The sequence below is a fragment of the Dendrobates tinctorius genome, unplaced genomic scaffold (assembly GCF_039654945.1).
Source record: "Dendrobates tinctorius isolate UK_male_01 unplaced genomic scaffold, ASM3965494v1 ptg000034l, whole genome shotgun sequence".
Taxonomy (NCBI): domain Eukaryota; kingdom Metazoa; phylum Chordata; class Amphibia; order Anura; family Dendrobatidae; genus Dendrobates; species Dendrobates tinctorius.
The window spans coordinates 9,818,237-10,072,094 of record NW_027361702.1 but is presented as its reverse complement, the minus strand read 5'-3'; the positions used below and the strand labels follow the sequence as shown (position 1 = coordinate 10,072,094).

At 45.8% G+C, this 253,858-nt stretch overlaps 1 protein-coding gene across 2 annotated transcripts; it reads left to right on the top strand.

The window, feature by feature from the left end:
- The first annotated feature begins 85,820 nt into the window (after nt 1-85,820).
- On the top strand, nt 85,821-252,465 carry CENPI (centromere protein I). Of its 2 annotated transcripts, XM_073573088.1 has the most exons (22): nt 85,822-85,976; nt 126,885-126,968; nt 141,278-141,393; nt 141,480-141,617; nt 141,709-141,827; nt 142,770-142,877; nt 145,773-145,821; nt 146,389-146,435; nt 147,655-147,744; nt 147,882-148,019; nt 150,067-150,213; nt 193,983-194,103; nt 196,166-196,254; nt 201,604-201,718; nt 203,305-203,369; nt 214,308-214,393; nt 227,496-227,634; nt 243,099-243,223; nt 248,738-248,777; nt 248,889-249,122; nt 250,846-250,887; nt 251,775-252,465. In XM_073573088.1, exons 3-22 carry the CDS (start codon nt 141,315-141,317, stop codon nt 251,901-251,903), a joined length of 2,100 nt encoding a protein of 699 aa, XP_073429189.1. In that variant the 5' UTR covers nt 85,822-85,976; nt 126,885-126,968; nt 141,278-141,314; the 3' UTR covers nt 251,904-252,465. The 2 variants fall into 2 exon arrangements, with proteins under 2 accessions (XP_073429190.1, XP_073429189.1); XM_073573089.1 differs by lacking the exons at nt 250,846-250,887; nt 251,775-252,465 and having other exon boundaries at nt 85,821-85,976; nt 248,738-248,798; nt 248,889-249,025.
- The last annotated feature ends 1,393 nt before the right edge of the window (nt 252,466-253,858 follow it).

Genomic DNA, 253,858 nt, shown 5'->3' with positions numbered 1-253,858 from the left:
ACCACCTTGTGTCTTGTTGCTGTGCTCAGTCTTCCCATGGTGTATGACCTGTGACCTGAAACTGTCTTCCACAACCTCACCTTTGAAGCAGAGTTTGGCTGTCCTCTCCCAGTTTTAAGCCTCATATGTTTGTTAATGACTGAGTATCAACATCTGAAAATAGTGTTCATGATCACCCATGTGGTATAGTCAGTTACTCATACACCCAACCATAATCTCTGACTTTGTGCAAGTGTATCTCAAAGAATTGATGCTGTTTTGAAGGCAAAAGGCGGTCGCACCAATTGGAGAGTCTCACCCATCAGAGGAAAATGGGGATGAGAAGGATGCAATCTGCTGATCATCATTTCAGCCACAGCCTTTTTGAAGCCAAAAGTTGGAGAAAATTTATCTTGAAAATGTCACTTATGGGCCGACCATCTCCTTGTCTGTAACATTTTGAAAGCTGACGTAATATGAAATATAGTTGAAACCAGAAGTTTCCATCCACTATATAAAAAGACACATCTGCATGTTTTTCTCAATATATGACATGAAATCAGAATAAACCTTTCCAGTTTTAGGTCAATTAGGATTACCATAATCATTAATATTTGCTAAATGCCAGAATAATAAGAGAGAGAATGGTTTAAGGCATTTTTATTACTTACTACAAAGTCAAAAGTTTACATACACTAAGATTAATATGCTTTTAAACAATTCTGGACTACCCATATGATGATGTCATGTGTTAGGAAGCTTCTGGGTTTTTTTTTTTTTTGCAACATCTGAGTTAATTTGAGACACACCTGTGGATGTATTTTAATGCACACCTGAAACACACTGTTTCTTTGTGTACCATCATGGCAAAGTCTAAAGAAATCAGCCAAGATATCAGGAAGAGATGTCATGATTCGGTCGTCGGGTGACCCTGGAACAGGGGCTTCTTTCCTGTCCCTAGTGCTAGGGGGCGCCCTAACTCGCCCTATTCCCCGGGATACTTCTGAAGGTGAAGATGCTGGGGCCACGTACCTTGCCTTATCTCCTGTATCCGCCCTCTGTACCCTTCCCCCACCCAGGGAAGAGGGGAGTAACAGTGCATCGCAGTACATCACCCAGACGAACAAAGCAACATGAATAAATGAGTATTTGTAAGACCTTCCTGACATGTACCTGAGGTGACTCAAGGTAAGATGAATAAATTAATGTCATTAAGATAGATTACCACAAATTACCTACCAGATGACTAAAGATGTCATTTACAAACTGCTGAAAGACGGCGGGCGCGTTCGTCTAGCCAAACGGCATCACCAGGTTCTCATAGTGTCCCTTGGGCGTATTGAAAGATGTTTTCCACTCATTACCCTTTAATACAAATGAGATGTTCTTCCCCCCTAGATGCAGTTTTGAAAATCATTTTGCTCCTACAATCTGATTAAAGAGATTTAGGATGAGAGAGCGGATATGGATCCCAGATCGTGATTAGGTAGAGTTCATGGAAATCTAGGCATAACTCCCCATCTTTCTTCTTTACAAAGAAAAACCCCGCAGCAATGGGGGATGTGGATGGTCTGGTATGACCCTTTGCCAAACTTTCCACGATATAGTCCTTCATGGTCTGCCTCTCTGGATCAGAGATATTATACAGTTTGAACGTAGGCATCTTGGCCCCATGGGCAAGATTTATTTATTTTACTCATTTATATAGCGCCATTAATTCCACAGCGCTTTACACACGTTATTGGCACTGTCCCCGATGTGGCTCACAACCTAAATTCCCTATTAGTATGTCTTTGGGAACCGGAGTACCCGGAGGAAACCCATGCAAACACGAGGAGAACATACAAACTCCTTGCAGATGTTGACCTTGGTGGGATTTGAACCCAGGACCCCAATGCTGCAAGGCTGCAGTGCTAATCACTGAGCCACCGTGCCACCCTAAGATTACCGGCGCAGTCATAAGGATGATGGGGAGGGAGTTCTTGGAACCCCTGCTCCGAGAACACATCCCCAAAATCAGACATGTATTTAGGCACAGACTGGATATCCACCCTTGCAAGCCGGATACCCAAGCAGCGTCCTTGACAACACTCACTCCAATTTACCACTTCCTGAGTCTGCCAATCTACTACAGAATTGAACAAAGTGAGCCAAGGAAGTCCCAGTACCACAGGCGAGGGTAGACCCTCTAGCACATAACAGTCAAACACCTCAGTGTGCTTGGCCCCCACCTGAAGCTGTAAGTCTCGGATGATTTGACTAAAATGCCCCTGTCTCGAGGCAGAGGTGATGACGATTAAGGGTATGGATCTGGACAGAGTATGTGGATTGAGGCCCTGGACCTGGATGAACCTAGCATTGATTAAATTAAACCCCGCCCCACTGTCCAAAAATGCAGACATGTCCACCTTAATTTCACCCTGATGAATCTCAGCTAGCAGAAAAAATTGTGTTCTACCCATGGAGGTGATAAGTACACCTTGGTTGCTAACTTCCCCGCAACCCGGGCATCTTTGTTTTCCGGTGGTTGTTTTATTGTGAGGTCAAAAAGGGCACGTGCCCATGTAGGGTTGGTGGGCCGGACTGGGGGGTGGTCCCTCTTTTACTGTGCAGAGACGTAACAGAGACAATTTGGAGGCAGGTTTCGGGTGCAACAGGTCCAAGTTTTATTCTCTCGCCGTCCACCTGACGGCCTCTCAGCACACCGCAATTCTCTTCAAGGCCCTCCGGTTACAATACACATTACACACCGTACTCTTCACCAGGGACGTATATGTACGTACCGTCCCTTTTCGCTTATTGGCGCTCCTGACAGGTCCGTCACTGTGGCCGCCTTAGGCCCGTAAACCAATAGTAATTTTACTGGTCAGATGTCTTCCTCAATGCGGTATGCTTTACCTCTGTGCCTCGTCTATATTGCGGTCTTCGTGTCAGGACCACCCCCCTGACTTTTTCTCTCCTCAGTCCCCCTGATTAGGTTTTCCTTACAGTGCCACAATTGTCACAGTGTCCTCGTCACTTGAGCTCCCCCTGGGGACTGGAACTTTCTGGAACCCTCCTGGCAAATTTATATCTTTCCCGGTTCCCTCTAACTCCGCCCCCCATGACCAACGGTTTCTTAAGCCCTAAGCTGATGTCAAGTCCTGTGCTCACTCTCCTCCCTGCCCTCTAATGGTCAACCAAAGGTACTGCACGTCCACTACACTTTCCTAGCTGTTTCCCCACTGTAATAACTGACACCTGTCTAAACTGTGCAAACCTTCCTTTCTCTATTCTGACAAGTCCGTCCGTCCGTCAGGTCACTTTCCCTACACCCACTAAATGGCCCTTTCTACTGCTGTAACAACACATTCCCCCTTTGCACCAAACAACAGACTGTTCTCTAGGAAGAAATGCCACACCCACCTACATGAGATCCTCAGATGACTCAGGCCCGATCTCCCTTGGCCCTGGTCCTTCCGCACATTGGGATGTCTCCCTATGTCTCTGGCGAAGACAGCAATCAACCCGGATAGCCAGAGACATGACCGCCTCAAGGGAGACTGGAGTTTCATACAGGGCTAAGGCATCTTTCACCCTTACAGATACAGCCCCTCACAGAATAGGCTACAGAGTGCGAGGTCATTCCACTTAGAGTCTGTGAACCACCTCCGAAACTCAGTAATACTCCTCCGGCGACGATCTCCTTGCTGATGTTGGCGCAGTGTTGAGACGTGGTCGGGGTTGTCGTAGATAAGGCCCAGCGCCAGAAAAAATTCCTCCACCATCTGAAGCGACTGGGAGTCAGACCGGAGAGAGAATGCCCATGATTGGGGGTCCCCCTGAAGGAGCGAGATACAAATATTCACTCACATATAATAGAGGAATACATAGGGGAGTGCAGGACGGGGAAAAGCCAAAGTAAGAGAAGAAAAGGGAATTATCACTTTTACAAACCCAAGCAACAGTCACTGATAAACCCACCATATGTCATCTCATAACCACTAACTCCTATCCTCCCAAACATGCAGCATAAGCTATATTTGACGATGAGTGGCAGGATCATGTTGTGGGGTTGTTTTGCTGCAGGAGGGAGTGGTGCACGTCACAAAATAGATGGCATTATGAGAAAAGAAGTTTATGTGGCAATACTGAAGCAACATCTCAAAGACATCAGCCAGGAAGTTAAAGTTTTGGTGAAAATGTGTCTTCCAAATGGACAATGACCTGAAGTATACTGCCAAAATGTTCAGGATAACAATGTCAGTGTTTTGGAGTGGTCATCACAAAGCCCTGATGTCAATCCTATTGAAAATTTTATGGGCAAAGCTGAAAAGGCTGGTGCGAGCAAGGTGACCTACAAACCTGGATCAGTTACACCAGTTTTGTCAATAGGAACACGCCCATTATTTGTCCGGACTTTCTTAATCCCACAAATCCCTGATATCACAGGCCGGGAAAGTCATGAGTACCACCCGCTGTGATCTTTGGAGCGAACAGCTTTTTGCTGCCCCCTATCGTTGCGGCAATTACACGATTGTCCGACCAACCACAAGAGAAGGCCGCAGCCTGTTCGCACCACTAGACCGGCTATCAGAAAATTAGCGCTGAGCATACGGCATATACACCTCCAGATTCCAACACATGGAATACATGTTCACCCCCCGGTACAGTCAGAGCCAACTCTCAGATAACCACAAACTATTCGCCCCCACCACAAGTCTGTTTCGGTCGATTAGACACTGTTAAAACGGTAGCTAATGGCTTCGGGGCGTAGTTTACAGAACAGAAGGAACAGAACTATTAAATTTTATATTAAATCCAAAGGGAAACAGTGTTTATGAAAAATATACAAACGATTTTACAAAGGGGACAAATCAATACAGCAAACAGTTACATAGAATAAAAGAGATTAACAGAGGAACTTACTATACCGATCACAGAGACGATTCAAGTTTAACTGAAGGAGAGTGCTTCGATTGGTCTGTTGATAAACAGGGTCCCAACATACATGAAAATGTAACTCTTCTTGTACGAACACTGATCATAACTGGGATCGATCTTTTTTCAGACCCTGAGTCCCACACATCCCTCTACTATGACCTCACAAGGTCCCAGTTGTGGGCTGGACTCAGCCCTCCATAGTTTTAGGAAATCCCAATTTGTGTAATAACTCCTCATAAGATGACCGCAGAAGTCTGTGACCGATGTCATCTTTTCTATCATGATTTTAGCTACGCTTAGAGGCCAAACATGGCCTAGCTACTGGTGGTTATATGGCCCCTATGGATTTGGGGCCTTTTGGTGGGGGGTTATGATTATGAGAAAATATGTGTATGATAGCTTAGTTATCCCGGTGCCGACAATACATCGTGTGCAGAATTATTAGGCAAGTTGTATTTGAGAGGATTCTTTTTATTATTGAATAACAACTATGTTCTCAATCAACCCAAAAGACTCATAGATATCAAAGCTTAACATTTTTGGAAGTTGGAGTGGGTTTTTTTTAGATTTGGCTATCTTAGGAGGATATCTGTTTGTGCAGGTAACTATTTCAGTGCAAAATTATTAGCAGGGGTATATACCAAAGATAGGATGTATATTTTATAGCAGATTGGTACGGACCAGTTTTAAATAAAACTTAACTTTTAATATACCTTTAAAAACATATAACAACAAAAAGTGCCATACAAAGTGCTCGTGCTGAAGTGATTATAAAATGATTCAATGCCGCCTGAAATCACCCATATGGAACAATGGGGCACTCATTATATCATTTTATGTTATGAAGAATGGTCTATGGCCCCACAATATAAATTGTCCTTATATGGTTAATACTATTCTCTAGGCTCTATAACAGTCCGTATAGGACATAAATATAAACAGAAAAGTGAGCCACTGTACATACATCAGACACCCTCAGAGAGGAAATGTATAGAGTCTCCTTTAGATTACTGACCACAAATCACCTCTCCAGAGTGTGAATAGATCATAATGTACTTATCTCAGATAACGTTGTTCTCCATGACGGTACCCAAATACTGCTCACAGCTAGGGGGCTCCACATGTCAGCGCATCGCTGGGAAGCTCGATTCCCTCTATATGTCTCCCAACGCGTTTCATCTACCACAAATTCATCAGGGGAGTAGTGGCATATAGTCCAGTGGCATTGCGCGCCATATCGCGCTCTCGTTATCTTTTAAATACTTTCAGAAGTCCCGCGGTCTATCCCCACTTCCGGACGCCGGGGTTGGCACTTCCGGTTTCCATCTTGTTCAGGCCCCTAGACTCCTCTCCTGCCCCACTTCCTGGGCATGTCTAAGGGACGAAACGTCACATCCGGTGACGCATATTGACCAGATCATATGCCCCACTTCCTGGGTTCGTCTGGACGTCAATAGCGTCACATCCGGTAAAAACGGCGATGTAAACACATCGCGTTCAAGTGACTCGCCCGTGCCCATAGCAACCAGCCGCTATTGTACATGTCTATCTAGCGTTAGGCATCTCCTTCTAGGGAGTAGGGCTCGGGCTAAAAAAGAAAATTATACAACTATTCCCATTTAGATAACACTAGTATCAATGCATTGGAGACGTGTATAATAACAAGAGATCAGCAAAAACCATTTTTTATTTTTTGCTGATAACCCAAACAAGGGACATTTTCAGTGCATTCCTAAGTCCAAAACACAATTTTTGCACCATATTCAGGATAAAAAACGTATGATTAAACTTTACAGAAAAAATAGTCAATTGATCAATAAATGTTGCATGGTAAATACTGGACACCACGGAACTTTTTAGGGAAGGATAGAGAAGGGTGCTCACTAGAACTTACCCTATTATACCCTCTCTATATGTCACCTACCTAGCGCGGAGGTTGGCACCCTAATTCCTGCGCAAATGGCGCCCCCACTCGACGGCGGCTCTCCCTATACTTTGATGGCCCTATTAAAGTACTCCCTACAAGAAGGAAGAATAGGTGAGGAGTTCATTAAGTCCCTTGGGATGTACTGTTCGTAGTGAGAAAATCCAGAAGGTTTCTCTCTGGAGGATTCGCTTATCCCAATCACCTCCTCTTTGATTTTTTGGGACTTTTTCAATGCCTATGAAACTGACAGCCTTAACATCCCCATTGTGGGCCTGGTTGATGTGATTCGCCACTGGTGTATCTCGTTTGTTTATGATATCCCTATGATGCTCTCCCACTCTCACTCTAAACTCTCTCTTGGTTTTGCCAACGTATTCTAAACTACATCTACAGGTAATCTTGTACACAACTCCAACCGATCTACAATTAATAAATTGGTGTATGGGAAAAGTTCTTCTTGTGACACTACTGCGAAAATTAGTGTCCTGTGTGATTGATGCGCAATATTTGCAGTTGCCACACTTAAAACACCCTTTGGGTTGGGTACCCAGCCAAGTGGATCTATTGTTAGTGTTTAAGGAAAAATGGCTACGGACTAGTCTATCCTTGATAGAACGACCTTTTCTGAACGTAATTTGTGGGGTACCAGGTAAAATTCCTAGAAGGTCTTGATCCATGAGGAGAATTGGCCAATGCCGTTTCATAATTTCCCTCAAGTCATTGGATCCATTAGAATATTTTGTTATAAATCTGATCGTTCCTTCATCTGTGTTTTTCTGTTTTGGAATTAATAGCTCTTTTCTATCTTTGACTACAGTAGTCTTGAATGCATTCAAGGATAGAATAGTCCGTAGCCATTTTTCCTTAAACACTAACAATAGATCCACTTGGCTGGGTACCCAACCCAAAGGGTGTTTTAAGTGTGGCAACTGCAAATATTGCGCATCAATCACACAGGACACTAATTTTCGCAGTAGTGTCACAAGAAGAACTTTTCCCATACACCAATTTATTAATTGTAGATCGGTTGGAGTTGTGTACAAGATTACCTGTAGATGTAGTTTAGAATACGTTGGCAAAACCAAGAGAGAGTTTAGAGTGAGAGTGGGAGAGCATCATAGGGATATCATAAACAAACGAGATACACCAGTGGCGAATCACATCAACCAGGCCCACAATGGGGATGTTAAGGCTGTCAGTTTCATAGGCATTGAAAAAGTCCCAAAAAATCAAAGAGGAGGTGATTGGGATAAGCGAATCCTCCAGAGAGAAACCTTCTGGATTTTCTCACTACGAACAGTACATCCCAAGGGACTTAATGAACTCCTCACCTATTCTTCCTTCTTGTAGGGAGTACTTTAATAGGGCCATCAAAGCATAGGGAGAGCCGCCGTCGAGTGGGGGCGCCATTTGCGCAGGAATTAGGGTGCCAACCTCCGCGCTAGGTAGGTGACATATAGAGAGGGTATAATAGGGTAAGTTCTAGTGAGCACCCTTCTCTATCCTTCCCTAAAAAGTTCCGTGGTGTCCAGTATTTACCATGCAACATTTATTGATCAATTGACTATTTTTTCTGTAAAGTTTAATCATACGTTTTTTATCCTGAATATGGTGCAAAAATTGTTTTTTGGACTTAGGAATGCACTGAAAATGTCCCTTGTTTGGGTTATCAGCAAAAAATAAAAAATGGTTTTTGCTGATCTCTTGTTATTATACACGTCTCCAATGCATTGATACTAGTGTTATCTAAATGGGAATAGTTGTATAATTTTCTTTTTTAGCCCGAGCCCTACTCCCTAGAAGGAGATGCCTAACGCTAGATAGACATGTACAATAGCGGCTGGTTGCTATGGGCACGGGCGAGTCACTTGAACGCGATGTGTTTACATCGCCGTTTTTACCGGATGTGACGCTATTGACGTCCAGACGAACCCAGGAAGTGGGGCATATGATCTGGTCAATATGCGTCACCGGATGTGACGTTTCGTCCCTTAGACATGCCCAGGAAGTGGGGCAGGAGAGGAGTCTAGGGGCCTGAACAAGATGGAAACCGGAAGTGCCAACCCCGGCGTCCGGAAGTGGGGATAGACCGCGGGACTTCTGAAAGTATTTAAAAGATAACGAGAGCGCGATATGGCGCGCAATGCCACTGGACTATATGCCACTACTCCCCTGATGAATTTGTGGTAGATGAAACGCGTTGGGAGACATATAGAGGGAATCGAGCTTCCCAGCGATGCGCTGACATGTGGAGCCCCCTAGCTGTGAGCAGTATTTGGGTACCGTCATGGAGAACAACGTTATCTGAGATAAGTACATTATGATCTATTCACACTCTGGAGAGGTGATTTGTGGTCAGTAATCTAAAGGAGACTCTATACATTTCCTCTCTGAGGGTGTCTGATGTATGTACAGTGGCTCACTTTTCTGTTTATATTTATGTCCTATACGGACTGTTATAGAGCCTAGAGAATAGTATTAACCATATAAGGACAATTTATATTGTGGGGCCATAGACCATTCTTCATAACATAAAATGATATAATGAGTGCCCCATTGTTCCATATGGGTGATTTCAGGCGGCATTGAATCATTTTATAATCACTTCAGCACGAGCACTTTGTATGGCACTTTTTGTTGTTATATGTTTTTAAAGGTATATTAAAAGTTAAGTTTTATTTAAAACTGGTCCGTACCAATCTGCTATAAACTATTTCAGTGCAGAATTATTAGGCAACTTAATAAAAACCAAATATATACCCATCTCACTTGTTTATTTTCACCAGGTAAACCAATAGAGCAACACAAAATTTAGAAATAGACATTTCTGACATTCAAAAACAAAACAAATCAGTGACCAATATAGCCACCTTTCTTTACGATGACACTCAAAAGCCTTCCATCCATAGATTCTGTCAGTTGCTTGATCTGTTTACGATCAACATTGCGTGCCACAGCCACCACAGCCTCCCAGACACTGTTCGGAGAGGTGTAATGTTTTCACTCCCTGTAGATCTCACATTTTATGAGGGACCACAGGTTCTCTCTGGGGTTCAGATCAGGTGAACGAGGGGGCCATGTCATTATTTTTTCTTCTTTTAGACCTTTACTGGCCAGCCACGCTGTGGAGTATTTGGTTGCATGTGATGGAGCATTGTCCTGCATGAAAATCATGTTTTTCTTGAACAATAACGACTTCTTCCTGTACCACTGCTTGAAGGTGGTGTCTTCCAGAAACTGCCAATAGGTCTGGGAGTTGAGCTTTACTCCATCCTCAACCCGAAAAGTTCATCTTTGATGATACCAGCCCATACCAGTACCCCACCTCCACCTTGCTGGCGTCTGAGTCGGAGTGGAGCTCTCTGCCCTTTACTGATCCAGCCTTGGGCCCATCCATCTGGCCAATCAAGAGTCGCTCTCATTTCATCAGTCCATAAAACCTTAGAAAAATGTGTCTTAAGATATTTCTTGGCCCAGTCTTGACGTTTTATCTTATGTTTCTTGTTGAAAGGTGGTCGTTTTTCAGCCTTCCTTACCTTGGCCATGTCCCTGAGTATGCACACCTGAGCTTTTTGATACTCCAGTAACGTTGCAGCTCTGAAATATGGCAAAACAGGTGGCAAATGGCAGCTTGGCAGTTTCACGCTTGATTTTCCTCAATTCATGGGCAGTTATTTTGCGCATTTTTTTTATCAACACGCTTCTTGCGACCCTGTTGGATATTTGCCATGAAACGCTTGATTGTTCAGTGATCATGCTTCAAAAGTTTGGCAATTTCAAGACTGCTGCATCCCTCTGCAAGACATCTTACAATTTTTGACTTTTCAGAGTCCGTCAAATCTTTCTTCGGACCCATTTTGCCAAAGGAAAGGAAGTTGCCTAATAATTAAGCACATCTTATATAGGGTGTGATGTCATTAGACCACACCCCTCCTCATTACAGAGATGCAAATCACCTGATTTACATAATTGGCAGTTGGCTTTCAAGCCTATACAGCTTGGAGTAGGACAACATGTATAAAAAGAGTGATGTGAGCAAAATACTCATTTGCCTAATAATTCTGCACACAGTGTATATACGTCTCATTAATATCGGATGGATAGAAATTCCGATATTTATATTTTCTCCCGGAGACGAGCTGGCTGCTTTATATATTGTAAAGGGTGTGAGATCTTCTTTGGTTCATAGTTTATAGACAGTACAGTGTCCTCTCTTGTTATGTACAGCACCGACCCTTACATATTGGATTATATAGAGCCCTGTTTTTTATTACATGCCATCCTGTCTTGTTAGCTGTATAATGCAATGATGGCTGATGGAGCATGGGAAAGCTTCTTTTCTAATAGAGGAGCTGATGGACTGGTCATATGGTCACCGGCTCCTCCATCAGCAGTCATGATATATCTAAAAAGAGAGGGGACTATGTAATAAAAGAGGGTGCTGTGAATAACAAAATTAACAAGAATACACTATGTAAGAGACAGCACTGAACATAACAGCAGAGGAAGCTATATAATAAGGGACGGCACCATGTATAACTAGAGAGGATGGTACGTAATAAGAGATGGTGTTATGCATAATAAAGAGGAAACTATGTAACTAAGGATGGTGTTATACAGAATTAGTGAGTACACTATATACTAAGGGACTGTGTTATACATAAGTACTTACACTATATACTAAGGGACTGTGTTAGAAATAATAAGAGATAATAATATCTTCCTCCACCTCCCCCTGTTCCTAAGACTATTATAAGTCTCCCTTCCTCCATCCCAATCCCCGTACTCCTCATTGTCCTCCTCCCCCACATCTCATTATTGTCCTCTCCCACACCCCAACATTGCCTTTTCGCCCACTGCTTACTCCCCTGCCATCCCATCATTGCCCATTCCACCACCTCCATCATTTCCTCTTCCCACACCACCCCATCATTGTCTCTTCCCCCACCACTCCCATCATTGCTCATTCCATGACCTCTATCATTTCCTCCTCCACCCCCCATTATTGCCCTTTCCACCACCACCATCATTGCATTCTCCCTCACCTCCCCATCATTATTGCTTTTTCCCCCACCACGCCATCATTGCCTTCTCACCTCCCCTACCACCCCATCATTGCCTTCTCCTCCACCACCCCATCATTGCCTCCTTCCCCACCTCTCCTAGCATTGTCTTTTCCACTACCACCATCATTCCCTTCTCCCCCATCTCCATCATTGCCTTCTCCCCATCACTCCCATCATTGCCTCCTCCCCCATCACCCCCATCATTTTCTTGTCCCCATCACCCCATCATTGCCTTCTCCCCATAACCCCAATCATTGCCTTCTCCCCATCATTGCTCTCTCCTTGACCTACACACACAGACACACACAGCACCATTCACCTCTCTGCACATTCCCCGCAGCGCTACACATGCACACACACACCTCCACCACTCATCTCTACACACACACGTACATACAAAACACACAGAACCTCTCACCTGTCCGCACCACAGTCACTCCCTCAGCATCACCGGTACCCGCGCTTCCTCTCTGTGCCACAGACGGCTGCTGAATGATGATGTCATCCAGCAGCGCTGCTGTCTGTGTGAAAGGAAGCGCGGATGCCGGGCAGTAAGCAGGACAGATCCCTGCAGCTCCGCTCCGCTGCTATTTTCTCTTGTAGGCAGCGGAGCTGCAGGGATCGCTCGCACATGAGGGCAATCTGGCCAGGGGCCCCCCAGAGCCTCATGCCCAGAGAAACAGGCCAGAAACTGTCCTCATTATTAGCCGCCCTGCAGGGACACCCCTCCACCTCTGGGACCCGATGCAGCCGCACAGGCTGCACTTGCGGTATGTCTGCTCATGCCCTAAGTTCCCTTCTTGTTGTATTAAACTTACCATCTGCCATCTTCTTCTTGTTCTCTGCGCTGCTTCAGTAGTCTTCTGCAGGTTGTCATCTGCCAGATAGCTCCAGTGTTTGCTGGGCAATCCAGCAGTCACAACTCAATGTAAAAGACTATGAGAGCCAGAAAGAGAATTACATTGAGAGCGAGCAGCTGCGGTCACAGGATGGGAGAGTAGTGTAGGGAAGGTGACCTGACGGACGGACTTGTCTGTAGGAAGAAGGGATGCTGGGTGCACTGTAGATGGACGTTTATAATAATAGAAGGGAAACAGCTGGGGGAAAATGGAATAGGAGTGCAGTACCTAAGTTGGACCACAAGATGGCAGGGGGGAGCGTGAGTACAGGACTTGACAGCAGCTTATGGCTTTAGAAACTGCTTAGTCATGGGGGTGGGGAGACAGGAACCCAGGAGGGGATTTCCCGAGGAGGGAGATAAATAGGACAGGAGAGGGTTTCAGAGGGTTCCAGTCCCGGGAGGAGCTCAGGAGGAGAAGAGACAGTGAAGGAGAACCGACAGCAGTGGAGAGCTCGACCAGGGGACTGAGGAGAAAAGACAGTCATGGGGGTGGCCCCAACACGAAGAACCGCAGAACTGGTGAATCACTGGCGGTAGATAGGCCTAAGGCAGCCCCAGTGAAAGAGCCACGAGGAACGTCACTACGACAGAAGGAAGGTGCAGGTACCCGGGCCTGAATACGGAGAGCTGTAAAGGTGCTGCGGTGTATGGCTACGGTCGTCAGGAAGACGGCCAATAAACTGTTGTACCCGAAAATCTGCCTCCGTCTCATCTCTGTGTCGTCTGTGCGCGGTAAGCAGGGGACCACCCCCAATCCGGGCCATTACCACATTTGGCATAGTCGGCAGGATTGCCGCCGCCAATACGCCATCTTCTGCGGCAAGCCTGCGACAGAAGAAATCAAAAGGACTTGAATTGCTTTACTTGTGGATTACAAATTTGAGACTTTGTTCCGGATCATTGGCTGTCATCAGAGGATCCGGGGCGGTACAAAAACTGGACAAAATGGCTGTGGCACGCCGGTGTCAGGAAGAGTCACAGGCGTTTGCAGCTGTACTGGACGATCTAGGGCAAAATCGAATCCGCCCCCTCATGCTGGACCCTGGAAGATGTGTTAGGAACGGCGGAACGCACTAAATATAATAATAAAGTGCGTTCGCCGCTTGGGGTCCACCGTGCAGTAGGTGATATAACCGCTGCTAAGTGGTGGCAGGAGCAATATGGCGGAAATGCGCACAGGGTTAAACTTCACCCAAGTGCGCAGAGCAATCTCAGTTAATTCACAGAGATGCCAAATAAGTACAAACACAAAAGACTGAGCCTGTTGAGGTCACAGTACTCAGTAAAAACGCACACATGGTAACAGGTCACAGGAGTAGCCCAAGACGGCAGCGCTACGTCCGTCTAGACCTACTGTGTGCGGAACTTCGCAACTGCGGATGCAAAGGGGCTGCTACTGCAGCGCGGCGTGGACACTGCCGCTAAACGACAAGGTTAAGGCGCAAGCGCAATATCAGACGCTAGCAGCTGTGGATGTTGCAGCAGAGGAGCGTTGGCGCTGATTCTAACTCAGTCCCTAACCACATACGTAATATCAGAGGGAAGGGGTTTTATAATGAGTCATTCACCAGAATCATACATCCGTCCTCATACACACAGCAGCAGGTAAGTCTATACTAGCGCATGGCGGAACAGCCATGCACGACTTTTATAGCATCCGGGACCTTCCGCAAGCCTCCAGATCTCTGAGATGGACCAATGAGATCTGGAGCGGGACCTGAGCACATGACTCCCGATCTCCAATGGGAGATCGTCCCATGAGCATGCTCAGTAGGAGGACAGAAGGACTTAGCCTCAGGAGAGATTTGCTGCAAGGCAATCTCCACTGCAGTAGATAAACAGCAGGAGACTGCAGAATGTGAGGGCCTGGATCCCTGTGGAGTAAACACAGAAATCCGACGCCTAACATTACCCCCCCTCCTAGGGCCCCCTCCTCCCTGAGCCTTCTGATCCATCAACTTGTGCCCATCAGAGAGATAGGCCTCAGACTCGTCCGAAGGCAGATCTGATGTCCCGGTAGGTGACAGGGAGGCCCGGGACAAATGGAAGGCATCAGGGGCGGCAAGATCGCCAGGTTTGAGAAGGAACCCGTGGGAGACAACGGGAGCGGAAGTTAAGGTGGAATGCCACCGTGTGTCGACAGGCGTCTCCACCCTTCGTTTAAGGAGGCTATTCCGAGCACAAAAGGCGCAGGCCCGAATATATTTTTTAACGTCGGCCGAAGGTGGGGAGGAACAAGGGTCTTGCCCGGTGGCACAGAATTTGGCCGTTGCGGGGCACTGTTGTTCTGAGAAACAGCGTGTTGACAAATATAACCGCAACTGGAGTCTTGTACCGGACGCTCCTGAAAAATGGCGCGAGACACCTCCATGGGCTCTGGGGGTAGAACCTCTGGCTCAAAAAAATTGGGAGCCGAGGTAACCTTCCGTTTGGATTGAGCACGCTCCATACCGCGCTCCGAAAAACGTAGGTCAATGCGGGTGGAAAGTGCAATCAGCTCTTCCAAACTTGCAGGAACCTCTCTGGTAGAGAGAGCAAACCTCTCCAAAATACAGGGATGAAGGCTTTATCGGACCACTCCAGCTTGGAAGCCAGTGTCCGAAAACGGACGGCATACTGACTAACCGAGAGAGAACCCTGAGTCGAAGCAAGAAGCTGAAGAGAGGTGTCGTGCGTGACCCATGGACCGAGGAAGACCTGCTTAATAGCTGTTAGAAAATGAGCAGCAGTCCGAACCTCTGGGTCACCAAGCTCCCATAATGGCGTAGCCCACTCCAACGCCTTGCCCGACAGAAGGGAAACAATAAACCCCACCTTTGCCCGCTCCGTAGGGAATCGCGCAGCCAGTAGCTCCAGCTGAATAGAGGACTGGCTGATGAAATCCCTACAGGAGGCGCCATCGCCAGAAAATTTATCGGGCAACGGGAGGCGGGTAACTGTTGGCGCGAGGGAGGACGTGGACATACGGGAAACCGCGTCTGTGATTGCCTTTACAGCAGCTTCGGTGGATTGTGCAGCTGAGAGAGCCCTCTCAAGAGTGGCCAACCGGCCCTCAAGCTGCTGAATACACTGTAACAGTTGCTGCTGTTCTGTCATCGCTAGCCAGACCCTGGCGCTAGCATAATGTTAGGAACGGCGGAATGCACTAAATAAAAATAGACTGCAGAATGTGAGGTTCTGGATCCCTGCGGAGTAAACGCAGAAATCCGACGCCTAACAAGATGGGTGGAGAGACCGACCACCGCCCCACCCAAGAGCGGGAGTGGCCCAGGTGGAGAGACCTGCTGTGGCTGTTTGGCGCCATTCAGCTACTGGACACCGGACGGTGCAGCTGCCGTGATCTCGGATGCTTGGAATGGTGGTGGCGCCAGGAGATCGAGTCTCGTCGGGAGACCTGCCCCTGGGAGCCACTGACAATACCCCGGACATCGGTCGGAGAAGAGGAGCGACGACGGGCCCCGCTGGAACAGCCACCGAAGGAATCTTCAGGGAGCCTCCCCGTGGAACCATCGGGCCTGGAGGCTGGCCCTGCCGGACGGCTGGGTGAAGATCCACGGCTGTTGAAGGAGCTGCGGGAAAGCCTGCTGGGAGCCGCGGCGCCGGGGAAGGTGAGCGTTCCCCCGGCCTCGCCGGCGGCATCGCAGGCAGATCCTGTTCCCACGCTCCATGCACAAGACAGGCCTCGGGGGCCCCGACACCGGCCCTAGGCCTCCCCGCCCGACCTCCCGCTCTGCAGTGATCCCAGCTCCGGACGAGTCCATGGCCCCTACCGGGCCGATTGACACCCCAGACAACAACCCTGAGCCACGCCGCCCGTCGGCACCTCGTCCCGTGTCGCTGGGGCGGAACCGACCCGCGGTCGCTCCTGCTGCGCTCCAGCGTTCGGCAGCAGCCTACCCATCGGGGCCTGCCATCACGTCGGTCCCACTCCCGGTCACCGCTGTAACCGGGCCGCTGGCCGCCGCGGCAGACTCACCGGCATCTGCGGTCACCGCTGTTCCATCTGTGGCCTTGACTGCGGTCGACCCGCCGGTGCCGCGGCCGCCTTGGTTCCGGTTGCGGCACTTCACTCAAGGAGCCGGCTGTGGCCTGCTTGTTGGGCCCTGCGGCCTACTTGCCGAGACTCGTGGCTGGCCCTGCCCATCGCCCGGCCCCAGCTGCAGCTGGGCCGCCGGAATCTGCGGCCGCCTCTGCCCCACTTTCGACCCCGACTGTGGCCCACCCACCGGACTCTGCGGCCTACACCGGACCCTCCGCCTGGGTTGCGGAGGTCATTGAGCAAAAGAAGGTCAGAGAGCGGGAGATCTGGGGGCTGCTCCACAAGAAAGGAGAGGCTGGCATGGCGACTCCACGGTCCACCAGGCGGCTCGTACATACAAACATGGAGAAGGGCTACGGGTTCATTCGGGACCTCGCAACCGGCCAAAAGGTATATCTTATTGCGACTTCCATCCGCCATGGCCGGGCTCTGCGGGAGGGAGACCTGGTCTCCTATTACAAGGAGTACTGCCCCGGCGGCTACTACGCGGTAGCAGTGGTCGCCTATCCCGAAGGCTACGAGCCCCCGTAAAAGAGCCCACAGGGACACTTCAAGCATCCCGGGGACTTCACGGCTGTGGAGTTCCCTGCTGTATTGGTGGAACATCGGCTGTCAGGAGATGGCCCGGACTATCGGGATTTCAGTGCACCGTTGTGCAGCCTACAGGACAGTTTCACGTCCAAGATAAGGAAAAATGTTTTTGTTTGTTGTTTTCTCCTGATACAGCGGGGATGCAGTGGGGAAAGTGCTCATGTTAAAGGAAGGAGGAGTACTCAAGCTTTGTTTTGAAATGTTGTGTTTAAAGAAAAAGTAAAAAAAAAAAAAAGGAGGAAAAAGGGGTTACTTATGCTAGTATTAAAATATGGTTAACCGTATATACGTTATACAAAAGTTGGTTTGATATGTAATTTGTATAAGAACATGCAACAGGGGACGGGTATGAGGTGTGACGAAGACGCCAACCATGACTTTTTTAAATTGATGGACAAACAGACGAGAGAGATTGAACCAGACTGTAGTCCTTCAGTCAGGTCCTCAACACCACGGACACCCCAGAAGGACAGGCAGGCGATGGCGATGACCTGGTAGGCGTAGGGCCTCGGTCAGGGCGTTTCGGACAATTGAGGGTGACAGAAGGGGAGAGTAGTGGGACATACACGCCATAGAGTAGTCCGGGTGGACCTAGCCCAACTTGAAAGAAGTTGTCATGTGGCGTGCGCGCCGGCGAGTAGCGGTAGGCTGCTCGAAGCATGGCGCTCCCGGTTTGGTTCAGCCCCCCGCGTATGGCGGGTTTGGCCCAACAACCAGTCCAACAACAGACGGTGGACAAGCTTCAGGATGACGTAAGTAGGGAATACGATTGTCGAAGATGACAATAGATAAAGGAAGGGGGAGTATAGGGAAGGTGACCTGACGGACGGATTTGTCTGTAGGAAGAAGGGATGCTGGGTGCACTGTAGATGGACATTTATAATAATAGAAGGGAAACAGCTGGGGGAAAATGGAATAGGAGTGCAGTACCTAACTTTGACCACAAGATGGCGGGGGGGAGCGTGAGTAGAGGACTTGACAGCAGCTTATGGCTTTAGAAACCGCTTAGTCATGGGGGGCGGGGAGACAGGAACCCAGGAGGGGATTTCTCGAGGAGGGAGATAAATAGGACAGGAGAGGGTTCCAGAGGGTTCCAGTCCCGGGAGGAGCTCAGGAGAAGAGACAGTGAAGGAGAACGGACAGCAGTGGAGAGCTCAACCAGCGGACTGAGGAGAAAAGACAGTCAGGGGGGTGGCCCCGACACGAAGGACCGCAGAACTAGGCCCCAGGGGTACCAAATTGATGACAACCTCGGACTGGTGAAGCACTGGCGGTAGATAGACCTAGGGCAGCCTCAGTGAAAGAGCTGCGAGGAACGTCACTACGACAGAAGGAAGGTGCAGGTACCCAGGCCTGAATACGGAGAGCTGTAAAGGTGCTGCGGTGTATGGCTACGGTCATCAGGAGGACGGCCAATAATCTCGGACCTGTTGTACCCGAAAATCTGCCTCCGTCTCGTCTGTGGACGGTAAGCAGTGGACCACCCCCCAATACGGGCCATTACCACAGTAGGACCAAAGCGGCATGGGGAAGAGCAGAACATGGCGGCTGGTAAGTATTTTACTAGGAGCAGAAAAAAAGACATTAGTGATATCACTTCGGGGGTGAAATAAGGGGAAAAAACATTGAAGAGGTACTTTAAATGTAAATTTCATTAGTAAAAGGGTTCTCTCACGATGCCATATGGTGGTGGTTCTCAGTGAAACCCACAGTTATCTCCTGAAAGGAGGTCCCTTGCTTGGACTGGTGTCTGATCATTTTTTCAAGTGGAGAGATGGTGTTGGAGAAACTCAGCCGTCCTCATAAGCAGGAAATACTGTAGACAGTTCTTCTTAAAGGTGTTGTCAACTACTAGGATAAAATAATAAAGCTTATACTCACCTCCCATCCTGGCGCCATTCACATGGTGTCGGCACTCACTTTCCCCGGGACTCTAGTGTGGTTGTTGTGACACATGACCCTGGTGCCCAATTACAGCTGGCGTAACTGTCTCTGCCTCCTGTCGAATTAAGCATGAAGAGGAAGTGAGATCAGCTACAGCCCTGACTTCCTCTTCCTGTTCAATTTGTCCGAAGGTGGAAACAGTACCGATTGGGCGCTGAGGTCATATATCTCAACAAGAATCCAAGCAAACAAATGAAGAGGTAGCACTCTGCTTTCCGGTAAAAAAATCTTGTTTATTCAGTAAATCAGGATTAAAATTGTGGAGGTGGGGGAGTTGGTTCTGTGGTCCTGGACCTGTTGAAGAACACAAAACGGCCGTTGTCCACCACAGAACTGACTCCCCTGCCTCCACAATTTTAATCTTGATGTACTGAATAAATAAGATTTTTTTTTACGGGAAAGCAGAGTGCCACCCCTTCACTTCTTTGATTGGATTCCTGATGACATTGTGCATCTGTGGTGATGCACCTGTATCCATGAAGCCAAAGGTCTGCCAACCTGCCATGGATCCATCCAGGCATGCACATTGTGTTTAGTGCCGGAGTCTCTATGCTTGTTTTCATATATCAAAACAGCACCAAAGCCCCGGGAGAGCGAGTGCTAACACTGAGAGAACCAAGCCTTCATGGGAGGTAGGTATAGGCTTCATTATTTTATGGGGGCCAAACATTTAGATTAAGAAGGAGTTGTCCCAGTAGTGGACAACCCCTTAAAACAGAGACTGAAGTTTCTTGAGTCAGTTAAATTAAATCTGTCAACATGTTTCTGCTGTGTAATCTGATAACAGTATGATGTAAGGTCTGAGACCCTGATTCCAGCCATGGGTCACTTAGTTTTCTAGGTGCAGCAGTTAAGCACCAGGGTTTTTATAGCCACGCACACATTAATCATAAAAGGATACAGTACAGGACAAGTGGGTGACATCGTAGCACAGAGACAGGACAATAGTGACAATCAATGCAGAAAAACCTATGGCAATTCTCCATGGCGCCTTCATCTTCCATCGAGCCGATAATGGATCCTTGTTGACACCTCGGACCTTTGGAAACCTTCTATTCACATAATTGCCGCTATTCTAGGAATCCTACTGACACCAGTTTCATTACTGACTCAGTAATTCTTTGTCTCATCACCATTAATCCTGGTTTTCTTATTATGACAAATCACCGTACCCATTACAATTATTTCATCTGACTCCCCTGAAACTACTACCCCCAATTGCCACACATGACATTTATTACCTTAGTCTAAGGAAGACATTGAACACAGACATTAAATTGGAAGTCACTTTTAACGGAGTCTTCTGAGGGTGTGTGCACACGTTGTGGATTCTCTACCTCATACTCCAGATTACCCTTGATATAGAAGGGTTAATGGTTTGCTTTTAAATGCCTTTAACTGCCTTTAATTCTTCAATTGCCTTTTGCCTTTCATTGCTAGAATTTATTCTTATGACACAGCAGTTTTGCCTGTTTCCTCTTCATGGAAAATATGCTTCTTATCATATGTGTTCTCATTAGTCAGCCCCAACGTGTTCTGGGTACATGATAAACAAGGTATGACCCTGGGTAAATGGTGGGGGCTACATGAGCTCCATAGAATTACATTTTGTTGCAAATGGTATAAAATATTACCTTGTGTTTCATTACGTCAGATAAAGTGACTTGCTCACAATCAGTGTGCAGATTTCTTTTTCTCCAAGCGCTTGTAAATTAAGGGCGTAATCTCCTAATTTGGCCTCACTGGTGATCTGGCATATCTGATTCTGGGTCAGAACGAAAACAGGTACAACAGTACCGGGACCGTGGAAACCAGCCTATTCGGAATCCGTATGTGGGAGCTTCCTGGGAGGTTGGATAAGCAAAATCCAGCAGCTGCAGCAAGGTGAGAAAATGTATTCTTACACTTTGATTTTGCATTTGCAATCTCTCTCTGGATCTCTACATATCTCTGGGTAAGGCTGTACAACACGGTTCAAAAGAACCTACATCACCAGTGAGCAGTATGAGAGTTGAATAATAGAGTAATAAGATAATAATTGTCATCTGTATTATCTGTCAATCTGTTCTGTTAATATACTAACTGGTTGTGTACTGTGTAGCACAGAGCTGGGATAGACTCCGTGCAGTGTTGTTATTTTGGTCATTTTGGATTGGCAGTAAATCATATGAGGCTGTATTTTGTATAGGGCTGTGGTTTTTGTTTTTTGTTGATTCTTGTTGTTTAAGAAGTTGGCTTTGGTGTTGTCAGAGTGTCAGTGGACACTGCTGTAGTTTCATAAGTTGTTAATTCCAAAGTGCAAAATAGGCAGGCTGTGTGAATCCTTGTATGTATGTCTATGAGAACCTCTGAATGAGATGAGAGATGAGTAATTGGGTATAAGGGATATAAATAAGTCCCTGATTGAGGGGTTCTGTTAGGTGTGGTCCTCTGTATGTGACAGAGGACATTATTCAACTCACTTTGAGCTGAATTAGGCGGCGTGATTGAGATAAGGGATTTTTGTCCTTTTCTTTTTGTAAAATCAACTGACCACTGAAAAGTGAAAGGAAAAAAAAATCCCTGAATGAGCACGTATGAATGAATCACCACACATCATTTTGTGTCAAGAGATTGTTACCTTTCTAGTTCTTGTGGGAGATCCCGGACAGATGCGCTATAGATATTTCAATCAAATCCACATCTGAGACTGAATGAATTGAGTAATGATATGGGCTCGTGTTATATGTGGCATTACGTTGTAAAGTTTCCTGGAAGCATTTAGCTAGAAAAGGGCAAGGCTCGGTTACTCACATTATACAGTTATCTGCTCTTACAGTGAAATCCCGTGGTTTTGAGGGTTTTGTAGAAATTGATTTTATCTAAGAGCTGCTGCATTCTGTTACTGTGTGAAGGACACCAAATTTCTAAAATTCTGATGGGAGGGGTGAATGAAAGGGCTGCGCGATTGCTTGTGTTTCTCCTCTCCTCTTCGTTCTTAACTCCGCTGAGTGTCTAATGGGAGGATGAACGGAGCTGCTCTCAAAATTCTCTGTATTTCTGTCCTTGGTGTAATGCTCGCTAGGAGATTTGTGCATTTTAAAGCAACAGTACTTAATTGAAGTGGAATGAAATTTTGTAAGTTGAAGTTGGAAGTTGAAAGTAAAATATGGTGCCTAATTTAGAAGGACACTTGTAAGTGATTGTTTGGTCATTAATGTGTTTGTACCTGCTTCTAGTTGTGTGATTGATATATAGCAAATTGAGGATCAGCAGGAGGTAGCCAACTGCACGGCTGATAAAGTAGGTTAGAGACCTATCACATCTGGGCTTTCTTACTTTAGTCAGAGGGTTTTTTGTTGTGGGTGAGAGGCGAGGGCAAGGAGCCTTCTGGCTATACCTTGGCAGGCTCGTTCTGACATGCTATGTGTAGTCTGTAAGACAAGGTCCAGGCACACTAGAAGGGCATTTCAGAATAAAGGTAAATTGAAGCAGCCTTCCCACGTTCCATGGAGCTGGACTAGTAGGTAAAAGGCCTATTCCTATTCTAGTCAGCTGATCTAATGGGTGAGAGGTAAAGCGCCTTCCCGTTACATCCTGTTGGTCTACCGGGTGAGAGGCAAGGAGCCTTCCCGCTACATCTTGGCAGGCTCGCTCTGACTTGCTACGTGTGGCCTGTAAGACAAGGTCCAGGCACACTAAAAGGGCATTTCAGAATAAAGGTGAGCTGTCTGACGAGTAAGTTGAAGCCATGACAACTTATTCTGTGTGTGCAGTCAGGGCCTCCCAATGGGATTCCACCGCTATGCAGACTGTAAAAGACAGAGAAGAAAGGAAGCAGTAAAATAGGTGGGACCAATATTGAAAAAAGCACAAATGCTAGAGAGTGTGAATGTTTGAATGTACAAAAAAAGGCACAGACAAGGGAAGAAAATAGCAAGTGAATAAATGATGTTTCAAAATGTGCAGCAGTACGGAAGTAAGGTGTATTGTTGTGAGTTCATTCTTCTCTTCACCATTGAGGTCTGATGAACTCCCTCCTCTGGTGAAGGAAGGTAGTGAGGGTGATTACCAAACACCTGGGCAGCTAGATGATGACTGGGTGGCTGGAATTGAGGACTGGATATAAGGCTGCCGACGCCCTTCTTCCTGGCTGGTGATTTCCTGTTGGATTCTTGGAGACCAGTCTGATTCCTGCGTCTCAAAGCTAAGATTTTCTGCTCTGCTTTGTACTCTTCAGTTTTGTTTTTGTTTTGCCTTGTTTTTTGGGAGTTCTGCCATCCCCGGGCGGGGGTGAGCTGAATTCCATTTTTGTCTCTGATCTGTTGATCTTTTGCTCTGTCTTCAGAATATACCTGAGTGCTGATATAGTCTTTTGAAGCCTAGCGACTTCAGGGCCTGTTTTTCCTATCAGTCGGTTGGCTCATTTTGATAGGGTTTTTGCGGATGGCAGACAGCAGCTTTCCTATCCTGTCCTATGTAGTTAGCTTGGGCCCCATCATTTGCTCAACCTATCTTTCTATCTGTGTTAGTGTTTTCATCTTGCTTCACCGTCATTATATGTTGGGGGCTGCCTATTGCTTTGGGGTCTGCTCTGGGGCAGTTTAGATTTCCCTTTCTGTCTTTAGGCTAGGCAGTTCTCCGGCTGTGATCGAGGGGTCATCGTAGGAACCCCCCATGGCTACTGCTAGTTGTTGTGGATAGGTTCAGGGGTCTGCAATCCGATAGCTGCCAACCTCTCTGGTTTTTCTGGACTTAGCTGGTATTTTGTTTTTTCCTCCTTCGGTGACTCATCATAACAGTGTATTGTAAATGTTTTGATTGACAAAGTTTAACCAGAGACCCAGACAAAACAGATGAACTTGTAAACACTGTAGTCAGACTCAGGCAAACCCAGACTGAATAGCTACTTGTGAGACCTGTGCTACCGACCTAAGCTAGTTGCACTAAATCCTGTCCAGACAAGATCATATGTAGTGACATAAGAAGCTGACATAATAGTGTGGGTAGTGGGGACATTGACCTTTGAGGAGTTAACTGACAGTAGACACCAGACGACCAAACACATCAGGACCTAGAAGGGTGACTAGAGTAAGAAAGATGCAGGAGTGTTATCCCTGGAGCCCCTCTGACCAGCTAGCTTTGCTGAAGCAGCTGCCTGACCCTGAAAACTAACCATTCCCGTTTTACAGACACATAAAGGAAATACAGCGGACATATAAGTGTACCTGGGCAGACCTAGAGAGGTTGGTGACTTTAAAGGCAGGTGACGTACTAGGACATATAATTAAGACACATACAGATGTGGCAAAGAATCAGGTTTGGGACATGGATGATAAATCTGAACGGTCTGGGGAGACGTACTGTGAGTCACTAAAACAATGGGCTACAGTGAAACAATCAGAGCAGTCTGTACTCCTTACTAACGTGACACAACAAAAAGGAGAGAGTGTAGAGATGTACTTTGGACGGTTACAGCTGAAATGGGCAGACGGGGTACATTCGCATAAACCCACTTGATGTTAAAATACTGGTGAATGCATTAATTGACGGTATGAACAAAGACTTACGAGACGCAGTACAGACAGCCAGACCTGAATGGAGACATAAAAAAGTGGAGACATGTAGATCCGAAAGACCTCCTTAAGGTAGCTAAATTAGTTGAGCAAACAAGGACAATAAGACAACCTGTCATGTATGCAAGGAAAACAGTGGAGACGTAGTAGGGGACCTAGAAACAGTGAGGTGCTGGAATTGTGGTGCCTACAAAACTTATTGTTAGTGACAATACCCCAATGAATTTACTGTCATGATTAAATTGAAAGAAGGAACCACTCCTCCTTGTTTTAAAGCGATACCCCTTGAGCCTAGCCAAATCAATGGCCCTGAGCAGGAATATTAAAGAGCATGTTAAGGCAGGGATTCTGGTGCAAAGATATTCTCCCTGCAACACCCCTTTGTATCCCATTATAAAAAAAAGGACCGAAGGGTTCCCAAGACTTAAGGGCTATTAATGATGTTACAGAAAGTGTGACCTCAATTGTCCCTGATCCACACACATCTGTCACATATCCCAGCATCGTCTACATGTTTCACAGTCATTGATTTGGCGAATGCATTTTTTCTCTGTACCTCTGCACACAGTCAGTGTCTTTTTTCCTTTACTCATAAAGGTAAACAATATTGTTGGACAGTCCTCCCACAAAGGGGAAAGAAATCCCCTGCCATCTATTCAGCAGCAATGGCAGGGATCCTTGAGTAGTGGCAACCACCTCATCCGTAGATTGTACTATTAAAGGCCCATCACACTAAGCGATATCGCTAGCAATATCGCTATAACGTCACTGGCTTTGTGACGCAGCAGCGATATTGCTAGCGATATCGCTAGCAATATCGCTATGTGTGATACTTACCTCCGATCGGCTACCCCGCTGGATATCGCTGATCGCACGAGAATGGCCTGGGCCGTTTCTCGTCGTCAGCTTCCTGTTGTGGCGACGAGCGACGCGTGGACGCGGGCAGGAGGACGTCTTCATCGCCTCGTCTGACAGGTAAGTAGCGACCGCCGACCGCTGCTATGTCGCTGGTGAGATCTGCCTGTGTGGCAGCTCACTAGAGACCACTTAGCGATGCACCAGCGATCCTGACCGGGTCATATCGTTGTCGGGATCGCTGGTGCATTGCTAAGTGTGACAGTACCTTTACAGTACGTGGATGACCTCTTGCTGTTCTGCCTGAACCAGATGTCCTGCAGGGAAGCTACAGGTTTCTTGCTATGTTGTTTGGCAGAAAAGGGTTGTAAGGTCTCACGTGACAAATTACAGTATTGCAAACAAAAGGTGACATTTTTGGGACATTGTATTGCCAAAGGTACAAGACACCTGACTGAAGACAGGAAATAGGCAATTCAAAATCTCCCTCTACCCAGGTCACATCAGCATCTACGCACTTTCCTAGGCTTGGTGACCTACTGTAGGCCTTGGATTAGGTCTGCTTCACAAATGATGCAACCACTTTATGACTGCTTGTCATCAGACCCCTATGATCTCACTCAAGAAGCAATTGATTCCTTCCACTCCCTCAAACTGCTCATTGTGTCAGCCCCAGCCTTTGGCATGCCAAACTATGACCAGCCATTTTTCTTGTTTTGCACAGAGCAGGGAGGACATGCTACCGCAGTACTGACACAACAACATGGAGGGAAACAGATAGCTTACTACTCAGCACAAGTAGACCCAGTGATCAGAGCGTCACCTACGTGTATCCGTGCGGTAGGAGCAGCTGCACTACTACTAGGAAAGGCATGTGAGATCACGCTGACTTTTCCTTTGACAATTTATTCCCCACATGACATCCATTCCATACTCGTACAAGTTCAACCAAAACATCTGTCTATGGCCAGACAGCTCCGACTTGTATGTGCTCTACTAATTCCTGAGTATGTCACCCTCAAAAGGTGTAAAGTTCTGAATCCAGCCACCCTCCTGCCTGTGGATTCGGAAAAGGGGGAATTGGTGACCGTATTAGCAAGTGAGGAAGAATACTTTGATATTATGCATGAACATGACTGCATAAAACTGATGAGTCAGAAGACAGTGGGTTTTGCACACGTTCATGAAAAAACCTGTTCCTAATGCAGATTTTGAGGGTTTTTTTGTAGATGGCTCCAGATACCACCAGGATGGACGATTCTACACTGGATATGCAGTAGTATCCTCACATGAGGTAATCCGAGCTGAACCACTCCCTCCTCACATGTCGGCACAGGAGGCAGAGTTGAAGGCACTCACTGAGGCATGTAGAGCCGCTGCAGGTAAAGTCGCTAATGTTTACACAGATATGAATTATGCATGGGGAATAGCCCATGATTATGGCCCTATCTGGAGAAGCAGAGCGTTTCTTACATGAGTCGGTAGGCCCATTAAAAATGCAGAGCTGGTGAAACAATTGATGGAGGCATTGATGTTACCAGTCCAGGTTGGCATTGGTAAGGTAAAAGCACACACGAACGGTGACTCCATGGAGGTAGAGGGCAATAGAAGGGTGGACGAGGCTGCTAAAGTAGCAGCAAGGTGGCCTAGGGAGCAGTGGACGGTGGCGGGGAGTCAGTGTATTCCAGCCACACTGAGCCTAGATGTCCTGAAATCCCTCCAGCAACAGGCTTCCCAAACAGAGAAGGAACACTGGGGGAGACTGGGAGCTGAGCTGAACTCAAATGGAGTATGGGAGAATAAGGATAAATTGTGCCTACCGAAGTCCCTGTTCCCAATTATGGCGCAAGCAACACATGGCCCCACTCACGCCTCAAAAAGTCACATGTGTGCCATGGTAGATGCCTTCTCGATCGCTCCTGGTTTCAGTTATGCAGCCGCGAAACTCTTACAATCATGCCTCATCTGTGCACAGCACAACCCAGGTAAGACAGTAAAAGTCCCTAAGAAAGCAACACCTACGCCTCTCTACCCGTTTCAGAGACTGCAGATTAACTACATACAGCTACCAAGGTAGGAGTGTATGAATATGTCCTAGTATGTGTAGATCTCTTCTCTGGTTGGCCGGAAGCCTATCCGGTAAAATGTGCAAATGCTAAAACGACTGCAGACAAACTGATGAAAGTACTGATCTGCAGGTATGGTGTCCCAGAAACCATAGAAAGCGATAGGGGTACACACTTCACCGGAGAAATAATGAGGGAAGTCATGCAGGCCCTGGGTGTACAGCAAGAATATCATACACCATATATGCCACAAAGTAGTGGGAAAGGGGAAAGACTAAACGGGACACTTAAACTGAAAATTCAAAAGGCCATGGCAGACACAGGAAAGAGCTGCGTAGAGTGCTTGCCTCTTGCACTCTTTTCAGTCAGACACACTCCAAACAGAAAGACAGGCTTGTCTCCTTTTGAAGTCCTGTTTGGTAGTGCACCAAAGACTGGTCTGTACTTCCCACAGGCACTACAAATGCAACACGGTTCTATGACAGCCTATGTCCAGACCTTGCAGAAAAGACTTAATGTGATTCATAAACGTGTTCTCATCCATTCCCGATCCTAATGAAAGTGCAGTAGTGCATCAGCTCTACCCAGGTGATTGGGTGGTCATACGCAGACACGTGAGTTGGAGCCTAGATCGATGGTTTGATGGCCCGTTCCAAGTCCAGCTGACCACATCCACCTCAGTGAAACTTGAGGGAAAGCCCACCTGGATCCACGCCAGTCACTGCAAAAAGGTCACTTCATCAGCAGAATGACTGTTCTCCTAATCACCTTGCTGGGAGTAGCAGGATTATTGCACTCTACAGAGACACAGGATAAACTTTAAAATATTGACAACAAACATTCAAATCATGCTCTTCTTATAAAGGACATGGAAGGACAAAAAAAACAAAAGACTGTTGGATCTGTACACACAGCCCAGTATCTGCAAGGACTATGCCGTACTTAGCCTTACCTCTGGAGCCATGGAAGGTATTAACCCCACACTGCATACACAATGAGACTTGGACTCAATCTAAGTTTTGGGGAAAAGATGTGCCCCATGATATATCTGCCTCATTGGCTATAATCGGATGGGCGGCTAATCCCTGGTTTCAGTTTAATATATCGCGGCCTAAGGTGCAAATGTGGTGGAGGGAATATGATTCAGACGTCGGAAATGTGGTCGCCACGAGGAGGACTGAAATCCCTCACTCAGACCCCATTCCCAATGATGGACTGTGGTTCAGTCTTCAACACACTGGAGCAAATACCTGAGGTGAGGAAAATAATTGCTTCCGTATATACACTCATGATCAAACACAGGTTAATGAGACGGTGTACCAAGATGGTGTTGAAGGCTGTAAAGCATCTATGGGTAAAATAATAGGGAAAGAAAGGGGCAAATGTACATTTGGTGTAAACGGAAAACAAATGAATAATACTTGGTGTGCCCATAAACCTATGTTGGGACTTTTGAGTTTATACCAATGTATACAGACCCCTGGTCACGTTTGTGTTCTCCCCGAAGGAGTATTCTTGGTTTGCGGACATCGTGCCTACAGCTGGGTGAGCCCAGACATAAGAGGGGTTTGCATTCTAGCCAAACTGACACCAACCATTTTCATAGTTCCTCATAGTAAAATAGACACAGCAGCAGTTCAAATTCATACTTTGTATAGAAGGGCAGCAGACAATAAGCCCTGTCCAAATGGTAGGCCGCATCTAGTACTATAGTATGTTTACAAAAGGGGGAAATTGATATAGAAGGGTTAATGGTTTGCCTTTAAGGCTGAGTTCACATGTGACGTTTTTTTTTTGCGTTTCCGCAGCGGTTTTAACCACACGATTTTGCCGCGAAAACACGAAAAATAAGCATCCCATGCATTCCTATGGGATTCCGCAATGCTGTGCTAATGCTGCGGTTTTTACCGCGGCGGAATCGCTTTGCGGTAAAAAATGCAGCATGCTCATTAATTTCGCGGAAATCCCGCACCCATAGGAATGCATTGTTCTGCTTACTTTCCGCATGTGGCTGTGCACACCATGCGAAAAGTAAGCAGAACATTTGCAGATGGTACCCACGGTCCGGAGGAGAGGAGACTGTCCTCCGGGCTTTGGGTACCATATCCCTGTAAAAATTAGAATTTAAAATAAAAAATATTGTTATTCTCACCTTCCGACATCCCGCGCAGCCTTCCCGCCTCTCTCCATGCTCCCCGTTCCAGTAAGCCTTTGCGAGCGATGACGTCCGTTCTCGCGGGATCACGAAGTCTCGCGGTAATTCACGCGATGTAATCGCGAATGACCGCGAGACGTCGCGATCCCACGAGAACAGACGTCATCGCGGTAATTGTCGCAAAGGATTACTGGGACCGGGAGCATGGAGAGAGGCGGGAAGGCTGCGCGGGACCTCGGAAGGTAAGAATAGCAATATTTTTTTTTAATTATTATTTTTTACATTCTATCTTTTACTATTGAAGCCGCATAGGCGGCCTCAATAGTAAAAAGTTGGTCACACTCGTCAAACACTATGTTTGACGAGTGTGACCAACCTGTCAATCAGTTCTCCAAGTGATGCTCCAGATCGCTTGGAAAACGCTAGCAATTCTGCAAGCTAATTACGCTTGCAAAATGCTAGTTTTTCCGCGGGAAAATCGCGGTAATTTAAAATGCGATTTCCCCGCAGAATGGAGTTTCCGCGAGAGTTCCGCTACGTGTGAACCCAGCCTAACTGCCATTAGTTCTTCAATTGCCTTTCATTGCTAGAATTTATTCTTATGACACAGCAGTTTTGCCTGTCTCCTCTTCAAGGAAAATATGCTTCTTATCATATATGTTCTCAATAGTCAGTCCCAACGTGTTCTGGGTACATGGTAAAGAAGGTATGACCCTGGGTAAACAGTGGGGGCCACGAGCTCCATAGAATTACATATTGTTGTAAATGGTATAAAAGATTGCCTTGTGTTTCATTACATCAGATAAAGTGACTTGCTCACAATCAGTGTGCAGATTTCTTTTTCTCCAAGCGCTTGTAAATTAAGGGTGTAAACTCCTAATTTGGCCTCACTGGTGATCTGGCATATCTGACTCTGGGTCAGAATAAAAACAGCTACAACACCCTTAACCAATACAGGATCAGGGGGAGCAGCCATGGGAACTACTGACTCCACAAACCTTTTCAAAAAAATTTATGAAAAACGTTGTGAATTTTAAACGTTCCTGGAAGAGCCAAACGGAAAGAAACGGGATTAAGGATTTCCAAAATCTTATTGTAGCGAAACCTCCACCAGGGGGAGCTGGTGAGGGAAGAGCGTTTACACACTAAGAGTAGCATCGCTGAGCAATAGCACAGGTGTGACAGATAACGAGAGAGAATGGTCAGACGAACCGAGTCAGAAACTAGCAGGAGCAGACGTACCAGAAGGAGCAGCAATACACATAGTCAAAATACCAAGTCGAAGGTCAGAAAGCCAAAACATGAGCAAGGGGTCCAAAAACGTGAGGCGAAATACGTGGTCGGGGTACAAGCCAGGAAGTCAAATGCCAGAGAGGGAACGTAGCAGCAGAGACGAATACCAAGAGACGGGGTCAGAGATCAGTCTGGGTCATACACGTGGATTCTAGTCAAAGGCAGGAGGATCACCAAGGTACAAGGGTCAGAGGCTCTAAACTGGAAGCATGAGCTATCACTAACACTGGTCAGCAGGATGTGAGAGACTGAAATAGCCCAGCTAGCTCCAGAACGAGGCCGAGGAGATTAACCCCCGCATGACCAGTCCAGAGTGAAGACAGCAGAAAATAAACTCCCGACTGGACCATGACACTTATAAGGTCCAATGAACCTTGGCTTGAATTTTGGAGACGTAACTTTCATAGGAATATTTTTTGAAGACAACCAAACCATGTCACCCACTTTAAACCGGGGACCAATGGTCCTATGGCGGTTGGCAAACCTTTGGGCCTTCTCCTGAGAGTGAGACAACTTATCCACTACTTGATCCCAAATCTGCTGCATTCTCTCTACCACAGAATCCACTCCCGGACAGGCCGAAGCCTCCACCTGCCCTGGAGAAAATCGAGGATGAAACTCAAAGTTGCAGAAGAAAGGAGACATCAAAGTGGCAAATTCAGCCAAGGGTAAAAATGAGACCCAGTCATCTTGATCAGCAGATATAAAACATCTCAAATAGGTTTCCAAAGTCTGGTTTGATCTCCCAGTCTGCCCATTGGTCTGAGGGTGAAATGCAGAGGAGAAAGACAACTGAATTTACAGTTTAGAACAAAAAGCTCTCCAAAATCTGGAAACAAACTGGACTCCTCTGTCAGACACAATGTTCTCAAGAATACCGTGCAAACAAACCACCTGTTGTAAAAACAAGGGCACCAACTCAGAAGAAGATGGCAACTTCGGGAGTGGTACAAGATGGGCCATCTTAGAAAATCTATCACATATCACCCAGATAACCGTCATTCTCTGAGAGACAGGGAGGTCCAAAATAAAATCCATTGAGATATCGGTCCACGGCCTCCTGGGCACCGGCAGGGGCATTAACAAACCACTAGAACGAGAACAGGGTTTGGACCAAGAACAAGTCCGACAGGACTGCACAAAATTACTGACATCACGAGATAAAGCAAGCCACCAAAAGGACCAACTCACCAAATCTCTGGTACCAAAAATACCAGGATGACCAGCTAACGTGGAGTAACGAATTTGAGACATTACTCTTTTCCTCCACTGGTCAGGGACATACAATTTCCCCATAGGGCATTGTTCAGGTTTGTCCTCCTGAAATTCCTCCAGGGCAAGTCTCAAATCGGGTGAAATGGCAGAAAGAACCACACCCTCATTTAGAATGGTAGTAGGCTCGGTCACATCAAGAGAATCCGCAAAGAAACTCCTAGAGAGGGCATCCGCCTTAACATTCTTAGTGCCCGGAATAATGGAGACCACAAAATTAAAACGCGTGAAAAACAAGGCCCACCTAGCCTGTCTAGGATTCAAACGCTTGGCTGATTCGAGGTAGATCAAGTTCTTGTGGTCGTGAGGAACACAACTTGATGTCTGGCTCCTTCCAACCAATGTCTCCACTCTTCAAATGTCCACTTATTAGCCAACAATTCCCGATTCCCCACATCATAGTTACATTCAGATGGGGAGAATTTCGAGAAAAGAAGGCACAGGGATTCATCTTAGAGGTTAACGGATCTCTTTGAGACAAAACGGCTCCTGCACCAATCTCAGAAGCATCTATTTCCACCTGATATGGGAGTAAAACATCAGGTTGCCGTAAGACAGGAGCAGCAGTGAATCTCCGCTTAAGCTTCTGAAACGCCGAGACTGCCTCTGGAGACCAATTCACCACATCAGCGCCCTTTTTGGTCAAATCCGTCAGTGGTTTAACAATACCAGAAAAATTACTTATGAATTTACGGTAGAAATTAGCAAAACCCAAAAACTTCTGGAGAGCCTTCAAGGAAGTGGGCTGAACCCAATCATAAATGGTCTGGACTTTGGCCGGGTCCATTTCAATAGCAGAGACAAAATGAATCCCAAAAACTAAATCTTTTGTACGCCAAAGAGACATTTCGATCCCTTAACATACAGAGCATTTTCTCTCAAAATCCTGAACACAGTCCGAACTTGTTCCACATGAGAATCCCAATCACTGGAAAAAAATCAAAATATCATCCAAATAAATGATCAAAAACTTATCCACAAAGTCCCGGAAAATATCGTTGAAGAAAGATTGGAAGACGGAATTGGCATTAGTGAGCCCAAAAGGCATCACTAGGTACTCAAAATGTCTCTCAGGAGTATTAAACGCCATCTTCCATTCATCACTGTGCTTGATGCGAATAAGATTATACACCCCCCCGAGGTCAAGCTTAGTAAACCAACAGGCACTTTTAACTCTGGAAAATAAATCAGAAATCAGGGGTAACGGATACTGATATTTAACAGTAATTTTGCTAAGGGAACGATAGTCAATACATGGCTTTAATGAACCATCTTTCTTGGCCACAAAAAAAACCCCAGCACCTAAAGGTGAAAATGATGGTTTAATATGACCCTTCTCCAACGACTCCTTGATATAAGATCGCATAGCATCCTGTTCTGGTACCGATTAGTTGAAAAGCCGACCCTTGGGAAATTTGCACCCAGGCATTAACTCAATTGCACAGTCATAACTCCTATGAGGAGGCAAAGACGCAGACTTACTCTCACTAAATACATCAGAAAAATGAATTTCAGACATTACTCTTTTCCTCCACTGGTCAGGGACATACAATTTTCCCATAGGGCAACGTTCAGGTTTGTCCTCCTGAAATTCCTCCAGGGCACGTCTCAAATCGGGTGAGATGGCGGAAAGAACTACACCCTCATTTAGAATGGTAGTAGGCTCGGTCACATCAAGAGAACCCGCAAAGAAACTCTTAGAAAGGGCATCCGCCTTAGCATTCTTAGTGCCCGGAAGAAAAGAGACCACAAAATTAAAACGCGTGAAAAACAAGGCCCACCTAGCCTGTCTAGGATTCAAGCACTTGGCCGATTCAAGATAAATCAAATTCTTGTGGTCGGTGAGGACCACAACTTGACGTCTAGCTCCCTCCATCCAATGTCTCCACTCTTCAAATGCCCATTTCATTGCCAACAATTCTCGATTCCCCACGTCATAGTTACGTTCAGATGGGGACAATTTTCGAGAAAACAAGTCACAGGGATTCATCTTAGAAGTCACCGGAACTCTTTGGAACAAAACGGCTCCTGCATCAATCTCAGAAGCATCTACCTCCACCTGAAATGGGAGTGAGACATCAGGTTGCTGAAGAACCGGAGCCAAAGTGAATCTCCGCTTAAGCTCCTGAAATGCCGAAACTGCCTCTGGAGACCAATTCACATCAGCGCCCTTTTTGGTCAAATCAGTCAGTGGTTTAACAATACCAGAAAAATTACTTATAAATTTACGGTAGAAATTAGCAAAACCCAAAAACTTCTGGAGGGCCTTCAAGGAAGTGGGCTGAACCCAATCATAAATGGCCTGGACCTTGGCCGGGTCCATTTCAATAGCAGATGGAGACAAAATGAATCCCCAAAACAAAATCTTTTGTACGCCAAAGAGACATTTCGATCCCATAACATACAGAGCATTTTCTCTCAAAATCCTGAACACAGTCCGAACATGTTCCACATGAGAATCCCAATCACTGGAAAAAAATCAAAATATCGTCCAAATAAACGATCAAAAACTTATCCACAAAGTCCCGGAAAATATCGTTCAAGAAAGATTGGAAGACGGATGGGGCATTAGTGAGCCCAAAAGGCATCACTAGGTACTCAAAATGTCTCTCAAGAGTATTAAACGCCATCTTCCATTCATCACCGTGCTTGATGCGAATAAGATTATACGCTCCCCTAAGGTCAAGCTTGGTAAACCAACTAGCACCTTTCACTCTGGAAAATAAATCAGAAATCAGGGGTAACAGATATTGATAAATAACAGTGATTTTATTAAGGAGACGATAGTCAGTACATGGCCTTAATGAGCCATCTTTCTTGGCCACAAAAAAAAACAGCACCCAAAGGTGAAGAGGACTGTCTGATATGACCCTTCTCCAATGACTCCTTGATATAAGATCGCATAGCATCATGTTCAGGTACAGATAAGTTGAAAAGCCGACCCTTGGGAAATTTACAACCGGGCACTAACTCGATCGCGCAATCATAACTCCTATGAGGAGGCAAAGACGCAGACATACTCTCACTAAATACATCAGAAAAATCATCCAAATAGTCAGGAACATCATGAGACTGGGGAGAGGTGGAGAAAACAGGAGTGTCACTAAGAACACCTTGACAACCCCAACTAACCACAGACACAGATTTCCAATCCAGAACAGGATTATGGGTCTGCAACCAAGGAAAACCCAGTACGATAATGTCATGTAAATTATGCAACACCAAAAATTTACAATTCTCTTGGTGGTCCAGAGCTACCCGCATTATCACCAGGGTCCAAAACTGGGGTTTATTCTCCGCCAAAGGGGTAGCATCAATACCCCTTAAAGGAATAGGAGTCCGCAGGGGTACCATGGGAAAACCACAACGCTTGGCAAAGTCAAAATCCATCACGTTCAGGGCTGCTCCTGAATCAACAAAAGCCTTAGCAGAAAATGAAGATAAGGAGCAGATCAAGGAAACCGCCAAAAGGAATTTAGGCTGTACACTGCCCACAGCAAATGAGTGAGCAAAGCGTTTTTCCCGCTTAGGGCAAACAGAAATAGTATGAGAGGCGTCCCTACAAAAGAAGCATAACTTATTACGCCTTCTAAACTCTTCACGTTGCGCTCTAGATAAAACCCTATCAACCCTATCACATTGCATGGGCTCAGAAGTTTGTTCGAAAGGCAGCACCGCCTCTCGCATAGTTTTACTTTCACGTAAGTGTGGCGCCCCTGAGGCTTCAGTCGCCACAGTGGTACTGCACCTTCTCCTAAGGTGTGGTACCCCACCATCCAGGTAGGGTGGGCACTCCCTATCGCATTCCAACACCTGCACCCCACACACAGGATAGTTCAGCAGGGACCCATCCGGAACAAACCGCCAGCAGCTAGAAGCTGAAATAGCTGAATTGACAGCCAGTCTGCAGCTGAAGATGGAAGCCTTGGAGAAGCTGAGACGGCAGCGGTACCCCCTCCATCGGTACCTGCCGCTACCACGCCGGACTGTCCCCGGGCAGCGCTGATCTATACTTCCTCCCTGACTGTACGGCTAGGTGCCGCCTGCCCGAAGGAGTTACCGGAGGACCCGGGAGTGGAAGCGGAGCTCCCGCCCGGACCTGACGCGGCTGCGCAGGTCCCGGCAGAGACCCCTGCGGATCCGGAGCCACCACCCGCTCCCTCACCGCCTGCACCGGAGCAGAGGCCGCACCGCCAGGAGGCCCCTGGTATGTCGGATGTTCCTCCACCTGGGAAGGCCCTGGGGTGTACCGCAGTTGCAGCGGCTGGCCAGGTCATCCTGGATCTGGCCTGGGACCGGGATGCTGGTGCCGTGGGTGAGAGCAGGTCCTGGGAAGAGGGGGAGAAAGAAGAGAGTTGGGCAGGATGTCGGGACACCATTCGACAGCTGGCAGCTGAGCACCGGGAGAGGGAGCAGCGGAGATTGGCTGTACTGGGCCCTGATCTGAAGAGAAAAGAGAGGACCCGTGCTGGACATTACGGTTCCCAGGACGCTGCAGGATGGGGGCAGGTCCTCAATGTTAATCTGGAGCGGGGGTTCGGATTCATTGCAGACCCCAAGAGGATAAGTGACTTATTCTTTAACCGGAGGGACGTTGAATCTCACTTGCACAAAGGACACCGTGATAGAAACCTGCAGCCTGGGGAGTATGTCACCTTTACCCGCCATGAGGGGCTCAGGGGATGGTATGCCCTGAATGTATGACGTATCCCTACAGAGTTCATTGAGAGGTACCTGCCATCGAAACCAGTCAATGCTCCTCCACCTACAGTCAACACCCAAGATACCCAAGTACCTGCTACCAGTATTTCAGCTACGCCAAGGTCGACTCAAACCCCAGCCTAAGAAGATCCCTGGCTTAAGACCGTGGGAAGAGGAGTACTTACGGATTGCCAATGACTACCTTGAATTTGTTAGCCGCTAAAAATTCAAATCTCGTTACCCAGGAGGGTTTGTTTGCACCAGTTGTGCCTTTTTCTGTTTTTTTTTTTGCTATCATGTTTTGTTTTTCTGGTAGCACTTTTGTTGCCTAGTTTTTGCAATGGCAGTGTTTTCACAATTTGAACTAGCGATCATGAACTTGGAGTGATCCAAAAACTTTTATTGTAAATAGTTGCACCTCTTTAGGTGCCCTTTCTTGGTTTTACATATAGGACCCTTTTGTGAAGATAATGGTTACATAGAGACACTTTGCGAAGATGATGTTTTTGAATGGACACTTTTCGAAGAATGATGTCTACCTCAAGGGACACTGCAAGAAATCCCGGGTGGGAGCAGTGTTCAGCACTTTGCAAGAATCTTTGAATGTTTTATGATGACGTATTTGATAATGTTGTGTCTTATGAAAAGTAAATGTCTTTTATAGCATGTTTGATACAGAAAATTAGAAAAGTTTTGAGATAGAATGTGAGAATTGAATAAAGAGTAAAGAATTGAAAGTGACAGGTGACAGGCCAAGTACAGATGGTCAGTGTCTTGCGTCCAGTAGAGAGAGAGAGAAATAATAATTGCACTTTTAACTAGGAATTGCACTTAAAGAAAATTTTTGATACTAAGATAGGAAGTTAGCCTGTTTGTAACGTTTAAGAAATGTGCCTCCTACTGTACATTAGGAAGATTAGATAAGTATTGTTAAACAGCATTTAAAATTTTTGTGTGTTCCTGTATTGTACTTTTGTTGTCATGCAGCCCGCGGATGTGCTGTGTTTAATGGGGGAGGGGTATGTGGCGCTCCTGAGGCTTCAGTCGCCACAGAGGTACTGCACCTTCTCCTAGGGTGTGGTACCCCACTATCCAGGTAGGGTGGGAACTCCCTTTCGCATTCCAACACCTGCACCCCACACACAGAATAGTTCAGCAGGGACCCATCCATGCTTTATGCTGGAAAGGTCATAGGGTGCCTTTTGTGGTCCCTGGCTTCGTAACACAGGAGGTGCTGGGGAGGCGGGTGGAGTTAGCTATAAAAGAGAGGGAAGGTGTAGGATTTCAAGTCAGTCAGTCTGGGGTGAGTCCCAGAGAAGGAAGTCACTCAGATAGGAGTGAGGATCCCTGGAAGAGGGATGGAGGAAGGAGTGCTGCAGCTGCCTCAGTGACCTGAACCAGCTGGCACGGGAAAGGAACAGAAGGAAGGCGACGTAGACTGGAGACTTCAGATTCCATAAGAGAGATAGAACAGATCGGAACGAAGGAGAATAGAAGGACGGTGGGAAGCAGGTTGAGAAAGAGAGAGAACCCTTCCAGTCCAGAGCGCAAAGGCCGGGGCCCGGTCCCCGAGGTTGATTGGATCTTTATGTCCGGCAACAGACACCGGAGGAGTAGTGAGCCACTAACGCCTTACTCCCATCATAGACTTGGGACACAACAGCAACTGAATAGAGAGCCGGAACGCAGAGAGGAGTCCCCGAAGCAGGCTACAGCTGTCTGTCATACAAGTAGAGACTAGGAACACCTAGAGAGAGGCATTCCAGGGTAACTACGTACTGGAGTGCTTCGCACCTAAAGGCGCATTGGAGGAGTCATTCAGTGAGGTACATATTGGCGGACTGTGGAGGGGAGAATCCTATCCTGCCTGGAGGTTGACTGGGGCCCTGACCTGAAGAGCACAGTGCGGAGGCAGGCATTTGTATGAACTGCAAACAGTGAGTAAAGCTTTGGAACCGCATACTCTGGTGTCCTCCAGTTATTCCAGCACCGCTACACCTGGGTACCAGCCTCTATACCATTCTGCGCCTCTCCTCCTCCATTGCACCTACACTGCCCTGGGACTATAGCTCCACCTGTGGGGAGCTACACCATCTTTGCTGCACCACACCATCAGTCCCAGTGGATCTGCATGCAGCGTTGGCTCAACATATTACTTGCCAAACACCACGGGTGGCGTCACGATCTATCCAAATAAACTATTACACCATTAACACCACCGCTATTGATATTGGGCGCCCAGGGCCACGGACCGGGTCACCGCTGCTGTGACACAAATTCCCCCTGACACCGGCCCGGTACCAAGTACCCCACTGCCCTGGGTGTGAGGGCAACCCATAAGCGTCGATCAATTTGAATGGCTAATGACATAGAGACGTTAAGACCAGAGGGGACAGGGAATCCCACCATAACATCCTTTACGGTGTCTGCCAGACCTTTCCGAAAAAGAGCTGCTAGGGCGTCATCATTCCATTTAGTAAGGACCGCTCACTTTCGAAATTTTTGACAATATAACTCTGCCGCTTCCTGACCCTGGTTCAATGCCAATAAAGTCTTCTCAGCTTGATCAATAACATTAGGTTCATCATACAACAACCCCAGAGCTTGAAAAAACGCATCCACATTAGCCAGAATAGGATTCCCAGGTGTCAGAGAAAAGGCCCAGTCCTGAGGGTCGCCGCGCAACAGGGAGATTGCAATTTTAACCTGCTGCACCGATTTCCCCGAGGAATTAGGTTTCAAGGCAAAAAAAAGTTTACAATTATTCTTAAAGTTGAAAAATTTAGACCCATCCCCAGAAAATACATCATTAATAGGTATGTTTAGTTCTACAGCAGACGATTGAGCGAGATAGGCAGAAATTCCCCGAACTTCAGCAGCGAGCTGCTCAACACGATCGGACAATTGCTTAGTCTCCATTAAAGAAAAAATCCTCCTACGGCCCCCAGAGAAAAAAATTTAAAAAAAATCTGACACTTTTTTTGTATGATTTTTCCCTTCTTTAGAGTACCCTAGAATCTATGTACAGCTTAGGCTGGTGATTCTGTTATGATTAGGTCACCGAGGAGGATAGCTGGGGAATAAGCTAGGCAACCAGAAAACCAGAAAGGTTGGTAACTAAGCGGATTGCAGACCCCTAAACTAGCAACACAACTAGAATTAGCCGTGGGACGTACCTACGATGCCCTAGACGTTCGGCACAGCCAAAGAGTTAACTAAGCCTAAAGCAAGAAAGGGGAAAGCTAAACTGCCCCGGTGTAGAACCCCAAAGGAATAGATAGCCCCCAAACATATATTGCCAGTGAGACAAGATGAGGCACAAACAGGCAGAAAATAGAGTAAGCAAATGATGGGGCCCAAACTGTCTAGCTAGAACAGGACAGGAAAGATACTGTCTGCAATCACACAAAAAACCCTAAGAAAACTCCAACACGTCTGATATGCAAAAATACTGAGGCCACACGACCTCTCCCCCACTAGATCAGCATTCTGGTGTGAACTGGAAGCAAAACAAAAGATACTGATATAACAGGGTACTATCAATACTGAATAGACTGACATAAGCTGTGACATATGGAACGGGGTCCAGCACTGGTCCCAGCAGGGAACAATGCTGAACTCACACAGCAAAGCAGAAAGCAGAGAAAGGCAAAAACTGGATCAAATGCAAAGAGATTCCAGCAAACAAATAACTTATCTGAACGATGCAGGACCAAGCAGGGGGCAAGCGGACTTCAAAATGCACAGGAAGAAAACCAAATCACCAGCAACAGCTGAGGGAAGCTTGCTGACTTAAATCTTCCCAGTCTGTAACCACTGACCTTCAATCATCCTCTGCAGGTGATTGACTTCTGTCAACCCGACCAACTCCAATACCTGCAGCAACCACCAGAGGGAGCCCAAACTCAGAAGTCAGGTCACAAGTGTTCACAACAGAAGTCGGCACTTCAGTTGGAGCCAGCGAGAACACGGACCTACATACTGGAGGATCATCTGGAACCTGTATGTGTCAGATATTCCTGGCAAATCTGATGGCACAAGCCAAAATGTATCTGTCTTATCAATTGTGAAAGAAAGGAAAGAGGGAGGGAAGAAAGGAAGGAAGGAAAGAGGGAGGGAAGAGAGGAAGGAAAGAGGGAGGGAAGAGAGTGAGGAAGGAAAGGAGGGAAGATAGAAAGGAAGGAAAGAGGAAGGGAGGGAGGAAAGAAAGGAAGGGAAGAGAGAAAGGAAGGGAAGATAGAAAGGAAGGAAAAGAGGGAGAGAAGAGAGGAAGGAAGGAAAGAGGAAGAAAAGAGAGGGAGGAAGGAAAGAGGGAGGGAACAGAGGGATTAAGGAAAGAGGGAGGGAAGAGAGGGAGGAAGGAAAGAGGGAGGGAAGAGAGGGAGGATGGAAAGAGGGAAGGAAGAGAGGAAAGAAGGAAAGAAAAGAGGAAGGGAGGGAAGAGAGAAAGGAAGGAAAGAGGGAGGCAACAGAAGAAGGAAGGAAAGGGGAGGGAAGAGAGGAAGGAAAGAGAGAGGGAAGATAGAAAGGAAGGAAAAAGGAAGGGCTGGAGGAAGGAAAGAAAAGGAAGGGAAGAGAGAAAAGAAAGGAAGAGAGGGAGGGAAGAGAGGAAGGAACGAGAGAGGGAAGATAGAAAGGAAGGAAAAAGGAAGGGCTGGAGGAAGGAAAGAAAAGGAAGGGAAGAGAGAAAAGAAAGGAAGATAGAAAGGAAGGAAAAGAGGGAAGAGAGGAAGAGGGAGGGAAGAGAGGAAGGAAAAAAGGGCAGAAAGCGAGAAAGTTAGGAAATACGAAAGGAAAGGGGAACGAAAGAAAAGGGAGGGAAGAGAAGGAAAAGAGGGAAGAGAGAAAGGAAAGGAAGAGAGGAAGGAAAGAAAATGGAGGGAAGAACGGAATTAAGGGGAGAGAGAAAGGAAGGAAAGGAAAGAAAAGAGGGAGGGAAGAGAGAAAGGAAGGAAAAGAAGGAAGAGAGAAAAGGAAAGAGGGGGAAAGAGAGGAAGATAGGAAGAAAAAGTAAGGGAAGAGAGGAAGGAAAAGGGAGGGAAGAATGTAGTGAAGGAAAAGAGGGAGGGAAGAGAGGAAGGATGGAAGAGAGAAAAGAAGGAAAAGAGGGAAGAGAAAAAGGAAGGAAAGGCCTGGAAGAGAGAAAGGGAGAAAAAGAAAGGAAAGAAAATAGAGGAAGAGAAAGAAAGGAAGGAAAAGAGAGGGAAGAGAGAAAGTAAGGAAAGAGGGAGGGAAGAGAGTAAGGAAGGAAAGGCATAGAAGAGAGAAAGGAAGGAAAGAGGGTGGGAAGAGAGGAAGGAAAAATGAGGGAAGAAAGGAAACAAGGAAAATGAAGGGAAGAGAGAAAGGAAAAGAGGGAGGGAAATGAGGAATGGAGGAAGGAAAGGAGAGATGGAAGCGAAGGGAGGAAAGAGAGAAAGGGAGAAAAGAAAGGAAAGAAAATAAAAGAGGGAGGGAAGAAAGGAAGGAAGGAAAAGAGAGGGAAGAGAGAAAGGAAAGAAAGAGGGAGGGAAGAGAGTAAGGAAGGAAAGGCAGAGAAGAGAGAAAGGAAGGAAAGAGGGAGGGAAGAGAGGAAGGAAAATAGGGAGGGAAGAAAGGAAGGAAAGAAAAGGGATGGAAGAGAGGAAGGGAAAGAAAAGAGAAAGGAAGGGAAAGAGGGAGGGAAGATAAGAAGGAAAGAAAAGGGAGGGAAGAGAGGAAGGGAGGGAAGAGAGAAAGGAAGGAAAAGAGTAAGGGAAGAGAGAAAGGAAGGAAAGAGGGAGGGAAGAGAGAAAGGAAGAGGGAGGGAACAGAGGAAGGAAAAGGAGGGAGGAGAGAATGGATGGAAAATAGGAAGAAAAGAGGGAGGGAAGAGAGGAATGAAAGAGGGAGGGAAGAGAAAAAGGAAAAGGGAGGGAACAGAGGAAGGAAAAGGAGGGAGGAGAGAATGGATGGAAAATAGGGAGGGAAGAGAGGAAGGAAGGAAAGAAAAAATTGGGGGGAAAGGGGGAGAGAAGAAAGCAAGGAAGGAAAAGGCAGAGAACAGAGAAAGGGAGAAACAGAAAGGAAAGAGGGAGGGAAGAGAGGAAGGAAAGAAAATGGGAAGGGAGGAGAGGAAGGAAGGAAAGAGGGAGGGAAGAGAGAAAGGAAAAAGGTAATCCCCCTCCACTTTGATTGCCATGATTAGACGTGAAGTCCGTACCACCTGACACTTCAGTGGCCTGCTCTGCACTTAGGTGACTGGTGATTACTTTTGTCCTCTGCTAAGATCAGAGGAATCACCAGTGGATATGAGAAACATTTTCAATTTTTTTCAGTTCTTCCATTTGAGGACTCTGCAGTAATCTCCGGGGTGTCATGTTTTTCCTGAGGTTATGAGTCTCCCCATTAACATCTATAGGGAAACTATGCAATAAAAAGGCAACAAATACATTGGTGAAACTGCTGATTGAAAAATCTGTAAAATAGGTCAATATCCACCCTGAAAATAAAGGCATTGTGTGGATGGGATTGTAAAACTCTCACCTATTTTGCTAGTACTGTATTCCGCTGCGTATTTTCCGTAACATTAGTCTGAATGCACTTCTAGTTCTTTCTTTTATATGCTCTCTACCCTCTGTAAAGTTTTCAAAAGTAGTCGACCACACTTTAAAGTGATTTTCCATTTTGAGAAAACCTCTGTCCCCAGCAGTTTGTTTAAAAAAATGCTCAGCTACTTACCAGTAGCGGTGTTTTTCAGGAGCCCATGACAGCACCACGAGAGAGGGGATCCGCCCTTCGGGGACAGGAAACCTACAGACATAAAAAGGGCGGCCCTCTCTCCCGCTTCAGTTGGATTACAGAGCATGAGAGGACCTCCCTGGTTAGTAGCAACTTAAATACGTACAGTCAACTACATGTCTCTACTACTGTGACTAATTTTTTAAATAAAGTAAAGGTGCTGACCCAATATGTGAAAGCAGAGGGAGGGAATGTGAAGGTGCTGTCATGGGCTCCTGAAAAATAACGCTACCGGTAAGTAGCTGAGCATTTATTCAGTCGCCATGACAGCACCACGAGAGATTTACAGAGATGAAGAGAACTCTAGGGAGGGATAGCTGCCTCAAGCACCTTTCTCCCGAACGTGAGGTCGGCGGACCCACCTAAATCTAATCTATAGTGGTTGAAAAAAGTTGAAGGAGAGGACCATGTGCCGCCTTACATATGTCCTCGATGGATACTTCCGATCTCTCTGCCCAGGATGTTGCCATGGCCCGAGTAGAGTGCGCTCTTATGCCTTCCGGAATCTCCAGCCCACCTGCTGTATAAGCAAAAGAGATAGCCTCCCTAATCCACCTAGCTAGGGTGTTCTTGGACACTCTAAGTCCTTTTCTAGCTCCCTGAAAAGATACAAATAGGGCATTGTCCCTTTTCCATGGCTCCGTGGCCGAAATGTAACTATGAAGGCACCGTCTCACATCAAGGAAATGGAGCTTCTGCTCAGACAGGCTAGAGGGGTTCGGGTAGAAGGATGGGAGGACTATTTCTTGAAGCCTGTGGAATTTCGAGGTGACTTTGGGTAGATATAAGGGGTCTGGCTTTAAGGTGACCCTATCTTCCCCAAACTGGGTGTACAGTGGTATTCTAGAGAGGGCCTGCAGGTCACTAACCCTCCTGGCCGATGTTAGGGCAACCAACAGGGCAGTTTTGAATGACAGGATCTTTATGGGAATGGAATCAATAGGCTCAAAGGAGGGCTCTGTCAGTGCTGATAAGACTAAGTTGAGGTCCCATGGGACCAGCCTGTCTTTAATGATGGGTCTGGATCTTGCTTTTGCATTATTGAATCTTGCCACCCAGTAATTGCTCGCTAAATTACAGTTGTAAAAGGCCCCTAGCGCCGAAACCTGGACTCTAAGTGTATTTGTGGCTAGACCTATCTCCAACCCTTTCTGAAGAAATTCTAGAATCTGATCAATTTGAATTTTCTGCCAAAAACCTTTTCCAGATTCTAGCATAAATATTTGTTGTGGAGACTTTCCTGCTTTTTAGGAGGGTATTAACTAGCCCGCGGGAAAACCCTCTTCCCCTTAGTAGCTCCCCCTCAAACTCCATGCCGCTAGATGTAGGTTGGAGACTCGTGGGTGGTATACTGGACCCTGGGATAGAAAATCCGGGAGCTCGGGGAGAATCCATGGCTGGGACACAGACATCTTCCTCAGCCAAGGAAACCATGACCTCCTGGGCCAGAACGGGGCTATCAAAATAACACTGGCCCTGTTCTCTCGGATTTTCCTTAGCACCATTGGAATCAGATTCAGAGGGGGGAAAGCATATGCTAGGCTGAAGCTCCACCGAACCAGGAAAGCGTCCACCGCGTACTGGTTTTCTCTGGGATCCAGAGAGCAGAATAGAGGGAGTTGACTGTTCTTTCTGCTGGCGAACAAGTCTATCTCTGGAAGCCCCCACCTGTGTACAATCTGTCCGAAGATGGCCTTTTTTAGTGTCCAGTCTCCCTGATTGAGCCTGTTGCGACTTAAGAAGTCGGCTGTTAGATTTTGTTTTCCCTCCACTGAACTTTCTCGTAGCCAGTCCACTTACCCAGGCTTACGACAGCGCAGTACCGGGTTCTGCGGGGGGTCCATCAGAGCCGCCAAACTCTTACCGCTCGTGGATTTCTCTGGTCTCGCCTTCTGAGTGGACCTATGCTTCTCAGAACGGCTGCTGCTGCTAGATCGCTGCCCTGGTTTCTCTGACGACTGAGGCTGCGTCTCCTCCAGAGGCTCTGGCTGTTCCTGCGATGCCATTATTGGCTAATACAGGGCCAAAAGCAGCTCGCCCACTGCCTGGGTCACTTAAGTAGCCATGACACCGCCCCCTCTGGGGCTCACAGGTGCCTTCCATTAGTGCCGAGTACCCTTCGTGCGCTCCAGCGTTCTCCCCTCCCCCCCGACCATCCCCCCCGGTAGGAGCCGGTGAGGCGTGCCCCCCCCGCCCAATCAGCACACCGGGCGGCGTACGCGTGCCCGCCGCCTCCGCACGTCCCTCCAGAGGCGCACACCTGTGATGCCAGGCAGCGCCTGAGGTGCCCGACCGGTGCGTCACGTGGCGCGACCAGCTGCGTCATCAGCGCGCGCCAGCACGCCGTCGGCCGCCCCCTGGAGTGGAAGTGGGCACCAGCGCGGACGCACCCGGGCCCGCGCACCGCCGGGCAAAGGGGACAGCGCCCACGCCCCCCCCGGAGCCCGGCGGGGAGAAGAGAGGGAACCGGGCCCACTTACCCGGTACCGGCGCTGGCTCCCTGTAGTGGACGCTCCCCCTGGAGGCCACCTACAGCCACACCGCCTGCACCAACAGTTCCCCTGCCATGCGGCGCTTCCACGGCCCTGGTCAGGCCGAGGCAGGGGACCCCCGCTGCCTGAGTCGGCCGCCAGGCCTGGGCCTCCGTGATCCTGGAACGTTCCATCTCTGAGGTATGTCTGCAGGGATCCCCTGTCAGGGACAGGAAACCAACTGAAGCGGGAGAGAGGGCCGCCCTTTTTATGTCTGTAGGTTTCCTGTCCCCGAAGGGCGGATCCCCTCTCTCGTGGTGCTGTCATGGCGACTGAATAAAATAGACTCTGTTACTGCTGCCCTGGTGTCTGTTATTGTCTGCAGTGCTGATACATCGACAGCGCTGCAGTCGCTGGCTAAGGCCTCCTTCACACATTAGTGTTTCTGGTACGTGACAGTGTTCACATGTACTGGGGATACGTACACACCCATTATAATCTATAGGACTGTGCACATGTCCGTGTGTCCATGTGACGCACACATACACATCTGTTTTTTCCGACAGCACAGATGAGAATAAAGTGTGATATCTCTAGATAGATACATGGATACATAGATAATAGATAGATAGATAGATAAAACTTTTTGGCCACAGCCATAAACGTTACATTTGGAGAGAGGTCAACAAGGCCTATGATGAAAGGAACACCATTCCTACTGTAAAGCACAGAGGTGGATCGCTGATGTTCTGGGGATGTGTGATCTACAAAGGCACAGGAAACTTGGTCAAAGTTGAAGGAAAGATGAATGCAGCACGTTATCAGCAAATACTGCTGCACATGGGACGTACTTGGACGTTCCAACAAGACAACGATCCAAAACATAAGGCCAAGAAGTCGACCTGTCATTGGCAGAACAAAGTGAATGTTCTGGAATGGCCATCTCAGTCTCCAGACCTCAATATCATTGAGTTCATGCTAGACAGCCCAGGAATTTACAGGAACTGGAGGCTTTTTGCCAAGAAGAGTGGGCAGGTTTGCCATCTGAGAAAATAAAGAACCTCATCCACAACTATCACAAAAGACTTCAAGCTGTTATTAATGTTGGAGGGGGCAATACGAAATGGGGTATGTAAACTTTTGAGCTGGGTCATTTGGATGTTTTTGGTTGTCATTAAGATTTAAAAAGAGAAAATACAGTAGTTTAACAATAAATGGCTTCCCCAAACACTAACCATGAGAGGAAAAAAAGTTTTGGTGTTTTCATTCATATTCTCTGAAAAAAAGCCAAGAAAGCAAAAATTCTGCCGGGGTATGTAAACTTTTGAGCACAACTGTAGATAAATAGATAGATAGAGGAGATATATATAATTAGTGTTGTGCTTGTGTAGTATACTGTACATGTATTAACCCAATAAATAAATTTAAAAAAGTTGTGAGGTCCCCCCATTTTTAATAATCAGCAAAGGTAAAGCAGACAGCTGTTAGCTGATATTATCAGGCTGGTAAGGTCCATGGTTATTGGTCCCTTCCAAACCTTAGGGTACCGTTACATTAAGCGATGCACCAGCGATCCCGACAACAATATGGATCGCTGGTGCATCGCTAAGTGGTCGCTAATGAGCTGACACACAGGCAGATCTCACCAGCGACGTAGCAGCAGTCGGGGTCGCTACTTACCTGTCAGACGCGACGATCCTGACGTCCTCCCGCCCGCGTCCACACGCCGCTCATCGGCGCCACAGGAACCCCAGCAGGAAGCGCCCGACGAGAAATGTTCCAGGACGTTCTCGCGCGATCAGCGATAGCCAGCGGGGGAGCCGTTCGGAGGTAAGTATCACACATAGCGATATCGCTAGCAATATCGCTGCTGCGTCACAAAATCGGTGACGTTACAGCGATATTGCTAGCGATATCGCTATGTGTAACGGGCCCTTTAAACACCAGCCCACAGACGCCCCAGAAGTGGCTTATCACATTAGATACATCAATTCTAGCGCTTTGGCTTCCCTCTTCCTGATTGCCCTGGTGCGGTGGTAATTGGAGTAATGGTAGTTCCGGTTGATGTCAGCTATGATTTGTCAAAAATCACATCAGGCGCCAAGCCCTGGTGTTAGGACCCTTCTCCATTACTATCAAACACCCCCATTACTTACCAGTAATAAAAAATAAAACACACAGAGAGGAAAAATACTTTATTTGAATAAAGACTCTCCGACACTATTCACAGGCGCCGGGTGGTGAATACGCCACTCATCACTGCTGCTGGTTCATGCTGCGCTCAGTGAGACCCGCCGTCTCTGATGAGCATTGACGTCACTACCCGGCACCTGTGAACATCGGGAATTTTACTGCTATTCACAGATGCCGGGGACAGATTCGGGGAACGTGGAAAACAGTGGAGCATCCTGGGAACATTTTTTGGTAATACACTGATGAATGTGGGACAGTCTCTTCCCTATATTTGTGTCTTTTTATGTTTTCCAGGTACCAATTTTGGGACCACTTTGGATTCGGTGGATTGCTGAAAACCTACATGGGATTTTTTTTCAATAACTTGGTGTACCAGGGATATTGTGGGGGATCTTTATTCAAATAAAGTATTTTTTGTTCATGTTTCATTTTAATTACTAGGTTAGTAATGGGGGTGTCTGGTAGACCCCTCTCAATTATTAACGCCATAGCTTGATGTCTGATAGACCCTTCTCCATTACTAACCCCAGGGCCTGATGCCTGATACACCCCTCTCCATTACTAACCCCAGGGCCTGATGCCTGATACACCCCTCTCCATTACTAACCCCAGAGCTTGATGTCTGATAGACCCCTCTCCGTTACTAACCCCAGAGCTTGATGCCTGATAGACCCCTCTCCGTTACTAACCCCAGCGCCTGATGTCTGTCTCTTTATTACTAACCCCAGGGCTTGATGTCTGATAGACACCAATCCATTACTAACCCCAGGGCTTGATGTCTGATAGACACCGATCCATTACTAACCCCAGGGCTTGATGTCTGATAGACACCGATCCATTACTAACCCCAGGGCTTGATGTCTGATAGACACCAATCCATTACTAACCCCAGGGCTTGATGTCTGATAGACACCAATCCATTACTAACCCTAGGGCTTGATGTCTGATAGACCCGTCTATATTACTAATCCCAGGGCTTGATGCCTGATAGACCACTCTCCATTACTAACCACAGAGCTTGATGTCTGATAGACACCAATCCATTACTAACCCCAAAGCTTGATGTCTGATAGACCCCTCTCTGTTACTAACCCCAGAGCTTGATGCCTGATAGACCCCTCTCTATTACTAACCCCAGGGCCTGATGCCTGTCTCTCTATTACTAACCCGAGGGCTTGATGTCTGATAGACACCAATCCATTACTAACCCCAGGGCTTGATGTCTGATAGACCTGTTTCCATTACTAATCCAGGGCTTGATGCCTGATAGACCCGTCTCCATTACTAACCCAAGGGCTTGATGTCTCAGACGCCTTTCTATTACTAACCCCAGGGCTTGATGTCTGATAGACACCAATCCATTACTAACCTCAGGGCTTGATGCCTGATAGAACCCTCTCTATTACAAACCCCAGGACTTGATGTCTGATAGAACCCTCTCTATTACTAACCCCAGGGCTTGATGTCTGATAGACACCTCTCTATTACTAACCCCAGTGCTTGATGTCTGATAGACACCAATCCATTACTAACTTCAGGGCTTGATGCCTGATAGAACCCTATTACAAAGCCCAGAGCTTGATGCCTGATAGACCCCTCTCTATTACTAACCCCAGCTCCCGATGCCTGTCTCTCTATTACTAACCCCAGGGCTTGATGTCTGATAGACACCAATTCATTACTAACCCCAGGGCTTGATGTCTGATAGACCCGTCTCCATTACTAATCCCAGGGCTTCATGCCTGATAGACCGCTCTCCATTTCTAACCACAGAGCTTGATGTCTGATAGACCTCTCATTATTAACCCCAGAGCTTGATATCTGATAGACCCCTCTCCGCTACTAACCCCTGATATTGATGCCTGATAGACCCCTCTCTATTACTAACCCCAGTGCCTGATGCCTGTCTCTCTATTACTAACCCGAGGACTTGATGTCTGATAGACACCAATCCATTCCTAACCCCAGGGCTTAATGTCTGATAGACCCGTCTCCATTACTAATCCAGGGCTTGATGCCTGATAGACCCATCTCCATTACTAACCCAAGGGCTTGATGTCTGATAGACGCCTTTCTATTACTAACCCCAGGGCTTGATGTCTGATAGACACCAATCCATTACTAACCTCAGGGCTTGATGCCTGATAGAACCCTCTCTATTACAAACCCCAGGACTTGATGTCTGATAGAACCCTCTCTATTACTAACCCCAGGGCTTGATGTCTGATATACACCTTTCCATTACTAACCCCTGGGCTTGATGCATTATAGACCCCTCTCCATTACTAACCCCAGGGCTTGATGTCAGATACACACCTCTTTATTACTAACCCCAGGGCTTGATGTCTGATAGACCCCTCTCCATTACTAACCCCAGATCTTGGTGCCTGATAGACCCATCTCCATTACTAACCTTAGGGCTTGATTTCTGATAGAGACCTCTTCATTACTAACACCAGGGGTTGATGCCCGATCTGATTTTTGACAAATCACAACTGACTTCAACCCCAACTACCATTTTCCCGGTTGCCACCGCACCAGAGCAATCGGGAAGAACCAGGCAAAGCACCAAAATTAGAATTAGAGCATTTCATGTGATGCGCCAATTGTGGGCTGGCTGTGGGCTTGACATTTTAGGCTGGGAAGGGGCCGATAACCAGAGACCTTCCCAGCCTGATAATATCAGCTAACAGCTGTCTGCTTTACCTTGGCGGCCTATAAAAAATAGGGGGGGAACTCACATCATTTTTTCATTTATTTGGTTAATACATGTGCAGTAAACTATACACACACAGCAGTAATTACATATTGCACGGATATCTATCTTTATCGTTGCACATCTAAAACCTACATATTGGTCACTTCCACACTGCACTCTATTCCGGTACATGGCACACAGACACGGATAACACCAGTACTGAAAATATCAGGACGTGTGAAGGAGACCTTACACTGTGACCTTCCTAGTTCCAGCACTGAGTCTCCATTGCTGCTGCCTTGGTGTCTTTTATTGTCTTCAGTGCTGACGTCACATCGACAGCACTGCAGTCAATCACTAAGACTGTGACATTAGTGCTGCAGACAATAACACACATCGGGAGCAAAAGCACAGACCTCAAGAGACTTATTTTGTACTATTGACAAGTCAGTTCCTCCAGGGAAAAAAGTCAGACCGGAAACAATAGACCTCTAAAAATTATCCTTTATTAGGATGGTTAAAATAAGGAATCAAAAATTGTGGTTATCATAAAAAGGTGCAAAACGATGAAGGTGAATAACAAAGGGAAGTGTAGTAACTTAACTAGGGCTAATCTCTCCCTAGATGAACCCTAAGTTCGCCCTACCTGACAGCGGAGGTTGGCACCCTAGTTGTAGACGTAATGGCTCCTAGCCCTAGTTAAGTTACTACACTTCCCTTTGTTATTCACCTTCATCATTTAATACCTTTTTATGATAACCACAATTTTTGATTTTAACCATTCTTGTCAGGAATATATGAATACCTAAAATTCTACGGACACTTCCAGTGCTCGTGCTGCTCCACCCCCCCATTAGGTTTGTGCAGTGTACACATGAAGCCCCACATACAGGCACAGCTCACAAACATCCCCCTCGCAACTGCACCAGCCCCCTCTTTCTCCCTGTTGGAATGTCCACTCGCCCCTCCCTGCAGGTATACCACCTTTGTGTAATGTGAGCGGTTGACCAGTTAAATCCGGCTTTGTTAAAGCACATGTTTATTTGTTCATTCAAACTCGAATTTAATCACATAGAATAATCATAGAGACAGGACAAATATATTTCCGGAATCAGCATAATTGAATCTATTCACAACAGCGTTTTGCGACTTCTGCGTCCACCAGAAGCCGAGAAAAGAGTATACGTCTACCAGTCATACATAGACATATGGTGTTCGGTCTTAAAGAGAAATTCGTAAGCAAATATATGATACCCTTGTCGTCTCTCTGTGAGTTTCCCAGCCTAAGATATCGCCCGCAGAAGTTTTTTAATAGCTTTCTAAAGGGGGCGTATCGGGCCCACCCTGTGAAGTCAGCAAGGGGCAGACCCTTGGTTTTTGGGCAAAGTATAAAGCTCAGCTCCTCAAACAAAGAGGGTCATTTGTCCAGATAAGCAGCTAGCAGGAGGCTGTGCTTATGTACCATTTTTCCTTGGGAAGATTCTCCTTCCCTCATCAACACGTCACACCAGTGACTGAGATGTAGTAAGTTCTTATCTTTAAACTATTTTTATTAATTTAACAATTTTAACAAGGAAAAGGTACAGACAGTTACAGTATATTTATTACATTAAGCTAAAATCTCACCTTTTCCTCCCCCCCTCCCCATCCTACAATCGTCATCATTTGAAAAGATTCCTTAAATTGGTATGTGTCCACTGATGCTTTGTAGCAGGAACCATCTGGTGCTCTCAAATTGCTTCTCCAAGTCTGTTCCTAGATTCTGTATCCAAGGATGGAACAAAAAACGACCATCTGGTGAAGAACTTCTCTGTTAATTTTTCTTTGTTGGTCAAGGTTTCCAACCAGTCCATTTTAAACAGAAAATGAATTTGTCAATATTAACGATTTTGATGGAACATTTGAGTTTAACCATTGATGTAATATACTTTTCCTTACTGCTGAGGCCCAAATTACTAACATGGCTTTGGTGTGCTTTGGCAATACTCTTTGGGTCTCCTCTAGGATATTTAAAATAGCCCATTGTGGGGTAAGAGGGAACTCAAAACCACTCAATTGTTGCAACTTAGACTGGATATCACGCCATAACTTTTGAATTTTTGGACAACCCCACATATGATGGAAAATATCAGTATTATGTAGACCACATTTTACACATTGATATGAATTTGTGGGAGGCATTCTAGATTGGATATACGGGGTAATATAAGCCCTATGTAGCAATATGGCCATATCTGTATAACTATTATATGGAATAACTTTCCTTTGTGTCTCAGTAGCTTCTAATATATCTCCCACCTCCAGACCTTCCATGTCCTGTACCCATCTCGCCGGACCAGAGGTTTTGGCCTCCCAAGACCATTCCTTCCGCAGAGTGGAATATATGGTACTAGTTGACACCAAGTGAGCCCTGCCCTTTCTGAGGATATCCAATTTATCGCCCAAACCCTCACTCCGCTTGCTAACTATAAACCTAAGAACCAGACTGCGTGCTTGCAGGAATAAGAAAGGCCGTCCTTCAAATATGGGATAACGGGATACTGCCTCGTCAAAAGTGATCATAGAGAAACTATGGTCTAATAGATCCACCACAAGAACGCATTTTTGTTGCGCCATAGTTTTATACATTTTTGGCGGTTTACCTTTCAAAAACAATGGGTTACCCAGAAAAGGCTGGAAAGGTGACAGTCTACCATTCAAATTACACAATTTCCTCCCTCTTCTCCAAGACAGAATAGTTTGCCACAATATTGGATGATCTCTAATTTCATCAGGGAGTTCCTCGTTAGTCAGATGTAACAAAGCCATTAATGAAATATGTGGGTAAATCTGCCCCTCTAGGTGAGTATTGGCGAAGTCGGATGTCCCCCGCATCCAATCTATTACATATCGTAAATTGGCCGCTATGTTATATCGGACAATATCGGGGAAGTTAATGCCTCCCTCAGATCTTTGGCGTTGTAATTTACATAACCCAATACGTAAACGACCCCCCACTCCCCATATAAACTGTCGAAATGTCCTATTCAAAAGGTTAATGTCCGATTTTGATAACAGAAGTGGCAATGTTTGAGATAAATATACCGTAATAATTTAGGAAAAATGACAAAATGAAATGTTTCCAGGAGTTGAGGCTAGTAACCTTATTAATAATGGGTGTATAATTAAGGCAATACAATTTATGTGGATCCGCTGGGAGTCTAATGCCTAGATATTCAATAGACTCACTCCTCCATTGAAAGGGGAACCAGCTTTCATCTATTTTGCCCTCCCTGAATATCGCTAATGCTTCTGACTTATAATTAATTTTAAAGACAGTAAGATGTCCCAATTCTTCAACTGCTGATATTATGGTTGGGATAGCTTGTGTGTGGGTTGGCAATAAATAGTAAAATATCATCTGCAAAAGCCAATAATTTTGTTTCCGTGCTCCCTGTAGGAATCCAATGGAAATCCGGCATAGTTTGAAGAGTTCTCAACAAGGGATCTAATGCTAAGTTAACCCCTTAAGCCCCAAGGGTGGTTTGCACGTTAATGACCAGGCCAATTTTTACAATTCTGACCACTCTCCCTTTATGAGGTAATAACTCTGAAACGCTTCCATGGATCCCGGTGATTCTGACATTGTTTTCTCGTGACATATTGTACTTCATGTTAGTGGTAAAATTTCAATCAAATAACTTGCGTTTATTTGTGAAAAAAACGGAAATTTGGCGAAAATTTTGAAAATTTCTCAATTTTCCAACTTTGAATTTTTATGCCCTTAAATCACAGAGATAAGGCACACAAAAAACTTGATAAGTAACATTCCCCAGATGTTTACTTTACATCAGCACAATTTTGGAACCAAAATTTTTTTTTGTTAGGAAGTTATAAGGGTTAAAAATTGACCAGCGATTTCTCATTTTTGCAACACCATTTTATTTTACGGACCACATCACATTTGAAGCCACTCTGAGGGGTCTATATGATAGAAAATATCCAAAAGTGACACCATTCTAAAAACTGCACCCCTTAAGGTGCTCAAAACCACATTCAAGACGTTTATTAACCCTTTAGGCGCGTCACAGGAATTTTTTGAATATTTAAAAAAAAAATGAACATTTAACTTTTTTTCACTAAAAAAATACTTCAGGTTCAATTTTTTTTATTTTACCAAGGGTAACAGGAGAAATTGGACTGCAAAAGTTATTGTGCAATTTGTCCTGACTACGCTAATACCTGATATGTGGGGGGGAACCACTGTTTCGGCGCATGGCAGACCTCAGCAGGGAAGGAGCGCCGTTTGACTTTTTCAATGCAAAATTGGCTGGAATTCAGATCGGACGCCATGTCGCGTTTGGAGAGCCCCTGATGTACCTAAACAGTGGAAACCCCCCCAAGTGACCCCATTTTGGAAACTAGACCCCCCCAAGGAACTTATCTAGATATGTGGTGAGAACTTTGAACCCACAAGGGCTTCACAGAAGTTTATAACATACAGCAGTACAATTAAAAAATCATATTTTTTCCACAAAAATGATCTTTTCACCCCCAATTTTTATTTTTCCAAGGGTAACAGGACCCTAAAAGTTATTGTGCAATTTGTCCTGAGTGCGCTGATAGCCCACATGTGGGGGTAAACCACTATTTGGGTGCATGGAAGAGCTCGGAAGGGAAGCAGCGCCATTTGACGTTTTTGGCTGGAATTGAGATCGGACACCATGTCGCGCTTGGAAAGCCCCTGATGTACCAAAACAGTAGAAACCCCCCACAAATGACACCATTTTGGAAACTAGACCCCCCAAGAAACTTATCTAGATGTGTGGTGAGCACTTTGAACCCCCCAGTGCTTCACAGAAGTTTATAACGCCCGGGCGTGAAAATAAAAAAATCTTATTTTTTCCACAAACATGATCTTTTAGTCACCAATTTTTTCATTTTCCCAAGGGTACAAGAAGAAATTGGACCCCAAAAGTTGTTGTCCAATTTGTCCTGAGTACGCTGATACCTCATATGTGGGAGAAAACTACTGTATGGGCACACGCCAGGGCTCGGAAGGGAAGTAGTGACGTTTTGGAATGCAGACTTTGATGGAATGGTCTGCGGCTGTCATGTTGCTTTTGGAGAGCCCCTGATGTACCTAAACAGTGGAAACCCCCCCACAAGTGACCCCATTTTGGAAACTAGACCCCCTAAGGAACTTATCTAGATGTGTGGTGAGCACTTTGAACCCCCCAGTGCTTCACAGAAGTTTATGACGACCGGGCGTGAAAATAAAAATATCGTATTTTTTCAACAAACATCATCTTTTAGTCCCCATTTTTTTTTATTTTCCCAAGGGTAACAGGAGACATTGGACCCCAAAAGTTGTTGTCCAATTTGTCCTGAGTACGCTGACACCCCATATGTGGGAGAAAACTACTGTATGAGCACACGTCGGGGCTCGGAAGGGAAGTAGTGGCGTTTTGGAATGCAGACTTTGATGGAATGGTCTGCGGGTGTCATGTTGCCTTTGGAGAGCCCCTGATGTACCTAAACTATTGAAACTCCCCACAAGTGACCCCATTTTGGAAACTAGACCCCCCACGGAACTTATCTAGATGTGTGGTGAGCACTTTGAACCCCCAAGTGCTTCACAGAAGTTTATAACGCCTGGGCGTGAAAATAAAAAAATCATTTTTTTCCACAAAAATGATATTTTTGCCCCCAATTTTTTATTTTCCTAAGGGTAACAGGAGAAATTGGACCCCAAAAGTTGTTTTGCAATTTGTCCTTAGTATGCTGATACCCTATATGTGGGGGTAAAACACTGTTTGGGCGCATGGCCGAGCTTGGAACGGAAGGAGCACCATTTGACTTTTTCAACGCAGAATTGGCTGGAATTGAGATCAGACGCCATGTTGCATTTGGAGAGCACCTGATGTGCCCAAACAGTGGAAACCTCCCAATTCTAACTCCAACCCGAACCCCAACACACCCCTAACCCTAATCTGAGCCCTAGCCCTAACCCTAGCCCTAACCCTAATGGAAAAATGGAAATAAATACATTTTTTTTATTTTATTATTTTTCCCTAACTAAGGGGGTGATAACGGGGGGTTTGATTTACTATTTATGGCGGTTTTTATGTTTGGCAGCTGTCACATGCTAAAAGACGCTTTTTATTGTAAAAATAGTTTTTGCATCACCACATATTGAGAGCTATAATTTTTCCGTATTTTGACCCACCGAGTCATGCGAGGTCTTATTCTTTGCGGGACGAGTTGACGTTTTTATTGATACCAATTTTTGGGCACGTGACATTTTTTGATCGCTTATTATACCGATTTTTGGGACGCAGAATGAACAAAAACCAGCGTTTCATGAATTTCTTTTGGGGGGGTGCGTTTACACCGTTCCGCGTGCGGTAAAATTGATAAAGCGGTTTTATTCTTCGGGTCAGTACGGTTACAGCGATACCTCATTTAGGTCGTTTTTTTATGTTTTGTCGGTTGTTTGCAATGAAAACAATTTTATATAAAAAAATAATTATTCTTGCATCGCTTTATTCTGCGAGCTATAACTTTTTTATTTTTTTGCGGATGACGCTGTATGGCGGCTCGTTTTTTGCGGGACAAGATGACGTTTTCAGCAGTACCCTGGATATTTATATGCGTCTTTTTGATCACGCGTTATTGCACTTTTTGTTCGGTGGTATGATAATAAATCATCATTTTTTGCTTAGTTTTTTATTTTTTAAGGGGTTCGCTAAAGGGTTTAACTAATGGGACAGTTTTATAGGGCGGGTTGCTACGGACGCGGCGATACCAAATATGTGTACTTTTACTGGTTTTTTTTTGTTTTTTTTCAAAAAATGAATTTATTAGGGAATATTTTTTTTTTCTTTTACTAATTTATTTAGCAATTTTTTTAAAATTATTTTTACACTTTTTTTAATTTTTTTTTAACTTTATTACATAGTCCAAGGTGGGACATCACTGTCCTGTGACAGATCGCTGATCTGTCACATCACAGATCACTGTGACAGATCAGCAATCTGTCACAGGCAGTTCTGCAGACTTCCTCATGCCTTCGGTTTGCAGGCAGTGAGGAAGTCAGCTCCCTACAGGCCCCCGTCGCCATCTTGGATCCGGGGGCCTGTAGGGAAGGAGTCCCCCGCTGCACATTGCGCTGCCGTGGGGGGCTCAGGGAAGCACGGAGGGAGCCCCCTCCCTGCCGATGCTTCCCTTTAACCCCCGATACACCGCAATCGTGTTTGATCGCGGTGTGCAAGGGGTTAACGTGTCGGGGGCGGTCCGAGACCGCCCCTGACACATTGTGCCGGGTGTCAGCTGTGATAATCAGCTGACACCCGGCCGCGATCAGCGGCGCTCACCACGTGGGCGCCGCTGATCGCATTAGACGTACTATCCCGTCCTTGGGAGTTAAGTCCCAGGGCACATGGACGGGATAGTACGTCTAATGGCAGAAAGGGGTTAAACAATAATGGGGACAGTGGGCATCCCTGCCTCGTACTCCTCTGAATGGCAAAGGGCTCCGATAAAGTGTTGTTTATAAAAAGCCTAGATGTGGGGTCCCTATATAATTTAATAGCATTGCAGAACCATGACCCAAACCCTCTGATCTCTAACAGCTTATATAAATAATTCCAGGAAACTATCAAAGGCCTTATCTGCGTCAAGACCCACCACTATGCTTCTACTGCCTTTATTGACTCTACAACTAGATATAGTGCCTATCGCTGTTCTTATATTATAGGTTATCGATTTTCCATGTACAAACCCCATCTGATGTGGTGAAATTAACTCAGGAACAATTTGCTGAACCCTGGTTGCCAATATTTTTGTCAAAAGTTTAAAATCTACATTGAGCAGTGAGATTGGGCAGTATCCCTCCACTTGCAGTGGATCCTTCCCAGGCTTAGGAAGCATAATGATACAAGCCTGTAAGTTCTTATCTTAATCCTCTTTTATTTGTAACTTGTATATATCGTATTTTGTTTCCTATTGTAATATCTTTTGTATTTTTGTAAACACTGCCTATATTTTCTGGAGTAAATCTATAAAATTTACTAGTTTTGGTTTCCTTGCTCTATGAATGAAGCGCCACCTCCTCCGCGCTAAACTTCGTTGTCTTGTGGGTGGGTTCCTGACCCAATATTGGTTTTAATGTCAAACGAGGAGCTGGTGGCAGCAAAGTGTTCTGGGGGATTTGGGAGACCCTGGCAGTGACAGAACATAATAATAATAAATTTTATTTCTATAGCGCTGACATATTCTGCAGCACTTTACATTTCAGAGGGGACTTATACAGACGATAGACATTACAGCATAACAATAATCACATAGATCATAACAGATACCAAGAGGAATGAGGGCCCTGCTCGCAAGCTTACAATCTATGAGGAAAAAGGTAGACACGAAAGGTAGGTGGTAACAATTGCCCTGATTGTTTGGACCAGCCATAATGTTAAGTGTGTAACAGTACAGACAGAGAGGGCTAATAGATGCTTAAAGCATGTGGGAACATGATGCGGGGAACCTGGTTATGGTAAAACTTTTGACTGTGCCACACAGGGATAGTTAGGTTAATGTGTTGAGGCGGTAGGCCAGTCTGAATAAATGCATTTTCAGGGCACACTTAAAATTGTAGGGATTGGGGACTAAGGGTATTGACCTGGGAAGTGCATTCCAAAGAATTGGCGCAGCACGTGTATAGTCTTGGAGAAGGGAGTGGGAAGCTTTGATTATTGAGGATGCTAACCTCAAGTCATCAGCAGAACGGAGGGCACGGGCAGGGTGGTAGACTGAAACGAGGGAGATGTAGGGTGGTGCTGTGCCATGGAGAGCTTTGTGGGTGAGGGTAATAAGTTTGTACTGGATTCTAGAGTGGATGGGTAGCCAGTGTATTGACTGGCACAAGGTAGAGGCATCGGTGTAACGATTGGCGAGGAATATGATCCTGGCTGCAGCATTTAAGACAGATTGGAGGGGGGAGAGTTTGATAAAAGGGAGACCGATTAGAAGAGAGTTACAATAGTCCAGACGAGAATGAATAAGAGAAACAGTAAGAGTTTTTGTGGAGTGAAAAGTAAGAAAAGGTCGAATTCTAGAAATGTTTTTGAGGTGCAGATAACAAGAGCAAGCCAGTGATCGGATGTGGGGTGCAAAGGAAAGCTCAGAGTCAAGTATGACCCCAAGAGAGCGGGCATGTTGCTGGGGAGTAACAGTGGAACCACACATGGAAGTGGCAATGTCGGGTATTATGATTGGGACACCGAGGAGGAGAGCAAGCCCAAGCTAAGCCACAGAAAACCAGAGAGGTTGGTAACTAAGCGGATTGTAGACCCCTGATCCTATCCACACAACTAGCAGTAGCCGTGGAGCGTGCCTACGATGATCCTAGACGCCTCGGCACAGCCAGAGAGCTAACTAAGCCTAAAGCAAGAAAGGGGAAATCTAAACTGCCCCAGAGCAGACCCCAAAGGAATAGATTGCCCCCAAACATATATTGTCAGTGAGACGAGATGAAAACACAAACGCAGATAGGAAAATAGACTGAGCAAACGATGGGGCCCACACTGACTAGACAGGACAGGAAAGACACTGTCTGCAATCACGCAAAAAACCCTGCAAAAAAGGTCCAACACGTCTGATGCAAAAATACTGAAGTCGCACGACTTCGCCCACTATATCAGCACTCTGGTATATTCTCAAAGCAGAGCAAAAAGAGGCCAATCTAATAAGGGACAAAAACAAACTGGCACAAGCAGTAATATATGGATGGTGATTCAGCACAGCCCCAGCCGGAGCTGGCTGACCCACACAACACTGAAATAGACAAAACCAGATCAAATGTGAACAGAATAGCAAAAGAACACTTAGCTGAACATGCAGGGACTGAGCTGGAAACTAAGACCTCAGGAGGCAGGAAAAAATCACCAGCAGGGATAGAGGGAGTCGGCTTTCTTAAATCCAGTCTGAATCCCCAGATCTCCAGTCGTTGTCCTCATTATCAGGTGGCAAGCCTCTGTTAATCAGATCAGCTCCATTACCTCCAGTAACCACCAGAGGGAGCCCAAAAAGAGAACTTGCAACCCCTCTGTCAATTTGACCATCTCAACTACCTTCAGTAGTAACCAGAGGTAGGCCAGAAAGCGAATTCACAACAGTACCCCCCCTTGAGGAGGGGTCACCGAACCCTCATCCACGCCACCAGGCTGATCAGGATGGGCCCGGTGAAAAGCACAAACCAATCTATCGGCATGAATGTCAGAAGCAGAGGCCCAAGAATTATCCTTCTGGCCATAACCTTTCCATTTGACCAAGTACTGGAGTATCCGTCCAGCCAAACGAGAATCCAATATTTTCTCTACCTCACATTCCACATTGTCTTTAACCAATACAGGGTCAGGAGGTGCCGCCATAGGAACTACTGGCTCCACAAACCTCTTCAACAGAGATTTATGAAACACGTTATGGATCTTAAACGTAACTGGAAGAGCCAATCGAAAAGATACAGGATTAAGAATCTCCAAAATAAGGTCCAATGAATCTTGGCTTGAACTTTGGAGATGCAACCTTCATAGGAATATTCTTTGATGACAACCAAACCATATCACCCACTTTAAACCGGGGACCAATGGTCCTATGCCAGTTGGAAAACTGTTGGGCTTTTTCCTGAGAGAGAGACAACTTATCCACCACTTGGTCCCAAATCTGCTGCATTCTCTCTACCACAGTGTCCACACTTGGGCAGGTTGAAGATTCCACTTGCCCTGAAGAAAATCGAGGATGAAACCCAAAGTTACAGAAAAAGGGCGACATCAAAGTGGCAGAACTAGCTCTATTGATTAGCGCGAATTCGGCCAAGGGCAAAAATGAGACCCAGTCATCCTGATCAGCAGATATAAAACATCTCAAAGTCTGGTTTGTTCTCTCAGTCTGCCCATTGGTCTGAGGATGAAATGCAGAGGAGAAAGATAACTAAATTCCCATTTTGGAACAAAAAGCTCTCCAAAATCTGGAAACAAACTGGATTCCTCTGTCCGACACAATGTTCTCAGGAATCCCAGTCAACCGCACAACCTGTTGTAAAAACAAGGGCACCAACTCAGAAGGAGGCAACTTTGGGAATGGTACAAGATGGATCATCTTAGAAAATCTATCACAAATCACCCAGATAACAGTCATTCTCTGAGAGACAGGAAGATCGGAAATAAAATCCATTGAGATATGGGTCCATGGCCACTTGGGCACCGGCAGGGGTATCAACAACCCACGAGAACAGGGTTTGGACCGAGAACAAGTCCCACAGGACTGCAAAAAAATTCCTGACATCACGAGATAAGGCAGGCCACCAAAAAGACTGACTCATCAAATCTCTGGCACCAAAAATACCTGGATGACCAGCCAACACGGAGCAATGAATTTCAGACATTCCTCTCTTCCTCCACTGGTCAGGGACATACAATTTTCCCATAGGGCAACGTTCAGGTTTGTCCTCCTGAAATTCCTCCAGGGCACGTCTCAAATCGGGTGAGATGGCGGAAAGAACTACACCTTCATTTAGAATGGTAGTAGGCTCGGTCACAATAAGAGAATCCGCAAAGAAACTCCTAGAAAGGGCGTCCGCCTTAACATTCTTAGGCCATGTGCACACGCTGCGGTTTTGCTGTGGTTCTGCTGCGGTTTTGGCCCTGCAGAACTGCAGCAGTTCCGCAGACATGGTACTTCACCATGTTAGCCTATGGGTTTTCAAAACCGCAGTGCTCACGCTGCGGTTTTTTACCTGCGGAAAAGCTACGTTTTTTTTTCCGCAGCATGTCAATTGTTTCTGCGGATTCTGCTGCGGTTTCACACCTTTAACATAGTAGAGGTGTGAAACCGCAGGCCAAACCGCAGGTCACTTTACCTGCGGTTTTACCTGCGTTTCCGCGGGAAAAAACCGGCAGGTGAATCCGCAGCGTGTGCACATACCCAAAGTGCCCGGAAGAAAAGAGACCACAAAATTAAAACGCGTGAAAAACAAGGACCACCTAGCCTGTCTAGGATTCAAGCGTTTAGCTGATTCAAGATAAATCAAATTCTTGTGGTCGGTGAGGACCACAACTTAATGTCTAGCTCCCTCCAACCAATGTCTCCACTCTTCAAATGCCCATTTCATGGCCAACAATTCCCCATTCCCCACGTCATAGTTACATTCAGATGGGGAGAATTTTCGAGAAAAGAAGGCACAGGGATTCATTTTAGAAGTCACCGGATCTTTTTGGGACAAAACGGCTCCTGCACCAATCTCAGAAGCTTCTACCTCCACCTGAAATGGGAGTGAGACATCAGGTTGCCGTAGAACCGGAGAAGTGAATCTCTGCTTAAGCTCCTGAAATGCCGAGACCAATTCACCACATCAGCGCCCTTTTTGGTCAGATCAGTCAGTGGTTTGACAATACCAGAAAAATTACTTATAAATTTACGGTAGAAATTAGCAAACCCCAAAAACTTCTGGAGGGCCTTCAAAGAAGTGGGCTGAACCCAATCATAAATGGCCTGTACCTTGGCCAGGTACATTTCAATAGCTGATGGGGATAAAATGAATCCCAAAAATGAAATCCTCTGTACGCCAAAGAGGCACTTCGATCCCTAAACATACAGGGAATTTTCCCTCAAAATCCGGAACACAGTCCGGACATGTTCCACATGAGAATCCCAATCAATGGAAAAGATCAAAATATCATCCAGATAAATGATCAAAAACTTATCCACAAAGTCCCGGAAAATATCGATCATAAAAGATTGGAAGACAGAAGGGGCATTAGTGAGCCCAAAAGGCATCACCAGGTACTCAAAATGTCCCTCCGGAGTATTAAACGCCGTCTTCCATTCATCCCCGTGCTTGATGTGAATAAGATTATACACCCCCCTGAGGTCAAGCTTGGTAAACCAACGGGCACTTTTAACTCTGGAAAATAAATCAGAAATCAGGGGTAACGGGTACTGATATTTAACAGTGATTTTGTTAAGGGAACGATAGTCAATACAAGGCCTTAATGAACCATCTTTCTCGGCCACAAAAAAAAAACAGCACCTAAAAGGTGAAGAGGATAGTCTAATATGACCCTTCTCCAACGACTTCTTGATATAAGATCGCATAGCATCATGTTCGGGTACCGATAAGTTGAAAAGCCGACCCTTGGGAAATTTACACCCGGGCATTAACTCAATTGCACAGTCATAACTCCTATGAGGAGGCAAAAACGCAGACTTACTCTCACTAAATACATCAGAAAAATCGGCCAAATAATCAGGAATATCATGAGACTGGGGAGAGGTGAAAAAAACAGGAGCGTCCCTAAGAACACACTGACAACCCCAACTCACCACAGACCCAGATTTCCAATCCAAAACTGGATTATGAGTTTGCAACCAGGGAAAACCCAGAACAATAGTATCATGCAAATTGTGCAACACCAAAAATTTACAATTTTCTTGGTGGTCCAGGGCGACCCGCATTATCACATGGGTCTAAAACTGGGGTTTATTCTCTGCCAAAGGAGTAGCATCAATACCCCTCAAAGGGATAGGAGTCCGCAGGGGTATCATGGGAAAACCACAACGTTTAGCAAAGTCTAAATCCATCAGATTCAAAGCTGCTCCTGAATCTACAAAAGCCTTAGCGGAAAATGTAGACAAGGAGCAGATCAGAGTAATTGCCCAAAGGAACTTAGGCTGTATACTGCCCACGGCAAATGTGTGAGCAAAACATTTTTCTCGTTTAGGGCAGATAGAAATAGTATGAGAGTGTAACGAATGGAAGCGGAGGCAGAGATGGTGAAGATCACATTCGTTTTTCTTTTTAAAGTGGAATCTCGGGAACACGGTCCGGGGGACTCCGAAGGGGGCGTGACTAGTGAGCCCCGAGTACCCGTAGTAAAGCCCCTCAGACAGGGCCAGAATGGAATACCTGGAGGACACAGGTGCCACCTCCAGTTAGACCCCGAACACGTGGCAGCTGTCCCAGCGGGACCAAAAGGGATAACAGTAGTTACAGCAGAGTCCGTAATGAGCTGGGTTCTGGATCCGGGTAGATGGTAAGGAGTCGGTTCCAGTGACCTTCACACAGTCCTCAGACACGGATAGCTGTTGGCGGAAAGGGAAGGCTTTCGCCCAGATGGTTGCAGATATAACCAGGATGCACAGGATACTGATATGCTGTGGAGACAGAGAGCATTAGAAAATGCACAGAGACTGCAGACGCAGCGCAGACAGGTTAGCATGAGAACCGGATGTAGCAATGATAGATACTCGTTGCACCAGCGCTCTCCCCATGGAGGAGAGGCCAGAAATAGCAGCCAGTGCGCTGCTATTGGTTAACTGCACTTTTTTAATAATGCACGCCGTCCCTTTTAAGAAGGCAGGAGAGCGGGCGGGCATGCTCTAATAGCCTTAGCTACAAATCTCCTCACAGGACGCCAGGAGGTGGAGGCAGGCCTGAATGCAGAGCAGCAGCATGAGATCCAGAGGAGGCCGGCTGCTGCCTAAGGACAGCATGTGAGGCTCGAGATGAGTGCTCATAACGGAGGGCAGCGGCAGACCTGGACGCAGCGCCAGGACGGGGACCAGGTGTAACAGTGGCAGACCTGGGCGCCGCGCCAGGACAGGGACCGGGTGTAACAGAGAGGCATCTCCACAGAAAAAACACAGCTTATTATGCCTTCTAAACTCCTGACGTTGCGCCCTAGACAAAACCCTATCACATTGCATGGGTTCAGACGTTCGTTCAAAAGGCAGCAACGCCTCTCGTGTAGTTTTACGTTCACGTAAACGCCGATCAACTTGAATGGCCAATGACATAGAATCATCAAGACCAGAGGGAACAGGAAATCCCACCATAACATCTTTTACGGTTTCTGCCAAACCCTTCCGAAAGAGAGCTGCTAGGGCATCGTCATTCCATTTAGTAAGGATCGCCCACTTTCGGAATTTTTGACAATATAACTCTGCAGAATCCTGACCCTGGTTCAATGCCAATAAGGTTTTCTCAGCTTGATCAATAGCATTAGGTTCATCATACAACAACCCCAAGGCTCGAAAGAATGCGTCCACATTAGTCAGAATAGGATCTCCAGGTGTCAGAGAAAAAGCCCAATCCTGGGGATCGCCGCGCAGCAAGGAGATGACAATTTTAACCTGCTGCACAGAGCTCTCTGATGAGTTAGGCTTCAAGGCAAGAAATAGTTTACAATTATTCTTAAAATTCAAAAATTTAGACCGATCCCTGTTGTGAGTTCATTTTTCCCTTCACCAGTGAGGTCTGATGAACTCCCTCTTCTGGCGAAGGAAGGTAGTGAGGCTGATTACCAAACAGCTGAGCAGGTAGATGATGACTGGGTCACAGGAACTGATAACTGGATATAAGGCAGCCGACGCCCTGCTGCCTTGCCTGTGATTTTCCTGCTGGATTCTTGGAGACCAGTCTGATTTCTGCTTCTCAAAGCTAAGGTTTGCTCTGCCTTTTGTACACTTTAGTTCTGGTTTTGTTTGCCTTGTTTTTTTGGAGTTCAGCTATCCCCGGCCGGGGGTGAGCTGAATTCCATTTTTGTATCTGATCTGTTGATCTCTGGCTTTGTCTTCAGAATATACCTGAGTGCTGATATAGTCTTTTGAAGCCTAGCGACTTCAGGGCCTGTTTCTCCTATCAGTCTGTTGGTACATTTTTGGATAGGGTTTTTACGGATTGCAAACAGCAGCTTTTCTATCCTGTCCTATTTAGTTAGCTTGGGCCCCATCATTTGCTCAACCTATCTTTCTATCTGTGTTAGTGTTTTTCATCTTGCTTCACAGTCCTTATATGTTGGGGGCTGCCTATTGCTTTGGGGTCTGCTCTGGGGCAGTTTAGATTTCCCCTGCCTTTAGGTTAATTTAGTTCTCCGGCTGTGATCGAGGGGTCTAGGGCACCGTAGGAACCCCCCACGGCTACTGCTAGTTGTTGTGGATAGGTTCAGGGGTCTGCAATCCGATAGCTGCCAACTTCTCTGGTTTTCTGGACTTAGCTATTATTTTTGTTTTTTCCTCCTTCGGTGACTCACCCATAACAGAATCACCGACCATACCGCAGATCCTAGGGTACTCAATAGCAGGAAAGAATTGTAAAAAAAAAAAAAAAAAGGTGTCAGAATTTCTTTGTGTATATTTTTTCCTCTATATCTCTGAGGCCGTAGGGGGAATTTTTTTTTCTCTCAATGGAGATGAAGCAATTGTCTGATCGTGTGGAGCAGCTCGCTGCGGAAGTGCGGGGAATTTCCACCTATCTTACTCATTCACATGCTGCTGAACCAAAGATCCCTACTCCTGATGTGTTTTTTGGGGATCGGAATAAATTTTTGAATTTCAAGAATTGTAAATTATTTTTTGCCTTGAAGCCTAACTCGTCGGGGAGCTCCGCGCAGCGGGTTAAAATTGTCATCTCTTTGCTGCGCGGCGATCCCTAGGATTGGGCGTTTTCTTTGAAACCTGATGACCCTATTCTAAATAATGTGGATGCATTTTTTCAAGCCTTGGGGTTGTTGTATGATGAACCTAATGCTATTGATCAGGCTGAAAAGGCCCTGTTGGCATTGAGCCAAGGTCGGGATTCTGCAGAGTTGTACTGTCAAAAATTCCGAAAGTGGGCGGTCCTTACTACCTGAAATGATGATGCCTTGGCAGCTCTCTTTCGGAAAGGTTTGTCAGAAACCGTAAAAGATACTATGGTGGGATTTCCTGTTCCCTCTGGTCTTGACGATTCTATGTCATTAGCCATTCAGGTTGATCGGCGTTTGCGTGAACGCAAGACCGCACGAGATGTGTTGCCACCTGTTGAACAAATGTCTGAACCTATGCAATGTGATAGAGTTTTGTCCAGGGCGCAACGTCAGGAGTTAAGAAGGCATAATAAGCTGTGTTTTTTTTGTGGAGATGCCTCGCATATTATTTCTGTCTGCCCTAAACGAGAGAAACGTTGTGCTCACACGTTTTCTGTGGGTGGTGTTCAACCTAAGTTTCTTCTGGCAATTACTCTGATCTGCTCCCTGTCCACATTTTCCGCCAAGGCTTTTGTGGATTCGGGAACAGCTCTGAACCTGATGGACTTGGATTTTGCTAAACGTTGTGGATTTCCTATGACGCCTTTGCGGACGCCTATCCCTTTGAGGGGTATTGATGCGACTCCTTTGGCGAAAAATAAACCTCAGTTTTGGACCCAGGTGGTAATGCGGGTCGTCCCAGACCATCAAGAAAATTGCAGATTTTTGGTGTTGCATAATTTGCATGATACCGTTGTTCTGGGGTTTCCCTGGTTGCAAATCCATATTCCAGTTTTGGATTGGAAATCTGTGTCTGTGGTGAGTTGGGGTTGTCGGTGTGCCCTTAGTGATGCTCCTGTTTTCTCCACCTCTCCCCAGTTGCATGATGCTCCTGACTATTTGGCGGACTTTTATGATGTATTTAGTGAGAGTAAGTCTGCGTCTTTGCCTCCTCATAGGAGTTATGACTGTGCAATTGAGTTAATGCCCGGGTGTAAATTTCCCAAGGGTCGGCTTTTCAATTTATCTGTACCCGAGCACGAGGCTATGCGATCCTATATTAAGGAGTCGTTGGAGAAGGGTCATATTAGACCATCCTCTTCACCCATAGGTGCTGTTTTTTTTTCGTGGCTAAAAAGGATGGTTCATTAAGGTCTTGTATTGACTATCGTGCCCTCAACAAAATTACTGTTAAATATCAGTATCCTTTACCCCCGATTTCTGATCTATTCTCCAGAGTTAAAGGTGCTTGCTGGTTTACCAAGCTTGACCTCAGGGGGGCGTATAATCTTATTCGCATTAAGCATGGGGATGAATGGAAGATGGCGTTTAATACTCCGGAGGGACATTATGACTACCTGGTGATGCCTTTTGGGCTCACTAATGCCCCTTCTGTCTTCCAATCCTTCATGAACGATATTTTCCGAGACCTTGTGGATAAATTTTTGATTATCTATTTGGATGATATTTTGATCTTTTCCAAGGATTGTGACTCCCATGTGGAACATGTTCGGACTGTGTTCCGGATTTTGAGGGAGAATTCCCTGTATGTCAAGGGATCGAAATGCCTTTTTGGGGTACAGAGGATTTCATTTTTGGGATTCATTTTGTCTCCGTCAACTATTGAAATGGACCCGGCCAAGGTACAGGCCATTTATGATTGGGTTCAGCCCACTTCTTTGAAGGCCCTCCAGAAGTTTTTGGGTTTTGCTAATTTTTATCGGAAATTTATAGCTAATTTTTCTAGTATTGCCAAGCCATTGACTGATTTGACTAAGAAGGGTGCTGATGTGCTGAATTGGTCTCCGGAGGCTGTTTCTTCCTTTCAGGAGCTGAAGCGAAGATTCACTTCTGCTCCAGTTCTGCGGCAACCTGATGTCTCACTCCCGTTCCAGGTAGAGGTGGACGCTTCTGAGATTGGTGTAGGAGCTGTTTTGTCCCAAAAAGATCCTGTGACATCTAAAATGAATCCCTATGCGTTCTTTTCCCGAAAGTTCTCCCCATCCGAACGTAACTATGATGTGGGGAATCGGGAACTGTTGGCCATGAAATGGGCATTTGAGGAGTGGAGACATTGGTTGGAGGGAGCTAAACACCAGGTCGTGGTCCTTACTGACCACAAGAATTTGTTTTACCTGGAGTTGGCCAAACGCTTGAATCCTAGACAGGCTAGGTGGGCCTTGTTTTTCACACGTTTTCATTTTGTGGTCTCTTTTCTTCCTGGCACTAAGAATGTCAAGGCAGACGCCCTCTCTAGGAGTTTCTTTGCTGATTCTCCTGTTGTGACCAAGCCTGCTACCATCTTAGGCGAGGGGGTAGTTCTTTCTGCCATCTCGCCCGATTTGAGACGTGCTCTGGAAGAGTTTCAGGAGGACAAGCCTGAGCGTTGTCCCAGTGGAAAGTTGTATGTTCCTGACCAGTGGAGGAAGAGAGTGATGTCTGAAGTTCATTGCTCTGCATTGGCTGGTCATCCAGGTATTTTTGGTACTAGAGATCTGGTGAGTCGGTCTTTTTGGTGGCCCGCCTTGTCTCGTGATGTCAGGAATTTTGTGCAGTCCTGTGGGACTTGCTCCGGGTCTAAATCTTGTTCTCGCTCTAGTGGGTTGTTGATGCCTTTGCCGGTGCCCAAGAGGCCATGGACCCATATTTCAATGGATTTTATCTCTGATATGCCTGTCTCTCAGAGAATGACCGTTATTTGGGTGATTTGTGATAGATTCTCTAAGATGGTCCATCTTGTACCACTCCCTAAGTTGCCATCTTCCTATGAGTTGGTGCCCTTGTTTTTGCAACAGGTAGTTCGCTTGCACGGAATTCCTGAGAACATTGTGTCTGACAGAGGAGTTCAGTTTGTGTCTAGATTTTGGAGGACTTTCTGTTCCAAGCTGGGAATTCAGTTGTCCTTCTCCTCTGTGTTTCACCCTCAGACCAACGGGCAGACAGAGAGAACAAACCAGACTTTGAGATGTTTTATTTCGGCTGATCAGGATGATTGGGTTTCATTTTTGCCCTCGGCCGAATTTGCTTTAAATAATAGAGCTAGTTCTGCCACTTTGATGTCACCTTTTTTTTGTAACTTTGGGTTTCATCCTCGATTTTCTTCAGGGCAGGTGGAGCCTTCTGCCTGCCCAGGTGTTGACACTGTGGTGGAGAGAATGCACCAGATCTGGGACCAAGTGTTGGATAAGTTGTCTCTCTCCCAGGAAAAGGTCCAGCGGTTTTCCAACCGGCATAGGACCATTGGTCCTCAGTTTAAGGTGGGTGATATGGTTTGGTTGTCATCAAAAAATATCGCTATGAAGGTGGCTTCTCCTAAGTTTAAGCCTAGATTTATTGGACCTTACAAGATTTTGGAGATTATTAATCCGTTCTCTTTTTGGTTGGCTCTTCCTGTCACGTTTAAGATTCATAATGTGTTCCATAAGTCCTTGTTGAAGAGGTTTGTTGAACCAGTAGTTCCTGGGGTGGCACCTCCTGACCCTGTATTGGTTGAAGGTAACATGGAGTATGAGGTAGAGAAGATACTGGATTTCCGTCTGGCTAGACGGAGACTCCAGTATTTGGTTAAATGGAAGGGTTATGGTCAGGAGGATAATTCCTGGGTCTCTGCCTCTGATATTTATGCCGAAAGATTGGTGCGTGCCTTTCATCGGGCTCACCCTGATCGCCCTGGTGGCATGGATGAGGGTTCGGTGACCCCTCCTCAAGGGGGAGGTACTTTTGTGAGTTCATTTTTCCCTTCACCAGTGAGGTCTGATGAACTCCCTCTTCTGGCGAAGGAAGGTAGTGAGGCTGATTACCAAACAGCTGAGCAGGTAGATGATGACTGGGTCACAGGAACTGATAACTGGATATAAGGCAGCCGACGCCCTGCTGCCTTGCCTGTGATTTTCCTGCTGGATTCTTAGAGACCAGTCTGATTTCTGCTTCTCAAAGCTAAGTTTTGCTCTGCCTTTTGTACACTTTAGTTCTGGTTTTGCTTGCCTTTGTTTTTTTTGGAGTTCAGCCATCCCCGGCCGGGGGTGAGCTGAATTCCATTTTTGTATCTGATCTGTTGATCTCTGGCTTTGTCTTCAGAATATACCTGAGTGCTGATATAGTCTTTTGAAGCCTAGCGACTTCAGGGCCTGTTTCTCCTATCAGTCTGTTGGTACATTTTTGGATAGGGTTTTCGCGGATTGCAGACAGCAGCTTTTCCATCTTGTCCTATTTAGTTAGTGTCATGTCGCAGCCAGACTCAGGGCCTGCTGTTCCGGCGTCGGCCACTAGGAGGCGCCGGACTGACACGTCACTGCCAGACTCAGGGCCTGCAGTTCCGGTCTCGGCCACTCGGAGGCGCCGGACCGTCACGTCGCCGTCGGACTCAGGGACGGCTGTTCCTGCCTCAGCCACTGGGAGGCGCCGTGGTTTGCTCCAGGGTGAGGGTGGTGGCAGAGAGGGGACTCCTGCGCAAGACATCTGGTGGGCGCAGGCTCCGCCCCTCTGTCAGTCATGTAGGGCTTACTGCATGTCCATCTGGCCTGGTCCGGGGGCGGTCCTGGTTACATCATCGGGCCGGGAACCTGTGAGGGAGGACCTGATCCCTCAAATACCTGGGGACTGGTCTTGCAAGCCGCCGGATATATTCTTGGTTCCCCTGCGTGTATTGCTATAGTGTATACTCTGACCTCAGCCTGGATTCTTGACCATTCTATTGCCTGCCGTTTTTGTACCTCCGACTTTTTGATGCTGACCTTTGCTTGGATTCCTGACTCTCCTTCTGCCTGCTGATTCTGTACCTCGCTGCCCTCCTGGTTTTACTGACCCTGGCCTGGACTTTTGACTCTCCTTCTGTCTGCTGATTTCGTGCCTCTGCTGCGCCCTGGTCTCAGACTCCTGCATCCTGACCTTGATTACGGGTTTTAGTTTTGACCCCTTGGTGGCCATCCTGCTCTGGTCCACTGCTAATCTAGACTGCTACCTCCTGGGCCTTGCTACAATTCCAGATCCCTGTATAGGGGTTAAGGGTCTCGGGGTTACTCGGGGTGCTGTCCCCACTGCAGCCCAGATTCGCAGACGGCTGTCACATTATATCCGGCCACATAAAGAACTGCTTTTTGTGTATATTTCCATCATATATAAAAGCAGTCTCCTGATTTTTTTTTTCCCTGAGCTGATTACCTGGCCTACACCTGCTCCAGTGCACAGTCTGAAGGAATACTCCCATCTTCCTATACCATCATGCTGCAGCCTGGAGGCTTCAAGGGAAATGCTGAGCGTCAGAAATCCACATTCCTGGGACGTCGGCCTCTGGGCAGCTCTGGTCGTGCTGTCCCAGAGGCTCAGGTATTGCCCGCAAATGCGGCTAAACTTTTGTTACCCGTTTCTCTCTTATTTTCTAAGAAATCTTTGTATGTGAAGGCCTATGTGGATTGTGGTTCCGCAGGCAACTTCATAGATTTTTTGCTTGCAAGGAAACTTGGTGTACCTTTACTAAGACTCAATTCCCCTATTCAAACCACGGCGATTAATGGTACATCCATTATCCAGGGTAGAGCGGAATTTGTTACTACAGAGATTGTTATGTCAGTGGGGGCATTACACACCGAACTTATGTCATTTTTTGTTATTCCCAATTTATCACATGCAGTTGTTTTAGGTATGACATGGTTGCACCAGCATAATCCTATTATTGACTGGCACCAAGGGGATATCGTGCGCTGGAGTCCACAGTGTCAGAATCACTGTATGTCGCTGTCAGTGAACCAAATTAAAATTAAAACACACTTTATACCATACGCATTCAGGGACTATGAGGACGTCTTTTCCACAGTGGAGTCTGAGAAATTACCGCCTCATAGAGAGTATGACTGTCCTATAGACTTGGTCCCAAGTGCTCGTCTCCCTAAGGGGAGAATATTTAACCTCTCTGGTCCTGAGCGTGTAGCCATGAAGGACTACATAGCGGACAGCTTGCAAAAAGGTTTTATTAGACCCTCCACTTCACCTGTAGGGGCTGGGTTTTTCTTTGTAGAAAAAAAGATGGTGGACTCAGACCTTGTATTGATTATCGTGAGCTGAACACGATTACTGTAAAAAATCAGTATCCGCTTCCACTCATCCCTGATCTGTTTAATCAGCTACTAGGAGCCCGTTGGTTCACTAAACTTGATCTCCGGGGGGCATACAATCTGGTTCGCATAAGAAATGGGGATGAGTGGAAAACAGCCTTTAACACACCTCTTGGTCATTTTGAATATCTTGTGATGCCGTTTGGGTTGAGTAACGTGCCCGCCGTGTTCCAACACTTTGTGAATGATATATTCAGGGATATCTGTGGGGTATATGTAGTGGTTTATTTGGATGACATCCTGATTTACTCCGCTGATGTTCTTACACACGTGCAACATGTCCGTTCTGTACTCCAGAGACTTAGAGAACATTCTCTATACGCCAAGTTGGAGAAATGTGTTTTTATGGCTGAGGAGGTACAATTTTTGGGGTACATGATTTCTGCTAAGGGGTTTCGCATGGATCCTGCCAAGATCCGACCCATTAGAGAATGGGTACAACCCAAAACTCTAAAAGCGCTGCAGCGATTCTTGGGATTTACTAATTACTACCGTAAATTCATCAAAGGCTTCTCTGAGATCGCCAAACCGCTCACGGATCTGACCCGGAAGGGGGCTGACGTGGTTAATTGGAAGCCAGAGGCACTTCAGGCATTTTCTGTTTTAAAGGAGTGTTTTTCTGCCAACCCAATATTAATTCAGCCTGATCTAGATCGCCCCTTTGTGGTAGAGGTTGATGCCTCTGAGGTTGGGGTAGGTGCAGTGCTTTCCCAAGGCACTGCCTCTCTCACTCAACTCCGTCCATGTGCCTTCTTTTCCCGAAAATTCTCCCCTACTGAGAAAAATTACGATATAGGGAATCGGGAATTGTTGGCCATAAAGTGGGCCTTCGAAGAATGGCGCCACTTTCTCAAAGTTGCTAAACACAAGGTTACCGTGATCACAGATCACAAGAACCTGACCTACTTGGAGTCAGCTAAAAGACTGAATCCTAGGCAGGCCAGGTGGGCCTTATTCTTCTCAAGGTTTAACTTTGTGATCACGTTTCGTCCAGGGACGAAAAATGTAAGGGCTGATGCCCTCTCTCGAAGTTTCTGCCCCTCACAGGCTGAGGACTCGGAACCAGTCCCAATACTGGCCAATGGGATCATCGTGTCGGCCGTGTCTCTGGACCTTCTGGAGGAGATCCGTAGATCCTCAGAACCAGTCCCGGACACGACGCCCCCCCCAGAAATTGTTCGTTCGAGCCCCGTTGCGTCTACAAGTTATGAAAGAGTCGCATGACTCTGTCCTGGCAGGCCATCCTGGTGTTAATAATACCGCCAGACTAGTGACCAGGAACTTTTGGTGGCCGACTGTGGTTAAGGACTGCAAGGATTACGTACTGGCTTGCGAAACTTGTGCTCGTGCTAAGTCCCCCCATAATCTGCCTGCCGGCTGGCTCCAGTCCTTGCCTGCCCCAGAGAGTCCATGGACCCACATCTCCATGGACTTCATTACTGACCTGCCACCCTCAGAAGGTAAGACATGTATCTGGGTGGTGGTAGACAGGTTCAGTAAGCAGTGCCATTTTGTTCCCCTGTCTGGACTACCTAATGCAGAAACGCTGAGTAAATTGTTCGTCATTCATGTAATACGACTGCATGGCGCCCCGGTAAATATCGTGCCCGACCGAGGAACCCAGTTCATGTCTAAATTCTGGAAGGCATTCTGCAAACGCATTGGCGTTGAATTATCCTTCTCCTCCGCTTACCACCATGAGACCAATGGTCAAACTGAGCGCACTAACCAGGGCCTAGAGCAGTATCTCCGCTGTTATGTCTCGGAACATCAATCTGATTGGGTGGAACATCTCCCATTAGCCGAATTCGCCCTAAATAACCAATACCAAGAATCCATCAAAACCACCACGTTCTTCTGTAATCTTGGTTTACACCCACGTTTTGGTTCATTTTCAGCTAAGATGTCGGACCTCCCGGGGGTAGAGAAATCTATACATCACTTAAGGACCATCTGGTCAGAGGTGAACTCAAATTTGAAAGGCTCCCAAGTCAGACAGGCTTCGGCGGCAAATAAACGGCGGTCCAAGGGGCCGCACCTGGGAGTTGGGGAAAAAGTTTGGCTGTCTACCAAGCAGGGCTGTGGAGTCGGTAAGCCACAGTTGCGACTCCGACTCCTGGATTTTATCAGGCTCCGACTCCGGCTCCTTCATAAATGGCCAATTCATAACAACAAATTTACTGTTGTAAAATATTAAACATCGTGCTTATTCAGTTTCTCACCATCATATAAGTAATCAGACCACTTAGAGCAAAAACTACATTTATTATAGCAAATAACTTTTATAAACTTTTCTAAACTGTAAGTAAATATGCAATAAACACTTTTATGCAGTTAATAAGAAGAAATCTATAAATTTGTCCTCAGAAAAAGTATTGCCTCTGTCAGATCCTCCTTCATGGATGCCCTCAAATCTGATCTAATTATTTTGAGAGCAGAGAACAACCTCTCTACACTAACTTGTGTTGGTGGCAAAGCAGTAACCACTCGGGCAACATCTCTGACAATGTCAGGATACAGAGGAATCGCTTGTTGCACTGTTATTTTTGATGAACGGTCAAATTTCTCAATTTCTTTTAGTGCACATGAAAAATTCTGCTGAAATGTACTGGCTGTGTTCCTTGATGGGGATGACTCTTCTTCTATGCGGGAACGCTTTGCACGGTCCTTGTGATCCAAATATTTTTCGAAATTAAATTCTTCATCAGTTGATGATGAGGGTGAAGATGTGGCAGGATGACCAAAATCTTCTTGTTCCTCCTGACTGTTCTGCAACCCTTTCATCCTTACTGCTATTTCAAACAGAGCTTCTTTTCCTTTACTTAGCTGTTGATCATCTAGAAGAATCCGATGCATTGGGTCTACATAAACAGCTGCCAAAAGAATGAAATTTTGTAATAGTAGCTCCTCTCTCCGTTTCATTGATGTAGCAATGCCACTTGCAATTAACCCTCCTCTTTGGGACAGGCGAAACATCAGGTTCTTCCACTCCTTTAAGAAAATACCTGGAGTTAAGTCCTCTGCTTGTAATTTTTTAGTCACTGTAAATGGGTGCTCTAGCAATTTTTCCAACTCAGTCACCTGATTCCACTGACTTTCATTTAGCGTCAGTTGAGGGTTAGCCATGTCTACAAGAAAGGTTTTCAGTTCAACCAAGCGCTGAATCATTAAGTACTGCCCCATCGTGTGGCTTGATCAATAATTGCCCCTTTTCCAGCACGTCTCTTCAAAATTGAGTCAACTTTAGGGGTTCTGGCAACAGTAGCCAATTTTCTCACCTTGCCAATCAGTGCAGCAGCATGTCCTTCTTGCAGACTGTCTCTTATAGCCAGCTGTAGCGTATGCACAACACAGCGCATGTGATGAATGAAAGAACATATTGACACAGTTTCAACAAGATCATCTAAACTATCATGTTGCTGTTCATCTGAAGCAACTTCAGTTTGCTCCTCAGTTACAATACTGTGTTCCTCTATTTCAAACATTTCTGTGTCTGTGGACCCAGAATGTTCTTCTAGCTGCTGGTCACCATCATTACTCTCATTCATTAGCTTAATAGTACTTATCATATTTGAAGCATTGTCAGTTACGACAGAAAGAACTTGCTCTTTTTTAAGTTCATAGTCTTGCAGAACCTTTTCCACCAACACCTGGAGAAACTCACTGGTGTGATGAGCTTTGGTGTCTTTTACTGCCAATGTCTTGGTAACTATTTCATTTTTGTCACAAACAAATCGGACATTGATGGCAAAATAGTTCACTCTGTGACGTGTGCAGGCATCCATTTTAAGAAACAGAAAGCGTCCCTTGAGAGTTTTTTTTAAGTTTTTTAATACTCTCTCTCTCCAGAGAAACACCAAGCTTGCGGGCCATTTCCCCATTCAGACACATAAAAGCTGGTCGTGAAAATAATGAAATAGGCACACTATCCTTTACAACAAGCTCTATGATCTGTTTTTTAAATGTATCTACTGTCATTGTCACAGTAACTTTGTCACTGACAAAATATCTTGCAACTGATGGCTGCAAAGTTCTCTGCTCCTTTGTTTGGCTGGAAGAGCTGGGCACTGGTTCATTGGTTTGGATGCAGTCTTTCTCATCCACTGCTTTCAGTACTTCTGGATGAAAGCGCTGTAAATGTCTCTTTAGATTAGAAGCTCTGGTAGGAGCATTTTTATCTTTGCCTGAATATGCACTCATCTTGGCTTCACAGCATTTGTTTTTGTCTGGATCATTTGTCATACACTGACAGACATAATGTTTTCTATCTTGAGTGATGGTGAAATGTTCAAATACAGCTGATTTAATGTGATGCTTCTTTGACATTCTCAGGTTTTTAATTCTGCATTCACAATCCAAATGACAATTGTTTTTCCTAAAAACAATTGTACAAAATTATTGCCAGGTCGTACAACTGATATAGTGGTCAGTAATACTGTTATTCCTCATGTACTCACAGATAACTGATGCAAAGTTTGTTGAAAGGATAATACTTCTTACAGTCTTCCTCTTCTGAGTAGCAGGCAGCTGTGAGATGCTTGGAAGACGCACACCTAGTATGATCTAGTCTAGAGGAGGAGCTTTACTACTAAGAATTTGCAACACATTTTCACTTTCAGTTTCATACATTGTAAGTAGGGGGGTTGGGGCAGCATGAGGTTAACCAAGTATAAGATTAGATAAGGGCAGTGGAGAACAGTGACACACAAGAAGTAAGAAATGTCTATCTCCAGCAGAACTGCTTATCACTGTTGTTCATAGTTTGATAGAACATATATATTTGAGTAACATTTATAAAATTCATATGAAAGTTCAATTATGAAATATTAATACATTTTTTTTAAAGCTGGAGTCGGAGTCGGTACATTTCTACCGACTCCAACCAAAACTAACTCCGACTCCGACTCCACAACTCCGACTCCACAGCCCTGCTACCAAGAACATTAAACTTAAGGTACCATCTGCCAAACTGGGCCCCAGATTTATTGGTCCCTATGAGATTTTGGAGGTAATTAACCCGGTAGCCTTTCGCTTAAAGCTCCCTCAGTCCTTCAAAATACCCAACGTTTTCCACAAATCCCTCCTCAAAACGTACCGCTCCCCAATTCAACCTGTCCAGTCCCCTCCACCTCCAGTTTTGGTTAAGGGTGCCTTGGAGAACGAAGTCCAAGGTATCCTTGATTCCCGTTTAGTGAGAGGGTCCGTGCAATACTTAGTGCATTGGAAGGGCTACGGCCCAGAGGAGAGGTCCTGGGTCCCCGCTGGTGACATCCATGCCAAGGGGTTAATTAGAAGATTTCACCTCCTTCACCCTGACAAACCGGGTTTTGAGGGTCCGGAGGCCCCTCTTAGAAGGGGGGGTACTGTCACGACGCAGCCAGACTCAGGGCCTGCTGTTTCGGCGTCGGCCACTAGGAGGCGCCGGACTGACACGTCACTGCCAGACTCAGGGCCTGCAGTTCCGGTCTCGGCCACTCGGAGGCGCTGGACCGTCACGTCGCCGTCGGACTCAGGGACGGCTGTTCCTGCCTCAGCCACTGGGAGGCGCCGTGGTTCGCTCCAGGGTGAGGGTGGTGGCAGAGAGGGGGCTCCTGCGCAGGCATCTGGTGGGTGCAGGCTCCGCCCCAGTCAGTCATGTAGGGCTTACTGCATGTCCATCTGGCCTGGTCCGGGGGCGGTCCTGGTTACATCATCGGGCCGGGAACCTGTGAGGGAGGACCTGATCCCTCAAATACCTGGGGACTGGTCTTGCAAGCCGCCGGATATTGTCTTGGTTCCCTTGCGTGTATTGCTATAGTGTATACTCCGACCTCAGCCTGGATTCTTGACCATTCTATTGCCTACCGTTTTTGTACCTCCGACTTTTTGATGCTGACCTTTGCTTGGATTCCTGACTCTCCTTCTGCCTGCTGATTCTGTACCTCGCTGCCCTCCTGGTTTTACTGACCCTGGCCTGGACTTTTGACTCTCCTTCTGTCTGCTGATTTTGTGCCTCTGCTGCGCCCTGATCTCAGACTCCTGCATCCTGACCTTGATTACGGGTTTTAGTTTTGACCCCTTGGTGGCCGTCGTGCTCTGGTCCACTGCTAATCTAGACAGCTACCTCCTGGGCCTTGCTACAATTCCAGATCCCTGTATAGGGGTTAAGGGTCTCGGGGTTACTCGGGGTGCTGTCCGCACTGCAGCCCAGATTCGCAGACGGCCGTCACATTTAGCTTGGGCCCCATCATTTGCTCAACCTATCTTTCTATCTGTGTTAGTGTTTTTCATCTTGCTTCACAGTCATTATATGTTGGGGGCTGCCTATTGCTTTGGGGTCTGCTCTGGGGCAGTTTATATTTCCCCTTTCTGTCTTTAGGCTAATTTAGTTCTCCGGCTGTGATCGAGGGGTCTAGGGCACCGTAGGAACCCCCCACGGCTACTGCTAGTTGTTGTGGATAGGTTCAGGGGTCTGCAATCCGATAGCTGCCAACTTCTCTGGTTTTCTGGACTTGGCTATTATTTTTGTTTTTTCCTCCTTCGGTGACTCATCCATAACAGATCCCCAGAAAACACATCAGGAGTAGGGATTTTTGGTTCAACAGCAGATGATTGAGCGAAATAGGCAGAAATTCCCCGCACTTCAGCAGCGAGCTGCTCAACACGATCAGACAATTGCTTAATCTCCATTAAAGAAAAAATCCTCCTACGGCCCCAGAGAAAAAGAGGAAAAAATATATATAAAAAAATTCTGACACTTTTCTTTTACAATTCTTTCCTTCTTCTGAGTACCCTAGAGTCTGCGGTTTGGCTGGTGATTCTGTTATGATTGGGTCACCGAGGAGGAGAGCAAGCCCAAGCTAAGCTACAGAAAACCAGAGAGGTTGGTAACTAAGCAGATTGCAGACCCCTGATCCTATCCACACAACTAGCAGTAGCCATGCCTACGATGATCCTAGACGCCTCGGCACAGCCGGAGAGCTAACTAAGCCTAAAGCAAGAAAGGGGAAATCTAAACTGCCCCAGAGCAGACCCCAAAGGAATAGATAGCCCCCAAACATATATTGTCGGTGAGACAAGATGAAAACACAAACGCAGGCAGGAAAATAGACTGAGCAAACGATGGGGCCCACACTGACTAGACAGGACAGGAAAGACACTGTCTGCAATCACGCAAAAACCCTGCAAAAAAGGTCCAACACGTCTGATGCAAAAATACTGAAGTCGCACAACTTCGCCCACTATATCAGCACTCTGGTATATTCTGAAAGCAGAGCAAAAAGAGGCCAATCTAATAAGGGACAAAAACAAACTGGCACAAGCAGTAACATATGGATGGTTATTCAGCACAGCCCCAGCCGGAGCTGGCTGACCCACACACAACTGAAATAGACAAAACCACATCAAATGTGAACAGAATAGCAAAAGAACACTTAGCTGAGCATGCAAGGACTGAGCTGGAAACTAAGACCTCAGGAGGCAGGAAAAAATCACCAGCGGGGATAGAGGGAGTCAGCTTTCTTAAATCCAGTCTGAAACCCCAGATCTCCAATTGTCGTCCTCATTATCAGGTGGCAAGCCTCTGTTAATCAGATCAGCTCCATTACCTCCAGTAACCACCAGAGGGAGCCCAGAAAGAGAACTTGCAACCCCTCTGTCAATTTGACCAGCTCCACTACCTTCAGTAGTAACCAGAGGTAGGCCAGAAAGCGAATTCACAAACAGTCGGGTATAGGTAGAGGGAGGAAACACAAGGAGTTCAGTCTTTGACAGGTTCAGATATAGTGAGAACATAATGTTAGACACAGTGTTTAGACAATCGCTGGTGTTTTCTGAAAAGGCAGGCGTGATGTCAGGAGAAGCGTATAATTTGGTGTCATCAGCATAGAGATGGTACTGGAAACCAAATCTACTGGTTGTTTGACCAATAGGGGCAGTGTACAAAGAGAAGAGGAGGGGGCCTAGGACTGATCCTTGAGAAACCCCAACAGTAAGGGGAAGGTGAGAGGAGGAGGAACTGGCAAAAGATACAGTAAAGGAGCAGTCGGAGAGATAGGAGGAAAACCAGGAGAGAACAGTGTCCTTGAGGCCCATGGAGCGAGCATAGTGAGGAGGAGCTGATGATCCACAGTGTTGAATGCTGCAGAGAGATCCAAGAGAATTAGCATGGAGTAATGACCATTTGATTTAGCTGTTAGTAGATCATTAGAGACTTTAGTGAGGGCAGTTTCAGTAGAGTGTAAGGAGTGGAAACCGGATTGGAGAGGGTCAAGAAGAGAGCTATCAAAGAGATAGCGGATAAGACGGGAGTGGACCAGGCGTTCCAGGAGTTTAGAGATGAAGGGAAGATTAGAGACAGGTCTATAGTTAGCAGCACAGTTTTGGTCGAGGGATGGTTTTTTAAGTAGTGGATGTATGATATTTTAGTTATGTGAGTGGTGACAGCAGGGGAAGGGACTGGAGGAAATGTGACGGAAATGGGTCACTAGTGCAAGTGGTTGGACAAGAAGATGCAAGGAGCCTGCTTACTTCTTCTTCTGTGACTGGTTCAAAATCAGAGAGTGAGCTAGATGCTGTGGGGGAGGAAGGAAAATGCATGGTATGAGGCGATTGGGAGATAATTTCCTGTCGGATATGGTCATTTTATCTTTGAAGTAATTGGCCAGATCGTCAGCTCGGAGCTCCGTGGTTGGGGCCTGCCCTCTTGGGTTGAGTAGAGAATGAAAAGTGTCAAAGAGACGTTTAGGGTTATTGGACAGTGAGGTGATGAGGGTGCTGAAATAGGTTTGTTTGGAGAGGTGAAGGGCAGTGTTGTATGTTCTAAGCATAAACTTATAATGGAACGGAGGTTTATGTGTGTGTTTCTGGACTGAGACTGGGGATAAACATACCGCCCTCACTGCAGAGTGCCCAATAGCAAGTACACGGCAAGGCAGCATTTCTGGCGACTACTTATCCTAGGTGTAGTTCCCTGACTGACCTGAGGTTAAGGGGGGCGCCAGAGAGCTGCAAGTTCCAAACCGGGACTGAGAGTGGGATGTACAAGTAATTCCCTGACAATCCTAATGAAGGTTAATTTTTAGAGGTCTATGTTTTTCTGGTGTTTAAGTAATATTGAGACCCTACCATTTAAAAAAAAAAAAAAAAGGTTTTGAAAAAGTCAGACAGCCATACAAATCGGATAAGGATCACAATGCAATCTTTGGAATGACCACCAGCTCTCCTGAGAATGACAATATGTATTAATATGCAGCCGTCATGCTCAGGTCGAGATAGTCGAAGGCCAGTCCGTGCACTGCGTTGTGATCTTTGACCGAGTTATATGGCTGCCTGACTCTTCCTCATCACTGAGAAGTGTTTGAGTTGATATGGAAAAGAGGCTGAAGAGCTATGGTAGATCTGGAGCCTCTGTCACTCCAGCTCTAGATTCCCCGCCCAGCACTGCCTCTTCCTGCTAGACAGAAGGCTCATTTGCCTGAAGTCACACAGAGGCCTTCAGTCAAGCGGGGGCGGGGGGAGAACAGAACTGGAGTGACAGAGGTTTCAGATCTACCATAGTTCTTCAGCCTCATTTACATATCAATTCAAACACTGATTTCTCAGTAATGGAGGAACGGAGCGGCCATGTAAAGGTATTGCTGAACTTGTCTTTGAAAAGAGCTACATGTGCATATAAATAGTTTGGAAGACGAAACCCTGATGACAGACTCCCTGTAACCATTCTGGTTGAGAAAAGGAAATTGCTGGCACTATAATCCAGTAATAATACGGCACGAGATAAATAGCAGATTTTTATTACTGCCTTGTACATTTTAATTGCTTTGCATAAAGGAGACCAAGCTATGAATGAGCACAGTTCAGAAGCGTAAATGGGTCCGTATAGACCACCTGTCACATGCACAAAAAACTGAGTTAAAATATCTGCTGCAGATCCCTTCACCCCTCCGATTTTGCTGCTGATTTCCGTTGGGTCGCTCCATTGCAGAGATATTCACATTTGTTTATTCTGGAGCGCAGTATGTGACATCTCTGCTTGTAGACAACTGGGCGTTTCTCCACCGTCTCCTCTGGGGCGTGCGCTGTCACCCCTCCCTCCCAGAGGCTGCCAATCACATCTGAGACTGCTAGATCAGCTGCTGACCTGGGACTGGCAGCCTCTGGGAGAGAGGGGTGACAGCGCACGCCCCAGAGGAGACGGTGGAGAAACGCCCAGTTGTCTACAAGCAGAGATGTCACATACTGAGCTCCGGAAGAAACATATGTGAATATCTCTGCGATGGAGCGACGCAGCACAAGGCGGAAAAGAGTGGCAGAATCAGGGGGCTAAGGGATTGTCACAAAGTGTTATACTCAATAAACTTGGTGTGACACTGGGCAGGGCGGCAGAGCCCATCCCACGCCCCCAGCTAGTCAGCCCCTGCAGAGAATAGAGCTGATCTTACTGCTGGGAAATCCCCTTAGGCCTGTTTCACATTTCCGTTTTTTTACGTCAGTCAAAATCCGTCACTTTAAAGAAAAAACGGATGCGCCCCTTTTTTGGCGGATCCATTTTTTCCCCCATAGACTTACATTCAGGGCTGTGGAGTCGGTAAGCCAAACCTGCGACTCCGACTCCTCAATTTCCCTGACTCCAACTCCGACTCCGACTCCCACACATATTGCTTATATTTAAGTGAAAAATTTATTGTAGTACAATGTGAACATCAGACATTTAATCATTTTTATGATCCAATAATCAAGATATTTAGATAGAACAGAATATATATTGGTGTACTACCCGGTTTTCATTCTTTTTGGTACAGATACGATATGGATAGACAGATATGGATAAATGGATAGATAGAGCAGATTTCTAATCTGTTTTTGCTATTGAAAACATCTATGAGCTCAAAAACCTTTCAGGTGATGCAGTTTTTTAAAAAGCTGATCTGCTTTTGCAGCTGAAAAATGTATCCTCAAAAAACACAGGAAAAACGCTGTGTGTGAATGTAGCCTTAGATCAGGAATATAACAGCCATTTATAGGACATTTCATAACTTTCCCAAACTCCTATGAATAAATATTCAGCACATCCTGCATTGAATTACTGTACCCAATTTATTATATATTTTAGGAGTCGGAGTCGCTCCATTTTATACCGACTCCAACTCCGACTCCACCAAAATGAGCACCGACTCCGACTCCACAGCCCTGCTTACATTAGCGGTGGATTTTGACTGACGGTCGTCCGTCTCACCCGTTTTTGATGGATCCGTCATAATTTTAGCGGCTCCCGGGAGAAGAAGACGGACTCTGAAACGTTTTTTAGAGCGACGGTCCACTATGTTGGATTGCGCATGCCCGGCACATTTGCTCTGCCAAGGATTTTAACCCTTAATAGCGTTCCAGAAAAGCCACAAATCAATCTCTCTATTTTTTTCGCGGCGCTTTAAATTTCACCCTCTTGGCGGCTGCAGCGGATGCGTACATAACGGATCCAGTGACATCAGTTTGGCCCATGGCGGATACGGATCCGTTTTTTAACCGCCTGGCGGATTTTGACTGACCTTAAATGACGGAAATGTGAAACAGGCCGGGGCTGTCAGTTGTAAAGACCCCGGTGATACAGACCCCAGAGCACGAGCCTGTGTACAGCGCCACATCACCATCCACAGGACGTGTGTGATCAGAACCCTGTGGCCACCAGCGCCCTCCTCAGACAGCTGCCTCCTCCCGGCTACAGATCAGTCACACACGATCGCCTGTACCGGGGACGACACGACACCGAGCCCGCCCTGCACAGCACCGCCTCCTGGTAGTCAGGAGGAATGGGACTAGGCGGCACAGCGGTCACGTGAGCGCAAGAGGCACGTGACTTACTGGGCGCTGCAGCCCTCAGTGCCCGGCAGGCATGCGCAGGGAGTTTGCGCGCTCGCTTTGAACAGCTCGTCAGGAAGTTACTCGTGTTGTGGTCGGTGCAACGTAAGTAGTCACATAGTATACTGTACTCCTGCATTATGCCGTACACCTGCTCCTATATTATACCGTATTCCTGTACTCCTCCTGTATTATACCATGCTCTTATATTATACCGTACTCCTCCGACATTATACCCTACTCCTGTACTATGCCGTACTCGTCCTGTATACTGTACTTTCACATTATATCGTACTCCTATATTATACCATAGCCCTGTATTACACCGTACTCCTATATATACTGTAGTCCTCCTGTATTGTACCGTACTCCTCCGACATTATACCCTACTCCTGTACTATGCCGTACTCGTCCTGTATACTGTACTTTCACATTATATCGTACTCCTATATTATACCATAGCCCTGTATTACACCGTACTCCTATATATACTGTAGTCCTCCTGTATTGTACCGTACTCCTCTGACATTATACCGTACTCCCGTATTATACCATGCGCCTATATTCTACCGTACTCCTCCGACATTATACCCTACTCCTGTACTATGCCGTACTCGTCCTGTATACTGTACTTTCACATTATATCGTACTCCTATATTATACCATAGCCCTGTATTACACCGTACTCCTATATATACTGTAGTCCTCCTGTATTGTACCGTACTCCTCTGACATTATACCGTACTCCCGTATTATACCATGCGCCTATATTCTACCGTACTCCTCCGACATTATACCCTACTCCTGTACTATGCCGTACTCGTCCTGTATACTGTACTTTCACATTATATCGTACTCCGATATTATACCATAGCCCTGTATTACACCGTACTCCTATATATACTGTAGTCCTCCTGTATTGTACCGTACTCCTCTGACATTATACCGTACTCCCGTATTATACCATGCTCTTATATTATACCGTACTCCTCCGACATTATACCCTACTCCTGTACTATGCCGTACTCGTCCTGTATACTGTACTTTCACATTATATCGTACTCCTATATTATACCATAGCCCTGTATTACACCGTACTCCTATATATACTGTAGTCCTCCTGTATTGTACCGTACTCCTCTGACATTATACCGTACTCCCGTATTATACCATGCGCCTATATTCTACCGTACTCCTCCGACATTATACCCTACTCCTGTACTATGCCGTACTCGTCCTGTATACTGTACTTTCACATTATATCGTACTCCTATATTATACCATAGCCCTGTATTACACCGTACTCCTATATATACTGTAGTCCTCCTGTATTGTACCGTACTCCTCTGACATTATACCGTACTCCCGTATTATACCATGCGCCTATATTCTACCGTACTCCTCCGACATTATACCCTACTCCTGTACTATGCCGTACTCGTCCTGTATACTGTACTTTCACATTATATCGTACTCCGATATTATACCATAGCCCTGTATTACACCGTACTCCTATATATACTGTAGTCCTCCTGTATTGTACCGTACTCCTCTGACATTATACCGTACTCCCGTATTATACCATGCTCTTATATTATACCGTACTCCTCCGACATTATACCCTACTCCTGTACTATGCCGTACTCGTCCTGTATACTGTACTTTCACATTATATCGTACTCCTATATTATACCATAGCCCTGTATTACACCGTACTCCTATATATACTGTAGTCCTCCTGTATTGTACCGTACTCCTCTGACATTATACCGTACTCCCGTATTATACCATGCGCCTATATTCTACCGTACTCCTCCGACATTATACCCTACTCCTGTACTATGCCGTACTCGTCCTGTATACTGTACTTTCACATTATATCGTACTCCGATATTATACCATAGCCCTGTATTACACCGTACTCCTATATATACTGTAGTCCTCCTGTATTGTACCGTACTCCTCTGACATTATACCGTACTCCCGTATTATACCATGCTCTTATATTATACCGTACTCCTCCGACATTATACCCTACTCCTGTACTATGCCGTACTCGTCCTGTATACTGTACTTTCACATTATATCGTACTCCTATATTATACCATAGCCCTGTATTACACCGTACTCCTATATATACTGTAGTCCTCCTGTATTGTACCGTACTCCTCTGACATTATACCGTACTCCCGTATTATACCATGCGCCTATATTCTACCGTACTCCTCCGACATTATACCCTACTCCTGTACTATGCCGTACTCGTCCTGTATACTGTACTTTCACATTATATCGTACTCCGATATTATACCATAGCCCTGTATTACACCGTACTCCTATATATACTGTAGTCCTCCTGTATTGTACCGTACTCCTCTGACATTATACCGTACTCCCGTATTATACCATGCTCTTATATTATACCGTACTCCTCCGACATTATACCCTACTCCTGTACTATGCCGTACTCGTCCTGTATACTGTACTTTCACATTATATCGTACTCCTATATTATACCATAGCCCTGTATTACACCGTACTCCTATATATACTGTAGTCCTCCTGTATTGTACCGTACTCCTCTGACATTATACCGTACTCCCGTATTATACCATGCGCCTATATTCTACCGTACTCCTCCGACATTATACCCTACTCCTGTACTATGCCGTACTCGTCCTGTATACTGTACTTTCACATTATATCGTACTCCGATATTATACCATAGCCCTGTATTACACCGTACTCCTATATATACTGTAGTCCTCCTGTATTGTACCGTACTCCTCTGACATTATACCGTACTCCCGTATTATACCATGCTCTTATATTATACCGTACTCCTCCGACATTATACCCTACTCCTGTACTATGCCGTACTCGTCCTGTATACTGTACTTTCACATTATATCGTACTCCTATATTATACCATAGCCCTGTATTACACCGTACTCCTATATATACTGTAGTCCTCCTGTATTGTACCGTACTCCTCTGACATTATACCGTACTCCCGTATTATACCATGCGCCTATATTCTACCGTACTCCTCCGACATTATACCCTACTCCTGTACTATGCCGTACTCGTCCTGTATACTGTACTTTCACATTATATCGTACTCCGATATTATACCATAGCCCTGTATTACACCGTACTCCTATATATACTGTAGTCCTCCTGTATTGTACCGTACTCCTCTGACATTATACCGTACTCCCGTATTATACCATGCTCTTATATTATACCGTACTCCTCCGACATTATACCCTACTCCTGTACTATGCCGTACTCGTCCTGTATACTGTACTTTCACATTATATCGTACTCCTATATTATACCATAGCCCTGTATTACACCGTACTCCTATATATACTGTAGTCCTCCTGTATTGTACCGTACTCCTCTGACATTATACCGTACTCCCGTATTATACCATGCGCCTATATTCTACCGTACTCCTCCGACATTATACCCTACTCCTGTACTATGCCGTACTCGTCCTGTATACTGTACTTTCACATTATATCGTACTCCGATATTATACCATAGCCCTGTATTACACCGTACTCCTATATATACTGTAGTCCTCCTGTATTGTACCGTACTCCTCTGACATTATACCGTACTCCCGTATTATACCATGCTCTTATATTATACCGTACTCCTCCGACATTATACCCTACTCCTGTACTATGCCGTACTCGTCCTGTATACTGTACTTTCACATTATATCGTACTCCTATATTATACCATAGCCCTGTATTACACCGTACTCCTATATATACTGTAGTCCTCCTGTATTGTACCGTACTCCTCTGACATACCGTACTCCCGTATTATACCATGCGCCTATATTCTACCGTACTCCTCCGACATTATACCCTACTCCTGTACTATGCCGTACTCGTCCTGTATACTGTACTTTCACATTATATCGTACTCCGATATTATACCATAGCCCTGTATTACACCGTACTCCTATATATACTGTAGTCCTCCTGTATTGTACCGTACTCCTCTGACATTATACCGTACTCCCGTATTATACCATGCTCTTATATTATACCGTACTCCTCCGACATTATACCCTACTCCTGTACTATGCCGTACTCGTCCTGTATACTGTACTTTCACATTATATCGTACTCCTATATTATACCATAGCCCTGTATTACACCGTACTCCTATATATACTGTAGTCCTCCTGTATTGTACCGTACTCCTCTGACATTATACCGTACTCCCGTATTATACCATGCGCCTATATTCTACCGTACTCCTCCGACATTATACCCTACTCCTGTACTATGCCGTACTCGTCCTGTATACTGTACTTTCACATTATATGGTACTCCGATATTATACCATAGCCCTGTATTACACCGTACTCCTATATATACTGTAGTCCTCCTGTATTGTACCGTACTCCTCTGACATTATACCGTACTCCCGTATTATACCATGCTCTTATATTATACCGTACTCCTCCGACATTATACCCTACTCCTGTACTATGCCGTACTCGTCCTGTATACTGTACTTTCACATTATATCGTACTCCTATATTATACCATAGCCCTGTATTACACCGTACTCCTATATATACTGTAGTCCTCCTGTATTGTACCGTACTCCTCTGACATTATACCGTACTCCCGTATTATACCATGCGCCTATATTCTACCGTACTCCTCCGACATTATACCCTACTCCTGTACTATGCCGTACTCGTCCTGTATACTGTACTTTCACATTATATGGTACTCCGATATTATACCATAGCCCTGTATTACACCGTACTCCTATATATACTGTAGTCCTCCTGTATTGTACCGTACTCCTCTGACATTATACCGTACTCCCGTATTATACCATGCTCTTATATTATACCGTACTCCTCCGACATTATACCCTACTCCTGTACTATGCCGTACTCGTCCTGTATACTGTACTTTCACATTATATCGTACTCCTATATTATACCATAGCCCTGTATTACACCGTACTCCTATATATACTGTAGTCCTCCTGTATTGTACCGTACTCCTCTGACATTATACCGTACTCCCGTATTATACCATGCGCCTATATTCTACCGTACTCCTCCGACATTATACCCTACTCCTGTACTATGCCGTACTCGTCCTGTATACTGTACTTTCACATTATATCGTACTCCGATATTATACCATAGCCCTGTATTACACCGTACTCCTATATATACTGTAGTCCTCCTGTATTGTACCGTACTCCTCTGACATTATACCGTACTCCCGTATTATACCATGCTCTTATATTATACCGTACTCCTCCGACATTATACCCTACTCCTGTACTATGCCGTACTCGTCCTGTATACTGTACTTTCACATTATATCGTACTCCTATATTATACCATAGCCCTGTATTACACCGTACTCCTATATATACTGTAGTCCTCCTGTATTGTACCGTACTCCTCTGACATTATACCGTACTCCCGTATTATACCATGCGCCTATATTCTACCGTACTCCTCCGACATTATACCCTACTCCTGTACTATGCCGTACTCGTCCTGTATACTGTACTTTCACATTATATCGTACTCCGATATTATACCATAGCCCTGTATTACACCGTACTCCTATATATACTGTAGTCCTCCTGTATTGTACCGTACTCCTCTGACATTATACCGTACTCCCGTATTATACCATGCTCTTATATTATACCGTACTCCTCCGACATTATACCCTACTCCTGTACTATGCCGTACTCGTCCTGTATACTGTACTTTCACATTATATCGTACTCCTATATTATACCATAGCCCTGTATTACACCGTACTCCTATATATACTGTAGTCCTCCTGTATTGTACCGTACTCCTCTGACATTATACCGTACTCCCGTATTATACCATGCGCCTATATTCTACCGTACTCCTCCGACATTATACCCTACTCCTGTACTATGCCGTACTCGTCCTGTATACTGTACTTTCACATTATATCGTACTCCGATATTATACCATAGCCCTGTATTACACCGTACTCCTATATATACTGTAGTCCTCCTGTATTGTACCGTACTCCTCTGACATTATACCGTACTCCCGTATTATACCATGCTCTTATATTATACCGTACTCCTCCGACATTATACCCTACTCCTGTACTATGCCGTACTCGTCCTGTATACTGTACTTTCACATTATATCGTACTCCTATATTATACCATAGCCCTGTATTACACCGTACTCCTATATATACTGTAGTCCTCCTGTATTGTACCGTACTCCTCTGACATTATACCGTACTCCCGTATTATACCATGCGCCTATATTCTACCGTACTCCTCCGACATTATACCCTACTCCTGTACTATGCCGTACTCGTCCTGTATACTGTACTTTCACATTATATCGTACTCCGATATTATACCATAGCCCTGTATTACACCGTACTCCTATATATACTGTAGTCCTCCTGTATTGTACCGTACTCCTCTGACATTATACCGTACTCCCGTATTATACCATGCTCTTATATTATACCGTACTCCTCCGACATTATACCCTACTCCTGTACTATGCCGTACTCGTCCTGTATACTGTACTTTCACATTATATCGTACTCCTATATTATACCATAGCCCTGTATTACACCGTACTCCTATATATACTGTAGTCCTCCTGTATTGTACCGTACTCCTCTGACATTATACCGTACTCCCGTATTATACCATGCGCCTATATTCTACCGTACTCCTCCGACATTATACCCTACTCCTGTACTATGCCGTACTCGTCCTGTATACTGTACTTTAACATTATATGGTACTCCGATATTATACCATAGCCCTGTATTACACCGTACTCCTATATATACTGTAGTCCTCCTGTATTGTACCGTACTCCTCTGACATTATACCGTACTCCCGTATTATACCATGCTCTTATATTATACCGTACTCCTCCGACATTATACCCTACTCCTGTACTATGCCGTACTCGTCCTGTATACTGTACTTTCACATTATATCGTACTCCTATATTATACCATAGCCCTGTATTACACCGTACTCCTATATATACTGTAGTCCTCCTGTATTGTACCGTACTCCTCTGACATTATACCGTACTCCCGTATTATACCATGCGCCTATATTCTACCGTACTCCTCCGACATTATACCCTACTCCTGTACTATGCCGTACTCGTCCTGTATACTGTACTTTAACATTATATGGTACTCCGATATTATACCATAGCCCTGTATTACACCGTACTCCTATATATACTGTAGTCCTCCTGTATTGTACCGTACTCCTCTGACATTATACCGTACTCCCGTATTATACCATGCTCTTATATTATACCGTACTCCTCCGACATTATACCCTACTCCTGTACTATGCCGTACTCGTCCTGTATACTGTACTTTCACATTATATCGTACTCCTATATTATACCATAGCCCTGTATTACACCGTACTCCTATATATACTGTAGTCCTCCTGTATTGTACCGTACTCCTCTGACATTATACCGTACTCCCGTATTATACCATGCTCTTATATTATACCGTACTCCTCCGACATTATACCCTACTCCTGTACTATGCCGTACTCGTCCTGTATACTGTACTTTCACATTATATCGTACTCCTATATTATACCATAGCCCTGTATTACACCGTACTCCTATATATACTGTAGTCCTCCTGTATTGTACCGTACTCCTCTGACATTATACCGTACTCCCGTATTATACCATGCGCCTATATTCTACCGTACTCCTCCGACATTATACCCTACTCCTGTACTATGCCGTACTCGTCCTGTATACTGTACTTTCACATTATATCGTACTCCGATATTATACCATAGCCCTGTATTACACCGTACTCCTATATATACTGTAGTCCTCCTGTATTGTACCGTACTCCTCTGACATTATACCGTACTCCCGTATTATACCATGCTCTTATATTATACCGTACTCCTCCGACATTATACCCTACTCCTGTACTATGCCGTACTCGTCCTGTATACTGTACTTTCACATTATATCGTACTCCTATATTATACCATAGCCCTGTATTACACCGTACTCCTATATATACTGTAGTCCTCCTGTATTGTACCGTACTCCTCTGACATTATACCGTACTCCCGTATTATACCATGCGCCTATATTCTACCGTACTCCTCCGACATTATACCCTACTCCTGTACTATGCCGTACTCGTCCTGTATACTGTACTTTCACATTATATCGTACTCCGATATTATACCATAGCCCTGTATTACACCGTACTCCTATATATACTGTAGTCCTCCTGTATTGTACCGTACTCCTCTGACATTATACCGTACTCCCGTATTATACCATGCTCTTATATTATACCGTACTCCTCCGACATTATACCCTACTCCTGTACTATGCCGTACTCGTCCTGTATACTGTACTTTCACATTATATCGTACTCCTATATTATACCATAGCCCTGTATTACACCGTACTCCTATATATACTGTAGTCCTCCTGTATTGTACCGTACTCCTCTGACATTATACCGTACTCCCGTATTATACCATGCGCCTATATTCTACCGTACTCCTCCGACATTATACCCTACTCCTGTACTATGCCGTACTCGTCCTGTATACTGTACTTTAACATTATATGGTACTCCGATATTATACCATAGCCCTGTATTACACCGTACTCCTATATATACTGTAGTCCTCCTGTATTGTACCGTACTCCTCTGACATTATACCGTACTCCCGTATTATACCATGCTCTTATATTATACCGTACTCCTCCGACATTATACCCTACTCCTGTACTATGCCGTACTCGTCCTGTATACTGTACTTTCACATTATATCGTACTCCTATATTATACCATAGCCCTGTATTACACCGTACTCCTATATATACTGTAGTCCTCCTGTATTGTACCGTACTCCTCTGACATTATACCGTACTCCCGTATTATACCATGCGCCTATATTCTACCGTACTCCTCCGACATTATACCCTACTCCTGTACTATGCCGTACTCGTCCTGTATACTGTACTTTAACATTATATGGTACTCCGATATTATACCATAGCCCTGTATTACACCGTACTCCTATATATACTGTAGTCCTCCTGTATTGTACCGTACTCCTCTGACATTATACCGTACTCCCGTATTATACCATGCTCTTATATTATACCGTACTCCTCCGACATTATACCCTACTCCTGTACTATGCCGTACTCGTCCTGTATACTGTACTTTCACATTATATCGTTCTCCTATATTATACCATAGCCCTGTATTACACCGTACTCCTATATATACTGTAGTCCTCCTGTATTGTACCGTACTCCTCTGACATTATACCGTACTCCCGTATTATACCATGCGCCTATATTCTACCGTACTCCTCCGACATTATACCCTACTCCTGTACTATGCCGTACTCGTCCTGTATACTGTACTTTCACATTATATCGTACTCCGATATTATACCATAGCCCTGTATTACACCGTACTCCTATATATACTGTAGTCCTCCTGTATTGTACCGTACTCCTCTGACATTATACCGTACTCCCGTATTATACCATGCTCTTATATTATACCGTACTCCTCCGACATTATACCCTACTCCTGTACTATGCCGTACTCGTCCTGTATACTGTACTTTCACATTATATCGTACTCCTATATTATACCATAGCCCTGTATTACACCGTACTCCTATATATACTGTAGTCCTCCTGTATTGTACCGTACTCCTCTGACATTATACCGTACTCCCGTATTATACCATGCGCCTATATTCTACCGTACTCCTCCGACATTATACCCTACTCCTGTACTATGCCGTACTCGTCCTGTATACTGTACTTTAACATTATATGGTACTCCGATATTATACCATAGCCCTGTATTACACCGTACTCCTATATATACTGTAGTCCTCCTGTATTGTACCGTACTCCTCTGACATTATACCGTACTCCCGTATTATACCATGCTCTTATATTATACCGTACTCCTCCGACATTATACCCTACTCCTGTACTATGCCGTACTCGTCCTGTATACTGTACTTTCACATTATATCGTACTCCTATATTATACCATAGCCCTGTATTACACCGTACTCCTATATATACTGTAGTCCTCCTGTATTGTACCGTACTCCTCTGACATTATACCGTACTCCCGTATTATACCATGCGCCTATATTCTACCGTACTCCTCCGACATTATACCCTACTCCTGTACTATGCCGTACTCGTCCTGTATACTGTACTTTCACATTATATCGTACTCCGATATTATACCATAGCCCTGTATTACACCGTACTCCTATATATACTGTAGTCCTCCTGTATTGTACCGTACTCCTCTGACATTATACCGTACTCCCGTATTATACCATGCTCTTATATTATACCGTACTCCTCCGACATTATACCCTACTCCTGTACTATGCCGTACTCGTCCTGTATACTGTACTTTCACATTATATCGTACTCCTATATTATACCATAGCCCTGTATTACACCGTACTCCTATATATACTGTAGTCCTCCTGTATTGTACCGTACTCCTCTGACATTATACCGTACTCCCGTATTATACCATGCTCTTATATTATACCGTACTCCTCCGACATTATACCCTACTCCTGTACTATGCCGTACTCGTCCTGTATACTGTACTTTCACATTATATCGTACTCCTATATTATACCATAGCCCTGTATTACACCGTACTCCTATATATACTGTAGTCCTCCTGTATTGTACCGTACTCCTCTGACATTATACCGTACTCCCGTATTATACCATGCGCCTATATTCTACCGTACTCCTCCGACATTATACCCTACTCCTGTACTATGCCGTACTCGTCCTGTATACTGTACTTTCACATTATATCGTACTCCGATATTATACCATAGCCCTGTATTACACCGTACTCCTATATATACTGTAGTCCTCCTGTATTGTACCGTACTCCTCTGACATTATACCGTACTCCCGTATTATACCATGCTCTTATATTATACCGTACTCCTCCGACATTATACCCTACTCCTGTACTATGCCGTACTCGTCCTGTATACTGTACTTTCACATTATATCGTACTCCTATATTATACCATAGCCCTGTATTACACCGTACTCCTATATATACTGTAGTCCTCCTGTATTGTACCGTACTCCTCTGACATTATACCGTACTCCCGTATTATACCATGCGCCTATATTCTACCGTACTCCTCCGACATTATACCCTACTCCTGTACTATGCCGTACTCGTCCTGTATACTGTACTTTCACATTATATCGTACTCCGATATTATACCATAGCCCTGTATTACACCGTACTCCTATATATACTGTAGTCCTCCTGTATTGTACCGTACTCCTCTGACATTATACCGTACTCCCGTATTATACCATGCGCCTATATTCTACCGTACTCCTCCGACATTATACCCTACTCCTGTACTATGCCGTACTCGTCCTGTATACTGTACTTTCACATTATATCGTACTCCTATATTATACCATAGCCCTGTATTACACCGTACTCCTATATATACTGTAGTCCTCCTGTATTGTACCGTACTCCTCTGACATTATACCGTACTCCCGTATTATACCATGCGCCTATATTCTACCGTACTCCTCCGACATTATACCCTACTCCTGTACTATGCCGTACTCGTCCTGTATACTGTACTTTAACATTATATGGTACTCCGATATTATACCATAGCCCTGTATTACACCGTACTCCTATATATACTGTAGTCCTCCTGTATTGTACCGTACTCCTCTGACATTATACCGTACTCCCGTATTATACCATGCTCTTATATTATACCGTACTCCTCCGACATTATACCCTACTCCTGTACTATGCCGTACTCGTCCTGTATACTGTACTATCACATTATATCGTACTCCTATATTATACCATAGCCCTGTATTACACCGTACTCCTATATATACTGTAGTCCTCCTGTATTGTACCGTACTCCTCTGACATTATACCGTACTCCTGTATTATACCATGCTCCTATATTATACCGTACTCCTTTATTATACTGGACTCTTCCTGTATTATACGTACTCCTGACATACCATACTCCTGTATTGTATCGTACTCTTATACCCTACTCCTGTACTATGCCGTACTCGTCCTGTATACTGTACTTTCACATTATATCGTACTCCTATATTATACCATAGCCCTGTATTACACCGTACTCCTATATATACTGTAGTCCTCCTGTATTGTACCGTACTCATCTGACATTATACCGTACTCCCGTATTATACCATGCGCCTATATTCTACCATACTCCTCCGACATTATACCCTACTCCTGTACTATGCCGTACTCGTCCTGTATACTGTACTTTCACATTATATCGTACTCCTATATTATACCATAGCCCTGTATTACACCGTACTCCTATATATACTGTAGTCCTCCTGTATTGTACCGTACTCATCTGACATTATACCGTACTCCTGTATTATACCATGCTCCTATAGTATACCGTACTCCTCCTTTATTATACTGGACTCTTCCGACATCATACAGGACTCTTCCTGTATTATACCATGCTCCTGTATTATACGTACTCCTCTGACATACCATACTCCTGTATTGTATCATACTCTTATACCGTACTCCGACATCATACCGTACTCTTCCGACATAATACTGTACTTTGACATACCGTACTTCTATATTATACCGTACTCTTGTATTATAGACTACTCCTCCTGTATTATATCGTACTCCTCCTGTATTATATCGTACTCCTCCTGTATTATATCGTACTCCTCCTGTATTATATCGTACTCCTCCTGTATTATACCGTACTCCGACATCATTCCGTACTCTTTCGACATAATACCGTACTCCGACATTATACCGTACGCCGGCATTATACTGTACTCCTATATTATACCGTATTAAGACATTATACCGTACTCAGACATTATACCGTATTTCTATACTTTACTGTACTCCGCCATTATACCGTACTCTGTCATTATACCGTACTCACATACTGTACTCCTATATTATACCGTATTCCTCTGTCATTATGCTGTATTCATATTATACTGTGCTATATTATATCGTACTCCTCCATCATACCGTACTCCTACTGTGCTCCTATATTATACAGTCATGGCCAAAAGTTTTGAGAATGACACATATTATATTTTCACATGATCTGCTGGCCTCTGGTTTTTATGTGTGTTTGTCAGATGTTTTTATCACATACAGAAATATAATTGCAATCATATTATGAGTAGCAAAAGGTTATATTGACAGAATGAGTTAATGCAGCAAGTCAATATTTGCAGTGTTGACCCTTCTTCTTCAGGACCTCAGCAATTCTCCCTGGCATGCTCTCAATCAACTTCTGGATCAAATCCTGACTGATAGCAGTCCATTCTTGCAAAATCAATGCTTTTATTTTGTCTGAATTTGAAGGTTTTTGTTTGTCCACCCGTCTCTTGATGATTGACCACAAGTTCTCAATGGGATTAAGATCTGGGGAGTTTCCAGGCCATGGTCCCAAAATCTCTGTTTTGTTCCCTGAGCCATTTAGTTATCACCTTTGCTTTATGGCAAGGTGCTCCATCATGTTGAAAAAGGCATTGTTGATCGCCAAACTGCTCTTGGATGGTTGGGAGAAGTTGCTCTTGGAGGACATTCTGGTACCATTCTTTATTCATGGCTGTGTTTTTAGGCAAGACTGAGAGAGAGCCCATTCCCTTGGCTGAGAAGCAACCCCACACATGAATGGTTTCAGGATGCTTGACAGTTGGCATGAGACAAGACTGGTGGTAGCGCTCACCTGGTCTTCTCCGAATAAGCCGTTTTCCAGATGTCCCAAACAATCGAAAAGGGGATTCATCAGAGAAAATGACTTTACCCCAGTTCTCAGCAGTCCACTCCCTGTACCTCTTGCAGAATATCAGTCTGTCCATGATGTTTTTTCTGGAGAGAAGTGGCGTCTTTGCTGCCCTCCTTGAGACCAGGCCTTGCTCCAAGAGTCTCCGCCTCACAGTGCGTGCAGATGCACTCACACCTGCCTGCTGCCATTCCTGAGCAAGCTCTGCACTGCTGGTAGCCCGATCCCGCAGCTGAAACACTTTTAAGAGACGGTCCTGGTGCTTGCTGGTCTTTCTTGGGCGCCCTGGAGCCTTTTTTGGCAACAAGGGAACCTCTCTCCTTGAAGTTCTTGATGATGCGATAGATTGTTGACTGAGGTGCAATCTTTCTAGCTGCGATACTCTTCCCTGTTAGGCCATTTTTGTGCAGTGCAATGATGACTGCACGTGTTTCTTTAGAGATAACCATGGTTAACAGAAGAGAAACAATGATGCCAAGCACCAGCCTCCTTTTAAAGTGTCCAGTGGTGTCATTCTTACTTAATCATGACAGATTGATCTCCAGCCCTGTCCTCATCAACAGCCACACCTGTGTTAATGGAGCAATCACTGAAACGATGTTAGCTGGTCCTTTTAAGGCAGGGCTGCAATGATGTTGAAATGTGTTTTGGGGGATAAAGTTCATTTTCTAGGCAAATATTGACTTTGCAAGTAATTGCTGTTAAGCTGATCACTCTTTATAACATTCTGGAGTATATGCAAATTGCCATTAGAAAAAATGAAGCAGTAGACTTTGTAAAAATTAATATTTGTGTCATTCTCAAAACTTTTGGCCATGACTGTATGGTACTCCTCCGAAATTATACCATACTCCTATATTATACCATGCTCCGACACTATACCGTACTCCTCCAACATTATACAGTACTCCGATATTATACTGTAATCCTATTATACAGTTTTCCTACATTATACCGTACCCCTCCAACCCCTATACTCTTATATTATACCGTACTCCTTCGACATTATAACTTACTCCTATATTATACCGTAATCTTATATTATACAGTTCCTACATTATACTGTACACCTCCAACCCCTATACTCCTATATTATACACTCCTCCTATATTATACCATACTCCACCTATATTATACCGTACTCCTCTGACATTATACCCTGAACATCAGAGTGGTGCCTGCTCACACAGATGTACAGCCACAGTACGGTATATACTAGTAGGAAGCGTTATTACCTCATTGCAATGATTAACCCCATAATAACCAGGCCTATTTTTCCCGTTCTGACTACTGTCACTTCATGTGGTAATAACTCTGGAGCTCCATCATATCCCATGATTCCGAGACTGTTCTCTCACAACAAAGTGTACTTTATATTAGTGGTGATTTTAGGTCGATATGGTATATGTTTATTGTGAAAATGTTGGCGCAGACTTTGAAAAATGTGCCATTTTCAAACTTTCAATATGTATATCCTTAGACCAGTCACTCATGCTGTACTAAATCTCTATATATAAAACTGAATGTATGTGTGTATCACCAACCAATACCGAAGCATCTTTCATTTCACCAGAGCTGTTCAAAGGAAGCTGAGCTGTGATTGGTTGCTATGAGCAACAGTTTTCCTTGCAACCAAATCACTAAGCATCTCTCATTTCACCAGAGCTGGTTAAAAGAAGCTGAGCTGTGATTGGTTGCTATGACCAACAGTTTTCCCACTTGACAACACCTCAGCAGACATTGACATGGTGGGAGAAATCTAGCATCCCTGGGAACATAAGCTCCCAGCCATTGTCTACCCCCCTGAAAGGAGCAAAGAGCACATGACAGAAATGAATCCCCCCCCTCCCGTGCTTACATACAGTGGGGAAAAAAAGTATTTAGTCAGTCAGTAATAGTGCAAGTTCCACCACTTAAAAAGATGAGAGGCGTCTGTAATTTACATCATAGGTAGACCTCAACTATGGGAGACAAACTGAGAAAAAAAAATCCAGAAAATCACATTCTGTTTTTTTTTTTTTCACTTTATTTGCATATTATGGTGGAAAATAAGTATTTGGTCAGAAACAAGCAATCAAGATTTCTGGCTCTCACAGACCTGTAACTTCTTCTTTAAGAGTCTCCTCTTTCCTCCACTCATTACCTGTAGTAATGGCACCTGTTTAAACTTGTTATCAGTATAAAAAGACACCTAAACAGTCTGACTCCAAACTCCACTATGGTGAAGACCAAAGAGCTGTCAAAGGACACCAGAAACAAAATTGTAGCCCTGCACCAGGCTGGGAAGACTGAATCTGCAATAGCCAACCAGCTTGGAGCGAAGAAATCAACTGTGGGATCAATAATTAGAAAATGGAAGACATACAAGACCACTGATAATCTCCCTCGATCTGGTGGTCCACGCAAAATCCCACCCCGTGGGGTCAGAATGATCACAAGAACGGTGAGCAAAAATCCCAGAACCACGCGGGGGGACCTAGTGAATGAACTGCAGAGAGCTGGGACCAATGTAACAAGGCCTACCATAAGTAACACACTACGCCACCATGGACTCAGATCCTGCAGTGCCAGACGTGTCCCACTGCTTAAGCCTGTACATGTCCGGGCCCGTCTGAAGTTTGCTAGAGAGCATTTGGATGATCCAGAGGAGTTTTGGGAGAATGTCCTATGGTCTGATGAAACCAAACTGGAACTGTTTGGTAGAAACACAACTTGTCGTGTTTGGAGGAAAAAGAATACTGAGTTGCATCCATCAAACACCATACCTACTGTAAAGCATGGTGGTGGAAACATCATGCTTTGGGGCTGTTTCTCTGCAAAGGGGCCAGGACGACTGATCCGGATACATGAAAGAATGAATGGGGCCATGTATCGTGAGATTTTGAGTGCAAATCTCCTTCCATCAGCAAGGGCATTGAAGATGAAACGTGGCTGGGTCTTTCAACATGACAATGATCCAAAGCACACCCCCAGGGCAACGAAGGAGTGGCTTCGTAAGAAGCATTTCAAGGTCCTGGAGTGGCCTAGCCAGTCTCCAGATCTCAACCCTATAGAAAACCTTTGGAGGGAGTTGAAAGTCCGTGTTGCCAAGCGAAAAGCCAAAAACATCACTGCTCTAGAGGAGATCTGCATGGAGGAATGGGCCAACATACCAACAACAGTGTGTGGCAACCTTGTGAAGACTTACAGAAAACGTTTGACCTCTGTCATTGCCAACAAAGGATATATCACAAAGTATTGAGATGAAATTTTGTTTCTGACCAAATACTTATTTTCCACCATAATATGCAAATAAAATGAAAAAAAAACAGACAATGTGATTTTCTGGATTTTTTTTTCTCAGTTTGTCTCCCATAGTTGAGGTCTACCTATGATGTAAATTACAGACGCCTCTCATCTTTTTAAGTGGTGGAACTTTGCACTATTGCTGACTGACTAAATACTTTTTTTCCCCACTGTACCTATCACACATCCTCCATCCCGTAGGCACATCTTCCCTCTTATAGGGATAATTGGTATGGAAGTCAGAGCAAATCCATCCAGCGCTTTGGTTTTGACCCCCAGACCTCTCTTAAAGGGATACCCAGTATGGAAGTTAGGACCGTTCCACTCTGCTCTGTGGTTCTGACCCCAGGATCTCTTAAAGGGATCTTTGGTATGGAAGTCAGGGTAAATCCATCCAGTGCTTTGGTTCCAACCCCAGGCCTCTCTTAAAGGGATCCCCGGTATGGAAGTCAGGGCAGTTGCCTTCAAATGCTCTGGTACTGACCCCAGGCTCTCTTAAAGGGATCTCCTGTATGGAAATTAGAGCAAATCCCCCAGCGCTCTGGTTTTGATGCCAGGCCTCTCTTAAAGGGATCCCCGGTATGGAACTTAGGACCGTTCCACTCAGTGCTCTGGTTCTGACCCCATGCTGACGGGATGATGTGGGATATTAGGGATAGTAGTCCGGTGGCTCTGGCTGACGGAATGATGTGGGATATTAGGGGTAGTAGTCCGGTAGCTCTGGCTGATGGGATGATGTGGGATATTAGGGGTAGTAGTCCGGCGGCTGTGACGGGATGATGTGAGATATTACTGGTAGTTGCCGGGGGCTCTGGCTGACGGGATGATGTGGGATATTAGGGGTAGTAGTCCGGTGGCTCTGGCTGACGGGATGATGTGGGATATTAGGGGTAGTAGTCCGGTGGCTCTGGCTGATGGAATGATGTTTATTAGGGGTAGTAGTACGGTGGCTCTGGCTGACGGGATGATGTGGGATATTAGGGGTAGTAGTCCGGTGGCTCTGACGGGATGATGTGGGATATTTGGGGTACTAGTCCGGTGGCTCTGGCTGACGGGATGATGTGGGATATTAGTGGTAGTAGTCTGATGGCTCTGGCTGATGGAATGATGTGGGATATTAGGGGTAGTAGTACGGTGGCTCTGGCTGACGGGATGATGTGGGATATTAGGGGTAGTAGTCCGGCGGCTGTGATGGAATGATGTGGGATATTAGTGGTAGTTGTCCGGTGGCTCTGGCTGATGGGATGATGTGGGATATTAGAGGTAGTAGTCTGGTGGCTCTGGCTGACGGGATGATGTGGGATATTAGGGGTAGTAGTCCGGTGGCTCTGGCTGACAAGATGATGTGGGATATTATGGTGAATGTGGCAATGCGGAGTGGGCGGGGCTATACACTCTTATATATATATATATATATATATATATATATATATATATATATATATATATATATATATATATAGATATAATCATTATAATTTGTTATAACTAACTGTAGTTAGTTACTATGCCCGGGCAGCGCCGGGCTCTTCAGCTAGTAGTAAATAAATAACAATTCCCACATGTCTACTTTAACTCTTCATCATTTTTCAAACATCATTTTATTTTGTTAAAGGGGTTAAAACTTTAGCAACAATTTATCATTTTTTTTTTCAAGAAACAAATCCTGTTCCTTTACGGACCTATTCATTGTAATTTTTACTCTATAATGTTATTTTATCCCAAATTTTTCTAGTTTTACAAGGAATAGCCCCAGAAAATGGACCCCATAATTGCTAAACCAGTTTCTTTTGAGCACGCTGACACCCCACATGTGGTCAGAAACCTCTGGACAAATGTCAAGGTTCGTAAGGGAAGGAGTACTATTATAATTTTGGAACACAAATTTGGGTAAATCCCTAAAAATGCTATTCAAACGAAACCCCCGAAGGAACCACCCACCATGAGGCAGATGGAGACAATTCGCACTCCGTTTGGCGTCTGCTCCGGCGGTCTCCTTATTTTTAAGTGTGTACAGATCTGTTGTCGCCCACACATATGCCCTAAAAAGACGCCTAAAGTGACACCGCTGGAATGCAGATCAGATCACTAACTTATGTGACTCTATCTGCCACATAAGTTAGTGGTTCCATCCAAGATTTTGTCTGAATCGCGGTTTTGGGGAATTTTCGCGGAAACCTCGATGTAAGCGCTCGGCAGAGAGCACAGGATAAATGTGAGCCGAGCCTTGTTCTGATTTGTTCAGGCAGACTGAACAAATGGCAGTACAAGAATAGTTCTTATCTTTTACATCGTTCCTCATTCGGTATAAGTGATTAGGCGACTTTATTCTTCAGGTCGGTGCGATACTAGATTTATAGCTTTTTTTTGTTTGCTTGTTTTATGTTTTTGCTGCTGTCACACACTAAAAATCACCATATTCTGAGAGCTGTAACTTTTTCTAGTTTTTCGTGAACAGAGCTGAATGAGTGTATATTTTTGCTCAACAAGTTGGAGACTTTTTTTTTTTATACTATTTTGGGGCACATTATGGGTTTGATCACTTTTTCTTCAGATTTTTCAGGCAGAATGAACAAAAACCTGCAATTCAGTAAAATATATATTTATATATATATATATATATATATATATATATATATATATATATATATATATATATATAATGTGAACAACGACAAGCAAAGTCCAGCAATAACGTGAGCAATACAGAATGCTGTTAAAAATTTTTTTCTTTTTATTCATAAATCCATTAAAATGCAATGGTCTAAGCAGTTCAAAACAGCAATAACGCAGGAAAGTCGTGCAGATAGGACTACGCGTTTCAGCGGTAGAACCCGCCTTCTTCACGGTCCAGAATCCTGGATTGCTCACGTTATTGCTGGACTTTGCTTTGTCGTTGTTCACATTTGTATGGATGGACTCCTACATCCAGATCCGGGCACAACGGAGTTAACCAGGTCAGCTGAGGTTCCAGGTGGTTCACAGGAGTGAGCTGGTCTACATTGTTGGATATATACATATATAATATATATAATATTGACTCGCCATGCAGTAAAAGTCCAATTTGTCCATTTGGTCGGTACGATTACAGCGATACCAGAGTTGGATATAAAAATGAATTTGTTTTTACATCATTATGTTCTGAGAGTTGTAGCTTTTTTAATTTTTCCCTAATGAGCCAAATTGGGGCTTGTTTTTCATGGGACGATTTGGTGCTTTTATTTATACCTTTTTTTTCTACCTATGACTTTTTCAGTGCTTTTTTAATCAATTTTTTGTGTATAAGTATGTTGAAAAAGCAAAATTTTTGGTGTCTTTATTTTTTTACAGTATTCGCCATACAGAATAAATAGCGTGCCAGTTTTATAGATCAGGTCTTTCAGGACACAGCAATGCCAATTGTGTCCTTTTTTTGTTTATCTTTGTTTTATAACAATACTGCGTTTTTAGTGTTCATGATTATTTTTTCTTTTTTTGTTGTATTTTTTTTTTTTTTTTTTTTTTTTACTCATTTCACTTTTTTTTTTTTAACTTTTTCCACTAAATCTCACTATGGGCCTTGTATTATTTTTTTACTCTTGATTGTTGGTTTCATGCATTGCAGTACTCCTGTCCAGCAGTGCTCGAGAGCAGTCAATGACTCACTGACTGTGCCTGCAAAGCATTTCTAAGGGTGCCGTCACACTAAACGATGCACCAGCGATCCCGACAACGATACGACCTTGTCAGGATCGCTGGTGCCTCGCTACATGATCGCTGGTGAGCTGTCAAACAGGCAGCTCTCACCAGCGATCAGCATCAGCGAGGACACTGGTATCCAAGGTAAATATCGGGTAACTAAGCGCGCGCGTCGCTTAGTTACCCGCTGTGTACCTTGGATACCAGTTCCCAGCACGAGCACGCAGGTATCCAAGGTACACAGTGGGTAACTAAGCGACGCGTGCGCTTAGTTACCCGATATTTACCTTGGATACCAGTGTCTGCTTACAGCGCTGGGAGCTCGCTGATTGTTGCTCTCCCGCTGCCACACGCAGCGATGCGTGCTGGCCAGCAGGAGGCCAACGATCAAAAAATGGCCCAGGACATTAGAGCACGATCAGCGATACCCGTGGGGGGGGGGCGGTCGCTGATGCATATCACACACAGCGATATCGCTGGCGAGATCGCTGTTGCGTCACAAAATCAGCGATCTTGCTGTGTGTGACGGGGCCTTTATAGCTGGATCTCACAGGGGTCATTACATGATCTTGGGGTACCATGGCAACAATCAGCACCCACAATTACGATTTTACCACAGATACCTTGGTATTGAAGGGGTTAACTGGCCCCAATCAGCTCCAAAACTGGCTGGGACTGAATGCCGCAAGGTGTCAGCTGTCACCCGCAGGAATTTTGGTCACAGGGCACTAAGATGTTGCAAATAGACTGTGTCTCGGTGTCCGTCTCCAGTGTGCATACACGCCAATGAGGCATAGTAGAGCGCACGTTCGCTCTGCCAGCACCATTATAGTCTATGGCCCCATCGGCATATACACCAGAATCCCGTTTTGCGGGGGGGCTTCAGACATAAGCCCTGACAGGACTCACAAAGGTGGACAAAAACGCAGTGTGAAAGCTCCCAAAGTCGTATGTATTGTCCACTTAGGCTATGTGCGAATTTGCTTGCAGAAATTTCTGTAAGGTTTCTGCATCTCTTGGCAGAAAAATATGCGCGTTTTTGCATGCGTTTTTGTAAATCCATAGAGCTAAATTGAGATGTATTATTAAAAAAATAAAAAGAATTGTGTTGTCATTTCCTTGTTCAGTTTTCTTCTTTTTCATTCTCTATTTTGGAATTGAAGACCATAATGTCATTACATACCATGTTCAAATTTATAATGTTTACACACACAAATATAAGTGAATATAGCTAGATATAAGAAAAAATGGAACAGTAGGCTTGAAAAAAGGCTCAGTGTTAGCCGAAACGTCGCCATGCGATGTGGGTCTGGCACCTTTCATTTAACCAGAGCTGTTCAAAAGAAGCTGAGCTGTGATTGGTTGCTATGAGCAACAGTTTTCCTTGCAACCAATCACTAAGCATCTCTCATTTCACCAGAGCTGGTTAAAAGAAGCTGAGCTGTGATTGGTTGCTATGAGCAAGTTTTCCCACTTGACAACACCTCAGTAGACACTGACATGGTGGGAGAAATCTAGCATCCCTGGGAACATAATCTCCCAGCCGTTGTCTGCCCCCCAAAAAGGAGTAGAGAGCACATGACAGAAATGAATACCCCCCTCCCTGCCCATATACACATCACACATCCTCCATCCCGTAGGCACATCTTCCCTCTTAAAGGGATCATTGGTATGGAAGTCAGAGCAAATCTATCCAGCGCTTTGGTTTTGACCCCAGACCTCTCTTAAAGGGATCCCTGGTATGGAAGTTAGAACCGTTCTACTCAGCTCTGTGGTTCTGACCCCAGAGTCTTAAAGGGATCATTGGTATGGAAGTTAGGGCTGTCATGGTCCAGTCCAGAGTTTATCTTCTGCTGTCTTCACTCCGGACTGGTCATGCGGGGGTTAATCTCCTCAGTCTCGTTCTGGAGCTAGCTGGGCTATTTAAATCCCTCACAGCCTGCTGACCAGTGTTAGTGATAGCTCAAGCTTGCAGTTTAGAGCCGCTGACCCTTGTACCCTGGTGATCCTCCTGCTTTTGACTGATATTCACGTGTATGACCCGGACTGATTTCTGACCCCGTCTCTTGATATTCGTCTCTGCTGTTACGTTCCCTCTCTGGCATCTGACCTCCTGGCTTGTACCCCGACCACGTATTTCGTCTCACATTTTGGACCCCGTGCTCATGTTCTGGCTTTCTGACTCTCGGCTTTGGTATTTTGACTACGTGTATTGCTGCTCCTTCTGGTATGTCTGCTCCTGTTAGTTCCTGACTCAGTTCGTCTGACTATTCTCTCTCGTTACCTGTGGCACCTGTGCTGTTGCTCAGGGTTGCTGCTCTTAGTGTATATCCTCTCTTCCCTCAACAGCTCCCCTGGTGGAGGTTTCACTACAAGGGCATATCCACTCTGCGCTTTGGTACTGACTCCAGGCTCTCTTAAAGGGATCTCCTGCAGGAAAGATAGGGCAAATCCCTCAGCGCTTTGATTCTGACCCCAGGCCTCTCTTAACCCCTTTCTGCCATATGACGTACTATCCCGTCCATGTGCCCTGGGACTTAATTCCCAGGGACGGGATAGTACGTCATAGCGATCAGCGGCGCCCACGTGGTGAGCGCCGCTGATCGCGGCCGGGTGTCAGCTGATTATCATAGCTGACACCCGGCACAATGTGTCAGGAGCGGTCACGGACCGCCCCCGACACGTTAACCCCTTGTACACCGCGATCAAACACGATCGTGGTGTATCGGGGGTTAAAGGGAAGCATCGGCAGGGAGGGGGCTCCCTCCGTGCTTCCCTGAGCCCCCCCACAGCAGCGCAATGTGCAGCGCTGCTGCGCGGGGCTCTTACCCTACAGGCGCCTGCATCCAAGATGGCGACGGGGACCTTCGGGGGCCTGTAGGGAGCTGGCTTCCTCAGTGCCTGCAAAGCGCAGGCATGAGGAAGTCTGCGTCTATGCCTGTGACAGATCGCTGATCTGTCACAGTGATCTGTGATGTGACAGATCAGCGATCTGTCACAGGACAGTGATGTCCCAACTGGGACAATGTAATAAATTAAAAAAAAAAAAGTGTAAAAGTAATTTAAAAAAAAATCGCCAAATAAATTAGTAAAAAAAAAAATATTCCCCAATAAATTCATTTTTTGAAAAAAAAATAAAAAAAAAACAAACAAAAGTACACACATTTGGTATCGCCGCGTCCATAATGACCTGACCTATAAAACTGTCCCATTAGTTAACCCCTTTAGCGAACCCCTTAAAAAATAAAAAACGAAGCAAAAAATAATGATTTATTATCATACCACCGAACAAAAAGTGCAATAACGCGCGATCAAAAGACGCATTTAAATATCCATGGTACCGCTGAAAACGTCAGCTTGTCCCACAAAAACGAGCCGCCATACAGCGTCATTCGCAAAAAAATAAAAAAGTTATAGCTCGCAGAATAAAGCAATGCAAAAATAATTATTTTTTATATAAAATAGTTTTCATTGCATAAAACCGCCAAAACATAAAAAAAAGACCTAAATGAGGTATCGCTGTAACCGTACTGACCTTGAAGAATAAAGCCGCTTTATCAATTTTACTGCACGCGGAACGGTGTAAACGCACCCCCCAAAAGAAATTCATGAAACGCTGTTTTTTGTTCATTCTGCGTCCCAAAAATCGGCATAAAAAGTGATCAAAAAATGTCACGTGCCTGAAAATGGTACCAATAAAAACGTCAACTCGTCCCGCAAAAAATAAGACCTCACATGACTCGGTGGGTCAAAATACGGAAAAATTATAGCTCTCAATATGTGGTGATGCAAAAACTATTTTTACAATAAAAAGCGTCTTTTAGGCTGTGTGCCCACGTAGCGATTTTTAAGCGTTTTTTGCCTCGATTTTCGGCGCAAAAACGTTTAAAAATCGTGTACAGAACGCCCCCCATGCATTCCTAGGGCATTCCGCACATGCTGTGCTAATGCTGCGCTTTTTTCCGTGGCGGAATTGCATCGCGGAAAAAATCGCAGCATGGTCATTCTTTTGTGCGGAATCGCAAAGAATTGCCGCGATTCCGCACCCATAGGAATGCATGAGAATCACTTACTTCCCGCATGTGGCTATGCCCACCATGCGGGAAGTTAAGCGTCTCATGTGCGGTTGGTACCCACGGTGTGGAGGAGAGGAGACTGTCCTCCAGGCCCTGGGTACCATACCCCTGTAAAAAAAAGAATAAAAAATAAAAAATCGGGGTATATTTACCTTCCGGCGTCCCGCGCTGCATTCCTGGCCTCAGCGTTCCCAGTAATGCCTTGCGGCAAGGTCCTGTGATGACGTAGTCTCGCGTGACTCTAGCGGTCTCGCGAGATCGCTATAGCAACGCGAGACCAACGTCATCACAGGTCTCGCAAGGCATCGCTGGGAACGCTGAGGCCGGGAATGCAGCGCGTGACGCCGGAAGGTAAATATACCCCGATTTTTTTATTTTTTTTTAGCGTTTTAACATTCTATCTTTTACTATTGATGCCGCATAGGCGGCCTCAATAGTAAAAACCTGGTCACACTTGTCAAACACTATGTTTGACGAGTGTGACCAACCTGTCAATCACTTTCCAAGCGATGCTTCAAATCGCTTGGAAAGTGCTTGAATATCGCACGCGAAAATCGCAGCAAAATCGAGATCATAATCGCGGTGAAATCGAGCGGAAAAAAAAGTGCGATTTCTGGGAAGGAGTCCGGTTTTTAGTGTCCGGAATAAAACGCTACGTGGGCACATAGCCTTAGCGTGTGACAGCTGCCAAACATAAAAACCGCCATAAATAGTAAATCAAACCCCCAGTTATCACCCCCTTAGTTAGGGAAAAATATTAAAATAAAAAAAATGTATTTCCATTTTCCCATTAGGGCTAGGGTTAGGGCTGAGATTAGGGTTAGGGGTGTATTGGGGTTAGGGTTGGAGTTATAATTGGGGGGTTTCCACTGTTTGGGCACATCAGGGGCTCTCCAAATGCAGCATGGCGTCTGATCTCAATTCCAGCCAATTCTGAGCTGAAAAAGTCAAATGGTGGTCCTTGCCTTCCAAGCTCTGCCATCATAGAATCATAGAGTTGGATGGGACCTCCTGGGCCATCTGGTCCAACCCCGTGCTCAAAGCAGGATTCGCTAAATCATCCCAGTCAGATGTCTGTCCAGCCTCTGTTTGAAGACTTCCATTGAAGGAGAACTCACCACTTCTTGTGGCAGCCTGTTCCACTCATTGATCACTCTAACTGTCAAAAAGTTTTTTGTAATATCTAATCTGTGTCTCCCCCCATTCAGTTTCATGCCATTGCTTCTAGTCTTTCCTTGTGCAAATGAGAATAAAGATGATCCTTCTACAATGTGACAGCCCTTTAGATATTTGTAGACAGCTATTAAGTCTCCTCTCAGTCTTTTCTTTTTCAAATCCTGCAACCTTTCCTCATAAGACAGGGTTTGTTCATTCTGCGTCACTACTTCCCTTCCGAGCCCCGACGTGTGCCCATACAGTAGTTTTCTCCCACATATGAGGTATCAGCGTACTCTGGACAAATTGGACAACAACTTTTGGCATCCAATTTCTCCTGGTACCCTTGGGAAAATAAAAAAAATTGGTGACTAAATGATCATGTTTGTGGAAAAAATACGATTTTTTTATTTTCACGCCCGGGCGTTATAAACTTCTGTGAAGCACTGGGGGGGTTCAAAGTGCTCACCACACATCTAGATAAGTTCCTTGGGGGGTCTAGTTTCCAAAATGGTGTCATTTGTGGGGGGGGTTTCTACTGTTTTGGTACATCAGGGGCTTTCCTAACGCGACATGGTGTCCAATCTCTATTCCAGCCAAAAATGTCAAATGGCGCTGCTTCCCTTCCGAGCTCTGCCATGCGCCCAAATAGTGGTTTACCCCCACATGTGGGGTATCAGCGCACTCAGGACAAATTGCACAATATCTTTTGGGGTCCTGTTACCCTTGGAAAAATAAGAATTGAGGGTGAAAAGATCATTTTTGTGGAAAAAATATGATTTTTTAATTGTACCGCTGTACGTTATAAACTTCTGTGAAGCCCTTGTGGGTTCAAAGTTCTCACCACATAACTAAATAAGTTCCTTGGGGGGTCTAGTTTCCAAAATTGGGTCTCTTGTGGGGGGTTTCCACTGTTTAGGTACATCAGGGGCTCTCCAAACGCGACATGGCGTCCGATCTGAATTCCAGCCAATTTTGCTTTGAAAAAGTCAAACGGCGCTCCTTCCCTTCTGAGGTCTGCCATGCGCCGAAACAGTGGTTCTCCCCCCCCCCCCCCCCCCCCCCACATATCAGGTATCAGCGTACTCAGGACAAATTGCACAATAACTTTTGCAGTCCAATTTCTCCTGTTACCCTTGGTAAAATTAAAAAAAAAATTGAACCTAAAGTATTTTTTTTGTGGAAAAAAAGTTAAATGTTCATTTTTTTTTTTTTTTTTTTTTGAATATTCAAAAAATTCCTGTGATGCACCCAAAGGGTTAATAAACTTCTTGAATGTGGTTTTGAGTACCTTAAGGGGTGCAGTTTTTAGAATGGTGTCACTTTTGGGTATTTTCTATCCTATCCCCTCAAAGTGGCTTCAAATGTGATGTGGTCTGTAAAAATAAAATGGTGTTGCAAAAATGAGAAATCGCTGGTCAACTTTTAACCCCTATAACTTCCTAACAAAAAAAAATTTTGGTTCCAAAATTGTGCTGATGTAAAGTAAACAATGTTATTTATTAAGTTTTTTGTGTGCCGTATCTCTGTGATTTAAGGGCATAAAAATTCACATTTGGAAAATTGCGAAATGTTCAAAATTTTCGCCTAATTTTTCCGTTTTTTTCACAATTAAACACAAGTTATATGAATGAAATTTTACCACTAACATGAAGTACAATATGTCACGAGAAAACAGTGTCAGAATCACCGGGATCCATGAAAGCGTTTCAGAGTTATAACCTCATAAAGGAACAGTGGTCAGAATTGTAAAAATTGGCCCGGTCATGAACGTGCAAACCACCCTTGGGGCTTAAGGGGTTAAAGGGATCTCCGGTATGGAAGTTAGGGTAAATCCCTCAGCGCTCTGATTCTTACCCCAGGCTTCTTTAAAAGGGGTCATTGGTATGGAAGTCAGGGCAAATCCACTCAGCGCTCTGGTTCTGACCCCAGGCTTATGGGTTGATGTGGGATATTAGGGGTCGTAGTCCGGTGGCTCTGGCTGACGGGATGATGTGGGGTATTAGGGGTAGTAGTCCGGTAGCTCTGGCTGATGGGATGATGTGGGGTATTAGGGGTAGTAGTCCGGTGGCTCTGGATGACGGGATGATGTGGGATATTAGGTGTAGTAGTCCGGTAGCTCTGGCTGACGGGATGATGTGGGGTATTAGGGGTAGTAGTCCGGTGGCTCTGGCCGACGGGATGATGTGGGATATTAGGGGTAGTAGTCCGGTGGCTCTGGCCGACTGGATGATATGGGATATTAGGGGTAGTAGTCCGGTGGTTTTGGCTGATGGGATGATGTGGGATATTAGGGGCAGTAGTCTGGTGGCTCTGGCTGATGGGATGATGTGGGATATTAGGGGTAGTAGCCCGGCGGCTGTGACAGGATGATGTGGGAAATTAGTGGTAGTTGTCTAGTGGCTCTGGCTGATATTATAGTGAATGTGGTTATGCGGAATGGGCGGGGCTCTACACTCAGCTTATATATACACACAGTATATATATATATATATATATATATATATATATATATTCATTAAAATTTGTTATAACTAGCCGTAGTTACTGTGCCCGGTCTTCAGCTAGTAAGTGTATATTTATATATATCAAGCCCTAGGTTTAGTAATGAATAGGTATCGGCCAGATACCCTCATTAATAAAACGGTGCATAAAGAATTACATAAAGACACACACACAATCAGCATTAATGTTATTAACCCCTTCATGACCGGAGCTGTTTTCATTTTTCGCTCCTCCCTGCTGAAAATCTCGGCGTATATACGGTATAATACCATCCTGTCCGATGTAGTCCACTAAATACTGAGTGTCCCATGGCAATCACACTTGTAGAACAATTACATCGGGAAATGTGACTGTTCTACCTGGCCTCTGGTGATTCACTGACAGAAAGTAATCTCTTCCGCAGTGTATCACTGAGCCGCCGTGAGAGAGTACATCAGCTCCGGTGAAAGTTCTCACACAGCGGTAGTGCCGTAAGTGAGAGCACCGGAGCTGATGAACTCCGGTGAGTTCTCACGGTGGCTCAGTGATACACTGACAGGAGGCACTCACTCCCGGAGTGTATCGCTGGAGGCCGGGTAACATTGATGTGGGACACTCTGTATTAAATTGACTACGGCGGAAAGGTGAGTATATTAGTTTATTATTTTTGATTGTTTGCCAGAGACACGGGCATCGGGGATTAGGTGTTCGGTGAGTATGTATTGTGTATGTGAATGTGTAAGTAATTATGTCAATGTTTTGATTTTTTTTTTTTTTTTACAATTGAACACAGGCGTCGGATGATGAGACTATTCTCCCATTTTCGGCTCATGCTGTCTCTGTTATATGTTATATTCAGTAGACATAGCCGGATGGGAGTAGTAGTCCCATCAGACGACGCCTAAGTACAATCACTATGGGTTGTTGGTCGCTTGGTTACACACCCGCAGACAGACACACACACGGACACCAGCAGATGGACATCCGCAGACACCCGCATACAGACATTCTCCGCCCACACACTCTTCCTTCCTCCCTCTGACATCATTTCCTTTGACAATTCGCAGCTTTTTTGGCAGCAAATCGGCAGCAAGTACGCAAACCTTTTTACAGCTGCGTTTTTTGCTGCAGATTTGACTGTCTCAATTGAATTCAATGAGTCAAAAACGCTGCAGAAAAGTAAAAAGAATTGACATGCTGCAGAAAATAAAACGCTGCAAATACGGACAGAAATTTAGTGATCATGTGCACAACAATTCAGGATTGTCATTTCATTACCTTGCATAAGTATTCCATTTCGTTTGTTGCGAAAATGCATCGTGTGCACATAGTCTTACTGTGTAACAGATGCGATACTCTGTGATTGGAGTAATTATACAAAAGAAAATGTACGGGCGCAAGAACTTGCGGCAGAGTATGACACTGTCAGAGTGATCCATCAGTAGGATCAGGTAACTAAAGAGGAAAACACAGGATAAATCCCTGTACTACTCTGCTGCTGCATTGCCACTAGGCCCCTATGCATGGGTGGCTGCTGGCCTTCACTCCATACATTTTCTTTGGTATACTTACTCCAACTATCATAGAGTATCACATCTGTTACACACTAAGTGGACAATTTATAACACTTCATCCGCTGCACGACGTCTCCTTCTGCTTTGTTGCCTCCAGTGTGCATCACTCACTGAGTTTCTAATCTTAATCTGACCTTGTAGTGATTTAATAAAGCTTATGATTTGTATACCTATGGCTGTATATGTCCTTGTGAGTAGGTATGTACCCCTTATAGTGTACCTCTACTCTGCTCATATACTGTATTGTATTCCACTTGTACTGTAGTCTGCTTACTTTACATCAGGGCTTTGGAGTCGGTAAGCCAAACCAGCGACTCCGACTCCTCAATTTCCCATACACCGACTCCACGACTCCGACTCCCACATATATTGCTTATATTTAAGTGAAAAATGTATTGTAGTACAATGTGAACATCAGACATTTAATCATTTTTATGATATAATAATCAAGATATTTAGACAGAACATAATATATTTATTGGAACACAACTTTAGAACACAAAAAATTGTAATAAATTGTAAATATGTAATATCGATTTTTTTTTTTTTATAAAATTGTAAGGTAGCGCTGTCATTCAAGGTTGGGGACACTCGCTTGGCAGCCAAATAATCACATCCGGCACAGGTTTTCCATAAAACAATAACAATCCATGCGGTTTATTCAGGGATCAGAAACCCACAGCGGCAACATAAAGTTCATATAATCAGCATAGCGTTCATGACAGAGCTTCCCTCTGTTAAGCCTGTTGTCACACAGGTTACGCAATGTCCAGTACTCAGGTTCTTCAGCCTCACAGATACAGTATCTCACCCCTTCAGGGTTTACCTCATGGCTGCTTCAGCTCACTGCAGACGTTCATTCCCGCTCCCTGGGAACTGTCAGACGCTTGCAGCCATTACTCACAGCATTCACATGCTGTCAGACAGGAAACCCCATCTTTCCAGCGGGACCTTCCACAACGGACCAACCGGGTCCAAGCATTCCCTCATGTGACCTACCCTGGCCACCTTATATGGTCCGTAGCCACGCCCACCGGGTCACATGGCTATGACCTCATCACACGTCCTACAAGCATTCATACATTCTTTAGTATGGCGTTCTAGACACACCCCTGGGTGGATTTGTAGGTAGCTGGTGCTGCACGTCTCTCCAGCTACCTGAAGACTTCTCCCTGACACATTGGAGCGAAAGATCAGCTCTGCTGATCAGCACATAAGCAAGCCTTCATCTCAAGGCCACCCACCTTGAGATACATTACGATCATTCAGCATCCCACTCCCATCAGGACACTGGAAATGCATATACGCCTGTCCTGGGACACCCACACAGCTCCCCCTAGCGGACACAGTGGTCACTACACCACATACCTCCCCCTCTGTTCAAACTTGTGGGGTTGAACACACAACATTACCCCGGGATCTCGAGACCGGGCACTCATTACACCTTGCCCCACAGGTCGAGAGAACTGTCTGTCTGTTTCGTCTGTCATATGGCCTCATCTCTACGTTAGGCCTCCCCCGCCCCCAGCGGTCAGAATATCGGCCCTGATCTTTGGCCCTCCAGTCACAGTCTGTCTGCGTCATCAGACACTGTTTAGTCTCACAGGGCCTAAGGTCTCTCAGCCTTGTACTGCCCGTCGCACTGCCACTTGCAGACATTCTTCAGCCACCTGCCATGTCACTACTTGGAGGAACCCTTCGGGTCCTTACATCTTGGGTTGAAGGCGGCCGCCACCTGGTGTTCCGTACCTCTTTATTGATCCGCCGACGGTCCAGCCTCAACTGCTCAATCTCTTTCAGGTACCCCACTCAATACTCCAAGAGCATCCGAAAATTTCTCAGGCTTTCCACGGAGCCAACAACCATGATGGGAATCCTACCCTCTTCACTGAATACCTGGTCTTCATCATCAGGAGGGATTCTCAACCTCACCACACTGGATATATTTACAAGGTCTTGCATTACCTTCCCGAGTCTTCCAATGATTCTCCCAATCAGACCTTTGGGTACCGGAACTACATCTTTCCGCAACCCAGCCGATCCATAGCCTCCCTTGCTAACTCTAGGCGTCGAGCAGCTTTCATATTACTCCGCCTGACCAACTGTTTGGCGTGAAGACATTGCAGATGCATGTTTTTCAGGACGGCTACCCGCTTTGCTGTGTCTTCCCTGGCTGATACTATCACCAGCTGCCGAGTCTCATGTGTCCAGTGCACCTTACATGCCTTGACCGCCTCTTTAAAAGCCTCTTGCACATCTTCCTCAGCACAGGCTTCTTGCATGTCCTCGGGCACGTCAATCACAGACTTGAAGGTTGTGGTCTTGCTCTCTTCCTGGACAGAAGGCTCTGGCTTTACCAGGGACACTTCCCTTACTACAGTTGACCCAACCGGATGACTGTCTTCTTCAGCTCTTAGCTCACCAACTTCACGAGATTTTATCTCTTCATGACCCTTTGCCAAGATGGGTACTGGCAGTTCCGTCTTGTTATCACTCGGGCCCGGTCGCTGTAAATCTTCGTCCAAGCTCTTCTCCCGCAGAAGACCTTTTACTACTCCTCTGAGTTCTTCCATATCTTCCCTAAGGGTCTTGTTCACACTTTGCCAGGTGGACAGGTGACCTCTGAGCTCCAAGATTTCTTTCTCGAGCCTCTCCACCCTGCGCTCGGCCATTTGTCTCAGGACTCTTTCTCGTTCGAGATGTTCTTCCACTGTTTCTTTTATTAACTGTATCTCATGATCTTGTTCTCTTTTGGCCAGTACGTGTCGCACCACTACTTCTTTAATTATATTGTCAAAGGGTACCACTGGGTCAGTCCCATCAGCCGAGTGAACCGTCCCGTTACCGTCTAACCGTGTTTTTACCCCAGTTGTCTCGTCAGTCAGGTCACCATCCATCATGTCACGAGACGTTAGGTCCGTAAGTTGGGCAGATGTACCTCTTCTTCCGGTCAGTTCTACCTCTGACCTGTCCACTTTAGGAGGCGTCACCGTCTGTGTCTGCTGGCCCCACAGTCGAAACGTCTCCATCGTCCGACCATACGTCATCAAACAAAACAAAGTCCCGGCCCCTCTCCAAGGCATACACTAAGGCTGGTTTCACATTAGCGCTTTTGTGCGCAGCGCATCGTGCGCACCCGTGCGCATGCGCACTGCGCACCTATACTTAACATGACGTGCGCATGGTCTTGCGCATACTTGCGTTTCCGTGCGCATGCGTTTTTTTGTCTTTTGCGCCAGGCGCGCCAGACGCAACATGTTGCATTTTTGGTTCCGCCCTGTCTCGTCAAAAAAACGCATGCGCACGCTTGCGCACGGAATGCGCAAAAACACCACATTGGAGCCTATGGGAACGCATGCGTGCGCATGGTCTTGCGCACGCTTGCGTTTTTTTGCGCATGCGTTTTTGAGTTAAACCAGTCTAGAATGTTCTCTAGACAATGGAAAAAACGTCACACTTAAAAACGCATGCGCATAAAAAACGCAAACGCATGCAAAAACGCATGTAAAAATGCAAACAACGCTGCGTTATTTTGACGCATCAGCGTGCGCATGACGAAAAAAAACGCGCGTTTGTTTTGCGTTTTTCTTTGCGTTTTTTATGCGCACGATGCGCTGCGCAAAAAAACGCTAATGTGAAACTAGCCTTAGTCAGGTGGTATCCCCCCCCCCCGGCACTCACCACCTTTGGTCCCCTCAAACATTACTCTGTCTACCGTATAGTTCACAATGACCCCATGCTCGCAGCGAACCCTGACGTTTTTCTCGGTCAGAGATACAACGAGAGGAGTTCCTGTCAGAGTCGCCTGACTCTTTGAGTCCAGCCTACCAGAGACTCCTTCCCACTGCAGCATCACGGTACACACCTGTGGCACGTCGTTATCTGGAAAATACATGCCGCACTCCTCAAAAGACATACACACACTGCGGTTTCCCAGACATGTCCACTGAGGTACCCAGTGCTGCCCCTTTTGATAACTCGGCCCCTTTCTGGACCACCATCCCAATTTGGGCCACCGCCTCCCTCTGGGACTCCACCCCTTTTCGGGTCACTCCCCCCTTTTGGGCTACCACCCCGATTTGGGTCACCGCCCCCTTCTGGGACTCCACCCCTTTTGGGCTACTACCCCGATTTGAGCCACCGCCTCCTTTCGGGATTTTCCCATGTCTGTTCTACAGGTCTTCTTAGACCACAGTTCACACAACACAGTTTATGTCTCTTTTACGATACCACACAAGTCCTTGTTGGCACCACCACAGCTCCTGCTGTCACCGATCACCGACACCTCCGGCTGCCGTTCACACACAGCTGCTGGTGTCACCTTCGTAACCCCGCCGAGTTACAGGAAGCCGCTTGTCCCCTTCGTAACCCCGCTGAGTTACAGCAAGCCGCTTGTCACCTTCTTGACTCCCCTGAGCCACCGCAAGCTGTGTTGAGGAAAGTGAAAAAAAACACACCACACAAAACTCACGTGTCCTGTTTGTGTGCTCTTTAGGACGTCCGTCTCTCCTGAGACCGTCCAACACACAGGGCTCACCGGGTGCTATTCAGGGAGCCGACCCTCCTCCCTGGGTTTCCCAACACACCGGCCTCACCAGGTCCAGGGGCTCGGCGGGTGCTATTCAGGACATCCGTCTCCGCCTGAGACTATCCAACACTTACGCCTCACCAGGTCCAAGGTCATACCACGTGCTCCTGGGATCCGATTCTTCTCCCAGAACCTCCCAACACTGACCCTCCAGGACCTTGCTTACTGAACCCTCCAGGTACACAGTCTTTCTCACTGACCCAGGTCAGTACAACAAAGACACCTGTCTGTTACCTGTGTCGGCCACACAGGTTCTCGGGTACCTCTTATCCACAGAGGCACCCTATAGCAATCACCAGTCTCTTTCTCTGACCCCGGTCAGCACATCACACGGCTTTCATGACCGTAACCTGCTGGCCATGCAGGTTCTCGGACCCCTCTACCGCAGAGGTGTCCTATAAGTCTTTTCCACTGACCCCGGTCAGTATATCACACGGCTTTCAAGACCGTCAGCCCTCCTGGCTCAGCGTTGCCAGCACTGCACCATGTGCGTTTGGAAACCTTAGCAACCGAATTTTGCAGTCCTCTTCCGTTGCTCCTAACAACAAGGTTACAACACTACCCGTATTCTCCACCAATTGTAAGGTAGCTCTGTCATTCAAGGTTGGGGACACTTGCTTGGCAGCCAAATAATCACGTCCGGCACGGGTTTTCCATAAAACAATAACAATCCATGCGGTTTATTCAGGCTTCATAAACCCACAGCAGCAACATAAAGTTCATATAATCAGCATAGCATTCATGACAGAGCTTCCCTCTGTTAAGCTTGTGGTCACACAGGTTACGCAATGTCCAGTACTCAGGTTCTTCAGCCTCACAGATATCTCACCCCGTCAGGGTTTACCTCATGGCTGCTTCAGCTCACTGCAGATGTTCATTCCCGCTCCCTGGGAACTGTCAGACGCTTGCAGCCATTGCTCACAGCATTCACGTGCTGTCAGACAGGAAACCCCATCTTCCCAGCGGGACCTTCCACAACGGACCAACCGGGTCCAAGCATTCCCTCATGTGACCTACCCTGGCCACTTTATATGGTCCATAGCCACGCCCACCGGGTCACATGGCTGTGACCTCATCACAGGTCCTACAAGCATTCATACATTCTTTAGTATGGCGTTCTAGACACACCCCTGGGTGGATTTGTAGGTAGCTGGTCCTGCCCATCTCTCCAGCTACCCGAAGACTTCTCCCTGACACATTGGAACGAAAGATAAGCTCTGCTGATCAGCACATAAGCAAGCCTTCATCTCAAGGCCACCCACCTTGAGATACATTACGATCATTCAGCATCCTACTCCTATCAGGACACTGGAAATGCTTATATGCCTGTCCTGGGACACCCACACAGCGCCCTCTAGCGGACACAGTGGTCACTACACCACTATATATTATACAGTGGGGAAAAAAAGTATTTAGTCAGTCAGCAATAGTGCAAGTTCCACCACTTAAAAAGATGAGAGGCGTCTGTAATTTACATCATAGGTAGATCTCAACTATGGGAGACAAACTGAGAAAAAAAAATCCAGAAAATCACATTGTCTGTTTTTTTTCATTTTATTTGCATATTATGGTGGAAAATAAGTATTTGGTCAGAAACAAAATTTCATCTCAATACTTTGTGATATATCCTTTGTTGGCAATGACAGAGGTCAAACGTTTTCTGTAAGTCTTCACAAGGTTGCCACACACTGTTGTTGGTATGTTGGCCCATTCCTCCATACAGATCTCCTCTTGAGCAGTGATGTTTTTGGCTTTTTGCTTGGCAACACGGACTTTCAACTCCCTCCAAAGGTTTTCTATAGGGTTGAGATCTGGAGACTGGCTAGGCCACTCCAGGACCTTGAAATGCTTCTTACGAAGCCACTCCTTCGTTGCCCTGGCGGTGTGCTTTGGATCATTGTCATGTTGAAAGACCCAGCCACGTTTCATCATCAATGCCCTTGCTGATGGAAGGAGGTTTGCACTCAAAATCTCACGATACATGGCCCCATTCATTCTTTCATGTACCCGGATCAGTCGTCCTGGCCCCTTTGCAGAGAAACAGCCCCAAAGCATGATGTTTCCACCACCATGCTTTACAGTAGGTATGGTGTTTGATGGATGCAACTCAGTATTCTTTTTCCTCCAAACACGACAAGTTGTGTTTCTACCAAACAGTTCCAGTTTGGTTTCATCAGACCATAGGACATTCTCCCAAAACTCCTCTGGATCATCCAAATGCTCTCTAGCAAACTTCAGACGGGCCCGGACATGTACAGGCTTAAGCAGTGGGACACGTCTGGCACTGCAGGATCTGAGTCCATGGTGGCGTAGTGTGTTACTTATGGTAGGCCTTGTTACATTGGTCCCAGCTCTCTGCAGTTCATTCACTAGGTCCCCCCGCGTGGTTCTGGGATTTTTGCTCACCGTTCTTGTGATCATTCTGACCCCACGGGGTGGGATTTTGCGTGGATCACCAGATCGAGGGAGATTATCAGTGGTCTTGTATGTCTTCCATTTTCTAATTATTGCTCCCACAGTTGATTTCCTCACTCCAAGCTGGTTGGCTATTGCAGATTCAGTCTTCCCAGCCTGGTGCAGGGCTACAATTTTGTTTCTGGTGTCCTTTGACAGCTCTTTGGTCTTCACCATAGTGGAGTTTGGAGTCAGACTGTTTGAGGGTGTGCACAGGTGTCTTTTTATACTGATAACAAGTTTAAACAGGTGCCATTACTACAGGTAATGAGTGGAGGAAAGAGGAGACTCTTAAAGAAGAAGTTACAGGTCTGTGAGAGCCAGAAATCTTGATTGCTTGTTTCTGACCAAATACTTATTTTCCACCATAATATGCAAATAAAATGAAAAAAAAAAAACAGACAATGTGATTTTCTGGATTTTTTTTTCTCAGTTTGTCTCCCATAGTTGAGGTCTACCTATGATGTAAATTACAGACGCCTCTCATCTTTTTAAGTGGTGGAACTTGCACTATTGCTGACTGACTAAATACTTTTTTTCCCCACTGTATATATACTGTATATTGTGTGTGTGTGTGTGTGTGTGTGTGTGTGTGTGTGTATATATATATATATATATATATATATATTCACTATAATCACTATGTAATAAACTATGTATGTGGCAAAAACCAGTCTTCAACAAAAACATACTAAATAACATTTGTGCAGTCTATTAATTTGTTCTAAGAAGTAGAATTGCTTTCATAGATGACCTCAAATCTGACCTAATAATTTTAAGGCTAGAGAACAACCTCTCTACACTAACTTGGGTTGGAGGCAAAGCTGTAACCACATGGGCAACATCTCTAACAATTTCCGGGTATAAAGGATTTGCCTCATGCATCAGTTTTGATGAACGGTTTAATTTTTCTATTTCTATGAGAGCAAGTGAAACATTTTGCTGAAAGATGTTCAATCTGCTTGCTATAGGAGACGGAGTGAAATCTTTTTCCTTGCGGCAATGCTTTGCCTGCTCCATGTCGTCCAAATACTTGTCGAAGTCAAACTCCTCATCTGATGAGGATGAAGATATGGCAGCAGTAGCACTGTCAGGACCCAAGTCCTCTTGCGCCTGGCAGTCCTCCTGTAGGCCACTCATCCTAACTGCTACCTCAGTCAGAGCTTCTTTTACTTTAGTAAGCTGTTGATCATCAAGCAGTATATGATGACTTGGGTCCACATAAACAGCAAATTTATTTTTCAATAGCTGTCTCTCTCCGTTTCATTGAAGCAGAAATGCCATCTGCGATTAAACCTCATCTTTGGGACAGGCAAAATAGCAAGTTCTTCCACTCCCTAATGAAAATGCCAGGAGTTAAATCCTCAGCTTGTAATTTTTTAGTCACGGTAAATGGGTGATTAAGCAATTCCTTCAATTTAGCCACTTGTGTCCATTGACCTTCATTTAGGGTTACCCGAGGGTTCGCTATATCTATAAGAAACGGTTTTAGTTCCAGCAGTCGCTCAATCATTAAATAAGTGCTGCCTCACCGAGTGACTTGATCGACAATTGCCCCTTTCCCAGCACGTCTCTTCAAGATGGAATCAATTTTAGGGTTTCTGGCGGCAATAATCAATTTCCTCACTTTTCCAATCAGATTTCCAGCATGTCCCTCTTGCAGACTATCTTATTGCCAGCTGCAGCGTGTGCACAACTTTCTCACTTTCTCCAGCTCGGGGCCCAGGAATCGGATCCTGTGCAGGGCTGGCACCCCTCCCCCTCCGCTCTCTGGTGAAGACAGCAGAAGACAGGACAGAGGAGGGGAGATTGCCCCCTGCAGTCTGGAGCCAGTGCAGAACGAGAGCACTGCAGCATACAAGTGAGTTTTGATAGGTGCGTGCCCCTGCTTCTGGGGGGGGGGCAGCTGCCCCTCTCTGGCTACGGCCATGATTCATGCACAGCGTTTTTGTGGATCCGTTTTTTTTTTGCAGTAAAATGCAGTGACTCTGGGCATCTCAGCAAAGTCAATGGGTGTCAAGATATGACATTCAGACACCCCGTGTGATTCTGGGATTTTTGCTCTTTGTTCTTGTGATCATTTTGATCCCACAGGATGAGATCTTGTGTGGAGCCCCAGATCGAGGGTGATTATCAGTGGTCTTGTATGTCTTCCATTTTCTTATTATTGCTCCCACAGTTGATTTCATCCCACCAAGCTGCTTGCCTATTGCAGATTCAGTCTTCCCAGCCTGGTGCAGGGCTACAATTTTGTTTCTGGTGTCCTTCGAGAGCTCTTTGGTCTTCACCATAGTGGAGTTTGGAGTGTGACTGAGGTTGTGGACAGGTATCTTTTATACTGATAACAAGTTCAAACAGGTGCCATTACTACAGGTAATGAGTGGAGGACAGAGGAGCCTCTTAAAAAAGAAGTTACATGTCTGTGAGAGTCAGAAATCTTTCATGTTTTTAGGTGACCAAATAATTATTTTCCACCATAATTTGAAAAATAAAGCTTGCCAAATCAGACAAGGTGATTTTCTAGATTTGTTTTCTCATTTTGACTCTCATAGTTGTGGTCTACCTATGATGTCAATTACAGGCCTCTCTCATCTTTTTAAGTGGGAGAACATGAACAATTGGAGGCTGACTAAATACTTTTTTTCCCCCACTGTATTATACTGTATTGTACCCCTTATACTGTACTCCGCTTACTTTACATTACTTATACTGTATTGTACTCCTTATACCGTACTCCGCTTACTTTACACCACTCATACTGTATTGTACTCCTTATACCGTACTCCGCTTACTTTACACCTATACTGTATTGTACTCCTTATACCGTACTCCGCTTACTTTACACCACTTAGTTAGGTCCATATATATTTGGACAGAGACAATATTTTTCTTATTTTGGTTCTAGACATTACCACAATGAATTTTAAACAAAACAATTCAGATGCAGTTGAAGTTCAGACTTTCAGCTTTCATTTGAGGGTATCCACATTAAAATTGGATGAAGGGTTTAGGAGTTTCAGCTCCTTAACATGTGCCACCCTGTTTTAAAGGGACCAAAAGTAATTGGACAGATTAAATAATTGTAAATAAAATGTTCATTTCTAGTACTTGGCTGAAAACCCTTTGTTGGCAATGACTGCCTGAAGTCTTGAACTCATGGACATCACCAGACGCTGTGTTTCCTCCTTTTTGATGCTCTGCCAGGCCTTCACTGCACTTCACATACTTACTAGCTCTGTGGGTTTATATCTGCTCTTGAGTACTGGGAGATAAGTTACCTCTGAGTACTGGTGCAATAACTACAGTCTGGGTACAGTTTCTTGAGAATTACTGCTGACATTTTATAGGAAGGTTCATTTCCCCATGGTCTGGGAATAGAGAGATGATTTTTGACCTCTATACCGTGTGGTTTGATGACACTGAAATAACCTGCATTTGGGCACTATATCCAATTGAAAATCACTGATGAATGTGGATGTAGGCGGTTACTGATCATGTTATGAAACTGGGACTAAGTACAATATTTATACTTTGGTATTATTTATCGCTTTTGTTCAGATGTTTTATTTTTATATCTGTTTTCTGTTGGGGCCCTTCGAAAATACCCCTATTACTAAAAAATACTGCTTGACCAGACTGTACCCTTGTGACAGCCCCCACTATTTTCAATATTTTTTGAGATTCACTACAAACTCTACACACTGTACTTTGTTCTGCTGTTTGATAAATGTACACTGTCCTCATACCTTTCTTTTCCTCACTTTAGGACCTAATGGGGCGTATTAGGGAGAGTCAACGGTGAGCAGGGCACCATCAGCACAGATTCTTGGGTGCCAACCTCCGCAGCAAGGTAGGGGGACAACAGTGTCTTAACTCCTTAACGACCAGGGGTATTTTTGGTTTTGCATTTCATTTTTTGCTCTCCTTCTTCCCAGAGCCATAACTTTTTTATTTTTTGTTCAAAATGGCCATGTGAGGGCTTGTTTTTTGTGGTATGAGTTGTTCTTTTGAGTGGCACAATTGGTTTTACCATATCGTTTAACGGGAAAAAAATTCCAAGTGTGATGTAATTGCAAAAAAAAGTGCAATCCCAAACTTGTTTTTAGTTTGGCTTTTTTACTAGGTTCACTAAATGCTAAAACTGACCTGCCATTATGATTCTCCAGGTCATTATGAGTTCATATACACCAAACATGTCTAGGTTGTTTTTTATCTAAGTGGTGGAAAAAAAATTCCTGTTTCAATTTTTTTTCTCGCTACGCCGTTTACCGATTAATTATTTTTATATATACTGATCGGGCGATTCTGAACGCAACAATGCCAAATATGTGTATATTTTATTTTATTTTTTGTTTTATTTGGAATGGAGCGAAGGGGGGTGATCTGAACTGTTTTTTATTATTTATTTATTTATTTTTTACTTTTTACTTGCTTCAATAGTCTCCATGGGAGACTTGAAGCTGTCCGATCGCCCCTGATACACAGCAGGGCTGCAGCCCTGCTCTATGTAGCAGAAATGCTGACTTGCTATGAGCGCCAACCACCTGTGGCGCTCATAGCGATCCAGCAGTGACAGCCACAGGAGTCTTCTCCTTACCCCGGGTTGTCATGCCAACCCATTTGCAACCTGCGGTCATGTGATACGGGCACCAATGGGAGGAGGTAATGACGCTCTTCCTGCGTATGCATGTTAAATTCCTCTGTCAGAGTTTGACAGCGGCATTTAACATGTTACGGAAAAGTTGCGAGCTCATCGCCGGAGCTCGCACCAAACGGGGAGGCGTCCAATGACCGACTCTGTCCGTCATTGTACATTAAGGGGTTAATGGAGTTATCCTACAATCCCCTACGTATGTCGCATAAGCAGATAATTTTGACCTTTTTTGTTTTATGTCTGTTTGGCTATATATTCGTGATCTTTTGTGTTTTATTATTAAAAGTAAAGTTTTAATCAAGCTGTTGAGACCCTGGCCAAACGACCAACACAATATCTATGAAACCGTTGCAATGTATTTATGGGGTATGTATAGTGTGCAATGCATTTCTATGGTCACTGTTTTTTTCCACAGACTTATTATCTCCACTTGTCAGTCAGTGTACTAAATGGCTAAATTGTACATCACTTTATTTACAGAACGTGTTGTCTTAGGCTATATTCACACAAAGGGTTTTTGCTGTGTTTTTTTATGAAAATGATCTGCATTTCACAGTAGAAGCAATGAGATGTTAGAAATCTCATACACGCGTTTGTTTTTTTCCTGACAGATTTTGAGAACTTCAGTTTTTTGAATCTGCATGTCAATTATTTTAGCAATTTTGCAGCAGTTTTTTCACCCAGTGAAAGTGCAAAAATGCTGAAAAATGTGAATACAATTAACCTTACTAAAGATGTACAGTCATGGCCAAAAGTTTTGAGAATGACACAAATATTAATTTTTACAAAGTCTACTGCTTCATTTTTTTCTAATGGCAATTTGCATATACTCCAGAATGTTATAAAGCGTGATCAGCTTAACAGCAATTACTTGCAAAGTCAATATTTGCCTAGAAAATGAACTTTATCCCCCAAAACACATTTCAACATCATTGCAGCCCTGCCTTAAAAGGACCAGCTAACATCGTTTCAGTGATTGCTCCATTAACACAGGTGTGAGTGTTGATGAGGACAGGGCTGGAGATCAATCTGTCATGATTAAGTAAGAATGACACCACTGGACACTTTAAAAGGAGGCTGGTGCTTGGCATCATTGTTTCTCTTCTGTTAACCATTGTTATCTCTAAAGAAACACGTGCAGTCATCATTGCACTGCACAAAAATGGCCTAACAGGGAAGAGTATCGCAGCTAGAAAGATTACACCTCAGTCAACAATCTATCGCATCATCAAGAACTTCAAGCAGAGAGGTTCCCTTGTTGCCAAAAAGGCTCCAGGGCGCCCAAGAAAGACCAGCAAGCGCCAGGACCGTCTCTTAAAAGTGTTTCAGCTGCGGGATCGGGCTACCAGCAGTGCAGAGCTTGCTCAGGAATGGCAGCAGGCAGGTGTGAGTTCATCTGCACGCACTGTGAGGCGGAGACTCTTGGAGCAAGGCCTGGTCTCAAGGAGGGCAGCAAAGAAGCCACTTCTCTCCAGGAAAAACATCATGGACAGACTGATATTCTGCAAGAGGTACAGGGAGTGGACTGCTGAGGACTGGGGTAAAGTCATTTTCTCTGATGAATCCCCTTTTCGATTGTATGGGACATCTGGAAAACGGCGCTACCACCAGTCTTGTCTCATGCCAACTGTCAAGCATCCTGAAACCATTCATGTGTGGGGTTGCTTCTCAGCCAAGGGAATGGGCTCTCTCTCAGTCTTGCCTAAAAACACAGCCATGAATAAAGAATGGTACCAGAATGTCCTCCAAGAGCAACTTCTCCCAACCGTCCAAGAGCAGTTTGGCGATCAACAATGCCTTTTTCAACATGATGGAGCACCTTGCCATAAAGCAAAGGTGATAACTAAATGGCTCAGGGAACAAAACATAGAGATTTTGGGACCATGGCCTGGAAACTCCCCAGATCTTAATCCCATTGAGAACTTGTGGTCAATCATCAAGAGACGGGTGGACAAACAAAAACCTTCAAATTCAGACAATATAAAAGCATTGATTTTGCAAGAATGGACTGCTATCAGTCAGGATTTGATCTAGAAGTTGATTGAGAGCATGCCAGGGAGAATTGCTGAGGTCCTGAAGAAGAAGGGTCAACACTGCAAATGTTGACTTGCTGCATTAACTAAATTCTAACTGTCAATATAACCTTTTGCTACTCATAATATGATTACAATTATATTTCTGTTTGTGATAAAAACATCTGACAAACACACACAAAAACCAGAGGCCAGCCGATCATATGAAAATATAATATTTGTGTCATTCTCAAAACTTTTGGCCATGACTGTACTGCATGCAAAGCACATGTATAATTCACAGCAAAAACACTGTTAAAAACAGGTTTTAATGCCAAATGAGCAGAAAAAATGTGTGTGAACATAGCCTTACCTCTGCAAAGATGCCAGCCACTTTGTGTCTCTGTAACTTGCCATCTACTCACTGTTCTTATATTTATATCACAGGAAGTGAACTTTGCTTTTGCTTAATTTGAGCTACTGTACACCTAGCAGTCCCTCTCCTGTTCCTCCTCTTTTACATGTCTCCACTGTCCACAACCTTTACTCCCTACACAGCAGATGGCGAATTCCTTGTCATCCACACCTGCAAACCACCTCTGCTGTGCCACCATAATCACCTCTTTAATTTCCCCATACAGCTGTAAGCTACTTTCTCCTTCGCCTCATTGGGGGACACACGACCACAGGTGTTATGCTTCCGCCACTAGGAGGACACTAAGCAAATGCACAAAGAAAATTGGCTTCTTCCCCGCACTATACACCCTCTGCTGCCTCTATCCAGAACCAGGTCTTGCTTCGTGTCTGTAGGAGGCACTAGGGTCTGGCTTCAGACCCCAACGTTATTATTTTACCTTTTCCATTTTTACTTTTTTTACCTTTTTTTCTATGGATTGAAGGGGCGACGGGGCCTTTCAAGGTCCCGATCTCCCAAATCAACAGGCGGGCACGCGGAGTGTCGTTTCCCCGTATCCCCTCCTGCAACCTCAACACCGGCCTGGGCTCTCCTTAGGGGCGACGGATCCCTTCAGTGAGTCCGCTCTCCCCACATCACCAACAGACGGGAACATAGGGTGTCGACCCCAAGTACCCCCTTCTGGAGCCAGCACATCTTGCTCCCCCCACGACCGCCTCACGAGCTGGCATGGAAGCGGCTGCGGCATTCAGCCCTGAGGACAGCGCTAATCCAAGGCAACACGCAACCCCCAAACATCATCCTAGATCATGCTCAGTGTGATTACATGATTTCACTACCTTCTCTGGTGCACGGACTCAGGACCTGGGTAAGCTGGTACACAGCGCTTAACCCCTTCCCCGCAGCAGCCTCTAAGCAGCATCAAAAAGTGTGCAATATGTCTCATTCAAGACATCTAAGAATTCTGTTAAAACACAGTGGTGTATGCCTCATGTACAGCACGTAATGCACTACCACGCAGACACCGTAAGACAATCTGTGCATCCTGCGACCCCTTATGCCTACAGGAGCCCCCTGCTAATGCCGACCCTAGTGTATCTAGTCCGCCCTAATGGGTCTCGTCTCTGGTACAGTACATAGCCTCTCTGGCCAAGGCTATAGATTCTTCCACCTCACGAGAGTCATCCTCAGACGGGTACCGGACTGCGGCAGATATACAACCTTCTAGAAATCGTCCCCCCTGACACTCTCGCGCTTCGGTGTCCTCAGACTCTGCTTCATGCTTCCCCTCATCAGGGGCTTGCTGCTAACACGACTCAGAATAAGAGTCTGATGTGGCCGTAGTCCTGGAGTCGCTAGACTACCAGTAGTCTCTAGATTCTCTCATTGATGAGGTTAATAAAATCCTGATAGTAGACACAGCAGTCTGGACCACACCGTGTCTTTCTTTAGGACCAAAAGTCCTAACAGGTTTTTTTGCCAACCACCCTGCGTAACGGACATTGTTCAGAGGCATAGAAGTTGCCCTAACTGACGATTCCCAGGGCATAAGCCGCTGGAAACCACCTACACTAAGAAAGGAGTGGACTCAGCCCCCCCTTTGGCTCCACATGTCACTGCTCGCTTCCAAATCTCCCCTGCCTCTGACTGACGGCTCTTCTATTAAAACCCGACTGACTGTCAGACAATCTTGCTTGGTCAGTCTTTGAGGCTGCCGGAGCAGCATTCTTTCCTTCCTTTGCCGCCCCCTGGTGGCCACACCTATGGTAGCCCGGGTAGAAGCTCTAGCTAAGTCTGGTCAAGACATTAACCTACCTCCCTAGGCGCTCAGTCTTGCTTACCAGATTGCCTCGGCATGGATTAAGCTGTGCAAGCCTTCCTAGATGCGGCTAACTGTGTCGCACTTGCAGCTGCTAATGCCGTTCCCATCAGGAGAGCCCCTAGGGCTCCGGGAGTGGCGAGCAAACTCCGCTTCCAGGAAATCTATAATTTCCCCCCGCAGGGATAGGGATTCTCAAACTGGCATTCAAGCTCTCATTCCTGGAGACACAGGTCCTTTCAGTCCAGATCCAAGGGTCCCTCTTCCCGCATGTTTTCTGCGCTATGACTCTGGTATCCGGAAGACACAGGCAGGGTAGACGGCTGTCTGCTCTTCTTTCGACAGGTCCCACTGGCGGTCGTTCAAGACCAAGGGGTCAGAGATCTAGTGTGCCCCAGACCCAAAAATAGAATTGCGTCTTCCCCGCCAACACGCCTCTTACAGTCGCGTCTTTCGAGGACAGAGGCGCGTGCAGTTCCATTTTCTCAAGGACGACGTGGCCGAGTGGTTAAGCCTGCTGCTGCTTCTTCCTGTTTGTGTGTGAGCGCGCAGTCACGTGGTACCGCTCATTAGGGTCATGAATATGGGCGCCACGCCTATGATAGTGGAGTGGCGTCCATATTCATGATATTAATGAGCGGTACCACGTGTGACCGCGCACTCACACAGGAAGAGCAGGACCATCAGAGCTGCAGCGCAGGCACGGCTGGAGGAGGTGAGTATGATGTGGCAAATATGGCCCTGCTGAGCACAATACCACCGCACCTCTTAAAGGGCCCGCGGCCAACAATGGGGAAAGTGGCTGCGGGCCGCACAAGATGATATGGCGGGCTGTATACGGCCTGCGGGCCGGGCGTTCCCCACCCCTGGGTTAAGGCAATGGACTGCTAACCCATTGTGCTCTGCCCGTGTGGGTTCGAATAAATCTGAACCATGCGCCCCCTCCTAGTTCTAAAGCTGTTAGACAAGCTTGTCAAAGTACGTCATTTCAGAATCGAATCTCTCTGTTACCTCCTCATTGGAAAAAGGGGAATACCTCGCGTATGTCACATCAGGGACGTGTATCCACATTCCAATCTTCTCAGGCCAATCAGAGACTGGCTTTTTCGGTTCACGGCCTTGCCCTTCGATCTCGCTACTCCCCCTCAGTGTTCACCAGGGTCATGGCTGCTGTCATGTCCACTCTGCACTCCCAGGGCATGGTGATTCTACCCTAACTAGACGACCTCCTCATAAAGGGATCTTCTTTGCAAGCCTGTGTGGAAGGTCTCTCGTCTGGATTGGCTAGTTAACCTAGATAGTCCTTTTTGGGGTTGATCATGGACTCTTCCCCGAGGGATGGTAATTCTCCCTCCAGGAAAGATCTCGACGCGGATTATGTAGTCTTCCACGAGGGTTGGTAATTGGTAATTCTCCCTCCAGGATAGATCTCCACAAGGATCCGGGCAGCCCCGTCACCCCCCCCCCCCCCCCCCCACTCCCTGCGGTCCAGTATGCAGGTCCTGGGGAAACTGGTGGCGTCGATCGAGGCAGTATCGTTTATCCAACTTCATCTCCGTCCTCTACTGAGTCATTGCCGTCGGCTTGGGACATTAACCCAGCACCCCTGGACCACCTTTTTTGCCTTTTCACCCGGATTAGTGGTCTCTCAGGAGGTGGACATCAACATCCTCACTGGGTCAAGGAACGTAGTTTCTTCCGGTCCACTGGTTGGGGTGCATTTTTCCATCCCGTACTGCCCAGGGGCGCTGTTCCATTCAAGAATCGCGTCTCTGCTCTCACTGTGCTGCTGTCATCTCAATCTCCTCTTCGCTCTCACTGCTTCTGTCACCTCAATGTCCTGTCTGCTCTCATCGTGATATTGTCATCTATATCCTGGTAAACTGCTGAGGCTAGTTAACCTTTCACTAAGAACATGCGCTGGTTACTAACTAGCCCCAAAAATGTACAGTATGTCTCAGTTGGCCACCAGTTGCCGTACTGCTGTGTACAATTTCATCAGGCCGATCTTGTGGGTGCTGTAACATATATATAGCACAAACATTACACAGAGCGCGCACACTACATATAGCGCACACTATACAGAGCTCGTACACTACATATAGCGCACACACTATACAGAGCGTGCACACTACAATAAGTACACACTATACAGAGCTCGCACACTGCATATAGCACACACACTATACAGAGTGCGCACACTCACTATACAGAGTGCGCACACTACATATAGAGCATACACACTATACAGAGCGCTCACACTACATATAGTGTGCACATTATACTGAGCGCTCACACTACATATAACACACACTATACAGAGCACGCACACTACATATAGTACACACACTATACTGAGCGCTCACACTACATATAGTACACACTATACAGAGCGGGCACACTACATATAGAACACACTATACAGAGCGGGCACACGACATATAGCACACACACTATACAGAGCGAGCACACTACATATAGTACACACACTATACTGAGCGCTCACACTACATATAGTACACACACTATACGGAGCGTACACACTATACTGAGCGCTCACACTACATATAGTACACACACTATACAGAGCGCTCACACTACATATAGTACACACTATACAGAGCGGGCACACTACATATAGTACAAACTATACAGAGCGGGCACACGACATATAGCACACACACTATACAGAGCGAGCACACTACATATAGTACACACACTATACTGAGCGCTCACACTACATATAGTACACACACTATACGGAGCGTACACACTACATATAGTATACACACTATACTGAGCGCTCACACTACATATAGTACACACACTATACGGAGCGTACACACTACATATAGTACACACACTATACTGAGCGCTCACACTCCATATAGTGGGCACACTACATATAGTACACACTATACAGAGCGCGCACACTACATATATTACACACACTATACAGAGTAGGCACACTAAATATAGTACACACTATACAGAGTGAGTGGGCACACTACATATAGCACACACTATACTGAGCGCTCACACTACATATAGTACACACACTATACTGAGCGCTCACACTACATATAGTACACACTATACAGAGCGCTCACACTACATATAGTACACACACTAAACTGAATGTACAGTATGTCTCAGTCGGCCACCAGTTGCCGTACTGCTGTGTACAATTTCATCAGGCCGATCTTGTGGGTGCTGTAACATATATAGCACAAACATTACACAGAGCGCGCACACTACATATAGCGCACACTATACAGAGCTCGCACACTACATATAGCACACACTATACAGAGTGCGCACACTACAATAAGTACACACTATACAGAGCTCGCACACTGCATATAGCACACACACTATACAGAGCTCGCACACTACATATAGCGCACACACTATACAGAGCGTGCACACTACAATAAGTACACACTATACAGAGCTCGCACACTGCATATAGCACACACACTATACAGAGTGCGCACACTACATATAGAGCATACACACTATACAGAGCGCTCACACTACATATAGTGTGCACACTATACTGAGCGCTCACACTACATATAACACACACTATACAGAGCACGCACACTACATATAGTACACACACTATACTGAGCGCTCACACTACATATAGTACACACACTATACAGAGCGGGCACACTACATATAGTACAAACTATACAGAGCGGGCACACGACATATAGCACACACACTATACAGAGCGAGCACACTACATATAGTACACACACTATACTGAGCGCTCACACTACATATAGTACACACACTATACGGAGCGTGCACACTACATATAGTACACACACTATACTGAGCGCTCACACTATATATAGTACACATACTATACAGAGCGGGCACACTACATATAGTACACACACTATACTGAGCGCTCACACTCCATATAGTGGGCACACTACATATAGTACACACTATACAGAGCGCGCACACTACATATATTACACACACTATACAGAGTAGGCACACTAAATATAGTACACACTATACAGAGTGAGTGGGCACACTACATATAGCACACACTATACTGAGCGCTCACACTACATATAGTACACACACTATACTGAGCGCTCACACTACATATAGTACACACACTATACTGAGCGCTCACACTACATATAGTACACACACTAAACTGAATGTACAGTATGTCTCAGTCGGCCACCAGTTGCCGTACTGCTGTGTACAATTTCATCAGGCCGATCTTGTGGGTGCTGTAACATATATAGCACAAACATTACACAGAGCGCGCACACTACATATAGCGCACACTATACAGAGCTCGCACACTACATATAGCACACACTATACAGAGTGCGCACACTACAATAAGTACACACTATACAGAGCTCGCACACTGCGTATAGCACACACACTATACAGAGTGCGCACACTACATATAGCGCATACACACTATACAGAGCGCTCCCACTACATATAGTGTGCACACTATACTGATCGCTCACACTACATATAGTACACACTATACAGAGCGGGCACACTACATATAGTACACACTATACAGAGCGGGCACACTACATATAGTACACACTATTCAGAGCGTGCACACTACATATAGTACACACACTATACACAGCGCGCACACTACATATAGTACACATACTATACAGAGCGCGCGCACTACATATAGTACACACACTATACAGAGTGCGCACGCTACATATAGTACACACTATACAGAGTGCGCACACTACATATAGTACACACTATACTGAGCGCGCACACTACATATAGTACACACACTATACAGAGCGGGCACACTACATATAGTACACACTATACAGAGCGGGCACACTACATATAGTACACACTATACAGAGCGCGCACACTACATATAGTACACACACTATACAGAGCGTGCACACTACACATAGCGCACACTACACATAGCACACACTATACAGAGCGCGCACACTACATATAGTACACACACTATACTGAGCGCTCACACTACATATAGTACACACTATACTGTGCACGCGCACTACATACTGTATGGTACACACACTATACTGAGCGCTCACACTACATATAGTACACACACTATACTGAGCGCTCACACTACATATAGTACACACACTATACAGAGCGCTCACACTACATATAGTACACACACTATACAGAGCGCTCACACTACATATAGTACACACACTATACAGAGCGCTCACACTACATATAGTACACACACTATACTGAGCGCTCACACTACATATAGTACACACACTACACAGAACAGACACACTACATATAGTACACACTATACAGAGCGCTCACACTCCATACTACATATAGTACACACTATACAGAGCGCGCACACTGCATATAGTACACACACTATACAGAGAGGGCACACTTCATATAGTACACACACTATACTGAGCGCTCACACTACATATAGTACACACACTATACAGAGCAGGCACACTACATATAGTACACACTATACAGAGCGCGCACACTACATATAGCACACACACTATACAGAGCGGGCACATATTGTTCACATTTACGTCACTTGACAAGTGGAAAGGTTTTAAATACAAGAGTTAGGACTGTCCCACAAGGGTTGCCGTGACGTGGCGGGATGGCTTCTACATTATTTTGATCAAAATTATGTTAACTAAATACCCTTATTATTACTATTATTACTACCTTCATGCAATTTTTGCAATATATTTTTTTACTTTTTTATTCCAGGATATTTGTTTTGTGTTTTGCTTTTGGTTTTCTCTGTGTAAAGGTCATGTGTTCATATGCAATTACATTTTGCATGCACATTAATTTACTTTTTCTGCTCAGACCCAGTTTCTCATTTTTTTTGTGCATTCTGTGCATATAAGGGTGTGACCGCCCTGTTTCTGAGTTGGAAAATCCATCCTGTCTGGCCTATACTATTACTGGTGGTTCAGTCCCTCTGTCCTTGTTCACATTTACGTCACTTGACAAGTGGAAAGGTTTTAAATACAAGAGTTAGGACTGTCCCACAAGGGTTGCCGTGACGTGGCGGGATGGCTTCTACATTATTTTGATCAAAATTATGTTAACTAAATACCCTTATTATTACTATTATTACTACCTTCATGCAATTTTTGCAATATATTTTTTTACTTTTTTATTCCAGGATATTTGTTTTGTGTTTTGCTTTTGGTTTTCTCTGTGTAAAGGTCATGTGTTCATATGCAATTACATTTTGCATGCACATTAATTTACTTTTTCTGGTCAGACCCAGTTTCTCATTTTTTTTGTGCATTCTGTGCATATAAGGGTGTGACCGCCCTGTTTCTGAGTTGGAAAATCCATCCTGTCTGGCCTATACTATTACTGGTGGTTCAGTCCCTCTGTCCTTGTTCACATTTACATCACTTGACAAGTGGAAAGGTTTTAAATACAAGAGTTAGGACTGTCCCACAAGGGTTGCCGTGACGTGGCGGGATGGCTTCTACATTATTTTGATCAAAATTATGTTAACTAAATACCCTTATTATTACTATTATTACTACCTTCATGCAATTTTTGCAATATATTTTTTTTACTTTTTTATTCCAGGATATTTGTTTTGTGTTTTGCTTTTGGTTTTCTCTGTGTAAAGGTCATGTGTTCATATGCAATTACATTTTGCATGCACATTAATTTACTTTTTCTGCTCAGACCCAGTTTCTCATATATTACACACACTATACTGAGCTCTCACACTACATATAGTACACACACTATACAGAGCGGGCACACTACATATAGTACACACTATACAGAGCGCGCACACTACATATAGTACACACTATACTGAGCGGGCACACTACATATTGCATACACACTATACAGAGCGTGCACACTACATATAGCACACACACTATACAGAGCGGGCACACTACATATAGTACACACTATACAGAGCGCGCACACTACATATAGTACACACACTATACAGAGTGCGCACACTACATATAGTACACACACTATACAGAGCGCGCACACTACATATAGTACACACTATACTGAGCGCTCACACTACATATAGTACACACACTATACTGAGCTCTCACACTACATATAGTATACACACTATACCACGCAGGCACACCACATATAGTATACACTATACAGAGTGCGCACACTACATATAGTGCGCACACTATACAGAGCGGGCACACTACATACTACATATAGTGCACACTATACAGAGCGCGCACACTACATATAGTACACACACTATACAGAGCGCGCACACTACATATAGTACACACACTATACCGAGCGCTCACACTACATATAGTACACACACTATACAGAGCGGGCACACTACATACTACATATAGTACACACTATACAGAGAGGGCACACTACATATAGTACACACACTATACTGAGCGCTCACACTACATATAGTACACACTATACAGAGCGGGCACACTACATACTACATATAGTGCACACTACATATAGTACACACACTATACAGAGCGGGCACACTACATATAGCACACACACTATACAGAGCGCGCACACTACATATAGCATTGTTTTTTATTTTTTGGTTTTTTATTTATTTTTTTACTATACAGAGCGCGCACACTACATATAGTACACACACTATACTGAACGCTCACACTACATATAGTACACACACTATATAAAGAGCTCACACTACATATAGCACACACTATATAGAGAGCTCACACTACATATTGTACACACTATACTGAGCGCTCACACTACATATAGTACACACACTATACAGAGCGGGCACACTACATATAGTACACACACTATACAGAGCGCGCACACTACATATAGTACACACTATACAGAGCGGGCACACTACATATAGCACACACACTATACAGAGCGCGCACACTACATACTACATATAGTGCACACTACATATAGTACACACACTATACAGAGCGGGCACACTACATATAGCACACACACTATACAGAGCGCGCACACTACATATAGCATTGTTTTTTATTTTTTGGTTTTTTATTTATTTTTTTACTATACAGAGCGCGCACACTACATATAGTACACACACTATACTGAACGCTCACACTACATATAGTACACACACTATATAAAGAGCTCACACTACATATAGCACACACTATATAGAGAGCTCACACTACATATTGTACACACTATACTGAGCGCTCACACTACATATAGTACACACACTATACAGAGCGGGCACACTACATATAGTACACACACTATACAGAGCGCGCACACTACATATAGTACACACTATACAGAGCGGGCACACTACATATAGCACACACACTATACAGAGCGCGCACACTACATACTATATATAGTACACACACTATACAGAGCGGGCACACTACATACTATATATAGTACACACACTATACAGAGCGGGCACACTACATACTATATATAGTACACACACTATACAGAGCGGGCACACTACATACTATATATAGTACACACACTATACAGAGCGGGCACACTACATACTATATATAGTACACACACTATACAGAGCGGGCACACTACATACTATATATAGTACACACACTATACAGAGCGGGCACACTACATACTATATATAGTACACACACTATACAGAGCGGGCACACTACATATAGTACACACTATACAGAGCGCGCACACTACGTATAGCACACACACTATACAGAACGCGCACAATACATATAGCACTCACACTATACAGAGCGCACATACTACTGTGTGTCAAGAGTGGGAGAAGAGGGTAGCATTGACAATCCAACACAATAGGCAGCACTTTAACACATTTTATAAGTGGTCATAAACTTGTAAATAACTCCTGAAATAATAAAGCTACATTAAAACCAAGCACACCATTGTTTTTCTTGTGAAATTCTCAATAAGTTTGACGTGTCACATGACCCTCTTCCCATTTAAAGAAATAAATTTGGATCCAAAATGGCCAACTTCAAATGGCCGCTATGGTCACCACCCATCTTGAAAAGTTTCCTCCCTCCCATATACTAATGTGCCACAAACAGGAAGTTGATATCACCAACCATTCCCATTTTATTTAGGTGTATCCATATAAATGGCCCACCCTGTAGAAAGGTGTGAGTCTCGTTATGGGCGCAGGATAGCTAATGTTCCATGATATTCACTTTAGGTATAAATATTGGATTCTTGTATCACTGAATGCTGAGATGTTCGTATCATTTAGGTTTATATCGGGGAATATCTTGCGTAAAGACTCTGAGATGGAGACTACAAAACTAAGAGAAACACTAACCGAGCACTCGAAGAAGATGAAGAAGGCACTCAATTACTTCAAGAAAAGTAGGTGAACGTGTTCCCACCTCCCAGTAATGCTCTGTTTATCAGTAGGCTTGTATAGTAACTTATTTACATTAATGTATCCATAGTTAACGCCAAGGTTCCACTGAAGGGCAACATTGTTCTTCTCCAGCATCTTACTACCATAGAGGCAGTGGGTCCGAGACTTGGGGTCCCGGCGGAGGGTGTGGATATTCTGCTCAGACAGGCTCTCAGTGGCAACCTGGGTAAAGTGCTAATATTAGGCTGCAGCCCCTGTTACTCGTTTTCTTACACACATACTTGTAAGTGATACATTTATTGCTTTTGTTCCACAAGTGGACACTGTGAATAAGCGAATCCTGAAGTGCCTGATTCCTGCTACAGACTTGCACCCTGACACTGTGATCGCAGCCGTGTCTCTATTCTGTACTAGGAAAAGTACCCCCAGCACTCAGGTAAGTGATTGACCAATTTATTATTAATTATGGGAATGCAGGTTAATGTACAAGGAAAGTAGTGGACTGTGTTTTCTTTTCCGTCCCTCTTCCATTTTCTATCTATAAAGGGAGTCTCTCAGCACAAAAAACAGTCGATCAAACCAAACACATCATCTTTTAGAGGACATCGCCCTAATAAATACAAAATATACTTTGTGATTTTCAAAGCTTTTGCTGCATTTGCCAGAAATCAGTCTTTACTCTAGTATGCTAATAAAGGTGCACCCTGGGTGAGGCCTAAGCAGTTCAGTGCAGGTTCCGATTTACTTGTTTTTCATCAGTCTCCTTCTTCCATGCAAGACCATGCCCCCTTGGTACACATGTTGGAAAACTAAAATAAAGTAAATTTTTGGCACATGTAACTTAGTAAATCATCCCCATAGTGTTTGAAGAGTCCTTTCTATCATGGACCTTATTCACATAAAAGAGGTGTCCATGTGACCACAGGATTTGTTATCTGGACTGCCAGTGTCATATGCAGAGTGGTGGAGTTAGGGCAGAGGGCACGGTGAGAGCTGTTCACGCTGGTATCATAGATGAATCTATTGCTGTAATTACAAGCCAGTGGGTGCCGTACCTGCTGGTGATTGCAGCCGACAAAGGAAAAAAACAGGCTAATTTTAGGCACAAATGACTGGATAAAAAATGTACAGTTATTGCATCACGTAAAAAGTCTATAAAAAGTTAAAACCTGACGCGTTCCTGGTATACTAAGATGCCCTTAGTTTTTTATCCAGTTGGTTGTGCCGAAAGCTACCCTCATTTTTTTCCTTTGTCATGTACATCATTTATCAGCAAAGTGCGCCCACTAAATGGTCATCTGAATAAGACCCTTGTCTGTAAAATTTACAGTGTAAGTTGTGTGTCAGTCTAAAGTACTGTTATTTTTTCCACTTACAGTTTCTGTTTATTCGCTGGCTGATCTCTGTGTTCGATCTCATTCCCTGCAAGGATATCCTCTCCATACTTTACAACTTTTTCTTCTGTTTCCTTCCAGATGACCAGTTGGTAAGAGGCTTCTTCCCCTTCTCTTTCTCTAACTCAGTAAACTCTGGGGAAATGGGTCAAAACTTAAAGTTAAAAAGCAGTAGCTGCTGCTTATTTTTTCAGCAAGGCCTGTGAATAACAGAAGTGGAATCTGAGGAGCTGATCATTTTGCCATCTTCTAGGTCATACTGCTAGATTTGAGACATGGATAAAACACAAATCTTAGCCATTAGGCAGTTAGAAAAGTTCCCTCTACCCATTATACAGTATATCATACATTGCTAAGTATCGAAACTCTGTGTTAGCATCCAGACCTTTATTAAACTGCCATTAGTGCCTCATGGGGCAAGTAGTACTGTTAAAATGCTGCATAAAATAAATGCGTTTTTAGCACGTTCATTTGAATTGGTGAAAAGCTGAAATAATTGACATGCTGCAAATATAAAACTGCAAGGAAAAAATAAGCATGTGCATAAGGCTTGTTTCAGACTAGCGTTTGGAGGCGCAGGGCCACCACTAAGCTCCACCCACAGCCGCGCCTCCTCCGGTCAGCTCCTCCTCTGATTGCATGAGGCTGCATGCGATCAGCGTACCCTATATTTAGCGTTGGGTACGCTGGCCGTGCGCTGGGCTGATTTTGCCGGCGCTTGCCCCCTTTTGTCGCTGCGCCGAGCGCACAAAAATGCAACAGCGTACCCAACGCTAAATATAGGGTACGCTGATCGCATGAGATCAGAGGAGGAGCTGACCGGAGGAGGCACGGCCAGGGGCGGAGCTTAGCGGCGGCCCTGCACTGCGCCTCCAAACGCAAATCTGAAAGTAGCCTAAGATTTCAGAAAACTCATTCATTTTGCTGACATTGTAAATTGCAGCATTTTGATGCAGCAGTTTTGGTGCAGAAATTTCTTCTGCAAATGCTTAAAGACGTTGTCCACTACTTGAACAACTCCTTCTCATACCCCTTGCTTGTCCCCAATAAAATAATAAAGCTTATACTCACCTTCCGTGCTGGTTCCGTTTCCGCAATGTCGTCACCAGAACGTAATTTGTATGCCAAGAGAATCCATTTAACTTCAGCGGAAATGGGAAGAACAGCTTCTAAGTTATCCCTTGCACTGTACAATGTGTAGCACAGGCATCCCTGCACACTTGTTGCCCTCCTCCCGAAAGTGACGTCGACTTACTGCCCCGGTCCCCGTCCTGCACTTCCCCCTTTCCTCCTGCTGCTGCTACCCGAGGTTTCTGCACGCGTTGCAGATCCCCAGGTATTATGCTTGGGGTCCATTCTCTCCTGACCTTTTAAAGGGACAGTGCACGCCATCATAAAGTGTCCTCAGCCATGATGTATTGGCTGGACATAGATCTCCCTGAGAATCTGCCTCTAGAGCTTATTAAGTTTACCAGTGTTAGACATTTAACGACTGACAATCAGATCTCATTTATAAATATAATTGCCTTAAATTGTCCGTCATCTACTTCCGTCTGGATGTCCCCGAATCCCACAATCCACCGCACCGAAAGTACGCCAACCGCCATTTTGGAACACCCAAGTGATGCCGCTCAGATCCAGGATGCAGCTGCGATCCCGACTGCTGCTGGGATCCCAGCTGCCGCTGCGATCCCGAACGCCGCTGGGATCCCGGCTGCTGCTCGGATCCAGGCTGCCGCTGTGATCCCGACGGCCGCTGCTTGGATCTCGGCCGCTGCTTGGATCTCAGCAGCCGCTCAGATCAAGGCCGCCGCTGCGATCACGAGGCTGTGAAAGGGGTGGAACAAGGGGGTATAACGAGAGGGGTGTAATGAGGGGGGAGTAATGAGAGGGATGCCGCCGCCGTACCTCCGCCAGGACCCACCGCCTGACTACACACGCCGGATCCCGCTGCTGCCTGCCCACCCACCTCCATGCAGTCACAGCCGGCAGGAAAGACCGCGGCTTGAGGCCTGTGCTGGAGATTAGGTGCGGCCACCTTCTGGTGGTGCCGCACACCATCTCCAGCACAGGCCGCAAAACACCGTCTTTCCTGACGGCTGTGAGAGGGTTGCTACGAGAGGGTGTAATGAGGGATGCCACCGCCGGACCCCCGCCAGGACCCACCGCCTGACTACACGTGCCGGATCCCGCTGCTGCCTACCCACCCACCTCTGTGCAGTCACAGCCGGCAGGAAAGACCACGGCTTGAGGCCTGTGCTGGAGATTGGGTGTGGCCACCCTCTGGTGGCACCGCACACCATCTCCAGCACAGGCGGCACAACACCGTCTTTCCTGCCAGCTGTGACTGCACGGGGGTGGGTGGGCCGCCACCCCCAGCGCCACAAAGCTGCCCCCATCGTGACGTTACTGCTCTCCCGATGCGATAGCATCGGGCACACATCTAGTGATCTATATGTCTAAAGCCACCTTTCATTTATAATAAGCTCTGGAGGCAGATTCACAAGGAGATCTATGTCAGGCTCATTTACATATTAAGAAAAATGTGGATATGGCTGGTATAAAAGATCAGATTGCAGATATCAAGGTATAAGTCAGCTTCCTATGACCTACATGCCCACATAGACGTCTTAGAATGGTTGGTCCTACTGAGAGATTCATTTTACCAGAATTCATAATTCACACTTCTCATATTTCAAGGCAGGCTGCAGATTTTTAGATCCACAGCGCTTTTTTTTGTTAGATATTTTTGGTACCCAGATTGCTGCCTTGCAATCTATTAAACCCACGGCATATTATGTCCAGCACATGCTGATTTTGCTTGATATTTTCGGTCTAACCATCTTCCTGTCATTGATTGCACGTGATCAGGGTGATGTTTCTGTTGGTCAGGTAATGATTTGGTCACTGTCAGTATCTTGTGATTGGCTTTAAGTGTGTGAAATAATTTTTATTTTTTTTTAATGTTTCCTTCTTTATCACTTCAGTGCCCAATTTTATGTCACCTTCTGTACCTGATAACCAAAAAGGAGCATGGTAAGGGGATAATGGCAATGTACGTATTTAACTATTGCAGCACAATTTTTATTTGTTCAGTCTCTGGCACTGTGTTCAATAACATTATTATACCTATTTTTCTTGAATTCAGCCCAATGTGACTTCTAAACATTTCAGCCGTTGGGTACATAGGAGAAAAGAAAAATCTAAGTGCAACATCCTTATGCAATGTTTAGTGTCAGGTTCTCTTCTTATCTTACCAGTGGTTGTGTCTTAAAATGTACTTAGAGCGATGAAAGAGAGCCCTCACCTGGACGTTGTCTGCTGTTTTACTCTTATGACCTATGATGTGTTGCATCAGTGTAATCCTCTTCCAATGGGGAAGGAGTTGGACAATTTAGGTTGCTAAATTGTAACTATTGATCCAATGAAATTTGATGCAGACAGTGCAGACCCATTCTTCTCACCTCTCAAGACTTTCAGTGTTTCATGATTTCCACATCTGGGCCCTGAGAATTTGAATCCTTTTTCATCTTTTAGGTTGTGACACTTTTTCAGCACATTTATCACACCACTTTATTCATTTACTTATTTAATTCCTAACAGTGCAGCCATACAGAGTCCGATGTCTCCTTGAACTGCAGAGCAGAAAGGTATGAAATGCAGCAAATGTTCTGCTCTTCTAAACCTTAAAGGGGCAGTCTGATACCTAAAATGCACTTTATGAATTTCTATCTTTACGCCCTAACCACTTTTGCAATTAGCTTTTTATCATAAAATACCGTTCTGTTCTCCTTATAGAGCTAAAACTTTAATGTGTTTTTTTTCTACTTCACTTCCTGTTTCGTTTTGTTTGAGGAGAGTCTCAAATGGGACGTCACAAGAGGCTTGGGGTGCAGTCACTTTTCTGCAGTTCCTGTTGTCCCTCCTGGACCAGTACATCATCAGGGGATAGCTCTGCAGGCATTTGCCACAGTTTCTTTCATTGCTGCCCCCTCTGAAGATGTCCTGGATCCGTGGTTATAGAAGTTGGGGGAGAGTTGAGTGCAGTGCCGGCATTCTGCTTCTATCTCTGCCGCACAGTGTTTCAAGACTTCATCAGAAGGTAGCGTTAGAAGCTGTGAGGGACAGCAGTGCTGCCCCCTCCAAAAATGTGGGAGAGGTGAGAGTAGCGCTGGCGTCCTGTTTCTGTCTCCAGTGCACAGCATCTCACTGTAAAGTGACAGCAGCGCCGCCCCACAGCATTCAGCTGATGGGAGGAGTGCACAGTCAGATAGAGAGGCAGTCACCACCTTCAATGGTCTATTACAAAAAAATGACTCGTACCTTCTATCAGAATAAAGCAAGTGTGAACAGGTGCAAGCTGGTAGTACTGCATAATAGATAAACCAAAGAATACAGCAGGACATGGTAAGTCATAGCAGTTTGCACCTGTTCACACTTTATTCTGTTCAGAGGTGCTGGTCAGCTTTCTGCTTCTTCCAGTTGGAGGTGATGAAGCCACTGCTGTTAGTATGTGTAGGGACGGCCTGGTAGGGGCTTCATTTAGGTGTCGGGGGTCATACATTTGGCAAATATGTAAGAATTGACAATCTCTTCTACTCTGAATAAAAGGGTTTTTGAACTCAGACCAAAAAAGATGGATTATGCTTATACAATCCCAGACCACATAGGGGAGAGTCCCTATAGCATTTACACATCTGCAACATTTTTTATTAACCGGAAAAAATAATAGTTTATTATTGTCCTGTTTTGCTGTGGGCTTACACACTCCAAATCTCCTTGCTGTTTAACACGTGTTTCCATATTAACGTGTTTATGCCGTTTTTCCTTTCATCCGTTGATATTGCCCTTTTCTATACTAATCTTCAGGGTCTGCAGCCGTACATCCTCGGTCTTCTTTCCATCTACAAAGTGTTTTGTCCAGAGTTGGTGTCCCTCACATTACCCAGCAGAATAAAGGCAAGTGATCCCTAAAACAAGGTGCCGCCAAGGCATCTAATTTGTAATTCTTTTATGACTTCTGTCTGAATTCAAAGTTTTCTGAAATGTAATAATGGAATAATAAGGTCATTTTACCAAACATTGCCCTTCTGCAGATGTACTTCAAGAGCTCTAATCTGATGTTTACTTCCGAGCTGAGCGCTATCAAGAGGATTCACGTGGGGGATCCTGTCCGAGATTATAGGCTGTCTCACGGGGAGATTAGGAAGCCGCCATCACGGCCTGGCAAAAGGGCGAGTATCTGACTTTATCCTCTGCACCATCAGTATTATAGCACATTGCTCTCTGACATGTTTCCTCACTGCAGGAACCATATTACAACCTGTTTGGGTGTCGTGCACAGTCCGGAGTTTTCGCCTTGTGTCTGACTTAGTACAGACACACATTTCTGTTCTTACAGAATCCATGTTATTACACAAGAACTGTTCTTCTTATATCCTCCATCTACATTATATATAACATAGGTATTTTCCTCCTGAAACAAATGTAGAATATCAGCTGTGTACTGCGAGCATTGTGTCATGAAACATTAAACGCTTCTATCACAGATGATTTTCCGTTTTTGTTTTTTCCTCCCCTTTTTCCAAGAGCCATAACTTTTTTATATTTCCGTCCCCATAGCCATATGAGGGCTTGTTTTTTGCGGGGCCAGTTGTACTTTTGAATGACACTATTCATCCTGTCTGCTGGAAAACGTGGGGAGGGGGGAGCCAAATGCGGTGAAACTGCAAAAAAAAAGTGCAGTTCCACAATGTTTTTATTTTTTTTATTTACCATGTTCAGTATATGGTAAAACTGATATGGCATTATGATTCAACATGTCAGTACAAGTACACAGATATCAAACACATATAGTTTATTGATTTTTTAATTTAACTGGTGAGAAAATAAATCAGAAAAAAAAACATTTTTCTTTTGTCGTCATTTTCTGAGACTTCATTTTTCGGGATCTGAGGCTGGTTGGTGGCATATTTTTTGCGCCCTGAGCAGTCATTTGTATTGATACCGCTTTGTGATAGACGCAATGTTTTGGTCACCTCTTATTACATTTTATTGCAATGTTCTTACTTTTTTCTCTTTACATCGTTTACCGATGAGATTATTTTTAGATTTTTATAGTTTAGAGATTTTCAGTGATTGACAGCAGCATTTATCTGGTTAACAGTCACGGGTGGATCCGAGATTCACCCGCTGCTGTTAGAGGCACTTGATGGCTGACTAAATGACCGCGCCGTGCCGTTAAGGTGCAGGCACCAGTTTGCAGCACAGTGACAGCAGATTAAACTTGTGACTGTCATTCAACCAGTCATCATGGGTGACACTGGTCATCCTTTGAGGACGCCGGTGGCCCCGGTCAGTCTGTGGGGGACGCCGGTGGCCCCGGTCAGTCTGTGTGGATGCCAGGTGGCCCCGGTCAGTCTGTGTGGATGCCAGGTGGCCCCGGTCAGTCTGTCGGGACGCCCCAGTCACCGCAATTGTGATTAGAATCTTGGACTAAAACTCATGACTAGCTGCAGTTTCTTTATTTATGAGCCATCAGATTGAAGTTGAGTGCCATGTGCTTAGTGACCTTATATATAGATCTACATAAAATTCATTAACCCTATGGGTCATTTTGTAAATCCTATATGTGGGCTGCAAGTAGTAGATATATACCGTATATCTATGCACACCTGAGGATACTCCCTGCCGTGCAGTATGTGTATGTACTCACTATATATATATATATATATATATACACTGTATAGTGAGAGGTATATAAATATACATTTGCATACACACACCAGTCGTACTCTAATGCTTGCACCCCACAGCACTCATCTTTTCTATTGTAAAGTGATTAATTCAGACACGCTCTGTGTACCATGCCGAAGTTGTTGATCTTGGGAATCACAGGGTGGATAGACATTTTACTGATCTATGTATCATTTATTATGGACTGCTTATGTAGCACCATCATATTCCGCAATTTTGCAGACATCACCACTGTCATAATTGGGGCGCACAATATACATCCCCTATCGGTATGTGTTTGGAGTTTGGGAGGACACCAGAGAACCCAGAGTAAACCCCTATAAACTCCTTGCACTCCTTGTACTTTGTTGGACTTGAACCCAGGACCCCAGCATTGCATCTGATCTGCAAAAAAAGGTGTTTTAGGCCACACAGGCTGATTTTTTTTTTTTTTTTTTGCTACGCTAGGTGTTTTAAAGGGTCAATTTATATTACATTAATGAGGTTTATGTTATAAGTAATACATTTTTTATTTTTTCTTCACAGAAGTGGAACAGTAGTACATATGTGCCTGTGAGCAGCAGTACTGTTAGGAGCAGCGATGACAATACTTTGGCACTCAGTGATACAACTTACCCTTATGAGAAAATTCAGACTTTTGCACAAGTTCTTGAGAACGTCTTACAACTTGAGGTGATTACTTTTCCTAAGTATTTTTCTAGTTTTAGCCATGCCAACAGGCTTTTCCAGTTTCTCATTCTATTCCAGGCAGTTTTTATTATGGATGTAACTGTACATACATCGGACTTGTCCTGTATGGAGCAGGCTGGCACAGCAGCGACCAGAGCAAGCTCCGATTGCTGCTGTTAACAATTTAGATGCCTCTGTGAGTCACTGACAATAGAAATAAAAAAATACTTGCTGGCTAGTTCGCACCGCACCAGCTCTCTTAACCTTCCCGCATCTTGTTTGCAGGTAGCAAATGGTTTATCATGGCGGCCAGGTTCTTGCTGGAGGCCCCCGTCGCTGTCATCTTTGTACTTCTGTGAAGCCCAGCCATGGACTGTGCTTTATAGCAGACCAAATGTTGGCATGGCTGTGATTGGCCAGCGAATGACATGACCTGGCCTGTATAAAGGCCGGATCATGAGTGCTGCTGCCATTATTCTCTTATTAGTGTAGGGACAGGACAGTTTAAGTGAGGGACATTGTTAGGTTCTGTGTGTATACTCTGCAATAAAGCCTCTGTGTGGGAGTACTGTGCAAAACAGCCTCGGTGGGGTACTCTTCACCCAACTCTGTGGAGGTACTCTGCAAAACAGCCTCTGTGGGGATACTCTGCACTCGTCTCTGTGGGGATACTTTGCAAAGCAGCCTCTGGAGGTACACTGCACCCCTCTCTGCTGGGGTACACTGCACCTTTCTCTGCAGGGGTACTCTACACCCTTTTCTGTGGATGTACTTTGCACACTTCTCTGTGGGGGTACTCTGCACCCTTCTCTGTGGGGTTACTCTGCACCCGTCTCTGTGGGGATACGCTGCACCCCTCTCTGTGGGGGTACTCTGCACGCCTCTGTGTGGGGGTTCTTTGCAAAATAGCCTCATTTTTTTATTTGGTGAAGCACCAAAACATTGGGAATGGTAAATAGAACGAATAAACTGAGGTGGAGTCCAACAATGGCTGGGTGTGGCAGGTATACTTCTCTTTTCAGCCAAAGGTACGGACAAATCCTGTGGGATCCACACCTGGTTCGTTGTAATTAATGTGACCTTCCCCACATTGGACACCTGTCTGTGATCACACCCCCTGCCATGCTAAACACACTTGCCGCAGGACAGGCCAGCACCTCCAAGGCATAAAGGGTGAGCTCAGGCCATGTGTCCAATTAGGAGACTCAGAAGTTAAATGGGCAGACCCATCACTCAGTATGTGGAGACGTGTGGACTCTTCCACCATGTTGTTGAAACACTGCCTCATGCTAATACGGACCGTATCAGGTGGTGGTTTTAGACGTTGTCACGTGCTGAAGAGGGTTTTCCACATTCCGGCCATGCTAAACCTTTCTTCCGAGGTGGTGCTGGTGCCCCAGCTGCGTTGGTGTCTTCTTCCTTTGCCTTGTGCTTCCACTGAGCCCCCGATGTCAGGTTGCTACCCAGTAACCGGCACTGGAAAAAATCCGGACAACTCAGCGGTCATTGTGCAGACACACCAACATGCATTGGCTCATGTATGCTAGGCTGCACAGAGACAACGACAAGCTGTCTTCGGTGGGAGGTGTATCGTCTGTATCCCCCCAGCCACACTCCAATTATGCCCATGAGCTGTTTTAAGTGCCACCCTGCTGTGAACACGGTCCCTCCTCATCCTCCAAAACTGTCCCCTGACAGGTCAGTTGTGTACCTGGCCACTGTTGGTACAGAAACCCACCATCCGAGCCATGTGTGAACAACTGGCCTGGTAATGGTGTGAATGGTCCCTATTCCTCCTCTTCCATCCGTCATTGCCTGAAACATTTTTTTCATGGAAGCATAGATGTGGTATAGTAACGCTGATGATAGCGTCATCAACGCTGGCCATATTATTTGAGTGTTCACAGTAGCGCAACACAGCACACATGTCCCGCATCGAGGCCCACACAAAGGTGGTGAAGTGGAGTGGACACATCTGTGTGTGCTGCAGCTGAAACTCCACTATTGCCTGCTGCTCGCACAGTCTCTCCGGCATATGTAAGGTGGAGTTCCACCTTGTTGATACATCGCATATGAGCGGGAAGGCAGAAGCGACGCTGCAGGGTGTACAGTTGAGCAGCTGCATGGTGAGAACGCCAAAAGCACGCACAGACGGACTGTACTTTCTGCAGCAGGTTTGATCTAACGACCTGGAAATGTAGTGGCGGCTGGGAATCACGTACTATGGAACAACCACCGATATCATTTTTTTTTTTTAAACTGTCCATCACCACCAGCTACAATGGCATGATTTCAAAGGGCAGGAATTTTTAATTGTTGTCATTCAGGACTAGTATACATGGGTGGGTACGGGGATACTTTCTCTTTCTCTCCAGTGTTTGGGAGATGGACAGCTGAATGCTTCCCTGGGACAGTTTAGAAATGTTGATGGTGCTCTCACATCCTCCCTATGAGGTGAGCCAGGTGGGTACTGTTGCTCGGGAGCATGAGGTAGGGGCTGAGACTTCAGAAGAAGAGGGAGCAGGAGGAAGCTCAGATTTTCCTGTTTTTTCAAGTGTGTACTCCACTGCAGCTCGTGCTTCAGATGCCTCATCATGCATGTGGTGCTTAGGTTCAGCACATTTATGCCTCTATTCAGGCTCTGACTGCACAGTGTGCAAAGAACCCATGTCTTGTCTGCACATTGCTTGAAGAATTGTCATGCCACGGAGCTCCTTTTGGCTGGCTATAATGTGCTCAGTTTATAGGCGCGGTGAACAGTAGCAGCCGATGTACTGGCTAAGGGCTGGTCGCGGTGCTTTTGCACCCTGCTCCCTCTTTTGCTGTGCAGCTGGGGTAGCGTGACCACCAGCTCTTGCTCTGAACTGCCAAAGTCACTCAGATGGCCTCGACTCCATGTGGTGTCTAGGACCTCCTCATCCCCCATCGCATCATCAGACCTCTCCAGTCTGTCCGTAATTCTGCTGCCCAACTTATCCACCTCTGCCTTCTCTACTCCTCCACTACTCTGCTCTGCAAATCCCTTAATTGTCTCTCAATTCCACAACGTATACACTTCAATCTACTTACACTGACCTACAAAGCCGTCCATAATCTGTCTGCCCCATATATCTCTGAACTAATCTCCCACCTCGTAATCTCCGGTCCTCCCAAAACCTTTTTGCTCTTCTCCATAATCATACATTCCCCATCCAATCCCCTGCAAGACTTGTCCTGAGTATCCCCCATCCTGCCAATTCTTTGGCACAGAGAACTCTACCAGGTACAGTTTGTTTAAAGACCACTCTTGGTGAAGAAAAGTAATAAAAATGGAAACAAGGAAGAAAAAAACAGTATTCTTATTGTGGAGAAATACAAAAAAACACCTTAGGGAGAAAAGGATGGTATCGGACGTAACACTTCCTTGTCCTGGTGCCACCCTAGATAAGGAGGAATGACAAGAGATCTGCGAGTTTGGAAACTCATCTGATAGAAGAAATGGCGACGGGGAAGGCAACCTTCCAGGAAAGGAGTGAAAGATGTCTTGTAGAGGTTTGAATGTTGATTCTTGAAGAGCACTGAGTACTAAATTGAGATCCCAAGGTGTTACTGGAGGCCGATAGGGAGGAACAAAATGCCCAACTCCCTGCAGAAAGGTCTTGATCTGCAGGCGAGACATTATACTGTAATATTTCGAAAAGGTATGGAAAAAGCAGACACCTATCTCTTGAGAAAACTGAAGGACAGGCCAGATCTCAGACCCAAATGTAAGAAGGACAAAATGGAAACCAGATGAAAGACCCTTGGGGAGGTCTGACTAGTTACACACCAGCGGAGAAAGATTTTCCACTAACGATGGGAAATGCTAGAAAAGGAAGGCTTCATAGTTCTGAATATGGTCTGGATAACCTGATTGGAGAAATCTGCTGATTTCAGAAACATGGTTTTAGTCATGCTGTTAAATAGAGTGACGGAGAATTCTGGTGGAATAAACCCTGCGAGAGAAGATCTGGAAGATCCTGGAGTTTCTACGGAGTGCCCGTGAGGAAGTTGATTACTTCTGCATACCCAAGTATTCTGGGGCGATGAGAATGATGGGCACTCCCTCAGTTTTGATCTTCTGGACCACCCTTGAGATCAGTGTTAAGGGAGGTAACAGGTACAGGAGGGAGAACTGAGACCAAGGAATTACCAAAGCGTCAGTGCCGATTGCTAGCGTGACATGTGATCTGGAGACCACATGAAGAATCTTGTGACTTAGACTGGACTTTATCAGGTTGATGTCGGGAAACCCTTAAAGGAGCCACATGTCGTGGGAGGCTGACTGGCTCAGGGACCACTCACCGGTGGCGGGACCTTCTCGGCTGAGAAAATCGGCAGCCCAGATCTCCACTCTTGGGATGTGCAGTGCCAAGATCATAACCGAATCCGCGACACTTCTGACAATATTGCTTGACTTCAGGTTCTTCCTTCAAGATTCATCTCTGTCACCATTGTGGCATTGTCAGTTTGGACCTGAAACTAATGGTAGCCTCCTCCTGCTCCCTCTTCTTCTGAAGTCTTGCAAGAAAAATATAGCAAGAGGTAGGCTTCTGTAGTAGCGATCTTCCTACATGGTGTGGGAAAGATCTACCGCAATTGACTAGAGGAGATTAAGACCGTCTCCGGAGAGGGGCATGATTAGTCGATACAGTGAGTGAATCGACCATTTCCATCTTGATGGCAACAAGAGAAAATTGAAAAGGATGTGTATGAAAGTAGGCAAATGGAACTTCTTCCATTGACGCAACCATCCTACCTAGAACGCTCATGCAGAAGCGAAGCGAACGTGCAAATATGCCTCTGAAGGAGAGAGTCCCACGCGATAGGATCGAGGGTTTTTCCTTGGGTAGAAAAAAACTCTTGATCATGCTGTGTCAAACAGCATTCCCAGAAAAATCAGTATGTTGGGCCGGGACCAGAGACTAATTTGGGATGTTGATATCCCAGCCAAGATGGGAGAGGTGACCAGAGTGCAATCATGAGAAAAGAGCCCCAAACTCCTTGGAGAGGAGTCTGCAGCAAGGTCTGAACTCAGAATCCAGGTGCCAAGGAACAACAGTGTGGAGCAGAGAGCCTGAAAAAAACACGTGAATGGCGCAAAATGACAATGCTGATGTGGACTCTAAATCGCTTTGAGGATGACTTGACCAGTTTAAAGAAATTAGTCCTGATAACTTGAGATATCTTGGTAGCTCTTGATCAATTCAGACCATCTTGGTAATAAAGTCCGGTAAGAATCCTTACATGTGTAACCGCTTACCTTGATATAAGAAAATTTCCAAAGAAAAGGCAGTATAATCAGCGAGGTCTTACCATCCGAAGGAGGAGCTCCAGTGAATGCCTGGCACAGGGAACAGAAAAGGCGGAGACAGAGTCACTGACGCGACCAGTTGGGCACGGGTGCCGACCATGTGACTCGCAGGATCAGACATAGCCAGGGATTCCCTAAGTTGGAATGGGCTGTTCGGGTGAGACAGCACTGGCCCTGAGAAATGTAATTTAATCACTGAGAGGAAAAAAGCACAAGATTACAACTCTAAATACTGAGAAAGGATACAATCTTTGCCGGAGAAGACTCGTTTACGTGTTGTTCAGACATCTGATCCAAGGCTGAAGAGGCTCTTGTTTTGGCAGCGGTTTGACAAGAACAAAGTGCTTTTCAATCTCTGTAAGAAAGAAGAAGTAAGTTTGGAAACAGACAAAGAACTGAGATCTCGCTAGACCCCCTTGGGCTGCACAATGATCAGCCATAAGGAACATTGTAAAAGTAGTACCTGACTCATTGGATAGTGGACAGAGCACAAGAAAGCTGCTATAGTCATGTTGGGTCTAACTACTGGTTAGTAGTTAGCTCAGCTCAACTGCATTGCAGATAGCAATGTGGTTAACTGTAGATGGAGGTCCTGACCTGTTGGATTATTCTTGGCAAATCATATTCACAGGATGGAGGACAAGGCCCCTGGGTCGTAACTGTAATAAAGGTTGGGTTACGTGGTAGATTGTGAGTCTGACTCGCTGGATAACTGGCAGAGCATTTGGACCACTGCTGCAAGCGGCTCATGTGACTGACTTACCGGATAGAGCACTTACATTTGCTGCTGCGATCGGCCATGTGGTATATGGTAGATGGTGCATCCGACTCACTGGATAGTAGGTAGGAAACGAGGACCACTGCTGCAAATGACCATGAGGAACTTGATAGGTGGTGCATCTGAGTCACTGGATGTTGGGCAGGAAACGTGGACCGGTGCTGTCACTGACCATGAGATACATGTTAAATGGTACATCTGACTCACTGGCTATTGGGCAGGAAACGTGGACCACCGCTGCAAACGACCATGGGGAACGTGGAGCATCTGAGTTACTAGATAGTGTGTGGTAAATGATACGTCTGATTAAATGATACGTCTGACTCACTGGGCATGGACCACTGCTGCATTCAACCATTAGGTACGTGGTAGATGGTTCATCTGACTCACCGAATGGTGGACAGCAGACCACTAGTACGGCTGCTGCAATCGACCTGGAATTACAAGGTAAATGGTCCATCTGATACACTAGTGGTCAGAAAATGTTGACTGCAGCTGTGATCGACCATGAGGTACGTGGTAAAAGGTACATCAGACTCACTGGGTAGGAGACCAAACACTATTGCTGCTATTCCTATAGCACCTAAAGTCTTATTCTCCATGGATGGAAAAGCTGGTGTGCATAGGGAAAAAACACTCCATTGCTGCGGTCCAGGTCTGGATACCTAACCAAAATAGAGAATAAAAAGGGGACCACTGGAGGAAGAAACGTACAGACCCTGCAGGAGCTACATTGGGAAGGACTATAAGATATTGTATGCATAGACAAAGGGCAACCATGTCTGTCTAAAATAAGTGTCCTGGAGTCATAAACGATTTTTTTTTTTTCAATATGTAACATTAGAGACACAGGTGCTTTAGGCTGTGTTCACATGTTAGCGTTTTTTAAGCGTTTTTTTCCCTTTAAAAATGCTTAAAAATCGCATACATTAAGCATCCCATTCTTAGAATGCATTCCTCAATTTTTGTGGATGAAGACAGCCTGCGCAACTGGCAAACTAAATGGTGAGGGCGACTAACGATCGCGGGAGCAGGCCCCGGAACCGGCCAGGGACTAAATTTGGAAAACTGTCTGTTGGGAGAGCAGGGTGGTGAGGGGCCGCGGTTGGGCTATAACTGCATCACGATTTTACGTAAAACACACCATATCACTATTGTGTTTAAGGGGACCCCCCCCCTCCTATTTCCCGAGACTTATGGGGCGAGATACCTGTCCTGAAGGCCCCGGAATCCATCTTCGCAGCACGATAATGAAAATGGCCATCAGACATCCCAGTGGGACGGGTGGCTGGAGGGTACCTAGTCACAGCGCTGTATGTCGGGAAGCTGTAAGGTAGCGATACCGTCTTCCCACCCTGCACGTCTGGCTCTGTAGCGAGCGGGCTAGGGTGTAGTGGCAAGGACCAGTCCGCATCTTCCTCCTTGCGGATGCCCCAAACACTCTTGATGTGTTAGGAGGCATGGGGTCCTGCCTGGTAGACACAGAGGATACAGTGGTGAGACAATCCCACACTGTGCTCCCAGTCTCTAGGGGGGGGGAGAGCAGCGTGACCAATTACACTCCGTCACCCAGAATCAAAAGTTGTATCTGAAAAAGAGAGATTAATAAAAAACATCAAAATCTAAAGGTAGAAATGGGACTGAGAGCTGCCCTGTGTCCACCTCCTACTGACTCAAAGCTAAAACTGATGAGCTTCCTGCCAGTTGGTGGGTATATACTGCTGGGGAGGTACTATCTTTTTTTTGCATAGTGTCAACCACCTAGTAGCAGCAGCATGCACCCCATGGTTTCCTGTCCCCCCCCAATGAAGCGATAGAGAAATCTGCTCTCTCAGCAGGGGACCGGGTGGAAGACAAAGTGAAGGAACTGGAAGCACTCTCAACCAACCAATTTAAAACCGCATCTACTTGTTCTGGCCTCACCATTCATCAACCGGTACTTGGGCCTACGAAATTACACCGAAAGTCCTGTCACCTGCGTGCACCAGAGGAAGGTGGTTCATTTGGGTGGGTAGCAGGCACCACGTCATCTCCTTGCAGCAGCTATACCACCATCAGCATCACCACGGCCGTGTCCCCTAGTTGATGCTCTCGGTATTCTTTTCACCCCAGAAAGTGCAGAGTTTTACACGGTCTGTATACAGTGAGAGTGGCCAGCATATTATTAAACTGCCTGTATGCAGAGTCCCCATCGAGACTGTTTTGCAGAGTACCCCCCCCATCGAGGCTGTTTTGCAGAGTACCCCCCATCGAGGCTGTTTTGCAGAGTACCCCCCCCCCCATCGAGGCTGTTTTCCAGAGTACCCCGAGCAACGCTGTTTTGCTGAGTACCTGCCGGAAAAATAAAAAAACCCCACAAAAACAGTGTTGCATATCTTTTCTTTATCGCTTCATTGGGGGACACAGATTACCATGGGTGTATGCTGCTGCTGCTAGGAGGCTGACACTATGCAAAAAAGGAAAAATAGCTCCTCCCCGGCAGTATACACCCACCGACAGGCACAAAGTACCTCAGTTTGTGCTTAGTGTCTGTAGGAGGCGGACCTGGATCTTCCCAGATCCGCAGCTAACCCTTTTCAGGTTTTGTTGTGTTTTATTAACTTTTTTCCATTTATTTTTCAGATACAGCTTCGGGGAAACAGGGTGTACATTCTCACCCTGCCTTCCTGTATTATGCGGCTGAGCTAGCAGTGTGGTGTTGTCCACATCGCATCCCTCAGGCCGCAGGCAGGACTGTATCCCCTACCACCCTCATGGGTGCTTCTGGGTGATAACCGGTGGCCAGTCCTTGCCGATTCCCCTCCTCACCCCTCTCTCTGGAGCGGGCTGAGAGGAAGACGGTGGTCACCGGTGGTGACCTCCCCCTTTGCTGAAGGGGATGATGCCGTCTTCTGCACTGTAGGGACAGTGTGGGAGTAGGATCTTGTCTCCCAGCAACCTTCTCCATCCATGGGCCCCTGCGGTATGCCTCCTCATCATATACTTAAGCCTGAAAGAAGACGGACGCTCCACATAGAAGTCTACGGTACCCCATGGCCAGCGCTACCTTTTGCATTTCCCGCACTTTGCTAATAGCAGCTCCCTGAGTCACCGGTGTCTGTGCCACATAGTTCACTCAGCGCCCGGGCCCAGCGGCGTTCCCGCAGCTCCTACCGACCTCCGGGGTATTGGCTTCACCCTGGTACATAGCGCTGGTCCTCTGTACAGGCGCCAGCATCAACTCTTTCACTTTCACAGGGGTTTTCATCGGTCACTACCCCTGTTTAGCGCACGCTACTTTGGCGCTCCTTTTTCCCCCATAGTCAGGCCTGGAAGCCTGCATGATGCACTCCCCTCTCCCTCAGCCCAGCCAATCGCGGGGGTGCTTTCGTTATTTAACACCGCCCCCTTTTCTGACAGCAGCCTATCACGCGAGTCGGCTACTAGCCACTCCCACCGCTAAGGTCCTTTTTACTTCTCCGGCATCGTAACGCCGCCCAGCTCCTCGTGCACTGCCCTAGCACCCCATGGACCTACTATTTGAGGGACACGGTCACGCTCCTGCCTGCTGCGGATCGCTGGTAACGGGTAGGCTCTGTTCTTCTCCGTGGACCACTTAATAGCGCTCCTCTGCAGTATCTTTACCTCACTAGAGTGCGGTACTCTCTACATATGCCCAACTCCACAAGGGCTCCCCTTTCTAGGCCCACTGTAACTCATTACGCCTGTGCACGCTGTAAGAAAAAGTGGACATCAGGTCAGTCGCCGCCTCTCTGCCGGTCATGCAGTACCTCCACCATGTCTGCTCCACAGGTGTACACTGACTCCCGGGATGAGAGCACTCCCCGTTCCCCCAGAGTGGGACGTTGCAATGTCTCAGTCGGTCGCAGACCTGAATAAGGTGGTATCCCAGTACCTGGTCCAGGTCTTAAAACAACTTCCATAGCCATCTGCAGCCACCAGTGCTCCGACAGCCTCTCTCGGCGAGTCGCCAGCACCTGACCGCGACATCCAAAGGGACAGACCGTGTCGGAGTTCAAGGAAGTGGGCTCTGTCTTGCTCTTCGTCCAGCTTACCAGGACCCTCCGCAGCATCCAGGCAGCTTTCTTCATCCCAGCTCCCCTCCTCGGAGGAGGACCTTGGGTCAGATATAGATTCAGGGTCCAGGTCTGACTCGGATACAGACCACACGTCCAAATCACAGGACATGGTAGATAGCCTTATCTCGGCTATTACACAACGCTAAAGCTAAAGGAGGACGAGATGCCTACACAGGTCTCCTCTGTCTCATTTAAACGTGCAAGGCCTCCCTCCCGAACCTTTCCCAAGCACAAAGAGTTCGACGCTACCTTAACCAAACACTGGGAACACCCAGAAAAACGTTTTTCAGGACGAAAGCATCTGGACGTACGATAGCCCTTTAACTCGGACCTTCTCACAAAGTGGGCCGAGTCCCCTAAGGTGGATCCGCCGGTTTCTCGTCTGTCTTCCAAGACAGTTCTATCTCTACCGGACGGTGCATCACTTAATGACTCGACGGACAGGCAGTTCGAATCACTGACAAAATCTATTTTTGAGGCGACTGGCGCCTCTCTCTGTCCCAGCTTCGCCTCCACTTGGGTGGCGAAAGCCATCTCAGCCTGGGCAAAGATACTTCGTAAGGGCATGTTAGCGTCAGCTCCTCATGATGAGCTAGCGGAATTAGATCAAATTGATCATGCAGGCAAATACGTTCTAGCTGCTTCCCTGGATGCAGCCAGGTGTTCCACAAGAGAAAACCGCAACAGCGTGGCCATACGCCACAAGCTTTGGCTGAAGTCATGGAATGGAGACACCACCTCTAAAAAGTCTCTCGCCAACCTAGCATTCCAAGGTTCCAGGCTCTTTGGAGCCAGGCTGGACCAGATAATATCAGACGCAACTGGGGGTAAGAGCACCTCGCTTCCTCAGTCTAGACCCAAGCGCTTCTTTAACAGAAAGGCTCACCGGCCGTTTAGGTCCTTTCGACCCTTCCCCCCTTTCGGAAAGTTCCTGTCAGGAACACCGCACTGCACTTGCTCACTGAGCCAGTGCACGTGTCCTGAGTAAGACAAACTGCTCTAAGATACCAGTGGAGTGGGCAGCAGCAGAAAAGATGCGTGCTTCAGACTAACAGGACCTAAAGCACGTGACTGCTATGGGCATGGCCTAAACTCCAGAGAGCTAGGGGCTGCAGGAAAACTCCTAGAATGGTAACTATGGGACAAAGTTACCAAGGGGCATAGACAGAGACATAAACAGATCAGGCCGGGGTCAAAGCATGAGATAGCGCGACAATACCAAAGGGCTAGACAGAACAGATAGTCAGGACATAGCCAAGAAGTCAGAAACCAGAGAAACAGATATACAGTACAGAATCAGCAGGCAAACTCACAACGGGGGACAGAACCGGGTCAGAACAAATATAAACAAGCTAGAAGACAATCAACAGGCACACAGGGGTCACCACACTCTGCCAAAGGCAAAAGTATAACTGACGGGGATTGGAGTTTCCCAGGGCTATAAGAAGCTCTCCCTGAACCAAAGAGAGGCCACAATAATTAACCCCAGGCGTGCAGGTCAAAGCCTGTACTGGGCTCAAGACATTAACTCCTGACGTGCAGGTCAAAACCTGCACTGGATCATGACAGTACCCCCCTCTCAACAGGGGGCCTCTGGACCCCCAGGCTTCCCTGGGTATTTGCCATGGAAAGCCCGAACCAGGCGATCTGCATGTACAGAGTGAGCAGGGACCCATGAGCGATCCTGTGGCCCATATCCCTTTCAGTGGACCAGGTTACTGCAAGGAGCGGCGCACCCGCCGAGAGTCCACAATATGTCCGACCTTATACTCCAAGTGACCCTCCACCAACACTGGAGGAACAACAGACTCTGTGTCCTCCTTGACAGACCCCACAGGCTTCAACAGAGATTTATGGAACACATTTGATATTTTTAAGGAGGCGGGGAGACGCAACCTACTGTATATGCCACTGGGTTGACTATCTCCATAATCTCGTACGGACCAATGAACTTTGGTCCCAATTTATCTGATGGTACCTTCAAGCTGATGTTACGTGTGGAATGCCAAACCTTCTCCCCCACCTGAAACATGTGTCCCGGGGCTCTCTTTTTGTCAGCAAAATATTTGTACCTCCCCTGGGCCCGAGAGATATTACACTGGACTTCAGCCCAGAGGTTTTTTAACCGTTGAATGGACTCCTCTGCCCCTGGACAAGTGGAATCCACCCGTGAAAACTCCACAAAATGAGTATTAAACCCATAATTGATCAGGAATGGAGTCATGTTGGTGGACTGACTCACCCGGTTGTTAAAAGCGAATTCCGCCAACGGTAACGCATCACACCAATCCTCCTGTCCGGCGGAGGTAAGACACCTGAGAATTTGTTCCAGAGATTGATTGGTGCTTTCCGTCTGACCATTACTCTCCGGGTCATATGCCGACTAGAAGGAGAGTGAGATGCCCAATTTCATACAGAATGCCTTCCAAAATTTGGCCACAAACTGCACACCTCTGTCAGACACCACATTCAGGGGTACCCCATGCAATCGGACCACATGCTGCACAAACAACCTTGACAATGTTTCTACTGAGGGTAATGCTGCCAAGGGAATGAAATGGGCATGTTTTGAAAACCTATCCACCACCACCCAGATTAAGGTATTGCCCCTGGAAGGTGGAAGACCGGTAATTGAGTCCATGGCCTATGAGGAACCGGTAAAGGTATGAGTTCCCCAGCCGGCCAGTTATGTGAGCTTTTGGAACGGGCACACACACCACAAGCAGAAATGAATTTCTTGACATCGGACCCCAGTGAAGGCCACTAAAAAACCCTGGCTACTGCCTCTCTAGTGGTCGTGATATCGGGATGAGCACTCAGCCTAAACTCATGAAACTCCTGCAGAAGTCTAGCCCGCAATAAATCTGGAACAAACAATTTATCCCCTGGCCTGGTCGCCGGAGCTAGGAACTGAGCCCTTAAAATTTCTTGTTCCAACCCTGATGAGACCCCCGCCACTACCACCCCTGGGGGAAGAATGGAGGACCGCGGCTCAGGGCGAGAGACCAGGTCAAAACTTCTGGATAGGGCATCCACTTTAACATTTTTGGACCCCGGTCGAAAAATAACGGAGAATTGAAATCGTGAAAAAAAAAAAAGTGACCGACGGACTTATCTAGGAGTAAGCCTCTTAGCAGATTCAAGGTATGCCAAATTTTTGTGATCTGTGATAACAGTGAGCCGCCCCTTCCAAAAAGTGCCTCCATTCTTCGAATGCCAGCTTGACCGCAAGAAGTTCTCTTATTGCCTACATCTTAGTTTCTCTCGGCGGAAGAGAACTTCTTGGAGAAAAAGGCACAGAGTTTGAGATTAGTAAGGGTGGTCGGACCCTGGGACAGCACAGCGCCCACCCCCACTTCAGAAGCATCCACCTCCACAATGAATGGTTTGGACGGGTCTGGTTGCACCAACACCGTGGCGGACATGAAACATTTCTTACGAGCTGAGAAGGACCCCTTAGCGAGTTCCGACCAATTTTTTACATCAGCCCCCTTCCGGGTAAGATCCGTGAGTGGTTTAACCACTTGTGAGAAACCTTTAATGAATCTCTGGTAATAGTTTTCAAATCCTAAGAAGCACTGGAGCCCCTTGAGATCTCGAGGCTGAACCAGTCAGCGATCGCCAGCACCTTCTTAGGATCCATACGAAACCCATCACAGGACACAAGCAGCCCCCAAAAAGACAGTTCCTGTACGAAAAACGAACATTTTTCCTACTTAACAAACAATTGGTTCTCCCAGAGTCTCTGGAGAACTGTCCGTAGGTGTTGCAAGTGAGACTGACTGTCCGGGGAATACACTAAAATGTCATCCAAATAAATGACAACAAAACGGCCTATCAGGTCAGAAAACACAACATTGATAAAGTTCTGGAAAATAGCGGGGGCATTAATTAACCCAAAGGGCATAACCAGGTTTTCAAAGAGTCCCTCTCTTGTGAGGAACACAGTTTTCCACTCGTCCCCTTCAAAAAAACCCTTATCAGGTTGCAGGTCCCCCGGAGATCTAACTTGGAGAACCATTGGGCCCCAGATAACTGGTTACATAAGTCTGGGATGAGGGGAAGCGGGTAAGTGTTCTTAACCGTTATTTTAAGTATTTTAATCCCGAAAGTCGATGCACGGCCGCAAACCATTATCTTTCTTCTTCACAAAGAAGACTGCTGCTACCACGGGTGACACAGAAGACCTGATATGCCCTTTGCGGAGATTCTCATCTATGTACTCCTTCATGGCTTGGCGCTCAGGCCCGGACAAATTGAACAACCGAGCCTTAGGTAACTTGGCCCCGGGTACTAGCTCAATGGCACAATCGTAGGGTCTATGTGGTGGCAGCGCCTCAGCCTTACTTTCGGAAAAAACGTCTTCGAAATGCTTCAGATACTCCGGAATACCTTCCATACCAACAGACGACACAGATACGGATTTAACAGAGTTAACAAGAAGTCCCGGGTTACAACATTTATCCTTGAATCCCCATTGAGTGATCTCCCCTGTTACCCAATCAATGGTAGGATTATGGCGTTGAAGCCATGGCATCCCCAGTACCAGTCCTGCAGGCAAGTTATCTAACACAAGACAGCTTAGTTTTTCCACATGAGTGGGACCCACTTTTAGAGAAAAAAGTTCAGACCTGAAACAGATACCGTCCTGGGTAAGAGGGGACTAGTCAATTGCCACAAGTTTAACAGGATCCTGAAGCCTGACTGTCCCCATCTTATTAAGAGTCATAATTCGGGTATCAATCAGGTTCACAGCAGAGCCACAGTCAACAAAAGCAGTAGTCTTAACAGGACCATCACAAAGTTCCAGTTCTACCTGAAGCACAATTTTTGCAAGTGAGGAAAATTGTACCTGAAGTTTTGGGTAGCCTCCTCGTCTACTACCCAGACCTAGTCGTTTCCCGCCATCTTGGAGGATGACGAACAGGAGGGGCAGTCCTTTTCCAATGTCCAGATACCCCACAATAGAAGCACAACTGCTTCTCCCGGCGGCGTCTTCTTTCCTTCTCACAGGTGACAGCGCTCACCTCCATAGCCGGAGGAGTTCGGGTCTCACCTCCACTGGAGAATAATGATGTTTTAAGTTGCATAACACCTCTTGCCCGCAGTCTGTGATCCATGCGAACCGCTTGGGTCTTGGCATCCTTCAGGGAGTCAGGTGGAGGATGGAGTGCCAGGGCATCCTTCAGACGTTCACACAAGCCTCTACGAAACAGCCCCCGAAGGGCGGCATCATTCCAAGAAATCTCGGCTGCCCAACGTCTAAATTCAGAACAGAACCACTCGGCCGAGTGCTTCCCCTGACAGACACTCATCACCTTGTCATGCACTCTTATCCGGCTCATTGTAAATAAGCCCTAAGGCCTCAAAAAACGCATCCACAGTCATTCTCTCTGGGGCAGAAGAAGAAAGAAAATGCCCAGGCTTGTGGGGCCCCCCTAAGCAGGACATAACCACCCCCACCCTCTATTTCTCATCCCCAGAGGAACAGGGTCTCAAGCAGAAAAAGAGCTTACAGCCTTCCTTAAACGCTTTAACGTATCTGGTAACTTAAACGGGGATTCGGATGGGACTAAAATGACATCTCTATTCCCCGCCTGCGGAAAGCGCCACCTGAACTGAGTCCGCAACCTGCCGTTGGGACTGGGCCAGAGTTTGGTGTTTCAAACTTAACTTCTGCAACGACTGAATCAAGCATTTCACCTGCTCAGATAAAGCATGCATTGGGTCCTTGCTGCAGAAGTGAGCGAGAAAAAAAAAAAGTTCACGGTCAGTTATAATGTCAGGAACACCGCACTGCACTTGCTCACTGAGCCAGTGCACGTGTCCTGAGTAAGACAAACTGTGCTCTAAGATACCTGTGGAGTGGGCAGCAGCAGAGAAGATGCGTGCTTCAGACTAAGAGGACTTAAAGCACGTGACTGCCATGGGCGTGGCCTAAACTCCAGAGAGCTAGGAGCTTCAGGAAAACTCCTAGAATGGTAACTATGGGACAAAGTTACCAAAGGGCATAGACAGACGTAAAGTGATCAGTCCGAGGTCAAAGCACGAGATTGCACGACAATACCAAAGGGCTAGACAGAACTGACAGTCAGGACATGGCCAAGAAGTCAGAAACCAGAGAAACAGATATACAGTACAAAATCAACAGGCAAACTCACAACGGGGGACAGAACCAGGTCAGAACCATATAAGCAAGCTAGAAGACAATCAACAGGCACACAGGGGTCACCACACATGGCCAAAGGCAAAAGTATAACTGACAGGGATTGGAGTTTCCCAGGGCTATAAGAAGCTCTCCTTGAACCAAAGAGAGGCCACAATAATTAACCCCATGCGTGCAGGTCAAAGCCTGCACTGGGTGTGACGAACAGCCCACCGCCGTTCGTCCACTTACGGGCGACACTAACGGGAGTCCCGCTGCCACCAAAACGCGACGGACAGCGGACCCTGTGTCACCACTATGTCACAGTCCCACCACTGACACGGGTGTATCAGCGGACGGAGGGGCGTGACACAATGCCGGCACACGGCTATCACAGGCGCAGTGGGGCTTATCTTAGTTATCCCACCACTGGCACCATGTGACAAAAATATCCAGCAAGCTAATCTCGCTCTACAATTTGCCGCAGGGGGAGTTTAATTTGGATGCCCCACCACTGCTATCAATCTTCCAAGTACTGCGGGGATTTGTGTATATCCCACTTTCTCAGTTCCACCTTGGAACTCGCAGCTCTCCGGCGCCCCCCTTACCCTCAGGTCAGTCAGGGAACTGCACCTAGGATAATTGGTCGCCGGACGGGCTGCCTGTTGTGAACCGGCAATTAGGCTTCTGCAGTAAGGGAATTATCAATGCTGTGGCCGCAGACCCTTATTCAGCAATATAAGACCCTTCTGTACTGCCAGCAAGCCGTAATAGCCGTACACAACGTGCTGCCACCAGTCACGGTTACTTAATTCACAGTGTTAAATTAAGAGGGTCCGTGGCAAACCCCTTGAATTAGTAGCGATTATCTAACAAAGGCGTATAGTTCGATTCTTAGAGCATGGAGACAGATCTAAATAATTATTTCATTTATTTTCCGAAAGAGGACAGTGGTTACAGATAAAAGTTGCTATAAAATTGAGACATAAAATATGTACAGTACAGGTATAAAATAAAAGTGGAGAAAACAAAGAGATTGCACTCACAGTTCCATATTGTTCCTTAGGCGGACCATGCGGCTAAGGTGGGTGGAGGCAGAGCTGCACTTCTCCGCTCATCTGAGTTCTTGTCAGCACGGATTCTGCAGCTGTTCTGAGCTGGTTCTGCCAGGGAATGCCTTATAGACTTTCCTATGTGACATCACAGACAGGTGCATTCTGGGTTGATCCCACCTCTCTTATCCAAGTTATGTTTTGGCTACAAAACTTAGATTAGCTATAACTTTATGGGAGAAGCTGGTATGGACTCATCAGTGGTATCATGTTTCCCAGCGTAATGAGCCCATCAAGAAAACATCAAACATCTATGCGATATGACCGTCCATTTGGGCGCAAATCCTATCTCATGTTCTGGACAGGGTAGAACTTCGAAACATACGCGGTCTCGAAGCTGGGACCGCTCAGGTTACAAAAATATGATTTTCATATCTCTGCTTGGTACGGTTTTCGCAGGGCAGGCTCTTAAAGTTTTATTTCAAACAAAGACCTTTTTCCCGCATTTTTCTTTCAGCTGAGAGAAGCCAAATGGTGTGAGGAAGATGGTCTAGCTAATTAACATTCCTGCTCTTCCAGAGGAAGTGGCAGGGTTGATAAAACCTGGGGGGAAGGAATTCCTACTACTGACAGTTTACAATGTCCTAGGATGGAGGATTTGTTAGCACATTGCAACATAAAACATATCTTGCAGATATTATACACACTGGGCTCAAGACATTAACCCCTGACGTGCAGGTCAAAACCTGCACTGGGATCATGACAGTTCCTCACAGCAGGACCATCCCTCTACCTCGGGAGAGCGGAGGAGACCATCATTCAAACCCTCGCCCCACTGGAGACCAAAGGGCAGGACCCCCAAGCCCTCTGGTTCCCATTCCAACAGATTCTCTTCCAAGTGACGGGTCACCCCCACTTGGAAGTTCTTCCAGGGTGGGAGGCAGACTTCTTTCCTTCAGGGATGAGTGGCTATCGGTTGTCGACGACACCTGGGTAAGGGAAATCATTACTTCCGGTTACAAAATCGAATTTTCTTCCCTCCCAGAGAGACGCTTCTGTCTGTCTCATCCTCCGAAACAGCCTTCTCAGACTCCAGGGTTCCTCCAGGCAGTCTCTTCCCTCCTATCCACCGGGGTAATCGTACCCATTCCTCCAGACGAACGGTTTTCAGGGTTCTACTCGAATCTCTTTGTAGTCCCGAAAAAAGACGGCTCGCTCCGCCCAATCTTAGACCTCAAACTTCTGAATCGGCACGTTCGGCTCCACCACTTCAGGATGGAGTCCCTACGCTCGGTGATCGCCTCCATGGAGCCGGGGGAATACCTCTGCTCCATAGACATTCAGGATGCATATCTCCACATCCCTATTTGTGTGCAGCACCAAAGGTTCCTTCGATTTGCAATCCAGGAGGATCACTTCCAATTCACGGCTCTCCCCTTTGGCCTAGCATCAGCTCCCAGGGTCTTCACGAAGGTCATGGCAGCCGTCATGGCCACCCTTCGATCTAGGGGGATTCTGATAATCCTCCACCTGGACGATCTGTTGATCAAAGGCCCATCCTGCCGAGATTGCGTTCAGAGTCTTCAGATCACTCTGGACACTCTGACCCACTTCGGCTGGATAATCTACAGGGAGAAGTCCGCTCTGTACCCTACTCAGCGACTAGTTTTCCTGGGCATGGAGTTCGACACGATCCTGGCACAGGTGTTCCTTACGAGGGACAAGGTTTCCGCTCTCTCGAAGGGAATCCGATCCCTGAAACGGCCACTCCCGATTCCCCTTCGGTCCTGCATGAGGGTCCGAGGGAAGATGATAGCCTCCATGGAAGCCATCCCCTTTGCCCAGTTCCACACCCGTCCTCTCAAGGTGAGGCAATCCCTGACCTGGTAGACGAAACCTTTGTCAGTCCTGCACGAGAGATCCTTTCTCCCTCTTGATGACCCTCTGACCATCGGTTGCGATGCACTGGTGATTCCGTGGTCCCAGTTTCGGCTCCCTTATCTGTTCCAACCCCTTGCCTTGATCCCAAGGGTGGTAAAAAAGATAGTCCGAAGGCATTCCAGTCATCCTGATAGCTCCAGATTGGCCAAGGCGACCTTGGTATGCGGAGCTGGTGAACATGGTCTCGGACTCCCCCTGGAGGCTTCCAGACAGTCCGGATCTTCTCTCGCAAGGCCCCCTCTACCACCAGAGTTCTCAGTCTCTGAGTTCAACGGCATGGCCGTTGAGGCCACGGTTCTGAAGGAATCTGGTCTGTCCCACCAAGTCATTCAGACCATGAGCAGAGCTAGAAAACCAGCATCTTCCCGCATTTACCATAGGTACTGAAAGGCTTTTTTCCGATGGTGCAACGACAACCATGTATTTCCAATGTCCTTCTCCCTTCCGTTCATCCTTGGCTTCCTTCAGTCCGGCCTAGACTCAGGCCTGTCCCTCAGTACCCCAGGTCTCAGCTCTGTCCTTTTCCAGAGGGATCTGTCCTCCATGCCACAGCTTAGACCTTTCTCCAGGGAGTTGCACACTTGGCCCCTCTCCAACATCCTCCGATTGATCCGTGGGATCTTAACCTCGTCCTTAGCGCTCTCCAAAGTGCGCCTTTCGAGCCCATTCAGGACATTCCTCTTTTCCTCCTTTCATGTAACGTGACCTTCCTAATTGCCATTACGTCCATTAGGAGAGCTAGCGGCTTTATCCAGTCGTTCCCTGTACTTGGTTCTTCATCAGGATAAGGTTGTCCTCAGGCTCGCTCGTTCCTTCGTTCCTTCCCAAAGTGGTAACTTCTTTCCACATCATTGAGGACATCATCCTTCCCTCCTTTTGTCCTTCACCTGTTCACCTGCTGGAGAAGTCTCTCCACAAGCTGGATGTCGTCAGAGCCATTCGAATCTATCTCTCTAGGACAGCCTCACTTCGTCAATCCGATTCCTTGCTTGTCATCGCTGAAGGTCGCCGGAAGGGACTCCCAGCTTACAAATCCACGATCGCTCGTTGGATTCGTTCTGCAATACTGGAAGCATACCGTGTTCAGGAGAAACGGCCCCCTCCGGGAGTGAGAGCCCACTCCACCCGTGCTGTAGGGGCTTCTTGGGCTGTCCGTCACCAGGCTTCGGCACTACAGATTTGCAGGGCCGCGACATGGTCATCATTGCACACTTTTGCGAGGTTTTACAGGGTTCATACGCAGGCCTCATCCGATGCAAGCTTAGGTAGGAAGGTACTGCAGGCGGCGGTAGCACGCCGGCTGACCTAAGTCCTTTCTTCACGTAGCCTAAGTTTTTTCCCACCTTTGGGACTGCTTTGGGGCGTCCCATGGTAACTTGTGTCCCCCAATGAAGCGATAAAGAAAGAGGGATTTTCTGGTACTCACCGTAAAATCTCTTTCTTCGAGCCTTCATTTGGGGACACAGCACCCTCCCTGTTTAAGTTGTACCGTGTTGGGCCTACGAGCCCCTTGTTGGGTTGGTACATATTTTGAGAGTTCATGTTACTTCTCCTGCTTTTGTCACCAACTGAGGTACTTTGTGCTTGTTGGTGGGTGTATACTGCCGGGGAGGAGCTATTTTTCCTTTTTTGCATAGTGTCAGCCTCCTAGCAGCAGCAGCATACACCCTTGGTAACCTGTGTTCCCCAATGAAGGCTCCAAGAAATAGATTTTACGGTGAGTACCAGAAAATCCCTCTTTCGCTTACATTGTTCACATCCAGTTCCTCCTCCACTTGGATCTTCACATCTTGGTTCAAGATTATTTTTATTATTTTTTATTCTGTTATTTTAACCCCTTTCTGATGCTGGGTATAATAGTGCGCCCACCTCGGAATCCCTCCCTTTGATATGGGCTCCGCCGCTGAGCCCACATCTTTTCCGGCACATGTCAGCTGTTTTGCAATACACCCGTGGCTGTTAACCTGTTAAATGCTGCTGTCAGTCTCTAAGAGCAGCATTTAGCTCGCGCTTCCCGTAACCGCACCGGAAATCTGGCCCATCGGTGACCCCGTCACGTGATTGTGGGTCACCGATGGGTTGGCATGACAACAATAGGTTTCCAGCAGACCTCTATGGTTGTCATAGCCGGATTGCTATGAGCGGCGGTCAGGACTCATAGCAAATGAGCATTTCTGCTGCATACAGACGATCTGATCTTCGTCTGTATGTAGCCGAGCCGATCAGACAACTGCAGCTTCTAGTCTCCCATGGAGACTATTGAAGCAATTGAAAAGAAAAAAAAAAAAAAATTTTTTTTTTTTTTTTTTTAAAATCTATAAAAATATGAAAAAAAAGAATTATGCCGAAAGCAAATGGTGCAACGAGAAAAAAATTAAAAACACCAAAATTACGGGATTTTGGTCGCCGCTACATTGCAATAAAATGCAATAGTGGGCAATCAAAAGATCATATCTACACCAGAATGCCATCAATAAAAACGTCAGCTCGGCGCACAAAAAATAAGCCCTCACCCAGCCCCAAATCACGAAAAATGGAGACACTACAGGTCTCGGAAATGGCGCCATATTTTTTTTTCACCACTTAAATAAGAAAAGAACCTGTACATGTTTGGCGTCTGAGAACTTGTAATGACTGGAGAATCATAGTGGCAGGTCAGTTTTAGCATTTAGTGAACATGGTTATGGCTCTGGGAAGAAGGACCAAAAAACGAGAATACCTCTGGTCATGAAGGGGTTAAAGCAAACCTGTCAGAAGGATTTTGCTACGTAAACTACAGACATTGTCATGTTGCCACTGTTACACTTATTAAACACCAGGGGTGAAGAAATCCGTCTTATGGTTCTTGTGTAATCAGTGTTAGAAGTTTTCAGTTAGATGTCCGTGCTCTGGGGCGGCCTGTGAGCAGAGTATTATCTTCCTGCTCTAAGCCAGAGAGACCAAGGAAAGACCTGACCACATGCCCCAAAGCACAAGCAGTCTGTGTCTATGATGAGGAACATGTTTGTGCTTCGGGCGACATGTGGTCAGGTCTTTCCTTGGTTTCTCTGGATAAGAGCAGGAAGACAAGACTCTGCCTACAGTCCTGCTGCAGAGCACGGGTATCTCATTAACTGAAATTTTCTAGCACTAATTACACAAGAACCATAAGATGAATTTCTTCACCCCAGGTATCATTTTAATCAGTATAATACTGCCAACCTGACAGTGTCTGTAATTTACTTAGCAAAACCCTGCTGAAGGTTTGCTTTAAGTAATTTCCCTATCCACATTTGTACACAGGGCAATTGTCCTGCTCTTACCCCAATTTTGTTTTGCTTCCTTTTGCCGCCCCCTAGGCCTTTTACAGCATCAACGTTTGGGGCCCCATAGACTTCTATGGAGTTTTTGTTCAGGGTCCAGTTCTGATACCTGAACCAAACTTTGGACTAGAGTTTGACCAAACCTGACTAACCCGAACATCCACGAGTCTGCTCATCCCAACTCGCAGCATTCCCCCCCCCCCAAAAAAAAAAACGATTTTTGTTGCTCGCCCGTTATTGCATTTTAATGCAATGTTGTGGCAACCAAAAAAACTTAATTCTGCCGTTTTTACTTTTTTTCTCACTATGCCTTTCAGCAATCAGGTTAATCCTTTTTTTTTATTGATCAGGCAATTCTGAACGAGGCGATACCAGATATGTGTATGTTTGGCATTATTTTTATTGTATTATTTTGAATGGGGCGAAAGGGGTTTAATTTGAACTTTTTTATATATTTTTTAACACTTTTCTTTATCTTACTTTTGGCATGCTTCAATAGTCTCTATCGGAGACTAGAAGCTGCCTTAGCCTAATCAGCTCTGCTACATAGAGGCTATGGTCAGATCGCCTCTGTGTAGTAGAATTGCTGACTTGCTATGAGCTCTGACCACTGGGTGGCGCTCACAGCAATCCGGCACTGACAACCATAGTGGTCTCCAGGAGACCTCGGGTTGTCATGCCGACACAACGGTGACCCACGATCACTTGACGCAGGTCACCGGTGTGCGTATTTCTGGCGTAATTGCCAGAAGTGCCATTTAAATGCCGCTGTCAGTTTGACAGCAGCATTTAGTTAATAGCCGCTGGTGGATCGCGATTCCAACAGCGGCTATTGCGGGCACATGTCAGCTGTTCAAAACAGCTGACATGTTCCGGGAAAAATGTAGGCTCAGCGCCGAAGTCCGTACTATTATGCCCGATGTCGGAAAGGGGTTAATGACCAATTCTGACCACTGTCACTTTGAGGTTATAACTCTGGAACGCTTCAACTTATTCCACTGATTCTGAGGCTGTTTTTTCGTGACATATTGTACTATTGATAGTGGTAAAATTTCTTCCATATGACTTGCGTTTATTTGTGAAAAAAAGGAAAATTTTGAGAATTTCACAATTTTCTAACGTTTTTTTTCTTATGCCCTTAAACCAGAGTTAGGTCAAACAAAATAGTTAATAAATAACGTTTCATGCATGTCGGCTTTATTTCAGCACAATTTTTTAAACCCTTTTTTTTGTTACTGGTTAAAAGTTGGCTATTGATTGCTAATTTTTCCAACAAAATTTACAAAACCATATTTTTGGGGACTACATCACATTTGAAGTGATTTTGTGGGGCCTATATGACAGAAAGTACCAAAAAGTGACACCATTCTAAAAACTGCCCACCTCAAGGTGCGTAAAACCACACTCCTGAAGTTTATTAACCCTTCAGGTGCTTCACAGTAACTGAAGCAATGTGGAAGGAATACAATGAACATTTTAATTTTTTTTCATAAAAAATTTACTTTAGACCCATGCTGTACTTTAGACCCATGTGAGCGGACACCATGTTGTGTTTGGAGACCCCTGCTGTGCCTAAACAGTGGAAACCCCCACAAGTGACCCTATTTTGGAAACCACACCCCTCAAGGATTTTATCCTAGGATATAGTGAGCATTTTGAACCCAGTACGACACAGAATTGATCACATTAGGTCATCATATTGAATATGTCGTCATTAGCGTTGAGCGCATGTGCTTGCTACTCCAATTTGCATCGGGTGCTCGAGTGGCATGCTCGAGTCCTTTCCCCGCATGTTTCGCGGTTGTTAGACACCCCCCAAAAAATGATACTCCGTGCATATCCACAATTTTAACCCCAACCCTAACACAACCCCAACCATAACCATAAGCCCAACTGCAAAGAATGAAAAAAATATATGTATATATTTTATAATTTTTATATAGCTAAGGGGGTGACAAAGGAGAATTTGATTTACTATTTTTTTTTATTTCGATCACTGTGATAGGGTCTATCACAGTGATCAAAAGGAACCAATAGGAAAAATTTCCTATAGTTGCTGGGTACCGGCTGGCAGATCTCAGCGGGCGCACTGCTTATGCGCCCGCCATTTAATTTTTCCAGAAAGATGACGCCGAACTGGGGGACGGATCAGAAGGGCACGAGGATGGCGGTGGTACCGAGGTGTCTCGGGGGGCATCATAACTCTCGCATGTGACCTGTACAGTGGGTACGGAAAGTATTCAGACCCCTTTAAATTTTTTACTCTTTGATTCATTGCAGCCATTTGGTAAATTCAAAAAAGTTATTTTTACAGGTCACCACCTGACAGCACACTGGAGGATGTCCTTCTTATCCACAGTGGGACAGGAAACCATGAGAGCTTAAAAGGACCCTCCCCCTACCACCCTTCAGTGTTTTTCCTGTCCCACTGCGGATAGGAACGGCGAGAGAAGATCCGACCGTTCCACGCAGATGGTTAGGATCGGGGGGCCCAGCCTTTCCCTTCCTACCTCAAGAATTCTACAGCTGACACCCGACAGAGGGTCCTTCAGCACACCCAGTGTAGCGCTGCTCCTGGGAGATGGGGTCGCTTCCTCCTGTCAGGGGCTCTCGACCCCAGATGCCGCCGCCGATGTCCCTGAGCCCGGGCCGCCTCTATGGAGTCCACTGGCGCCACAAGCAGACCCCGGATTTGGATCACCGCAAGGTATCCCCCCCGGGGTCGGACGCGGCATATCGCTCCAGGCAGAGGAGAGGAGTGCGGCCCCGTCACTTCTGGTCGCATCATCACAGGGCAGCTTCCGGGTTGCAGCGGCCCGGCGTCACAGGTCGCAGCCTGTATAGGATCACCATCAGGACGGAGAGCGGCGTCTTCTCCAGTGGAGCAGATCGGGCAACGCGGTACAGACAAGCGCGGTCAGCAGGAACAGCCCACAGCAGTCCTCCCTATCCAAAGATGGAGGACCAGGCAAAGACTGAGACGGGGCCAGAGAGCTAAGGTCACATGAGTAACCTCAAAGAAGGTCACTGCAGGGCCCCAGTAAGGCAGATCCCCACAGAACATGTATTTTATATGTTCCAGGGGGAACCTCCACCTCAGAAAGAAAGGAGCCCAGGAGGAAAGATAAGAAGTGTCCGATTTGCTCTAAGAAGCTAAAGGACATGTGGCAGAAAGCCCTCTGTGATGCATGTACAAGACGCATAGTGGGGGAAGAACAAGCTACACTCATGACTAACATGAGAGCGATTATAAGGGAAGAGGTGCAGGCTTCGGTGTCAGGACTGGTCGTTCTCCAGACCCCACAGGTGAACCCCCAGGTATCCAGAAAGAAGCAGAGGGAGTCGGACACCTCTTCTGAGGAGATCCTGTCCGAATCAGAGGCAGAAGAGGAAGAGATCAGAGAGCACCCAGAAAGGGGAAGGAAATGTCTCTCTTCGTCCGGGGATACGGACGAGCTATTGGGTGCAGTGCGGCAGACTATGCAGATCGAGGAACCCCCGGCAACTCTCTCAGTACAGGACAAGATGTTTGGGGGGTTGCGCTCCCAGACCTCGATGGTCTTCCCAGTAAACACCCATATACAGGCAATGATACTAGACGAATGGGAGGAAGCAGAGAAAAGACTGACGATCCCCAGAGACTTCAGACTTTGCCTGCCGTTTAACCCAGAGGAGGTCAAGGTCTGGGAGGAGATCCCCAAGATAGACATCCCAGTAGCGAAAGTATCAAAAAAGATGGCGATTCCTTTCGAGGACTCCTCAAACTTAAAGGAGCCCTTGGATCGGAAGGCAGATGGGCTCTTAAAAAGGGCCTGGGAGAGTTCAGCAGCGGTCATAAGAACGAATATAGCTGCGACATCAGTAGCGCTCTCCATGCATCTATGGATAGATGATTTGGAGGTGCACCTGTCAGATAGGACTCCGCAAGAAACCATCTTAAAATCCCTCCCCTTACTAAAGATGGCTACAGGGTTTTTGGCTGATGCCTCGGCAGAGTCCGTCAGATTCACGGCCAGAAGTCAGTCCCTGTCCAACGCAGCCAGAAGGGCCATCTGGCTTAAGAGTTGGTCGTGTGACATGCAGACAAAGAATAAGCTATGCTCAATCCCCTTCTCGGGGGGAAGAGTCTTTGGGCCCGTGCGCGATGATATTTTAGAAAAGGCTTCAGATGAGAAGAAGGTTCCCTGAAGAGAAACGGAAAAGGTATCAGCTCTTTCGTAGACCCCCGTTACAACCAGAGAACGGACTACAGAGGGAAGGGGAAATCGGGTCGATGGAGCTACCCCAAGGGGGGTGAGGACAGAAGTAGGAATAGGGATACCATCTTCTCCGGGCCAGGGTCAAGCTCCCGAAGAAAATGACGCCACCAGAGTAGGGGGGCGATTGCTCAAGTTCGGGAGGGAATGGCAGGAGGTTACCACCAGCGCCTCGGTACTACAGGTCGTTTCTCAGGGGTACAGGATAGAATTCGACTCCCTCCCCCCGAACAGATATCTAGTGACCAGCTCTCGACTCAGTTCAGCTTCCCCTATGTGGTTGGATATCCAGGACCTCCTGGAGATAGCGGCGATTGTTCCAGTACCCGCCTGAGAAGAGGGGAGAGGACACTACTCAAGCCTCTTTTCGATAAAAAAAAACATCCGGGGAGTCCAGAATGATAATAAATCTCAAACCCCTAAACAAGTGGGTAACATACAAACGTTTCAAGATGGAATCGATAAGATCCACGATTCCTCTTCTGGGAAAAGCAGTGGTAATGTGCACGCTAGATTTAAAGAGTGCGTATTACCACGTACCCATATACCCAGACCATCAAAAATATCTCAGATTTGCGGTCGAAAGGGTTGGCAGGATATACCACTAACAGTTTCGCTGCCTCCCCTTTTGTCTAGCGTCAGCCCCAAGAGTCTACACAAAATTAATGGTGGAAGTAGTGGCCTACCTAAGAGGTCGGAACATCACGGTGGTCCCTTACCTAGACGACTTCTTAATCGTAGCAGATTCAGTAGCTCAGCTCAGAGTCGACTGTCAGTCTACAATCTCCACACTGCAGAAATTGGGGTGGATCATAAATTGGCCAAAATCAGATCTGATACCCAAGCCCAGAATAAAATTTTTGGGGGTCATGCTAGACTCAGAAAGAAGAATGTCTTATCTACCAGAGGAAAAGCAAGCCAGCATGCCGAAGAAGATTCGTCAGTTCTCAAAGAACCGGGTATCAATCAGGGACGCAATGAGGATCCTGAGGCTGATGACCTCGTGCATTCCCTGCGTCAGGTGGAGCCAGTTCCACTCCCGAGATTTACAACGGGCAATCCTAGCGTCCTGGGACAGGAGGCAGAACTCACTTGACAAGAAAATTCAGTTTTCTCCCCGAGTCAGAAGGTCTCTGCTGTGGTGGACCTTTCCGAGAAATTTACAAACCGGTGTCTCGTGGATCCAGTCCCCGGAAATCGTAGTGACAACGGATGCGAGTCAACAAGGTTGGGGCGGACACGTCAAAGGAAGACACTACCAGGGACAATGGAGTCCGGAGGACAGCAACAATTCCTCCAACTTCAGAGAACTGCATGTGGTCTGGAAGGTACTACTCGCCGCCCGGTCCCTGATAAGGAACAAACATGTCAAGGTACTATCAGACAATACCACGACAGTAGCCATTCTCCGTCACTAGGGCGGACCAAGACATCCAGCGCTACAACGCCTAGCAGAACAAATCTTCCGATGGGAAGAAAAGAGAGGTCCTCTCAATCTCAGCAGTACATCTGGAGGGTACCAGATACCAGGTCGCGGACTTCCTCAGCAGCAGAAGAAGAATAACCGCAACGGAATGGGAACTCAACGACGAAGTGTTCAACAGCCTATGCGACCGGTGGGGACAACCGGAGATAGACCTATTCGCAGACAAACAGAACGCAAAGGTCAAAGTCTTCTACCCTCTGGGAAACCCGGCAGGAATAGACGCTCTATCACAATCCTGGAGCAGAGGCCTGTTATACGCCTTCCCGCCTCTCGCTCTCATTCCACGAATTGTCAGGAAAATTTACGAAGACATAGCCAGAGTCATACTAGTGGTGCCCTACTAGCCAAGAAGAAGTTGGTTTCCCCTGCTCAGGAAGATATCACAGGAGAAACCCATTCTCCTGCCAAGAAGGGAAGACCTCCTCCACCAAGGTCCGGTCTTGCACCAAAAGCCACAAGCGCTCCAGTTATCAGCCTGGATCCTGAGCGGCAGGTCCTAAGAGCAAGGGGTCTATCGGATGAAGTTATATTTACCCTACAAGCAAGTAGAAAACCAGTGACTGCAGCTATATATAACAAAATCTGGAAAAAATTCTGCAGCTTTTGTGGAGAGGCGACAGTCGAGACTGACCAACCTGACATCCCAAAGATACTTGACTTCTTGCAGGCAGGGTACAAAAAGGGCCTTAGACCCAGGACTCTGAGAGTGCAGATTGCGGCCTTAAGTGTGTTCTACGATACAACCCTATCATCGCACCCTTGGATAGCCCGTTTCTCGAGGGCTGTGCAGAGGCTTAAACCCTTAATAAGAAAGACCGTCCCTCCTTGGAACCTTAACTTACTCCTGAATGCGCTATGTAAACACCCATACCAGATAGGGGCAGAGACAGAAATCGGTAACCTCTCACTCAAAACGGCTTTCCTAGTAGCAATTACGTCAGCCAAAAGACTAGGGGAACTTCAGGCCCTATCTCTTCAAGATCCCTACTTACAGGTATTTGACGACCGGTTAGTCCTAAGACTTGACCCGGCCTTTCTCCCCAAGGTTATCTCAGACTCAAACATGAATCAGGAGGTAGTGCTCCCTTCATTTTGTCAGTTCCTCAAGAATAAGAGGGAAGAGGCTTACCATAACCTGGATGTCAGGGAAACAGTACTCAGGTGAAGCAAAAAAAGAAGAAATATGCAGCACTCACCGATGTAGCTGAAAAACTGTGAGTCTTTATTTCACATAATTTCCATCAAATGTGTGGACATGCAGGACGTGGAGGAATGCTAGGGGAGGGAGGTGCCGGACAACGGCCATTTCGCGATTACTCGCTTCTACGGGTCCAGGAGTAATCGCGAAACGGCCGTTGTCCGGCACCTCCCTCCCCTAACATTCCTCCACGTCCTGCATGTCCACACATTTGATGAAAATTATGTGAAATAAAGACTCAGTTTTTCAGCTACATCGGTGAGTGCTGCATATTTCTTCTTTTTTTGATTCACATTGAAATATTCATGTTTTTTCATGCAAGCACCTCCATTTTTTGACTGAATTATATGCCGCAATACTTCAGATAAATAGCTCCGTCTGGTAATGTGGTGATTTGTGTGCCCTAGTATGCCGTTCATCTGTTTGCTCTTTGCTGGGATCAAACAGTACTCAGGTACCTGGACGCAACCAGGCCTTGGAGGCAGGATAATAATCTTTGTCCAGTACAGAGGCCCGAATAAAGGGAAAAAGGCATCAAAATCCACAATAGCAAGGTGGATTAGATCCATTATTAGCATAGTCTATAGAGCACAGGGTCAGAGTCCCCCGGGGAGCCTTAGAGCCCACTCAACTAGGGCCATGGCCGCGTCATGGGCGGAGAGGGGAGGAGCCTCGGCAGAACAGATCTGCAAGGCAGCATCTTGGGCCAGTCTCAGTACCTTCTCTAAGCACTATAAACTAGACGTGGCCTCCACACAGTTAGCATTTAGGAGAAAAGTACTCCATGCAGTAGTCCCACCCTAGGACCAATATCCTTTGGTACTACTCCAGTGTGCTGTTAGGTGGTGACCTGGAAAATGGTAATTAGACCTACCGGTAATTGTGTTTCCAGGAATCCATCCTGACAGCACTGTTAGTTCCCTGCCTATGACACTTTCCATACGACTGTGATGTAACATGTGTATGAGGAATGTTGGTTTAAATAAAAGTTTTATTTTTTGCATCCATCCAGATGTGTTACTTTGAGAAACCACTGGAGTGTGGTAGGGGGAGGGTCCTTTTAAGCTCTCGTGGTTTCCTGTCCCACTGTGGTTAAGAAGGACGTCCTCCAGTGTGCTGTCAGGATGAATTCCTGGAAACACAACTACCGGTAGGTCTAATTACCGTTTTTTAACCCCTTAAGCCCCAAGGGTGGTTTGCACGTTCATGAACGGGCCAATTTTTACAATTCTGACCACTGTCCCTTTATGAGGTGATAACTCTGAAACGCTTCCATGGATCCCGGTGATTCTGACATTGTTTTCTCGTGACATATTGTACTTAATGTTAGTGGTAAAATTTCATTCAAATAACTTGCGTTTATTTGTGAAAAAAACGGAAATTTGGCGAAAATTTTGAAAATTTCGCAATTTTCCAACTTTGAATTTTTATGCCCTTAAATCACAGTGATACGGCACACAAAAAATTTGATAAGTAACATTTCCCACATGTTTACTTTACATCAGCACAATTTTGGAACCAAAATTTTTTTTGTTAGGAAGTTATAAGGGTTAAAAATTGACCAGCGATTTCTCATTTTTGCAACACCATTTTATTTTTACAGACCACATCACATTTGAAGCCACTTTGAGGGGTCTATATGATAGAAAATACCCAAAAGTGACACCATTCTAAAAACTGCACACTTTAAGGTGCTCAAAACCACATTCAAGAAGTTTATTAACCCTTTAGGTGCGTCACAGGAATTTTTTGAATATTTAAAAAAAAATAAATAAACATTTAACTTTTTTTCACAAAAAAAAATACTTCAGGTTCAATTTTTTTATTTTACCAAGGGTAACAGGAGAAATTGGACTGCAAAATTTATTGTTCAATTTGTCCTGAGTACGCTGGTACCTGATATGTGGGGGGGGGAACCACTATTTCGGCGCATGGCTGATCTCAGAAGGGAAGGAGCGCCGTTTGATTTTTTCAATGCAAAATTGGCTGGAATTCAGATCGGACGCCATGTCACGTTTGGAGAGCCCCTGATGTACTTAAACAGCGGAAACCCCCCACAAGTGACCCCATTTTGGAAACTAGACCCCCCAAGGAACTTATCTAGATATGTGGTGAGAACTTAGAACCCACCAGCGCTTCACAGAAGTTTATAACGTACAGCGGTACAATTAAAAAAAAATCATATTTTTTCCACAAAAATGATCTTTTCACCCCCAATTTTTATTTTCCCAAGGGTAACAGGACCCTAAAAGTTATTGTGCAATTTGTCCTGAGTACGCTGATACCCCACATGTGGGGGTAAACCACTATTTGGGCTCATGGCAGAGCTCGGAAGGGAAGCAGCGACATTTGACGTTTTTGGCTGGAATTGAGATTGGACACAATGTCGCGTTTGGAGAGCCCCTGATGTACCAAAACAGTGGAAACCCCCCACAAATGACACCATTGTGGTAACGAGACCCCCCAAGAAACTTATCTAGATGTGTGGTGAGCACTTTGACCCCACCAGTGCTTCACAGAAGTTTATAACGCCCGGGCGTGAAAATAAAAAAATTTTTTTTTTCCACAAACATGATCTTTTAGTCACCAATTTTTTTATTTTCCCATGGGTACCAGGAGAAATTGGACACCAAATGTTGTTGTCCAATTTGTCCTGAGTACGCTGACACCCCATATGTGGGAGAAAACTACTGTATGGGCACACATCGGGGCTCGGAAGGGAAGTAGTGACGTTTTGGAATGCAGATTTGATGGAATGGTTTACGCGTGTCATGTTGCCTTTGGAGAGTGGAAACCCCCCACAAATGACCCCATTTTGGAAAGTAGACCCCCTAAGGAACTTATCTAGATGTGTGGTGAGCACTTTGAACCCCCAAGTGCTTCACAGAAGTTTATAACGCCCGGGCGTGAATATAAAAAAAATCGTTTTTTTCCACAAAATGATATTTTTGCCCCCAATTGTTTATTTTCCTGAGGGTAACAGAAGAAATTGGACCCCAAAAGTTGTTTTGCAATTTGTCCTGAGTGGCCTGATACCCCATTTGTGGGGGTAAAACACTGTTTGGGCGCAGGGTAAACTGATTAAATTTGCTGATGACACAAAGCTAGCAGGGATAGCTAATACTAAAGAAGAGAGAGAGAGGATTCAAAAAGATATAAATAAACTGGAGCAGTGGGCAGCAACTAACAGAATGGTTTTTAACAGGGAAAAATGCAAAGTACTACATCTGGGCAATAAAAATGAAAAAAGCATATACAGAATGGGAGGAATAGGGCTAAGCAACAGCACATGTGAAAAAGACTTGGGTATACTAATAGATCACAGACTGAATATGAGTCAACAGTGTGATGCAGCAGCAAAAAAGGCAAATGCAATTCTAGGATGTATTAACAGAAGCATACAGTCTATATCACGTGAAGTCATTATTGCCCTCTATTCCTCTTTGGTCAGACCTCATCTGGAATACTGTGTCCAGTTTTGAGCACCACATTTTAAAAAAGACATCAACAAACTGGAGCAAGTTCAGAAAAGAGCGACCAGAATGGTGACCGGTCTGCAAACCCTGTCTTATGAGGACAGGTTGCAGGATTTGGGAATGTTTAGCTTGCAGAAGATAAGACTGAGAGGAGACTTAATAGATGTCTACAAATATCTAAAGGGCTGTCACATTGTAGAAGGATCAACTTTATTCTCATTTGCACAAGGAAAGACTAGAAGCAATGGGATGAAACTGAAAGGGAGGAGACACAGATTAGATATTAGAAAAAACTTTTTGACAGAGTGATCAATGAGTGGAACAGGCTGCCACGAGAGGTGGTGAGTTCTCATTCAATGGAAGTCTTCAAACAGAGGCTGGACAGACATCTGACTGGGATGATTTAGCGAATCCTGCTTTGAGCAGGGGGTTGGACCAGATGGCCCAGGAGGTCCCTTCCAACTCTACGATTCTATGTGGCAGAGCTTGGAAGGGAAGGACCACCATTTGACTTTTTCAGCTCAGAATTGGCTGGAATTGAGATCAGATGCCATGTTGCATTTGGAGAGCACCTGATGTGACCAAACAGTGGAAACCCCCCAATTATAACTCCAACCCTAACCCCAACACACCCCTAACCCTAATCTCAGCCCTAGCCCTGGCCCTAACCCTAATGGGAAAATGGAAATAAATACATTTTCTTTTAATTTTATTTTTCCCTAACTAAGGGGGTGATAACGGGGGGTTTGATTTACTATTTATGGCGGTTTTTATGTTTGGCAGCTGTCGCACGCTAAAAGACGCTTTTTATTGTGAAAATAGTTTTTGCATCACCACATATTGAGAGCTATAATTTTTCCGTATTTTGACCCACTGAGTTATGTGAGGTCTTATTTTTTGCAGGACGAGTTGACGTTTTTATTGGTACCATTTTCGGGCACGTGACATTTTTTGATCGCTTTTTATTCCGATTTTTGGGACGCAGAATGAACAAAAACCAGCGTTTCATGAATTTCTTTTGGGGGGTGCGTTTACGCCGTTCCTCGTGCGATAAAATTGATAAAGCGGCTTTATTCTTTGGGTCAGTACGGTTACAGCGATACCTCATTTAGGTCTTTTTTTATGTTTTGTCGGTTTTATGCAATGAAAGCTATTTTATATAAAAAATATTTTTGCATCGCTTTATTCTGCGAGCTATAACTTTATTTTTTCGCTGATGATGCTATATGGCTCGTTTTTTGCAGGACAAGATGACGTTTTCAGCGGTACCATGGTTATTTATATCCGTCTTTTTGATCGCGCATTATTGCACTTTTTGTTCGGCGGTATGATAAATCATTATTTTTTGCTTCGTTTTTTTATTTTTTAAGGGGGTTCGCTAAAGGGGTTAACTAATGGGATATAGGGGAGGTCGTTACGGACGCAGCGATACGAAATATATGTACTTTTATTGTTTTTGGTTTTTATTTCCAAAAAATGAATTTATTGGGGGTATATATTTTTTTTTTTTTCTAATTTATTTGGCTTTTTTTTAAAAAATTATTTTAACACTTTTTTTTTTTTTTTTTTTAAACTTTTTTACATTGTCCCAGGTGGGACATCACGGTCCTGTGACAGATCGCTGATCTGTCACATCACAGATCACTGTCACAGATTAGCAGGCTTCCTCGGTCCTGCGCTTTGCAGGCACTGAGGAAGCCGGCTCCCTGCAGGCCCCCGAAGGTCCCCGTCGCCATCTTGGATTCGGGGAACTGCAGAGAAGGAGCCCCCGGCAGCTGCGCTGCACATTGCGCTGCCGTGGGGGGCTCAGGGGAGCACGGAGGGAGCCCCCTCCCTGCCGATGCCTCCCTTTAACCCCCGGTACACCGCGATCGTGTTTGATGGCGGTGTGCAAGGGGTTAACGTGTCGGGGGCGGTCCATGACCGCCCCTGACACATTGTGCCGGGTGTCAGCTGTGATAATCAGCTGACACCCAGCCGCGATCAGCGGCGCTCACAACGTGAGCGCCGCTGATCGCTATGACGTACTATCCCATCCCTGGGAATTAAGTCCCAGGGCACATGGACGGGATAGTACGTCATATGGGATTAAGGGGTTAAATTGACCCCTTTCCGACCTTCGCTGTACTAGTATGGCTCAGCGGGAACTGCATTTCTTCCCGCAGCAGTACTAGTACGGTGGCACGATAACCGCGGCCTCAAGCTGAGCGCCTTGGTGATCGGGTGCGGGTGACAGCTGACACCCGCAGCAACGCCCACGATCGGTGTAGGCACCGATCGTGGGCATTTAACCCCTCTGATGCCACTGTCAGTACTGACAGCGGCATAGAGAAGCATCGCGCAGGGGTCCTTCTGGGTACTTAAGTGAGGTGTCTTGCGAGCGCCTGCTAAGAGCAGGCACTGGCAAGCCTCCTTCACTGCCTGTCAGATTGCTGATCTGACACTGTGCTTTGCAAAGTGTCGGATCAGCGATCTGACTTTATATAGTAATCTCCCATACTGGGACAATGTAATAAAGTTAAAAAAAAATTTTGTGTAAAAATATTTTATTTAAAAATCCCCAAATAAAGAAAAAAATAAATATTTTGCCAATAGATACATTTATTTATGTAAATAAAGAAAAAATAAAAGTACACATATTTGGTATTGCCAAATCTGTAACCACCCAATCTATAAAACTGTCCCACTAGTTAACCCCTTCAGGGAACACCGTATAAAATATAAATAAAAAACGAGGCAAAAAAACAATGTGTTATCATACCGCCGAACAAAAAGTGCACTAAAATGCGATCTAAAAGACGAATATAAATAAACGTGGTACCGCTGAAAATGTTATCTTGTTCCGCAAAAAAGAAGCCGCCATATAGCTCCATCACGGAAAGATAAAAAAGTTATCGCTCTAAGAATAAAGCAATGCAAAAATAATTGTTTTTTCTATAAAATAGTTTTTATTGTATAAAAGCGCCAAAACACAAAAAAATGATATTAATAAGGTATTGCTGTCATTGTACTGACCCGAAGAATAAAGCTGCTTTATCAATTTTACCACACGTAGAACGGTATAAACGCCCCCCAAAAAGAAAATCATGAATTGCTGGTTTTTGTTCATCCTGACTCCCAAAAGTCGGAATAAAAAGCGATCAAAAAATGTCATGTACCCAAAAATAGTACCAATAAAAACATCATCTCGTCCCGTAAAAAACAAGACCTCACGTGACTCTGGGCCAAAATCTGGAAAAATTATAGCTCTCAAAATGTGGTGATGCAAAAATTATTTTTACAGTAAAAAGCGTCTTTTAGCGTGTGACAGCTGCCAAGCATAAAAACCCGCTATAACTATTAAATCAAACCCCCCTTTATCACCCCCTTAGCTAGGGAAAAATAATAAAATAAAAAAAAATGTATTTATTTCCATTTTCCCGTTAGGGTTGAGGCTAAAGTTAGGGTTAGAGTTGGGATTAGGGTTAGAGGTGTGTTGGAGTTAGAATTGGGGGGTTTCCACTGTTTAGGCACATGAGGGGCTCTCCAAACGTGACATGCGTCTGATCTCAATACTAGCCAAAACAGTGTTCCTTCCCTTCCGAGCTCTGCCATGCGCCCAAACAGTGGTTTACCCCCACATATGGGGTATCAGCATACTCAGGACAAATTGCACAGCAAATTTTGGGGTACAATTTTTCCTGTTATCTTTGGGAAAATAAAAATTGGGGGCGAAAAGATCATTTTAGGGAATTTTTATTTTTACGGCTCTACATTTTAAACTTCTGTGAAGCACTTGGGGGTTAAAAATACTCACCACACATCTAGATAAGTTCCTTAGGGGGTCTACTTTCCAAGATGGTGTCACTTGTGGGGGATTTCCACTGTTTAGGCACATCAGGGGCTCTTCAAACGCGACATGGCGTCCGATCTCAATTCCAGCCAATTTTGCATTGAAAAGTCAAATGGCGCTCCTTCCCTTCCGAGCTCTGCCATGCGCCCAGTGGTTTACCTGCGTATATTGGGTATCAGCGTACTCAGGACAAATTGTACAACAACTTTTGGGGTCCAATTTCTCCTGTTACCCATTGTAAAATATATCAAATTGGATCTGAAGTAATTTTTTTGTGAAAAAAAAGTTAAATGTTCATTTTTTTAAACATTCCAAAAATTCCTGTGAAGCACCTGAAGGGTTTAAAAACTTATGGAATGTGATTTTTGAGCACCTTCAGGGGTGCAGTTTTTAGAGTGGTGTCACTTTGGGGTATTTTCTATCATATAGACCCCTCAAAATGACTTCAAATGTTGATGTGGTCCCTAAAAAATGGTGTTGTAAAAATGAGAAATCGCTGGTCAACTTTTAATCCTTGTAGCTTCCTAAGAAAAAAAAAATTTGGTTCCAAAATTGTGCTGATGTAAAGTATACATGTGGGGAATGTTATTTATTAACTATTTTGTGTGATATGACTCTCTGATTTAAGGGCATAAAAATGAAAATTTGGAAAATTGAGAAATTTTCGTCAAATTTCCTTTTTTCACAAATAAACACAAGTCATATTGAAGAAATTTTACTGCTGTCTTATAGTACAATATGTCACGAGAAAACAGTCTCAGAATCAGTGGGATCCGTTGAAGCGTTCCAGAGTTATTACCTCATAAAGTGACAGTCGTCAGAATTGTAAAAATTGTCCGGGTCAGAAAGGTGAAAACTGGCTGGGTCACGAAGGGGTTAATGTTCACTCTGCACCCCATCTTGACTGAAAAAAACAGAAATGTAGAAATTTTTGCAAATTTATTAAAAAGAAAAACTGAAATATCACCTGTTCATAAGTATTCAGACCCTTTGCTCAGTATTGAGTAGAAGCACCCTTTTGAGCTAGTGCAGCCTTGAGTCTTTGCAACAAGTTTTTCACACCTGGATTTGGGATCTTCTTCCATTCTTCCTTGCAGATCCTCTCCTGTTCCATCAGGTTGGATGTGATCGTCGGTGGACAGCCATTTTCAGGTCTCTCCAGAGATGCTCAATTGAGTTTAGGTTAGGGCTCTGACTGGGCCAGTCAAGAATGGTCACAGAATTGTTCTGAAGCCACTCATTATTTTAGCTGTGTGCTTAGGGACATTGTCTTGTTGGAAGGTGAACCTTCAACCAAGTCTGAGGTCCAGAGCATTCTGGAAGAGGTTTTCATCCAGGATATTCCTTCAGTTGCAACCAGTCGTCCTGTCCCTGCAGCTGAAAAACACCCCCATTCCAAGATGCTGCCACCACCATGTTTCACTGTTGGGATTGTATTGGACAGGTGATGAGCAGTGCCTGGTTTTCTCCACACAAACCACATAGACTTATCAGCAAAAAGTTCTATCTTCGTCTCATCAGACTAGAGAATCTTATTTCTCAGAGTCTGGGAGTTTGTTTGTTTTTTTAGCAAACTCTATATGGCTTCCGTCGGGCCACTCTGCCATGAAGACCCGACTGGTGGAGGGATGCAGTGATAGTTGACTTTGTGGAACTTTTTCCCATCTCCCTACTGTATCTCTAGAGCTCAACCACAGTGATCTTGGGGTTCTGCTTTACCTCTTTCATCCAGGGCTGTGGAGTCGGAGTCGTGGAGTCGGAGCTCATTTTGGTGGAGTCGGAGTTGGAGTCGGTATAAAATGGACCGACTCCTAAAATATATAATAAATTGGGTACAGTAGTTCAATGCAGGATGTGCTGAATATTTTTTCATAGGAGTTTGGGAAAGTTATGAAATGTCCTATAAATGGCTGTTATATTCCTGATCTAAGGCTACATTCACACACAGCGTTTTTCCTGTGTTTTTTGAGGATACGTTTTTCAGCTGCAAAAGTTGATCATCTTTTTAAAAAACTGCATCACCTGAAAGGTTTTTGAGCTCATAGATGTTTTCAATAGCAAAAACAGATTAGAAATCTGCTCTATCTATCCATTTATCCATATCTGTCTATCCATATCGTATCTGTACCAAAAAGAATGAAAACCGGGTAGTACACCAATATATATTCTGTTCTATCTAAATATCTTGATTATTGGATCATAAAAATGATTAAATGTCTGAGGTTCACATTGTACTACAATAAATTTTTCACTTAAATATAAGCAATATGTGTGGGAGTCGGAGTAGTGGAGTTGGAGTCGGAGTCGGTGTAAGGGAAATTGAGGAGTCGGAGTCGCAGGTGTGGCTTACCGACTCCACAGCCCTGATTTCATCAAGGCTCTTTTCCCATGATTGCTCAGTTTGACTGGATGGCCAGGTCTTGGAAGACTTCTGGTGGTCCCAAACATCTTCCATTTAAGGATTATGGAGGCCACTGTGCTCTTGGGAACCTTGAGTACTGCAGAAATTCTTTTGTAACCTTGGCCAGATCTGTGCCTTGCCACAATTGTCTCTGAGCTCCTTGGCCAGATCCTTTGACCTCATGATTCTCATTTGGTCTGACATGCACTGTGAGCTGTGAGGTCTTATATAGACAGGTGTGTGCCTTTACAAATCAAGTCCTATCAGTTTAATTAAACACAGCTGGACTCCAATAAAGTAGTTGAACCATCTCAAGGAAGATCACAAGGAAATGAACAGCATGTGATTTACATATGAGTGTCTGAGCACAGGGTCTGAATACTTATGACCATGTGATATTTCAGTTTTTCTTTTTTAATAAATTTGCAAAAAATTTCTACATTTATATTTTTTTTCATTCAAGATGGGGTGCATAGTGTAACATTCTTATTAGACTGTATGTAGCCTACTGCCACGTCATGGCGAACCTCGTACTGGGTCCCTATCGCCCTAACTGAGTGGACCTGTGCGCAGACCACCTCCACAGCGACAGTGCATCAGCAGGGTGGACGACCTGGTGCCTCAGCGCCCGTGCTGCAAGACAGAGCCCCCATGACTCCAGACGGCGCTGTGCCACCTGCACAAAACCACAGCAATAATGACCGCCACACAGTGCCCACACCAAATGAAAGGCTCATTTAAAGTCACCTTTCTCAAGCTCTCCACTGAGAGCAGAAATGGCCTAGACCCCTTTCTTTGCTCATCATTTTTTCAATTGTTGAAAAAAAAAAAAAAAAAAATTTTTGATGGCACCTTCCCTTTAAAACACATTCCAGGATCAGGGCTACCCTCGCCTGCCATACTATATGGCTCGCTCTCAAATTTTACCACAATCCTCTTCTATGTATCCCATTTTGTGTAATCCGCTTTTCCCCCTGAGGTTAGAGTATGAAGTTTTTCACATCTGGCTACATAGGGGTTGTTTTAGAGTGTCTCATTTTGGAATTAGACATAATTGGCCTTCAAACGAGCCAATGCTCTGCCTCTCTACTCCCTCCCCTGAGAGGCTGAACAGTCTCTCCGCTTTCCCACCTTTTAAGAATAATGACAAGACAACTTTCAAAGTTTACTCCGCTGTATATGGCGTATATCATTACCCGAGTAAAATTTATAGACCCCCACATAGAGATTGAAATTGCTGTTGGCTGCGACTTCTACCTAAAGAACAAATAGAACCATTATAAAGAAAAAACAGAGTAAAAAAACAACAAACAATATAGGAGCAAAGTCCTGTGCTCCCATCATGAAACAAACAAGGGGATACCATCACTGAGCTCAGTGTCCGGTATTGTTGGTAATCTGGACGCCTGCAGAAAAAGCTCCATTCAAACCATTAATAGAAGAATTCTGACTAACAATAGATACATTAGGATTCCTTCGCAGCAGACCCCTTGTGGGACCCCAGCCACTCAGCCTCTTCCGCTGGATCCGTAAAAAATATAGAAGACTGTTATGAATGAGTCACCGAGGAGGAAAAACAAGCTAAGCCACAGAAAACCAGAGAGGTTGGTAACTAAGCGGATTGCAGACCCCTGATCCTATCCACAACAACTAGCAGTAGCCGTGGAGCGTACCTAAGATGATCCTAGATGCCTCGTCACAGCCGGAGAACTAAATAAGCCTAAAGCAAGAAAAGGGGAAATCTAAACTGCCCCAGAGCAGACCCCAAAGCAATAGACAGCCCCCCAAACATGTATTGTCGGTGAGACAAGATGAAAACACCAACACAGATAGAAAAATAGGCTGAGCAAACGATGGGGCCCACACTAACTAGAAAGGACAGGAAAGGAAAGATGCTGTCTGCAATCACGCACAAAACCCTGCCAAAAAATGTCCAACACTTTCTGATAACAAAAAACCCTGAAGTCGCTAGACTTCAATTCTCTATATCAGCACTCTGGTATATTCTGAAGACAGAGCAAAAAGATACCAATCTGAACAAGGACAAAAAACAAACTGGCATAAACAGAGACATAAGAATGGAAATTCAGCACAGCCCCAGCAGGGTCTGGCTGACCACAAAAACTGAGTAAACCAGACCAAATCTCGTGTGAAAAAATAGCAGAGCACACTTAGCTTGAGAAGGCAGGAACAGAACTGGAAACCAGAACCTCAGGGCAGGAAAAAATCACCAGCACAAAACTAGGGAGTTGGCTTTCTTAAATCCAGTCAGAGACTCCTGATGTCCACTCACAGTCCTTTTCCTCAGGTGGCAGGTCTCTGCAATTTAGATCAGCTTCATTACCTACTGTCACCACTAGAGGGAGCCCGGATGGAGAACTCACGACTCCTCTGTCAACACAGCCAGCTCCACCACTCTCACCAGAAGCCAGAGGTAAACCAGAAAATGAGTTCACAACAGAAGACCCCTCGTGGACCACCCGAAGCCGGGCCGGATAGATCTTTGAGTACATAACATTCTTCTCTCTGAGCCACTTTTTGATTTCCATGAACTGTGCCCGTTGTTTCTGAAGTTCCATAGAGAAATCTTGGAAAATTGAGATTGTGGCATTGTTAAATTTAAAGGGACTTTTTTGCCGTGCTAGACGTAGAATCACATCCATGTCTCTGCAGTTAAGAATGCAAAACACAAGCCGCGGAGACACCATCACATGTTTCTCAACGCAAGCAATGACTAGCCAGGTCTTTCCCCGGGAAGGAACAACCACGGGAAGGGCAGTCTCCAATGAAGGAAACCACCTATGCCAAAACATGGTATCCATCCACAGACAGCTGTTTCGGGGTATTGCCCCTCATCAGTGTGGAGTAGTTAAGGAGACGTGCCAGGAAAGGACTAGATGGGGCACCAGGGGGAAGAGGCCTTGTAGGGACCCTATGAGCCCTTTCCACAGCAATTGTTGGGGAGAATTCATCCCCCAGAGAAATTTTAAGCCAATCTTCTAGAAATTGCTTCGGATGTTGACCTTCCGAGCGTTCCGGCAGACCAATAACTCGAATATTATTCCGACACATTCTATTCTCCATGTCATCTGCTTTTTGCCTCCATGCGTTTATAGAGCCCGCCACTTTCGTTAGCTTGGCCTCCATGGGTGTGATGGTGTCCTCTACCTGGTACACCCTTGTCTCCACCTCCGCAATGCGCCCCCTCATGGCCTGCATATCTTGCCGAAGGTGCCCCATCTCGGTGTACACGTCCACTATTTTCCCTGTCACGGATGTCCTGGTTAAGGAGATGGCAGGTATTTCGCGGTAACAGGGGTCCGCTGGCTGGATAATTGCAGGATATCAGGAGCTCTCCCTAAGTGCGTCCTCTCTCCACCGCTACATAGCCATGTCCCACAGCTATTCAAAGTTGCGTGCTTGGACACAGGACCTTGGAGACTATATCCTTCTTACACTCCCTGCCGATTGTACCTCCACGCCAATCTAATACCAATTTACAAACCTAGTGGGAGGGCAATTTGGGTCTTTCTCTGTCCAATTCTCTCTGGAGATGTATCCTCGTCGTAACCATAAATCATCCACTTGCTCTGGCTTTGGTGAGGTCTGCTATGCATTGCTTTCCCGGTGGTATAGTATCCCAACTGTTTTTCTTAGAAGCCAGTCCCATGTGTTGGACATATGGGGAGGAGGAGGGAGAGCTGTTCCCTATTTTTTTAGTCCTGCAGGCCTCTTTCTTATTTTTGGGAAAAAAATACAGCTAGTGATATGTGAAATCACAGACCTCATTTCCAATCTAACTACTGCTCTCGTCTTTCTCCATCACTGTGACGTCCCTATAAAATTATACAGGCATCCCATATTAAGACACTTAAAGAGGTTGTCCACTACTTTATCACTGATGACCTATCCCTGGAATTGGTCATCAGTGTCTGATCAGTTGTCTGCCGATCAGCTGCTCTCTGTTTTGGCAGCTGCCGGCCAGAACTATTCAATTGAGGAGCTGCTCGGTTTTCTGATAGTGACCACGGCTGGTACTGCACACCCACCTCCTATTCCATTCAATAGAGGGTGGATGCGTAAAAAAAGGCACCTCTTTAATAGGAGGTTCATATTTTGCATAATTTCTGATTTTCCAGTCAAATTTTCTATTAAATCCCGTAAAGCATAACTTTTACTAAATCTGTGTTAAAAAGTTCAGTATAAATCCCAATAGGTTAAAAGTTAAAAAATGTATATGTAGAGGTAGTTTACCATACTACAGATATATTACTAGGACATCCCCAGCCCTCAATCTGTTACCAAAGGTAATTCCAGTTAGTATTGGGCAAGTCCCAGTGGATCACATACCCTATAATGCTTTATTACACACTAAAAATAATAGCGCGCTGCATATTCCACCAATTTCTCAGTCAATGTTTCTTGTTGGTATAAATATTATTTATTATATTTTTCTATACTAATAAGAATATAATTTATCCTTTTTGCCTCTAGCTTCCAGCACGGATGGGCTGCGTAATACACAATCCTTTACTATTGAATTTCATTTCCTGCCTCAATAAGGATGACTCTTTGCTGCGAGTGAATTACTGGTTGGCATTTACCCTCCATGAAGGTACTACAAGAACTGATTTATAATAATTATTTATATATTAATACAATTTAGAGGGTTTATGAATATAGAAAATCTGAGTAATTAGAGTAATAAACCTATACGGTATTTAAAACTCAAACAAGAAGACCTGCTCCCAGGAGCTCACAATCTATTAGGAAACCGGTGACGAGGTGTGTGTGTGTTGTATGGGGTAACCAGGACCTTTCACAAGTTTCAGCATGGAATAATGGCTACAGAGCTGAGTAAAACGTAAATTTGACATTTATTTTTGTAATTTCTCCTCTCTATTGTATAAATATAAGCTTGCAAAATTTAAAAAATAATTTTCACCAAGATAAGGGGGCGTTAAGAGAGGTTACTTATTCCCCCTGCATGTCATTGCTCAATCATATGCAGGCCGAGAGCAGGTTATAAAAAAAAGAAAAAAACACACCTCTAGGGAAGGGCAGATCTGCCTTTCTCTGTGTGAGACGTGTAATGCCAGACAGCTGTGCACTTTTCACTGATCTGACTGATACTCTAATTACAAGCTAGGTAAGGGCATAGAGCAGAAATGCAAACATGTCTGCATCAGCAACTCTTGTCTCACAATACTGTTATTTTTGCTGTACTTTCCCCTCACCTCAACACTGACAGAGCTTTGTGATGAGAGCTGCAGATGCAGTGGTATTTGTAGTGACATACAGCTCTGCTGTACTCCCCACACTGACAGTGCTGTAAGGTGATAGCTGCAGATGTAGAGATATTTGTAGTGACACACCTTTCTCATCTACCCCCTCGCCTCATGCTGTAGTGACACACGGCTCTGCTCTACTCCCGTCACCCCACACTGACAACACATTGAGATGAGAGCTGCAGATGCAAAGGTATTTATAGTGACACACACCTCTACTCTACTCCCCTCGCCCTCACACTGATAGCGCTGTGAGATAAGAGCTGCACAGGTATTTATAGTGGCACAAAGTTCTGCTCTACTCGCCCTCACTCCAAACTGACAATTCTGTTTGATGAGAGCTGCAGATACTGAGGTATTTGTAGTGAGAAACAGCTCAGCTCTACTCCCCTCTCCCCTACACTGACAGCCCTGTGAGAAGAGAGCTGCAGGGGTATTTGTGGTGACACACATCTCTGCTGTACTTCCATACTGACAGTGATGTGAGATGAGAGCTGCAGATACATAACTATTTGTAGTGACACAACTCTGCTCTCCCTCACAACCACACTGACAGTGATGTGAGATGAGAGCTGCAGATACAGAGGTATTTGTGGTGACACATAGCTCTGCTCTACTTCCATACTGACAGTGATGTGAGATGAGAGCTGCAGATACAGAGCTATTTGTAGTGACACACAGCTCAGCTCTGCTCCCCTTTGCACCACACTGACAGTGCTGCGAGATGAGAGCTGCAGTTACAGAGGTATTTGTATTGACACACAGCTCTGTTCTAATCCCCACCCCCACTTGTAAGCACTGTAAATGCCACCGGTGAGATCAGTGAGGAGAGCAGGGCTGTGTTATTAAATGCCTCACACAGACCGGGCATGCGTCATGCAAAGGAAAAATTACATGCCGCCAGAGATGAATCTCAGCTAACGCCCTCTGGGGCTTGCCGAAACTGTGACTCTTAATTTTGCAAGCTAATATCTCTGGTTAGGGGATAACTTCTCGATTAGTATAGTCCAACTTCTGGAACCCCCACTGATTCCGAGAACCGAGGATCTGAAGAGCACCCTGTGACTAGAGCAGAGGGCGATCACATGCTGTATTCATTCTCATGAATGTGCGTAATCCACCACCTCTCCATTCACTTAGGGGTTCTTCAGAATCCCAATTCTCGAGACTAGTGGTGATCCCAGCAGTCAGAGCCCCAGCTATTGGAAAGTTATCATCTATACCAGTGACACAGCATAACTTTCAAACTTGAGAATACCCCTTTAATGATAAGTCATCAATATCCTAAGGCTGGGCAGCCCCTTAAATTGCATTCTTTTGCAAAATTGTTTTGAATGGTATATTTTATTTTTCATTCATTTTTCAATGTTTTTTTTTTTCTTCAACTAGAGTGCGCATGGTACACTGGGAAGAAACACGATGATAAGGAAGTGGAAACCTTTTTAAATGCCGTTATACAAACACAAGAGTTTCTACAAGTACGTATGTTGTGTATGTGTATACAGTGTTAGGGACGGCGGAACGCACTAAATGTTAAATAATAGAAAGTGCGTTCGCCGCCCGGGGTCCACCGTGCAGTAGGGGTTAAAACCGCTGCTAGACAATGGCAAACGCACTATATGGCGGTATAATGCGCACGCTTTCAACGTCACCTGATGTGCGCAGAGCGGACTCTGTTAACTCACAGAGGTGCTGTAACATAAACACCGAGCTTGTTAGACTCATAGGTCTCAGCGAAATTGCACGCACGGTATCTGGTCACAGGACAAGGGTCCAAGACAGGGGACGGTGTCTGTCTAGCCCTATCGTGCGGGCGGCGTCGCTACTGCGGACGCCGGTAAGTGCTGCTGAATGCAGCGCGGCGGCAGACACAGCCGCTATGTGATAGTGCCGTGAGAGATGTGTCACCACCGGACGCTAGTGTAAAGGTGTGGTGTTCACAGTGGCCTAAGGTTTGCCACTGGCTGGCGCTGACTCTTTCTATAGTTCCCTATCCACATGCGTAATATCAGAGGGAGGGGAATCTTAATAAGTCAGTCACCAGAATCATACATCCATCACCATTCACACATCTAGCAAGAAGAGTCTATACTAGCGCATGGCCGAGAGGCCATGAGGGCCTTTTATAGCCGTGCGCTGCCAGGACCTTCCAGATCTCTGTCATGGACCAATCAGATCAGGAGAAGGACTTGAGCACGTGACTCCCGATCTCCAATGGGAGATCATCTCGTGAGCATGCCCAGTAGCGGGACAAGAGGACTTAGCCTCTGGAGTGGCTTGCTGCAGGACAGCCTGCACTGCTATTGCTGACCCAGAGGTGCAGCAACAACCAGTCCTACAGAACTGGTCTGAGCAGAGCGTCTGGGATGCCGAGATTGCTGTGCAGGCTCCTGAGTGGTCGGTGGAGAATGGGAGACCACCGGATGCAAGGCTCTGGATTCCCACTGTGCAGCTGCAGGAACCCGACACCTAACATACAGTGCTGTGCAAAAGTTTTAAGCTGGTGAGGGAAAACAATGCAGCAAAGTAAGAACACCTTCAAAAATAGTGTTTATGGTTCATTATTGGCAATGAACGAAAGTGACGTCAATATTTGGTGACTGCCTGTGCCTTCAAAACATTTACTTTTGTTCTAGGTACACACAGTTTTTTAAGGAAGTCTCCAGGGATACTGTTTCAGACATTTTGGAGAACTGACCCCAGATATTCTGTGGATGTCGATTGTACAAATCCTTCTGTCTGTGATCCCAGACAGATGGGATGATGTGAAATCAGGGCTCTGCGGCCGGATCATCACCTCCAGGACTCCTTGTTATTCATGCTGAAGAAAGTGACCGTTTCTAATGACATTGGCTGGATGTATGGGGTTGTTGTCCGGCTGCAGAATAAATTCAGGGACGGTCAAAAGCATCCCTGATGGTATTATATGATTTATAAGTATCTGCCTGTATTTCTAATCATTGAGGACATCACGGAATGGGCAACATTAAGGACTGTATCTGTAGAGGTCGCCCAAGGAAACTTAGTGCAACAGATGAAACATCATGCTTACTGCCCTTCAAAATCAGAAGCTGTCCAACAGCGCCATCAGCTCAGAGCTGGCAGCAACTAGTGGAACCAGCGACACTTACATACTGTTGTGGGAAGTCTTAAGTGGTCTTCATGGTGGAATTGCAGCAAGAAGCTATACCTAAAACAAGACCAAGCGACTCAACTATGCAGAAAAACAAAGGAACCTGGGTGCAGAAAAATGCTAGCATGTGCTCTGGGCTGATGAGTCGTAATGTGAAATATTTGTATGGAACAAAAAGTAGTTTGTACGCAGACAAGTTGTAGAGGTGCAAAATGAGTGTCAGAATGACCCCACAAACATACAACCAATTATTATTATTTATTATTATAGCGTCAGTTATTCCATGGTGCTCTACATGTGAAAAGGGGTATATATGATAAAAACAAGTACAGTAATCTTAAACAATACAAGTCACGACTGGTACAGGAGGAGACAGGACCCTGCCCGCAAGGGCTCTCAATCTACAAGGGATGCGTGAGGATACAATAGGCGAGGGTAGAGCTGGTCGTGCAGTGGCTTGGTCGATCAGTGGTTACTGCAGGTTGTAGGCTTGCCGGAAGAGGTAGGTCTTCAGGTTCTTTTTGAAGGTTTCCATGGTAGACAAAAGTCTGATATGTTGTGGTAGAGAGTTCCAAAGTAGGGGTGATGTGCGGGAGAAATCTTGTATGTGATTGTGGGACAAGGAGATAAGAGAGTAGAGAAGGAGATCTTGTGAGGATCAGAGGTTGCGTGTAGGTAAGTACCGAGACGAGGTCGGAGATGTATGAAGGGGACAGGTTGTGGATGGCCCGTGGTTCGGGTTTTGAACTTGAGTCTTTGGGTAATGGGGAGCCAATGCAGGGATTGACTGAGGGGAGAGGCTGGTAAATAGTGGGGGGACAGTTGACTTAGTTGAGCATCAGAGTTTAGAAAAGATTGGAGGGGTTCGAAAGAGTTAGAGGGGAGGCCACAAAGTAAGAGGCTGCAGTAGTCCAGGCGGGAGATGATGAGGGCATGGACTAGGGTTTTTGCAGATTCTTGGTTGTAGGAATGTACGGATCTGAGAAATATTTTTGAGTTGAAGTCGGCATGTCATTAAAGGGAATCTGTCACCCCATTTGCGGCCACAGCCATCAGAGGCTTATCTGCAGCATTCTGTAATGCTGTAGATAAGCCCCCGATGAAACCTGAAAGATAAGAAAAACACGTTAGATTATACTCACCGGGGGGTGGAGTCAGGTGCGATGGGTGTCGCGGTCCGGTCCGGCGCCTTCCATCTTCATACGATGTCCTCCTCCTTGCTTCTCCCTCGGCTCATGCCCAAGCGTACTTTATCTGCCCTGTTGAGGGCCCCCACTGAGCCCTGATCTCATCATGGAGTCACAAGAAGAGACAGAAAGATTTGTACAAGCAACATCCACAGAATATCTGTGGTTAGTTCTCCAAGATGTTTGGAACATCCTCCTGTCGACTGCAAGTAGGCATTTAATTTTTAATTATTTTGTTTATTTAATTGTTGCATGTACTGTTTTTCAGGACATATAGTATGATTGGACAACAAGTCTGCAATGCCTGAAATATTGGTGCAGATATATGCTTTCTTTGATGCATTAGGAAGAGGAGTGTATCCAACACGCCTAGCCAATTTAGCCATGTGGTGCTGTAGTCGTGATAATCTTGGCACAATTCACACCATTTTTGCAGTTTAGCAGATTTGTACATCTAATATATAAAGCTCAATGTGGGTGTGTATGTATGTATGTATGTATGTATGTGTGTATGTCCGGGATTAGCATCCGCACCGTCGCAGCCACAGCCACAAAATTTGGCACAGTCACACGTCTGGACACCAAGAGCGTCATAGGCTATGTTGTGAGGCAAAATTTTAACCCCGTGCGTTCCAATTCACCAAACACTTTTGCCCCTATCTACTTAATGGGGAAAAAGTGTATGTATTGGCATCTGCACCGTCGTAGCTACAGCCAAAAAATTTTGCACAGTCACACGTCTGGACCCCGAGAGCATCATAGGCTATGTGGTGAGGCGAAATTTTAACCCCGTGCGTTCCAATTCACCAAACAATTTTGCCCCTATCTACATAATGGGGAAAAGTGAAAGGAAAAGTGTTGGAGGCAAATTGACAGCTGCCAGATGTGAACAAGGGGGACTTAAAGAATGAGAGCGATGGCGCCAAACAGTATATACCGTACAGCTGCTAAGGTGGGGCCCTGACATGGGATACTCACCACACACGGGGATATGAACACACACACAAAATGCGCCACACACTACCACGTGCTTCAACACATATACCACCCTCAGCACACATTTCACCACACATACACCAACCTCGCCACATAAAAGTCGAAACACAAAAGTCGCCACTCAAAACTCGCCACGCTGTCCCAGAGCTGTTTAAAAGATGAAAAAAGCTGTGATTGGTTGCTATCAGCAACAGTTTTCTTTGTAGACAGTTGTGGTAACTGAGGCCTATTATTCTTATCATTTCTATGGTGTTATCGTCCTTCTGTAAAGCTGGAAATAACACAATTTATTACCATGCCAACACAGACCACCCTCTGACACAGACTGCAGGGGGAGCCCAGTATCACACAGGATAGGATTAGATACACGGCTCAGCAGTCAGTATCACACAGGATAGGATTAGATACGCAGCTCAGCAGTCAGTATCACACAGGATAGGATTAGATACACGGCTCAGCAGTCAGTATTACACAGGATAGGATTAGATACACAGCTCAGCAGTCAGTATCCCACAGGATAGGATTAGATACACGGTTCAACAGTCAGCATCACACAGGATAGGATTAGATACACGGCTCAGCAGTCAGTATCATACAGGATAGGATTAGATACGCAGCTCAGCAGTCAGTATCCCACAGGATAGGATTAGATACGCAGCTCACCAGTCAGTATCACACAGGATAGGATTAGATACACGGCTCAGCAGACAGTATCACACAGGATAGGATTAGATACATGGCTCAGCAGTCAGTATTACACAGGATAGGATTAGATACACAGCTCAGCAGTCAGTATCCCACAGGATAGGATTAGATACGCAGCTCAGCAGTCAGTATCACACAGGATAGGATTAGATACACGGCTCAGCAGTCAGCATCACACAGGATAGGATTAGATACACGGCTCAGAAATCAGTATCATACAGGATAGGACTAGATACACTGCTCAGCAGTCAGTATCCCACAGGATAGGATTAGATACACGGCTCAGCAGTCAGTATCCCACAGGATAGGATTAGATACGCAGCTCAGCAGACAGTATCACACAGGATAGGATTAGATACACGGTTCAGCAGTCAGTATCACACAGGAGAGGATTAGACACATGGCTCAGCAGGCAGTATCACACAGGAGAGGATTAGACACATGGCTCAGCAGGCAGTATCACACAGGAGTGGATTAGACACATGGCTCAGCAGGCAGTATCACACAGAATAGTATTAGATACATGGCTCAGCAGACAGTATCACACAGAATAGGATTAGATACACGGCTCAGCAGTCAGTATCACACAGGATAGGATTAGATGCACGTTTTTTATGTGCAATATAATCATTATAATTTGTTATAACTAACCGCAGTTGGTTACTATGCCCAGGCAACGCCGGGCTCTTCAGCTAGTTATTGATAAATGTCCCCATTTTAAATTCTCAATAATCGAAAAAACGACTTAATCATTGTCTTTTGTGACTTGTTTTCCTTTTTTTTTTTTTTTTTTCTCTTTCCATTAGGAAGGATTTTCAGGTACTGAAGATTTTCTTCACAAATGTCTACCACGATGGGACGGGATTTATGCCACTCAGATATTGCAGCTTATTAGTTGGATTCCACTTTATTCATTCTCAGGTGAGAAAAATAAAATGCAAATTAATTCATTTTACAGAAGCATTTAGAATAAATGCATCTGTTATATTGTGTTTCTCTATTACTAGTCTACATGCTTCATATTCGAAATGGGGAAGAAAGAACTCGACAGCTCCCCATTATCAGAGTAGGGTTGTACGTCGGCGTGCATCAGGCAGACACTGATAATTTCAAGATGGATTTCAGTGTACTCCACACTAGCTCTGTTATGGCATGCAAGGCGGCCTATTTATGTTCAGTGCCATAGTCATAAATGTAGTGTGATCAGCAATCCTGTACGTGGACAACCTCTTTTCAACCACCATAGCTCCCCCATGTCAAATGATAACGACAATACTCCCCTCTGGTGCAAGCACCGTTCCAGTGGTGTCGGCTTCAGATCTACCGGCGGCTCGCATTACATTGTTATAACCGCCTGATTTTTTTGTCCAAGTAATTTAATCATCTCTTACAAGTGTTTTGTTTGCAGAAAAACACCACTTGTTGAAATATAAAATTACATACAATTTTATTGCGCAAAAACCATAAAAAAACACAAACAAAAAACATAGACGATATCGTAACTGATACATGTCAGAGGATTGAAAAAAGGAAAATAAATCAAGTGTAGAAAAAAAAGAGGTGGTAAGTAAAGTCAAATACGTGTAAAGTATAAATAATTGTCAATGAAGTTGGTCAGTCCATATAAAAATAACTGCAGTATAATGCTTACCCTTGGTAAAGTCAGTGGACCATGCACATTACCACAACTGCCCCAACGCACGTTTTGCTTTCTCAACGGGGAGTGTGTGTCCTTTCGAAAAAGCAAAACTGTGAAACTCACATTATGGCAGTTGTGGTAATGTGAATGGTTAATTGACTTTATACTTTAAATGTATTTTTTAATCTGATCAGTATATTTTTGCTTAACAATGCATGATAATCTTTACTGTTACCCGTAGTCAGACTTTACTTACCACCTCCTTTTTTCTACTCTTGATTTATTTTCCTTTTTTGAATCCTCTAACATGTAGAAGTTACAGTACATGGTTTTAATATAATTTTTGTGCAATAAAATTGTATGCAACTTTGTTTCCATGAGTGGTGTTTTTCTGGATACTTTGTATTCTCATGTAGGTTGTTTAATATAGTAGCTCACTTTCTACAAATTGATTATTAATTGGGAGACTAATACTGATATGTCTCTAGCCACTATAATTATAAATGTTTTTTTGATATTTGTATGATAAGTGATTTGTTTGTTGTTGTTTTTTTTGTTTTCTTTTTTTTTTTTACTTAACTTTCCTTTATGCAAAATATATTTTGTTCTCCATTATGGTAAGATTTCCATTGACTACATGACAGCATATCATATTATAAAGTGCTGTGAAATTAATAATGAAGATCCATATTAAAAAGCCAAAAAAACTGTAGACAATAGAATATCTCATACATTTCTCTTGGGAAGATGCAGGAGGAAGTGAAAAGAAAATAGATCATAATTTTTTATTTAGTTTCCTGCATGTGGGAATGCATTATTGTGATACCTGTGATTAGTGCAGTGTTAACCTTCTTTTCCCCCCCCGCAGAGATTGAAGGCCTTCTGTTTGAAACTCTTCGAGAACTCTTTATTTCATCATCCATGAGTTTTAAAGTGAGTTGTTTTTTTCTTTTAGTTCTCTTCATGAAACTGAGCTTATCTGATAATTGTGTGCATATATATTATAACCTGTCATGAGCAGGTGTTACCTTCTTGCATCATGTCTGCAGCAGGAGCTGTTAACGGCAGCATCCAAACCCGTGATCTATTTGCCATTTTTTTGTAGTTGGGAGTTAAAGGGGTTTTCTGGGCTTAGGTGTTTGAGTATCTGCAGAATTGGTCATCAAACCCCGCCAGTCAGCTGCTTGTTTTTTTTTTTTGTTTTTTTTTGCTATGATGGTGCCCAGAAGTAAACACTATGTGCCCCATTCATCTTTCATGCCAGATTTCTTGAGTAAAAGCTTTCAAAAATCACAAAAATTAGGTGCAGCTCCGAGTTGTGCTTACATTTTGTAAATGTTGGAGTTTTCACGGCAGTTTCTCCCAGCTCTGCCAAAATAGGTTATTATGGCGGGGCGTGATGCCACAGCTAGTCTAATACTTGATGAACTGTGTCATTCCCTACTCCAGAAATTACACTTCATTACCAGAAAAGAGAGACTTCTGGCGCGGGGCACAATACTCGTCAGATGCTCCAGATTCATGAAGAGTTGTGTATCTCTTCATGAATCAGGAGTGTCTGACTCCAGCATGCCCCTTCATCAAGACCAAATCAGGCCCTATGAATGGAGTTGCTGAGCCCTGCTCCATTCAAGGTGTAGCAACCTAATAAAAAGTTTAGGGGCTGCTCTGCAGTAACTGGCATCGTCTGTCACACTTCGTATGGAGCTGTGCTCTGCAGCTCTGATTATAGTGTTAACATGCAGACAGTCTGTTTGTTATGACTTGTCTGTAGAAAAGTCATTAAATACCTATGCTCTGATAATCCCTTGAAGATTGACACCATGTCGGAGCCCGCAGGTAAATCCCTCGGGCAGAAGACTGCTAATGCTAAACATGGAGATTATTTTTGGTCCGCAAGAAATCTGCATTAACTGGTTGGGTCCTAGCTCACTGTTTAGCAAAAGCTTTCTTGCAGTTCCTAAGACTCAGCCCCAATTGGGTCCCAAATCGTTGGCGTTATCTGACCTTTCCAAGGCATCTTGATCCACCGTGTGTATGCTGGGTCCATGAACAGTTCAGGCTCTGCCTGATCCTTTGGAGGTTGAGGACGAACCTGCTCCCACAGGCGGAGTAATCATGTCGTGGAAGCTACCCTGTTTTCCTAATTAGTTGTAAGGATGCGTTTACACAGGCAGACCGCTCTTCAGATGCACACTGAGTGATTGATCAGAGCCATAGGCTTCCATTGCTCTCGACAGTGTGAATCCTGTTCACACAGGACAATGTGCTGCCGAGAATGATATTTTGTACAGCAAAAAAGGCCATTTCACCTGACATATTAACATTTTTCTTGTTGGTCGGGTGATTGTCAGCCTGATTAGACTGCGCAGTTATCGTGAAATGAGCGCTCCAAGGAACATTTGTTCACAATAATCTTGCAGTGTAAATGGACCTTAGGTCTTCAACTGCTTTCACTCAATCCCAGCTGAACCATTCCAGGTCATTCCTTGTGGCCATCTGCAAAATCTGTCTGGGCCTACAGCTTCCTTTGCCTCCACTGGATGCTCATTCTGATGCCTTCTCTCACAATTGTGTAAAGCTTTTCCAAGGAGGACATCTCTAATCATTATTCAGATATATGTACCAAATGGCAGATGCACCTGAATCACCTGGGCAGAACAAAATGTTGGACACTGTGGGCCAAAGTACACATCCCTGTTCTCTCAATGGTCCATATTCCAGAAGTGGACAATGACATGGACAATTTCCTCCGTTGCCAGCAACTAGATGCAGGGAAATAGGCACAACACCTTTGTGTTTTTGGCTATACTCTGCTGCAAGTGACCCCTTGAGATCTCCACCTCATGGCTTCCATACTAAACCACAAGTTGTCATAGTTGGTATTCAGGTCCCAGGATCCCAAGCTGTTATGTTGGAGTCACTGGTCATCCCCTGGAACTGTTACCCTACAGTTGTGGCCAAAAGTATTGACACCCCTGCAATTTTGTCAGATTGACACAAATTCTTTGGTATTATTATCTTCATTTAATTTGTCTTAAAGGAAAAAACACAAAAAGAATTGTCCTAAAGCCAAATTGGATATAATTCCACACCAAACCTAAAAAAGAGGGTGGACAAAAGTATTGGCACTGTTCGAAAAATCATGTGATGCTTCTCTAATTTGTGTAATTAACAGCACCTGTAACTTACCTGTGGCACCTAACAGGTGTTGGCAATAACTAAATCACACTTGCAGCCAGTTGACATGGATTAAAGTTGACTCAACCTCTGTCCTGTGTCCTTGTGTGTACCACATTGAGCATGGAGAAAAGAAAGAAGACAAAAGAACTGTCTGAGGACTTGAGAAACCAAATTGTGAGGAAGCATGAGCAATCTCAAGGCTACAAGTCCATCTCCAAAGACCTGAATGTTCCTGTGTCTACCATGCGCAGTGTCATCAAGAAGATTAAAGCCCATGGCACTGTGGCTAACCTCCCTAGATGTGGACGGAAAAGAAAAATTGACAAGAGATTTCAACGCAAGATTGTGCGGATGTTGGGTAAAGAACCTCGACTAACATCCAAACAAGTTCAAGCTGCCCTGCAGTCCGAGGGTACAACAGTGTCAACCCGTACTATCCGTCGGCGTCTGAATGAAAAGGGACTGTATAGTAGGAGACCCAGGAAGACCCCACTTTTTACCCCGAGACATAAAAAAGCCAGGCTGAAGTTTGCCAAAACTTACCTGAAAAAGCCTAACACGTTTTGGAAGCATGTTCTCTGGTCAGATGAGACAAAAGTAGAGCTTTTTGGGCAAAGGCATCAACATAGAGTTTACAGGAGAAAAAAAGGCATTCAAAGAAAAAAACACGGTCCCTACAGTCAAACATGTAAACATGGCGGAGGTTCCCTGATGTTTTGGGGTTGCTTTGCTGCCTCTGGCACTAGACTGCTTGACCGTGTGCATGGCTTTATGAAGTCTGAAGACTACCAACAAATTTTGCAGCATAATGTAGGGCCCAGTGTGAAAAAGCTGGGTCTCCCTCAGAGGTCATGGGTCTTCCAGCAGGACAATGACCCAAAACACACTTCAAAAAGCACTAGAAAATGGTTTGAGAGAAAGCACTGGAGACTTCTAAGGTGGCCAGCAATGAGTCCAGACCTGAATCCCATAGAACACCTGTGGAGAGATCTAAAAATGGCAGTTTGGAGAAGGCACCCTTCTAATATCAGGGACCTGGAGCAGTTTTCCTGAGAAGAATTGTCTAAAATTCCAACAGAGCATTGTAAGAAACTCATTGATGGTTACCGGAAGCGGTTGGTCGCAGTTATTTTGGCTAAAGGTTGTGCAACCAAGTATTAGGCTGAGGGTGCCAATACTTTTGTCTGGCCCATTTTTGGAGTTTTGTGTGAAATGATCAATGTTTTGCTTCATTCTCTTTTGTGTTTTTTCATTTAAGACAAATTAAATGAAGATAATAATACCAAAGAATTTGTGTTTGCAATCATTTTCAGGAAGAAACTGAGTATTATCTGACAGAATTGCAGGGGTGTCAATACTTTTGGCCACAACTGTACAATTCCTCTTCTTTACTGGATCCCCATAAAGATCAAAGCAGAGGACTTGCCAGTGATTTTCATTGCTCCAGGCAGTCATGGCACTCAGATCCAGTTGTCCTTCTAGTTGACAGCCCCTGGCACCTTTCTCCTCCTCTGCCGGGGTCTTTTCTTCCACACTATTTTATCTATGCTTCATTTAATGGTTTTGCTTTGCAAGCCTGGGTACTTAAGCATGGTCTGGATAACCCCCTCCAAAAAAACTTCATGTCCTGATGCAAAAACATCCTTCTCCTCCCGCTTTTATCACTGTACGTAGAAGACTTGTTTCTCTAGTCACCTTCCACGACAGCATAGGAGGTTGCCTTTACGCCCTAATAGGGAACCGAAAGCACAAAGAGGTTAAAAGGCCTCTCCCACCTTCTACTCGCCAGTGCCTTCCTGTCCCTCATGGGGGCATGGAGAGGTTAACTTTCTATGCTGTGGGGCCGGCGACTACAGCACTTCACATATAGCGGCGCAGCAGCGGTCGGGGTCTTTTCCTCCTCAGATGCTGCCTCCCGTCTGGCAGTGGATTCTGGGACTGCCCTGGTCCACCTGCACCTCTTCTAGGGGAAAAGTTTTCCCTGGCCAAAGACCTCCCTGAGTCCTCCTGCCTTCCCCCTCCGTCCTGCGCTGTTTGGTGTCCCGGAGGTGACGTCGTCCTTTGGGCGCACGTCACTTCCGGGCCCTGCGTTTCACCATGGAACGCATCAACTTCCAGGTGGGCCCTGGGATGTCGGTACAGCGTCTCAGAACGCGCAGAAGTTTGCGGATGCCCGCTCCAGGACCTGGGAGGGGGGGTTAATGCTTTGCACTGAGGGCAGAGTTTATACCGATATAAACCTGCCAAGAAGATGACGACAGGTAAGGCTGATCCCCATCATGTAAGGTGTTTCTGCTTCAGGCCCTGCATCTGCAGAGTTCAGCGCTATTCCTGCCCCAGTAGGTCCTTGTGGCTATTAGTGACACTTGTCTCCCTTTATTTCTCCTAGGCAGATAAGTATCCTCGCAAGGACCCGACTAAAAAAAGTTCCCAAATGTGCCCTCTGTGCAAAAAGACTGCCCTCCAGATGGAAGAAAGAGTTGTGCCAGGTGTGCACAGATAGAGTAGTAAGAGCTGAGCACGCCTCGTTATTGAAAGAGATTCGGACCCTGATGAAACAGGAGGTGCAATCCTCATTAGTCACCCTAACACCCCCTCCTCCACCGCCCCCTTCTCCGGGATCATCTCTCCCCAAGAAAAGGAAGAGCCACTACGATCCTTCTGACTCAAAGTCAGAGGATTCTTATAGTTTGGCCTCGGGGAAATTGGAATCATCCCCCCTTAGAACATCTGAAGCCAGAAAACATCTTTTTCTCGGCAGGCCACATGGAGGACTTGATCAGCACTGTGCGTAATACGATGTGCTATGAGGAGGAGCAGGACCCACAAACAATCCAGGATGAGCTGTTCGGGGGTCTAAAAGCTGAGAGGCAAATAGGATTCCCTATGCATGAGAATATTTTAAACATGATTGCTCAGGAATGGGAGTATACAGAGAAGAGATTGAGTACCCCTTCAGAGTTAAAGCTCAGGTTCCCCCTGGAAGAAGATTCCTTCAATTGGGAAGTCTATAAGGTGGATGTGCAGGTAACTAGAGTAGCCAAAAGAACCTCTCTCCCCTTCAAGGACTCCTCTCAGCTGAAAGACCCAATGGATAGGAAGGTGGAAGGCCTCCTGAAAAAATCCTGGGAGACTTCCACCGCTTCCCTTAGGACTAACATTGCATCAACATGTGTAGCAAGATCTCTCTTTAGATGGATGGGTCAGCTGGAGAACCATATATCCCAGGGAACATCAAGAGGGGAGCTCATTGACTTCTTCAAACTCCTAAAAAATGCAACGGGGTTTCTTCCGGATGCCTCGGCTGAATCGGTCCGTATTGCTGCCAGGGCTATGGTACAGTCAATGCCGCCAGAAGAGCACTGTGGCTTGAGGTGTGGAGTGGCGATGTTACGTCAAAAATTAAGCTGTGTTCCATCCCCTTCAAGGGCGAATATGTTTTCGGGCCGGCCTTAAGGCCCCGTTACATTTAGCGATGCATCAGCAATCCCGACCACGATATGAACCAGTCAGGATCGCTGGTGTATCGCTAAATGGTCGCTAGTGAGCTACCAAACAGGCAGATCTCACCAGCGCCGCCGCGATGCTCGGCGGTCGTTACTCACCTCTCAGACGCAGTGATGATGACCATCTTCCGCCCGCGTCCATGGCTCGCTTGCCGGCGCCAGCAGGAACCCGACGACGAGAAATGGACCAGGACGATCTCGCCCGATCAGCGATAGCTAGCGGGGGGGGGGCGGTCGGAGGTGAGTGTCACATGTAGCGATATCGCTATGTGTAAAAGGCCCTTTAGTTGAAATATTAGAAAAGGCTACAGATAAAAAGAAAACCTTGACTGAGCAGAGACCACTTAAGAAAAAGTTTTTTCGTCCCCCTTTGCCTCAGACCTCTCAAGGCAGAGGTAAAGGAAGGACGGGCAGATGGAGCTATGCAAAGGGGAAGAGGGAAAAATATCCTTATCCCCCAACCTGGTCAGCAAGACAAACAGTGACTCGGATGAATTGGGGGGAACTCTCAAGATTCTTCCACCAATGACGATTGGTTTCCAGTTGCCATTGGGTTCTCAATATCATCAGAGAAGGTCTACTGATAGAGCTCGAGTTCTCCCTAGTCTGGGTCTAAAAGTAAACTCCCTCCCTTCCCCGGATGCTCAAGACCTCCTAGTATCAGGTCTTCAAAAACTTCCTGCGTGCGAATGTCATCTCTCCGGTACGGGATCACTACTCCCGACTATTCATAGTAAAAAAAATACCTCAGGAGATGCACGCATAATTATAAACCTGAAGGGTCTCAATCAACACAAAGTACCGAAAATTCAAGATGGAATCCGTAAAATCGGCGATTCCACTAATAGGACCACAATTTGTGATGGCGACAATAGACCTAAAGGACACGTATTTTCATGTTCTCATTCACCCACGACACAGGAAATATCTAAGGTTTGCGGTACTACAAAATCAGCAAGTGAGGCATTTCCAGTACAATGTCCTTCCCTTCAGCATATCCTCAGCGCCAAGAATTTTCTCAAAGGTTATGGCAGAGGCATTATCTTACATCTGGGGGCAGGGCATATGTATAGTACCATACCTGGACTACCTGCTAGTAATAGCACCGTCCCCTTAGCCTCTCAGGAATCATGTGACAACAACACAAGAGATCCTACAGTCTTTAGGGTGGATCCCGAATTAAGTCGGAACTTCATCCATCCACTTCAAGACGGTTTCTAGGGGTGATCCTTGATTCGGAAAAGCAAATGTCGTTCCTTCTACATGAACATCATCTCAATCTACTATCCAAAATTGCAGACTTCAGAAAGCAAAGGGCCCCTACACTGCGAACAGGAGACACAGATTAGATATTAGAAAAAACTTTTTGACAGTTAGAGTGATCAATGAGTGGAACAAGCTGCCACGAGAAGTGGTGAGTTCTCCTTCAATGGAAGTCTTCAAACAAAGGCTGGACAGACATCTGACTGGGATGATTTAGCGAATCCTGCTTTGAGCAGGGGGTTGGACCAGATGGCCCAGGAGGTCCCTTCCAACTCTAAGATTCCATGATTCTATGATTCCAAGTCCGTCCTGGGCTCTATGACAGCCTGTATTCAATCAGTACTATGGGCCCCAGGCTCACAGCAGGATGTTACAGGCCCACATTCTCAAACAGTGGAATGGCATCCCCAGCTCCCTGAACAAAAGAGTCCTAACTCCAGGCAGGGTCAAAGCATCCTTAGCTTGGTGGTTGAACCCCCAGAATCTTCAAAGGGGGTACCCTGGTCCCAGTTACCCCTCATCACAGTAACTACAGATGCCAGCAAGAGGGGGTGGGGGGAGTAGTGATGCATACCCCTTTTCAGGGTCTATGGAGTTTGACGATGGCCAGCAAATCGTCCAATTTCAGTGAATTAAAAGCAGTGGAAGAAACCTTCCGGGCAGCAGCCAGTATGATCACAGGTCAACACGACAAGGTATATTCGGACAACGTCACCACGGTAGCTCACCTCAAACATCAGGGGAGCACAAAGTTCGACAATCTGAGGTTTATCGCCAAATGAATATTTTCATGGGCAGAGAGGCATCTCCTCTCTCTAACAGCAATGCATCTAAAGGGATCCTCCAACTGTCAGGCAGATTATCTAAGCCGCCAAGACATTCATCCAGGGGAGTGGAGCTGGAAGTGAGAGGTCTTTCACATGCTGGTAGCCAGGTGGGGTCGGCCAGAGGTCGATTTGTTTGCCTCACGTCTAAACACGCAGCTCAAAAGTTCTTTCTCCCTGAATCTCAAGGATAACTCCAGGGGAGTGGACGCATTCGCTCAACATTGGAGCTTTCAACTAGCGTACGCGTTCCTTCCGATACCATTGCTGCCAGAACCCTGCAAAAGATCAGAGAAGACAGAGTCCCAGCTATCCTGAGGCTGTGTGCACACCAGGGCTGTGGAGTCGGTAAGCCAAACCTGCGACTCCGACTCCTCAATTTCCCTTACACCGACTCAGACTCCAACTCCGACTCCACGACTCCGACTCCCACACATATTGCTTATATTTAAGTGAAAAATTTATTGTAGTACAATGTGAACCTCAGACATTTAATCATTTTTATGATCCAATAATCAAGATATTTATATAGAACAGAATATATATTGGTGTACTACCCGGTTTTCATTCTTTTTGGTACAGATACAATATGGATAGACAGATATGGATAAATGGATAGATAGAGCAGATTTCTAATCTGCTTTTGCTATTGAAAACATTATCTATGAGCTCAAAAACCTTTCAGGTGATGCAGTTTTTTAAAAAGATGATCAGCTTTTGCAGCTGAAAAACGTATCCTCAAAAAACACAGGAAAAACGCTGTGTGTGAATGTAGCCTTAGATCAGGAATATAACAGCCATTTATAGGACATTTCATAACTTTCCCAAACTCCTATGAAAAAATATTCAGCACATCCTGCATTGAATTACTGTACCCAATTTATTATATATTTTAGGAATCGGAGTCGGTCCATTTTATACCGACTCCAACTCCGACTCCGACTCCACCAAAATGAGCACCGACTCCACGACTCCGACTCCGACTCCACAGCCCTGGTGCACACACTGCAGATTCTGCTGCGGTTCCGCAGCGGATTTGGCCTCTGCGGGTCCGCAGCAGTTTTTGCTGCGGTGTACAGTACCATTATTCCCTATGGGAATAAAAAACCGCAGTGCAGACGGTGCAGATTTTTTCCGCACGGTTTTCCTGCGGTTTTGAAACCGCAGAAAGAATTGACATGTCAATTCTTTCTGCGGATTCCGCTGCGGTTTGCCATCTCCTCCATTGTGGAGATGAAAAACCGCAGGGCAAAACCGCAGAGCAATCCGCAGGTAAAACCGCAGGTCTTTTGACCTGCAGATTTACCTGCGGATTTTACAAAATCCGCGCGGGCGGCCAAATCCGCACCCCAATCCGCAGCGTATGCACATTCCCTAATAGCGCCAATGTGGCCGAAGCAGACCTGGTTCAGCCTGGTGATCGAGCTTCGGGTGGACGGTCCAATTCTGCTGCCTCCAGATATGGATCTCCTCTCTCAGGTGCCTCTACAGCAGGGTTCCCCAACTCCAGTCCTCAAGTCCCACCAACAGGTCATGTTTTCAGGATTTCCTTAGTATTGCCCAGGTGGTAATTGCATCACCTGTACAATACAAAGGAAATCCTGAAATCATGATCTGTTGGTGGGCCTTGAGGACTGGAGTTGGGGAACCCTGCTCTACAGCACCCAAATCCAGAGGGGCTGAAATTAGCTGCCTGGCTTCTGAGGCCCAAGTGCTAAGGGCAAGAGGTCTGTCGGATAGGGTAATTGCCACATTGCAAAAATCAAGAAAGCCAGTCACCAACTCAATTTATAACAAAATATGGAAAACATTTTCGTCTTGGTGCATGCCGAACCTACCAGACCCCCTTTACCCTAGTATAGCTAAGATTCTGGACATTCTACAAAGGGGGCTAGAATTAGGCCTAAGCAATAGTACCCTCAGGCTATGTACACACGTTGCGGATTTGCTGCAGAAATTTCTGCGGGAATTCCGCAATTCCCTGCCGCGGAAAATACACTAGAATTCCGCATGTGTAATTCCTGCGTATTTCCCGTGGAAAAACTAGCGATTTGCAAGCGTAATTAGCTTGCAGAATGCTAGCGTTTTCCAAGCGTTCTGTAGCATCGCTTGGAAAACTGATTGACAGGTTGGTCACACTCGTCAAACATAGTGTTTGACAAGTGTGACCAACTTTTTACTATTGAGGCTGCCTATGCGGCATCATTAGTAAAAAGATATGTTAAAAATAATTAAAAAAAAGAAATAAAAAATGGTGTTTTTCTCAGCTTCTGGCATCACTGGAACCGGAAGATGCCGGGAGCATTGCTGAGGCCTGGGGACGCTGCGCAGGACGCCGGAAGGTGAGAAGAATACAATTTTTTATTTTGCTTCTGCTTTTTACAGGGATATGGTACCCAGAGCCTGGAGGAGAATCTCCTCTCCTCCAGACCCTAGGTGACGTCCGCACATTTTCCGCTTACTTTGCGCATGGCGGCCATAGCCACATGCGGAAAGTAAGCGGAACAATGCTTTCCAATGCTGCGTATTTTTCCGCGATGCGATTTTGCCACGGAAAAATACGCAGCTTTAGCCCAGCATGTGCGGAATGCCATTGAATACAATGGCTTGCTCATTTTATGCGTTTTTGCAGCGTTTTCGCTGCGAAAAAACGCATAAAATCCGCAGGAATTCCTGACGCAGGCGCGGGAAAGGTCAGAGAGGTCCTGCGCACTGCAGTACTTTACTCTGCCCTCAACAGGGCAGATAAAGTACTCCTGCGCAGGAGCCAAGGGAGAAGCAAGGAGGAGGACATCATCGTATGAAGATGGGCGGCGTCGGACCAGACTGTGACACCCACCACACCCAACTCCGCCCCCCGGTGAGTATAATCTAACGTGTTTTTCTTTCAGGTTTCATCGGGGGCTTATCTACAGCATTGCAGAATGCTGTAGATAAGCCCCTGATGGCGGTGGCCGCAGCTTATAGGGCTAAATTGGGCTGACAGATTCCCTTTAACTACTGTAAGATTTCCATGTGCAAATATTATATGTTATTAATAACCTACCTTACCATGGTGCTTTTTTGGTAGCTACTAATTATATTCTCTCTACTAGATTGATGTATTGAAGACACTAAAAGGACTTTTACAAAACTGGTTGGTGAAAAATTCTGTCGGCCCCGACGATGGAAGTGCAGAGAGGTAAGAAATATCCCACTTTCCATTACCCATTTTTATCAGTTGAAATTTTATTGATCAGACTGTATGCAGTGGATGAAACGTGCGTGTTGTTTTGCTTTCTGCATTTTGAGTGATTTTACTGCAAATTAGATTTCTCCTTCGCCTCATTGGGGTTCACAGGACCAAGGGTGTTATGCTGCTGACGCTAGGAGGCTGACACTTATTGAACACAAAAAGATTAGCTCCTTCTCTGCAGTATACACCCCCACACTGGCTCCAACTGAACCAGTTCATGCTTAGTGTCCGTAGGAGGCACATGGGTCAGGTCTTCAGACCACAATTTTTTATTTTATTTTTTATTCTATTTTTTACTTTATAACAATTTTTTTTCATGGATTACAGGGACGACAGATCCCTTCAGGGTTCCGATCTCCCCCTGACCAACAACAGGTGGGAACGTGGAGTGTCGCCTCCACGTACCCCCTCCTGCACCGTTCTTGGCCATGCCTGAGCTCTATTCTAGGAGCGACAGGTCCCTTAAGGGCACCGCTCTCACCGCACCAGCAACAGACGGGAACATGGAGTGTCACCTCCACGTACCCGCCTCTGCAGCCAGGCTCACTGCAGCTGGACTAATAGCCCTGTCCCATCCTGGGGGAGTTAACCCCTAGGATGTACAGAGGCATCGATGGCGTCCGTGCAGCCTACACTGCATCACCATTGATTGAACAGCCGTGATGGAAGGAGGCGGACAGTCCCTCTCCACATCCCTATCAAAGGGATGGTGGATGGAGGGTCCCTGCACCGTCCATGCTGCAGCACCTGACCTGCAGGCAGAGTAGTCTGAGCTCTGTGAGGCTTCACAACTGCCCCACGGATCAGAGGAGTTAAGTGCCTGGGTTGGGTTGGGCAGGAGGGCTCCTGTTTGTGCTCTTGCTTTCCCCAGGCCGTGTGTGTTCCAGCCGGCGCTGAAAATGTAGCCCCCGGCTTTGGCCTATGATAGACCGCAAATCAGAATCTCCGCCCTCTCGTTTGCGCGCCCCTCAGAGCAAGTCTGCTCTTCCTGCTCCCGCCGGCTATTGCTTCTTACCGGACACCTCTCTGCACGTACAGTATATGTGGCGCCCCTGAGGCTTCAGTCGCCACAGAGGTACTGCACCTTCTCCTAAGGTGTAGTGCCCCACCATCCAGGTAAGGTGGGAACTCCTGACCACGCTCCACACCTGCATTCCACACACAGGATAGTTCTGTAGGGCCACGTAACAGCTTCAGGCTGGGGGTTAGCAGAGCACCCCTCGTGGAACCCTGCTTCGTAACACGAGATGTGCTGGGAGGCGGGTGGAGTGAGATGATATAAAAGAGTGGGAAGAGTGAGAGTTAATGAGTAGTTGGTTGGTTAGTTGGAGAGAGAAGATTGGTGTCTGAAGGACGTGCTGCAGCAGGTCCCAGTGATCTGGGCTGCTGGCACGAGAAAGACCAGAGAAAGAGACTGATAAGATTGATAACCTAACCTTCCATAAGAGAGAGAGAACAGATCGGAACGAAGGAGAATAGAAGGTCGGTGGGAAGCAGGTTGAGAAAGAGAGAGAACCCTTCCAGTGCAGAGAGCGCAAAGGCCGGGGCCCGGTCCCCGAGGTTGATTGGATCTTTATGTCCGGCAACAGACACCGGAGGAGTAGTGAGCCGCTAACGCCTTGCTCCCATCATAGGCTTGGGACACAACCACAACTGAATAGAGAGCCGGGACGCAGTGAGGAGTCACCGAAGCAGGCTACAGCTGTCTGTCATACAAGTAAAGACTAGGAACACCTAGAGAGAGGCATTCCAGGGTAACTAAGTACTGGAGTGCTTCGCACCTAAAGGTGCATTGGAGGAGTCGTTCAGTAAGATACATGTTTGCGGAGTGTGGAAGGGAGAATCCTATCCTGCCTGGAGGTTAGCTGGAGCCCTGACCTGGAGAACACAGTACGGAGGCAGGCAGTGGAGTGAACTGCAAACAGTGAGTAAAGCTTTGGAACCGCATACTCTGGTGTCCTCCAGTTATTCCCGCACCACTACACCTGGGCACCAGCCTCCATACCATTCTGCGCCTCTCCTCATCCATAGCACCTAAACTGCCCTGGGACTACAGCTCCACCTGTGGGGAGCTACATCATCTTTGCTGCACCACACCATCAGTCCCAGCGGATCTGCATGCAGCGTTGGCTCAACATCTTACTTGCCAAACACCACGGGTGGCGTCACGAACTATTCTAAAAAAACTTTAACACCATTAACATCACCGCCATTGATATTGGGCGCCCAGGGCCACGGACCGGGTCACCGCTGCTGTGACACATTCCCACCTTGACACCGGCCCGGTACCGAGTACCCCGCTGCCCTGGGTGTGCGAGGGCGACCCATGTAGATCGGGATTCTCCCCTGGCCGCAGGCTCACTCCAGCTATTCCTGGCGGGCATCCTTCATCTAGCCGGGTCTCTAGCACCAGGAGGACCGTCTCAAAAGGCCACAAGACCTGGGTAAGAGCTGCGCTGCGACACCCATTGGCCCCTCTCTGCAGTATTTCACTGGGGATTAGCTTCCATCCTCCCTATTGGTGCAATTAGCAGAGTTAAGAGACTGGGGTACACCATGTCATTCTACAAGACATCCAAGAGGGCTACCAAAACACAGTGGTTTTCACCTCATGTACCAACTGTCAGACTTCGTTACCCCAGGGACAGAGTACACCACTCTGCAAAGCCTGCGACCTCGAATGCTCCCAGAAGCCCTATGCCGCTACCAAACCCAGTGTACCTGGTCCCCCTGAGTGGGTTACGTCACCGTCGCAGTTCATGGCCTCGCTGGCTAAAGCGATTGAGTCCCTCCAAGATCCCTCCACGGGTCAGGACATTCATCTACCTGTCTCAGAAGGTTCCTCTACTACACGGGAACCGCCGGCCAGCAGGGGCCGCTCTCAGGCACATAATACACAGACCTCTAGAAAGTGGACCCACAGTATGTCTCCCGGGCCCTCTCACGCCTCGGCATCCTTGAGCTCTGTTTCTCACTTCCCCTCACCAGGGGTTCGCAGAGACCAGAACTTGGAGTACGAGTCTGACGAGTCGCTCGACCTGAACTCGCCAGAGTATCAAGTGAGGCCATCAACCAAACCCTGAAGGTGGACGAGGGCGCTATCTCTGTCCTGGATCACACGGTGTCCTTCAAGAGGACCAAACGTCCCCATAGGGTGTTTGCCAACCATCCCGAGTTTCAGAACATACTTCAACGGTATAGGGAGCAGCCGGACAAACGCTTCACAGGACTTAAGCCTCTTGAAGCGAGATACCCCTTTTCATCGGATCTGTGGAAGGAGTGGGCTGAATCCCCTCCAGTTGATCCACCTGTGTCTCACCTCGCCTCCAAAACCCTCCTATCCTTACCAAGTGGGTCCTCGATTTAAAATCCTACGCACCGTCAGAGAATCTCGTTTGCTCAGTTTTTGAAGCCTCGGGCTCCGCACTCTCCCCATCTTTTGCCGCAGCATGGGTTGCTAAAGCGATGGTCTCCTGGGCGGGCGGATATTCTAACCAAAACCATTCAGGACAATAACCTTCCCCCAGAAGCAGCGGATCTGGCCAGTCAGATCTCCCTGGCCGGGGACTATTTGATGTACGCTTCCCTGGATGCTGCCAACTGTGCTGCATTGGCATTATTAAACGCTATCACCATCAGAAGGGCACTGTGGCTCAGGGAATGGCGAGCGGACTCTGCATCCAAAAAGTCCTTAACCTCTCTGCCTTACCAGAGCGGTCGATTATTTGGAGAGAAGCTGGATCAGCTGATCTCTGATGCTACAGCAGGGAAAAGTAAATTCCTTCCGCAGCAAAAGTCCAATCGACCCTTTCGCCATCAGCAACAAAACCCAAACAGTCCAGATCTAAAGGATCCAGGTCCCATAAGATTCTCAGCCCAATGACTAGTGGCATCATCCGGTCGACTCCTGCAAGGTAGGCTGTCGCCTACTCCTGTGTCGTCATGCCTGGCTTTGTCGTTCACGACGAATGGGTCAGGGAACTGGTGTCTTCCCAATACAGAATAGAATTTTCTTCTTGTCCCATGGCACGATTCTTCCCCTCTCGTTCCCCCAAAACAGAGGCGCGGGCACGGTCCTTCTACCGAGCCATTGATTCACTACGCCAAGACAGGGTCATTATTCCGGTCACAGAAAGCGAGAGGTTCTACTCGAACCTATTTGGGGTTCCGAAGAAGGACGGAATGGTGCAGCCCATCCTGGACCTGAAACTCCTAAACAGATTTGTCAGGGTCAGGCACTTCAGGATGGAGTCCCTCCATTCGGTCATCACCTCGATGGAGAAGGGAGAGTTCCTCGCATCCATCGACATCCGGGATGCTTACCTCCACATCCCGATCTTCCCCCCTCACGAGAAGTTCCTGCGCTTCGCTGATTGCGAGGAGCAATTCCAGTTCACAGCCTTGCCCTTCGGACTCGCCACTACACCCAGAGAGTTAACGAAGGTCATGGCGGCCGTCATGTCCATTCTGCATTCTCAGGGCCTGGTTGTTTTGCCATACTTAGACAACCTTCTGATCAAGGGTCCGTCCTTCCAAGCCTGCGCGGGGTGCGTGCGTATCACTCTGAATACACTTTCTGGGCTGGCTGATAAATTTAAGCAAGTCTTCCCCCGTTTCAGCTCAGCAGATATCCTTTTTAGGGATGATCCTGGACACCCCCTGAGAGTTGGAGATTCTCCCACGAGACAATGTCTTAGCCCTTCAACAAGGAGCAAGGGCACTTTATTGCCCATCTCCTCTCTCCATGCGCTTCGGTATGAGGGTCCTGGGAAAAATGGTGACAGCGATGGAAGCTGTTTCCTTTGCCCAGCTACACTTCCGCCCTCTGCAGCATGCTTTTCTGGCAGCCTGGAACAGGAACCCGTTCTCCCTCGACCGACTGTGCTGTCTGTCCCCGCGGGTCAAGCTAGCGCTCTGGTGGTGGTGGACATTACGTTCTTTCCTCAACCAGGGGAAATCCTTTCTTCCGGTTCAATGGCTGGTTGTTAACTACCGACACCTGCCTCCTCGGCTGGGGGAGCTGTCTTCCTTCACCACACTGCCCAGGGGTGCTGGTCACCTCAGGAGGCACGTCTTCCGATCAACGTTCTGGAGATTCGGGCGATCCGGTTATTCCTGCGGCAGTTCCATCATCTTCTAGCGGGCCGCCACGTCCAAGTACAATTGGAAAGAGCCACGGCCGAGGCTTATCCACTATCAGGGGGGCACCCGCAGCAGGGCGGCAATGCGCGAGGTGGTTCACATCCTCTGCTGGGCCGAGAAAAACCATTTGGTCATTTCAGCAGTTCACATCCTGGGCGTGGAAAACTGGGCGGCAGACTTCCTCAGCTGCCAGGGTCTCGCCTCCGGGGAGTAGCCACTTCATCCGGAGGTTTTCCAACAGATCTATCTTTGCTGGGGGACTCCAGACTTGGATCTGATGGCATCAAGATCACTGCATATTCCCAGTTCCTTCTGGGATAAATGAAGAGTCTCCGCGAGCTCAACGATCACTGGGTTTTGGCCGTTGCAGCTGAAAAGAGGAAATCGGAAAACCAGGGGAAGAGTCTTGAGGAGATCATTTGCATATTCCCAGTGCCTTCTGGGATAAGTGAAGAGTCTCCGCGAGCTCAACGATCACTGGGTTTTGGCCGTTGCAGCTGAAAAGAGGAAATCGGAAAACCAGGGGAAGAGTCTTGAGGAGATCATTTGCATATTCCCAGTGCCTTCTGGGATAAGTGAAGAGTCTCCGCGAGCTCAACGATCACTGGGTTTTGGCCGTTGCAGCTGAAAAGAGGAAATCGGAAAAACCGCGCGCCGACAGGGCTCATCTTTCATCGTTTTTAAGAAATCTCAAGATGGAAGAGGCCAGGAGCCATTTGGTGAGCTGCATTTCTTGCTACATGTTCACAGATTTACCAGTGGAAAAGCCAAACTTCACATGCCACAAATGCGAGCTTGTGTCCCTGTTGGAGGAAAAGTTGCAAAATCTCGAAGAGAGGTTAGCTACGTTGAAGATCATTAAGGAAGGTGAAGAGTTCTTGGACAGAGCAGAATTATCTCTTCATGTTACAGAAAGAGAAGAAATTCGAAGTGCACCTGAAGAAACAGAGGAATGGAGACATGTGACCCAGAGAAGCAGGAGGATCAGGAGGCAGTCAGCACCCATACTGCTCAGAAACCAGTACCAGGCTCTCACGCATGAAAACGATGAAGAAATACATCAGGATAAGACTTTGCCAACAAGCAGCAACCTTGTACGCCTTCAGAGTCCTGGATGGAGAAAGAAAAATGTTGTGAAAAAGAAACGGAGAGTGGTGGTCATGGGGGATTCCCTGTTGAGAGGAACTGAGGCCGCTATCTGCAGACCGGATATAACTTCAAGAGAAATGTGTTGTCTTCCAGGTGCAAAAATTAAAGATGTGTCTGACAGGATATCAGGACTCTTCAGACCTACAGATGACTACCCATTCCTGCTACTACATGTGGGGACAAATGACACCGCAAGAAACGACCTGGAAACCATCTGCAGAGACTTTGAAGACTTAGGCAAGAAAGTGAAAGAACTGGGAGCGCAGGTGGTCTTCTCTTCCATGCTCCCAGTGGATGGCCATGGAACAAGGAGGTGGAATAAGATTCTGCAGGTGAACAACTGGCTACGTCGATGGTGCCGTCAGCAACGATTTGGATTTCTGGATCACGGAGTGAACTACTTATACGATGGACTACTTGCTAGAGATGGGGTGCACCTTACGAAGACTGGAAAGCATGTATTTGGAAGTCGCCTTGCTACACTTGTAAGGAGAGCTTTAAACTAGAACAACATGGGAAGGGAAGCAAAAGACCAGAAAAAGCCATACACCTGACAAATGCTATTGAGAACTCTGCTATTAGAAGTGGAAAGGAAGAACTTAATTTCCTTCTATGACGGTATCACTGATTGGGTGGATCAAGGAAATGCTGTAGATATAGTATATCTTGACTTCAGCAAAGCATTTGACAAAGTCTCTCATACAATCCTTATTGAAAAAATGACTAAGTATGGAATGGACAAGGCAACTGTTAGGTGGATTCATAACTGGCTTAGTGATCGGACCCAAAGAGTGGTCGTAAATGGCTGCACATCCAGTTGGAAGAATGTCTCAAGTGGGGTACCACAGGGCTCTGTCCTGGGCCCTGTATTGTTCAACATCTTTATCAACGATTTAGATGAAGGAATTGAGGGTAAACTGATTAAATTTGCTGATGACACAAAGCTAGCAGGGATAGCTAATACTAGAGAAGAGAGAGAGAGGATTCAAAAAGATTTAAACAAACTGGAGAAGTGGGCAGCAACTAACAGAATGGTTTTTAACAGGGAGAAATGCAAAGTACTACATCTGGGCAATAAAAATGGAAAAAGCATATATAGAATGGGAGGAATAGGGCTAAGTGACAGCACATGTCAAAAAGACTTGGGTATACTAATAGATCACAGACTGAATATGAGTCAACAGTGTGATGCAGCAGCAAAAAAGGCAAATGCAATTCTAGGATGTATTAACAGAAGCATACAGTCTAGATCACGTGAAGTCATTATTTCCCTCTACTCCTCTTTGGTCAGACCTCATCTGGAATATTGTGTCCAGTTTTGGGCACCACATTTTAAAAAAGACATCAACAAACTGGAGCAAGTTCAGAAAAGAGCGACCAGAATGGTGACCGGTCTGCAAACCCTGTCTTATGAGGAAAGGTTGCAGGATTTGGGAATGTTTAGTTTGCAAAAGAGAAGACTGAGAGGAGACTTAATAGCTGTCTACAAATATCTAAAGGGCTGTCACATTGTAGAAGGATCAACTTTATTCTCATTTGCACAAGGAAAGACTAGAAGCAATGGGATGAAACTGAATGGGAGGAGACAGATTAGATATTAGAAAAAACTTTTTGACAGTTAGAGTGATCAATGAGTGGAACAGGCTGCCATGAGAAGTGGTGAGTTCTCCTTCAATGGAAGTCTTCAAACAGAGGCTGGACAGACATCTGACTGGGATGATTTAGCGAATCCTGCTTTGAGCAGGGGGTTGGACCAGATGGCCCAGGAGGTCCCTTCCAACTCTACGATTCTATGATTCTATGAAACGCCAAGTTCATAGATCGATCTCGGGATCCAGAAGCCATTGGGGGCGGATGCACTGGTCCTTCCATGGCATCAGTTTTGTCTCCCATATGTGTTTTCCCCGCTTCCATTGCTAGCGACAGTCATCAGGAAGATCAAGGCGGAGGAAGTTCTGGTGAGCCTTGTCGTTCCGGACTGGCCACACCGGGCGTGGTACGCGGAGTTTTTGCAGCTCGTCATCGACATTCCATGGCGACTACCAGATCGACCAGATCTGATCTCCCAGGGTCCGATTTTATCAGAACTCAGCTTGGGCGTTGAATCTTGGGTCCTAATCCAAGCTGAATGCTCCCAACCAGGTGGTTTCCACCATGATTAGCGTCCGAAAGCCTACATTGGTGCATATCTAACACCGCACATGGAAAGCTATTTTCTCATGGTGCAGAGATTGCGGGCATCCTCCTCTTGTCTTCTCCATCCCAACCATTTTGGAGTTCCTCCAGACTGGCTTGAATTCAGGTCTGGCGCGTAGTTCCATCAAGGGCCTGACGTCAGCTTTATCCATTTTGTTCCAGCGCAGGATTGCTTCCAAACTACAAGTGAGGACTTTTATCCAGGGAGTATCCCATTTGATTCCCCCCCTATAAAATGTTGTTGGAGGCCTGGGACCTTAAATTGGTCCTGGGTGTTCTACAGGAGACGCCTTTCCAAACACTGCAGGACGTCTCACTGACCTACCTTACTTGGAAGGTCGTCTTTCTTGTCGCGGTGAGGTCAATCAGGCGTCTCGGAGCTAGCTGCCCTGTCCTGTCGAGCTCCTTTCCTAATTTTCCACCAGGGCAAGGTGGTTCTCAGGCCATCCCCATCCTTCTTGCCCTATGTGGTCTTTTCCTTTCGCCTTAACGAGGACATTGTCCTGCCCTCATTCTGCCCGGCGCCAGTGCACCAGATGGAGAGAGCCCTTCACACTCTGGATCTGGTGAGAGCTCTCAGAAGGTATATCTCGTGGACGGCGTCCTTCTGTAAGTCAGACGCTTTGTTTGCTTTTTATTAGGGTCACAGGAAGGGACTAGCTGCTTCAAAGTCCACTATAGCCATGTGGATATGCTTGGCGATTCACGAGTCCTACCACGTCAGAAGCAAGCTGTGACGGGAGTATTCTCCAGAGCAAGGAGGGACAACAGGCCTGGGAACGATCCAACAGATTTATTGACCAGAACACAGGAACAACACGAAGGTAATTTGCAGAGTCCCAAAATAAGTCCACAGGAAACTGATTCGGGGGCACCTCCCGACAATCCTTGTGCCAGATCACAAAACCATAGTCCTTTTAGAGTCCCAGAAATCCGCCACGATCACACTAAGGCTGAGGCTTCCTCAGACAGCCTCGCCCTTCTCTTTCAGCATCCAACTCACATCTGACTGAGTTGCACAGGGATCTAGTGTCTCTGCTCCTGGATCAGCCCATGTGTGTAGTGGAGGAGGGTTCCACTCCTCCTATGCAATGGTTTGGCCCACAGCAAGGCACCGCTGTGTCTAGGAGGATGTGCATTGTGAGTCCTCCCCCTGCTGAGGAGAACAATGGTGATTCCCCTAGCTGTGTTGACCCAAGCCTGAATTCAATTATGGTCTAGATACACAAGTCTTGTGGAAAGGAGACAGGTTACTTACATAATTACATTATAGTCCCAGAGACACAGGCAATGGGGGAAGGAAACATATTGTTACAGGTACACACAAGACATTGCAAAGTATTGGGGAAAAATACATATCATGACAATCCCTTCCCCTCCTAATTTGTGTACGTACTAGGGACCTCTACAGGTCACTGGTTAAGTACACAAAGGCATGGCGTAACTTACATGTGGCTTCATGCAGCCACGAATTGGCATCGTAGCTTTCCCACATCATTGCCCAGGAGAACAGCTGCAGGCAGACCACCCATCACCCCAACCACACATCGCCTGACCCCAAAACCAAAGTTCAGATCCACAGTGGCTGTGGGAATAGTCCTCCATTGTCCACCAGCCAGTTCAATGACAATCCCAGGTCCTCTATGGATTGCCTCAGGCCGAACCACTCGGGGATCAGCCAGCGTGAGGAAAGCCCCTGAGTCACAAAATCCAACAAGTCTTTGTCCATCCAGCACGACCTCCTGCAAGTGCTTACCTCGATGAGCTGAAGTCGTCATGGCTGCGGGTCGCACACCATAAACTCCTAGTGGTGCAACATGGGTGGGTGAGGCACTAGGCCAGTCCTCACGTAGTGGTGACACGTCTTCCTCCATGGCACTTGGCTGTACATAATTAATAATATGATTGGGTACAGGATCAATCCTCATTTGAACAGCTGGGCAGGAGGCTTGCAGATGCCCCGGCTGCCCACATCGATAGCATCTGCGCTGTGTCTCACTCCATCCAATGCGTCCTCTTGGGCGAGGAGTAAGGGAACCTGCCGGTCGGCTCCCACCTAAAGGTGCTGTAGGGGTTTGAGGACGATTCCTCCATGAGCTGGCTGGACATGAGGCCTGCAGATGCCCCGGATGCCCACAACCATAACACCTGCGCTCTGCTACTTCCTCTCCTCGTCGTATTCCAGAAAACGCAGTGGAAGCAACAGGAGGCACATTAACACAGGTATCAACACGAGGTGGTGGCTCAGAGGAACGGGGAACAATGGGGACAGAAGAACTGGGGGCCACCGGTGTTGTGGAGCTGGTAGGCCTCTCTCCATCCTCCAACAGAACTCTCCACCGAGGCTTGATGGTGAGAGCCTCATCAGCGAGAGATGCAGCTTTTTCCACTGTAGCAGGTTTCCTCTCACGCACCCATTCCCTGATCTCAGCGGGGCACTGGGCAAAAAATTGTTCTTTTAGGATAACCTGGAGACAGGTGTTCCAGGTTAAGGCCTCCTCTGCCTCCAGCCAGCGATTACATATTTGTTTGAGTCTGTGGGCATACATCTTGAAAGACACTTCCTCATTACAGGCTAAAGTACGAAACTGGGTCCTGTAAGTGTCTGGGGTCACAGCATAATGTTCTAGAACAGTCCGTTTAATCTCTGCATACTCACAGTTCCACCGAGGGTCCATAGCTCTATAGGCTGCGGCAGCTCCACCCTCTAAGAGCCCCACAAGATGTCGGACGTGCTCCCTTTCCGGGACTTCCATTAATCGACACTGATGCTCAAAGTCCAGGAAGAATCCCTCAATGTCACCGGAAGCCTCATTAAACGGCTTGAAGTCTTTGCGGGACACTCTGGGGAGTTCCCTCATGGGGGATGCTGTGGGTACAGTCTGTCTGGAGCTTCTCGCTGCCTCCAAAGCGATCTCCCTCTCCAGCATTGCCCTCTCCTCCATCCTGCGCTGCCTCTCCTTGGCTGTGCGCATGACCTCCCTCTTATCTTCTATGGTAGCCTCTTCTCCCAGCAAGGCCATCTCCTCCTCGTACCACACAACCCACTGACTTTTTTGGGTATTTACCTCCGGCTGCCGTCTTTCCTCTCTTTGCTGTGAGGATCCTTCCTCCGCATCATCTTGCAGGTGAACTGCTTCCAAAGCCTCAATCAGCTGCTCCTTGGAGAGTCCCTTGTAGCTGACTCCCAGTTCACGGGCCTTTGTTTGTAGGTTCACCGCAGTCCAGTTCTTGTACTCTGCGGTGCTGGTTCCCGATGTTGATGGGCCGTTCTCCTCCATTCCTTCTGCTCCGATCCCACCGCTGCCAACCAGTTTGTGACGGGAGTATTCTCCAGAGCAAGGAGGGACAACAGGCCTGGGAACGATCCAACAGATTTATTGACCAGAACACAGGAACAACACGAAGGTAATTTGCAGAGTCCCAAAATAAGTCCACAGGAAACTGATTCGGGGGCACCTCCCGACAATCCTTGTGCCAGATCACAAAACCATAGTCCTTTTAGAGTCCCAGAAATCCGCCACGATCACACTAAGGCTGAGGCTTCCTCAGACAGCCTCGCCCTTCTCTTTCAGCATCCAACTCACATCTGACTGAGTTGCACAGGGATCTAGTGTCTCTGCTCCTGGATCAGCCCATGTGTGTAGTGGAGGAGGGTTCCACTCCTCCTATGCAATGGTTTGGCCCACAGCAAGGCACCGCTGTGTCTAGGAGGATGTGCATTGTGAGTCCTCCCCCTGCTGAGGAGAACAATGGTGATTCCCCTAGCTGTGTTGACCCAAGCCTGAATTCAATTATGGTCTAGATACACAAGTCTTGTGGAAAGGAGACAGGTTACTTACATAATTACATTATAGTCCCAGAGACACAGGCAATGGGGGAAGGAAACATATTGTTACAGGTACACACAAGACATTGCAAAGTATTGGGGAAAAATACATATCATGACACAAGCCTATCCCAGCGGGGATTAAGGCACACTCCACTCGGTCTGTAGGCGCTTCTTGGGCCTTTCGGCACCAGGCATTGGCGGATCAAGTTTGCAAGTCTGCGTCTTGGTCCAGTCTGCATACATTCTCAAACCACTACAATATTCACACCCAGGCTTCCGCAGATGCGAGCTTGGGCTGATGGATCTTGCAGTTGGCGGTAGCGCACCTTTAGACAGTTGGTAAGTGGGGTTTGATCTGCTATGTCGGTTTCCCACACAGGGACTGCTTTGGGACGTTCCATCCACCTTGTTAGCCTGACGATTTGTCTTGTTCCTTGTTTTTGACATGTTGTACCCTTATTTCATGTATGTTCTCCTACTGCTTTGGCACTGAACTGTTTCGGCTGGAGCCAGTGTGTGAGTGTATACTGCAAAGGAGGAGCTAATCTTTTTGTATTCACTTAGTGTCAGCCTCCTAGCGACAGCAGCATAACACCCAAGGTCTAAAGTAATCCTTTTTTTTCATTAGTTGTGTAGGAAATAAACTTTAGAATTCAAAGATCTCTATTTTGGTTAAATAACTGTATGATCCTTAAAATCTCAGCAAAGTCTGCCCTTGTTTTTGAATAGGAGTGACACCATCTCCAGCTTGATGGCATCTGGTGATGCTTTGATCCAGTTTACGGGCAGCTTGTGTACTTCGGGGATCCTTTCAGTATCATGTGATAGTCCTCTTTTGCTGCACATAATCCTTGACTTCTATGTGTTGGTAAGATGTCGCCTGTGTTGTGTCATGCTAAATGTTATGGGAACTTTTATACTAAAGACATATCAAACTTATCAGCAGATGATAAACCTTCATTACCAGGTAAGGGAAGAAGCAGGGGGTATAATACCATGTAGTATGTATCCACAAGGGATGGAAATTCTGCATATTCAGTCAGAAAGTCTCCAGCTGAAATCAGGTGAGGTTTGTGTAAATCTCATCCACATGATGCAGAAATTTGAAAACTTGCGGCATGTCAATATCTGCTGTAAAAAGACTCAGAATTGTTTTGCAGATTTTCCCCTCTAGAGCAGGGGTGGGCAATTAATTTTCCCGAGGGGCCACATGAGAGACCATGGCTGTTGTGGAGGGCTGAACCAATAGCTTGAAATTCTACTCACAATATTAATAAATTAATATTATCACTTAATATTGAGCAGAATTAAGTATGCTGACACCCCCTATATATCTTTGAACCCAAGTATAGCCCCTTCTGTATATTGTATGAACCGCCCAACAGCCCCTTATATTTATTTATTTATTTTACTCATTTATATAGCACCATTGATTCCACAGCGCTTTACAGACATTATTGGCACTGTCCCCGATGGGACTCACAATCTAATTTCACGATCAGTATGTCTTTGGAATGTGGGAGGAAACCGGAAACCCACACAAACACGAGGAGAACATACAAACTCATTGCAGATGTTGTCCTTGATGGGATTTGATTCCAGGACCCCAGCGCTGCAAGGCTGCAGTGCTAACCACTGAGCCACCCTATTATATACAGCATGAGCCCCACACAGCCTCCCTATATACAGTATGAGCCCCACACAGCCTCCCCATGTCAAGCATGAGCCCCACACAGCATCCCAATGTACAGCATGAGCCCCACACAACCTCCCCATATACAGCATGAGCCCCATACAGCCTCCCCATATACTACATGAGTCCCACACAGCCTCCCTATATACTACATGAGCCCCACAGTTTCCCCATATACTGCACGAGCACCACACAGCCTCCTCATATACTGCATGAGCCCCACACAGCCTCCCTATATACAGCATGAGCCCCACACAGCCTCCCTATATACAGCATGAGCCCCACACAGCCTCTCCATATACTACATGAGCCCCACAGTTTCCCCATATACTGCATGAGGCCCCACACAGCCTCCCCATATACTGCATGAGCCCCACACAGCCTCGGTATATATACTGCATGAGCCCCATAGTCTCCCAATATACTTCATGCAGCTCGCACAGCCGCCCCATATATTGCATGAGCCCCACACAGCCTCCCTATATACTGCATGAGCCCCACACCGCCTCCCTATATATTGCATGAGCCCCACACAGCCTCTCTATATATACAGCATGAGCCCCACACAGCCTTCCCATATACAGCATGAGCCCCACACAGCCTTTCCATATACAGCATGAGCCCCACACAGCCTTCCCATATACAGCATGAGCCCTACACAGCCTCCCTATATATACTGCATGAGCCCCAGTCTTCCCATATACTGCATGAGGCGCCACACAGCCTCCCCATGTGCAGCATGTCATCTCCACAGCCTCCCCATGTGCAGCATGATTCCCCCATAGCCTCCCCGTGTGCAGCATGACAACCACATAGCCTCAGTGGTTAGCACTGCAGCCTTGCAGCGCTGGGATCCTGGGTTCAAATCCCACCAAGGAGTTTTTATGTTCTCCCCATGTTTGCGTAGGTTTCCTCTGGGTACTCCAGTTTCCTCCCGCATTCCAAAGACATGTTGATAGGGAATTTAGATTGTGAGCCCCATCGGGTACAGTGCCGATAATGTCTGTAAAACGCTATGGAATTAATGGCATTATATAAATGAGTAAAATAAATAAACATTGCATGAGGCCCCAACTGCCTCACCATATTTTGCATGAGCCCCACACAGCCTTCCCATATGCAGCATGTCACCACCATAGCATCCCCATGTTCTGCACAACAGCTCCATAGCCTCCACATGTGCAGCATGACACCCCAATAGCATCCCCATGTGCAGCATGTTACCCCCATAGCATCCCCATGTTCTGCATGTAACCCCATAGCCTCCCCATGTTCTGCACAACAGCCCCATAGAATCCCCATGTGCTGCATGTCATCCCCATGTTCTGCACAACATCCCCATAGAATCCCCATGTGCTGCATGTCATCCCCATAGAATCCCCAATGTGCTGCATGTCATCCCTATAGAATCCCCGTTCTACACGACAGCCCCATAGAATCCCCATGTGCTGCATGTCACCCCCATAGAATCCCCATTCTGCACGACAGCCCTTTAGAATCCCCATATGCTGCATGTCACCCCCATAGAATCCCCATGTTCACACACATGAAAAAAAGCACACCACATACTCACCTCGGTCCCGTTCCCTGGTGGTCTGCTTCTACTCCTGTCTCGGTGTCTCTGGTGCGCTGACTCTCCTGTGGAACACAGCTGACGCGATAAAATTATGTCATTGCGTCAGCTGTTTCACATGCTGATTGGTGGAGGAAGTGGCCGGAGGCACCTGGGTCGCCCCCCCAGGGCTGTGGGGTACTCGGTACCGGGCCGGTGTCAGTGGGATGTGTCACAGCGGCGGTGACCCGGACCGTGGCCCTGGGCGCCCAAGTAATGGGGGAATGTAGTTAATGGAATGGAATAGTTTGTGACGCCACCTGTGGTGTTCGGCGAGGGAGGTGTTAAGCCGACGCTGCAAACAGATCCTCCGGGACAAATGGTGTGGTGCAGCAATGATGGTATAGCCCTCCACAGGCAGGGCTGTTGTCCCGGGGCAGTGTAGATATTGGGACACTTAGATGGTGTAGTGTCCAGCGCAGGGGATGTAGCAGTGTTAGGCAGACGGACACAGGATGGAATGGAGGACACCAGGGCATGTAGTTCCAACGCTTTACAGTCAGTAGTGCCCGCTTCTGTGCCGTGTCCTCCAGCTGAGGGACCCAGCCAACCCCCAGGCAAGATGGAAAGCTCCCCTCCAACACTCCGCCAACTTTTGTGCCTTTCCTGAACGTCTCCTCTATAGTGCCTTTAAGTGTGAAGATCTCCAGTACCGTGGTACACTGGACTTCCTCCTGACAGATGTTCCCAAGAACTCTACTCGTACGGCAGACAATTGAAGCCTGCTTCGGGGACTCCCTTCTCCTGAGCAAGGCTGTGGAGTCGGTAAGCCAAACCTGCGACTCCGACTCTTCAATTTCCCTTACACCGACTCCACGACTCCTACTCCCACATATATTGCTTATATTTAAGTGAAAAATTTATTGTAGTACAATGTGAACATCAGACATTTAATCATTTCTATGATCCAATAATCAAGATATTTAGATAGAACATAATATCTATTTATTGGAATACAACTTTAGAACACAAAAAACTGTAATAAATTGTAAATATGTAATACACTGTATACATGTACATGTATACGGTACAGACCAAAATTTGGACACACCTTCTCGTTCAAAGAGTTTTCTTTATTTTCTTGACTATGAAAATTGTAGATTCATTCTGAAGGCATCAAAACAATGAATTAACACATGTGGAATTATATAATTAAAGTGTGAAACAACTGAAAATATGTCTTATATTCTAGATTCTTCAAAGTAGCCACCTTTTGCTTTGATTACTGCTTTGCACACTCTTGGCATTCTCTTGATGAGCTTCAAGTGGTAGTCACCAGAAATGGTCTTCCAACAGTCTTGAAGGAGTTCCCAGAGATGCTTAGCACTTGTTTGCCCTTTTGCCTTCACTCTGCTGTCCAGCTCACCCCAAACCATCTCGATTGGGTTCAGGTCTGGTGACTGTGGAGGCCAGGTCATCTGGCGTAGCACCCCATCACTCTCCTTCTTGGTCAAATAGCCCTTACACAGCCTGGAGGTGTGTTTGAGGCCATTGTCCTGTTGAAAAAGAAATGATGGTCCAACTAAACACAAACCGGATGGAATAGCATGCCGCTGCAAGATGCTGTGGTAGCCATGCTGGTTCAGTATGCCTTCAATTTTGAATAAATCCCCAACAGTGTCACCAGCAAAGCACCCCCACACCATCACACCTCCTCCTCCATGCTTCACGGTGGGAACCAGGCATGTAGAGTCCATCCGTTCTCCTTTTCTGCGTCGCACACAGACATGGTGGTTGGAACCAAAGATGAGTCTCAAATTTGGACTCATCAGACCAAAGCACAGATTTCCACTGGTCTAATGTCCATTCCTTGTGTTCTCTAGCCCAAACAAGTCTCTTCTGCTTGTGGCCTGTCCTTAGCAGTGGTTTCCTAGCAGCTATTTTACCATTTACCATGAAGGCCTGCTGCACAAAGTCTCCTCTTAACAGTTGTTGTAGAGATGTGTCTGCTGCTAGAACTCTGTGTGGCATTGACCTGGTCTCTATTCTGAGCTGCTGTTAACCTGCGATTTGTGAGGCTGGTGACTCGGATGAACTTATCCTCCGCAGCAGAGGTGACTCTTGGTCTTCCTTTCCTAGGGCGGTCCTCATGTGAGCCAGTTTCTTTGTAGCGCTTGATGGTTTTTGCCAATGCACTTGGGGACACTTTCAAAGTTTTCCCAATTTTTCGGACTGACTAACCTTCATTTCTTAAAGTAATGATGGCCACTCGTTTTTCTTTACTCAGCTGCTTTTTTTCTTGCCATAACACAAATTCTAACAGTCTATTCTGTAGGACTATCACCTGTGTATGCACCAGACTTCTGCACAACACAACTGATGTTCCCAACCTCATTTATAAGGCAAGAAATCCCACTTATTAAACCTGACAGGGCACACCTGTGAAGTGAAAACCATTTCCGGTGACTACCTCTTGAAGCTCATCAAGAGAATGCCAAGATTGTGCAAAGCAGAAATCAAAGCAAAAGGTGGCTACTTTGAAGAACCTAGAATATAAGACATACAGTACTTTCAGTTGTTTCACACTTTTTTGTTAATTATATAATTCCACATGTGTTAATTCATAGTTCTGATGCCTTCAGAGTGAATCTACAATTTTCATAGTCATGAAAATAAAGAAAACGCTTTGATTGAGAAGGTGTGTCCAAACTTTTGGTATGTACACACACTATGACTTATCTCGGCTAAGATAAAGCCTAGATCCTCAGGCTACATTCACACTGTGGGCGTAGCCAGGATCAAACCTGGGGGGGGGGGCAGAATCTCATACTGTTACGCAGAACCTCATACTGCACACCTCAGCTGCTGCAGAACCTCATACTTCACACCCCTACACTTGAAAATAAAGCCTGCACCTTAAGAAGATGTGATGAATGCAGTCTATTTATTCCAACTATCAGTTGATGTTGATGTTACTGAAGACGAGCAATGCCTGTCCTGGGCGTCCTTTTGGGCAGCTATGAGGTGTACCTGACTGGTGCTAAAAAAAAAAAAAGGAGTGTTAGTCTGTGTGCTATCCGGCTTTCATTCTTTTTGGTACAGATATGATATGGATAGACAGATATGGATAAATGGATATATAGCTAGATAGAGCAGATTTCTAATCTGCTTTTGCTATTGAAAACATTATCTATGAGCTCAAAAACCTTTCAGGTGATGCGGTTTTTTAAAAAGCTGATCTGCATTTGCAGCTGAAAAACGTATCCTCAAAAAACGCAGGAAAACCGCTGTGTGTGAATGTAGCCTTAGATCAGGAATAGAACAGTCATTTATAGGACATTTCATAACTTTCCCAAATTCCTATGAAAAAATATTCATCATATTCTGCATTGAACTACTGTACCCAATTTATTATATGTTTTAGGAGTCTGAGTCGGTCCATTTTATACCGACTCCAACGCCGACTCCACCAAAATGAGCACCGACTCCACCAAAATGAGCACCGACTCCACGACTCCGACTCCACAGCCCTGCTCCTGAGTCCCGGCTCTCTATCCACTTGCTGTTGTGCCCCAAGTCTTGGATGGGAGTAGTGCATTTACAGCCAACTACTCCACCGGTGTCTGCTGCAGAACCATAAGTGTCCATACAACCTCGGGGACCGGGCCCCGGCCTTGCACTGAGAACCTATAGGCAGGGTTCCTCTTCCAACCCACGTCCTCTCTGTTCTCTCTACTCCTTCGTTCCGTACTTGTCTCTCTTTCTTATGGAAGCTTAGGTTTCAGTTCTACGTCTTTCTCCTTCTTTTCCTTTCCTGTGCCAGCTGGCTCAGATCACTGAGGCAGCTGCAGCACTCCTTCCTCCATCCCTTCTTCCAGGGATCCTCACTCCTGTCTGAATGACTTCCTACCCGACTGACCACCTGTCAGACTGAACCTCGCATCCTACACTTTCCCACTCTTTTATGTATCTTAACTCCACCCACTTCCCCATTGGTGTATCTAGACTTTCTGGCACCCGGGGCAAGAATTTGGCTCGGTGCCCAACCCCCCCCCCCCCCAGTACATATGCGACTTGCAAGTACCCACAAGCTGCTCTCCCTAATGCTCTCAATGTTCAGTAAAAAACTGAAAGCAGGATGAGAGGCTTGTTGTCACAAGACCATAACTGTGAAAATCGCATATGAGTGAACTGTCCATGTGATGACTGAATTCTCACAACGAATGCACTGCACACTTTTAGGATTCTCCCTTGCCGATGTACAGTCAGCACAGCACAAGCATGTGATTTATATACTTCTGGCCACATTCTGACTAGACGTGCCCGGCCTCGCTCAGTTCATTTTCATTGAGTGAGGCCACGCATGTCTAGTCAGCATGTGACTGCATGTATGTAAATTACCGGCACGAGAGAATCCTGACAGCGTTCAGTGAGCACTGTGAGAATTCAGAAGTCTGCAGTCACATAGAATAACAGCAGACTCATCACCGACCTGGACAACCCCTTTAATGTTACTAACAAATAAAAACATGAGAATAAGTCTGTATCACAAATATTATTTACATCCAGGTACCTTATAGATGACGTCGTCTCTGGAGTCATTCTCCTTCTTTACTTCTTCTTGTCCAGACCCCATGATGAGTTTTCTCATCCACATCTCGTCTCAGTAGACTTCCATCTTCTCCGGTCTTCTGCACCAATTCTCCACACGATGCCTTAAAGACAGAAGTGTCATTATAATGCTCCTAAATAAAAATATCTGCAATATTCTGTTGTCTCACACTATTCCCCTCCCTCCTCATACTGTCTCCTCTAACATCCCACTTGTTCACCATACTGTCTCCTCATATATTTACCCCCTCACTCTCTCTACTGTCTGCTCACACATACCCCCGACTCCCCATACTGTGTCTGCACACATCCCATCACCCTCACTCCCCATACTGTGTCCACAAACATTTTTCCCATCGCTACTCATACTGTGTCCACATACATTTACCCGTTCGCTCCCCATACAGTCTGCACCCATCCCGCAAACTATTTCCTCATACATGCCTCGGCACACAAAATTTATGGAATATAATGCTCAACTTTATAAGACTAAAGCAATTCTGATAAAGTTATTTCAATACATACATGCTGATACAAAGAAAGTACCTCAGACTGCCACCACAGAGATAAACATTTCAATACATATATGCTGATACAAAGAAATTACCTCAGATTACCACCACAGAGATAAACAATACTGTTTATCTCTGTGGTGGTAATCTGAGGTACTTTCTTTGTATCAGCATATATGTATTGAAATAACTTTATCAGAATTGCTTTAGTCTTATAAAGTTGAGCATTATATTTCATAAATTGTGTGCCGAGGTTTTTCTACTGTACAATATGTCTTTTAACTCTGAGAACCTAAATTGGCAGTGAGCACCCCGTTCTCTACAGTATTCCTCATACATGCCCTCATACATACTCTTCATTTTGTGTCCTCAAATCTCCCCACACACATTAAATCCCATCCCCACTCCAAATCCCCCCATCCCCAATCCCCCACACACATTAAGTACCCCCCATCCCCACTCCAAATCCCCACACACATTAAATCCCCTATCCCCACTCCAAATCCCCCCACATTAAGTATCCCCATCCCCACTCAATAACCCCGTCCCTACACCCAAATCCCCCCACACATTATGTAGCCCCCACTCATTAACCCCCACACATTAACCCCCATCCCCACTCAGTAACCCCACACACATTAACCCCCATCCCCACTCATTAACCCCCATCCCCACTCATTAACCCCCACACATTAACCCCCATCCCCACTCAGTAACCCCACACACATTAACCCCCATCTCCACTCATTAACCCCCATCTCCACTCATTAACCCCCATCTCCACTCATTAACCCCCATCCCCACTCATTAACCCACACACATTAACCCCCATCTCCACTCATTAACCCACACACATTAACCCCCATCTCCACTCATTAACCCCCACACATTAACCCCCATCTCCACTCATTAACCCCATCTCCACTCATTAACCCCATCTCCACTCATTAACCCCCATCTCCACTCATGAACCCCCCAAACATTAACCCCCATCTCCACTCATTAACCCCCATCTCCACTCATTAACCCCCATCCCCACTCATTAACCCCCATCTCCACACAACCCCCATCTCCACTCATTAACCCCCATCTCCCATCTTCGGTGGTTCTTCAGCTCCACAGTGGAGCACACTTATCACCTCCACCAGCGTTTGCTCTGGGCACTGGGGAGTGACGTCAGCAGCGTGATCACATAACCTGATCACGCTGCTGACGTCGCTCTGACCCGGCGGTCAGAGCTTCAATTGTAATGGCGTCTGTGTAGACGCCAGTACAATTGCTGCCTGGGAGCCGGCGCGGCCTCCTTTTCTTCCGTCAGAGAGAACATCCGACTCAAAGGACGGGGAGCGGCAGAACGCAGCCGCTGGGGGGGGGGGAGACATTGCTAACCGCTGCATTAGGCGGCCCGACTGCGCCCCCCTGCTGGTTGCGCCCGGGGCAACTGCCCCTGCTGCCCCCCCCCCCCCCCCCCGGATACGCCTCTGCACCTCCCAGCACGTCCAGCGTTCCAAGCAGGGAACCACCAAAGGTGCTCTGCTACCCTCTGAGCAAGGAGCCGCAATGTGGTTGTGCAGAACTACCCTGTTGTGTGGGGTGCGAGTGTTGGAGTGAAGAAAGGAGCTCCCAACTTACCCGGATGGTGGGGTACCACACCTTTAAAGAGAGAGGAAGGTGCAGTACCTCTGTGGCGACTGAGCCTCAGGGGCGCCACACACCTCCTCAACCAATGCTGACTGCGCCTAGGGAGACAATGGAGACAGCGAGCAGGCGGGCACAGTGCGGCTCGTGGACCTCTGGTTTACAGCCCCGTGGGCCGCACTTTACCCAGGTCTGCTCTAGAGTATCTGCAATTAAATACCTGTGTTGCTGATTTTGCTGCAGATTACCTGCAAATCTGTCTTAGGCCACTTTGACACTTACCGCTTTTAATGTTGCCCGTTATTGCGGGCCGTATCACGGCATTTTTTGCTGTCTGACACAATAACGGACTGCAAAAAAGCTTGCGGATCGCCATTTTTCATTTTTTCAATGCAATGGAAATAGTATTGGAAAAAAAACGGGGTTCCGCAAAACCAGAAGTCACGCTGCACCGCAAAAACAGTCTTCTGTTTGTTTTTGTGGCCCATTGATTTACAATGGGGGCTGTGTCCGTATGCCGTGAAAAAGATGGAACATGCTTGATCTTTTATCACGGCCGCAAATACAGCCCTCACGGCCGTACAGCGCACTGTGGAATTTTTGAGGGCCAAGTTTGCTACTTTTACATTTGGCCGTTTTTTTGCGGCCCGAATTGCTGTTTTTTCCTATTATAGCTAACTTAACGTTGTTTTTGCAGTACCATTGATTTAAATGGAGGTAGTGTCTGTGAGCCGTGAAAAATATCGAGCAAGCTCTATATTGTTTCACGGCTGTATACACAGCCATACGGGAAATCTATTGGGGCCGCAAAAGGGGCCCGCAAAAACACGGCAAGAGTAAAAGCAGCCTAAAATTTACAAAAAAAAAAAACAAACATTTTATTTAAAATCTTCTATAGCTCATGTGGTTTAGGCTTCTTGATCCACCCAGCCAGTTTCTTTTTTATTTTAACCCCCTTCCCAACATACGCAGTATATGTACGACGCTGCGTTCCCACAAACTACTGTTCATATACTTCTAGACGATCACACTTGCTCAAACTAAGCGCCGCTGCAATCAAGTGCGGGTGTCAGCTGTATATGAGAGCTGACACCCAGTTAACCCTTTCAGTGAACACCGTAAAAAAAAAAGTTTTTTGCCTCGTTTTTTATCATACCGCCGAACGAAAAGTGCAATAAGACGCGATCAAAAATATGAATGTAAATAAAATTGTTATTGCTAAAAATGGTATCTTGTCCCGCAAAAAACAAGCCGCCATACTGCTCCATCAGCAGAAAAATAAAAAAGTTGTTCTCAGAATAAAGCAATGCAAAAATAAGTATTTTTTGTATAAAATAGTTTTTATTGTGTAAAAGCACCAAAACACAAAAAATATAAATGTAGTATTGTTGTAATCGTACTGACTCGAAGAATAAAGCTTATAGAAGGAAAGTTCTGCTCCAGCTGCTATTAAAATCTTCTTTAATGAAAAACCATTAAAACATACAATGGTGAAGACTCTCCATGTAACCACACCACAACAGAGATGACAGGCTACGCGTTTCGACCAGACGGTCTTTGTCAAAGCCATGTTTGAAATTTGCCTTAGATTAGATATGTATATGTCTAATCTAAGGCAAATTTCAAACATGGCTTTGACAAAGACCGTCTGGTCGAAACGCGTAGCCTGTCATCTCTGTTGTGGTGTGGTTACATGGAGAGTCTTCACCATTGTATGTTTTAATGGTTTTTCATTAAAGAAGATTTTAATAGCAGCTGGAGCAGAACTTTCCTTCTATGGTCTATGACGTTGGTCCGCACGGAGCTCCGAGTTTCTGCGCTTGATCTCTGGTGAGCTGGCTATTTCTTTCTATTTCTATTTGGGAAGAATAAAGCTGCCTTATCAATTTTACCACATGCAGAACGGCATAAAAAAAGAAAAAAAAAATTCCTGAATTGCTGTTTTTTGATCATTTTGCCTTCCAAAAATTGGAATAGAAAGTGATCAGAAAATATCATATGCCCAAAAATGATACCAATAAAAACATCAGTTTGTCCCACAAAAAACAAGCCCCCTCACATGATCTCTGTCAACTGAAATACGGAAAAAAAAGTCTAACAAAATATGGTGATGCATTTTTGCAATAAAAGCGTCTTTTACTGTATGACATCAGTTAAACATAAAAACCCGATATAAATCTGTTATCACTGTAATCACACCGTGTAATCACTTATACCGCATGAGGAACAGCATAAAATATAAAAACAATTCTTCACCTGCCTCCAAAAGGTCGCAGTAAGTCTCAGCTCACATTTATCCAGTGCTCTGCGCTGAGTGCTTACACTTCGGTTTCCATGTAAATTTCTGAAATACATGATACAGACAGAACTCTAGGCAGAAGATTCCCTATAATGAGGCAGATGGAGGCACTGTGGATGCCGTCTGACCTGTGATCAGACGCTGTCCGTCTTTTTAGGCATGCATAAACACGCGGTCCGCCACAGTTTTGTGCACTTCTGAAAAGGACACCTCTGAACAGAGACCAGACAGAGTCCAGAGTAACTCTGCTGCCTCATTGTAATGAGTGGATCCCTCAGGGGTTTCATCTGTCACATCACTCAGAGATTTACATGGAAACCCCAAACTAAGTGCTCATCGGAGAGCACAGGATAAATGTGATCCCAAATGTTATGTAAAATGTTCCCAATAAAAGCTTCAACTCAAGTCCCCATTCAGATCTGTCATCTGTTAATGGAAATATAGGGGTCTTCTACTTTACTGGTAGTCTCGCTGTGTGGCTAAGCAGTACTGTACAGCCACATATTGGGTATTTCTACATTCAGCAGGAATTGTGGGACAAATTCTTACCAATTTCCCAGTGTGAAAATGTAAAAAATGGGGTGTGCAAATTTCTGCATAAAAACCGGATTCCTTCCCAGAAACCGCGCGTTTTTTCTGCGCGTTTTCCGCACGGTTTTCATGCATTTTTTTTCCGCGCGGTTCCAGACACAAGGAAATGCGGAAAAATCCGCGAAATTAATGAGCATGCTGCGTTTTTTACCGCAAAGCGTTTTTTTCGCGGTAAAAACACATCTATATGCACAAAAAGTGCAAAATGCATAGAAATGAATGGGAAGCTTATTTTAAGCGTTTTTATAGCGGATTTATTGGCAAATCCGCGAAAAAAACGCTACTTGTGAACACAGCCTTAAACTAAATTTTGGTGGTAAAAATGTAATTATTTTTTCTTCAATGCCCAATGGAATAAAATTCTGAGGCACATGTGGTGTCAATATGATCAATGCACATCATATTAATTGAGGGGTGTAGTTTGTAAAATGGGGTCACTCAGGTGGGTTATGCTGTTTTGACACCTCAGGGTCTCTACCAATGTGACATGTCCTGAAAGTTTTGAACTCCAATGTGCCGCTTCTTGCTTTGCTCTGTGCCTCAAAAGTAATTTTTAAACACATGTGGGGTATCTGCGTAGTCAGGAGAAGTTGCACAACAAATTATGCAGTCCATTTTCTCCTGCTATCCTTGTAAAAAAATGAAAATATTTGAGGCTAAAACAACATTTTTGTGGGAAAAACATTTTTTTTTTCCATTTTCACAGATCAACATTGTAAAATTCTGTGAAGCACCTAGGAATTCAATGTGCTCACCACACACTTAAATAAATTCCTTTAGGGGTCTACTTTCCAAAATGCGGTCACTTGTGGGGATTTCCACTGTTTAGGCACATCAGGAGCTCTCCAAATATGACCTGACACCCGCAGACTGTTCCATCAAAGTCTGTGGTCCAAAACGTCACTCCTTCCCTTCTGAGCCCTGTCATGCGCCCAAACAGTAGCTTTCCTCTACTTGTTTGGTATCATCATACTCTGGAGTAATTGTGCAACAAATTGTACAATGCATTTCTTCTGTTACACCTGTGAAAATAAAAAATTTGGGATGAAAAGAACATTTTTGTGGGAAAAATTAGACTTTTTTAAATTATTTTCACAGCTCTACGTTATAAACTTTTGTGAAGCGGAGGTTCAAGGTACTCACGACACGATAAGTTCCTTGAGGGGTCTAATTCGCAAATTTAGGTCAGTGTTTAGGAACATCTGGGGTTCTCCAAACGCGACATGGTGTCCAATAATGATTCCAGCAAATGGCGCTCCTTCCTTTTTGAGCCCTGCCAGGCGCCCAAGCAGTAGTTTTGCCCCACATATGGGGTATCTGCATACTCAGGAGAAATTGCAAAACAAATCTTTTGGTCCAGTTTGTCCTGTTACCCTTGTGAAAATAAAAAAAAATGGGTCTAAAGTTAAATTTTTTGTGAAAAAAAGTTAAATGTTCATTCTTCCCGTTCACATTGCTTCAGTTTTTGTGAAGCACCTGAAGGGTTAAGAATCTTCTTGAATGTAGTTTTGAGTAGCTTGAGGGGGTGCAGTTTTTAGAATGGTGTCACTTTTGGGTATTTTTTGCCATGTAGACCCCTCATAGTCACTTCAAATGTGATGTGGTCCCTAAAAAAATGGTTTTGTAAATTTTGTTGGAAAAATGTGAAATAAATGGTCAACTTTTAACCCTTATAACTTCCTAATAAAAATTATGTTTCAAAAATTGTGCTGATGTAAAGTAGACATGTGGGAAATGTTATTTATTAACTATTTTGTGTGACATAACTCTGATTTAAGGGCATAGAAATTAAAAGTTTGAAAATTGCTAAATTTTAAAAATTTTCGCCAAATTTCAGTTTTTTTCGCAAATAAGCGTAAGTCATAACGTAGAAATTTTTACCACTGTCATAAAGTACAACATGTCACGAGAAAACAGTGTCACAGTCAGTGGGATGTACTAAGGCATTTCAGAGTTATTACCTCATAAAGTGACAGTAGCCAGAATTGTAAAAATTGGCCTGGTCAGGAACGTGCAAACAAGTGCTGTGGTGAAGGGGCTAAATACATTTTTTTAATTGAAATGTTTCAAGATAGTTTTTAAACAAGCATAATACATTATCAAAAGGAACAATATAGAACAACACAAACAGTTGTCACTAGCGATGAGCGATCGTTCTTGAATAAGGTGTTATTGGAGCATGCTCGGGTGCTAACGAGTGTCTTCGGTGTGGTCAAAAAATACATTCGAGTCCCCGTGCCGGCATATCTTACTGCTGTTGGACAGCCATAACACATCCAGGATTACCTGTTTATTAGGAAATCTCTGCATGTGTTACGGCTGTCGAACAGCCCCAAGACATGCAGCCGTGGGGACTCGAACATATTTTTTGACTGGGGGCCGGTGGGGTCTTCTGGAGATCCCCAGCTGTCATGACAACTCATTGGTTCCCCGCTATCACGTGACAGGGGCGTGTGGGATATGTGATGTGTTTCCTGCTGGTGTGTGTTAAATCCTGCAGCCAGTGATTGACAACAGGATTTACCTGAAACAACCTATGCAAAAAAAAATAGTCCTCCAATAGATTTGCATATAAAATGTAAATTTTATTGAGACATATGTTAAAAATCTCTTGATAAAAAGGAGATGAAATCACACAGGAAAAATGAGAAAACAAGTCAACACTGAGCAGAGAACTATGTCCAGAAATTGTAAACAAAAAGTACAAGAACTTGCAATGATAATCCTTAAATTAGTATATAAAGGCAGATATGCTTAAGTAAAACAGGATAAAGTGCAAGTAAACTAGGACATAAGTCAATCAACAGGACTTAACTGGGTTTTTTTTGTTTAGAAAGACTCTGAAATATTATGCATAAAGATGTGAAAAGCTATATAAAAAAAACTTCAAAATCATACAGGAGTCCAAGAACAAAGCTGACAGAAAGTAAAAGTGATAGCAAATGCATGGTAATATCACCAAGTATGAAGTATAGTGCACATAATTACCAAGGGTCCACGCGCATTTTGAGAATCTCTTCCTCAGAAGGGGACTCAAACATATTTTTTGACTGGGGGGCAGGGGAGTCTTCTGGAGATCCCCAGCTGTCATGACAACTCATTGGTTCCCCATGATCACGTGACAGGAGCGCCGGTGGGTAGGATTTGTGATGTGCTTCCTGCTGGCGCGTGTTAAATCCTGCAGCCAGTGATTGACATCAGGATTTACCTGGTTAACAGCCACGGGTTGGGTCATCAAGTGCGGGGAAAGATACGGGCTCAGCATCGCAGCTCTCACCAAACTCAGGGACACAACCTTTGACGTAAATATATGTCAATGGTCGTGAAGGGGTTAAATGTTGGAGTATAGCATTTGGCTTCTATTAAACCATCCCTCTCACACAGGTCGCCCACAAATCTGATGAATATGTAATATTTTCCATTTTTATCTTTACAGGTCTGTAATATATATACATGGTTTAATTTGCCCTTGATTGTACTTCCACCTCCTGCAGTCTTTTATACGGCTCTTCTCTGTACAGACTCTGTCAACCTTAACCAGCTCTGCTTCATCATGCTTAGGTATGGTATTCAGAGGCAAGATCCTGTATTTGGTAGATTAAAGGGAGTCTGTCACCAGGTTTTTGCTACTCCCATTTGAGAGCATCATGGTGTAGGGGCAGAGTCCCTGATTCCAGCCATGTATCACTTCCTGGGCTGCGTGCTGCAATTTTGATTAAAAACTGTTTCCTCCTTCGCCTCATTGGGGGACACAGGACCATGGGTTTTATGCTGCTGCCACTAGGAGGCTGACACTAAGTAAACACAAAAAGATTAGCTCCTCCTCTGCAGTATACACCCGCACATTGGCTCCAGCCGAACCAGTTCAAGCTTAGTGTCAGTAGTTGGCACATGTTCTCTGTTTTTCAGATCACATCTATAGCTTTTTTATTTTTCTCTTAATTTTTCAAGGATTTCAGGGGGGCGATGGATCCCTTAAGGGCGCCGCTCTCCCCAAAACTAGAGCAGGCAGGAACGTGGAGTGTTGCCTCCAAGTACCCCCCTCCTGCATCGTTTGTCATTGGTAGGCCTGAGATTTTTTTTAGGGGCGACAGTTTCCTTTAGGGCACCGCTTTCCCCATTCTGGCAACAGATGTGAACATGGAGTGTCGCCTAGATGTACCCTCCTGTGCGTCCAGGCTCATTCCGCTTTTTTCTGTGCCGGACCAACAGCCCTGATCCATCCTCGGGGAGTTAAACCCTTGGATGTCCAGAGGCACTTATGGCGGCCGTGCGGCCCCCACTGCATCGCTCCTGATATACAGCGGCAATGGAAGGAAGTCTGACGGTCCCTCTTCCCCTCCCTGCAAACGGAGTGGCATCAGGGTCCCTGCACTGTCCAAACTAGAGCAGCTGACATGGGTTTGTTTGGAGCCCAAGCCCTGCTCTTCATCCCCTGCGGTGGCTTCATGCCGGGAAACACACCGCTGGTAAGATGGGCTGGGTGTGCGTCCGGGCCACGACCGTCTGGGCGAACAGGTCAGTATTGCCGGCGGAGGGCCTCCGTATGTGGCGCTATTTCCCATGGCCTTTCCCTCCAGCTGCGTTCCGGCCGTCGGCAGAAATTTAGCCCTCGGCTTGGGCCTATTGCCGGCAGTAATCTGGAAGTTCCACCCATTTTGTGAAGTCACGGCTGTGGGTCTGGCCACGATTTAGCGCTTTCTCACACACTGCAAGACTAGATATCCCTTTTCTGCAAATTTGCGGACGAAATGGCCCGAGTCACCCCTCCTGTCCTTACCCGATGGGTCCTCGGTTAAAGATCCGACAGATCGTCAGATAGAGAACCTTGCCCGTTCGGTTTTCGAAGCCTCTGGCTCGGCACTCTCCTTCTTTTGCCGTAGCATGGGTAGCTAAAGCTATGGTCTCTTGGGCTGGTACCCTGACCAGAACCATTCAGGATAGTGACCTTCCCCCCCGGAGACAGCAGACCGGGCCAATCCGATCACTTTGGCCGGGGAATATTTGTTGCACGCTTCTCTGGACTCTGCTAACTGTGCTGCACATGCAGCCTCAAATGCCATCACCATCAGATGGGTACTGTTGCACAGGGAATGGCGAGCGGACTCTGCGTCCAAAAAGTCCCTAACATCTCTGCCCTACCAGAGCGGTCGTTTATTTTGAGAGAAGCTGGATCAGCTTATCTTGGACGCCACAGGAGGAAAAAGTAAATTCCTCCCCCAGCAGAAAACTGGGCGACCTTTTCGTAGTCAGCAACAGACGCGTTTCCGGGCCTTTCATGACAATCCTGGTTGGTCCAATGTAACCACCTCTTCCAGATAAGGACACTCCCCTCGGGAGTGACAGGGATCGCCAGGTCTTGTGTAAGACCAACTAGTCATGGAAGAGCCGTCCCAAGCCATCTAGGTCTAAGGGATCCAGGTCCCATAGATTCTCGGCCAAATGACTCACGGCATTATCCAGTTGACACCACCATCTGGCTCTCTGTCGTCCACGATGAATGGGTCAGAGACCTGGTGTCTTCCGGATACAAGATAGAATTTTCTTCCCGTCCTCTGGCTCGGTTCGTCCCCTCTTGCCCTCCCGAAGCAGGGCGCCGGCTCGACTTTTCTACCAAGCCATCGATTCGCTATGCCAAGAGAGCGGTGCGGCCCATTCTGGATCTGAAGCTCCTAAGCAAGTTTGACAAGGTCCAGCACTTCATGATGGAGTCGCTCTGTTCTGTCATCACTTCAATGGAGAAGGGGGAGTTCCTAGCATCCATCGACATCTGGGATGCCTACCTTCATATCCCGATTTTTTATTTTTTTTTTCCCTGTCACCAAAAGTTTCCTTTGCTTTGCCGTCCGCGAGGAACATTTCCAGTTTGCAGCTTTGCCCTTCGGCCTCGCAACCACTCCCAGAGTGTTCACAAAGGTCATGGTGGCCGTCATGTCCATTCTGCACTTACGGGGCGTGGTCATTTTGCCATATTTGGACGACCTCCTAATCAAGGGCCCGTCTTTCCAAGCCAGCGCAGAGTGCGGTCTGTATCACGTAGGATACACTTTCTCGCCTGGGATGGCTGATAAACTTAAACAAATCTTCCCCTGTCCCAGCCCAGCAGATATCCTTTTTAGGAATGACCTCTCCCTCGAGACAAGGTCATAGCCCTTCAACAGGGGGCCCGGGCACTTTGCCGCCCATTTCCTCACTCTAGCTGATTCGGCATGGGAGTCCTGGGTAAGGTGGTGGCAGGGATGGAAGCTGTTCCCTTTGCCCAGCTACACCTCTGTCCTCTGCAGCTTGAGCTTCTGGCGGCCTTGGACAGGAACCCTTTCTCTCTCGACCCTCTATGCCGCTTGTCTCTGCGGGTCAAGCGAGCGCTCTGGTGGTGGACGTTGTGGTCTTCCCTCACCCAGGGGAAATCTTTTCTCCTGGTTCAATGGCTGGTGGTCATTACCAACGCCAGTCTTCTAGGCTGGGGGGCTGTCTTTTGCCATCACACTGCCCAGGGGCGCTGGTCCCCTTGGGAGTCACGGCTTCCGATCAACGTCCTGGAAATTTGGACGATTCGGTTGACCCTGCGGCGGTTCCATCACCTCCTGGCGGGTTGTCCCATCCGAATACAGTCGGACAATGCCACTACTGATTACAAATTTCAATTTTTGAAATTTGTATTCATTTACCTTCTGACTGAGCACTCCACCTGTTAGCTGCAGGCGTTTTTAATCAAACCAGGGCCATTTCCCCTCCACAGAGATATAGACTTCAGTCCTAACAGAGGATTTTTCATAGGCTCCCATTCAGATGGAGACTACAGTCTTGGTGAGGATTGGCATAGAATAGGGACCTGGAAAACGAGAAATGCCTTAACGTGGCTTCCAGGTACACATAATTTGGCCATTTTATGCGCAAAACTTTCTCAATTTTTCATACTTCTAATGCAGTAATGCAATTCATTATTCATTTTTCATGTTTGCATGGTTTGGCGCTACAGTGTGCTTCCTTTTTTGCTTGAATTCCACTACTGAGGCATATATCAGTCATCAGGGGGGGCACCCGCTTCAGGGCGGCAATGCAGGAGGTGGAACACATTATACGCTGGGCTGAGTTGACCTGGTCAGTCATCTCAGCAGTTCACATCCTGGGCGTGGAAAACTGGGTGCAGACTTCCACAGCCGTGAGGGCCTCGCCTCGGGAGAGTGGTCACTTCATCCGGACGTCTTCCAACAGATTTGTTATCGCTGGGGGACTCCGGACGTGGATCAGATGGCTTCGATGCTCTCCCAGGGCCCGATTTGCCACTGGAATTCAAGGGTCCTGTGTTTAACGGCCTGGCCGTTGAATCCTGGGTACTAACCTTAGCTGGGTTTTCCCGAGAAGTGGTTTCCATTATGATTAGCGCTTGGAAACGCGCATCCGGTCACATTTATCACCGCACCTGGAAAGCGGTTTTCGCATGGTGCAGGGAACGCGGTCGTTCTCCTCTTGCCTTCTCCATTCCGACTATTTTGTAGTTCCTTCAGACCGGTCTGGACTCAGGCCTAGCGCTTAGTTCCCTCTAAGGCGAGATCTCTGCTTTATCAGTTTTGTTCCAGTGTCGGATTGCTTCTAAGCTGCAGGTGAAGACTTTCATTCAGAGGGTCTCCCACATGGTACCTCCCTAGAGAAGGCCATTTGAAGCCTGGGACCTTAACCTGGTCCTGGGTGTTCTACAGGAGGCTCCCTTCGAGCCTCTACAGGACGTCTCTCTGACCCACCTTTCATGGAAGGTCACCTTCCTTGTCACGATGACGTCAATCATGCTCGTATCAGAGCTAGCCACTCTTTCCTGTAGAGCCCCTTTCCTCATTTTTCACTAGGACAATTTGGTTCTTAGACCGTCCTCGTCCTTTTTGCCCAAAGTGGGCTCTTCTTATCTTAATGAGGACATTGTTTGCCCGACACCAATTCACCATTTTGAGAGGGCTCTTCACACTCTGAACCTGGTGAGAACCCTCAGAAGATACGTCTCATGGACTGCATCTTTCCGCAAGATGGGCATCTTATTCGTTCTTCCTGAGGGTCACAGAAAGGGACTCGCCGCTTCAAAGTCCACAATAGCCAGTTGAATACGCTCGGCTATTCAAGAAGCTTACTGTGTCAGAGGCAAGCCTATCCCAGCGGGGATTAGGGCACACTCCACTGGGTCGGTGGGTGCCTCTTGGGCCATTCTGCACCATGCGTCGGTAGAACAGGTTTGCAATGCTGCGACTTGGTCCATTCTGCACACATTCTTGAAGCACTACAACATCCATACTCAGGCTTCCGCAGATTGCAGGCCTGGGCAGACAGATCTTGCAGGCGGCAGTAGCGCATCTCTAGACAGACTGCTTTAGGACGTCCCATTGTCCTTTGTCCCCCCAATGTGGTGTTGGAGAAAAAGATTTTTGTGTGCTCACCGTAAAATCATTTTCTCCGAGCCACTCATTGGGGGACACAGCACCTACCCTTATGGCTTGAATATGTTCTTTGGTTTGACTTTTTTATACTTTCATTATATGTTCTTGTTTTCCTGCTGCTTTCTAACGGAACTGGTTCGGCTGGAGCCAGTTTGCGGGAGTATACTGCAGAAGAGGAGCTAATCTTTTTGTGTTTACTTAGTGTCAGCCTCCTAGTAGCAGCAGTATAACACCCATGGTCCTGTGTCCCCCAATGAGTGGCTTGGAGAAAATAATTTTACGGTGAGTACACAAAAATCCCTGTTTCTCTACTGCAGGTCTAGCAGTTCTCTGAATGTTGAGCTCTGTATAACCTCGTCCACATCAGTGATTGTCTGCTTACTGTGTACTCTTTACATAAGCAGGAAGCTGCCATTTGCCAATTAGCGGTGCGGGTGTGGTTGGCCAACATGGAGAAGGTTTAGTGATAATCTCCTGCTGATAAGCAGTTATTTTATAAAAACTGCAGCAAGCAGCCCAGTAAGTGATAAATGGCTGGAATCAGGGTCTCTGCCCCTACATCATGCTGATCTCAGATTAGGTTGCAAAAATCTAGAGACCAATTCCCTTGAATAATTTTTTTATTTACTTTTTTGTGAACATAATTTTACAGGTTCAGGGATAATCTCACGATGGCAAAAAGGAACGAACAAGTAAGAAGAGTACAATAAAGTGTGAGATGCAAGTAACGTGTTGGAATTTTAAGTGTGACTTTTGGACAATCATACTTACATTTTTTTATCTCCACTTTCGCCTTTATTTAGAGTCACATGCTTGTGAATATCAGCCACCAGACGTACCACGTGTACAACCAGTACCTGACTGCCATGGTCGGGTGTCTTTGGACATCACAAGGTTATAACCAAGACACCCATCCGCAGGGTATCAAGATGGCGCGAGAGCTATTTGTACAGGCTAACATTCGCAAGTATAAGAAGGCTTTCAATATCGTCCACCACCCTGCATTAATGAGCTACTCTGTCGCCCTTCTTAGAGATGTAAGGGAGTACACAAGCACATTGCTTTACTTTCTATATTTGTCACACACAGCTAAGATGTGCGTGTATGGAGTTACCATTGATGGGCCTGGTTCTTACAGAAGATGGTGTTACCATCTGAAAGTGCTGGGATTCTGGACAGGATCTGCAAATTAAATCCATCCTCATCAGGGCCAGCTGATCTGCTTCATGATTATACAGATTACATTGTTAGATCAGTGGCACTTCCTACTCTTTTAAAGGGCATAGATATGGTATGACTTATCTACAGGATAGGTCATTAGTAGTAGATCGGTGGGGATCTAACGCCCGACCCCTCCACCAATCAGCTGATTTTTGCTCTGGCAGCTGGGCACAGTTCCATTGAAAATGTAGTAGTCACTGCCAGGTGCTGAAGCACAGCTCTTGTTCTTTTAAATAGAAACTGTGCTGCATTGGCCGCTACACTTTGAATAGAGCTGTGCTGCTCAGCCACCTTCAAAATCTTTAATTCTGGCTTCCACCAGAGCAAAAATCAGTTGATCTGTGCAGGGGCCAGCTGACCTACCTCTATCGATCTGATATTGATGGTCTGTTGTGTAGACAAGTCATCAGATGCCTATGCCCAAACAATCCTATTAATGCTCTGTGACTAATATGTGTGTCAAGATGATTGGTTAACTGCAAAAGTCTCAATTCACGCACAGTACTGTAACTGTCTGGAATGGTGAAAACAAAGAATCCTGCAGTTTAAAAGGGTATTCCTAGGATATTATTTTGCTTTAGTTAGATAGCATGAAAATAAGTTGTCAATCGATTTGCTTTTTCTATCTATTGTCATTCTAATGCATTGTGAGCTTTTATCTTTGGTAGTGTAGAGCTGGTTTCTATGAAGGGTAGCGACCACTGTCTGACACTCCAGGAGAGAAGTTAACTCCTTATATCCCAGTCACTTCTCTGCAGCCCATTAAAAGTTAGCTGCACTCCTCCCCCTCTGCTCCTGTCAAGCTGCTGTTATAAACTGTGAATAATCACAATCCACCCACTATCTGCTGCTATCAGAACAGTTCTTTTTATAATGACTCTCACTGTCCCAAACTGTGTGCTTGTTCAAATGCATAGTTATCTTTGTGATACCAGTGACGCATACAGGAGATTGTGGTCGCATGCAGGACACAAACAGTACTTGCCAGAAATTCCTGCAGCTCCTTTAATGTTGCTGTCTGTGTCCTGTGAACCTCCCAGACCAATGATGGCAGCTGAGAACTATTTAACATGAGTGTAGATGTAATTGGCTGATTCTGAACACAACCTCATCCCCTATTATAAGACAGTGTTCACACTCATGCATCCACATTACTTTAGTTTTATTTTTACCCCCCCCCCCCCCTTCTCAAAATGATTAGTTTGTTTCAAAAAGGATTTGTACATATTATCAGTGACATGAAAGGTGGAAACAGTTGTGAAATTAATTTTTTTTTTTTTATATAAATGACAACAAAAAAAACATTTTAACGGGTGTGTAGACTTATGTACACTGTATATATCAAAGTCCTTATGCGGTATGAAACTAGAAAACCTTTCTTGATGTTTAGCGGATGTTTTGTATGTTGGTATATAAAATTATTTTAATATATAGCATTATGGCATGTACAAAGGACTTTTTTTTTCTTTTCTTGGTATTTTATTTATACCATGGGCTTAAAAAACTGCATGATAACATTTATATATTGTTTCATCTTAGAGGCTGTCAGAAGAGCAAATGTTTGACCTCCATATCTTGAAGGTAAGATTTTTACTGTAAATCGTAGATGTATGTCTTCCATCAGTTTCTCCATTGCGTATATGGCTAAATACTCACAAATACGCTTTATACACATGCTGACATAGCGAGGTGGTGCTCGGAGCACTCTGATGCCACACCTTAGTGGGCAGCTACCAGACCAGCTTCCTCCAAATGCCTGCCTGGGTGCAGTCTCGTAATGCACAGTAGGTAGAAAAAAAATAAGGCGGAGGTCACCGCATCCCCAAACGTAGAGGATCCAAAGATCACAATGTATATTCTCTTTATTAAATTAAGATATACAGCGCCCAGCACTTTTTGGGGTTGTACCGTTCCCCTTCTTCAGGTGTAGAAAACTAATTATCACTAGTGCTCTGTACCTGAAGATTGGGGCAACGCGTCCCTAAAATGCGTTGATCGCTGGGTGTCCAACTGCTGGGATCCTTACCGATCGGCAGAGCATTGTACCCGTCAGGACGCAGTGGCAGTGCGTATGCTCAATCTGCCCTCCATTCATTCCCTATGGGGCTGCCCAGCGCCGTGCTTGACTTTTTCCAGCAGCTCTATAAAGAGTGAATGGAGCTGCAGTTGGGTGTACGACCTACACCACTATTTTGTAATGGGTATAAAATAAATAGATGATAACTCGTTTCACCCCTTTTATATTTATTGAAAATGTTATTACGTGAAGTTATTAATTTTAGTTATGAGAAAACGACTTGTGCACAGCTGCAAAAAATCAACTTTTCATTGATCATATTACTACTGTCCAGCAGCCATTTATCAACACAATCGTTGAAAATCTGTTGAGTATTGGCCATGGCACATTGGAGCCATGTTTTGTTTTTCGTTTCTTGACACGTGTCTTTGCATGTTTCCCTTTTTTGCAGAGCAAGTATTGGGACACTTGCATTGAATTTGTCTCCAATTGCGGGCTGACTGATTTTAAGCCTTTCATCCAGAGAAGTGTGAAACGCTTGTACTCCAAGAAGACAGAAGAGCGCTCACTTCAGTCCTAGTGGGGCGAGCGCCTCGTGTTCACACACCGCAGTATACCACCAATGTTTCCATATATCTGAGGTCCATGACAATCAATCATTTTGTTGCTGATTTTAAACCACCCAAAGAAGAAGGTGTTCCAAAAATACCCAAGTATCTAGTATTACTATGATCGCGGCACACCTTTTTCTTCGGGTGCTTTTGTATCTTCGTGCCCAAAGTGGACCAAAAAATACATATGAGTTTGGATTACAAAAATGTTGTTTTTTTTTTTTTAAAGCACGACCACTTTTGTCCACCTGTACATGTCTGTGACCTATTGCATCGCATGTAGATATTGCAAGCAACACTTCTCTTGCTGTTGTTTATGCATCGCTTTCGGCTTCCTTTTATTTTAAATAGGTTGTCTGGGTGAATTATATTATAAGAGCATGTTTATGTATCCTGTGTTCAGTTCTGTCCATATTTGACCTATTTATTACAGCAGAATAGTTGCTGTTATTTACTGGGTTTTTTTTTCATGAAAGATTACTATGTTGTTTTTTATTGTTATTAAAGAATGTTTTTAGATTAAGTTGGAAATTACCGCTTGTTTCAAAAATGATTTTGTGTGGCTGCGTTTATGTTTAATTCATTGGAAGTCATTTGAAATGACATAGTAGAAAACAAAACATATATAGATCATGCAGGACCCAACAAGACTGACAGAGAGAACGTAAAGGTGTGCAACGAAAAGCATGTGTGGATATAGCCTTATTGGTATGTCCATCGCACCAGCTCCCACAAGGCACAGCTCTCAGCATGTGAAGAGGTCTAGTCTATAGGTGAAGCTCTACATATATAAACACTTAGAGCACACGATGGTAGCAAGTACTCCCACCTCTATATACAGCTACCGTGTATATTCAGCAAGGTACCTTTTAGAATGCCAAAGGGGGAAAAAAAAGTGGAAAGTGAGCACTGTAGCAGGTCCGATGGGTGCCGCAGGTCTGGGTCCGGCGCCTCCTATGTTCGTGCGCTCCTGCACAGGCGTACTTAAAGTACTGCAGGCGCTGGGCCTCTCTGACCTTTCCCAACGCCTGTGCACTGCAGTACTTTGGTCTGTCCTCAACAGGGCAGATAAGTACCCCTGCGCAGGAGCGCGATGCCGGGGAGCGATAAAGCAACAGGAGGGTAGCATTGCAAGAAGATGGAAGATGGCGTACCCGGACCACCTCCCCGGGTGAGTATAATAAAACTTATTTTTCTTATCTTGTAGGTCGGACCGGGGGCTTTTCTACAGCATTATAGAATGCTGTATATAAGCCCTGAAAGGCAGTGGCCGTATCTTATATCGGCCAAAACTACTGACAGGTTCGCTTTAACCCCTTCACCCCTAAGCATTTTTGCATCTTCATGACCAGGACAAATTTTTCAGTTCTGACCAGTGTCACTTGATGAGATAACTCTGGTACGGTTCTACGGGTCCCACTGATTATGAAATAGTGGCAAAATATCTTCTATATAACTTACGTTTATTTGTGAAAATATCTGAAATTTGGCGAAAATTTTGAAATTTTCACAATTTTAAACCTTTTAATTCCCATGCCCAGATAATTGTGACACAAAATAGTTGTTAAAGAACATTTCCCCACATATCACCTTTTCATCTGCACAATTTTCAAACCATAATTTTTTTGTTAGGAAGTTAGAAGGGTTAAAAGTTGACCAGCAATTTCTCATTTCCAGGACGTCCCTCCTGACAGCACCATCAGGAGTTCGTCCTTCGTATTCGAGAGGTCCATCAGCCTGCTAGTAGAGCTGGAGCGACTGGGATTGAGCCCCTTCCCCCTTAGGGGGGCTCTCTGCTCACGCTGTCCATCCCTGGTCACGCTGCAGGAGTGTGCGGCCACAGGCGCCAGCATGCAGGGGAGCATTTCCTGTTTCAGAGCGATGGCACGTAAGCGTCTAGTGCCTGGCGTGCGTTCCAGCATGG

What these genes read in the sequence shown, in the direction of transcription:
- CENPI (XM_073573088.1), top strand. Translation starts at nt 141,315, where the DNA reads ATGGAGACTACAAAACTAAGAGAAACACTAACCGAGCACTCGAAGAAG. An exon ending in TTGAACTGCAGAGCAGAAAG is followed by an intron (nt 146,436 to 147,654) that starts GTATGAAATGCA and finishes ACTAATCTTCAG; the next exon opens with GGTCTGCAGCCGTACATCCT. An exon ending in CATCACGGCCTGGCAAAAGG is followed by an intron (nt 148,020 to 150,066) that starts GCGAGTATCTGA and finishes TTTTCTTCACAG; the next exon opens with AAGTGGAACAGTAGTACATA.